The sequence below is a fragment of the Oncorhynchus mykiss genome, chromosome 11 (assembly GCF_057628025.1).
Source record: "Oncorhynchus mykiss isolate SJ-2025 chromosome 11, ASM5762802v1, whole genome shotgun sequence".
NCBI lineage: Eukaryota > Metazoa > Chordata > Actinopteri > Salmoniformes > Salmonidae > Oncorhynchus > Oncorhynchus mykiss.
This window is the reverse complement of record NC_143032.1, coordinates 68,930,656-69,200,264: the sequence shown is the minus strand read 5'-3', so window position 1 is coordinate 69,200,264 and position 269,609 is coordinate 68,930,656. Positions and strand designations below refer to the sequence as shown.

Sequence of the window (269,609 nt, the reverse complement as noted above, 5' to 3'; positions counted from 1 at the left end):
TTTTTTTCATATTGTTGCATTACAAAGTGGGATTGAAATAGATTTAATTGTGATTTATTTTGTCATTGATCTACACAAAATACTCCATAATGCCAAATTGAAAAGAAAATTCTAAAAAAAATGTACAAAACAAATTATAAATAAAGCATAGTCTTTGCATAAATATTCACCCCTTTGCTTAGGCAAACCTAAATTAGTTCAGGAGTAACTTTCAGATCTCCCCAAGGAGAAGAAAAGGGCGTTTTATTCAACCAGCTCAAAAATAACAGGACACCGGACTACAGCAGTAGCCACGAAACCCCACTCAGACACACTCCAGGGAAAAACCACCTGCTAAACATGAACTAATGAAAACGAAACCCAAACTCACTGAGTGTCAAACGAAAAATAATCCCGCACAAAACCCCAAAGGAAATGTCGAGATAAATACCCCCCCTAATTAACCAAAATGAAACCAGGTGAAACACAAAACAGACATAACCAAAAGAAAAGGAAAAAGGATCGGTGGCAGCTAGTAGACCGACGACGACGACCGCCGAGCGCCGCCCGCAGGGAGAGGAACATTTGACTTAACAAATCAAAATAATTTACATGGACTCCCTCACTCTGTAAAATAATAGGGGTTGGCATGATTTTTGAATGACTACCCCTTCCTCTGTCCCCCATACATACAGCATATAAGGTCCTTCACTCAATTATTGCATTTCAAGCAAAGATTCAACTACAAAGACCAGGGAGCTTTTCGAAAGCCTCAAAAAATGGCAGTGATTGGTAGATGGGCAACAATAACAAATCAGACATTGAATATCTCTTTAGAATGTTCAAGTTAAGAATTATGCTGTGGATGATGTATTAAACCACCCAGACACATCAAAGGTACAGTCATCCTTTTGAACTGAGCTGCAGGACAGGAATGAAACTGCACAGGGATGTCACCACGAGGCCATTGTTGATTTTAAAATGGCTACATAGTTCAATGGCTGGGAGAAGAATTCACATTTCAGCAGGACAATAACCTACAACACAAGGCCAAATCTACATTGGTTGCTTGCCAAGAAGACAGTGAACGTTCCAGTGAGTGGCCAAGTTACAATTTGGACTTAAATGTGCTTTAAAATCTATTGCAATACTTGGAAATTGCTTTCATGCCATGATCCCCAACACCTTGACAGAAAAAAATAAAGGGCAAACATTGCACAGTCCAGGTGTGCAAAGCTCTTAGAGACTTACCTAATAAGACATGCAGCTGTAATTGCTGCTAAAGGTGTTTCTAACATGTATTGGTGAATTCTTATCTAATGAAGGTACTGTATATTAGTGTTTTATTTGTCATTAATCTTGTAAAAAAAAATCTTTCACTTTGACATTACAGAGTGTTTTGTGTAGTGTTGACAAATGACAATTAAATACATTTTCATCCCACTTTGTAACACAATAAAATGTGAAGAAATCCAAGTGGGGTGAGTACTTCTGATAGGTAGTGTATATGTAGACCGTGGTACAATCTAGACCTTCCGAAGGGCTCTGCTCCGTGGCGACCTGAGGCTTGTGTGTTTGCCGTTTTGTGAAAGTATTCACAGGGCCATAAACAACATTTCCCCACGGGATGGTAAAGTCATTATCTCATCTTACACGCTGACACAAACCTGAGCCCTCACACATACTGTAGGCATCATGTACGCAATGGGTTAACATACTGAACTTTCGTTTTAATGCTCATGCTGACTTAATTGTCAGGGATCTACAGCTTCCGTATAATTAGTTCCACTTCATGAGGAGGACCTCAGTTATCGCTGGCAGCTATGTATGAAGAGACTTTTAGCATTGACACTGCTCTTAAGAGTAGCCTAGCAGTCTATCTTAAAATAAGTGTGAAGTCTTAACGTTCAGTCAACTTTAATATGATGTGATGCACGTTATCTGATGCTGTAAAGACAGAAACAGGAGATCCTATGCCAGAGAATAACTTGTGGGAGTTCAAAGTCAGTCTTCATCATGGCATGCAGGACTGTCTTGGCTGTCAAACAGATTGGAGTTGTTCTTGGTGGATCCATTTTTACATCTCCATATTTATAGAAAGAATTGATCTCTCATGCGTGCTGTTTTGATTTATTTTCTTGAGACCTTGTTTTTCAAAGTATACAGATTCTTGTCTCTTCCACTAACTGAATGTTAGTGTGGTTTCTGTGGTTTCACAGGCTGTTGGGCGCCTGGTATGTTGTGTATATTATACAAAATCAATTGAGATATACATCATTAACAACTCATGTTGAGAGTGAAATGCTGAGGGAATAAAGAAACACTGTCTAATCAATTGTCAAAATGAAATTATTTGTTTGCAGAAGATTGTGCAGATTTGGCATGTTTCCCGTGGTGCACAAGGTTTTAAAATGGGCGAGGTCATTCCACTCAACACTGGAACAATAACATAACGTCTTTACACATACGCACTACACTGTCAATATAAAAACAAGAAAATAAAAGTATGGAAATGCATGCGCTCTATTGTAAGTCGCTCTGGATAAGGGCGTCTGCTAAATTACTCAAATGTAAATGTTATCTTCACGCTAAGGGTTGGATGAGTCTTACAGATCCGTCCGCTGTGAAAGAAATAAACGGCTGGGGAAGAATGTATTTTTCATGGTATGGAATTGTTCCGTTTAGAGAGGTGCCCAGGCTGCACATTTGGGAGACAATCTGCCCTCCTCGCCACATCTGTAGCCTTATGGTAATTACTATCTGTTGTTGTCAGGATGCAACTCCACGCCCTTACATTAACTGGAGGAAACCATAAAGTGTTATTTAGACTTTTTTTGGCAGCAAATGGGTCGTTGTAACCGAAGAGTGTTTTCTCTTTTCTTTACCATGGCTGAGCCTGCAGGTTTTTAAAAGTAAGGCAGTTAGTTCTCTGTTCTTCATCCACGTAAGGGCCTTCAAAGACATCAAAACCATTCCTCGAACTCCAGTAAAAAACATTCTTTGTGTTTAATGGTATAGCTGTATTCTCTTGTTTTATGGAGCCCCATCAGTAACCAACAACATAAAAGGGTCATTTTAGGTGTTTGGAGTAGGCACCCATCCATGATATAAGCAGCCGTAAAATAAACTACACCAAGACATGTGAGACAAGAGAGGGAATCATGCTGAACGGTAAATCATGCACATGACTTCCACAGTACTTACATTTCAAATAAATGTTGGTTATTAATTTGGTGCTCATATATTTCGTTTTTTCACAAATGTTCAAGTGTGTATTAAAACACATACAGTTGAAGTCGGAAGTTTACATACACCTTAGCCAAATACATTTAAACTCAGTTTTTCACAATCCCTGACATTTAATCGTAGTAAAAATTCCCTGTTAGGTCAGTTAGGATCACCACCTTATTTTTAGAATGTGAAATGTCAGAATAATAGTAGAGAGAATTATTTAGTTCAGCTTTTATTTTTTTTTCATCACATTCCTAATGGGTCAGAAGTTTACATACACTCAATCCCATAGAAATGTTGTGGGCAGAACTGAAAAAGCGTGTGCAAGCAAGGAGGCCTACAGACCTGACTCAGTTACACCAGCTCTGTCAGGAGGAATGGGCCAAAATTCTCCCAACTTATTGTGGGAAGTTTGTGGAAGGCTACCTGAAACGTTTGACCCAAGTTGAAAAATGTAAAGGCAATGCGACCAAATACTAATTGAGGTCAGGGCTTTGTGATGGCCACTCCAATACCTTGACTTTGTTGTCATTTCACCATTTTGCCCTAACTTTGGAAGGTATGCTTGGGGTCATTGTCCATTTGGAAGACCCATTTGCAACCAAGCTTTAACTTCCTGACTGATGTCTTGAGATGTTGCTTCAATATATCCACATAATTTTCCTACCTCATGATGCTATCTATTTTGTGAAGTGCACCAGTCCCTCCTGCAGCAAAGCACCCCCACAACATGATGATGGTGTTCTTCAGGTTGCAAGCCTCCCCCTCACAGCCAGCCATTTTAAATGGCAACCTTGAAGCAATTAAGATTAAGTGCCTTGCTCTAAGGGAAAATAGACACATGTTTCACCTTGTCAACTCTAGGATTCGAACCTGCGGCCTTTGGGTTACTGGCCCAGTCTACCTGCCGCCCAATAAGCTTTTGGTGTTCTTTTCTTGCAGTTGAACAACACCTTTTTACAGCCATGAACCGACCGTATACAATATACATGTTCCAATGAACAATGAAGCTTCAACAGAGGTGGTCTGCTCTCCGCTGTGTACTCTGCTTTGCCCATCTGGCATGCAAACCTCTCACCAGAACCATGTTGCACAATCCAAAACATTGTCATACAAACACAATGTAATAGATATGTAATAGATAGTATCTGTATCCTAGTTTCAAACAGCTATTCTGATGTTGTTTTCCTGGGATTGTCTACAGCATTCTAACATGGGAGGAATAGGTTAATACAGGCTGCATTTTGGGCCAGGCGTAGAATTCTTGGAATGGAGTCAATTTGGCAGATCATTCATATTAATCTCACTACTTTTGACCAACTCAGGCCTCCAAGGCACTTTCTTTTCTGGACTTGTAATAGTTTTAAATGTTTCCTTGTTGTTCTCAGAAGCATCTAATCATGCATTTAAACTTCTGCATTTGCTCAAGCAGACAGCAACGAATGACCCTCTGTTAAAACACGGGAGGTGTTTCTCTCAAACATGAGGCTAGCATTTGAGATGGTTCACAGCGAGAAGGGGGATGTTGAAGCAAACTCACTGCACCAACTGCCATGTGTTTTTGAGTAATAGCCGTTCAGTTTAAGAGTATGATGTCATGGTAGGTTTGTTGTTCCAGTAACCATATTCCTTCATTCCGTCCTGTTTCTGCTCTCTCACACGATAGGATTCCCGACATACATGAAAGATTGTTACATTGCCATGTCATTTACAGGGAATAAAATATTAGCAGTAAAAATATAAAACATTAGGTCAGTGTAAGCTACACACTCCACCCCTCCAGTTGAAGTTAAAATGGTTGGCTCTGAAGAATCTGTATCCTCGTGAAGTAAAACATTAGCACTGTGAAGTTTGATTCATTTATAGAACTCCTCTTTGTCAGCTTTCAACATGAAGTTACCTGTAACAATCTCTCAGTGATTATTTTCCTCACTGTCACCGAGCACTGGGCAAGGCAAATGCAAATAAGCACCTCTGAGTAAAGTGTGGTGATGCCAATGTCAACCCAGTCATTTTATTTTTGGAAGCTCTTCTATATTTGTCACCAGTATGACCAACCACCCCCAAAATTCCAGACGGACTTGTTCAAATATTTGGGTAAAAATACGAGACTGAATAATTTCTCAGTGAAAAATGCATCAATCCTGTCTAAACTACAGCAATGAAAATCTGAATAATTCCTTTGCAGCTGCAGTGTCAGATGGTATGATGTTGATGGGAGATTCTATTTATGTAAATGTGTGCAAATGTAATAGCCTGGTCCCAGATCTGTTTACGCTGACTTGAGATCTGACTTGAGTCTAGCACACCTGAGTGTGTGTTGTCTTCAATGACCACTGATCTGAAAAGGACTGGGTATGTTGAGGCAATGTAGGCAAAACTAAATTCTGATAGCTGTAGCATATTACATAGCAGGTGATAGAATTCAAGGATCACTTTTGTATTGTGGAATCTGAAATCTTTTATTTTTCAAAAAGTAATGTATTCCAAGTAGGCATGTTCATTTTACACACTAGATAAAAGAATTTCTTCACATTTTGCAATATGACTTTTTGTGTTCAGGGACACAGCAGACACTTTGACACTTTGACTTTGTAGAAGACATGTTTATAATCTCCTATAGGTCTTCTATGTTTTGTCCAGAGAGCACAGTAGCCACATGAGGAAATTCATTACTTTCAAGCAGCCTACCCCATGTTGACATCATAAAGTTCAGTTATTGCTCTAATGTGTTCCGCAGCTTTGCATGTCAACAATTTTAAGGGAATTTCCTAAACAATCTTCCAACAGAGAAACCACCAACAGCTGTTGCATAATGGGGTGAGCAGAGCCATCTTACATCTTTATTGATACTAAACCTAATACTCGTACTAAAAGTGAAGACAAAAAAAGGCATTTTTATGGCAGTAGTTCGATGTGCAGTCTCATTCATCCGTAACTTACTTTGCATATATTTCCTTTTTCTATAAATTAGTGCTGATTTAGATCCATGTATGTGTCTCAAATTGCACCCTATTACATATTTAGTGCACTACTTTTAACCAGGGAGGCTGTGTACTAAATAGAGAATAGGATGCAATTTGGGATGCACACCATGTTTTCTCTTGTTTCAGTTTTCATCCCTGAGAGGTAGCTACACTGAGAGGTCTACTTCTCCTCACATCACATCTGCAGGGCTGCTCTGCTCTGCACAGTGATTAGTCTCCATGTCTACTCTACCTTCGCCTTCCAAAACAGCTTTGAACTCCAGCCGCCTGGTTGCTTTATCTTGATATATTTATGAAAAAAAGACAGCTTTATAGTTTTTTCCATCTGAAATTAACATTCAGCACATTACATATGTACTTTTCCATCTTGGCTGCATCTCTTTGGAACAGGACAAAGTTATAGGTGGTCTTTAAAAACATTAACAGAATCAGTAGCTGTAATCATGAAAGGGCATGATGTATAATTTCCATAGGCAGCAGTGAAGAGTGCACATGACACAGAGATGATTTGCAGGTACCACAAATGAAAAATGACCTTACTGTATGTAGGCTATACCATAGCCAAGTCATAAACTACATGCAGGCTATACCATAGACCAGTCATGAACTAAATGTAGACCATATCATAGACCACTCATGAAATTAAGTTTAAATTCAAAACACTTCACCATTTCATCACAAATGTATACTTCAACTTGAAATGTTGCCCTGTACATTACTGTAGTGTGGTTTATGGTCAAATGTATCATTGACTTCATCTTATTTGGATTATTTCCTATTATATGTCAATTATGATTATACATTATTTCAGAAAGTTAACATTCACTAGTATGTCTTTGTGTGTTATTGTCAGTGTTGGGGAGTAGTGAACTAGATGTAGTTCTACTAGTAGTTTAACTACATTCTACAGTAGCTTGGTGGTAGTTGAGCAACATTCATATCTAGGTAGTGTTTTCGCTAGATAATTACCCGTTTAGCAATGTAGTGGTCTAGCTAACTACTGGAACTACAAGCTGCTTTTATGGCAAAATAACATTTGGTTGAAGAAGGCATCAGACCTGTCTAATTCTCACTTGATACATGTGTTTAATAGGCTATATTATACATTCTGTTAACATATGACACCAAAGTGATTTGTTCTAACCATTTGTAATCTGTTGGCAGATTCGCACGGGACAAAAATGATGTACACTACAGTTCAAAAATTTGGAATCACTTAGAAATGTCCTTGTTTTTGAAAGAAAAGCACATTTTCTGTTCATTGAAATAACATCAAATTGATCAGAAATACAGTGTAGGAATTGTTAATGTTGTAAATGACTATTATAGCTGGAAACGGCTGATTTTGTATGGAATATCTACATAGGCGTTGCGGTATCCCAGGAGGTATACCCCGGGGGATGGTAATAGAGGGGAGGTACGTGAGGCAACGTTGGCTCCCTCTGCTGGGAATACGGGAGCTGGGCACACCAACATTGACAGCTCTAAGTGGAGGTAATTAGAGGAAAGTGCCAACCAGACGTGGAGGCCAAATGAAAGGAGCACAGGGGCACACCGCAACGGAGAACGGGGAGAGACCGACACCAAGCGAAAGGAGAGAAGAAGGACCGAGCCAAACCTCAGTGATTTTTCTTAGTAAAGTTGTTTTTGCGGACTAAAGCCTCCCTGTCTCTGTGTCAATCTCTGTACGCTCAACCCAACACCCCACGGTTTACCACAGCGTACAGAGGCCCGTTTTAACCAACCATCGCTTCTGTGTTTCAATGGCACGTTGTGTTAGCTAATCCAAGTTTATCATTTTAAAAGGCTTATTGATCATTAGAAAACCCTTTTGCATTTATGTTAGCACAGCTGAAAACTGTTGTCCTGATTAAAGAAGCAATACAGCTGGCCTTCTTTAGACTAGTTGAGTATCTGGAGCATCAGCATTTGTGGGAGGCAAATACAGGCTCAAAATGGCCAGAAACAAAGAACTTTCTTCTGAAACTTGTCAGTCTATTCTTGTTCTGAGAAATGAAGGCTATTCCATGCGAGAAATTGCCAAGAAACTGAAGATCTCATACAAAGCTGTGTTCTACTCCCTTCACAGAACAGCGCAAACTGTCTCTAACCAGAATAGAAAGAGGAGTGGGAGGCCCCGGTGCACCACTGTGCAAGAGGACAAGTACATTAGAGTGTCTGGTTTGAGAAACAGATGCCTCACAAGTCCTCAACTGACAGCTTCATTAAATAGTACCCGCAAAACACCAGTCTCAATGTCAACAGTGAAGAGGCGACTCTGGGATGCTGGCCTTCTAGGCAGAGTTCCTCTGTCCAGTGTTTGTGTTCTTATGCCCATCTTAATCTTATTTTTTTATTGGCCAGTCTGAGATATGGCCTTTTCCCTGTAGATATTGAGACTGGTGTTTTGCGGGTACTATTTAATGAAGCTGACAGTTGAGGACTCATTTATGACATCAAAAATGTCTACACTGTATTTCTGATCAATTTGATGTTATTTTAATGGACAAAAAATTGTGCTTTTCTTTCAAAAACAAGGACATTTCTAAGTGACTCCAAACTTTTGAACGGTAGTGTATGTGATGTTTTGTGCCTGTGCTCGTGCTCATAATTACATTTCAGATTGATGTATGATAGTCTTTCACAAAGTAGTTTGGATGTAGTGAACTACTTTTTCAAAATAACTATAGTTAAACTGTATTTTTCTTAAGGATAGCTTTAGTGTAACTTTTCTTCCAGTGTGAAGTAATTGGTAGCTTGGTGAACTATCATTTCAGAGTAGCTTCCCCAACACTGGTTATTATACCATGTAGTTCAATTTATGAGTAAATAATACAAAGTACATTTTCTCTCTAAATTCTATTCTCAGCCTGGGGGGTGGTGGGCTCCACAAGAGGAACATGCACATTTTGATCATTTACAACATTACACTTTTCCCCATGCCAGATGGAGCAGGGAAGTGAAACAGTTAGCTTTCTAGAAATACACCATAAACATTACATATGGTAATGGGATTGTTTAGTGTGTGAGAGGAAATTAGAATGGTAGCTTTGCCCTTACGTAAACAATTATTTTAGCTGGCTCTAACATATATTGACTGTCTGCGTGGCTTGGTTGGTTGAATAACCTAGCATGTTGGAGAAATTGGTGTCATAGTTTGAGTGAATGTCTGTGTAATCAAAAAGAATGGGCTAACGTGTAGTTTGAGATATGAGCATCTATCAACAGATATCACTGTAATAAATTGTTCTGTTGTTTAACCTTTTGTGCTTTGCTTAATAGTTTAATCTAGAATCATGGCTCAGGCAAAGCTGATATAACAATTGCCTCCCAGAATGCTATCTGCGATGGGAATATCAAGCCTGAGCACAGCTCTCCGACATCCAGATGCTTTGTTAGCAATATGTCAGTTGATTCTACACTTCTTGGTTCTTCTGATTAAGAAAACAAGAAATCATGAACAATTACCAAAACGCACATAAATTAAATGTCAGAATGATATTTAATTGGGAGTATATTCCAACACACTTAAAATAAAAATCCCTTGAGGCCTCTTTCCCTCTCACACACACACTCTCTCTCTCTCTCTCTCTCTCTCTCTCACAGTTGGAGTTGTTAAGAACTGTTCAACATTCGTTTGTTTTTATAGTAGGGGCGGCAGGTAGCCTAGTAGTTAGAGCGTTGGGCCAGTAACTGAAAGGTTGGTGGATCGAATCCCCGAGCTGCCATGGTCAAAATCTGTCATTCTGCCCCTGAACAAGGTAGTTAACCCACTGTTACTAGGCCGTTATTGAAAATAAGAATTTGTTCTTAACAGACTTGCCTGGTTAAATAAATAAATCAAAATAGTGGTCCTGCTTTATGAATATGGCTGTGAAGTGGCAGATCAGTCCCATTGTCATAACAATATGTTCTACAGTGTGTGTGTGTTCTCTACTTACAGTTACTATGAAGGGATGTTGCTAAGCACAAGGGATGTGTCCAAAATATAGGGAATAGGGTGCGATTTGGGACACAGTCAAAGTCTCCAACAGCCATTGGTGTAGCACCTGGTTGTGACTCGTAATGATTTACAATGTGCTGAAGATCTGCCCGGAGCTCTCACTTACAAAGCAATTAGACTCACCAGTCCACTACTTTTGACTTTTGACCATAGGGCTTTGGTCAAAAGTAGTGCACTATATAGGGAATAGGGTGCGATTTGGGACACAGTCAAAGTCTCCGTCAGCCATTGGTGTAGCACCTGGCTGTGACTCATAGTGATTTACAATGTGCTGAAGATCTGCCAAGAGCTCTCATATACAAAGCAATTAGACTTATATTGCTTGTTATTCTGAATCCATTTAGTTAGCTTAGTTCAAACAAGTTCAGAAAAAAAGAGTCCCAGACCCCCTCATTCATTCATGAGTAGGCTAGTTTGTGTCAAATTATCTATAAAATAGATAGTGTCCCAGGATCTTTTAATGTCATGCTTCTCTGACTCACAAGAAATGTTCCGATGTAATACATGCCCAGTACTGTAGACCTAATCATTTACATGTTCATTACTATATGTTTTAGTATTCTCCCTTTTAAATGGGGTTGAATATCAGCATGAACCCTTGAGGAACATAAATAGCCCTCTTTTGCTACAAATATATCCTGTCCCATGATGTAAACCCCATTATGATCTCAGTTACAATAAAAATAGAGGAATGTCTGCATGAACCTTCGTAGGTACCCCACTCCCAGGGGGTCGCTGTAGACTGAGGGACAATCCCAAGTGTGTCTAGAAAAAAGCCTGCTCATATTTCAGCCTGCTGAATGGAAGATTGAACTCTTATTTGTCCAAGCCTGCAGGCTGCATAATGAACTACATCATGTTTCTGTTAGAACAGCAGTGCCAGGTAATAGATCAGCTGTGTCAGCAAAACATTGAAGACATTTGGAGGGTAGAGTAGGAGTCAGAACAGTACTGCTGTGATCCTAACACATATGCGTATGGATCTTGTGTCCCCTTGGAGCAGAGTACTAAACCTCTCTGTAACAGAAAGCCACAGGAGGAATATTCGACCTGACAGTTGAGAAATAACTTGCCGCCTTCAGGTAATCTTGACTTCCCTCCCACAAATTAATTGACGGGACAATTATGACAAATAATCACTCGTCATTCCTGTCTTTCATCCCTCTCTTTCTCTCTCTCTGCCCCCCCCCCCCCCCCCCCTCTCTCTCTCTCTCTCTTTCTCAGGGATAATTCCTCATTGTAATGGTCAGTAGAAGAATTAGGAAACACTATCTTGCAGAAACTTGAGGCCTGTGTTTATGGAATGGAAACTCAGTGCCAGTAAAAAAATGATAAACTGTATAAATAAAATGGACAAAGAGGGACACTGAACTGATGGTCATTCAGTTATCGTTGCCCAAGCAGTCAACAGGATCCAGTTAGTTCTTAAGCCCTTATATGGAGCTAATGTGTGGCTTCAGATCTCCCTCTGTTGGTGGCTATAGGCCATTATTACTGGGAGAGTTTAATTATTTTACTGTATAAAGGGAAAGGGGGATACCTAGTCAGTTGTACAACTGAAATGTGAATCAGAGAATCAGAGGGGTGCAGGGGGCTGCCTTAATCTGAAATGTTAATCAGAGAACCAGAGAGGTGTAGGGGGCTGCCTTCATCTGAAATGTGAATCAGAGAATCAAAGAGGTGTGGGGGGCTGCCTTAATCTGAAATGTGAATCAGAGAATCAGAGAGGTGCGGGGGGCTGCCTTAATCTGAAATGTGAATCAGAGAACCAGAGAGGTGTAGGGGGCTGCCTTAATCTGAAATGTGAATCAGAGAATCAGAGAGGTGCGGGGGGCTGCCTTAACCTGAAATGTGAATCAGAGAATCAGAGAGGTGTGGGGGCCTATTTATTGGCCTATTTATTGCCTTGCCTCCCTATTCTTATTACATTTGCACACACTGTACATAGACTTTTCTATTGTGTTATTGACTGTACGTTTGTTTATCCCTGTAACGGTTTTCTTTATCTGAAGGAGAGGCGGACCAAAATGCAGCGTGGTGGTTATTCATGTTCTTTAATTTATAAAGACACTACACATGAAATAACTAACAAAAACAACAAATGTAAGAAAACCTAAACAGCCTATCTGGTGAACAAACAAACACAGAGACAGGAACAATCACCCACCAACACACAGTGAAACCCAGGCTAACTAAGTATGATTCTCAATCAGAGACAACTAATGACACCTGCCTCTGATTGAGAACCATACTAGGCCGAAACATAGAAATAACCCAAAACATAGAAAAACAAACATAGACTGCCCACCCAACTCACGCCCTGACCATACTAAATAAATACAAAACAAAGGAAATACAGGTCAGAACGTGACAATCCCATGTGTAACTGTTGTTTGTGTCGCACTGCTTTGCTCCATCTTGGCCAGGTCGCAGTTGTAAATGAGAACTTGTTCTCAACTCGCCTACATGGTTAAATAAAAATCGCCTACATGGTTAAAAAAATTTGACATGCCACGTCATCAGCGCCCAGAGAACAGTGGGTTAACATACTGTAGGATATGCTGCTTAGCATATGCTTTTACCCACAGCGACATACAGTACAGTGAGTGAAGAAATTGTAGTAGTTTTGGTATGTGATCCCTACATGAATTGGAATCACAACCCCCCGAAGCTATACAATTTAGCTTAGCTCTTAACCAACTGAGCCACACAGGATCACTACATCATGGACAAAGTGTTGAGCAACCTCTTCTAGGGCTGAGAAGGTGACATCCACGGAGGATGAAACCCAAAGATACAATCTGCCAAATGTAATAGGCCTCAATGTTTTATGAATCGGAACACTACTGCCTGCAGGGGTTGAATGGTAATTAAAACTTTACAAAAATCCATTCTATTGTGGGGAGGGACAGAGCAGAATCAGACAATTATGCCTCCCAAATAGTATCCTATTCCCTATATAGTGCACTACTTTTGACCAGGGCCCATAGGGAACGCAGCCAGTCATCTCTCAGGCCATTGCGCCTTCATCCAGGTCAGGACAGGAATCAAGAGACGTGAGATGTTGTCGGACATTTACACATTTGACAGACCACACATTTGACCCTCCGGTTGGAAGCAGATTGAGGGGATTCTCGTCTTCTTTAGAGCTCCAGAGTGAGTGTGGTATTCCAAGACAAACAGGCTGCCGCTGCTATGGCTCCCCTCCATCCCTGTGGGCAAGCCTGGCGCTGGTCTCATACTCCTCTGCCCACACTCATCCTCCTGCTCCAGCCTTCTCTCTCTCTCTTAGGTGAGAGCCATGCGCATTCACTGAAATCTTCATTTTGTATTTTAGCCCAGATTTTTCTGAAACCCCCCATGCTAAAAAAGAAACAGTCCTCCTGAGTTGGGTGGGGTTTTGGAGGGTTGGCTCTTCTGTGGTCAGAATTGAAATGCTATCAAATGAGGTGTGGAGGGGTGACCCTGATATATATTCCCCTTAAGTACTTTCTTCCTCATAGATTTCAACCACTTTGAGAATTGCTTTACAGTGACATTTTTCTACAGCGCTGTAAGGTGTGTAGCATATAAGAACTACCTTTTTCAATTAACTGCCATGTGTGTTAGTGTTACACTAGACAGATGCTATTAACTCACTTTCATTCCATTGTTTCATTTTGATGATTGACACATTTACAGATTAAAAGTTTATACAATGTAGAAAGCCTAAAGCAAGTATTTGCTTTGCACAGAAAGGAAATAAAAAATTAAATATGGTAGATGATGTAATAAATAATGAATAGTTTCTGTCTCTGTTTATTGCTAATACGGCAGGTAGCCTAGTGGTTAAAGCGATGGACTAGTAACCAGGTTGCAAAATCAAATCCCCGAGCTGACAAGGTAAAAATCTGTCATTCTGCCCCGAACAAGGCAGTAACCTACTGTTCCTAGGCTGTCATTGAAAATAAGAATCTGTTCTTAACTGACTTGCCTAGTTTTAAAAAAATACAGGGGAATTTATGTGACAACTACAGTAGTACTAGTCAAAAACGTTGCTTCTGTCCCTTTATAAAAGGGATGTGCTCAATGAAGCAAATGGCAAGCACTCTCCACAAGAGGGAGCCATCTTACAATCTTCCAAAGATTAAAACGCAACCTTTTGCACAATACTGTAATGCAGTTATCAGATCACATACACATATTTAGCAGATGTTATTGTGGGTGTAGCGAAATGCTTGTGTCCCTAGCTCCAACAGTGTAGTAGTATCTAACAATTTACAACAATACACAAATCTTAAATCAAAAGAATGGAATTAAGAAATATATACATATTAGGACAAGCAATGTCAGTGGCATTAACTAAAATACAGTATAATAGAATACAGTATATACAGTGCATTCGGAAAGTAGTCAGACCCATTGACATTTTGTTACATTACAGCCATCAATCTACACACAAAAACTCCATAATGACAAAGCAAAACAGTTTTTTAGACATTTTTGCAAAGTTATTACGAATAGAAAAACTGAAATAACACATTTACATAAGTATTCAGACCCTTTACTCAGTACTTTGTTGAAACACCTTTGGCAGCGATTAAGGCCTTGAGTCTACTTTGGTATGAAGCTACAACCTAGGCACAGCTGATTTGGGGAGTTTCTTCCATTCTTCTCTGTAGATCCTCTCAAGCTCTGTCAGGTTGGAAGGGGAGCGTTGCTGCACAGCAATTTTCAGGTCTCTCCAGAGATGTTTGATTGGGTATAAATCCGGGCTCTGGCTGGGCCACTCAAGGACATTCAGAGACTTGTCCTGAAGCCATTCCTGCGTTGTTTTCAATGTGTGCTTTGGGTCGTTGTCCTGTTGGAAGGTGAAGCTTCGCCCCAGACTGAGGTCCTGAACTAGTCTCATCAATCCTGACTAGTCTCCCAGTCCCTGCCTCTGGAAACATCCCCACAGCATGATGCTGCCACCACCATGCTTCACTGTAGAGATGGTGCCAGGTTTCCTCCAGACGTGACGCTTGGCATTCAGGCCAAAGAGTTTAATCTTGGTTTCATCAGACCAGAGAATCTTGTTTCTCATGGTCTGAGAGTCTTTAGCTGCCTTTTGGCAAATACAATTCTGGAGGGTTCTCCCATCTTCACAGAGGAACTCTGGAGCTCTGTCAGAGTGACCATCAGGTTCTTGGTCACCTCCCTGACCAAGGCCCTTCTCCTGATTGCTCAGTTTGGCCGAGCTGCCAACTCCAGAAAGAGTCTTGGTGATTGCAAACTTTTTCCATTTAAGAATGCTGGCAGACACTATGTTCTTGGGGACCTTCAATGCAGCAATTTTTTGGAACCTTTCCCCTGTGCCTCGACACAATCCTTTCTCTGAGCTCTACAGAGAATTCCTTCAACCTCATGGCTTGGTTTTTTCTCTGACATGCACAGTCAACTGTGGGACCTTAAATAGACAGGTATGTGCCTTTCCAAATTATGTCCAATCAATTGAATTTACCACAAATGTACTCCAATCAAGTTTTAGAAACATCTCAAGAATGATCAATGGAAACCTGAGCTCAATTTCGAGCCTCATAGCAAAGGGTCTGAATACTTATGTAAATAAGGCATTTCTGTTTTTATTTTTAATAAATGTGTTTGTGTAAACCTGTTTTTGCATTGTCATTATGGAATATTGATGAGGAAAATGTTCAATTTAATTCATTTTAGAATAAGGCTGTAACGTAATACAATGTGGAAAAAGTGAAGGGGTCTGAATACTTTCCCGAATGCACATATGAGATGAGTAAAGGATTGTGTAAACATTATTAAAGTGACTAGTGTTCCATTATTAAAGTGAACAGTGATTCCATGTCTATAGGTTAACAGCCTCTACGGTGCAGGGTTGAATAACCGGGTGGTAGCCGGTTAGTGATGGCTATTTAACAATCTGATGGCCTTGAGATAGAAGCTGTTTTTCAGTCTCTGGGTCCCTGCTTTGATGCACCTGTACTGACCTCGCCTTCTGGATGATAGCAGAGTGAACAGGGTGTGGCTCGGGTGGTTGATGTCCTTGATAATCTTTTTGGCCTTACTGTGACATTGGGTGCTGTAGGTGTCCTGGAGGGCAGTGTGCGTTGGGCCTTAGGGGTCAAGCCAAATTTCTTCAGCCTCATGAGGTTGAAGAGGCGCTGTTGCACCTTCAACACACTGTCTGTGTGGGTGGATCATTTCAGTTAGAAATAATATAACAGATTTATAGTTCAAAGACATCTCCCAGACGAATCCCCACAGTCATTGTTTATTCATCATCATGGACCAACATGTAGACGGACCTGTTCCTAGTTGCATGCTGTCCTAACTGTCCTTTCAATAGGAGGTGTGTTTAAGTGAACCTCATTCACAGGAGGTTGGTGGCACCTTAATTGTGGAGGACAGGCTTGTGATATTGGCCAGAGCGGAAAGAGTGGAATGGTATCAAAGACATCAAACAAATGGTCTTCGCCTCAGCTGCATCCACTGACCTCATTGATCTGTTGAGGCCTGTAGACATTGTGGTTTCCTTATGTCCTGCCTGTCTTCTTCTGTATGCTTCAGCTGGCTCAAGCTGTTCTGTACGGGGCCTGTGAGAAGAGACCAAGGTTATTATAGTAAACTAAAACTGAAATTAAAATGAAAACGAATCATCAAAGAACAATTGAATACACTGAAATAAAATATTTAACAAACCCATTTGAAAAACTAAAACTATACTGAAACTATTATCTCCAAAACGTACTAAAATAAAAATTGAAACCATCATGATGTAACGGCTGTTTGAAGAAGAGGACCAAGGTGCAGCGTGGTAAGTGTTCATGATTTATTAATAGAACTGAACACCGAATAAGAAAAACAACAAACAAAACCAAAACAGTTCTGTCTGGTGCAGACACACAAAAAAAAAAAAACAACTACCCACAAACCACAGGTGGGAAAAGGATACATAAGTATGGTTCTCAATCAGAGAAAACGATAGACAGCTGCCTCTGATTGAGAACCACACCCGGCCAAACACATAGAAATAGAAAACATAGAACACAAAACATAGAATGCCCACCCCAACTCACAGCCTGACCAAACCAAAATAGAGACATAAAAAGGATCTCTAAGGTCAGGGCGTGACACATGAATTATGTTTAGTTTTAGATATTTTTTTGGGGGGGGGTTGAAAGGGGTTTTCATTGGGGTTTTCAAGCTTTTGAATCTGGAGGGTCACATTGAGATTGACTTTATAATTTAAAGGTAGACACAGAGAAATTACGTTGCCACGAGCAGCACCGCAGATATTGGGCAGATATTGGGCGCGTTTGAAAAATGAATATAGAGCACAAAAACTATACTCCCAGGCTACTTTCTGTCCCTAACACCAAAACTAACACTGAAACTAAATCATTTAAAAACAAAATATGTATATATATATATATATATATGTATATATATAAATATGTATATATATTTTATAAAACTCAAACTAAATAAAAACTAAACAGATTTTCAAATAAACATCTTAATACTAAAAGAAATGTAAATATAAATAAACAAAACTCCACTGAGTGTACCAAACATTAAGAACACCTGCTCTTTCCATGGCAGAGACTGACCAGGTGAATCCAGGTGAAAGCTATGATCCCTTATTGATGTCACCTGTTACATCCACTTCAATCAGTGTAGAGGAAGGGGAGGAGACAGGTTAAAGAAGGATTTTTAAGCCTTGAGACAATTGAGACATGGATTGTGTATGTGTGCCATTCAGAGGGTGAATGGGAAAGACAAAATATTTAAGTGCCTTTGAATGAGGTATGGTAGTAGGTGCCAGGCGCAATGGTTTGTGTTTGTGTCAAGCAGGCACACTGGTTTGTTTCACGCTTAACAGTTTCCCGTGTGTATCAAGAATGGTCAACTACCCAAAGGACACCCAGCCAACTTGACACAACTGTGGGAAGTATTGGAGTCAACATGGGCCAGCATCCCTGTGGAATACTTTTTACACCTCATAGAGTCGCATTTGTTCCTAATGTTTGGGTTACTCAGTGTATAATAACCTTGGAAGAGACAATGGTTGCCATTTATTCATTTAATGGCATTCTAGTCACACTTCGTGGCCTGCACTTTGTCAGGGTTCACAGGGACAATAAAGTCCAACATGGATCTTAGAATGATGATTCATTTAGTCAATTTTTCAACATTGAGGGCTGTTATTGGAATTTGAAAACATAATCCAGTTGGCACCAAAAATCACAAGAAAGGAAACGAGAAGGATCTGATCATTTATCATAATTTGAGTTGAACCAAATGAAGCAGCTCTTTTATGCATTCGAAAGTTTGCTATTTAAATCAAATATATTAATTGCGTAGCATGACATATGTCTCTGCATTGCATTGCATCTTCCTGGTATTCTTTTCAAGTTCCTCTTGCAGTAAGACACTCGTGTATTGTGGCTTTAGGTTGGCCTAACCTTTCATTCACCATCAATATCTGTATTTTAAGGTATACACTGTTGATTGGGAATAAGCACCCACTGTCACGCTGGGGAGCCGGGGATTTCCCCGTCTGCTTCAGGATGCATCAGAAATGACACCCTATTCTCTATATACTGTAGTGCACTACTTTTGACGAGGATGCATCTGCTCTGATTCTCTGCACCTTAGCACTCATCCCAGCTGCTACCAGACTCTTATTATACTGTTCAATTTATACACTTGCACCCACCCCACCCCATTTCCATGATACATGTATAAATATTGGACTATAAAGCATGCCTTCCTGTATTATCATTATTCTAAAATGTTTATTATATTCTACAGCCATTAACTTTATGTTCGAATACATATTTTGTTTTACAATTTCTTATTGTTGTTGCATTGTCGAGAAGGAACCTGCAAGTAAGCATTTCATTTGATGATGTATACCATGCGTATCCTGTGCATACGACTATGGTTTGTCCTCTGACAAATCAACTGTAAATTTCGGTGTTCCTCAAGGTTCCGTTTTAGGACCACTATTGTTTTCACTATATATTTTACCTCTTGGGGATGTCATTCGAAAACATAATGTTAACTTTCACTGCTATGCGGATGACACACAGCTGTACATTTCAATGAAACATGGTGAAGACCCAAAATTGCCCTCGCTAGAAACATGTGTTTCAGACATAAGGAAGTGGATGGCTGCAAACTTTCTACTTTTAAACTCGGACAAAACAGAGATGCTTGTTCTAGGTCCCAAGAAACAAAGGGATCTTCTGTTGAATCTGACAATTCACCTTAATAGTTGTACAGTCATCTCAAATAAAACTGTGAAGGACCTCGCCGTTACTCTGGACCCTGATCTCTCTTTTGAAGAACATATCAAGACTGTTTCAAGGACAGCTTTTTTCCATCTACGTAACATTGCAAAAATCAGAAACTTTCTGTCCAAAAATGATGCAGAAAAATTAATCCATGCTTTTGTCACTTCTAGGTTAGACTACTGCAATGCTCTACTTTCCGGCCACCCAGATAAAGCACTAAATAAACTTCAGTTAGTGCTAAATATGGCTGCTAGAATCCTGACTAGAACCAAAACATTTGATCATATTACTCCAGTGCTAGCCTCCCTACACTGGCTTCCTGTCAAGGCAAGGGCTGATTTCAAGGTTTTACTGCTAACCTACAAAGCATTACATGGGCTTGCTCCTACCTATCTCTCTGATTTGGTCCTGCTGTACATGCCTACACGTACGCTATGGTCACAAGACGCAGGCCTCCTAATTGTCCCTAGAATTTCTAAGCAAACAGCTGGAGGCAGGGCTTTCTCCTATAGAGCTCCATTTTTATGGAATGGTCTGCCTACCCGTGTGAGAGACGCAAACTCGGTCTCAACCTTTAAGTCTTTACTCAAGACTCATCTCTTCAGTGTGTCATATGATTGAGTGTAGTCTGGCCCAGGAGTGTGAAGGTGAACGGAAAGGCTCTGGAGCAACGAACCGCCCTCGCTGTCTCTGCCTGGCCAGTTCCCCTCTTTCCACTGGGATTCTCTGCCTCTAACCCTATTACAGGGGCTGAGTTACTGGCTTACTAGGGCTCTTTCATACCGTCCCTAGGAGGGGTGCGTCACTTGAGTGGGTTGAGTCACTAATGTGATCTTCCTGTCTGGGTTGGCGCCCCCCCTTGGGTTGTGCCGTGGCGGAGATCTTTGTGGGCTATACTCGGCCTTGTCTCAGGAAGGTAAGTTGGTGGTTGAAGATATCCCTCTAGTGGTGTGGGGGCTGTGCTTTGGCAAAGTGGGTGGGGTTATCTCCTTCCTGTTTGGCCCACAGTGTCTCCTGACCCCTCCTGTCTCAACCTCCAGTATTTATGCTGCAGTAGTTTATGTGTCGGGGGGCTAGGGTCAGTTTATTATATCTGGAGTACTTCTCCTGTTCTATCCGGTGTCCTGTGTGAATTTAATTATGCTCTCTCTAATTCTCTCTTTCTCTCTTTCTTTCTCTCTCTTGGAGGACCTGAGCCCTAGGACCATGCCTCAGGACTACCTGGCATGATGACTCCTTGCTGTCCCCAGTCCACCTGGCCGTGCTGCTGCTCCAGTTGCAACTGTTCTGCCTGTGATTATTATTATTTGACCATGCTGGTCATTTATGAACATTTGAACATCTTGGCCATGTTCTGTTATAATCTCCACCCGGCACAGCCAGAAGAGGACTGGTCACCCCACATAGGTTCCTCTCTAGATTTCTTCCTAGGTTTTGGCCTTTCTAGGGAGTTTTTCCTAGCCAACGTGCTTCTACACCTGCATTGCTTGCTGTTTGGGGTTTTAGGCTGGGTTTCTGTACAGCACTTTGAGATATCAGCTGATGTACAAAGGGCTATATAAATACATTTGATTTGATTTGATTTGACTAATACATCTTTAAACTTGGTCTGGCAGGGTGAAGATAATAGCTAGGTAACATCCAGGAGACATCCTGAAGGAAAATCATGACCTCACCTCATCATCAGCAGCAGCATCATCATCATCCGCCCTTATCATCATCATTTGGACTAAATATCTACAGTAGTTGATTAGTCTTCTCTCAATTAAACTTCTTATGGCTGCAGGGACAGTATTGAGTAGCTTGGATGAAAGGTGCCCAGAGTAAACGACCTGCTCCTCATTCCCAGTTGCTAATATATGCATATTATTATTAGTATTGGATAGAAAACACTCTGAAGTTTCTAAAACTGTTTGAATGATGTCTGTGAGTATAACATAACTCATATGGCAGGCAAAAACCTGAGAAGAAATCCAAACAGGAAGTGAGAAATCTGAGGTTGGTCGATTTTCAACCCAGGCTTTATTGAATTCACAGTGGGATATGGATGGAGTTGCACTTCCTGGGGCTTCCACTAGATGTCAACCCTCTTTAGAAACTTGAATGAGGCTTCTACTGTGTTGTGGGGCTGAATGAGAAGGGAATGAGTCAGGTTACTGGCAGAGAGCCATTTGGATTTGTATACCTAAGCCCTAACAAAAGTAGCTACTTGGACATAAATAATGGACATTATCGAACAAATCAAGCATTTATTGTGGAACTGCGATTCCACAATCGGGGGGGGGGGGGCGGGGGGGCAGGAAAATATCTATCTTGCCTGCTCCCAATTTCACAGGGGCCTGGCTAGTTACCACCTTGGGGAATGTCCAGCTGACCAACAGAAAGCCGCTGAGAAAAGGCACTGGGGTAAGTCTACATTGATCACATAATTTCTGCTGATGGAAACATATCATGGCCTAACCACCTGGAGAAAACTTACCCAACTAGAAGCACTAATCGATTATTTTACATGACCTATCATAAAAAAAAATAATTGAGAAATAATCAACCTAAAATATTTGTTCTGCACTGTAAAAGTGCCCTTTACCAATATTGTTGAAGTCAACAGGGAGATGAGGACAAACTTGTTTGACCTCCTACTGATTTTTTTCCTTAACCCACCATGCCATGCATATTAACCAAAACAGAACAATTATAACCCATACAGCTTCTAGCACATTACATTTGTCCACTGATGCCTGTCGGTGTCTAACCTGAGCTTTGAACCATGAATTTCACACCCACGCACGCAAATACTCACACACACCCACACACACACGCACACACCAACACACACGCATGCACACACCAACACACACAAGCACACACCCACACCCCCACGCTCACACACAAGCACACACCCACACCCCTACGCACACACCAACACACACACGCATGCACACATCACACACACACATGCAAGGCAGGACAGCAGCATCATGGTCGACCAGAGTTTGAATCCTACAGGCCTGATTATAACGGTAGACCACTGTTCTGTTTAGCCCTGCGTTCTGTGGTAACAGAGAGGCTTGTACTGTAACATGATGAATGAGTCTCCACAGACAGAACCACGGTCCAGTTAGACAGGTCTGTGTAGTGCAGGGTGGAGCTGATCTGGCATGTCTTTTCTAATCAATCAAGATGCTGACGTGTACTCCATCTGCATCTACTCTGAGGGTGTCCTAAATGGCACCCTTTTCCTTACATAGTGCACTACTTTTGACCAGAGCCTAGCCCTATGGGCCCTGGTGAAAGCTAGTGCACTATATAAGGAATAGGGTGTCATTTGGGACTCAGTCTGTGGCAGGGGCTTGGTGGGATGCATGGGGTGTGCATAGAATGCAAAGTGAAGAAACACAAATTCAATCATTTGACAGCACTTTATTATATTATGGTTACATATTATATTACATCAATCAGTTTCCCATCAATTGCAGAATAAAGTGTGCCTTCATATTTCAGTATTTGGTTCTCATAAATATGCTGATTAGTCCATTCAAACATATACAATTCTCTAAAGTACTGAATCACAGAGTCCTCAATGAGCAAGACAGTCTCCACAAAAACCTTCTGTTGGTGGACCACAATGGCAATGATAATATTATCTGCCTCCCAAATGACACCCTATTCCCTTTATAGTGCACTACTTTTGACCAGGAGTACTTTCTGGTCAAAAGTATTGCACTATAGAATATGGTGCCATTTGGGACACATCCATTGAGTTAAAGTTTGTATAGATACAAGTCTCCTACAGCATTTAGTCATAACTCCACCAATAACATGTATGACTTCCAGGCAGAATGGGATGTTCTGGTGACATGCATGAGATGGGATGGAAAGGTGAAAGAGATGACGTAAGCCATGTACCCCCACATTTTATCACCCTCAATTCCTTCTTGCCTATTCAAAGAGGTTTCCCAGAATATGAGGAACAGGGAGAGAGGTGGAAGATAGAGTACCACCTTTCCCAGATTGCATTGTATTAAAAAATGCCTGCATGCGGGTGATTTATACAGCGAATGAAAGGCAATTAATCTTGTTTTTATTCTCCTCCTGTGTGTGTCCCTGTGTGTGTCTTTGAATGGACTGTGCCACCAAATCCATGAGGACCTTTCACAATGCTAAGGTTGATCTTGTGGGGCTCTCAGCTGCTGCTGTTGCTGCTTACAGTAAGATGTGGGGGCTGGTAGAAGTGTGTGTGTGTGTGTGTGTGTGTGTGTGTGTGTGTGTGTGTGTGTGTGTGTGTGTGTGTGTGTGTGTGTGTGTGTGTGTGTGTGTGTGTGTGTGTGTGTGTGTGTGTGTGTGTGTGTGTGTGTGTGTGTTTGCTCATGCTGGCAGCTGCTCAGTCAATTTACAGTTTAACTCAAAGTATCCTAAAGCATGTACCAGTGTTTATGTTCCAGGAGTGTTATGTACCAGGTGTGTTTATGCATCAGATGTGTTTATATGCCAGGTTTGTTGATGTACCAGGTGTGTTTATGTGCCAGGTGTGTTTATGTGCGTGTACACATATTTCTGTGTGAGTACCTACTGTAAGGTCCTGAATTGTGCTTTAACATGGTTGTAATTCAATGTAAAAAATGGCAGGAAGCACTACTGGCTCCTTAGCAAAGTAGCCAATGCTAATCCTGATTAATGTGCAACATTAACACTATGATAACACTGTAATAATGGTGCCAGAGGGGATGGCTTCCGTTTTATGGGCTCTTAACCAACAATGTTATTATTTTTATTTATTTTTCCGCATTGTTTGTAACTTATTTTGTACATAATGTTGCTGCTACCGTCTCTTATGACCGAAAAGAGCTTCTGGACATCAGAACAGCGATTACTCACCTTGAACTGGACTAATAATTTTTAGGACAAGAGGGATTTACTTCAGACACCCGACGAGGCCCTCTTCCTCGTCATTCGCAGGAGAAAAAGACGGAGATATTGCGGATGAGATTGGGGTGCCTTGTATGGATCCGGCGACAAGTGGCTAATCTGCCTTTGCCATTGGTACTATTGGCCAACGTAAAATCAATGGATAATAAAGTGGACGATCTGCAAGCACGTACATCCTACCAACGGGACATTAAAAACTATAATATCTTATGTTTCACCAAGTCGTGGCTGAACGATTACATGAATAACATTCAACTGGCGGGTTACACACTGTATCTGCAGGATAGAACAGCAGCCTCTGCCACCCCTTGTCTTACCAGTCTATGTATATTTCTAAACAACAGCTGGTGCACAATATCTAAGGACGTCTCAAGGTTTTGCTTGCCTGAGGTAGAGTATCTCATGATAAGCTGTAGACCACACTATCTACCAAGAGAGTTTCATCTATATTTTTCGTAGCTGTCTATTTACCACCACAAAACGATGATGGCACTAAGACCACACTCAGTGGGCTGTATATGGCCATAAGCAAACAGGAAAACGCTAATCAAGAGACTGCGCTCCTAGTGGCCGGGGACTTTAATGCAGAGAAACTTAAATCCATTTTACCTAATTTCTACAAGCATGTTAAATGTGCAACCAGAGGGCAAAAAACTCTAGACCACCTTTACTCCACACTACATTTGGCAAACCTGACAAAAGTTTTATCCTCCTGGTTCCTGCTTACGAGCAAAAACTAATTCAGGAAGCCCCAGTGACTCGGTCAACACAAAAGTGGTCAGATGAAGCAGATGCTAAGCTACAGGACTGTTTGGCTAGTGGAGTCTTCCAATAGCATTGTACCACATGAGTACCAGATGAGCTGAATTAATTCTATGCTCGCTTCGAGGCAAGTAACACTGAAACATGCATGAGATCATCAGCTGTTCCGGACTGTGTGATCACACTCTCCGTAGCCGATGTGAGTAAGACGTTTAAACAGGTCAACATTTACAAGGCCGCAGGTCCCGACAGATTACCGGGACGTGTACTCTGAGCATGCGCTGACCAACTGGCAAGTGTCTTCACTGACATTTTCAAACTCTCCCTGTCTATGTCTGTAATATCAACATGTTTCAAGCAGACCACCTTAGTCCCTGTGCCCAATAACTCTAAGGTAACATGTCTAAAAGACTACTGACCTGTTGCACTCACGTCTGTAGCAATGAAGTGCTTTGAAAGGCTCACATCAACACCATTATCCCAGAAACCCTAGTCCTACTCCAATTTGCATACTGCCCCAACAGATCCACAGATGATGCAATCTCTATTGCACTCCACACTGCCCTTTCACACTTGGACAAAAGGAACACCTATGTGGGAATGTTATGCTTTTGACTACAGCTCAGCGTTCAACACCATGTGCCCTCAAAGCTCATCACTAAGCTAAGGACAACGGCGAGACTACAGGGAGGAGGTCAGAGACCTGGCCGTGTGGTGCCAAGACAGCAACCCTCAATGTGATCAAGACAAAGGAGATGATTGTGGACAACAGGAAAAGGAGGACCATTCTCATCAACGGGGCTGTAGTGGAGCAGGGTGAGAGTTTAAAGTTCCTTGGTGTCCATATTATCAACAAACTAACATGGTCCAAGCACACCAAGACAGTCGTGAAGATTGCAGGACAAAACCTATTCCCCCTGAGGAGACTGAAAAGATTTGGTATGGGTCCTCAGATCCTCAAAGGTTTCTACAGCTGCATCACTGCCTGGTATGGCAACTGCTCAGCCTCCAACCGCAAGGCACTACAAAGGGTTGTGCGTAAGGCCCAGTACATCACTGGGGCCAAGCTTCCTGCCATCCAAGACCTCTATACCAGGGTGTGTCAGAGGAAGGCCCACTAGTCACCCTAGTCATAGTCTGTCCTCTCTGCTACCGCACGGCAAGCTGTACCGGAGCACCAAGTCTGTACATATTACCTCAGTTACCTCGACTAACCTGTGCCCCCACATTGACTCTGTACCTATACCCCTGTATATAGCCTCGCTATTGTTATTTTACTGCTGCTCTTTAATTATTTATATTTTATTTTGTTTTGTTTTTATTAAAACTTAACCAACATTGTTGGTTAAGGGCTTGGAAGTAAGTATTTCACTGTAAGGTCTACACCTGTTGTATTCGGCGCATGTGACAAATACAATTTGATTTGAATTGAATTGTGCTTTGACATGGTTGTAATTCAATGTACTAAATGACAGGCAGCACTACTGGCTTCTTAGCAAAGTGCCCAATGCTAATATTGATTAATGTGCAACATTAACACTATGCACTGCTCAATTAATTCTCATCCATTACATAATCATACGTTTCTGTCTGTGGAATTTGCTAAACTTGTAAGGGCAATTTCCCGGACACAGATTAAGCTTATGTCCCGGACTATAAAGCATGCTCAATGGAGATTCTCTATGAAAATGCTTTTTAGTTCAGGACTAGGCTTATTCTGTGTCTGGGAAACTGTCCGGTAATGCTCTCACACATCCTTCAGCAAATCCAAACTGAGTACAGCCCTTGACCTTATAAAACACACTTTTATCTGACCCAGCATGGGGAGAATGTAAACTGATGTAGACAGAGGTTACAGTAGTGGTCTTGAGTACACAACCTGTGCTGTACTGCACTGTAGCTAGCCAAGGCCAGCTGTATATCGCTGACATGCTGTAGCCTACATTAAACAGGACTGGCAGCAGTACGCAGTCACAAAGCCATGGTTACGCAGAGGCTTGAAGCTTCATATTGTACAGAGCTACCCCCAATGACTCTGGGTACACAGAGCACTCTTCTGTCATCACGATGTACTTTGAGAGGCTATTTAAGGATCATATCACCTCCACCTCCACCTTACCCAACACCCTTGACCCATTGCAATTTGCATACTGCCCCAATAGATCAGGGGTGCGTGCTCAGCCCACTCCAGGAATTCCTGTTCGCCCATGACTGCATGGCTATGCACGCCTCCAACTCAATCATCAAGTTTGCAGATGACACAACAGTGGTAGGCCTGATTACCAACAATGACGAGACAACCTACATGGAGGAGGAGAGGGCCCTGGCGAAGTGGGGCCAAGAAAATAACTACTCCCTCAACGTCAACAAAATAAAGGAGCTGATTATGGCTCCAGGAGACAGGGAGCACACCCCATCCATCGACGGGGCCGCAGTGGAGAAGGTGAAACGCTTCAAGTTCTTCAGCGTACACATCACTGACAATCTGCAACGGTCCATCCACGTAGACAGTGTGGTGAAGAAGGCGCAACAGTGCTTCTTCAACTTCAGGAGGCTGAAGAAATTCAGCTTGGACCCTAAGACCATCACAAACGTTTTTCAGATGCACCATTGAGAGCATTCTGTCGGGCTGTATCACCACCTGGTACGGCAACTACACCGTCCGCAATGCAGTGCGGTCCATCCGAAGCATCGCCCTCCAGGACAACTACAGCACCCGATGTCACAGGAAGGCCAAGAAGATCATCAAGTACATCAGCCACCCAAGCCACCCAAGCCACTCAAGCCACAGCCTGTTCACCCCGCTGTCATGGGACAGAGACATTGAAAAACAGCTCCTATATCAAGGCCATCAGACTGTTAAATAGCCATCACAGAGAGGCCTCCACCCAGTACCCTGCCTTGAACTTAGACACTGTCTCTAGCTGGCTACCACCAGGTTCCTCAACCCTTCACCTTATAGGCTGTTGCCCTATGTACATAGACATGGAACACTAGTCACTGTAATAAATGGAACACTGGTCACTTTACCAGTTTACATACTGTTTTACCCATTTCATATGTATATATTGTCACACCCTGATCTGTTTTCACCTGTCCTTGTGATTGTCTCCGTCCTCCTCAAGGTGTCACCCATCTTCCCCATTATCCCCTGTGTATTTATACCTGTATCTCTGTTTGTCCGTTGCCAGTTCGTCTTGTTTGTCAAGTCAACCAGCATTTTTTGTTCTCAGCTCCTGCTCTTCCCAGTCTCTCTTTTTCCTGCCCTCCTGGTTTTGACCTTTGACTGTCCTGACTCTGAGCTCGCCTGCCTGACCACTCTGCCTGCCTCTTACCCTGAGCCTGCCTGCCAACCTCTACCTTTGCCCCACCCCTGGATTGTTGACCTCTGCCTACCCTGACCCTGAGCCTGCCTGTTGTCTGATACCGTTGCCCCACCTCTGGTTTACTGACCCCTGCCTGCCTTGACCTGTCTATTGCCTGCCCCTGTTGGATTATTAAACCATTGTCAAATCAACATGTCTGTATCTGGGTCTTACCTTGATTCTGGATAGTACGAACTGGCCATGACTGACCCAGCAGACACGGGCAACGAGTAATGCCATCTCCCCCAGGGACCCACCATCGGTAGGCAGGAGGAATTGCTTTGTGACCTTGTGAAGGTGGTCCAAACGTTAGCTGAACGCCATGACCGGGCATTGGACAGTTTGCTGGAGCAATTCCACAGGTTTTATGGGAGGCCGCCTACCATGGTGGTAACCCCACAGCTCCTCAGCGACTCTGCTGCTAGCAGTGCAGTCTCATCGGTCACTCCACCTTCTCGGGAGCCCCCCTTACCTCCTCCAGAACATTTCAATGGAGAGCCGAGCCCCTGTCAGGCATTCCTAGCTCAGTGTGCCCTCGTCTTCGAGCTTCAGCCCTCCTCCTTCCCCTCGGATTGCTCCAAGATAGCCTACCTCATCACGCTAATGTCCGGGAGGTCACTCACCTGGGCTACTGCCGTGTGGGAACAACAGCCGGCCATATGCTCTAGTCTGGAGGGGTTCGTGGGAGAAGTGAGGAAGGTTTTTGATGCCCCGTCTTCCAGGCGAGGGGCAGACCGGAAGCTAATCCAGCCTTGGAAGGACTCCCGCATTGTAGCTGATTATGCATGAGGATTTCCACACGTTGGCAACAGAGAGTGCTTGGAATCAAGTGGCACTGTTCGATATGTTCCTGCATGGCGTCTCGAGGAGGTCAAGCACGAGCTTGCAGCCTGGGAGTTACCTCATCGCTTTGGCCAACGGAATGGCAATACAGGATCGACACGAAGAGTTGTCTGTATTGCGGGACTCTTGGTAATTTCGGGTCCTCTTGTCCTTTAAAAAAATCAGGCTCACTGGTAGGAGTGAGTACTCTGGTGGGCCATATGGAGAACATTCCTGTTTCCCTTGCTCGCAACCCTTTTCATGCCGTTCTGCTGTGGGGAGACCAGTCCAAATCTCTCCAGGTTTTCCTTGACTCTGGGGCCGACGAGAGCTTTTTGGACACTACTCTGGCATCCGAGCTGAACATTCCCACTCAGCCCCTCTCCATTCCCATGGATGTTAGAGCCCTGGACAGTTGCTCTGTAGGCCAAGTCACCCACAACTCCACTCCCATCAACCTACGTATGTAAGGGAACCACAGTGAGGCTATCCAGTTCCTGTTCATCAAGCCCCCTCTGATTCCCATGGTACTGGGATTCTCCTGGCTCCAGTGACACAATCCCCTTATTAACTAGTCTACTGGTGCCATCATGGGCTGGAGCCCGTTCTGCCACTCCCATTGCCTGAAGTCAGCTCAACCTGCCCTGGGACGTCTTCCTGGGGGCTCGGAAGGTGCCCCAGACCTCTCCACCAGTCCCGCGGTGAAGCATCTAAGACAGGCAGAGCCATAGCTGGGTCAGACCGGCTTATCTACCAGTGGGCTGCAGAGGCAGAGGCTCCTGCATCTCCATTGACTACACAAAGACAGTTGTCTGGGGACCTAATGGCTGTAGATTGTATAGGGAATAAATTACATGCTGCAGCCCTCTCCATTTCATCCAGAAACAGTCTAGTCATTACGCAGTTTGGGCAAGTGTCAGATAGGCTGGTACATCTTTAACCCAGTGGGCTGGTCCAACTTTAACCCAATGGGCTGGTCTAAATAGTATTTTGGGGGTGCAGAATGATCATTATTGGCTCATTATGGGGGCTTTGAGGATAGAAATGGACGTGTGTGTTAGAAATCTTCGGCACAATTTCTGGTCCCAGTCTAATTTTTATCTCATCCCCCCGTTTCCCCTGTTCAGAGACGTGGTGCTTTATATAAAGCAAATAAAGCTAATAAAGCACGTATTACATGCCCAGGGTGTCTTAGGGCTGCAATCCCATTTATGGGATCGATATGACAACAGCCAGTGAAAGTGCAGGGCGCCAAATTCAAACAACAAAAATCTCATCATTAAAATTCCTCAAACATACATGTATCTTATACTATTTTAAAGGTAACCTTGTTGTTAATCCCACCAAAGTGTCCGATTTCAAATAGGCTTTACAGCGAAAGCACAACAAATGATTATGTTAGGTCACCGCCAAGTCACAGAAAAATTCAGCCATTTTTCCAGCCAAAGAGAGCAGTCACAAAAAGCACAAATATAAATAAAATGAATCACTAACCTTTGATGATCTTCATCAGATGACACTCATAGGACTTCATGTTACACAATACATATATGTTTTGTTCGATAAAGTGCATATTTATATAAAAAAAAATCTCAGTATACATTGGCGCGTTATGTTCACTAGTTCCAAAAACATCCGGTGATATTGCAGAGAGCCGCCATCATTTTACAGAAATACTCATTATAAATGTTGATGAAAATACAATTGTTAGACATGAAAATATAGATACACTTCCCCTTAACCTTTCTGATCTCCCCATCCCGGATCCGGGTTCGTGAATACAGACTCAAGCTCATTACCATAACGCAACGTTAACTATTCATGAAAATCGCAAATGAAATGAAATAAATATGCTAGCTCTCAAGCTTAGCCTTTTGTTAACAACACTGTCATCTCAGATTTTCAAAATATGCTTCTCAACCATTGCAAAACAATCATTTGTGTAACAGTATTGATGGCTAACGTAGCATTTAGCATTAGCATTCAGCTGGCAACATTTACACAAAAAAACAGAAAAGCATTCAAAAAAATCATTTACCTTTGAAGAACTTCAGATGTTTTCATTGAGGAGACTCTCAGATAGCAAATGTTCAGTTTTTCCTGAAAGATTATTTGTTTAGGACAAATCGCTCCGTTTTCTGCGTCACGTTTAGCTATGAAAAAACCCCTGTATCCAGGATTGTGTAAATCTATCAGCAAGCTCATTAGCATAACACAACGTTAACTATTTATGAAAATCGCAAATGAAATGAAATAAATATGCCATCTCTCAAGCTTAGCCTTTTGTAAACAACACTGTCATCTCAGATTTTCAAAATATGCTTCTCAACCATAGGAAAACAATCATTTGTGTAAAAGTAGCTAGCTAGAGTTAGCATTTCGCGTTAGCATTTAGCGTTAGCATTAGCGTTAGCATCCAGCACGCAACATTAACAAAAACATAAAAGCCTTCAAATAAAATCATTTACCTTTGAAGAACTTCTGATGTTTTCAATGAGGATACTCTCAGTTAGATAGCAGATGCTCAGTTTTTCCAAAAAGATTCCTTGTGTATTAGAAATAGCTCCGTTTTATACATCACATTTGGCTACCAAAAAAAATCCATAAATTCAGTCCTCAAAACGCAAACTTTTTTCCAAATTAACTCCATAATATCGACTGAAAACATGGCAAACGTTGTTTAGAATCAATCCTCAAGGTGTTTTTCACATATCTCTTCATTGATACATCGTTCTTGGAAACATGCTTTCTCTCCTGAATCCCAGGAGAAAATGCCTGCACCTGAAGATTACGCACAAATTTAGACAAAGGACACCGGGCGGACCTCTGGAAAATGTAGTCTCTTATGGCCAATCTTCCAATGATATGCCTACAAATACGTCACAATGCTGCTAAGACCTTGGGCGAACGACAGAAAGTGTAGGCTCATTCCTTGCGCAATCACAGCCATATAAGGAGAGAATGGAAAACAGAGCTTCAGAAATTCTGCTAATTCCTGGGTGATGCATCATCTTGGTTTCGCCTGTAGAATGAGTTCTGGGGCACTTACAGACAAAATCTTTGCAGATTCTGAAACTTCAGAGTGTTTTCTTTCCAAAACTGTCAAGAATATGCATAGTCGAGCATCTTTTCGTGACAAAATATCGCGCTTAAAACGGGAACGTTTTTTATCCAAAAATGAAATAGCGCCCCTAGAGCTCTAACTGGTTAATGCAACCCCTGTGTCAGATTTCAAAAAAACTTTACAGAAAAAGTAAACCATGCAATAATCTGAGTACAGCTTTCAGACAACAAAGCAGCCAAAAAGATATCCGTCATATTGGGTAGTCAACATTAGTCATAAATAGCAATTATAAATATTCACTTACCTTTGATGATCTTCATCAGAATGCACTCCCAAGAATCCCAGTTCCACATTAAATGTTTGATTTAGTTCGATAATGTCCATCATTTATGTCCAAAGAGCTACTTTTGATAGTACGTTTGGTAAACAAATCCAAAGTCATGAAGCGTGTTCCCTAGTTGCAGATGAAATGTCAAAAAGTTCCGTTACTGTCCGTAGAAACATGTCAAACAATGTATGGAATCAATCTTTAGGATGTTTTTAACATACATCTTCAATAACGTTCCAACCGGAGAATTCCATTGTCTTCAGAAGTGCGATGGAACAGAGCTCCCTCTCATGTGAACGCGTATGGTCAGAGCACAGTCAGCTCATGGCAGACCTTACTCATTCCCTTCTCATTCGGTCCCACTTCACAGTAGAATCCTCAAACAAGTTTCTAAAGACGGTTGACATCTAGTGGAAGCCTTAGGAAGTGCAACATAACCAATATCCCACTGTGTATTCAATAGGGGCTGGGTTGAAAATCGAACAACCTCAGATTTCCCACTTCCTGTTTGGATTTCTTCTCAGGGTTGTGCCTGCCATATGAGTTATGTTATAGTCACAGACATCATTCAAACAGTTTTAGAAACTTCAGAGTGTTTTCTATCCAATACTAATAATAATATGCATATATTAGCAACTGGGACTGAGGAGTAGGCAGTTTACTCGGCACCTCTGGGCACCTTTCATCCAAGCTACTCAATACTGCCCCTGCAGCCATAAGAAATTAATCCCTGCACTATTCTGTAGTAGGAGATTGAGTGGACCTGATAATAAAATAAATCATTCATAAATTACATAATGCGGCATAGAAAACTATTGTAAATTGTCATACACTATATTTACAGAAGTTCGGCTATTTCAGCCACACCTGTTGCTGACAGGTGTATAGAATCTAGCACACAGCCATGCAATCTCCATAGACAAACATTGGCAGGAGAATGGCTTAATTGAAGAGCTTAGTGACTTTCAACATGACACCGTCATAGGATGCCACTTTTCCAGCAAGTCAGTTCGTCAAATTTCTACCCTGCTATAATTGTCCCGGTCAACTATAAGTGCTGTTATTGTGAAGTGGAAACGTCTAGGAGCAACAACGGCTCAGCCATGAAGTGACAAGCCATGCAAGCTCACAGAATGGATCGTGTGAATGCTGAAGCGCGTAGCACGTAAAAATTGTCTGTCCTTGGTTGTTAATTTAACTATCGAGTTCCAAGCTGCCTCTGGAAGCACTGTCAACACAAGAACTGCTCTTCGGGAGCTTCTCAATGCAAAGCATTGGCTGGAGTAGTGTAAAGCTTGCCGCCATTGGACTCTGGAGCAGTGGAAATGTGTTCTCTGGAGTGATCACACTTCACCATCTGACTGTCCGATGGAGAAATCTGGGTTTGGCGGATGCCTGGAGAATGCTACCTGCGCCAATTCATAGTGTCAACTGTACAGTTTAGTGGAGGAGGAATAATGGTCTGGGGCTGTCTTTCATGGTTTGAGTGAAGCAAAATCTTATTAACTCTACAATATACAATGACATTCTAGATGATTCTGTGCTTCCAACTTTGTGGCAAGTGGAGAGAAATTGCAATACTGTATGTGCTACTTGATAATCCATACAATTTAAATCAAGAGAACTCTCAAGAAAGGGCTTAACAATAAATCAAACAGGCGGGTGCAAGAGAGTGAGAGTGTCCAGCCATCTTTCATCCGCCTCCCACTAGGTATATCTTTCCTGTGTGGAATATAAATCAGTTGTCCTACATTGATTTAGTAATCTAATGGAAAAGACCCAGAGAGAGGAACTGTGCTGGGAACTGAGACTGGAATCGGGATGTGATTATCCTCGCTGGTCAACACTGGTGAACTGTTGTGCGCTTGGGACAAGCCATCCATATCTGAGAGTCACTGGTCTGAAGGAGACATGGCACACTTCACTATCAGACCTCAGATCCCATCATTCCCTGGCAAAGACAACATCATCTACAGTAGTGTGCATCCCAAATTGCATCCTATTCCCTGTGTAGTGCACTACTTTTGAGCAGAGCCCTACGGGGGATTATTACTATTTGGAATGACATCTTAGTATCTAAAACCCCCTCCGTTGGATATGTATTGTGGAAGGGCTATGAATTTACTTTCACATTCACTCAATCTTCTCATAATGTTGGTGTGTTGATCAATTAAATAACCTACAATATGAGCGTTGGCTGCATCCAGCCAGGAAACACTACCTAAAAACATACCCAGAAGACATACATAAAAGGAGTGAATTTACCTCTGTAGGTAAATGCTTCAAGGTCGAATGCAAAGCGAGCCATTCGCCTATGTATGAGATGTGATGTGATTTTGCCTGAATCCAGGCAGACCTGTACTTGAAGGAATAAGGGCAAAAGTCTCTAAAACCCACTGGCTATATTCCCCTGTTGCTGCATCAGTGGAACTCATATTTCACCTGTCATACACTGCAATTTCTCTCACTGTCAAGCTATTCCCAAAGTCCTGCCTCCACCTTCTCTTTCTCACTCACACTTTTTCTCTCTGTTCTCTCTCTCTTTTAGAGAAGGAGGTGGGGAAGGGAATTTGCGTGCCTCCTGTAATTGAATTATAATGTCACTTTGTTATGGTTATCCTCAAAAATTTATACAGCTGCACCATTGAGAGCATCTTGACTGGCTGCATCACCGCTTGGTATGCAACTGCTTTGTATCCGAACGCAAAGCGCTACAGAGGGTAGTGTGTAAGGCCCAGTACAAAACTGGGGCAGAGATCCCTGCCATCCAGGACCTCTATACCAGGCAGAGCCAGAGGAAGGCCCTAAAACTTGGGACTCCAACCACCAGAGTCAAAGACTGTTCTCTCTGCTACCGCACGGCAAGCGGTACCGATGCACTAAGTCTGGAACCAACATGACCCTGAACAGCTTCTACCCCCAAACCATAATTAGACTAAATAGTTATTTAAATAGTTAACCAATAGCTATCTGCAATGACCATTATTCCACTTACTTTTTTGACTCATTACATACGCTTATTATCTATCCTGTTTACCCTTTTCTATGTAGATATGTATCTCAATTACCTCGTACCCCTGCACATCGCCTCAGTACTGGTACCTTATGTATATCGGCAAGTTATTGTTACTAATTGTGTATTTATTCTGCATGTTATTATTTTTCGATTATTTGTCTTTTTTTCCCTGAAAACAATGGTTTTCCAATAAAATAGAACGCTATTTGTTGGTATGAAGCTGAATATTTTGTTTGACCTGTACTCCCTTCTGATGGCTGCTTGTGCTAAGGCGAGTGTCACAAACAAATATGACCACGGCTGCTTGTGCTGAAGGGAGTGTCACAAACAAATATGACCACGGCTGCTTGTGCTGAAGGGAGTGTCACAAACAAATATGACCACGGCTGCTTGTGCTAAGGCGAGTGTCACAAACAAATATGACCACGGCTGATTGTGCTGAAAGGAGTGTCACAAACAAATATGACCACGGCTGATTGTGCTGAAAGGAGTGTCACAAAGGGAAGGGAAAGGGGATACCTAGTCAGATGCACAACTTACTGCATTCAGCTGAAAGGTGTCTTCCACATCAGAAAGGTACTGCCTTAATCGACATCCTTGTTATCGGTGCCCGGGGAGCAGTTATTGTGGGGGTTAACTGCCTTGCTCAAGGGCAGAACGGCAGATTGGTGCTAAAGGGGATGTCACAAATAAACATGATGTCTGCTCTGATATAATGAGTGTTGGCACTCCCCTGGGATCCAGTATTATTGGTCTAGGTGGAGAAAGAGGATAATATGCACATCCTAAACTTGAGAATATCCGTGCTTGACAAAAAACAACAACCACAGAGATAAAGGAATGAGAGGCCTGCACATAGAATATTGCTGCTCCCCCGTGCTTGATTCCTACACACAAATACACAGTGCCCACAAGGTGTAGGTCCTCCTCTTACACAGAGTCTCTCCTCAACATAAAACAAACAGAATTAATGAAAAAATGGAGGCTAAACTTGTAGAATGTAAACCATCCAAAAACGCCTGGAAAACCAGAGTACACCTTACCATATGAGCTGTATTACTATCCGAGAGAAGCACAGATTCATTATTTTTCATGTAAAACACAGTGTTGGAAGACAGATTTCCTCCCCCATTCTGTCCAGGCAGAGACTTACAGTTGGGATTCTTCCCCCTCCTCTCAGTGTTACAGTGAGTTGGGTGGTAGTGGTTGCTACGGGCTACTGGGCAGGGATTGAGTGATGATGACATTCACTCCTTTGTGTGGCCGCTCATGCAAAAATGGCATAAGCCAAAACAGTGTGTCAGCCACAGAGAGCAACAGGGGATGCAGAGTGACATGGCAGCCTGTGACAACAAAGTGGCCCATTTGAAATGTTCTTGCTGTTGATGTGTGTGTTTATTTTTGTGTTTACCTGACAAAATTCTGCCATACACCCAGCTGCTTCTTCCTCTCTGTAGCTAAGTGCTTCTTAATGATGATCTAGTGGAAATCTCGACTATAACCGGAATTGTATCCCAATGGCCCCATATTCCTTAAAGACATCCTCCAGTGATTATTGAGCTTTTCTGATTGAAAAGCAATATCCCAAGTATCAATACAGTAAAGTACACACACTAAAGGGTAAAGAGATAACTTTTGTTTTTTAGACCCAACTGCAAAATTCAGGGAGTAGGGCATTCAAGGAGTTGGTATGATGTTGACTTTGTGATGTTATTGGCCTCTGCGCTTGCTTGAGGAACAATAGAGGAGCAAAAGAGAACAAAACTAGGAAAGGTCCACTTATGCCATGTCATGAGGATACTTGGACCACTTATTGAGATGTGCCTTTTGTTAAGTAAATCAGGTGTTAAATGAGGTGAAAAGGAGACTGGAATAGGACTTCAAATAGTGTACTACTTTAAACCAGAGCTCTGTAATGCACTATGAAGGGAATAGGGTACCATTTGGGATTTAATCATGGATTCAGGGATCACCTTTGTGGGTTCTGTATTGTAGTTCCTCAAGGAACCCCAAAATGGTTTTATTTCATGAAAGCTAGTGACCACAGCTGTCCCCAATTGTATGACACTTTAACCTTTAAGAACAATATTTATTATGCTAGAGATGCCTCATACAATGTCTGGATGTGAATGTGTTGGTAATCTCTGCACATAAGGAACCTGTCTCAAGTGGACACTGCTCAAACTGGCTTGATTGTGAGAAATGCAGACATTCCCCACTTATTATGAAAAATGTGTACGCTCTCAACCACAGCTGAACCAAACCTTTTATTTCTTGAATAGCCAAAAGTGATATCAATTATAGTAACATGAAAATAAATTGTTCCGTTCATCTTTTATTTCTGACTTTCAGAGGACACCTTTAAGGTTGCAATGCATCCTCTGTAATCGACAGTACATTTATTGTTTTCATATGGGAGGCAGTGGCTTATGGGAATGTGGGAGTGTTCAGTGAAAGAAATGAAGGAAACACCAACATCAGTAGAATGCCACACACATCCATATTTCAGTTAGCTGTAATGTATAATTATGGGAATATATTGTAGTCAATGTGCTAGAGTGTGAACACTCAAAACAGAACATCTGGCCCTGACACACATCTGGCCATCCACAAGAGATGCAGCCTACTCTAGTGCTATTGAGAGCCATCTTGTGATGTGTGTGTGTGTGTGCCACCCATGGTTCCCATTGGAAATATTGCTTGGTATCTTCAGCTGCCTATCTGTACTTTCAGCACATTAATTGAGCTCAATGACATGGCAAGGACATTTCTCCAGTTAAATGAAAGTCCCCTCTGTGACATTGATGTATTGACCTACTTAAAATGATCAGCACTGTCGACATTTGGAAATTAAATCCCCCTTCACTGTAATAAAACCTTCCCCTTTCAGAACACACACAGCACATACACAAGTGCACAAACACACACGCATACACAAACACATGCACACACACACAAACAGACACACACACACAGGGCCCGCTCTAGCCTCTTTGGAGCCCTAAGCGAGATTTGGTTGGGGTCCCCTCCCCCACCTCGCGGGCAAAATATTTTAGTGGCCCCCCTCCTGACAGTGTAGAGAAAAATGTACTTTTCTGCAGTTCTACACATTCTGTCATGGGACAAAGAGAAAATGTTGCAGTTTCAAAGCACATTTTCTGCAGTTCTACACATTGTGCCATAGGGGGAAGCGGAAATGTTGTAGTTTCAAACGTCAGTTTTCTGCAGTTCTACACATTTTGCCACGGGGGCAAAGAGAAAATGTTGCAGTTTCAAAGCAAGTTTTTTGCAGTTATACACATTTTGCCATGGGGTGAAGAGGAAATGTTGCAGTTTTAAGCAAGTTTTCTGCAGTTCTACACATTTTGCCAGGGGGTGAAGAGGAAATGTTGCAGTTTTAAGCAAGTTTTCTGCAGTTCTACACATTTTGCCAGGGGGTGAAGAGGAAATGTTGCAGTTTTATAAAACATTTAATGCAATTCTACTCATTTTGCCATGACCTTATGGCATGTTAATGATATTTGAGTGAGAGTGACTAACAAAATCAATGGAGGTTCTCTGGAGGTCAGGGGCCCTGTGCACATGCTCTGCACGCCTGGTCAGTATTCGTTCATGATTACTACAAGTTTAGACTTACCAATCAAACAATTGTTAGTTGACATGGTTAATTGAGTGACTTTCAGTGACTGACATTACAATAGAACAATTGCTGAATTTGCACCATGTGTATTCTACTATCCTAAGTTGAGACCCCCCTGAGTTTTTGGGGGGTATTAACTCTTATGTCGCTTATGCCTGCAGCTGGCCCTGAACACACACACTTTACATGTCAATTATATAATATGCATACATCTTTACTAAGATTGGTATAGGAAATATAATTTTAACCATACATTATCATGATAGGACCCCATATGAATAAGACTAATTTTTAGCAAACGTAGCTTACAATTTATTTCATACAATTATGCACGCTGCGTATTTGGCATCCTAGGTGACAGGTGCTGTGCGATACCACCTCTAATGGATTGGACCGGTTGATCACTCTAAAATTGGTGGGCTACTGTATCGCTGGAGAAAATCGTGTCGGAGCTCCGCACAGCTAGGCTACTATTGTCAAACGGCCAATGAGGTAAAAGCGGGGCGGAGAACAGTCGACGATTGTACTACGGGCAGTTGCCTACTGCAAACAGCTGTGGAAGCGTCTGCTTTTAACACGCGTTTCGTTGATCTGGTCAATGGATTACACAGTTTCCCTACAAGTGCAACATCAACTGGCTGTCTTCCCGACACACTTGTACCAGGGTTACAGTTTGGAGTTACAGGTAGGCTATATCTCAGACATGCATTAGCCTATACTTCTGTGTGATTTGTTTTCCGTTTTGTTTTACAACGGGTACCAATCTCCATTGACGGAGAAAGAGACTATACAACTCAGACTGTCTAATGCTTTCAGCTCCATCATAAATCGTGTCCGCTGCGCTGCGTGGGATTTCAGCATCCTTTTTGACTTTATGAGCCACGAGAAACAGTGAAATCCTCTCCTCCATCTAGGCTACGTGATGTTGAATTAATGACACGGTGTTTGGAAATACCGGGTAGCCTGATGCGGAGGTCCTCAAGGCTGAAATGCGCGCTTAAATTGCGAATCTCACCGAGGCTTCATAAACACTCCATGTGATTTGATGCAGACTTATTTGAGTTTGAAAATAAAATCAACGGGTCATACTGTTCAGGATGATCATTTTGCGTCTCGCTGTGCTTAGAAAGTGGAATGGCATCAGAGGCCAAACAATTCCTCATATTTTATTAGGCTATCCATCCCATGGCTATTTTACACACACTGACCTTTTTACATCGTTATTTGTTTTTCCACGTGATATGTGTCATTTATGGGATTCCAATAGTACAACCAGTTGGAGCGAGTTGAACTCACCTGTCATTCTACTACTGTAATATCGGCTATCTAGTATTAGATCCATTGACCATATCGTGTGTTTGGTTTTAAATTTGACCACTGTTCAGCACAATGCATGGGATTTCGGAAGTTGGCATGTCTGTACCTTGACTATTCAAGTGTATCCAGTCATTGGATTGTGACTACATTCATTGAGGATTCGTTCCCATGCATCTTCCAATGACATTCTCTTCATGATCTTCTGCACTAATATTAGCCCAAGTGTGAAAACATAGGTGAACATCCCCATGATACTATTTTCGTTTCGTCAAAAAATGACAGCACACCAAATCCTGAATGTAATTGACCTAATGTAGCTAGCTATCTATCTTCCACATGACTGGCAACCATGCTTATGGATATATGCGGCTCTCTGTCTCTGACTGTGGCATTCACCTCCAAACCTAGTTCCTTTTGTTATGTTTTCTTAAACAGGTATTTCCTTTATTGAACAATCGTGACCCCCCCCCCCCCCCCCCCCCATATCCCTTTGCATACCTTTTGAAGTGTGTTCACCAAGTGGTGTCTAGATAAAAAAAATAAAAAAACGTTAATATTATCTTGGCTTTATCCACTTCCCCCAGAGCGCAAGCAGCAACTTCATTGTCTTGTTTGAGAGAACTTTACTCTCCTTCTGTTGCATTGTTTTTTAACTGCTGCGTCTCTCTCTCTCTCTCTCTCTGTGCTGCTGTCCCTCTCTCTCTCTCTCTCTGTGCTGCTGTCTCTCTCTCTCTCTCTCTCTCTCTCTCTGTGCTGCTGTCCCTCTCTCTCTCTCTCTGTGCTGCTGTCTCTCTCTCTCTCTCTCTCTCTCTCTCTTTGCTGCTGCGTCTCTCTCTCTCTCTCTCTCTCTGTGCTGCTGTCTCTCTCTCTCTCTCTCTCTGTGCTGCTGTCTCTCTCTCTCTCTCTCTCTCTCTCTGTGCTGCTGTCTCTCTCTCTCTCTCTCTCTCTCTTTGCTGCTGCGTCTCTCTCTCTCTCTCTCTCTTTGCTGCTGCGTCTCTCTCTCTCTCTCTGTGCTGCTGTCTCTCTCTCTCTCTCTCTCTCTGTGCTGCTGTCTCTCTCTCTCTCTCTCTCTCTGTGCTGCTGTCTCTCTCTCTCTCTCTCTCTGTGCTGCTGTGTCTCTCTCTCTCTCTGTGTGCTGCTGTCTCTCTCTATCTCTCTCTCTCTCTGTGCTGCTGTCTCTCTCTCTCTCTCTCTTTGCTGCTGCGTCTCTCTCTCTCTCTCTCTCTCTCTGTGCTGCTCTCTCTCTCTCTCTCTCTCTGTGCTGCTGTCTCTCTCTCTCTCTCTCTGTGTGTGCTGCTGTGTCTCTCTCTCTCTCTCTCTCTGTGCTGCTGTCTCTCTCTCTCTCTCTCTCTCTCTCTCTCTCTCTCTCTGTGCGGCTGTCTCTCTCTCTCTCTCTCTGTGCTGCTGTGTCTCTCTCTATCTTCTCTCTCTCTCTCTCTCTCTCTCTCTCTCTCTCTGTGCTGCTGCTGTGTCTCTCTCTCTCTCTCTCTGTGCTGCTGCTGTCTCTCTCTCTCTCTCTCTCTCTCTCTCTCTCTCTGTGCTGCTGCTGTCCCTCTCTCTCTCTCTCTCTGTGCTGCTGTCTCTCTCTCTCTCTCTCTCTCTCTCTCTTTGCTGCTGCGTCTCTCTCTCTCTCTCTCTGTGCTGCTGTCTCTCTCTCTCTCTCTCTCTCTGTGCTGCTGTCTCTCTCTCTCTCTCTCTGTGCTGCTGTGTCTCTCTCTCTCTCTCTGTGCTGCTGTCTCTCTCTCTCTCTCTCTCTCTGTGCTGCTGTCTCTCTCTCTCTCTCTCTCTCTCTCTTTGCTGCTGCGTCTCTCTCTCTCTCTCTCTCTTTGCTGCTGCGTCTCTCTCTCTCTCTCTGTGCTGCTGTCTCTCTCTCTCTCTCTCTCTCTGTGCTGCTGTCTCTCTCCCTCTCTCTCTCTCTCTCTGTGCTGCTGTCTCTCTCTCTCTCTCTGTGCTGCTGTGTCTCTCTCTCTCTCTGTGTGCTGCTGTCTCTCTCTATCTCTCTCTCTCTCTGTGCTGCTGTCTCTCTCTCTCTCTCTCTTTGCTGCTGCGTCTCTCTCTCTCTCTCTCTCTCTCTGTGCTGCTCTCTCTCTCTCTCTCTCTGTGCTGCTGTCTCTCTCTCTCTCTCTCTGTGTGTGCTGCTGTGTCTCTCTCTCTCTCTCTCTCTGTGCTGCTGTCTCTCTCTCTCTCTCTCTCTCTCTCTCTCTCTGTGCGGCTGTCTCTCTCTCTCTCTCTCTGTGCTGCTGTGTCTCTCTCTATCTTCTCTCTCTCTCTCTCTCTCTCTCTCTCTCTCTCTCTCTCTCTCTCTCTCTCTCTCTCTGTGCTGCTGCTGTGTCTCTCTCTCTCTCTCTCTGTGCTGCTGCTGTCTCTCTCTCTCTCTCTCTCTCTGTGCTGCTGCTGTCTCTCTCTCTCTCTCTCTGTGCTGCTGTCTCTCTCTCTCTCTGTGCTGCTGTCCCTCTCTCTCTCTCTGTGTGCTGCTGTCTCTCTCTCTCTCTCTCTCTCTCTCTCTCTCTCTGTGTGCTGCTGTGTCTCTCTCTCTCTGTGTGCTGCTGTCTCTCTCTCTCTCTCTCTGTGCTGCTGTCTCTCTCTCTCTTTCTCTCTCTCTCTCTCTCTTTCTCTCTCTCTGCTGCTGTGTCTCTCTCTGCTGCTGTCTCTCTCTCTCTCTCTCTCTCTCTCTGCTGCTGTGTGTGTCTCTCTCTCTCTCTCTCACTGTGTGTTGCTCTCTCTCTCTCTCTCTCTCTCTCTCTGTGCTGCTGTGTCTCTCTCGCTCTCTCTGTGTGTGCTGCTGTGTCTCTCTCTCTCTCTGTGCTGCTGTGTGTCTCTCTCTCTCTGTGCTGCTGTGTCTCTCTCTCTCTCGCTCTCTGTGCTGCTGTGTCTCTCTCTCTCTGTGCTTCTGTCTCTCTCTCTCTCTCTGTGCTTCTGTCTCTCTCTCTCTTTCTCTCTCTCTCTCTCTCTCTGTGCTGCTGTGTCTCTCTCTCTCTCTCTCTGTGCTGTCTCTCTCTCTGCTGTGTCTCTCTCTCTCGCTGTGCTGTGTCTCTCTCTCTCTGTGCTGTGTCTCTCTCTCTCTCTCTCTCTCCCCCTCTCTCTCTCTGTGCTGTTTCTCTCTCTCTCACTCTCTCTGTGCTGTCACCCTCTCTCTCTCTCTCTCTCTCTCTCTCTCTGTGCTGCTGTGTCTCTCTCTCTCTGTGCTGCTGTGTCTCTCTCTCTCTCTCTGTGCTGCTGTGTCTCTCTCTCTCTCTCTGTGCTGCTGTGTCTCTCTCTCTCTCTCTGTGCTGCCGTGTGTCTCTCTCTGTGCTGCTGTCTCTCTCTCTCTCTCTCTCTGTGCTGCTGTGTCTGTCTCTCTCTCTCTCTATCTCTCTGTGCTGTCTCTCTCTCTGTGCTCTCTCTCTCTCTGTGCTGTCTCTCTCTCTGTGCTCTCTGTCTGTGCTGTCTCTCTCTGCTGTCTCTCTCTCTCTCTGTGCTTCTGTGTCTCTCTCTCTCTCTCTCTCTCTCTGTGCTGCTGTGTCTCTCTCTCTCTCTCTCTCTCTCTCTGTGTGCTGCTGTGTCTCTCTCTCTCTCTCTCTCTCTCTCTGTGCTGTCTCTCTCTCTCTGTGCTCTCTCTCTCTCTCTGTGCTGTCTCTCTCTGCTGTGTCTCTCTCTCTCGCTGTGCTGTGTCTCTCTCTCTCTGTGCTGTCTCTCTCTCTCTCTCTCCCCCTCTCTCTCTCTGTGCTGTTTCTCTCTCTCTCCCTCTCTCTCTGTGCTGTCACCCTCTCTCTCTCTCTCTCTCTGTGCTGCTGTGTCTCTCTCTCTCTCTCTCTCTGTGCTGCTGTGTCTCTCTCTCTCTCTCTCTCTCTGTGCTGCTGTGTCTCTCTCTCTCTCTCTCTCTCTCTCTCTGTGCTGTCTCTCTCTCTGTGCTCTCTCTCTCTCTCTGCTGCTGTGTCTCTCTCTTTGTGCTCTCTCTCTCTCTCTCTGTGCTGCTCTCTCTCTCTCGCTCTCTCTCTCTCTCTCTCTCTCTCTGTGCTGCTGTGTCTCTCTCTCTCTCTCTCTCTGTGCTGTCTCTCTCTCTCTCTGTGCTCTCTCTCTCTCTCTGTGCTGTCTCTCTCTCTGTGCTCTCTCTCTCTCTCTGCTGCTGTGTCTCTCTCTTTGTGCTCTCTCTCTCTCTCTCTCTCTCTGTGCTGCTCTCTCTCTCGCTCTCTCTCTCTCTCTCTCTCTCTCTGTGCTGCTCTCTCTCAATTCAATTCAAGGGCTTTATTGGCATGGGAAACATGTGTTAACATTGCCAAAGCAAGTGAGGTAGATAATATATAAAGTGAATATATAAAGTGAAATAAACAATACAAATTAACAGTAAACATTACACATACAGAAGTTTCAAAACAATAAAGACATTACACATGTCATATTATATATATATATATATATAGTGTTTTAACAACTCTCTCTCTCTCTCTCTCTCTGTGCTGCTGTCTCTCTCTCTCTCCCTCTCTGTGCTGCTGTCTCTCTCTCTCTCTCCCTCTCTGTGCTGCTGTCTCTCTCTCTCTCTCTGTGCTGCTGTGTCTCTCTCTCGTTTTCTATTTGTTTATGAAATACTATATTTTAATAGGGTTTTCTAAAAGGATCAGAGATACAGAAAAACAGAGCCCGTTGGTAACTTTTAAACTGATACATTTGCTTCTGGTATCTGGTCTCTTTTTGGTCTGGTCTCTTTTTTCTGGTCTCTTTTTGTAGTGCACGTACTGCACTCTGAGCGGCATGCAACAGCACCCATATCACCCTAGAATCCCGTGGTAGCATTTTTCTGCTTTACCAAATGAGGAGAGTTACAAACTACACACCAGTCAGTTACACTTAAACTACATATTTTTTATTAAGAGCTTTGCAATTACCCTTTTTGACTTTCAATGAGGCTCTATCTCTAATGAACTGCCAACACCAGAGTCCAAAGTAATACATTCTAATGACAAGTATCTCACATAAGCATATTATGCAAATAAAACATCTTAATTATCTATGTTACCCAACTAATTCTGATTCATCTGCCACAATCCTCTTAGCTGAGGCAGAAAAACGATTCTGATGTTATATCTTTATAACTGGCCAAGGTTAGAATTATTAGGGTCCTGGGCACACCCTCAAACCCATAACAAATCATGGCACTCCCGTTAGCCTTACAATATTTGAACTATACAGAAGACAAATATAATGCATTGCTCCTGCCTACAGTGTGTGGGCACCCTGAAGTGTCCACACACTCCAGTTTGAATCACACATTGGGTGTTGCCAAAAAGTAGTCCACTAAATAGTAATTCAAGTGTAATTTGGGATGCATCCTGTGACATGGTATACAGTTAAAACTCCTCCACTGGTCAATGTATGTGTTATGGTGCATCTGGAGTTTTAATCATGCTTGCCTGACAGTTCCCATCACTGCTGTTCTTCAACTCTTTCTCAGCTCTTTCTTTCTCCAGTCCGCTTGATTCAAAGTCGGTTGCTGCTATCACTGTCTCTCTGAGGAGAGGCTCACTGTTCCTCTGAGGAGAGGATCACTGCCTCTCTGAGGAGAGGCTCACTGTCTCTCTGAGGAGAGGCTCACTGTTCCTCTGAGGAGAGGATCACTGCCTCTCTGAGGAGAGGCTCACTGTCTCTCTGAGGAGAGGCTCACTGTTCCTCTGAGGAGAGGATCACTGCCTCTCTGAGGAGAGGCTCACTGTCTCTCTGAGGAGAGGCTCACTGTCTCTCTGAGGAGAGGCTCACTGCCTCTCTGAGGAGAGGCTCACTGCCTCTCTGAGGAGAGGCTCACTGCCTCTCTGAGGAGAGGCTCACTGTCTCTCTGAGGAGAGGCTCACTGTCTCTCTGAGGAGAGGCTCACTGTCTCTCTGAGGAGAGGCTCACTGTTCATCTGAGGAGAGGATCACTGCCTCTCTGAGGAGAGGCTCACTGTCTCTCTGAGGAGAGGCTCACTGTTCCTCTGAGGAGAGGATCACTGCCTCTCTGAGGAGAGGCTCACTGTCTCTCTGAGGAGAGGCTCACTGTTCATCTGAGGAGAGGATCACTGCCTCTCTGAGGAGAGGCTCACTGCCTCTCTGAGGAGAGGCTCACTGTCTCTCTGAGGAGAGGCTCACTGTCTCTCTGAGGAGAGGCTCACTGTCTCTCTGAGGAGAGGCTCACTGTCTCTCTGAGGAGAGGCTCACTGTCTCTCTGAGGAGAGGCTCAATGTACTGAACCACAAGGTGGCTCCGTCCGAGCACTATCAACTCCTTTGTTTTTCATTATCTTAAGACAATGTTCTCTGTTGCTACATGCCTAGTGTCAGTGACAGATGAAATACACCTCCTCGGGCCTATATGCTACTTACACATGCATTTTCAAAAGTTTTGTGAATGTGAGTCATCCAGAATATGAGGTATATTTGTGGTATTTTTGAACATCTTGGAGGACTTACTTAATACTCATGCATTTCACATTAATATGCACATTCATACTAATACACATACAAGCTTTCGAACTTCAGGTGATGATGATGTCCCCTCTCGACCTCTCTATATTTGTTCAGTCTCCCTATTTCATATCGTTTCTATTTTGGAAAAGGCTTGAAGTGGTAAAAATCGTGTGATCTCTCTCTACCGTCAGTCATTTGTGAGGTCTAAAAATGTAATGAAATAAAGTGCTTTGAAGCTCTGCTTCAGTGTCATCAATAAGTGGTTGTTTTTGTTTAAGTACAAATGTCCCTCCCTTTTTAGTTGGTTATTCAAAATCCTCCTTTCAGTCTGTGTATTTCACTGCTGTCTTCAAGATGTGTAAAAAAATAAATAAATAATGCAGCCAAGTGTAACACAGGAGGTCAAAGTGCATTGAATTGAAGAAGATGAATGTGTCATGAGATACTCCCCGAAGTACTCTTAGATTGCAGTGGTGTATAAAAGAAATAACAATAAAAGTGATATTGTTAGCAGGCTAATTATACTGTATCACACCTGAGAGAGAGGGGGGAGAAAGAAAGCGAGATTGTCCTTGTATTCCATGTTAACACCTCCAAATCACCCTGTCCTCTGCCCCTTGGTGGTACCCACAGGTATAGAACTGGGAGTTGAATAATCCATCCAGGTGTTACAACTGTATACTCTGAGATTTCGCTCCAAATATAAATGCTGTTTATCATCCGGTTTAGGCTGGATGTACTTTGAAATCCCTCAAAGCATCAGACTTCCGCAACCCAAGCCTTTTGCAGCAGGTTTATGGACAGTGTTTTTACAGTATTGACCCTTTCTGAGGATTCAAATCCTACAGACTTCATTTTACCTCCAGAGGTATTCTAACTGGAGAAAATTAAAGTGATTAAATAGACCAGAGTCAAAATTGAATGGGTTACACGCACGCACGTTCACTCACTCACTCACTCCCTCACTCACTCACTCACTCACTCACTCACTCACTCACTCACTCACTCACTCACTCACTCACTCACTCATTCAAGTGACTTAACACTTGACCTAAATGTCTCTGTCAGTGGCTCAACACCAGTCTGATGATTGTACTGGTGTAGTCTACTGCCGGCACTCTGCCCAGACTGCACTGTAATGTTTTCACCCAGTTGCTCTGTTGTCAGTAGGCAGGCTACACCAGAGCCTAATATTGAGATAAATGTGACTCTGGGGTTACACCTCAGGGGAACTGGTAATCATTTAACAGGTGCTGCATCCCATCTATCAGTTAAGGCTGACATTAGATCATATTCAATACAGTAAGTAGAAGTATTCTGTAAAACAGAGTTGCTAGTATACAGACCTTGGCCATCGTGTTCTGACAGGTGGCATCACTCCTATATGACGCTCGTCCCTCAACCGTACAGACGGAATCATCATGCTTTCTGGCATAAGACAATGTACCTTGGCCTAAAGAAAATCTGCCTGACTGCCTAACTAAAGGACAGGACAAACCATAGTGAATGTCAGCCGTGCGCAGTAGATCACCTGCTGGGTGAATCGGTGGCAATTTAACATTTATAATCGTCTGGAAATTAACAGAAAAAGATGGCAGGTGTTCAGTGCGATAGAAGGGGCACCCACTTCTTTTACCTGTTTGTCGACGTGGTCTGTTTTGTTCTTAAAGCAAACACTACTTTTGACCAGGTTTCATAGGGCTCAATGGAGAATAGGGTGCCATTTGGGACGCAGGCTAAACCACTCAGTGGTCCTGGCCCGGAGAGTCATCTGGAAAAATGCTGCTGTCTACTGCTAAGGAGGTTAATAACAATGCTGATGATGGTACTGGATAGGGATGCAACAATTCACAGATACAAATCAGTCAAATGTTTAAGATGCACTACGTGACCAAAAGTATGTAGGCACCTCTTCGTCGAACATCTCATTCCAAAGTCATGGGCATTAATTAGAGGTTGAACGATTTATGATTTTTCAATACCGATACCGGTTATTGGAGGACCAAAAAAAGCCGATACTGATTAATAGGCCATTTTTATATAGATTTGAAATGACAATTGCAACAATACTGAATGAACAATGAACACTTCTATTTTAACTTAATATAATAAATAAAATCTATTTAGTCTCAAATAAATAATGAAACATGTTCAATTTGTTAAATAATGCAAAAACAAAGTTTTGGAGAAGAAAGTAAAAGTGCCATGTGTCATGTAAGAAAGCTAACGTTTTAATTCCAGAACATGACAACATATGAAAGCTGGTGGTTCAATATTCCCAGTTCTTCAATATTCCCAGTTAATACGTTTTAGGTTGTAGTTATTATAGGAATTATGACGCGTCAACTATTTCTCTCTATACCAAATTGTATTTCATATACCTTTGACTATTGGATGTTCTTATAGGCACTTTAGTATTGCTAGCCTAATCTCGGGAGTTGACCGGCTTGAAGACATAAACAGTGCTGAGATCAAGCATTGCTAAGAGCTGCTCCCAAACGCAATAAAGTGCTGTTTGAATGAATGCTTACGAGCCTGCTGCTGCCTACCACCGCTCAGTCAGACTGCTCTATCAAATATCAAATTGTAGACTTAATTATAATATAATAAACACACAGAAATACGAGCCTTAGGTCATTAACATGGTCAAATCCGGAAACTATCATTTCAAAAACAAAACATTTATTCTTTCAGTGAAATACAGAACCATTGTGTATTTTGTCGAACGGGTGGCAACCCTAAGTCTAAATATTGCTGTTACATTGCACAACCTTCAATGTTATGTCATAATTATGTAAAATTCTGGCAAATTATTTACGGTCTTTGTTAGGAAGAAACACAGTTCGCAACGAGCCAGGCGACTCAAACTGCATATACCCTGACTCTGCTAACACTGAACTCAAGAGAAGTGACACAATTTCCCTAGTTACTATTGTTGCTAACATGCATTAACATGCACTAAATATGAAGGTTTAAAAAATATACTGCTGGGTTTTGATTTGAAGAAAAGCTTTGATGTTTATGGTTAGGTACGTTATATACGTTAGGTACGTTAGGTACGTTTGTGCAAGTATGTTTTTTCCGCGAATGCGCTTTTGTTAAATCATCACCTGTTTGGTGAGGTTGAAGTAGGCTGTGATTCGATGATAAATTAACAGGCGCCGCATTGATTATATGCAACGCAGGACAAGCTAGTTAACCTAGTAATATCATCAACCGTGTGTAGTTAACTAGTGATTATGTGAAGATAAGTTTAATGCTAGCTAGCAACTTACCTTGGCTTCTTGCAGCCACAAGGTCCTTTTGAGGCTGCACTCGCGTAACAGGTGGTCACAGCCTGCCACACAGTTTCCTCGTGGATTACATTGTAACCGGCCATAATTGGCGTCCAAAATGTCTGATTACCAATTGTTATGAAAACTTGAAATCGGCCCTAATTAATCAGCAATGCCGATCGGTCAACCTCTAGCATTAATATGGAGTTGCTGCTATACCAGCCTCTACTCTTCTTGGAAGACTTTCCACTAGATGTTGGAACATTGCTGTGGGGACTTGCTTCCATTCAGCCACGAGCATTAGTGAGGTAGGGCACTGATGTTGGGCGATTAGGCCTGGCTTGCAGTCGGCATTCCAATTCACCCCAAAAGTGTTTGATGGGGTTGAGGTCAGGGCTCTGTGCAGGTCAGTCAAGTTCTTCCACATGGATCTCGATAAACCATTTCTGTATGGAACTCGCTTTGTGCATGGGGGCATTGTCATGCTGAAACAGTAAAGGGCTTTCCCCAACTGTTGCCACAAAGTTGGAAGCACAGAATCATTTTAGAAGTCATTGTATGCTGTAGCGTTATGATTTCCCTTTGCTGGAACTAAGGGGCCTAGCCCAAACCATGCAAAACAGCCCCAAACATTATACCAAACATTACAGTTGGCACTATGCATTGGGGCAGGTAGCGTTCAACTGGCATCCGCCACACCCAGATCCGGCTGTCAGACTGCCAGATGGTGAAACGTGATTCCTCAATCCAGAGAACGCACTTCTACTGCTCCGGAGTCCAATGGCGGCGAGCATTATACCACTCCAGACGAAGTTTGGTGTTGCGATTGGTGATTTTAGGCTTGGGTGCGGCTGCTCGGTCATGGAAACCCATTTCATGAAGCTCCCGACAAACAGTTATTGTGCTGATGTTGCTTCCAGAAGCAGCTTGAAACTCGGTAGTGAGTGTTGCAACCGAGGACAGATGATTTTTACGCGCTTCAGCAATTGGTGGTCCCGTTCTGTGAGCTTGTGTGGCCTACCACTTCATCTGAGCCGTTGTTGCTCCTAGACATTCCACTTCACAATAACAGTACTTACAGTTGACCCGGGCAGCTCTAGCAGGGCAGAAATTTGATGAACTGACTTGTTGGATAGGTGGCATCCTATGACGGTGCCGTGTTGAAAGTCACTGAGCTCTTCAGTAAGACCATTCTACTGCCAATGTTTGTCTGTGGAGATTGAATGGCTGTGTGATCGATTTTATACACCTGTCAGGTGTGGCTGAAATAGCCGAATCCACTAATTTGAAGGGGTGTCTACATTAGAGGTCGACCGATTAATCATCATGGCCGATTTTCAAGTTTTCATAATAATCTGTAATAGGCATTTTTGGACGCCGATTTTGGCCGATTACATTGCATTCCACAAGGGAACTGCATGGCAGGCTGACCACCCGTTACGCAACTGCAGCAAGGAGCCACGGTAAGTTGCTAGCTAGCATTAAACATATCTTATAAAAACAATTCATCTTCACATAATCACTAGTTAACTACACATAGTTGATGATATTACTAGGTTAACCTGTCTACGATACTGGTTCCCAATTGGGAATCAACCCTCCCACGTTCAGCTGAAACGGTGGCGCATGGAACGCAAAAATATTCTTAAAAATATTTAACCTCCACACATTAACAAGTCCAATAGCTCAAATGAAAGATAAACATCTTGTTCATCTAGCCAGCAAGTCAGATTTCTAAAATGTTTTACGGCGAAAACATAGCACATATATATGTAAAACCACCACCAGACACAGCTCATTTCAATAGCCAAAACATGCAATCAACAAACGCAGGATTAAAAAATAAATCGCTCACTAACCTTTTGAAAATCTTCATCAGATGACAGTAATATGACATATTACACAGTACATTTTTTTTCTTTTCAATAATCTGCCATTTATATCCATAAATGTCCATTTACAGTGAGTTCACCTTCAGAAATTACTCAAAAATGCCCGCAGGAAATCTATGTAGCGCGGCAAGATAACGTAAATAGACATCATAAACTTTGACTAAATATACATGTTCTACATATAGTTAGAAAGATACACTGCTTCTTTATGCAACCGCTGTGTTAGATTTATTTTTAACGTTACAGAAATCGCACACTATTCCATATGCTGAGACAGCGCTCAGTTCCAAGCTACATTTCCACGTAATGTTGGAGTCAACAGAAACACAGATTTAAGCATAAATATTCCCTTACCTTCGATGGTCTTCGTTCAGAATGTTCTGGAAGGCTTCATACTTACCCAATACATCGTTTGGTTTCAAGTCTTGCGTCTTTGTATTAGCTACTGCTAATAACATCAGCTGAAATGCACCCAAAACGTCCTCTGGTCCGGACAATAAGTTGCGCATCAAAACTTCAAAATTACACATTATATGTCGACTAAACAGGTCAAACTAAGTGCAGAAGCAAGCTTTATGATGTTTTAGACATGCAAAACAAACTTCAATTCAATCGGCCATCGTCTGCCCTTCTCTTGAGTGCTGGAAACAAAGGAATGGCTGGGACCAATTCGCGCCCATACGCACAGCCTATTCTCTCGTGGCACGCACTAATTTCACTCCCATAGGGTCAATTCTCGCGGGATTTGAACGATTTGAAGCTCTAATGAAAGAGGACATCTAGCGGAAGAGATAGAAAGTGTCCCCAGAATCATAGCTGGTTGGGAAGGGTGGGGGCCATGACGTCAAAGTTGCTCCAACTTTCATGGCCACAAAAACTAGTTTGGAAGAATGCCTGCCCTGTGAGTTCTGCTATACTTACAGACATAATTCCAACGGTTTTATTTGCATATATTAGCAATTTTTGACAGATTTTTTTTCCAGTTTACTAGGGGTACCCAATCTCTCCAAAGGGGGCGTATGTCTGCCATATCCTTAACAGGTTTTAACTAGCTTGTCCTGCGTTGCATATAATCAATGCGGTGCCTGTTAATTTATCATCGAATCACAGCCTACTTCGCCAAACTTGTGATGATTTAACGAAGGCGCATTCGCGAAAAAAAGCACAATCATTCCACGAATGCACCTAACCATAAACATCTTTTGCCTTTCTTAAAATCAAAGAAATTAATGTAAGCAGGCAATATTATATGGGTATAGGGTATATGCAACAGTTTGGGCCACCTGGCTCGTTGCAAACTAGAGTTTTACATAATTATGACATAACATTGAAGGTTGTGCAATGTAACAGCAATAATCAGACTTATATCCTGACTACACCGGTCACGTCGTGTGCACGAGTGTTACAAAATAAATTTAGAAATCTATGTTATTCAATAATTGCACTCACACTGCTCGCGCGCGTCAATGAGTGTCCGCGTTGCCAAGGGCTAAAATAGAAGTCCTTTCTATTTCTGACGCAGATCGCACTGCCTGTCCTGCCTCTCCCATCTCCTTATTGGTTTATAGAAGCAGGTACCCATCTCCTCTTTGGTTATACCCACGTGGGTGATTGAAAGATGAACTGTGTTGCCGGTCTTTGTGGTAATACTATGAAAGTTTAGAAGCCAATCACCATATAAGTTCAAAGATGAAAAAGCCTGGAAGGAGGAGAGATGACTAGAAACGATTCGGTTGACCGTTTGATGTGTGGATTAATTGGCAGAGTAGAGGACCTGGTGCATTTTAGGTAAAATAACAACTCAATGTTTATATCCCAGGACAAATTAGCTAGCAACCGCAAGCTAGCTAAATAGGACAAATTAGCTAGCAAGTGCAAGCTAACTAGCTAAATTGCCATAAATATTTAATGCTTTTCGACCTGTCCCCAAATGAATGTAATTGGTTCAGAGTTTGTATTTGATATTTTAACCTGCGTGTCGTGATCGCGTTTGGTGTAGGGGGACAAAATAAATGTATACACGATGGCGCACGCGCACAGCCGGTTTGGGTTCTGTGTTAGGATTGCCACCCATTCGACAAAATACAGAATAGTTCCGTATTTCACTGAAAGAATCAACGTTTTGTTTTTGAAATGATAGTTTCCGGATTTTACCATATTAATGACCAAAGGCTCGTATTTCTGTGTGTTTATTATATTATAATTAAGTCTACGATTTGATATTTGATAGAGCATTCTGACTGAGCGGTGGTAGGCAGCAGCAGGCTCGTAAGCATTCATTCAAAATGTACTGTGTTTGCAAGCAGCTCTTAGCAATGCTTGATCTCAGCGCTGTTTATGACTTTAAGCCTATCAACTCCTGAGATTAAGCTGGCAATACTAAAGTGCCTATAAGAACATCCAATAGTCAAAGGTATATGAAATACAAATGGTAAAGCGAGAAATAGTTGACGCGTCATAATTCCTATAATAACTGCAACCTAATATTTCTTTACTGGGAATATTGAAAAACTGCGAATATTGAACAACCAGCTTTCATATGTTCCGGGCACATATTGCACTTTTACTTTCTTCTCCCACACTGTGTTTATGCATTATTTAAACCAAATTGAGCACGTTTCATTATTTATTTGAGACTAAATAGATTTTATTTATGTATTATATTAAATTAAAATAGAAGTGTTCATTGTTCATGCAGTATCTTTTGTGACTACTGATGTGTTTTCTCCTGCATGTAACTGTGTTGACAGTCATTGATCTACTAGTCATTTTTCATTCCGAACAGCACCAGGGAATATCAGTAGCCAAAGTGGTGCTATATATTCATTACTTATGTCATAGCTAATTGTCAAACGATAAATATTTATACATTACTAGCTCAAACTATCTGCGAAGATGGGGGGGGGGGGGGGGGGGGAATAGTGGTACTGGGGTGGTGGATGCCCAGTCTCCCTTATGGTTCAGATCAGATGCCTACATAATACATACTGTACACCATAGACATGCATCATACACACAGATCCAGCTTAGAAAGGCCCAGGCTCATGAGCTCCTCCAGCAGCAGATTTCAATTTAGAATGGAAAATGAATGTGCTCATGCAAAACATGTTAGTGCATCGATTCACTCAGGAGTCGCACCGAATCGTTTCAAACTACAACATTCCTGTATCGTGTCAGAGCTCATGTATCTAGATACGTATGGAATTGTTCTTGAAATAGAAAGATGTACATCCTTAGTACTGGACAAACAGCCTCATGATCCTCACAGATCAACCCAGGTGAGGAGAGGCCAAGCAGCTGTAGCTTCAGTTGAACTGTCTGGCAAGACCCCCTGCTTTCAGTTCAACTGTCAATTTCCTTGGCCAGTTGTATTTTATTAGCTACTGAGGGAGGTTGCATATGTAGTTAGTGGAAATCAAGAGAAACTCTAGCCCCTTGTGTAGTTTATTTTGCAGAGCTGGTATTTTTTCTATGTTGTAATTGGATAGATAAAACACAGTGGTAGTGTTATAGTATTGCTCATGAACTAAGCTCTTTGTTGGTGTTATTCAGGTTTCTAGAGGATTGTATTCATAATTGCTTATAATGTAAACACTGATTTAAATGCATCCTCACAATGCACTCTATTAGGCTGATAAAGCCAGGCCGTTGTCTGACCTTCGCTAAGCTCTTGGGATGGTGAGGTGAGCGCTATTTACTGAGCTAAAATAATTTAAGTCCTTTAGACTAAAGTGCATGTTTTTTTACAGAATCCGTATGACGTAGATCATTTATAAATAGTGGCAGAGATGATAAAGAAATCGTAGTACACATGTAATTAGCCTACTTGTAATTGTTTGTGTTACATGCTGTTTTTTAAACTCTGACTTAAGTATAGCTGTATGATAATCAATCCCTCCTACCACTCCAGTATGTGTTAATCTCTCTGATGTGGTTCCCTATCTGTGTCCGGCTTTTTTAGTATTTTAGCCTCAGTCCAGGAGCTCTATAATGAAATCTCTGAATTAATTCAGTTGCTAAAGTGAGCTTGTATGACATGCTAACGCACTGTTTTTCTCTCTCTATTTCGCTCTCTCACTCTGTCACACACTCTCTCCAGTCACAACCACTCTACTATAGTCAGGCTCATCAAGATGTTATTGGTCTCAATTTGTAGAAAAAGTGAACAAGTATTGGACAGATAGCTAGATTGTCGTTTTGGAGGGCATTGCTGATTTATCCATAGCAACAGTTAGCCAAAGGCAACGTTTTTCATTTGCAAACTAAGATTACTTCTGTTTTGGGGCTTTAGGATGATTCTTGTTGCGTTGGGAGATGCTTGAATACATAATCTTTCAGCATTCTGTTTACTCCTAAATACAGCTAAGATATTTACCTCAAGTTGAGGACTTTTGAGGGAATATGGTGGAATAAAATAAATTATCAACTGTGAGAACCTTTGTGAAAGAACTTAATGAGGACCTGCTGGAATTGAGTTGCAAAGCTGGAAAGTTTGGTTATTTGCTTGGTTTATTACCCTGTCTAACTCTGAGATGTGTTGTTTCTTGCTGTTGGTAGTTATAACTGATGTCAGATCCATTATTTGTGTTGTGGTGTATCTGGATGACTGCGTGCTTTGCGTTTACTGACTGAAAACAAAGAGAAAAGTATCATTTTTTTTGTCTTTTCACACAAATTATTTTTAATTTTTATTTATTTCACCTTTATTTAACCAGGTAGGCAAGTTGAGAACAAGTTCTCATTTACAATTGCGACCTGGCCAAGATAAAGCAAAGCAGTTCGACAGATACAACGACACAGAGTTACACATGGAGTAAAACAAACATACAGTCAATAATACAGTATAAACAAGTCTATATACGATGTGAGCAAATGAGGTGGGAAGGGAGGTAAAGGCAAAAAAAGGCCATGTTGGCAAAGTAAATACAATATAGCAAGTAAAACACTGGAATGGTAGATTTGCAATGGAAGAATGTGCAAAGTAGAAATAAAAATAATGGGGTGCAAAGGAGCAAAATAAATAAATAAATTAAATTCAGTAGGGAAAGAGGTAGTTGTTTGGGCTAAATTATAGGTGGGCTATGTACAGGTGCAGTAATCTGTGAGCTGCTCTGACAGTTGGTGCTTAAAGCTAGTGAGGGAGATAAGTGCTGTCCTAGTCGGGACGTTATGTAAATACAAACTAAAATGTATCAAGTATCTCTTAACTCTCCATTCAGTATTCATTTTATGATTGTTCCTTCTCAAAGACAATGACAGGAGGAGTCCACAGGAGGCTGCTGAGTGGAAAACGGCTCATAATAATGGCCGGAAGGGAGCCAATGGAATGGCACCAAACACCTGGAAACAATGTGTTTGCTAATTCCACTGATTCCACTCCAGTCATTACCACAAGCCCGTTCTCCCCAGTTAAGGTGCCACTAACGTCCTATGGTGGAGTCTGTTCCTTAGATAATATGTTTAACCAACCTCCTTAATGTCTTGGGTAGTTTGGAACCTATAACACAGCTCTGACACCAAAATGCCTGTTTACTGTTCTGAGTTATCACTAGTACTCCTACGTAGGAATCTCATCATGTTGCTGTCCAAATCATCTCTTGGCTTGATCTCAATTCAGACAGAATTGACCCTATGCTATCCATGGGCACCAGGAGCTGTTTATGTTACAGTAATTGTAACTCTATCCAGCGCTATTGAGCCCATCTCTTTCATCCTTAATAATGCCCATCATGTATTATGCTGTAATAATGAATTGGCTGTTTTATTAGTTATAATATGGAATGGATAAGCAGCTGATTATTTATAATCAACCCTGCTAGACAAAGTGTGGTTGTTATGTTCTGCTAAATAGGCCTATGTATTATTGCTGAGGGTTTTCCCCATGAAAGTGATCTGGAATCATTAGAATACTATAATATTCTCTTTTAATCAGAGTGGTTGGTAGCTCGCTCTGCTTTTAAAAATGAAACGCATTGACCTGAACTATCTTCCATTGGAAAGATTTGAGTCTGTTGTAACCCATCCTCTCCATTAATGAAGTGTGTTAGAAAAAAGATCTGGCACATTAGACAATTGCTGACATTTTACAGCTTTATCTTCTCAAATTACATTTGAAAATGGGGTCCACTTGATCTCCATCATGACCTAATGAGCACAACCGTATTTTTTTTTGTTGCAAAACTGTAAGTTATTTCTCATTGCTTTCACACATGAAAATGCTAAGCACATTTTTCAAAACAGTAAATGCAATTCTCCACAAATGACGCAAAACTCCAGTTGAGTAAATCATGACAAACAAAATGAAAACATTTTGGTCACCGCTGATGCAAATTACTTCCATGAATGTGAACCTCTTCTGCACATATGTAAAACCTCTGAACAATTGTGCAATCAGCAATCAGTCTTTAATCATGCATAAGAGGTCACCTCTGAGTTGCTGTTTCCAAGAATGGACCAAGGAAGAGGCCCCGTGAGGGCAAGGACAAAGCAGAGGCAGAGGGGCCCATAGAGGAAGATAGTTCTGCTCTCAGTAAAAATGGAAAAAGGTCAAATAAAGCATTTTGTTTCTGGATATTCATGCTCTTGAGTGACATTCTTTCTTCGTTGGTCATCTGGTAAAATCATTTTAGAAAAAAATGATTCAGCCCATGCTGTGATAATGTTTACTTGCCTTTTATGTTGCATACTATAATTATAGTGTAAACAAATGGCCCAGATATATAAAAGAGGGTTCACCATGTTAGGGTATATTGATAGTGTAGTTAGTATTTATTGGGACACTGTCTAATGATTGATTTGAATAACTTTTCATTAGATAACAAGTTGTATTGTTTGATGGAGGTAGATGACTTTGTGTCATGTATTTAATATTTTGATTCTCAATTCATTTTGAAAGTGAAATGTGTAATTTTGGCCAAACTGTTTCAGTTTGGGCTGAGGGTTAATTGTTTCGAAAAAGTGAATTCTGTTTAGACAAAGGTGCTTAGGTAGTCGAGGAAAAACGGTATACAAACCTCCCTCAGGAACAAATGTTTATATTTGTGTGAAGTATGTCAATTTGCCATCCTGCAATCGTACATTTCTCAATATTTAGATTTTGAGGGGCTGTTTGTCCTTTGAGCATCATTGAAAGAACCACACTGGTCTTATAAGACAATTTAAAATGAAGTTTTCTCAGCCAAAGTTTTCAGCTGGGGAGTTGTCTAGCAGTGTACACAACCTGTCTGTCTATAGGCCTAGTAATACCTCTGATTAGTGTAAGAGGCTACAATCCAGTCTCTTCCTCCTCAGTGCCTTCCCTCTCACCCTGGATTCTCCTCTGTGTTGCTCGGATGTGCTGCCACGAATCCCTGCAGCATACAACATAGAAATAGAATCACTGGACACAGCCAATGGTAATGAGCTCAGCTGGGACGCAGTGCTGCAGGACAACCAGCAGCGTAGCCAGAGAGAGTGCGCTGAGACTCAGATTTCTCACTTACTACACAGAAATGGTTATTTATGGATATGAATGTCATTCTCTTCATGGTGATGTATCCTGAATAGGTACAAATATGCAATATCCTCCTTTGCATATTGGGGTATTACTCTTAACAATGGCTATTATTTTAATCATCTTTTGCTCCAAACGAGATCAAATTTGGTTGGACCGGACCAAATCTGAAACCAATCATTGATGTCTATGATTCACAAGTGTGGACATCAAAGTACAGCGCGGTAGAGCTCAGTAGATTACAGTCAAGTATACATTCGCGTAGAGATTTGTAGAGTTCAGTACAGTAAAGCAGAGTATCATACAGTACTGTACATTATAGTGTACTCTAGTGTGCTCTACTGTGTCCTGTACTGAACTCTACTCTACTGTACAGTACTGAACTGAGCTGTCCAAACTTGTGACCCCCACATGTTGTTTGTGACTACTATGATTTCCCATTGTAGCCAATTCAATTGAAAAAATTCCGTTAACGAATTTCAAGTTTTAATAACTGAATAATTCATAAACAAAATGTGTTATCAGTAAAAACACTAACTAATGGATAGGTCTAATTTTACTTGTTACTTCTGTGAACTTTCATTATCCTTCATCCTCATGAGAGAGCGAGAGAGATCAGAAACTTTCTTCAAGATATGTGGGTTGTTGGTAAGAGAATTACAAGGCACAAGGCAATGTTTATTTTCAATAAAAATGGATCCAAAACTAAATATGTGTTGATATTAGTTGACAGGGGTCTTTACTTCAACATTGTGTTTTTCAATGTTTTTTTTGACCAGAAATCAAAGCCTTTGCTTATTCCACATTTTTAGGATGGAAAATTTGGTGAAAAATGTTTTTGACATAGAATGAACAGGTGAAGTTCATAGGAGCATGTGGGGCGGCAGGTAGCGTGGGGCGGCAGGTAGCGTGGGGCGGCAGGTAGCGTGGGGCGGCAGGTAGCGTGGGGCGGCAGGTAGCGTGGGGCGGCAGGTAGCGTGGGGCGGCAGGTAGCGTGGGGCAGGCAGGTAGCGTGGGGCGGCAGGTAGCGTGGGGCGGCAGGTAGCGTGGGGCGGCAGGTAGCGTGGGGCGGCAGGTAGCGTGGGGCGGCAGGGTGCCTAATGGTTAAAGCGTTGGACTAGTACCCGAAAGGTGCAAGATGAAATCCCAGAGCTGACAAGGTAAAAATCTTTTGTTCTGCCCTTGAACAAGGCAGTTAACCCACTGTTCCTAGGCCATCATTGAAAATAAGAATTTGTTCTTAACTGACTTGCCTAGTTAAATAAAGGTAAAACAAATTATGTTGGTTGTCATGTGTCCTTTAACATGGACCCTCACACTACACTGCTCTGAACCCTGGGTAATTAGCAGCTACAGTTGAAGTCGGAAGTTTACATACACCTTAGCCAAATACATTTAAACTCAGTTTTTCACAATTCCTGACATTTAGTCTGAGTAACAATTCCATGTCTTAGGCAAGTTAGGGTCACCACTTTATTTTAAGAATATGAAATGTCAGAATATTGGTAGAGAGAATTATTTATTTCTGCTTTTATTTCTTTCATCACTTTCCCAGTAGGTCAGAAGTTTACATACACTCAATAAGTATTTGGTAGCATTGCTTTTAACTTGGGTCAAACGTTTTGGGTAGCCTTCCACAAGCTTCTCACAATAAGTTGGGTGAATTTTGGCCCATTCCTCCTGACAGAGCTGGTGTAACTGAGTCACGTTTGTAGGCCTCCTTGCTCGCAAACACTTTTTCAGTTCTGCCCACAAATTTTCTATAGGATTGAGGTCAAAGCTTTGTGATGACACTCCAATACCTTGACTTTGTTGTCTCTAAGCCATTTTGCCACAACTTTGGAAGTATGCTTGGGGACATTGTCCATTTGCAAGACCCATTTGCGACCAAGCTTTACCTTTGTGACTGATGTCTTGAGATGTTGCTTCAATATATTAACATAATTTTCCTTTCTCATGATGCCATCTATTTGTGAAGTGCACCAGTCCCTCCTGTAGCAAAGCACCCCACAACATGCCACCCCTGTGCTTCATGGTTGGAATGGTGTTCTTTGGCATGCAAGCCTCCCCTTTCTCCTCCAAACATAACGATGGTCATTATGGCCGAACAGTTCTATTTTTGTTTTGTCAGACCAGAGGACATTTCTCCAGAAAGTACGATCTTTGTCCCCATGTGCAGTTGCAAACCGTAGTCTGGATTTTTTATGGAGGTTTTGGAGCAGTGGCTTCTTCCTTGCTGAGCGGCCTTTCAGGTTTTGTCAATATAGGACTTGTTTTACTGTGGATATAGATACTTTTGTACCTGTTTCCTCCAGCATCTTCACAAGGTCCTTTGCTGCTGATCTGGGATTGATTTGCACATTTCATCTCTAGGAGACAGAATGCGTCTCCAGCCGTATGATGGCTGCGCGGTCCCATGGTGTTGATACTTGCTTACTATTGTTTGTACAGATGAACGTGGTACCTTCAGGCATTTGGAAATTGCTCCCAAGGATGAACCATACTTGTAAATGTCTAAAAAAAACGTTTCTGAGGTCTTGGCTGATTTCTTTTGATTTTCCCATGATTTTCCCAAAGAGGCACTGAGATTGAAGGTAGGCCTTGAAATGCATCTAAAGGTACACCTCCAAATGACTCAAATTATGTCAATTAGCCTATCAGAAGCTTCGAAAGCCATGACATAATTTTCTGGAATTTTCCAAGCTGTTTAAAGGCACAGTCAACTTAGTGTATGTAAACTTCTGACCCACTGGAATTGTGATCTGTTAACAAATCTTAGTAAAACTACTTGTGTCATGCACAAAGTAGATGTCCTAACCGACTTGCCAAAACTATAGTTTGTTAGCAAGATATTTGTGGAGTGGTTGAACGACGAGTTTTAATGACTCCAACTAAGTGTATGTATGTCAACTTCCGACTTCAACTGTGTCTGCTGAAGGAAATGTTAGGAGTTTCTTGGAATGGATGGGATTGATTTATGTGACAGTAATGTGACTGCATATTCATATTTTCTCCTCCATTAGAGCAAATGTAGCACTTGACCTGCTCTTACGCTCTTAGGGAGCGATTTGAAGGGGGGGAGATAAATTGGTATTCCATTAGTCTTTTCATTTTAGCTATTTTGAAACAATGCTGTATTCAAGGCTCAATAATGTTATTCAGTGACAAGATTACTTTTTGAGCTCATAAAATGTTTACATTTCTTACTAATGTAACCATTTCAGAAGATGTAACTATTTCAAAACATGTTAAAAATTTATGGATAGTCTGGGTCAGTCAACAACAAGTTACATTCAAAGTGTTATATAAGATAAATTAGTTAAATGATTTGAACAAATTCACAAACTTTTTTGGTCATGAATTATAGAGGTGCCACTCTCTCCTAAACCCACTAATGACCAAGTTAGAGCAGTGTGCTGAACACCTTGAATGATTTACACGGAACTGTTGACTCACGTTTTCAATCAATTATTCAGTTCAACAAAAGTTCCATTCCATCTTCCTAACCTATTTCCACTCTCTAGTTGTTATATACACATTTCCGAGGCTTTCCAAGCATTGTATTCCTTGTGAAATGTAAAGCCTAATTTCTGTATGTTTAGAGAGATCTTTGAGAATATGGATAGAATGAGAGAGCGAGAGAGGACAGGGAAACAGAGGGAGAGCGAAGTAGATACAGACAGAGATTGGCTAGCTCATGACAGTTGTGTTTTCTCTTCCTATGTAGCTGGTGAATGAATGAGTGCAGCGTCAGGCCTTTCCTCAGCCAAGGGGGGGGGGGGGGGGGGGGGGCACCTAGACGACAGCCCAATGTGACTCGGCAGCACATGTTGACGTCGATGTGGGCTCCTGAGCGGAGGTTGCACTGATTTATTTATTCAATCTCCTCTGCTCTTCCCCTATTAGTTTGTTGGTTGGAGCTGCAGCATTCAGACACTGGGTTTTCTCCTCATCCTGTCAGTTTGGTGCTTTGGCCCCTCCCCTCCTCTACACAGGAGCTCTGAATGCCAGCCTCCCTCCCTCTCTCCACTGATAACAGCTTACAGGCATTGTGCTGCCCGCTGGAACTCAGTGCCAAGGTCACATTATTTTAAAGAACAAGCGACACAAAATGCCAAAAGGTGAAAAGGCAGTCTGGAACAAAATAATCCTGTACTTGGCATTAATGGGATAATTCAAATGGAAGAGTAAGGGTTACTCAGATTAAAACAGACTCCTACATAAACCCAGAGATTTAGAGAAAATTATGTTACTGAGAAATATATATATTCTCTATCACTGTTATTTTACAGTGATAAAGAAAATATCCAAGTCATTTTAAAGTGTTAATCAAAATATCTATGTTAACATCCGCATACCAACCTGCATCCCACTGCTGGCTTGCCTCTGAAGCTAAACCGGGTCGGTCCTGATCTGCCCCTGGATGGGAGATGCTGTGGTTAGGGGTGTTGGAGGTCCAGTGGGTGCACTCTTTCCTCTGGTCTAAAGAAATCCCAATGCACCAGGGCAGTGTGTGCATTCTTTTGGATGAGACGTTAAATGCATGTCCTGACTCTCTGTGCTCATAACAAATCCCATGAAATGTATTGTAAGAGTAGGAGTGTTAACCCTGGTGTCATGGGTAAATTCCCAACCTTGCCCCATTCCATCATGGCCACCTAATCATCCCCCTCATTCCTAATTGGAGTATATCACTCCTTACTTCTCCACCTGATAGCTGATATGTGGTGAGCGTTCTGGCACAAAAATGGTCGCCATGCGTGACACACATTGGTGTTTGTCACGACTTCCGCCGAAGTCGGGTCCTCTCCTTGTTCGGGTGGCTTTCTACGTCGCCGGTCTTCTAGCCATCGTCGATCCACTTTTCATTTTCCGTTTGTTTTGTCTTGTTTTTCCACACACCTGGTTTCAATTCCCTCATTTACTTGTTGTGTATTTAACCCTCTGTTCCACCAAAGGCTTTGTATGGGATTGTTTATTGTAGTGCTTGTGCACGTTCCCAGTGAGCGCACAACGGGTTATTTTTGTGCCTATTTATCTTGTTGTTCTGGATGCCGTTGGTTTTGCTTAATAAATCTCTGGTTATTACCCAGTTCTGATCTCCTGCGCCTGACTTCTCTGCCGCCAATTATGCACCCCGCTACAGTGTTGGAGTTTCCCCCTTACTATGTAAAGCGTTTTGAGTACCTAAGTTGGTAGAAAAGCTCTATATAAATCCAATCAATTATTATTAAAGTAATGTGATTGTAGGGTAGGACTTATTATGCAGAATAAATCTCTGAAAATACATTATGTTTGACTTTGAATGGCTAGTTTGGCAAATTGTAGGGCCTGCCAGTCCTGAAAAGAATACGCAATTTCTGAAAAGAATCCGTAAGTCAAAAAATATTGAGATTTGTAAACTGCATGCCATACATATACAGTATGTATGTTTTCCATTATAAATCAGACCTGTCCTAAAACTGAGTGCGTGAACAAGCATTATAACTCCGCCTGGAAATCACCCTCCATTCACCATTTATGGCAACAATAACACCGGTATAATTTGGAACTATTGGAATTAGGCCACAACAGTTTCTAAAAGAAAGAGCCATGGCAAATTTTATCATTTTGATAAAAAAATATATATATCCCTCCATTTGCAAAAAATACTTACTTGCCTGCTTGCAAAAGAATACTTCAACTAGAAAAAGTGCATAATCATGGTCTAATGTTTTCGTGGAGGTAAGGACATTCTCATGCCAAGTTCAGTTTTTAGAAATGCCAACTTTTGTGGGAAAACTGGCACATATTTTTGGGGTATATTTTGTCTGTACAGTACGCACGGTTTATAAATGGACCCCCTGGAGAACTCCTGAGGTCACCATGAACTTGTGAAAAGGACACTAATGCAGGGTGTGAACTGTTTGGCCAACCACCCATCTTCACTCCAGATCACTTCAACTTTGAACAGCTTAGACTGAACCTTTGTTTGGTATGGTTCAAAGTTGTTTGATTGCTTGCTTTATAGGTATCTCAAGTGAAGTTAAGTAACCTATCAGCGTGACATTGATTTATGCTCCGATGGATGAGCTGGGCCTTTTCTTTTGACGTTACTACTTGAAGATCTTATGTGTATATCCTGTTTTTCCTGCATCCTCAACTTGTCCTTCAGCTCTGAAACACATCCGCTGGCAAGTGCCTATCCCTACACTACCACACTATTCACACTTCACCAAACTATCTGTACTTTATTGTACTATTCATACGGCAAGTTATGAAAATACATGTGCAAAAGAGTAAAATAACAGTTCAATGATAACAAAAATGTCCAGTGATGACAACCAGGCAAATCAATGTGAATTGAATAAAATGTGTAAAAGTAGAAAGTATTGAGGAGTTTACTGAGATAGCTTTTTGCATTTGTCCTCTAACACGTTCCTCACTCCTCCTCACCTTGCTTATTGTTTATTTTATTCACCTGCAGTACCTGTTACTCCAGGGCAGGCTACACAAATAAATCATCTGGAGGATCTGTCTCCATCCAATGGGCTCATGATTTATTTACACATAATCATGGATAGAAAGAGAAAAAGAAGCGATGAATGGGCCACCCTAAGGCAGAAAGGTTTTGCTAGATTGTTCACCTGCTATTTCCTGTAGGACAACACGTACCCAAAGGCTTTTCCAATACCAGTGTTATAGTGTTATGTGGTCCTATTTGTTTTATTTAAAGCTAGTGATTTGGAGATGCCAATAAGGGACAAATAACTGAATATGTCCAAACTTTTGTATAAAGAAGACATTACATACATAAGATATGTTTTTTAATGTTAGGATTCGTCTTGTATTATTTAAGTATATGGTGATATTCTCTTTTAGCCTTTTACACTTGTGGGAATTGGCCTATATGGATAGGGCTACATTGAAATGTTTCTTACAGAAGAAATATTAAAAGCATATGCATAACCATGGTAGCAACTGAAAGGGAACAGTTTGTAGATAATGGGAAACGAGTGAGACCAAAGTTGAATACACAACAGTTCACCTGACACGACTGAATCCAAACATTACTCTTGATTTTATGTGCTTTTTACATTTATTGTACTTTTTGCCGCATTTGTTGATAAGGAATCAGAAGGTACTCTGAATACATTTAGTAACATGACTATTCCTGGAAAATGTTGGGTAGGTGCAACATATGAGAGGACTAACTGGTGTCTCCAAGTGGCCACCCACGTCTCCAAAGTGTGCATAGATCCTAAGGAATTTCAATACACTTTTATGACTCAAAGAAGAGTCTTCAACTATAAGGTACTAGAGCAAGCACACATAGTTGTTTCATTTGGAACACAACCTTGCATCCCCGCCATCACACAGTTGAAATCTTGTTCTATTGCCAACATGAATAGCGAAGTTAGAAATACAATCTTACAGTGTTAGGCTTTCGCAAGGCAATTCAAGGAAACAGATCCTAATTTTGGCACACGTAGAAAGGACTCATGAGTGCATTCAGGTGCGTGTGTCAAGCAGCATTTCTTTCTTTTAAAATAAACAAAAATAGACTCATTCTGTTCAGAACAACCCTGGGTTTGACGTCATGTCATCTTGTAACTGTACATCAAAAGTGGTGATCATATATGTTGACCCTGTATATCCCATGAGTTTTATGATTTTGAGATATGAAATGCACATTCTATTATCTGAGGATAGCACCATAGTAAACAAAGAGAGAGAAGCATATTTCAACCCTGCAGGCGCAACACAAAACGCAGAAATAAAAATATAATTCATGCCTTACCTTTGACGAGCTTCTTATGTTGGCACTCCAATATGTCCCAAAAACATCACAAATGGTCATTTTGTTCGATTAATTCCGTCGATATATATATATATATATATATATATATATATATATATATATATATATCCAAAATGTCCATTTATTTGGCGCGTTTGATCCAGAAAAACACCGGTTCCAACTTGCGCAACTTGACTACAAAATATCTCAAAAGTTACCTGTAAACTTTGCCAAAACATTTCAAACTACTTTTGTAATACAACTTTAGGTATTTTGTAACGTAAATAATCAATCAAATTGAAGACGGGATGATCTGTGTTCAATACAGGAGGAAAACAAACTGTAGCTAGCTTTCTGGTCATGCGCCTCTATCTAACAGTACACTTCAAGTTACCATCGTTCAAGATGGCCGTTCATCTTCATTACACAAAGGAAAAACCTCTACCAATTTCTAAAGACTGTTGACATCCAGTGGAAGCGTTAGGAACTGCAAGAAGGTCCCTTAGAAATCTCGATTCCCAATGAAAAACTATTGAAAAGAGTGACCCAAAAAAATAAATCTGAATAGTTTGTCCTCTGGGTTTTGCCTGCTAAACAAGTTCTGTTATACTCACAGACATGATTCAAACTTAGAAACTTCAGAGTGTTTTCAATCCAGATCTACTAATAATATGCATATCTTATCTTCTAGGGATGAGTAGCAGGCAGTTGAATTTGGGCAAGCATTTCATCCGGACGTGAAAATACTGCCCCCTGTCATCAAGTAGTTAATTATTCCATGTCCACGAACATTCGACCACCGATCAGAGATTGCTGCTTTCTCTATGATTTGCTTGCTCTTAACTTGAACTCTGTTGAACTATGCATCCAGGAAATGAGTGGATGGAGATGTGTATGCTGGGCGAAGAACATTTAGAAATCTCTTCCAATACACGTTGCCTGTGAGCATCAGAGATGAACCAGTTGCATACACAGCTTGAGCAAGAAATTCATCAGCATTTCTCTGACTACGTTCCTCCATTGACTCAAAAAAAAATCTGATTTCAGGAGGACCATGAGCTGTTGCTATCAATACGGTATTTGATTAATAATTTTCACCTCAAATAGAAGTAGAGGGACTTTTGTCAGAGGTTGCTTGTTGTGAGCGCTGAGGGAACTTTTTGCTCTTGGCCAGATAATTCTGCGACTTTGTTGCATTCTTCACATATGATTTGGCACAGTATTTGCAAATGTACACAGCTTTCCCTTCTACATTAGCTGCAGTGAAATGTCTCCACACATCAGATAGTACCTGTGGCATTTTCCTGTAAAAAAAATAGTTTTGTAAAAAAACAACAAATACAATTTCATGTACAGATAAGTAGTTAAGCAGTTAAGATTAAACAACTCCTTTGTAAGATACATGTTTTAAAATGAAACATGTATGGAAACAGGTGAATTAACACTTCTCAGTTAGCAGGCTCACGTTAGCTAAAACCCACATGGTAGCAAAAACGAACTAACAGAAATAGTTTAAACACACTTTGCTGTAGGCTACTATTTACTAGTTAACAACAAAAATCATGTATGTCATATCAAATATATTCACCCCACCCAGTATTGTAATCAAAACTTTCCAGAAAGCAGTAGTCCTTGGCTCAGACAGTGTAATAGTGTGGGCTCAAAAGCATCTCATGAGTGTGCAAGATCTTGAGAATCAGCTGTACATGTGGTGGAAGAATGCACTGTGCATGCAGAGGGTTGCAATTCCATTGAATTGGGGATAGTTTCACCAAAATATGCCACAAGACCCAGAATTGCCTTATGTGTATCCCACAAAAAAGCTTTTTTAAATTAATTTAAGCAAAATTCCCCAAATTCCCGGGCTTAACTTCCCATTTACCGTAAAGTTTCCGACCCTTTGCAACCCTATGTTAGTCTGAATTTAAAATGGATTAAATTGAGATGTTCTGTCACCGGCCTATGCACAATACCCCATAAAGTCAAAGTGTTATCTTAATTTTAAAAGTATTCAACCCTTTTATGGCTAGCTTAAATAAATTCAGGAGTAAAAATGTGCTTAACAAGTCACATCATACGTTGCATAGACTCACTCTGTGTGCAGTAATAGTGTTTAACATAATTTTGAATGACTACCTCATCAATACCTTATCAATACATAAAATGATCTGTAAGGTCCCTCAGTCAAGCAGTGCATTTAAAACACAGATTCAACCACAAAGACCAGGGAGGTTTTCCAATGACTCGCAAAGAAGAGCGCCTGTCGGTAGATGGGGTAAAAATATAAAAAGCAGACATTGAATATCCCTTTGAGCATGAATAAGTTATTAATGACACTTTGGATGGTGTACCAATACACCCAGTCAATACAATGATGCAGGCATCCTTCCTAACTCAGTTGCTGGAGAGGAAGGATGATGCCAATGGTGACTTTAAATCAGTTACAAAGTGTAATGGCTGGGATAGGAGAACTGGATCAACAACATTGTAGTTACTCCACAATACTAATCTAAAGAAGGAACATGAAACATAAAACATGCATCCTGTTTGCAATAAGGCACTAAAGTAAAACTGCAAAAAATGTGCAAAGAAATTTACTTTATGTCCTGAATATAAAGCTTTATGTTTGGGGCAAATCCAATACAGCACATCACTGAGTATCACTCTTCATATGTTCAAGCATGCTGGTGGCTGCATCATGTTATGGGTATGCTTGTCATCGGCAAGGACTAGGGAGTTTTTGTAGGATAAAAATAAATGGAATAGAGCTAAGTTCAGGCAAAATCCTAGAGGATAGTCTGCTTTCCAACAGACACTGGGAGATGAATTAACCTTTCAGCAGGACAATAACCTAAAAAAGAAGGCTAAATATACACTGGAGTTGCTTACCAAGATAACATAGATTGTTCCTGTGTGACGTAGTTACAGTTTTGACTTAAATCAGCTTGAAAATCTATGGCAAGACTTGAAAATGGCTGTCTAGCAATGATCAACAAGCTTGAAAAATAAAAAAAAGAATAATGTGCAAATATTATACAATCCAGGTGTGCAAAGCTCCTAGACTAACCCAGAAAGACTCACAGCTGTAGATGCTGCCAAAGGTGATTCTAAAATGTATTGACTCAGGGTGTTTCATTCTTTATAAATTTGCTCAAATGTACAAAAACATGTTTTCACTTTGTCATTATGGGCTATTGTGTGTAGATGGGTGAAAAAAATGGAATACATTTGGAATTTAGGCTGTAACACAACAAAATGTGGAATAAGTCAAGGGTTATGAATACGTTTCATCAAGAATCAATGGATATGTATCACTAATTTAGAAGTAAAAAAAATATATAGCTTCAGATTGCCCCTTTTAAGTAACTAGGTATTATAATCAGTTAATTTTTCTAGATTTGTTTTAATGCTTAAAGTGTTGCCATAGTTTATACGTGCTTGACTTCTCTGCTCATCTGCCATGCCTAATGAAGGCTCCACAACGTTGATGAGATGAATGTGAGTGCTCCCAAATCTGCAATGTGAGTTCTCTAATGGAAGCAGGTCTGATCAACTATCTATCTTAGTATTACATTATAATTTACTTGCTCCATTATGTCCCTTCATTGCACTTGATCCATTCAAGCATATTATATTCTGTGCTATTTTAAAGTTCCTAATTTAAAAATGCCCAACCCAGTGTTACATTTCATGTAGTTGTTTATCTCTCCTCTCTCCCACCAGATGAAGTCTACAGAAGTGGACCAAGGGCTTTTCACAGACACCTACTGCAAAGTGTGCAGCGCTCAGCTCATTTCCGAGTCCCAGAGGATCGCCCACTACGAGGTACGGAATACTTGAAGAGCTTAATTCAGAAACGCTATATGTGAATTCAGAAATGTAGGTAAATTAACTTGTTTTGTTTAAATAAATTACACTAAATATAAACACAACATGTGAAATGTTGGTCCCATGTTTCGAGCTGAAATAAAAGATCCCAGAAATTTTCCAGACGCACAAAAAGTTAATTTCTCTCTAATTTTGTGCACAAATTTGTTTACATCCCTGTTAGTGAGTGTTTCTCCTTTGCCAAAATAATCCATCCACCTGACATGTGCGGTATATCAAGAAATTGATTCAACAGTATAATCATTACACAGGTGAACCTTGTGCTGTGGGCAATAAAAGGCCATGCTAAAATGTGATAATAAAACTGTGGGTTTCTGCGCAAACTGTTTAGAAACCATCTCAGGGAAGCTCATCTGCGTGCGTGTCATCCTCACCAGGGCCTTGACCTGACTGCAGTTCGGCATCGTAACCGACTTCAGTCTTTATATGCTCACCTTTGATGGCCTCTGGCACACTGTATAAGTGTGCTCTTCATTGATGAATCACGGTTTCAACTGTACCAGGCAGATGGCAGACAGCGTGGTGGTTATGGTATGGGCATGCTAAAGCTACAAAATGAACACAATCCATTTTATCAATGGAAATTTGAATGCACAGTTACCATGACGAGATCCTGAGATCCATTGTCTTGCCATTCACCCGCCACAATTACCTCATGTTTCAGCATGGGCGGGAACTATTTAGCAAAATGCTATATGCCTCACTTTCAGAATAAGTAAAATGTAACCAATAACTAGCCTACATTTGTTTTTATAAAGAACTGTACACATCTGTGTGTATGTACTGTGTGTGTATACAGTGGGGCAAAAAAGTATTTAGTCAGCCATCAATTGTGCAAGTTCTCCCACTTAAAAAGATGAGAGACGCCTGTAATTTTCATCATAGGTACACTTCAACTATGACTGACAAAATGGAGAGAAAAAAATCCAGAAAATCACATTGTAGGATTTTTAATGAATTTATTTGCAAATTATGGTGGAAAATAAGTATTTGGTCACCTACAAACAAGCAAGATTTCTGGCTCTCACAGACCTTCTTCTTTAAGAGACTCCTCTGTCCTCCACTAGTTGCCTGTATTAATGGCACCTGTTTGAACTTATCAGTATAAAAGACACCTGTCCACAACCTCAAACAGTCACACTCCAAAATCCACAATGGCCAAGACCAAAGAGCTGTCAAAGGACACCAGAAACAAAATTGTAGACCTGCACCAGGCTGGGAAGACTGAATCTGCAATAGGTAAGCAGCTTGGTTTGAAGAAATCATCTGTGGGAGCAATTATTAGGAAATGGAAGACATACAAGACCACTGATAATCTCCCTCGATCTGGGGCTCCACGCAAGATCTCACCCCGTGGGGTCAAAATGATCACAAGAACGGTGAGAAAAAATCCCAGAACCACACGGGGGGACCTAGTGAATGACTTGCAGAGAGCTGGGACCAAAGTAACAAAGCCTACCATCAGTAACACACTACGCCGCCAGGGACTCAAATCCTGCAGTGCCAGACGTGTCCCCCTGCTTAAGCCAGTACATGTCCAGGCCCGTCTGAAGTTTGCTAGAGAGCATTTGGATGATCCAGAAGAAGATTGGGAGAATGTCATATGGTCAGATGAAACCAAAATAGAACTTTTTGGTAAAAACTCAACTCGTCGTGTTTGGAGGACAAAGAATGCTGAGTTGCATCCAAAGAACACCATACCTACTGTGAAGCAGAGGGTGGAAACATTATGCTTTGTGGCTGTTTTTCTGCAAAGGGACCAGGACGACTGATCCGTGTAAAGGAAAGAATGAATGGGGCCATGTATCGTGAGATTTTGAGTGAAAACCTCCTTCCATCAGCAAGGGCATTGAAGATGAAACGTGGCTGGGTCTTTCAGCATGACAATGATCCCAAACACACTGCCCGGGCAACGAAGGAGTGGCTTCGTAAGAAGCATTTCAAGGTCCTGAAGTGGCCTAGCCAGTCTCCAGATCTCAACCAAATCGAAAATCTTTGGAGGGAGTCCATGTTGCCCAGCAACAGCCCCAAAACATCACTGCTCTAGAGGAGATCTGCACGGAGGAATGGGCCAAAATACCAGCAACAGTGTGTGAAAACCTTGTGAAGACGTTTGACCTCTGTCATTGCCATCAAAGGGTATATTACAAAGTATTGAGATACACTTTTGTTATTGACCAAATACTTATTTTCCACCATAATTTGCAAATAAATTCATAATAAATCCTACAATGTGATTTTCTGGATTTTTCTTCTCTCATTTTGACTAAATACTTTTTTGCCCCACTGTGTGTATATATATTCAATACAGTAATATGAGATCTTTATGAAAAACATGCACACTTTAGTAATTTAGCAGATGCTCTTATCCAGAGTGACTTACAGTAAATACATTAATCTTAAAATAGCTAGGTGAGCAATCACATATCACAGTCAAATATGCATGATATGAACATTAAATTTTAGAAAAACAATGAATATATAGCGCTTTGCAATAAAACACATTTTCATACACATCTAATATCTATAAATAAACAAACTGAGAACACCCCTAAGCATTCATATCGGATTAAAAAGCACTTAAAAATTGGTTGATTTTATAGAATTTTGGAAATACTCTTCACTTACAGTACACTACATTAGGTCCCCCGCCAGTCTGGACTGACACGACACATCATAATGAACATCAGTCGTACAGTAGATCACCTGCTGGGTGTCAACAAACTATGTCGATTCAACATGTATTATTGTCTGGAAATGAACAGAAAATGATGGCCTACGTTCTGTGGTGAGAGGCGATAGGACGACTCGCGACGCACCTGCTGTGCACGGCTGACGTTCATGTTAGTCTGTCAAGTCTTTTAGGGATGAGAGAGACAGCTTACCAGACGATTCAACCATTAATAACCAAGGCTTAGGTCATACTGTTTGTTCTATATCAGTCAGAGCCGCTCAGCAGCAGCAATCCCAAACAGCAGAAAGCTGCAGTTTTAAGGCACATGACTCACCTGGTTTTACACAAATATTCTTAATTATTTAGTTAAAGTGCTGACGAACAGCAAACACTGTCTGGCCCCATTGCTTTCCAGGACCACCACCTGGTTTGTCAGAGATATTGCAGAAGAGGTTCTCTATCGAAGTGTTTCCCCATTGCTTTAGTTTGGCCAGTGCTCGCCAGAGTTCAGCTGCCTTGCATTTTCTTCTGCTTGACTACCAACACCTCATAGAATGGTTATAAAATATGAACACAGACTCTTTCAAATTACAATGTATGCCAGCACCTGTTTCATTCCACTCCAAGCACAGTGGCTGCCTTTTGGGAGGTAACTTGGCTCGTCTTTATTACAGATGTTGCCTTTCACTCACTGCAACAGTCAGATGGCCAGAACAGAGCGTCTGACTGCACTGCAGGGCCCATGGTGCATTTGTATGGACATCAGGAATAATAGGAGCTGAAGGGACTCATATGAGTCTTTGTTCATTCAGTTTAAGTATTAATCAGAGTGCTTGCCTTGCTCACACCTGACCGGTCACGGAGGTTGCTCATCACTCACTCACTCAACTTGTGGTCTTGGCCATCTTCTCCAACGTGCCCCAGCTCTGCTGATGTTGTTGGAGTTCAGTTTCGTTTGGTTGCTACGGTAGCAACTATACTGCTGAACGTTTTGAACGATGTTACACTTGAAACTGTTATTTCTGATAGCACTGAAATATTATGTACTGTATATACTTTGATCAAGTTTTAGATTATTATAATTAGTTGTATCCCTCATTCTCTGAATAGTCTGTGATAATATGAGACAAACTGTGTGCAATGACGTTCCATTGGGTTTAAATAAGGATGATATGTTCAGAATATGTGTTTAGACCAGGGGTGTCAAACTTATTTTGCCCCGCGGGCCTCATTCAGGCTTCAAGGTCTGAAGGTTATATTTCCTTTCCGTCAAAATTTGCTAAAAATAGTCCTCTATACTCTATTGCCAGGTCGCAATTGTAAATGAGAACTTGTTCTCAACTTGCCTACCTGGTTAAATAAAGGTGAAAAATAAAGAAAAATACATCGCTTTTGGAATTTTTGATGCTCCCTGATTGTCCAGTTTTTGTTACAATGATTCTTAGCAAGCTACACATTTTACATTTGGTTTTAGTCATTTTAAAGGTCCAATGCAGCCGTTTTGATCTCAATAATGTCATTTCTGGGTAACCAGCTATTGTTTATATTTTTCTCTGCATTGTAGGGAGGGCTCCAAATGAAGCATTTCACTGTTTGTCTATTTACGAAGCGTGTGACAAATAAAATAATTGATTTGATTTACAGTGCATTCGGAAAGTATTCAGACCCCTTGACTTTTTCAAAATTGTGTTAGATTACTGACTTATTATAAAATAGAAAACATTTATTAAAAATAACAAACGAAATACCTTATTTACATAAGTATTCAGACCCTTTGCTATGAGACTCGAAATTGAGCTCCGGTGCATCCTGTTTCCATTGATTATCCTTGATGTTACTAGAACTTGGAGTCCACCTGTGGTAAATTCAACTGATTGGACATGATTTGGAAAGGCACACACCTGTCTATATAAGGTCCCACAGTTGACCGTGCATGTCAGAGCAAAAACCAAGCCATGAGGTCAAAGGAATTGTACGTAGAGCTCAGAGCCAGGATTGTGTCGAGGCACAGATCTGGAGAAGGGTACCAAAACATTTCTGCAGCATTGAAGGTCCACAAGAACACAGTGGCCTCCATCATTCTTAAATGGAAGACGTTTGGAACCACCAAGAATCTACCTAGAGCTGGCCGCCCGGCCAAACTGAGCCATTGGGGGAGAAGGGCCTTGGTCAGGGAGGTGACCAAGAACCCGATGGTCACTCTGACAGAGCTCCAGAGTTCCTCTGTGGAGATGGAAGAACCTTCCAGAAGGACAACCATCTCTGCAGCACTCCACCAATCAGGACTGTATGGTACAGAGGCCAGACGGAAGCCACTCCTCAGTAAATGGCACATGACAGCCCGCTTGGAGTTTGCCAAAAGGCAACAAGAGACTCTCAGGCTTGAATGCCAAGAGTCACGTCTGGAGGAAACCTGGCACCATCCCAATGGTGAAGCATAGTGGTGGTGGCAGCATCATGCTGTGGGGATGTTTTTCGGAGGAAGGGACTGGGTCGAGGGAAAGATGAAGTGAGCAAAGTACAGAGAGATCCTTGATGAAAACCTGCTCCAGGGCGCTTAGGACCTCAGACTATGGGTGAAGCTTCACCTTCCAACAGGACAACGACCCTAAGCATACAGCCAAGACAACACAGGAGTGTCTTTGGGACAAGTCTTTGAATGTTCTTGAGTGGTCCAGCCAGATCCCGGACTTGAACCCAATCGAACATCTCTGGAGAGACTTGAATATAGCTGTGCAGCGACGCTCCCCATTCAATCTGACAGAGCATGAGAGGATCTGCAGAGAAGAATTTTAGAAACTTTCCAAATACAGGTGTGCCATGCTTGTAGCGTCATACCCAAGAAGACAGCTGTAATCACTGCCAAAGCTTCTTCAACAGAGTACTGAGTAAAGAGTACTGAGTAAATGCTTATGTGAATGTGATGTTTCATATTATTTTTAATCCATTTTAGAATAAGGCTGTAACGTAACAAAATGTGAAAAAAAGTTAAGGGGACTAAGTACTGTATCTACAAGCAACCGGGAGTGAGTGAGCGGGTCAGTTATATACAACAGCAACCAATCTGTGGATAAAACTATGCAGCGCCTTGCCCTTAGAGGAAACGACAAATAACAACTTGGAGATGCAAATGAAAGCAACGAACAGCTAAATGTCCAGGAAAACTTAGCTGAAATGCTCTCAATGCTCACCACAACAAAAGGAAAGTATTCTATCGTGTCAGATATGCATATACAAGGTGGGCATAGGTAGGCCGTGAAATACATCCACAGGTACACCTCCAATTGACTCAAATTATGTCAATTAGCCTATCAGAAGCTTCTAAAGCCATTACATAATTTTCTGGAATTTTCCAAGCTGTTTAAAGGCACAGTCAACTTAGTGTATGTAAACTTCTGACCCACTTCTTCTTCTTCTCCCGGTGGACCCACTCTCCCCAATTTGAGCCACACCAGACAATATACTTTCATTGAAGTACTTAAGTGGCAGTCTTTCTTAAATGTATGTATAATGACATAATCCACTTTTTCTTTGGTACATTAGGAGAGTTGGAGCTTAAAAGCCCTAAAAAGGCATAGTGCCTCTAGTACAAAGATGTGGTTTGTTTAATTATTTATTTACTTTTTTTGTGTTTTTTAATTTTTTATATCTGCCTAGACCACATCCCCACTTAATATTGGTTTGTGTTCCACAGGCCCATGTTGACCCATGTTGCTGGCCCATGTTGACTGCAATACTTCCCACATTTGTGTCAAGTTGACTGGATGTACTTTGGGTGGTGGACCATTCTTGATACACACAGGAAACTGTTGAGTGTGAAAAACCCAGCAGCATTGCAGTTCTTGACACATACCGGTGCACCTGGCACCTACTACAGTACCATACCCCATTCAAAGGCATGTACATGTTTTGTCTTGCCCATTCACCCTCTGAATGGCACACATGCACAATCCATGTCTCAATTGTCTCATGGCTTAAAAATCCTTCTTTAACCTACCTGTCTCCACCCCTTCATCTACACTGATTTGAACTAGTGACATCGATAAGGAATCATAGCTTTCACCTGGTCAGTCTGTCATGGAATGAGCATATGTTCTTAATGTTTGAATTCTCAGTGTATATGTAATGTATACAATACCATTGTATTTATACTATGATCCTCCCATTGTGTGGAATGCCCACTGCCCCCATTTCTCATATCTGCTAAAAGGTTTTATTTGGTTCTTCAATGATAACCTTATCTGTTCTGTCTAACTTTGATTCTATACAAGTAAAGACCAACAAAATCCAACTTATCACATGGAATGTGCATGGGCTCCATGATAATTTAAAAAAACCTATGGTTCTTGAACACTTAGAGTTGTCAGCAGATGTTCTTGCAAGAGTTACATTGAATTGAGTTAAAAGTAACATTTTAAAGAGGAGTTGGGTTAGAGAGGCCCGTGCAGCCACCTACTGTAATAACAGCAGAGGTGTAGGCATCCTGATAAATAAGAATACACCATTTTCCCTTATATCCTAGCACATGGACCAATAAGGCTGTTTTCTAATATTGTACCATACATAGTGAAAAATAAACATTGATTTCATTATATTGTATATTGTATTTAATATGGATCCCCATTAGCTGCCAAAGCAGCAACTACTCTTCCTGGGGTCCAGCAAAATTAAAGCTTTTTTATACAATTTTAAAAACGTTACAATATATTCACAGAATTCACAACACACTGTGTGCCCTCGGGCCCCTACTCCACCACTCCACATACAGTGCCTTGCGAAAGTAAGAATAATTTTGCACGCCCAATTTTTCAGTTTTTGATTTGTTAAAAAAGTTTGAAATATCCAATAAATGTCGTTCCACTTCATGATTGTGTCCCACTTGTTGTTGATTCTTCACAAAAAAATACAGTTTTATATCTTTATGTTTGAAGCCTGAAATGTGGCAAAAGGTCGCAAAGTTCAAGGGGGCCGAATACTTTCGCAAGGCACTGTATCTACAGTACTAAATCTGCGTGTGTGCGCACATGTGTCTGTGTGTGTGTTGCTTCACAATCTCCGCTGTTCCATAAGGTGTTTTTTAAATCTAATGTTAATTCTTGCGTCAGTACTGTGTACTGTGTGTATTTTTTTACCAAAATTTTTACCAGCATGTCATATGTGCAACCAGGGAGGGGGGGGGGGATCCTAGACCACCTTTACTCCACACACAGAGATGCATACAAAGCTCTCCCCCACCCTCCATTTGGCAAATCTGACCACAATTCTATCCTCCTGATTCCTGCTTAAAAGCAAAAAGTAAAGAAGGATGTACCAGTGACTCGCTCAAATACGGAACTGGTCAGATGACGCGGATGCTACACTACAGTTTTTTTTTGCTAGCACAGACTGGAATATGTTCCGGGATTCATCCAATGGCGTTGAGGAATACACCACCTCAGTCATTGGCTTCATCAAAAAGTGCATTGACGACATTGTCCCCACAGTGACTGTACGTACATATCCCAACCAGAAGCCATGGATTCCAGGCAACATCCGCATCGAGCTAAAGGCTAGAGGTGCCGCTTTCAAGGAGCGGGAGACTAATCCGGACGCAATAAGAAATCCCACCCTGCCCTTAGACAAACCATCAACCAAGCGAAGCGTCCATACAGGATTAAGATTGAATCCTACTACACAGGGCTCTGACGCTTGTCGGATGTGGAAGGGCTTGAAAACTATTACGGACTACAAAGGGAAACCCAGATGCAAGCTGCCCAGTGACGAGCTAAATGCCTTTTATTCTTGCGTCGAGGCAAGCAACACTGAAGCATGCATGAGAGCACCAGCTGTTCTGCATGCCTGTGTGATAACGCTCTCGGTAGCAGATGTGAAGATAAGCTCTTAACAGGTCAACATGCACAAAGCTGCTGGGCCAGACGGATTACCAGCACGTGTACTCAAAGCATGCGCAGACCAACTGTCAAGTGTCTTCATTGACAACCTCTCACTGACCAAGTCTGTAATACCTACATGTTTCAAGCAGACCACCATAGTCCCTGTGCCCAAGGAAGCGAAGGTATCCTGCCTAAATGATTACTGCACAGTGGCACTCACATCGGTAGCCATGAAGTGCTTTGAAAGGCTGGTCATGGCTCACATCAACAGCATCCTCCCAGACACCCTAGACCCACTCCAATTCGCATACCACCCCAACAGATCTGCAGATGACGCAATCTCAATCGCACTCCACACCACCCTTTCTCACCTGGACAAAAGGAACACCTATGTGAGAATGCTCATCACTAAGCTAAGGACTCTGGGACTAAACACTTCCCTCTGAAATTGGATCCTGAACTTCCTGACCGGCCGCTCCCAGGTGGTAAGAGTAGGCAGCAATACGTCTGCCACGCTGATCCTTAATGCTGGGGCTCCTCAGGGGTGTTCACCTATGACTGTGTAGCCAAACACGACTCCAACACCATCATTAAGTTTGCTGACGATACAACAGTGGTAGGCCTGATCACCTACAACGATGATACGGCCTACAGGGAGGAAGTCAGAGAACTGGCTGTGTGGTGCCAGGACAACAACCTCTCCCTCAATGTGAGCAAGACAAAGTAGCTGATCATGGACTACAGGAAAAAGCGGGCCGAACAGGCCCCCATTAACATCGAGAGGGCTGTAGTTGAGCTGGTTGAGAGCTTTAACTTCCTTGGAGTCCACATCACCAGTGAACTATCATGGTCCAAACACACCAAGACAGTCGTGAAGAGGGCACAACAAAACCTTTTCCCCCCCAGGAGATTGAAAAGATTTGGCATGGGCCCCCTGATCCTCAAAAGGTTCTACAGCTGCACCATGAAGAGCATCCTGACCCGTTGCATCTCCGCCTGGTATGGCAACTGCTCAGCATAAGGCGGTACAGAGGGTGGTGCGATCGGCCCATTACATCACTGGGGCCAAACTTCCTGCCATCCAGGACCTGCATAATAGGCGGTGTCAGAGGAAAGCCCATAAAATTGTCAGACTCCAGTCACCCAAGTTCTAGACTCTTTTCTCTGCAACCGCACGGCAAGCTGTACCGGAGTCTAGGACCAAAAGGCTCCACAACAGCTTCTACCCCCAAGCCAATAGACTGCTGAACAATTCATAACAATCGCCACTGGACAATTTACATTGACCCCCTCCCCCCTCCTCTTGTACACTGCTGCTACTCACTGTTTGTTTGTTACTTATGCATAGTCACTTCGCCCCCACCTACATGTACAGATTACCTCAACTAGTCTGTACCCCGGCACACAGACTCGGTACTGGTGTCCCCTGTATACAGCCTCATTATTGTGTTACTTTTTATTATTACATTTGTTTTTTTTTGTTTTTTTCTTCTTCTTGAACTGCACTGTTTGTTACGGGCTTGTAAGTAAGCATTTCACAGAAAAGTCTATCTACACTTGTTGTATTCGGCGCATGTGGCAAATAAAGTTTGATTTGACTCCAGTCATGGCTCTTTGTAGTGCTGTGTTCCTCCCCATAGTCTGTGCTGGACTTGGGGACTGTGAAGAGATGTGTTGTTGGGTATGCATGGGTGTCCGAGCTGTGTGCCAGTAGTTTAGACCGACAGCATTCAACATGTCAATACCTCTCATAAATAAAAGTAGTGATGAAGTCAATCTCTTCTCCGCTTTCAGCCGGGAGAGATTGACAAGCATTTGATTAACATTAGCTCTCTGTGTACATCCAAGGGCCAACCGTGCTGCCCTGTTCTGAGCCAATTGCAATTTTCCTAAGTCCTTTTTTGTGGCACCTGACCACACGACTGTAAAGTAGTCAAGGTGCGACAAAACTATGGCCTGCCAGACCTGCCTTGTTGACTGTGTTGGTAAGAAGGCAGAGCATCGCTTTATTATAGACAGACTTCTCCCCATCTTAGCTACTACTGCATAAATATATTTTGACCATGACAGTTTACAGATTATATTTGAGAGGCTTCCATTAAAGAACACCCTCTGTGTTCTGTTAGACAAGTAACTCTTTATCTTTATTTTATTTATTTATTTTACCTTTATTTAACCAGGTAGGCAAGTTGAGAACAAGTTCTCATTTACAATTGCGACCTGGCCAAGATAAAGCAAAGCAGTTCGACAGATACAACAACACAGAGTTACACATGGAGTAAAACAAACATACAGTCAATAATAAAGTATAAACAAGTCTATATACAATGTGAGCAAATGAGGTGAGAAGGGAGGTAAAGGCAAAAAAAGGCCTTGGTGGCAAGGTAAATACAATATAGCAAGTAAAACACTGGAATGGTAGTTTTGCAATGGAAGAATGTGCAAAGTAGAAATAAAAATAATGGGGTGCAAAGGAGCAAAATAAATAAATAAATTAAATACAGTTGGGAAAGAGGTAGTTGATAGGGCTAAATTATATGTGGGCTATGTACAGGTGCAGTAATCTGTGAGCTGCTCTGACAGTTGGTGCTTAAAGCTAGTGAGGGAGATAAGAGTTTCCAGTTTCAGAGATTTTTGTAGTTCGTTCCAGTCATTGGCAGCAGAGAACTGGAAAGAGAGGCGGCCAAAGAAAGAATTGGTTTTGGGGGTGACTAGAGAGATATACCTGCTGGAGCGTGTGCTACAGGTGGGAGATGCTATGGTGACCAGCGAGCTGAGATAAGGGGGGACTTTACCTAGCAGGGTCTTGTAGATGACATGGAGCCAGTGGGTTTGGCGACGAGTATGAAGCGAGGGCCAGCCAACGAGAGCGTACAGGTCGCAATGGTGGGTAGTGTATGGGGCTTTGGTGACAAAACGGATTGCACTGTGATAGACTGCATCCAGTTTGTTGAGTAGGGTATTGGAGGCTATTTTGTAAATTACATCGCCAAAGTCGAGGATTGGTAGGATGGTCAGTTTTACAAGGGTATGTTTGGCAGCATGAGTGAAGGATGCTTTGTTGCGAAATAGGAAGCCAATTCTAGATTTAACTTTGGATTGGAGATGTTTGATATGGGTCTGGAAGGAGAGTTTACAGTCTAACCAGACACCTAAGTATTTGTAGTTGTCCACGTATTCTAAGTCAGAGCCGTCCAGAGTAGTGATGTTGGACAGGCGGGTAGGTGCAGGTAGTGATCGGTTGAAGAGCATGCATTTAGTTTTACTTGTATTTAAGAGCAGTTGGAGGCCACGGAAGGAGAGTTGTATGGCATTGAAGCTTGCCTGGAGGGTTGTTAACACAGTGTCCAAAGAAGGGCCGGAAGTATACAGAATGGTGTCGTCTGCGTAGAGGTGGATCAGAGACTCACCAGCAGCAAGAGCGACCTCATTGATGTATACAGAGAAGAGAGTTGGTCCAAGAATTGAACCCTGTGGCACCCCCATAGAGACTGCCAGAGGTCCGGACAACAGACCCTCAGATTTGACACACTGAACTCTATCAGAGAAGTAGTTGGTGAACCAGGCGAGGCAATCATTTGAGAAACCAAGGCTGTTGAGTCTGCCGATGAGGATGTGGTGATTGACAGAGTCGAAAGCCTTGGCCAGATCAATGAATACGGCTGCACAGTAATGTTTCTTATCGATGGCGGTTAAGATATCGTTTAGGACCTTGAGCGTGGCTGAGGTGCACCCATGACCAGCTCTGAAACCAGATTGCATAGCAGAGAAGGTATGGTGAGATTCAAAATGGTCGGTAATCTGTTTGTTGACTTGGCTTTCGAAGACCTTAGAAAGGCATGGTAGGATAGATATAGGTCTGTAGCAGTTTGGGTCAAGAGTGTCCCCCCCTTTGAAGAGGGGGATGACCGCAGCTGCTTTCCAATCTTTGGGAATCTCAGACGACACGAAAGAGAGGTTGAGAGAGATTGTCTAGCCCGGCTGATTTGTAGGGGTCCAGATTTTGCAGCTCTTTCAGAACATCAGCTGAATGGATTTGGGAGAAGGAGAAATGGGGAAGGCTTGGGCGAGTTGCTGTTGGGGGTGCAGTGCTGTTGACAGGGGTAGGAGTAGCCAGGTGGAAAGCATGGCCAGCAGTAGAAAAATGCTTATTGAAATTTTCAATTATGGTGGATTTATCAGTGGTGACAGTGTTTCCTATCTTCAGTGCAGTGGGCAGCTGGGAGGAGGTGTTCTTATTCTCCATGGACTTTACAGTGTCCCAGAACTTTTTTGAGTTAGTGTTGCAAGAAGCAAATTTCTGCTTGAAAAAGCTAGCCTTGGCTTTTCTAACTGCCTGTGTATAATGGTTTCTAGCTTCCCTGAACAGCTGCATATCACGGGGGCTGTTCGATGCTAATGCAGAACGCCATAGGACGTTTTTGTGTTGATTAAGGGCAGTCAGGTCTGGGGAGAACCAAGGGCTATATCTGTTCCTGGTTCTAAATTTCTTGAATGGGGCATGTTTATTTAAGATGGTTAGGAAGGCATTTTTAAAAAATATCCAGGCATCCTCTACTGACGGGATGAGGTCAATATCCTTCCAGGATACCCCCGCCAGGTCGATTAGAAAGGCCTGCTCGCTGAAGTGTTTCAGGGAGCGTTTTACAGTGATGAGAGGAGGTCGTTTGACCGCTGACCCATTACGGATGCAGGCAATGAGGCAGTGATCGCTGAGATCTTGGTTGAAGACAGCAGAGGTGTATTTAGAGGGGAAGTTGGTTAGGATGATATCTATGAGGGTGCCCGTGTTTAAGGCTTTGGGGAGGTACCTGGTAGGTTCATTGATAATTTGTGTGAGATTGAGGGCATCAAGTTTAGATTGTAGGATGGCTGGGGTGTTAAGCATGTTCCAGTTTAGGTCGCCTAGCAGCACGAGCTCTGAAGATAGATGGGGGGCAATCAGTTCACATATGGTGTCCAGAGCACAGCTGGGGGCAGAGGGTGGTCTATAGCAGGCGGCAACGGTGAGAGACTTGTTTTTAGAAAGGTGGATTTTTAAAAGTAGAAGTTCAAATTGTTTGGGTACAGACCTGGATAGTAGGACAGAACTCTGCAGGCTATCTTTGCAGTAAATTGCAACACCGCCCCCTTTGGCAGTTCTATCTTGTCTGAAAATGTTGTAGTTTGGAATTAAAATGTCTGAATTTTTGGTGGTCTTCCTAAGCCAGGATTCAGACACAGCTAGAACATCCGGGTTGGCAGAGTGTGCTAAAGCAGTGAAAAGAACAAACTTAGGGAGGAGGCTTCTAATGTTAACATGCATGAAACCAAGGCTATTACGGTTACAGAAGTCGTCAAAAGAGAGCGCCTGGGGAATAGGAGTGGAGCTAGGCACTGCAGGGCCTGGATTCACCTCTACATCGCCAGAGGAACATAGGAGGAGTAGAATAAGGGTGCGACTGAAAGCAATAAGAATTGGTCGTCTAGAACGTCTGGAACAGAGAGTAAAAGGAGGTTTCTGGGGGCGATAAAATAGCATCAAGGTATAATGTACAGACAAAGGTAAGGTAGGATGTGAATACAGTGGAGGTAAACCTAGGTATTGAGTGATGAAGAGAGAGATATTGTCTCTAGAAACATCATTGAAACCAGGAGATGTCATTGCATGTGTGGGTGGTGGAACTAATAGGTTGGATAAGGTATAGTGAGCAGGACTAGAGGCTCTACAGTGAAATAAGCCAATAAACACTAACCAGAACAGCAATGGACAAGACATATTGACATTAAGGAGAGGCATGCTTAGTCGAGTGATCAAAAGGGTCCAGTGAGTGGAGAGGTTGGTTTAGGGTCACGGCGATTTAGACAGCTAGCCAAGCCAACCGGTAGCAAGCTAGCATAGGATGGAGTCTGTTGTTAGCCACCTCTTGCGTTCGGTCAGTAGATTAGTGGGGTTCCGTGTGGTAGAGGGGATTAATCCAAATCACACAACAACAAAAATAAGAACAATAGATATAGTTATAGAGGCCCGAGAAGAAAACATAATAATTCAAATAAATAAATTGTCCGATTGTCTATTCAGATAGCAGCCGGAAAGACAGCTAACGGTTAGCGGGCCGCAGATGGGCGTTCCGGTAACGTCGCGACAGAGGAGCCAGCCGGATCTCCTTCAGGTAGATAACGTCGGCAGTCCGGTTGTGAAGGCCCGGTGGGGCTCCGCGTAGGCAGTGAAACGGGTCCGGATAGGTGACTGCAGCCCAGGAGTGAATGATGGAACTCAGGCGTGATTGACGGAGCTGGCTAGCACCGGAACAATCGATGTTTGCTCCGGAATCGACGAAAGCCGACTGTCACACGGATAGCAGCTAGCTAGCTGTGAGATCCGGGTATGAACGTCCAGAGAGCAGTTGAAATCCAGGGACATGGAGAGAAAAAAATGGTCCGGTATGTTCCGTTCCGAGCCGCGCTGCGCCGTACAAAACTGGCGATAGATTTTCGATAGATTTTCGAACTAAAGGACAGCCGATGACCACAAACCGTGGTTAGCTTCTGATTAGCTTCTGGGCTAGCTCCTGGCTAGCTTCTGGCTAGTTTCTGGCCAGCCTCCTGGAGTTTCTGGCTAGCTTCCTGAAGGATTGCAGATCTGAGGTAAATAATACTTTTTTATAAATATAAATTGGTGAGGCTGGTTGCAGGAGAGTGTTTAGAAGATGAGTTGATGGAAAATAAAAATAAAATGTATGTGAAAAAAAGTTGTAAATATATATATATACAGGACACGACAAGACGAGGACAAAAGACGTCTGAACTGCTATGCGATCTTGGATGAAAAAAAAATCTACATTATAGCAGGGGGTGTAAAGCCATAACACACACGTTTTTCCAGCAGAGGACTCTGATCGATAATGTCAAAGCTGCACTGAAGTCTAACAAGACAGCCTGTTTTATCATCAATTTCTCTCAGCCAATCATCAGTCATTTGTGTAAGTGCTTGTTGAGTGTCCTTCCCTATAAGCATGCTGAAATTCGGTTGTCAATTTGTTAACTGTGAAATCGCATTGTATCTGGTCAAACACCATTTTTTCCAGAAGTTTTATTAAGGGCCAGCAGCATGCCAGCAGCATACCACTGCTGGCTTGCTTCTGAAGCTAAGCAGGGTTGGTCCTGGTCGGTCCCTGGATGGGAGACAAGATGCTGCTGGAAGTGGTGTTAGAGGGCCAGTAGGAGGCACCCTTTCCTCTGGTCTAAAAACCCCCAAATATCCCAATGCCCCAGGGCAGTGATTGGGGACATTGCCCTGTGTAGGGTGCTGTCTTTTGGATGGGACGTTAAATGCGTGTCCTGACTCTCTGTGGTCACTAAAGATCCCATGGCACTTATCGTAAGAGTAGGGGCGTTAACCCCGGTGTCCTGGCTAAATTCCCAATCTGGTCTTCATACTGTACCTGTCATGGCCACCTAATCATCCCCAGTTTACAATTGGCTGATTCATCCCCCCTCCTCTCCCCTGTAACTATTACCCAGGTCGTTGCTGTAAATGAGAACGTGTTCTCAGTCAACTTACCTGGTAAAATAAATAAAAAAAGGTTGGTAACCGGCTGATTGGTTTGCTATTTGAGCCAGTAAAGGGGGCTTTACTGTTCTTGGGTAGTGGAATGACTTTAGCTTCCCTCTAGGCCTGAGGGAACACGCTCTCCAGTAGGCTTAAATTGAAGATGTGGCAAATAGGAATGACTATATCATCTGCTATTATCCTCAGTCATTTTCCATCCAGATTGTCAGACCCCGGTGGCTTGTCATTGTTGATAGACAACAATCCATTTTTTCACCTCTTCCACACTGACTTTACATAATTCAAAGTACAATTCTTGTCTTTCATAATTTGGTCCGATATACTTGGATGTGTAGTGTCAACGTTTGTTGCTGGCATGTCATCCCTAAGTTTGCTTATCTTCCCAATGGAAAAGGTCATTAAAGTAGTTGGCAATATCAGTGGTTCAATGAATGAAGGAGCCGAGCTGGCTTTTTTCCCCAAAATTTCATTTAAGGTGCCCCAAAGCTTTTTACTGTCATTCTTTATAGAATTTGCCTTTGTTTCATAGTATAGTTTATTTTTATTTAGTTTAGTCTCATGATTTCTTAATTTGCAGTACATTTGCCAATCAGTTGGGCTGCCAGACTAAGTTGCCATACCTTTTGCCTCATCCCTCTCAACCATACAATTTTTAAATTCCTCATCAATCTAAGGAGATGTAACAGTTTTTCCAATCATTTTCTTAATGGGTGCGTGCTTATTAGTAACTGGAATAAGTAGTTTCGTAAATGTGTCATGTGCTACGTCTGGTTGCTCTTCATTACACACCACAGACCAACAAATATTCTTTACATCATCAACATAGGTATCACTACAAAACTTATTGTATGAGCTGCTATACACTATATTAGGCCAAGCCTTTGGATATTTGGTTTTCCTAGATATGGCTATTATGTTGTGATCACTAAATCCTATGGATTTGGATACTGCTTTAAAGCAAATTCCTCCAGCATTATTAAAGATGTGATCAATACATGTTGATGATTTAATTCCTGTGCTGTTTGTAACTACCCTGGTAGGTTGACTGACAACCTGATCCAGGTTGCAGGTACTGGTTACAGTTTGAAGGTTTTTCTTGAGTGGGCAGCTTGATGATAGCCATAAATATTTAAATCACCCAGAAAATGTACTTCTCAGTTGATATCACATACATTATCAAGCATTTCACACATATTATCCAGATTCTGACTGTTAGCACTTGGTGGTCTATAGCAGCTTCCCACAAGAATGGGCTTTAGGTGAGGCAGATGAACCTGTAGCCATATTAATTCAACAGCATTTAACATTAGATCGTCTCTAAGCTTTGCAGGAATGTGGTTCTGAATATAGACCGCAACATTGCCTCCGTTGGCATTTCAGTCTTTTCGATGGATGTTATAACCATGTATTGCTACCACTGTATCATCAAAGGTATTATCTAAGTGAGTTTCAGAGAGTCAGAATATGAATATCATCTGTTACAAGCAATTTATTCACTTCATGGACCTTGTTTCTTAGGCTACAAATGTTAATATGGGCTATTTTTAGTACTTGTCTGGATTGCTTGATCATTTGTAATGCTTTACTGGGAAGCTTATCAGAGGTAGACTTACTCATGTTATTTACATTGGAGCTGATAGTGCAGGGTGAGCTGCAAAAAGTGATCTTCCTACAAGTGGACATCACCTCAGTGCTAAGGGTGAAACTCTGGTTTATAGGCTCATAAATACTGCTTACAATAGCTGTAGGATAAACAGATGTATTTGGTGCAATTAGGGCTACATAAATTAAATGACTTACATTGTGTTTTCCAATGCCCTTAAAATCATGTACATTTGATGCAGCATTATGCCGACTCATTGTCACAATGGTAGAGATTAACTGAGCTGAAAACCAGGATCATTTACCAGTCATTGTTTAAACGCACGTGGAGTCCAGGAACCAAGATGATTTGGATGGACCCGTCATTCCTGTAGAGTATCTTCTGTCTGCTCAATCTTTCACACCCCGTGGCCCAACGATGGTACTGGACCTGAAATTATTGGCAGTTAAAAAAATAAAAAATATTGCTAAAATCAGTTCTTTAAAATCCATTTTCAAATGTTCCGAGCTAGCCTTCCTGATGTGGATAGGGGGGTGCTCCCTCTGCTGTTTCCTAAAGTCCACGATCATCTCCTTTGTTTTGTTGATGTTGAGTGAGAGGTTATTTTCCTGACACCACACTCTCAGAGCCCTCACCTCCTCCCTGTAGGCTGTCTCGTCGTTGTTGGTAATCAAGCCTACTACTGTTGTGTCGCCTGCAAACTTGATGATTGAGGCGACAAGATAAAAATCTGTCATTCTGCCCCTGAACAAGGCAGTTAAACCCACTGTTCCCCGGTAGGCCATCATTGTGAGTAAGATTTTTTTCTTAACTGACTTTCCTAGTTAAATAAAGGAAAAATAAAAAAAACATACATTTTTGTTAACCGTAATCTCTTAGTTATATTCCAACATTCCCGCCAATATCCATTCTTTTTAAGTCTTGGTTCCAATAGTTTAGTTTATCTTTTTTTCTAAGAGATTGTCAGTTGGATAGGCTCTCTGCAAGGTTTTGTATAGCTTACCTATCGTATGAATATACTTTTCTCACTCAAATAGGATTCCTTCAAGATTGCTCTGTCAAAAATTTCCAATTTCAATTTTGTGATACAACACCTTTAAGTTTGAATGTATTTGAAAATAACTACATTGGTCAATCCAAAATATAGATAAAATAAATAAATATATCTTTTTTTCTAAACAGCATTCTTACATAGATATTCCTCTTGTCCAGATGGGATAGGGCATTGTGATGGCGATTGCATCATCTGTGGACCTATTGGGGCGGTAAGAAAATTGAAGTGTGTGTAGCGTGTCAGGTAAGGTGGAGGTGATATGACCCTTGACTAGTCTCTCAAAGCATTTCATGATGACAGAAGTGAGTGCTATGGGGCCCTTGACTTGAATCCATCCAATAGGTGAAATACAGATAGATAACTTAAAAAAAAAAAACTGGGCCCTAGGGTTGAGTGAGGATGAGGATTGCACTGTGGTGCAGTCTAATGTGGTAGTAATGTGAACTGACCATGGGTAATAACAGAACCAGTGTGACGAGGGTGGCATCTCTAATAGCCCAAAGTACTTGTACTGCACTGTGTAAAATATTAATTTTGTTATTGTCTGCTGTGTGGAGACTGCACCCTTAGCCTGTTGCCTCCTGCAGATGGGGTGTATCTGTGCTCTGCCTCATGCTCTAATGCATTGTGACTTGTTTGGGGCATAGTGACGATAGTAGTAGGCAGGGGAAGGCAAGAAGAAGCCCCAATGAGGACAACAGGCGAGCATCACATACTGTGAAATCTTCTTCCAGACAGTCCCAGAGTTTGTCCTGTATTAGTTTGGAGAGAGAGAGAGACGCTCCTGTGTCCTGAGTTGTCCTCTTAGTCGATATGCTGTTTATGCTTCATTTGAACCTTCCATCTACATTTTATCCAGGGCAATTAGGGTTAAGTGCCTTGCTCAAGGGCACATCGGCAGATTTTTCACAGACTCTGGGATTTGAACCAGTGACCTTTCGATTATTGGCCCAGCGCTTTTAAGCGCTAGGCTACCTGCCGACCATATATACAGTATCTAGGCATTTTCTCCTTTTAAATCAATTTTGTACTTAAGACTTCCTGAGTTTCCCCACATTTCTTTTAACAAGGTTTCCTTGTAATGCACACTCAGAATTGTAATTGTTAAGTGGATAGATGTATCCAATTCACAGTAAGAAACCTAGTTGACGTCATGCAGGGCTCTTGACTTGAATCCTGTACTAACGTTGAGGTTGATCACAGTTTAAAATGCAAAATCAAGCGGTCCTTTAGGCCATGCCTTTTCCAGTTGAGATTGAAGACGTAATTATTTCAGCATTGCAGAGCTGTTAATCCCCACTTCAAACGTATCAAAGCCACAGCTCAGATGTAGAGGGGATCAGAAAGTCTGGTCCTACAGTTCAAATAATTGTTCCCCTCTTTGTGCCACATTTAAGGATGTGTCCCAAATGGTATCATATTCCTTTTTGGTATCCAGCCTAATTTATGCCTTGATCCCCACCCAAAATGCAATGGGTTTAGCATGTGTTAATAGGACTCAGGAGGTAGGTAGAGCCAGGGGCCGTGCACCCAAAAAAAGGAGGGGGAGAATCAGCGCAATCTGATGAATAAAGTATTTTGCAAACAGTTTTTAATAAAGACTGCACTTATTAACAATGACCAACACAGTTCCAGACAAAAAATGATTGTAAAAAATATTCTAGCATACCATTAATAGGTCTAAATCCAACCCAACTCCAGTTAAAGAAAATTTAGTCACATGCGCAGAATGCAACAGTTAAAGTGAAATGCTTACTTACGAGCCCCTAACCAACAATGCAGTAAAATATATATATATAAGGAATCCTGAGGAGCAGCAGTAAAATAACAATAGCGAGACCGTACACAGGGGGGTACTGGTACAGAGTCAATGTGCGGGGGCGCCGGTTAGTTGAGGTAATATGTACATGTAGGTAGAGTTATTAAAGTGACTAAGCATAGATGATAACAGAGAGTAGCAGCGGTGTAAAGTGGGGAATAGTCTGGGTAGCCATTTGATTAGATGTTCAGAAGTCTTATGGCTTGGTGGTAGAAGCTGTTTAGAAGCCTCTTGGACCCAGACTTGGCTCTCTGGTACAGCTTGCCGTGTGGTAGCAGAGAGAACAGTCACTGGCTGGAGTCTATGACAATTTTTAGGGACCGCCTGGTGTTGAGGGCCTGGATGGCAGGAAGCTTCGCCCCAGTGATGTACTGGGCTGTACGCACTACCCTCTGTAGTGCCTTGCGGTCGGAGGCCTAGCAGTTGCCTCGATGGTGCAGCTGTAGAACCTTTTGAGGATCTGAGGACCAATGCCAAATCTTTTCAGTCTCCTGAGGGGGAATAGGTTTTGCTGTGCCCTCTTTATGACTGTCTTGGTGTGCTTTGACCATGTTAGTTTGTTGGTGATGTGGACATCAAGGAACTTGAAGCTCTCAACCTTTTCCACTACAGCCCAGTCGATGAGAATGGGGGCTTGCTTAGTCATCTTTTTCCTGTAGTCCACAATCACCTCCTTTGTCTTGATCACATTGAGGGAGAGGTTGTTGTCCTGGCACCACACGGCCAGGTCTGTGACCTCCTCCCTATAGGCTGTTTCATCGTTGTCTGTGATCAGGCCTACCACTGTTGTGTCATCGGCAAACTTAATGATGGTGTTGGAGTTGTGCTTGGCCGTGCTGTCATGAGTGAACAGGGGGTACAGGAAGGGACTGAGCACACACCCCTGAGGGGCCCCTGTGTTGAGGATCAGCGTGGCGGATGTATTGTTACCTTCCTTTACCACCTGGGGGCGACCCGTCAGGAAGTCCAGGATCCAGTTGCAGAGGGAGGTGTTTAGCCTTAGCTTATTGATGAGTTTTGAGGGCACTATGGTGTTGAATGCTGAGCTATAGTCAATGAACAGCATTCTCACAAAAGTGTTCCTTTTGTCCAGGTAGGAAAGGGCAGTGTGGAGCGCAATAGAGATTGCATCATCACTGGATCTGTTGGGGCGGTATGCAAATTGGAGTGGGTCTAGGGTTTCTTGGATAATGGTGTTGATGTGAGCCATGACCAGCCTTTCAAAGAACATCATGCTACAGACGTGAGTGCTACAGGTCAGTAGTCATTTACACAGGTTACCTTAGTGTTCTTGCCACAGGGATTATGGTGGTCTGCTTGAAACATGTTGGTATTACAGACTCGGACAGGGAGAGGTTGAAAATGTCAGTGAAGACACTTGCCAAATGGTCAGCGCATTCTTGCAGTACACGTCCTGGTAATCCGTCTGACCCTGCGGCCTTGTGAATGTTGACCTGTTTAAAGGTCTTACTCACACCGGCTGCCGAGAGCGTGATCACACAGTCTTCTGGAACAGCTGGTGTTCTCATGCATGTTTCAGTGTTATTTGCCTTGAAGCGAGCATAGAAATAGTTTAGCTCGTCTGGTAGGCTCGTGTCACTGGGCAGCTCTCAGCTCTTGTGCTTCCCTTTGTAGTCTTTAATGGTTTGCAAGCCCTGCCACATCCGACGAGCGTCAGAGCCGGTGTAGTACGATTCGATCTTAGTCCTGTATTGATGCTTTGCCTGTTCAGTGGTTTGTTGGAGGGCATAGCGGGATTTCTTATAAGCTTCCGGGTTAGAGTCCCGCTCCTTGAAAGCGGAAGCTCTAGCCTTTAGCTCAGTATGGATGTTGCCTGTCATCTTTGGCTTCTGGTTTTGGTATGTACGTACGGTCACTATGGGGACGACATCATCGATGCACTTATTGTTGAAGCCAATGACTGATGTGGTGTACTCTTCAATGCCATCGGAGGAATCCCGTAACATATTCTACAGTCCAGTAGCTTAGCATCTGCTTCATCTGACCACATTTTTATTGATCAAGTCACTGGTGCTTCCTGCTTTAATTTTTTCTTGTAAACAGGAATCAGGAGGATAGAATTATGGTCAGATTTGCCAAATGGAGGGCGAGGGAGAGCTTTGTATGCGTGTGTGGAGTAAAGGTGGTCCAGAGTTTTTTTCCCTCTGGTTGCATATTTAACATGCTGATAGAAATTTGGTAAGACTGATTTAAGTTTCCCTGGATTAAAGTCCCTGTCTACTAGGAGCGGGTGAGTGTTTTCCTGTTTTCTTATGGAATACAGCTCATTCAGTGCGGTCTTAGTGCCAGCATTAGCCTGTGGTGGTATGTAGACAGCTACGAAAAATACAGATGATGACTCTCTATGTAGATAGTGTGGTCTACAGCTTATCATTAGATACTCTACCTCAGGCGAGCAAAACATTGAGACTTCCTTTGATATTGTGCACCAGCTGTTATTTACAAAAGTACATCATCCGCCACCCCTTGTCTTACCAGACGCCGCTGTTCTGTCCTGCCGATATGGCATATAACCAGCCAGCCAGTTGTTGCCGCTATCATGTATCCCAGTGCTATTCAAACTTTTTGACCTGCGACCCTTCCCCCTCCCCAAAAGGAGTGGTATAGAACATGTGACCCCTGCTCACGCAAATGCAAGTGTGCACACGTGAACATGCGTGCACAATCGCTGCGCAAATTTGTGGGTACTATCTAATGAAGCTGCCAGTTGAGGACTTGTGAGGTGTCTGTTTCTCAAACTAGATGCTAATTTAACGACGACTTGCGTGCAATTGGTTCAGAACAACAATCACAACAATGTATACAAAAACATACTTTTTGAGGATATTATACCACCCCTGAATAGGGCACTTTGGAAACTGGAAGGGCAAAGGTGCATGTGCTTTGCACAGGTAGAGCCCTATCTGTGCACGTGCCTGGGTGTTGCAGTACCTTCATGTATTTCCTCTTGTGATTTTCACACATATCTAATAACATCCCATTTGCTCATTGGTAACAACCTTTTCAAGCTGTATGTTTGAAATTCAATTGACTTGCAGCTGATTAGAAATAGACCCTGGAGTGAGTAATCCCACTGCATGTAGATGATAAGATTTTGTGCTTTACACATCAATATTCTTTGGTTATTTCAGTTTCAGGATAATTACCTGCCACACCCTGTATATTTTCCACAGATTACCATCCCATCTCTGTATTTTACTTTGCTTATGTTAGAAGAATCTAATTCTCCATCGCCGGTGAGTTTGCCCATCAACTGCAATTTGTCATCTTTTTTTGCTATGTTTTAAGTGCCAGGCAGCAAGCGGACTGTATCGCACAGCAGCTGTAATGTACATTACATTTTGCAGGCCATGCACCACCTAATTTACACTTTTTGTTTTCAATGCAGAATAGCACCCGGGTCTTTATAATGATACGATCCCATATTCGTTTTTTGTATCATCTTACCAGCAGCAGTGGTTATTTAGCAGGATTTGAGAGTCAATCTGGCTACTCTCTCTCCTCACTGAATGTCTGTGTCCCAAATGGTACCTTATTCCCTATATAGTGCACTACTTTTGACCAGAGTAGGGTGCTATTTGGGACGTAATCATGTGTCTGTGGGACTTTATTTTTTATCTCTGCTCTTTCGTCCCCTCTCTCACTAATTGGTTCCCATTATCTCTGGAGTTGTGAGTTTACACATCAATGCTACCGTACTGCTTACTTATTATTGTTATTTCTGTTCACCCAACATTAAGCTAAGACACACTTCTTCCACTCTCTCCAGGGTTTCCACATTGTGCCTCTCTAATGCCTGCCACACCCTGCCATAATGTTGCTGGACCCCAGGAAGAGTAGCTTCTGCCTTGGCAGCAGCTAATGGGGATCCTTAATAAATACAAATAAAAGTGCCTTGCTTCTGTGTTTTGGGAAGAAAGGGTGGTGGTGGAAGATGTCCAAAAAATGTATGGCAATAAGGTGACAGACATTGTGTGCTCTGTAGCTCTAGTAGTGGAATGGGACTGGTTAGTTTACTGTGTGGATCAAAGCAGGTCTGCGGTGTCAACAGTTATTTGTGTTTACCAGGACTCATTCAAAGCTGTCACCACAACAGTATGCATGTATACCGAAACCAAGGGTTATAGGATTTACTCATTGAGTTAAAAGATAGTTGGTAGCTCTGAAAGCCAGTACTTCCGATCTTCAGGTCTTATATTATGATTCAACTCTGCCCTCCTGTATGATGAAGATAGCGCTGTTTACCAACAAAGATCAAACCGCATGGACTAATCGTCTCGTTCACCATTATTGCAATATTCATGCCCATATGTAGTGAGTTGTTTTGATGTTTCTCTGCATGTAGCTCCTACATGCATATATATAGACTTTCATCTCTATGTCTTTAGTACCATTCATCTCTCTCTCTCTCTCTCTCTCTCACTCTCTCTGTCTCTCTCAAAATGTGCATGTGTGCTGCTTTCGGCCAATGTGTTTTGTTCGCTGTATTCCCAGATTCAGCATTCCTGGCTTGTGAATATGTTTGGAGATCAAGATAAAGAATAGGGGTGACCAGAGGGCTTAATGTCTACACTGACTCCCTCTTCCTATAGACATGTTCTACAGGCATAATTATCATGGCCATGTTCTCTCCTCCAGTGTCCCTAACTGTTCCTGTGATCCTGCACTCTTACAAAAATGGGTGCTATCTAGAACCTAAAAGGGTTATTCATCTGTCCCCATAGGAGAACCCTTTGAATAACCTTTTTGGTTCAAAGTATAACTATTTTGAATTCCAGGTAGAACTATTTTGGATTCCATGTAGAACCCTTTCCTTTTCCTATGTGGACAGCTGAATAACCTTTTTGGAACCCTTTTTTTAAAGAGTGTAGTTGTCCTTTAAGACCTCTGTCTGCCACTGAGGGTAAATGAGGAACTGAGGAAGGACTACAAACATAAAACCCTTTCTAGCACAGGGAATAGAATAATTATATCTGGCCCCCTCCCTTGTTACCGAAGGTGTTCGGAACCTTTCAGCTGACTCTTTGCACTGAACGAGTACCTGAAGAAACTTTGAAACGACAGGAATGTCCCTTTTTGTGACAACTTTGATTTGCTGTGGGAGCGACCAGCACTTTTTAAAAGAGACGGGATCCACCCAGCAACATCACCAACTGTTTTAGAGACTTCTCCAGTTCTCCATGTGAGAGTAAGCAACAGAGGACTTGGAAATCAAATCAACTACTGTAGAAATTACACTATAGTTAATGTGAATAACCTAGTTGATGTTCCTTTAACTCCGCCTTCTAGTGAGTTTATACAAACTGTCATTTCATACCATTCTGTTAGATTGGCAACTGTCAGAAAATGTGAACGTTAATAATTTGGTTGTTATTCCATTGGCTACCAAGAGGGGGATGCCCCAGGGGCCGAGTGGTCCACACTCATTGAATACGACCCTTTTAAACGTTAGAGCAATCAATAGTGAAACCTTTCTCTTGAATGACCTCATTACTGAGCGCAAAGTTGATTGCATGTTTCTCACTGAAACATGGCTGTCATCAGACTGTAGTGTTTCTCTTATTGAAGCCTCACCCTCGGACTACAGCTTTTCATACTCTGTCAGAAAAGGGAAAAATGGTGGGGGGACAGTCTCTATTTTTACTAATGCTCTCAGCTGTAAGGATATTTAGTTTGGTAACTTTGGGTCTTTTGAGCATTATGGAAAACTGTTTAGCCACCAGTCCTGGCTATAACACTGTATAGGCCATCAATGCACTGCCCCATTTCTATTGTCCACAATTACTATGATAAAGTCATTGTGTTGGGAGATTTTAATATTCATGTTGACAAAGAGACTGACTCCAAGGCCATTGAATGTATGAATCTTTTGAGCTCTATGGACTTTATCCAACATGTTACTGGGCCCACCCATAACCGCAGCCGTACTCTGAACCTGGTTATTACCAAGTGTCTTCCTATTGACATATCCTCTATTGTTGATGTTGTTTTATCGGATCACCGCTGTGTATTTTGTACTACCCTGTTGCCCATAGCACAGGGTTAAGAAATGCTATCTTACCTCTAAAGTTGCTACATATTTTGAGTGTATGAACGATACTCCACCACCTATTCAGCCTTCCTCTTGTGATGATTTAGTTGATCACTTTAAATGAAAATGAAAGGCAACCATTGATGCCATAGCTAGAGTAAAGTTGAAAAAGGCCACATCCAAATGGAGAGCCCTTTGGATGAGTAAGGAAACAAATCAATTAAAATCCATATGATATTTTGAGAGAGCAACTATATATAACATACAGTGCCTTGCGAAAGTATCCGGCCCCCTTGAACTTTGCGACCTTTTGCCACATTTCAGGCTTCAAACATAAAGATATAAAACTGTATTTTTTTGTGAAGAATCAACAACAAGTGGGACACAATCATGAAGTGGAACAACATTTATTGGATATTTCAAACTTTTTTAACAAATCAAAAACTGAAAAATTGGGCGTGCAAAATTATTCAGCCCCCTTAAGTTAATACTTTGTAGCGCCACCTTTTGCTGCGATTACAGCTGTAAGTCGCTTGGGGTATGTCTCTATCAATTTTGCACATCGAGAGACTGAAATTTTTTCTCATTCCTCCTTGCAAAACAGCTCGAGCTCAGTGAGGTTGGATGGAGAGCATTTGTGAACAGCAGTTTTCAGTTCTTTCCACAGATTCTCGATTGGATTCAGGTCTGGACTTTGACTTGGCCATTCTAACACCTGGATATGTTTATTTTTTAACCATTCCATTGTAGATTTTGCTTTATGTTTTGGATCATTGTCTTGTTGGAAGACAAATCTCTGTCCCAGTCTCAGGTCTTTTGCAGACTCCATCAGGTTTTCTTCCAGAATGGTCCTGTATTTGGCTCCATCCATCTTCCCATCAATTTTAACCATCTTCCCTGTCCCTGCTGAAGAAAAGCAGGCCCAAACCATGATGCTGCCACCACCATGTTTGACAGTGGGGATGGTGTGTTCAGCTGTGTTGCTTTTACGCCAAACATAACGTTTTGCATTGTTGCCAAAAAGTTACATTTTGGTTTCATCTGACCAGAGCACCTTTTTCCACATGTTTGGTGTGTCTCCCAGGTGGCTTGTGGCAAACTTTAAACAACACTTTTTATGGATATCTTTAAGAAATGGCTTTCTTCTTGCCACACTTCCATAAAGGCCAGATTTGTGCAATATACGACTGATTGTTGTCCTATGGACAGAGTCTCCCACCCCAGCTGTAGATCTCTGCAGTTCATCCAGAGTGATCATGGGCCTCTTTGTTACGGTGCGTGAATGAGGACCCAAAAGCGAATTAACGTAAACAGAGCTTCTTTAATAACAAAACATAGGTAGGCTCAGATGGACCGGCAGATTCCGACAGGACAGGACAAGGTTGCAGCAAACATGACGATAGTCTGGTTCAGGCATGAATAACACCAACAAGAATCCGACAAAGACAGAAACAAAAACAGAGAGAGATATAGAGGACTAATCAGAGGGAAAAAGGGAACAGGTGGGAAAAGGGGTGACGAGGTAGTTAGGAGGAGACAAGGAACAGCTGGGGGAAAGAGGGGGAGAAAATGTAACCTAAAACGACCAGCAGAGGGAGACAGGGTGAAGAGAAAGGACAGAAACAAGACACAACATGACAATACATGACAGTACCCCCCCACTCACCGAGCGCCTCCTGGCGCACTCGAGGAGGAAACCTGGCGGCAACGGAGGAAATCATCGATCAGCGCACGGTCCAGCACGTCCCGAGAGGGAACCCAACTCCTCTCCTCAGGACCGTACCCCTCCCAATCTACTAGGTACTGATGACCACGGCCCCGTGGACGCATGTCCAAAATCCTACGGACCCTGTAGATGGGTGCGCCCTCGACAAGGATGGGGGGGGGGGGGGGGGAGACGAGCGGGGGCGCGAAGAACGGGCTTGACACAGGAGACATGGAAGACCGGGTGGACGCGACGAAGATATCGCGGAAGAAGAAGTCGCACTGCGACAGGATTAATGATCTGAGAAATACGGAACGGACCAATGAACCACGGGGTCAACTTGCGAGAAGCGGTCTTAAGGGGAAGGTTCTGAGTGGAGAGCCAAACTCTCTGACCGCGACAATATCTAGGACTCTTAGTTCTACGCTTATTAGCAGCTCTCACAGTCTGCGCCCTATAACGGCAAAGTGCAGACCTGACCCTCTTCCAGGTGCGCTCGCAACGTTGGACAAAAGCCTGAGCGGAGGGGACGCTGGACTCGGCGAACTGAGATGAGAACAGCGGAGGCTGGTACCCGAGGCTACTCTGAAAAGGAGATAGCCCGGTCGCAGACGAAGGAAGCGAGTTGTGGGCGTATTCTGCCCAGGGGAGCTGTTCTGACCAAGACGCAGGGTTGCGAAAAGAAAGACTGCGTAAGATGCGACCAATAGTCTGATTGGCCCGTTCTGCTTGACCGTTAGACTGGGGGTGAAAGCCGGAAGAGAGACTGACGGAAGCCCCAATCAAACGGCAAAACTCCCTCCAAAATTGAGACGTGAATTGCGGACCTCTGTCCGAAACGACGTCTGACGGAATGCCATGAATTCTGAAAACATTCTCGATGATGATTTGTGCCGTCTCTTTAGCAGAAGGAAGCTTAGCAAGGGGAATAAAATGAGCCGCCTTAGAGAACCTGTCGACAACCGTAAGAATAACAGTCTTCCCCGCTGACGAAGGCAGTCCGGTGACAAAATCTAAGGCGATGTGAGACCACGTTCGAGAGGGAATGGGAAGCGGCCTGAGACGGCCGGCAGGAGGGGAGTTACCGGACTTAGTCTGCGCGCAGACCGCACAAGCAGCCACGAAGCGACGCGTGTCATGCTCCCGGGTGGGCCACCAAAAACGCTGGCGAATGGAAGCAAGCGTACCCCAAACGCCAGGGTGGCCGGCTAACTTGGCAGAGTGAGCCCACTGAAGAACGGCCAGACGAGTAGGAACGGGAACGAAAAGAAGGTTCCTAGGACAAGCGCGCGGCGACGGAGTTTGAGTGAGTGCTTGCTTTACCTGCCTCTCAATTCCCCAGACAGTCAACCCGACAACACGCCCCTCAGGGAGAATCCCCTCGGGGTCAGTGGAGGCTACTGAAGAACTGAAGAGACGAGATAAAGCATCAGGCTTGGTGTTCTTAGAGCCCGGACGATAAGAAATCACGAACTCGAAACGAGCGAAAAACAGCGCCCAGCGCGCCTGACGCGCATTAAGTCGTTTGGCAGAACGGATGTACTCAAGGTTCCTATGGTCAGTCCAAACGACAAAAGGAACGGTCGCCCCCTCCAACCACTGTCGCCATTCGCCTAGGGCTAAGCGGATGGCGAGCAGTTCGCGGTTTCCCACATCATAGTTACGTTCCGACAGCGACAGGCGATGAGAAAAATACGCGCAAGGGTGGACCTTGTCGTCAGAGAGGGAGCGCTGAGAAAGAATGGCTCCCACGCCCACCTCTGACGCGTCAACCTCGACAACGAACTGTCTAGTGACGTCAGGTGTAACAAGGATAGGTGCGGATGTAAAACGATTCTTGAGGAGATCAAAAGCTCCCTGGGCGGAAACGGACCACTTAAAGCACGTCTTGACAGAAGTAAGGGCTGTGAGAGGAGCTGCCACCTGACCGAAATTACGGATGAAACGACGATAGAAGTTCGCGAAGCCGAGAAAGCGCTGCAGCTCGACGCGTGACTTAGGGACGGGCCAATCAATGACAGCTTGGACCTTAGCGGGATCCATCTTAATGCCTTCAGCGGAAATAACAGAACCGAGAAATGTGACGGAGGAGGCATGAAAAGTGCACTTCTCAGCCTTCACAAAAAGACAATTCTCTAAAAGGCGCTGGAGGACACGTCGAACGTGCTGAACATGAATCTGGAGTGACGGTGAAAAAATCAGGATATCGTCAAGGTAAACGAAAACAAAGATGTTCAGCATGTCTCTCAGGACATCATTGACTAATGCCTGAAAGACAGCTGGAGGGTTAGCGAGGCCGAAAGGAAGAACCCGGTATTCAAAGTGCCCTAACGGAGTGTTAAACGCCGTCTTCCACTCGTCCCCCTCCCTGATGCGCACGAGATGGTAAGCGTTACGAAGGTCCAACTTAGTGAAAAACCTGGCTCCCTGCAGGATCTCGAAGGCTGAAGACATAAGAGGAAGCGGATAACGATTCTTCACTGTTATGTCATTCAGCCCTCGATAATCTATGCAGGGGCGCAGGGACCCGTCCTTCTTCTTAACAAAAAAAAACCCCGCTCCGGCGGGAGAGGAGGAGGGGACTATGGTACCGGCGGCAAGAGCTACAGACAAATAATCTTCGAGAGCCTTACGTTCGGGAGCCGACAGAGAGTATAGTCTACCCCGGGGGGGGAGTGGTTCCCGGAAGGAGATCAATACTACAATCATACGACCGGTGTGGAGGAAGAGAGGTGGCCCTGGACCGACTGAACACCGTGCGCAGATCGTGATATTCCTCCGGCACCCCTGTCAAATCACCAGGCTCCTCCTGTGAAGAAGAGACAGAGGAAACAGGAGGGATAGCAGACATTAAACATTTCACATGACAAGAGACGTTCCAGGAGAGGATAGAATTACTAGACCAATTAATGGAAGGATTATGACAAACTAGCCAGGGATGGCCCAAAACAACAGGTGTAAAAGGTGAACGAAAAATTAAAAAAGAAATGGTTTCGCTATGATTACCAGAAACAGTGAGGGTTAAAGGTAGCGTCTCACGCTGAATCCTGGGGAGAGGACTACCATCCAGGGCGAACAAGGCCGTGGACTCCCTTAACTGTCTGAGAGGAATGTCATGTTCCCGAGCCCAGGTCTCGTCCATAAAACAGCCCTCCGCCCCAGAGTCTATTAAGGCACTGCAGGAAGCTGACGAACCGGTCCAGCGTAGATGGACCGACAAGGTAGTGCAGGATCTTGAAGGAGAGACAGGAGTAGTAGCGCTCACCAGTAGCCCTCCGCTTACTGATGAGCTCTGGCTTTTACTGGACATGAAGTGACAAAATGACCAGCGGAACCGCAATAGAGACAGAGGCGGTTGGTGATTCTCCGTTCCCTCTCCTTAGTCGAGATGCGGATACCTCCCAGCTGCATAGGCTCAGCACCCGAGCCGGCAGAGGAAGATGGTAGTGATGCGGAGAGGGGGGCAACGGAGAACGCGAGCTCCTTTCCACGAGCTCGGTGACGAAGATCAACCCGTCGCTCAATGCGAATAGCGAGTTCAATCAAGGAATCCACGCTGGAAGGAACCTCCCGGGAGAGAATCTCATCCTTTACCTCTGCGCGGAGACCCTCCAGAAAACGAGCGAGCAAAGCCGGCTCGTTCCAGCCACTGGAGGCAGCAAGAGTGCGAAACTCAATAGAGTAGTCTGTTATGGATCGATTACCTTGACATAGGGAAGACAGGGCCCTGGAAGCCTCCTCCCCAAAAACAGATCGATCAAAAACCCGTATCATCTCCTCCTTAAAGTCCTGATACTGGTTAGTACACTCAGCCCTTGCCTCCCAGATTGCCGTGCCCCACTCACGAGCCCGTCCAGTAAGGAGAGATATGACGTAGGCGACACGAGCAGTGCTCCTGGAGTAAGTGTTGGGCTGGAGAGAAAACACAATATCACACTGGGTGAGGAACGAGCGGCATTCAGTGGGCTCCCCAGAGTAACACGGCGGGTTATTGATTCTGGGCTCCGGAGATTCGAAAGCCCTGGAAGTGGCCGGTGGATCGAGGCGGAGATGGTGAACCTGTTCTGTGAGGTTGGCGACTTGGGTGGCCAGGGTCTCAACGGCATGTCGAGCAGCAGACAATTCCTGCTCGTGTCTGCCTAGCATCGCTCCCTGGATCTCGACGGCTGAGTGGAGAGGATCCGAAGTCGCTGGGTCCATTCTTGGTCGGATACTTCTGTTACGGTGCGTGAATGAGGACCCAAAAGCGAATTAACGTAAACAGAGCTTCTTTAATAACAAAACATAGGTAGGCTCAGATGGACCGGCAGATTCCGACAGGACAGGACAAGGTTGCAGCAAACATGACGATAGTCTGGTTCAGGCATGAATAACACAAACAAGAATCCGACAAAGACAGAAACAAAAACAGAGAGAGATATAGAGGACTAATCAGAGGGAAAAAGGGAACAGGTGGGAAAAGGGGTGACGAGGTAGTTAGGAGGAGACAAGGAACAGCTGGGGGAAAGAGGGGGAGAAAAGGTAACCTAAAACGACCAGCAGAGGGAGACAGGGTGAAGAGAAAGGACAGAAACAAGACACAACATGACAATACATGACACTCTTGGCTGCATCTCTGATCAGTCTTCTCCTTGTATGAGCTGAAAGTTTAGAGGGACGGCCAGGTCTTGGTAGATTTGCAGTGGTCTGATACTCCTTCCATTTCAATATTATCGCTTGCACAGTGCTCCTTGGGATGTTTAAAGCTTGGGAAATCTTTTTGTATCCAAATCCGGCTTTAAACTTCTTCACAACAGTATCTCGGACCTGCCTGGTGTGTTCCTTGTTGTTCATGATGCTCTCTGCTCTTTTAACGGACCTCTGAGACTATCACAGTGCAGGTGCATTTATACGGAGACTTGATTACACACAGGTGGATTGTATTGATCATCATTAGTCATTTAGGTCAACATTGGATCATTCAGAGATCCTCACTGAACTTCTGGAGAGAGTTTGCTGCACTGAAAGTAAAGGGGCTGAATAATTTTGCACGCCCAATTTTTCAGTTTTTGATTTGTTAAAAAGTTTGAAATATCCAATAAATGTCGTTCCACTTCATGATTGTGTCCCACTTGTTGTTGATTCTTCACAAAAAAATACAGTTTTATATCTTTATGTTTGAAGCCTGAAATGTGGCAAAAGGTTGCAAAGTTCAAGGGGGCCGAATACTTTCGCAAGGCACTGTATATAACAAGGCAATTAGAAAAGCCAGACGGGCTCATTTTTCTAACTTGATCACTATTAATCAGAATAATTTGATAGTGCTCTTCTCTACCATTGTTGCCCTCATAAATCCTACCCCTCAAACCGATGTGAACTTTCCTCCACATCTAAATGTGAGGAGTTTGCTGCATATTTCAGAGATAAGATAACCAACATTAGACTGGGTATCAGTCAAGCAAGTTTGATGAATTGTGTCCTAGCCTACCACGCAAAGGCACTATGGATTTATTTTCCTTGGTTGACACAGACATGCTCAGGGAAGGGATGTCACAACTTTCTACCTGCCTTCTCGATCCTATCCCCACCACCTTTTCAACACAGTTTTTATTTGCAAACATTAAGAAGTGCAAGCTACTGTTAATCACTCTCTGGTCACAGGCACTTTCCACACTGCACTAAAAACTGTGATGGTGAAACCCCTTCTATATTCTTCAGCTCTGAGCAATTTTTGGCTAATCTCCAACCTTCCATTCTTAACCCTTTGACACATACCAACACATAGGTGTGATCACTCTACGGTGGTCACTGCAATATACGCTCAAACCAGTGTGATTAGAACGCTTATTTAGAGCTGGCCACTGTTTTTTCAATAAACATTTTGCACAAACACAGTCCTACCACATTATGTCCTGAATGTGATCAGTTTATTTTTAGATGCAATGTTAAGACATTCACAGAAGTAGCGACAGCATAAAACAATCATCCAAATCGGAAAATATAGGTGACATTAGTTCTAACACTAACTGAGGAACGATTGACTTAACACAAGTGGTCCTATTTAGCTAACTCTCGGCTGACAGAAACCATGTATTAGCAAATAGAAATTACTATTTACAATTCATTACATCACAGGTGAGCTCACAATTGATCAAAATAACTGAGTAAAACACGTCCTAAAAAACAATCTTCGCGTCTACCAAAGATGAGAAGAGGAGACCAGATGAGTTTGGTCTGATGAGGTGAACCATCCCTTCACCTCATTTTGATATAACATCTTTGGTCTGAAAGATGTTTACGTGACACCCAGAATGCATTGTATAATGTCAACAAACATGGCTCCACACACAGCTAGAATATACCTTAGCATTAGCTCATTATAATCAGTACAACCTCCAAAAAAGTATTTTACATACAGTACCAGTCAAAAGTTTGGGCACACCTACTCATTCAAGGGTTTTCTTTATTTTTACTATTTTCTACATTGTAGAGTAATAGTGAAGACATCAACACTATGAAATAACACATATGGAATCATGTAGTAACCAAAAAAGTGTTAAACAAATCAAAATATATTTTACATTCTTCAAAGTAACCACCAATGATGACAGCTTTGCACACTCTTGGCATTGTCTCAACCAGCTTCTCCTGGAATGCTTTTCAAACAGTCTTAAAGGAGTTCCCGTATATTCTGAGAACTTGTTGGCTGCTTTTCCTTCACTCTGCGGTCAAACTCATCCAAAGCCATCTGAATTGGGTTGAGGTCGGGTGATTGTGGAGGCCTGGTCATTTGATGCAGCACTCCATCACTCTCCTTCTTGGTTCAATAGCCCTTACACAGCCTGGAGGTCTGTTGGGTCATTGTCCTGTTGAAAACAAATGATAGTCCCACAAAGCGCAAACCAGATGGGTTGGTGTATCGCTGCAGAATGCTGTGGTAGCCATGCTGGTTAAGTGTGCCTTGAATTCTAAATCAATCACAGACAGTGTCACCAGAAAAGCACCCCCACACCGTCACACCTCCTCCATGCTTCAAGGTGGGAGCCATACATGCAGAGATCATCCGTTCACCTACTCTGCCTCTCACAAAGACATGGTGGTTGGAACCAAAAATCACACATTTGGACTCATCAGACCAAAGGACAGCTTTCCACTGGTCTAAAGTCCATTGCTCATGTTTCTTGGCCCATGCAAGTCTCTTCTTCTTATTGGTGTCCTTTAGTAGTGGTTTCTTTGCAGCATTTCAAACATGAAGGCCTGATTCACTGAACAGTTGATGTTGAGATGTGTCTGTTACTTGAACTCTGAAGCATTAATTTGGGCTACAATTTCTGAGGCTGGTAACTCTAATGAACTTATCTTCTGCAACAGAGGTAACTCTGGGTCTTCCTTTCCTGTGGCAGTCCTCATTTCCTAATAGTGCTTTATTGTTTTCCCGACTTTCCGAAGTTTTCCGCATTGACTGACCTTCATGTCTTAAAGTAATAGTGGACTGTTGTTTCTCTTTGCTTGTTGAGCTTTTCTTGCCATAATATGGACTTGGTCTTTTACCAAAAATGGCTATCTTCTGTATACCACACCTACTTTTTCACAACACAACTGATTGGTTCAAACACATTAAGAAGGAAAGAAATTCCACAAATGAACTTTTAACAAGGCACACCTGTTAGTTGAAATGCATTCCAGGTGACAACCACATGAAGCTGGTTGAGAGAATGCCAAGAGTGTGCAACACTGTCATTATGGCAGAGCTTGGCTACTTCGAAGAATCACAAATATAAAAGACAGTTGAAGTCGGAAGTTTACATACACCTTAGCCAAATACATATAAACTCAGTTTTTCACAATTCCTGACATTTAATCCTGGTAAAAACTCCATGTCTTAGGTCCGTTAGGATCGCCACTTTATTGTAAAAATGTGAAATGTCAGAATAACTGTAGAGAGTGATTTATTTCAGCTTCTATTTCTTTCATCACATTCCCAATGGGTAAGAAGTTTACATACACTCAAATAGTATTTGGTAGCATTGCCTTTAAATTGTTTAACTTGGGTTAAAAGTTTTGAGTAGCCTTCCACAAGCTTAACACAGTAAGTTGGGTGAATTTTGGCCCATTCCTCCTGACAGAGCTGGTGTAACTGAGTCAGGTTTGTAGGCCTCCTTGCTCGCACACGCTGTTTCAGTTCTGCCAATACATTTTCTATAGGATTGAGCTCAGGGCTTTGTGATGGCTACTCTAATACATTGACTCTGTTGTCCTTAAGCCATTTCGCCACAACTTTGGAAGTATGCTTGGGGTCATTGTCCATTTGGAAGACCAATTTGTGACCAAGCTTTAACTTCCTGACTGATGTCTTGAGATGTTGCTTCAATATATCCACATATTTTTCCTACCTCGTGATGCCATCTATTTTGTGAAGTGCACCAGTCCCTCCTGCAGCAAAGCACCCCCACAACATGATGCTTCCACCCCCGTGCTTCACGGTTGGGATGGTGTTCTTTGGCTTGCAAGCCTCACCCTTTTTCTCCAAACATAACAATGGTCATTATGGCCGAACAGTTCTATTTTTGTTTCATCAGACCAGAGGACATGTCTCCAAAAAGTACGATCTTTGCCCGCATGTGCAGTTGCAAACCGTAGTATGGCTTTTTTAATGGCGGTTTTGGAGCAGTGGCTTCTTTCTTGCTGAGCAACCTTTCAGGTTATTTTGATATAGGACTCGTTTTACTGTGGATTTAGATACTTTTGTACCCGTTTCCTCTAGCATCTTCACAAGGTCACCAAGTACGTTAATCTGTAGAAGACAGAACGGGTCTCCTTCCTGAGCGGTATGATGTCTGTGTGGTCCCATGGTGTTTATACTTGCTTACTATTGTCTGTACAGATGAATGTGATACCTTCAGGCGTTTGGAAATTGCTCCGAAGAATGAACCAGACTTGTGGAGGTCTCCAATTTTGGATGACGTCAAGCAACGAGGCAATACGTTTGAAGGTAGGCCTTGGGGCGGCAGGGTAGCCTAGTGGTTAGAGCGTTGGACTAGTAACCGGAAGGTTGCAAGTTCAAACCGCCGAGCTGACAAGGTACAAATCTGTCGTCCTGCCCCTGAACAGGCAGTTAATTCTACACTGTTCCTAGGCTGTCATTGAAAATAAGAATTTGTTCTTAACTGACTTGCCTGGTTAAATAAAGGTAAAATAATAATAATCATCTACAGGTACACCTCAAATGATGTCAATTAGCCTATCAGAAGCTTCTAAAGCCATGACATCATTTTCTGGAATGTTCCAAGTTGTTTAAAGGCACAGTCAACTTAGTGTATGTGAACTTCTGACCCACTGGAATTGTGATACATTGAATCATAAGTTAAGTACTCTGTCTGTCAACAATTGTTGGACAAATTTCTTGTTTCATGCACAAAGTAGATTTCCTAACCGACTTGCCAAAACTATAGTTTGTTGACAAGAAATGTTAGCAAGAAATGTGTGGAGTGGTTGAGAAATTAGTTTTAATGACTTCAACCGAAGTGTTTGTAAACTTCTGACTTCAACTGTATATTTGGAATTGTTTAACACTTTTTTGGTTACTACATTCAATATGTGTTATTTCATAGTTTTGATGTCTTAACTATCATTCTACAATGTAGAAAATTGTAAAAGTAAAGAAAAACCCTTGAATGAGTAGGTGTTTCCAAACCTTTGGCTGGCAATGTGTGTGTATATATATCTGTGTGTATGTATGTATGTATGTATGTATGTATGTATGTGTGTGTGTGTGTGTATATATATATATATATATATATATATATATATATATATATATATATATATATAGTTACACAGCTCAAAAAAATAAAGGGAACACTTAAACAACACAATGTAACTCCAAGTCAATCACACTTCTGTGAAATCAAACTCTCCACTTAGGAAGCAACACTGATTGACAATACATTTCACATGCTGTTGTGCAAATGGAATAGACAACAAGTGGAAATTATAGGCAATTAGCAAGACACCCCCAATAAAGGAGTGGTTCTGCAGGTGGTGACCACAGACCACTTCTCAGTTCCCATGCTTCCTGGCTGATGTTTTGGTCACTTTTGAATGCTGGCGGTGCTTTCACTCTAGTGGTAGCATGAGTCTACAACCCACACAAGTGGCTCAGGTAGTGCAGCTCATCCAGGATGGCACATCAATGCGAGCTGTGGCAAGAAGGTTTTCTGTGTCTGTCAGCATAGTGTCCAGAACATGGAGGCGCTACCAGGAGACAGGCCAGTACATCAGGAGACGTGGAGGAGGCCGTAGGAGGGCAACAACCCAGCAGCAGGACCGCTACCTCCGCCTTTGTGCAAGGAGAGCAGGAGGAGCACTGCCAGAGCCCTGCAAAATGACCTCCAGCAGACCACACATGTGCATGTGTCTGCTCAAACGGTCAGAAACAGATTCCATAAGGGTGCTATGAGGCCCGACGTCCACAGGTGAGGGTTTCTGTTTACAGCCCAACACCGTGCAGGAGGCTTGGCATTTGCCAGAGAACACCAAGATTGGCAAATTTGCCACTGGCGCCCTGTGCTCTTCACAGATGAAAGCAGGTTCACACTGAGCACATGTGACAGACGTGACAGAGTCTGGAGACACCGTGGAGAATGTTCTGCTGCCTGCAACATCCTCCAGCATGACCGGTTTTGGCGGTGGGTCAGTCATGGTGTGGGGTGGCATTTCTTTGGGGGGCCGCACAGCCCTCCATGTGCTCGCCAGAGGTAGCCTGACTGCCATTAGGTACCGAGATGAGATCCTCAGACCCCTTGTGAGACCATATGCTGGTGCGGTTGGCCCTGGGTTCCTCCTAATGCAAGACAATGCTAGACCTCATGTGGCTGGAGTGCGTCAGCGGTTCCTGCAAGAGGAAGGCATTGATGCTATGGACTGGCCCGCCCGTTCCCCAGACCTGAATCCAATTGAGCACATCTGGGACATCATGTCTCGCTCCATCCACTAATGCCACGTTGCACCACAGACTGTCCAGGAGTTGGCGGATGCTTTAGTCCAGTTCTGGGAGGAGATCCCTCAGGAGACCATCCGCCACCTCATCAGGAGCATGCCCAGGCATTGTAGGGAGGTCATAAAGGCACGTGGAGGCCACACACACTACTCAGCCGCATTTTGACTTGTTTTAAGGACATTGCATCAAAGTTGGATCAGCCTGTAGTGTGTGGTTTTCCACTTTAATTTTGAGTGTGACTCCAAATCCAGACCTCCATGGGTTGATAAATTTGATTTCCATTGATAATTTGTGTGTGATTTTTTTGTCAGCACATTCAACTATGTGTCAGTAATTGATAATTGAGGAGGTTGAATAGGTAGGGTCTTTTAATGGAGTTAATTTCAATGTAATCTGTGAGATGAAGGGATTGTTGTTCTCCCGCCCAGCTTTTGAGGCCTTTAAAGACATTTAGATGGAAAGTCACGTAATTCTCTGTAAATTTTTCTTCCTCTTTGATGTATGCTAATGATGTACAAACAGCAAATAACTGCATTGCTTTTAATGATGTTGTCATTATGGACAGTGGCCCATGTTTGGTTTACAGTTACATAATTTTCAAATGGAAAATTCAGGTGTAGGACTACTGGCAGGAGTCCTTTGCTCATTGCTCAACTACTACCAAGGTAGTGTTTAGGGCGGCAGGTAGCCTAGCGGTTAAAACATTGAGCCAGTAACCGAAAGGTCACTGGTTCGAATACTTGAGCCGACAAGGTGAAAAGAAATCTGTCGATGTGCCCATGAGCAAGGCACTTAACCCTAATATGCTCCAATGGTGCCGTACTACAATGGCTGACCCTGTTAAATAACACATTTCACTGCACCTACCCAGTGTATGCGACAGTAAACATCTACACTAAATCTACTGAAAGTTATTCACAATTAAGGACCTGTATGTCAATAGATTAATCATGCCATACAACCATGACCATCACCACTAACCTGCTAGCTACACACCTCTTCCAAACCTGCGGCCATTAAAACAATACCTTTTTTTTTACCTCAGTTGACCTCATGTCAAAACATAAACTCTCTCATTATGATTGTTCAAGATGTTTCGCTAGAGAGTATGTTGATGAGGTCCTCCGAGATGCTGTATGTATTTTCCTTTGTTTGTTCTGAGACTGCAGCCTTTACACAACATTTAATTGGAGTTTGTATTCTGTATTAATGCAGCTTTGGAAGCATTCATTATTCTAAATATTGTCTGCAAGATCAATTGTGACTCTGTCATGACGTTGCCCTCTTTGGGTACAGCAGCCCCATCCCCCTCTCCCTGCCTCCTACAACTAGGCTGCTGTGGTCAGAGAGGTCGTCAATTCCTAGAAGAGATTGTCTCCTCATGGCCACAGTATAAAGATAGAGTGAAGTTTCAGAGAGAACAAAGGAATTTCTTCCACCTCACAGAACTTGAGGTCCGAACAACATTTATGTTCCGGAGAAGGTATTAAAGATCGGTGAAGAATCCAGCTACTGGTCCGTTTGTTACAACTTGGTAAAACTCATGGGAGACAGTGCGGCCACATTACCATAATGCTGTTTATATAATAGCCTCTGATATGAGGTTTACATTTACTTGTTGTATAAGATGAATGAGTGAGGATGATACAGTTTGTGTGATTTTGGACTGTTTAATGAAGGAAACTCCAATTCCCTTTTGAGCTTAACTAAATCAGAGGACCGCCCATGAGCCCAGTTAGGGTCAGGCATCCTGGGACAGTCACTTTTCTGCAACTCCTGAATAAAACCCCAACTTTGAGAAATTCTCAACAGACCATGTTTTTCTCCATTACGAGAGGACAAAGGTTACAGACCATGTTTTTTTTCAATCACGAGAGGACAAAGATTGCAGACCATTGCTGAATCTTTTAACCATACCATGTGGTTAAACTCTTAGACTATCGATACTGACAGAATAAGTCTTTGACATTAATTACTAGTCTGCAGCTAGGAATTCGGTATCATTGAACACGATGAACGACAACCGCCGAAACATTCATTCTACAACAACATGAATGAATGTCACTCTGAACTACCACGACAGAGAGAGAGGATGGAAATTCTCCAACAGAAACTAACTTTTCAGCAGAGATCCCGACAATACACCTAGCGTAAATATATATATTGATTGCAGTTGTTCCCGAATGAGTGAGCGTTCATGTGCAAAGGATTAGCATATCAATTGTTATAATTATCAACTGTGCGTTGTCTTCTCAGTCGACCCCCACTTCCCTTTTGTACAACAAGCCGTCATGCCGGTTTAGCCCTCTAGGGCACATTCGCCTATCAGTTCGTGTAACCATATTTACTTTGTTTGTTTATGCATTGCTGTGAATTACTTGGTTAGTAAATAAATGATTTAAGACAATTGATGTATGGATGACTCAGTGAAGACTGGGTTCGTACCAACAATTTATGACGTTTGGAATGTAAATAATGGAATGTAATAAAGTAAATAATTCATTAATTCGAAGACTAATTGATCAGATATAAAATATCTGAAAAGTTATATTAGGAAATTGAAACCTCTGTAATCTGAATATTTTCCTTGGTGCCCCGACTTCCTAGTTAATTACAGTTACATGATTAATCAGTTGATCGCGTAATACTAATTACAGAGAATCTTTGATAAAAACTGAAAGTCTTCATTTAATGATAGTAAAGACACGACAACTCAGACCCTTTTCATTGGCACTGCTGAGCTGAGACAGCGGTAGTCTGCTCCCAATTGCACCCTATTCCCTTTATAGTGCACAACTTTTGACCAGACGTGAATAGGGTGCAATTTGGGATGCTATCGCACTATATATTGTACATACTTTTTTTTCCTTAATGAAGATTAAACAGTTACAGTCTCAAAGTATTCTGACAAGGAAGAGACGGGATAGTGAGACGAATCAAACTGGACTATTTAGCATGAGATGCAAATCCCTTTTTCAGCCCTGATATAATTATTTTATGATTTCGTGATTGACTCAACACCTAAGATGAGGACTTTTGCAGGTTTTAATTTAAATATATAATGAACCAAAACCCCCACTTTGCTCAGCCCTGCCAGACATGATCTTCAAAGGATAGGAGAGACTTGGATTTACAATGTTCAGAATTTATTTTTTGGTGCATGGCAGGAAAAAGAGGGCAAAGAAAAAGCTTTGTTCCTTGGGTGTGTTAATTTCCACTGTAACAAATGGCATGAAATTGGGTGCGATCCATCAATGGGTGAGATATAATGGACCCCAAAAGGCATTTTAAAAGGAAATTTGGGTACATTAACATACTTTCTGACTTTTAATTGTGTAATTTGTTGGGCTTCGTTTGAAAAGAAAATCTGTCCTTTCATGGGGGAGGGGGGGGGGGGGGGGGGGGGAGAGAGAAGGTAGCAGCCTTCCAAATTTGTACTATAATTAATTTCTTTGCTGGTAAAACTTAATGGTCTGTGCTATCCTAGGCTCCTTGGGACGTCTCTATCCTAAACCCTAACCTTGGAGGCGTCCCAGGCCATAGTAGGTAGTTTTTAAAGCACTATTTCCTTTTAGATCCATATCTTACAGGGGTTTGATCGAACACCAGTTTGTCCCTCAAATCCCATGCTATCAACCTATTAGTTATTTATATTTTCCAGGGCCTGGCTTTTCATGACATGGTCACTGGTTTTGGAAATAGATTTTTGTTGTTGTTGTTGTATCTGATACTGTTTATCATTCACATTCGCACACTCGCGCTCACACACACGTTATGTACTTCTATCCTTGTGGGGACCTATAATTAATATCAATATCCATAAAAAATCCTATTTTCCCTAACCCTAATCTGTAGCCCAAACCTAACTCCTAAACCTAACCACTAACCCATTTTCCTTACCCTAATTGTAACCCTAAACCTAACCCCTAAACTTAAAATAGCCTTTTTCCTCATGGGGATGTGAGAAATGTCCCAATGAGGGAGGATTTTCCTAGTTTTACTATCTTTGCACGCACACACACAGTGAGACACTTAATGTTACCGTTATCTCACTTCAAAATCAATTTTAAATGGAGTCTGCTACATTTTTCTGACTAAAGTGGTACTAATAGCCATTAGCCTGTCAGTGAGGTTGTCGCTTGTGATTGTGTTCCCGGTCCTCATGTCTCTCATTTGCAATGATCTCTTCATACTCTCCATGTCCACAATATCAGACAGGACTTTAACGTAGCTTCTTGTGAACTGCTGCACATACGAGTTGAAGGATTTAAAAGGTAATCACTCGCCCTCCCACCCAACAACTACGTGTTTTGCCTCAAGCACCTAGCACTGAACTCAGCAGAAAAGAGCTGACTGCTGTTATATCCATGATATTTTTCACATGGATAATTATCCTCTATTCCGATCAGTCACAGTCAACATACAGTATACTGATCTCTACATGTGTACTATAACATTGTTACAAAATAGCCCCTCTGGAAGTTTGGATGGCATATTCCATTTCCATGGTCCGTGCTCCATTTGTTCCAACGGCGTAGTCTGATGCCCTTGTTGTCATTGAGCAGCTTCAGAGCTCATCTCTAAGCTCATCCTGTAAACACATCCTCCCCGTGTCACTTCCTTTAAGCCGATGACATGACAGACGATTAGAGTTTGCTAATTTCTAATGTGGGATATGAGTTCATGGCAGGTACTATCCAATGCATTTTTTTTACATGTGTTTTTTGGTAGGAGTTGAAGAATTGGTATTCTTGTCTGTCTGGCTTAGTTTCGTGAAAGCACCCTGTCAAGTGTCTAGGGGAGCGCTCCCTCTCCCATCGTCGACTGATCTACAGGCGTTGTCGGCACAATTACTCTCCATCCGGCCAAGTGGTTCTTGCTCTCATATGCAATACCACTCAGCAGCCGCCATGCTGTCAGAGTCTGGGTGTGTTTGAGCTGTAAAGGGATGATTATGTCAGGAGGACTACAATGAACAGATAGGATAGGTATCAAGGGAAAACATTTGATGAATTGGAAAGATGGGTGTTTAATGAAAACAACTTTATTTCAATGTAGTGTTCCAAAAACAAATTAGTTTCTGATTCAACATGCTCTCCAGTGAAGTTCTGTGATTACTATTATTAATGCACTGTATATCCAAGTAAGAAGGCATCTTAGAAAGTGTGATTGAATTTGACTGTTAGTGCATGTGATGAACATGAATTGACACGGACAGAAAGTGGATGGAACTGGAGAGGGAGAGGTGTTAGGTTGACAAAGGGACATTCAGATAACTACTAGAGGATGACTGCAGGTTGTGCTGGTGGGTGTAGAAACTTTTCAGCTCCTCCAAATCGAGCTCATCGTGGGGGCTCACATACAGCCACATCAATTAGTCCTCCACTGTGTATCATTTGACTATACAGAGCCTAACGGCGTGCACTGACGGCGTGCTTCTCTGCTCTGCTCTTGGCTATGTCCCAAATGGCACCTTATTCCCTATATAGTGCACTACGTTTGATCAGAGCCATGTGGGCCCTGCACAAAAGTAGTGTACAACATAGGGAGTAGGGTGCCTTTGGGACACTGCACTGCTCCGCACTCATCCATTCAGGAAACAGCTGGTGTCTGATGAATCCTTAACCAACAGCTATGTGCAGAAAACATAAGAAAGAAGCAGCACTTCACCACAGAGTCTCATATCTGATTTGATTCTGATGAAGATATTATTCATGACTGAATGGGGAGGATGGAATAGAATATTGTAGAAAAGACTTGATGGTAGGAATGTTGTACGAGGTTGTTAACATCATCAAAAAGTTGCCTCAGTAGAAACACAGTGCGTTTTGGGGTGCTGGACTATGAATAAACTAATTTGCAGCGTCAATTATCTATGATATGTCCTGAAACACCCCGTTAACTGTAATCATCAGGGTATTGATGAAACGACATGCTAAATACGCTATAGGATGTTAGTCGTTGTGAACCAGACATAGTTGCGTTATACAATGGTACATAGCTTTTGCTATGTTTTCAAATATTTTGAACTCCCTGCAAATGCACATGCGATTATGTCCTCACCAACACACAATTAGCTTGGTGTTTTTGAAGTAAGCAACTTATAATAATGAGATAATTTGTCCCAGAATGTGGTCAATGCTTGGCATTTTCCCCAGGGACAGAGGAGAGCTCTATGTAACATTACTGTATTTATTCACACACGTACACACACACTCCGACAGGAAGGGGATTCAGCGACGTGACAGCCGCTCAGCCACAGCCCCATCCTCTCTGGAGTGTTTCTCTCTGGAATTTACCTGACCCACTCTGTATCAATGCTGGTTTGTCTGATTCTGATTTCTTTACATATTGAGGACTCATCAAGGGCTGCTAGCCTGCTCCATTACCCAGCAAGCCCACTTGTCCGAGCAAAATCAGAACACACTTCAGGGTTGGCTCATTTAAATTGCTCCAATTAGTTCCCCGGTCTACCATGACATGGCGTTACATAACAGTAACAGCCATATTAGCAAGCAGTTAGCTCACTATGATGACTGCAGATGTTGCTAACAGGTCACATTATGGCTGAGAGTGAGCAAGCAGTATTGACTTGTAGCACATGACAAAAAAAATATATAGGAATGCCAGAGTCATAAAAACAAAAATGAATGTTGTTGGATCTAGATTCATAGAAAATTGTAAGTTAATGAAAATGCTATGATATTTGTATTATTGTATTATTTGTATTATTTTGTTTCATGCAGTCTTGCCCCCTGGTCTCTGTGTTTGCCTCCCAACTGCCACCCTATTCCCTATTTAGTGCACTACTTTTGACCAGAGTAGTGCACCATATGTGTCATTTGGGACTCAATCTGCCTCTAGTGGGCAGACAAGGACCAGACCAGAGGGTGAATGTGCTGGGGAATCTGCCCAGGGTCCATTGGGCAGAGAGTAGATTATATCCAGAGGTATCCCCACCAGGGCACAGAGAGCATATATAGCCTCTATAATCAACTCACTGATGTAGTGGTAATGCAATATGGATTTTTTTTCTGGCCTGATTATGTCAACTCTGTAAAAATAAAGGCACCTGGGACTTCCTTCCTGCTACCAGCAGTTTATTTATATCGGCAGCAGCGGCTGGTCACTTTCAAGAGGAAAGCAAGGCAAGCTCGGTTGGGCATATACTACTAGCCCATATGCAATACAGCACTGCCAAGGAGTGTCTGTTGCCTTTGGAGTTTTAGACTCCCCATGGAGATATCATCACCAATGCCATCAGCAGTGGAGATTCTCTATGAGCAGGTTTCACTCTTCTCACATTGGCTTTTCACTCACCCTCCGCAACTGTACGTTCTTCTGTGGGAATTTAGAAATGTTGCCATTTGTGCTCCAAATGGCAACATTTCCCCTACATAGTGCACTACTTTTGAACAGATCCTTGTGGGCAGTTGGTGTCTTTCAGTGCATTTAGGTCTTCTCTAGCTATGGGTTGGTTGCATGTAGGCTGTGTTCCAATGCTCCAGTTAGTAAAAGTAGAACAGCCCCTTAGCTCATATCAGACGGTGCAGATGGATGCAGCATAGGAGAGTGTCACAAATGAAATCAAAGGAAGAGACTATCAGAGGAAAATGCTCTCGGAGCATACTGAGAGATTGGCAGAGAGAGAGCCTCTGAATGATCATTTCATTCCCTTCCTGTTATGTGTTTGAGTCTCCAATAACCTTCCTCCTGCCACTGATGCCTGATAGTTCCTTTCTCAGGCTCAGGGTGCATTAGCCCAGCCATAAACAAGAAAGACAAGAAAAACAAATAGATTTCTCAGGACCATTCTCCTCCATCTGAGCTGAAAATATGTGTTTGTCTGCCATCTCTGTGGTTGTGTCCTAAATTACTCTGTATTCCCTATATAGGCCACTACTTTTGACTGTAGCCCTGGACTCTGGTCAAAAGTAGTGCACTATATAGGGAATAGGGTGCCATTTGGTATGCATCCTGCGTCTCTGTAAAGACAATCTGGGAGTCGTCTGTCTGACTGTCACGCTGCATGGGCGCTCTTCCTTGTTGCATCAGAGTGGAAAGAGAAACTACCTCTCTCTTCAAGATGAAATTAAGGTTTTTAAAAGTCATTCCTGCATTGAAACACTTCAACCCCTTTGATCCCTTCCTTCATTTTTGGGAGCTTGTAAACCTGCAGTCGAGTGGAATTATTTGAAGATAAACTGAATGGGGAATCGATTTCCCTCCATCACTCTACCCTCACCTCACCCCTCTTTTCCTTCATCCATCCCTCCATCCCCACCCTAGCCCAAAAGCTGCTCTGTTTGCTGCCAAAGTGGAGGGATCAATGGGTCTGTGATGTGATAAGGGCCTCTTGCTCCTTTAATGGAAGCTGCAGTAATTATTAATGGAATCCAGTGTCAGACAGGGGCTGGGTCCAAAATGCCACCATATATTCTCTCTCAATATATATACACTGTCCAAAACATTAGGATCACCTGCTCTTTCCATGGCATAGACTGACCAGGTGAATCCTGGTGAAAGCTATGATCCCTTATTGATGTAATTTGTTAAATCCACTTCAATCAGTGTAGATGAATGGGCAAGACAAAATATTTAAGTACCTTTTGACCCAGGTAGTAGGTGCCAGGTGCCCCGGTTTGTGTCAAGAACTGCAACACTGCTGGGTTTTTCATGCTCAACAGTTTCCCGTGTGTATCAAGACTGGTCCATCACCCAAAGGACATCCAGCCAACTTGACACAACTGTGAGACGCATTAGAGTCAACAATTGCCAGAATCACTTTGGAACGCTGTCGATACCTTGTAGAGTCCATGCCCCGACGAATTGAGACTGTTCTGAGGGCAAAAGGAATGGCAACTCAATATTGGGAATGTGTTCCTAATGTGTTGTACACTCAGTGTATATTCTCTCTATATACAGTACACTGAACAAAAATATAAACGCAACATGCAACAATTTCAAAGATTTTACTAAGTTACAGTTCATTTAATTTAAGGAAATCAGTCAATTGAAATGAATGTATTAGGTCCTAACCTATGGATTTCACATGACTGGGAATACAGATATGCTACTGTTGGTCATAGATACCTTTAAAAAGAAAAGGGCGTGGATCAGAAAACCAGTCAGTGTCTGATCTGACCACCACGACACATCTCCTTCGCATAGAACAGGCTGTTGAATGTTGTCCCACTCCTCGTCAATGGCTGTGCGAAGTTTCTGGATATTTGCAGGAACTGGAACATGCTGTTGTACACGTTGATCCAGAGCATCCCAAACATGCTCAATGGGTGATATGTCTGAGTATGCAGGTGGAATAACCGAGACATTTTCAGCATCCAGGAATTGTGTACAGATCCTTGCAACATGGGGCTGGGCATTATTATGCTGAAACAAGCGGTGATGGCGTCGCATTAATGGCAAGACAATGGACCTCAGGATCTCGTCACGGTATCTCTGTGCATTCAAATTGCCATTAGTAAAATGCAATCGTGTTCATTGTCCGTAGCTTAAGCCTGCCCGTACCATAACCGCACCATGGGGCACTTACAACCTTGACATCAGCAAACTGCTCGCCCACACGATACCATACACGCTGTCTGCCATCTGCCCGGTACAGTTGAAACCGGGATTCATCCGTAAAGAGCACACTTCTCCAGTGTGCCAGTGACCATCAAAGGTGAGCATTAGCCCACTGATTATGACGCCGAACTGCAGTCAGATCAAGGCCCTAGTGAGGACAACGAGGTTGCAAATGAGCTTCCCTGAGACGTTTCTGACAGCTTGTGCAGAAAATCTTTGATTGTGCAAAGGCACAGTTTCATCAGCTATCTGGGTGGCTGTTCTCAGACCATCCCGCAGGTGAAGAAGCCGGATGGGGAAGTCCTGGGCTGGCGTGGTTACACGTGATCTGCGGTTGTGAGACTGGTAATGCTAAATTCTCTAAAAATATGTTGGAAGCAGCTTATTGTAGATAAATGAACATTAAATTATCTGGCAACAGCTCTGGTGGACATTCCTACAGTCAGCATGGCAATTGCACACACTCTCAAAACCTGAGACATCTGTGGCATTGTATTATGTGAAGAAACTGCATATTTGTATTGTCCTCAGCACAAGGTACACCTGTGCAATTATTATGCTGTTTAATCAGCTTTTTGATATACCACACCTGTCAGGTGGATGGATTATTTTGGCAAAGGAGAAATGCTCACTAACATTGTTTGTACCCAACATTTCTGGGATCTTTCAGCTCATGAAATATGGATTACCAACACTTTTGCATGTTGTGTTTATATTTTTGTTCAGTGTATACAGTGCCTTCGGAAAGTATTCAGAACCCTTGACTTTTTCCACATTTTGATACATTACAGCCTTATTCTAAAATTGATTAAATACTTTTCCCCCTCATCAATCTACACACAATACCCCATAATGACAAAGCAAAAACAGATTTTTTGAAGTTAGCAAATGTGTATATATATACATTTTAAAAAGATATCAGATTTACTTAAGTTTTCAGACCCTTCAGTCAGTACTTTGTTGAAGCAGCTTTGGCAGTGATTACAGCATTGAGTCTTCTTGGGTATGACACTACAAGCTTGGCACACCTGTTTTTGGGGAGTTTCTCCCACTTTTCTCTGCAGATCCTCTCAGCTCTGTCGGCTGGCAGGCTGGATGGGAGCATTACGGCACAGGTATTTCCAGGTCTCTCCAGAGATTTTAAATCGGGTTCAAGTCTGGGCTCTGGCTGTGTCCGAAGCCACATTGTCTTGGCTGTGTGGTTGGGGTTGTTGTCCTGTTGGAAGGTGAACCTTTGCCCCAGTCTGAGGTCCTGAGCGCTCTAGAGCAGGTTTTCATCAAGGATCTTTCTGTACTTTGGAACGTTAATTCTTGCCTTCGATCCTGACTAGGCTTCCAGTCCCTGCTGCTGAAAAACATCCCCACAGCATGATCCTGCCACCATGCTTCACCGTAGGGATGGTGCCAGGTTTCCTCCAGACGTGACCCTTGGCATTCAGGCCATAGTGTTCAATCTTGGTTTCATCAGACCAGAGAATCTTGTTTCTCATGGTCTGAGAGTCTTTAGGTGCCTTTTGGCAAACTCCAAGCAGGCTGCCATGTGCCTTTTACTGAGGAGTGGCTTCCGTCTGGCCACTCTACCATAAAGGCCTGATTCATGGAGTGCTGCAGAGATTGTTATCCTTCTGGAAGGTTGTTCCATCTCCACAGATAAACTCTAGAGCTCTGTCAGAGTGACCATCAGGTTCTTGGTCACCTCCCTGACCAAGGCCCTACTCCACCTATTGCTCAGTTCGGCCGGGGGGCCAGCTCTAGGAAGAGTCTTGGTGGTTCCAAACTTCTTCCATTTAAGAATGACGGAGGCCATTGTGTTCTTGTGGACCTTTAACGCAGCAAAAATGCTTTGGTACCCTTCCCCAGATCTGGGCCTTGACACAATCCTGTATCTGAGTTCTATGGACAATTCCTTCGACCTCATGGCTTGGTTTTTGCTCTGACATACACCGTCAACTGTGGGACCGTTATAAAGACAGGTGTGTGCCTTTCCAAATCATGTCCAATTAATAGAATTTACCACAGGTGGACTCCAATCAAGTTGTAGAAACATCTCAAGGATGACCAATGGAAACAGGATACACCTGAGCTCAATTTTGAGTCTCATGGCAAAGGGTCTGAATACTTGGTATCTGTTTTTTACTTGTAATACATTTGCAATAATTTAAAACCAGTTTTGCTTGGTAATTATAGGGTATTGTGTGTAGATTGCTGAGGAAAATGTTTTATTTAATAGATTTTAGAATAAGGCTGTAATGTAACAAATTGTGGAAAAAGTCAAAGGGTCTGAATACTTTCCGAAGGCACTGTATAAATTCTCTATATAGTGTACTACTTTTGAGGGTCCATAGGGCTCTATGTAGGGAATAGTGTGCCATTCGGTCAGTCACCAGGTTTTTCTTTCTATAATACAATCTTTTAGTAAGTCTGAATCATTCAACCACACGGTTCTCAGATGCTCAGTATGGCACTGCTTTTGTAAGACGTTCAATACATGCAATATAAACATTTAATTTATCTTTAATCTAGACATGCAATTCATGTGAAAGCTTTGGGGGGGGGGGGGGGGTTCAGATCAAGAAAAACATGAATGATGGTCTTTTCATGATGTTTCTAACCTTTGTGTTTTATCTCCCCTTTTTTCCTTTCTAGAGTCGGAAACATGCCAATAAAGTACGACTGTATTACATGCTACATCCCGTGGATGGAGGCTGCCCAGCTAAGAAACTCAGAACAGACAATGTGAGTACTACACTGGCTCTACACAAGGTGCTAAGGTGCTTTTGGAACCCTTTTTTCTAAGAGCGTAGTAGTGTCCGTTATACATCTCACTATCATGATGATGATTTCACACTTTTACAACAGTAAGAATTTGATAACAGAGTGGAAGTTTTTGAAAAATGCATCGCCCCATAGATAGGTTCTCAAATCATCTCTGCCTTCGATGCACTCACTGACAGTCAGAGGAGTGTTAAACCTTTCTGTCTTAATGGACATTCCTGTTATTGATTCCTACCCCTGTGTCTCGACCTTCTTGCCTCTTGTCAGAGTGATGAATAGATATGTAGTAACACATTTCTGCTTGGCTGAACCAACCGACGTGGAAGTGACAATGAACTGAAAGCCACAGGTTGTCAGAGCAGAGCAGCTTTCTGTTAAGTGAAAAGAGCACATTTAGACTATATCCCAAATTGCACCCTACCCACGTCATTTCAATGAAATTATGTTGAACCAACGTGGAATAGACATTGAATTGATGTCATAGTTGGCTTTGGTCAGAAGTAGTGCACTACTAAGTGAATAGGGTGCCACATGTCTCCCGTGTAAATGGTATTTTGACACCTGCAATTATGTTCTGCCATCAAACACCGGTTGATACAATTTAGTCATTTATCCAGAGTGACTTACAGTAGTGAGTGCATACATTTCATACTTTTTTTCTTCTTCTCCATACTGGTCCCCCGTGGGAATCAAACTCACAACCCTGGCTTTGCAAGCACCATGCTCTACCAACTGAGCCACACAAGATATGTGTGGGTTGTGATGCTTGTGCTTAAAGTCTTCCTTCTTGTCTGAGAGGAATTACAGGAGAAATGGGTGGTGGTGAGCAAATTGGGTTTGTGCTTGCTAGCATCTGTGCGCCTATCTATGCTGACTCAAAGCTTTCACTGAGCCAAGACAAAGAAACAAACAGACAAGCTATTTGCAGGTGTGCTTTCTGTTCTGCATAAAGATAAAACCTGCAGCATTTGTGTCTCATCAGCTTTCTGCACAATCAGTGGCTACAGTATCATACTTCCGTGAAATAAGGGTTTATGTAATATTATCATATCAATGTGCATACGCTGGGCTTTTGACGTTGATATCCATTGGTGTTGTGGGGAGATGGTGGCGGTGAGATCAGGGCCATTGCAGTAGTGTTGGATTGGGAGAGCCTCAGTCTCAGGTCTCAACAGTGATTAGTCTGTCTGCCAGCTATCAGTCAAGGAGATCTTCTCCTCTGGACCTGATAAGGACTCCTGTAGGGAAAGAGCTCTATCCCTCTCTCTCCTCCTCTCTTTTGTGTTTATCTTTCATTCTCTTTCTCCTCTCCTTTCTCCTCCTCTCTGTCCCACCCTCTCTTTCTCTCTTCCTCTGCATTCCTTCCTTCCTTCCTTCCATCTCTTCTGTCTGTCTGTGTCTCTCTCTCTCAATCCAATTTCAATTTAAGGGCTTTATTGGCATAGGACACATGTTTACATTGCCAAACAAGTAAAATAATGAACAGTAAACATCACACTCAAAGTTCCAAAATAATGAATTACAAACGTATACAAATAGTACAAATCGTATACAGTGTTGTAATGATGTGCAAATAGTACAAAAGGGAAAATAAATATCAGTTCTATTTACAATGTGGTTTGTTCTTGACTGGTTGCCATTTTCTTGTGGCAACAGGTCACAAATATTGCTGCTGTGATATTTCACCGAACAGATATGGGAGTTTATAAAAACTCAAACAAACTTTGTGTGTCTGTGTAATCTGAGGGAAACATGTCATCATACATTTGGCAGTGCAACTCAGTTTCCACCTCATTTTGTGGGCAGTGTGCACATAGCCTGTCTTCTATTGGGAGACAGGTCTGCCTTTTTCAATAGCAAGGCTATGCTCACAGAGTCTGTACATAGTCAAAGCTTTCTTTACTTTTGTTTGTGAACAGAGCCCCAGGACCAGCTTACTTAGAGGAGTCTTCTCCAGGTTCATCTCTCTAATTTGGGAAACTGTGGTAGAGGGTCTATTTTTTATGTAACTTTTATTTAACTAGGCAAGTCGGTTAAGAACAGATTCTTATTTACAATGATGGAGAGGAACAGTGGGTTAACTGCCTTGTTCAGGGGCAGAACGACAGATGTTTACCTTGTCGGTTTGGGGATTTGATCTAGCAACCTTTTGATTACTGGTCCAACGCTTTAACCACTAGGCTACTTGCCGCCCCAGGTGGCTAAAAATATATTAGTTATCCCACTTTGACTTTGAGTCCTATAGATTTAGCTACAGTTCTATACTATAAGATACGATAACTGTGTTGTCCATTTAATCTATTTGAGATGCCTTGTTGATCCAGCTTCAATGCTTTAGGTAAAAACATGTCTTATGTTCAGTGGTTTTGAGCAATAACGTTGCTGCTGGATTTCTCACATATCGAGGTCTCTTTGATGACTACGAGTTTACATAAATATCAAAACACCCGAGAGAGAGAGAGAGAGAAAAAAAATACACCATGCAGACCAGTAAAATGTATTACTGTATTACCCACTGTAGCGTGCATGCAATCCTCGATAGGGGGATTAGTAGTTATTCATTTCCCTACATGAACAAAATAAGCAGCCTCCAAAAATGGCATCCAGGGGAATAGGTTGCTGGAGGTAGCTGAGGCAAATATTTGTTTTCTACGGCTCTATTTTACCTTTCCAGCTGCTTTCAAGATCAAAGCTCCCATGCTGTTGTGTATTGTGGATCGACGGCCTCTGTAATCAGTGTATTTATTATCTGTGTTATCAGTGAACGCTGTGCTCTCATGCTCTGTGTTATCAGTGAACGCTGTGCTCTCATGCTCTGTGTTATCAGTGAACGCTGTGCTCTCATGCTCTGTGTATTGTGGATCGAGGGCCTCTGTAATCAGTGTATTCTCTGTGTTATCAGTGAATGCTGTGCTCTCATGCTCTGTGTATTGTGGATCGAGGGCCTCTGTAATCAGTGTATTCTCTGTGTTATCAGTGAACGCTGTGCTCTCATGCTCTGTGTTATCAGTGAACGCTGTGCTCTCATGCTCTGTGTCTTTGCTTCTGCATCACTGAGCAACACACCAGACTGGGAAACTGCATTGGTCCACCTTTCAAAGCTAAGGTTGATGTTCTGTGTCGTCCAGTGTAGTTAAGGCTGGGATTTTGGCTGGGTTTGTATTGTCTAAAATGTATGATATATTTTTAACCGTATAATTGCTTGAATCAAAGATTTAATGAAATCAGAACTGTGAAGGAGAGATACAGTACCAGTCAAAGGTTTGGACACACCTACTCATTCTTTATTTGTACTATTTTCTACATTGTAGAATAATACTGAAGATATCAAAACTATAAAATAACAAGCCAGCAGCATACCACCCTGCATCCCACTGCTGGCTTGCTTCTGAAGCTAAGCAGGGTTGGTGCTGGTCAGTCCCTGGATGGGAGACCAGATGCTCCTAGAAGTGGTGTTGGAGGGCCAGTAGGATGCACCCTTTCCTCTGGTCTAAAGTCAGAACCCTAAATTCCCAATCTGGCCTTCATGCCACCTAATCTTCCCCAGTTTACAGTTGGCTCATTCATCTCATCTCCCCTGTAACTATTCACCAGGTTGTTAATGAGAATGTGTTCTCAGTTAACTTGCCTGGTAAAACAAGGGTTAAATAAAAATATTCCCAAAAATATAGTATCATGTAGCAACCAAGAAAGTGTTAAACATATCAATATATTTGAGATTATTCAAAATAGCCACCCTTTGCCTTGATGACAGCTTTGTGGCATTCTCTAAACCAGCTTCACTTGGAATGCTTTTCCAACAGTCTTGAAGGAGTTCCCACATATGCTGAGCACTTGTTGGCTGCTTTTCCTTCACTCTGCGGTCCAACTCATCCCGAACCATCTCAATTGGGTTGAGGTCAGGTGATTGCGGAGGTACTCCATCATTCTCCTTCTTGGTCAAATAGCCCTTACACAGCCTGGAGGTGTGTTAGGTCATTGTCCTGTTGAAAAATAAAATGATAGTCTCACTAAGCTCAAACCAAATGGGATGTCGTATCTCTGCAGAATGTTGTGGTAGCCTTGCTGGTTAAGTGAGCCTTGAATTCTAAATAAATAACAGACAGTTTCACCAGCAAAGCCCCCCCCCCCCCCCCACACATCACACCTCCTCCTCCATGCTCACCTACTCTGTATCTCACAAAGACACAGCGGTTGGAACCAAAAATCACAAATTTGGACTCAGACCAACGGACAGATTTCCACCAGTCTAATGTCCATTGCTCGTGTTTCTTGGCTCAAGCAAGTCTCTTATTATTATTGGTGTCCTTTAGTGGTGGTTTCTTTGCAGCAATTCGACCACGAAGGCCTGATTTACGCAGTCTCCCTGTGGCAGTCCTCATGAGAGACAGTTTCATCATAGCGCTTGGTTTTTGCAACTGCACTTGAAGAAACTTTCAAAGTTCTTGAAATTCTCCACATTGACTGACCTTTATGACTTAAAGTAATGGACTGTCATTTCTCTTTTCTTATTTGAGCTGTTCTTGCCATAATATGGACTTGGTCTTTTACCAAAAAGGGCTATCTTCTGTATACCATCCCTACCTTTTCACAGCACAACTGATTGGCTCAAACACATTAACCACTTAGAAATGTACATTCATCAATAATTTCAAAGCTCATTACATTAAATGACACATAATTTAAAAGCCCATTTCGTGGAGAGTGTTACAAATGGGACTATATTTAGTAACTTACTTTGAAGAGATGGTGATTGGGTCTAAATAGTCGTTTGCTAGTCTAAATTCGCTGTACTTGAAAGTCAAACTCTTCCCACACGCCAACAATTTTTTTCTTAGCTTCAGAAGCATCTGCATTCACCAAAAGTTGTGTGGTTATCCTTAGATATATTCTCCCGACTTGCCCAGAGGGATATGCTGACATGTTGTACATTTGGCATTTGACGTACATCTTTAGTATTCTACAGATAGAAAGTCCTGGAGTGACTTAACAAAGTGAAACCAAAGTATTTAGGCTGACTTCATCCAGTGGTCATATTTTTCTTTGCCCCAAAATATTTTGGTTCTATACAAAAGTTCTTATTTGTGTCTACATTCAACTGGTAAAAAAAAGTTGATTGTGATATGATTAAGTTGAAAAAAAAAGTACCTTATGAGGGTGTGGTACCTGGCCTTAATCTTAACTGGAGTGCTGTCCACAGACACTATGGATGCATCCCAAATGAAACCATATTCCCTACTGCATTACTATTGACAAGAGCATATGGGCCGGAATAGGATGCCATTTGGGACCCAGGCCATGACAGCCAGTTCACTACATTGCTCTAACAGCTTACATGCTCAGTCTGCAGCCAATCCACTCACAGACAATACATGGTAGCAAATCAGAGAAGAGAACAGAACAGAAGACCGTCATAGCCATGTCCATCTGCTACTGTGCTGGATCAGCCTAGTGGCATTCGTTACTAATAGGTACATGGCCCCCGAAGGACAGTTAAAATGTCATCCTTAGCTCCGGGCCCTGTAACTCAATACAGAAGCCATTAAAGAGGATACAATTAGCGACAGGGGGAGACTTTTGGGCTGATTGAATATCTCATCAGAGCTCCACTCCTATTTAATTAGTGGTGTTTAAATCAACCCTTCATGGGCAGTAACAGGATAGATTTCCAGAGGAGGAGAGGAGAGGGATCCAGTTTCAGCAGTGGGAGAGAGTGAAGTTAACCAGACAGACAGAGAACCCAAAAATTACCTGTACAGTATTCTCTCTCTCTCTCTACCCTCTATTTCTATCTTTCTTACTCCCCCCTTTTCTCACTCTCTCTCCCCTCTTTCTATCTTTCTTACTCCCCCTCTTTTCTCCCTCTCTCTCCCCTCTTTCTATCTTTCTTACTCCCCCCTTTCTATCTTTCTTAATCCCCCTCTTTTCACTCTCTCTCTCCCCTCTTTCTATCTCTCTTCCTTCCCCCCTCTCTCTCTCTGCTGCATGATAAATAAATAATATAATAATAGGATATAATTATCCTAGAGAGCCAGATAACCCAAATCTGTACAGTAGGCTAGCTCCTCTCTCTCTCCTCTCCAGTGCATCTGCTCAGTTCCTTTCTGCGGTATTACAGTTTTCCGCTACTCAGCTACTCTACACAGAACACATCCCAGTGGTAGAATACATCCCGGCGGCTGAACACATTATAAATTGGCAGAAAAGTTCCTCCATCCTGTGCATTTATCACCTTGTCTAAGGTGGTGGTTCCATAATGTTATCCCTTGATGCTCACACTATCCACTGTCATTCTCCATTGACTGTAACAGCAGGTATGAGATGTAGTAGAAAAGGCAGGAAAATAAGCGTTATCCCTGGACACATTCAACATTTGTAATGTTTTCTGTATTTTTTACTCACAAAAATGTTGAATGTTGATAGCCTGATCTTTCCAGTCCTTTACAAAAGGAGATTAGAGAGCTATAAAACAGATAGGAATAAACTAAAGGTTGCAAGTTCAAACCCCCGAGCTGACAGGGTACAAATCTGTCGTTCTACCCCTGAACAGGCAGTTAACCCACTGTTCCTAGTCTGTCATTGAAAATACGAATTTGTTCTTAACTGACTTGCCTAGTTAAATAAAGGTAAAATAAAAAACTGGGCTGTGACTGTTCTATGGCTTTAAGGTGGCTGAAATCACAGGAGTGAGGAGGGAGGGATGGAGAGAGAGCGCCCCTGTGTCTGGACCTGGCTGAGCAACTGTTTGGACCTCACCTGACAACTGTGGCAGGCTAATCTGACCACAGTACGTCGGTTTTGTAAACAGAGAATATGAATTGGCTGATTATCTCTACTCTGTCAGAGATACGAAGCAGAGACGGATCCTTACCAAGTACAGGCTGAGTGACCACCAACTGGCAAAAGAAACCGGCAGACATTAAAAGACATGGCTACCCAAAGAGGATGTGGTCACTGCATGACAGGGGAGGTAGAGACAGAGATGCACTTTCTCATTTACTGTGAGAAACACTCCTCACCAAGAGATTAATTATTCACAGAAATGACTACATTTATACAAAATTTTAACTTATTCAACCCAGAGGAAAACCTAAAAATACTCATGGGCGAAGGAGCAATGGCTCCTCTTGCAGCCAAATATGTATTTTCCTGCCATAGCCTGAGGGACACTGAATAATAACATCTGCATAGTAAGCAGTAACTTACTTATTATTGCTATTATTGTTTATGCTATTATTATTGTTGTTTATCATTCCAAATTGTAGTGGTATGGATGGTAATGGTAATGATAGCAGTTTAATGATGGTGATGGAAGTTGTAGTAGTAATGATGATGGTAGGTGTAGTACTGATGTAATGATGAAGTTGACCGTTATTTAGTTAGTTATAGTTTCAGTTGCCATATACATTTCTACTATTGACTGGTATCATATTATTGTTATTATTTTTGTATTTAAAAAATAAAAAAGAGAAGGACAGAAAGAGACGGACAGACAGAGAGAGAGGGACAGACGGGGAGAGAGAGAAAGAGAGAGAGGGACAGACGGGGGGAGAGAGAGAGAGAGGGACAGACGGGGAGAGAGAGAGGGACAGACGGGGAGAGAGAGAGAGAGGGACAGACGGGGAGAGAGAGAGAGAGAGAGAGGGACAGACGGGGGCGAGAGAGAGGGACAGACGGGGAGAGAGAGAGGGACAGACGGGGAGAGAGAGAGGGACAGACGGGGGGAGAGAGAGAGAGAGGGACAGACGGGGAGAGAGAGAGGGACAGACGGGGAGAGAGAGAGAGAGGGACAGACGGGGAGAGAGAGAAAGAGAGAGAGGGACAGACGGGGGGAGAGAGAGAGAGAGGGACAGACGGGGAGAGAGAGAGGGACAGACGGGGAGAGAGAGAGAGAGGGACAGACGGGGAGAGAGAGAGAGAGGGACAGACGGGGAGAGAGAGAAAGAGAGAGAGGGACAGACGGGGGGAGAGAGAGAGAGAGGGACAGACGGGGGGAGAGAGAGAGAGAGGGACAGACGGGGAGAGAGAGAGGGACAGACGGGGAGAGAGAGAGAGAGGGACAGACGGGGAGAGAGAGAGAGAGAGAGAGGGACAGACGGGGAGAGAGAGAAAGAGAGAGAGGGACAGACGGGGGGAGAGAGAGAGAGAGGGACAGACGGGGAGAGAGAGAGGGACAGACGGGGAGAGAGAGAGAGAGGGACAGACGGGGAGAGAGAGAGAGAGAGGGACAGACGGGGAGAGAGAGAGAGAGGGACAGACGGGGAGAGAGAGAGAGAGGGACAGATGGGGAGAGAGAGAGAGGGACAGAGGGGGGGGAGAGAGAGAGGGACAGACAGGGAGAGAGAGAGAGAGGGACAGAGGGGGGGGAGAGAGAGAGAAGGACAGAGAGAGAGAGAGAGAGAGAGAGAGAGAGAGGGGGACAGACGGAGAGAGAGAGAGAGAAGGACAGACGGGGAGAGAGAGAGAGAGAGAGAGGGACAGACGGGGAGAGAGAGAGGGACAGACGGAGAGAGAGAGAGAGAGAGAGGGACAGACAGGGAGAGAGAGCGGGATAGACAGGGAGAGAGAGAGGGACAGACAGGGAGAGAGAGAGGGACAGACAGGGAGAGACAGCGAGACAGACGGGGAGAGAGAGAGAGACAGATGTGGAGAGAGAGAAGGACAGACAGAGGGACAGACGGGGAGAGAGAGAGAGACAGACGGGGAGAGAGAGAGAGACAGATGGGGAGAGAGAGAGAAGGACAGACAGAGAGAGAGAGAGGGGACAGACAGAGAGAGAGAGAGGGACAGACGGAGCGAGAGAGAGAGGGACAGACAGAGAGAGAGGGACAAACGGGGGGAGAGAGAGAGAGAGAGGCAGACGGGGAGAGAGAGAGAGACAGACGGGGAGAGAGAGAGAGAGAGAGGGACAGACGGGGAGAGAGAAAGAGGGACAGACAGAGAGAGAGAGAGAGGGACAGACGGAGAGAGAGAGAGAGAGGGACAGACGGGGAGAGAGAGAGAGAGAGGGACAGACGGGGAGAGAGCGAGAGAGAGAGGGACAGACGGGGAGAGAGAGAGAGAGAGAGAGGGACAGACGGGGAGAGAGAGAGAGAGAGAGGGACAGACGGGGAGAGAGAGAGAGAGAGAGGGACAGACGGGGAGAGAGACAGAGAGAGAGAGAGAGAGGGACAGACAGGGAGAGAGAGAGGGACAGACAGGGAGAGAGAGCGAGACAGACGGGGAGAGAGTGAGAGAGACATATGTGGAGAGAGAGAGAAGGACAGACAGAGAGGGACAGACGGGGAGAGAGAGAGAGAGAGGGGACAGACAGAGAGAGAGGGGGACAGACGGAGCTAGAGAGAGAGGGACAGACGGAGCGAGAGAGAGAGGGACAGACGGGGAGAGAGAGAGAGAGACAGACGGGGAGAGAGAGGGACAGACGGGGAGAGAGAGAGAGAGAGAGAGAGAGAGAGGGACAGACGGGGAGCGAGAAAGAGGGACAGACAGAGAGAGAGAGAGAGAGAGGGACAGACAGAGAGAGAGGGACAGAGAGAGAGAGAGAGGGACAGACAGAGAGAGAGAGACAGACAGAGAGAGAGAGAGAGAGAGAGAGAGAGAGGGACAGACAGAGAGAGAGAGAGAGAGGGACAGATGGAGAGAGAGAGAGAGAGGGGGACAGACGGAGAGAGAGAGACGGACAGATGGAGAGAGAGAGAGAGAAGGACAGATGGCGAGAGAGAGAGAAGGACAGATGGAGAGAGAGAGAGAAGTACAGATGGAGAGAGAGATAGATGGACAGATGGAGAGAGAGAGAGACGGACAGATGGAGAGAGAGAGAGAGGGACAGACAGAGAGAGAGAGGGACAGATGGAGAGAGAGAGAGAGAGAGGGACAGATGGGGAGAGAGAGAGAGAGAGGGACAGACGGGGAGAGAGAGAGACGGACAGATGGAGAGAGAGAGACGGACAGATGTAGAGAGAGAGGGAGACGGATAGATGTAGAGAGAGAGAGAGAGAGACGGATAGATGGGAGAGAGAGGGAGGGACAGATGGAGAGAGAGAGACAGACAGACAGAGAGAGAGAGAGACGGACAGATGTAGAGAGAGAGAGAGACGGACAGATGTAGAGAGAGAGAGAGTTCCAAATTGAGCAGCTGCTGAAAAATGAGCTCCTGTATATATTGAGATTTAAATGGTTTTTTAGAGTGAAGAACATCGAAAAAATCAAAATAAAACTGCAAGACTCAATAGAAGACAATACAAGCAACAAACCAAAAAGACAGGATTTTGAAAAAGTAACTATTTTTCATAAAATTATACAGTTATCTTAGCTAGCTGAATTGTTAGCTGAATTGTTTACATGTTGCTAAGCAGTTGCTAGGGACTCTCCTGGAAGAAGCTAGCTAGCTTACAAAGAATAACAAAAAAATATCTAGTTAACAGAAGAAAGGAAGACAAAATCAGGACAAAATAAGGACAGAAGAAAAAGGAAAAGAAAAAAGTACAACAAAGTGAAACAGTCCTCTGAAGAAACAAGAGAGCATAATACAAGAAACAGCACTTCTATTGCAACATTGTAGCCAACATCACCAGCGTTGCTATGGAAATTGTTTACCCACCAGACATCCAAACAGATAAAGCTAAGAAAAGTTTCAAAGGTTTGTTGATGGGACAGAACCATGAATGCCTGTTTGCAGATCTTACCAGTTACAAAACAAGAGCAAATTTAATTTTTAATACCAATCGAGGGAACATATGGAAAAAGGTTATTTGCAACCATTTCCCTTTCTTAAAAAAGAGGGGCATCAGCCAAGGATGTCAGATCAGCATTTTTGAAGAAGCTGACCAGAGCAACACATATCAAACAGTAAACTTATATAATAATGGAACTGTATTGATACAAGGCAATGATTCAAGCCTCCAGGCTTTTGAGAATAGGTTTGCTACCCTAAAAGCAGACGCTGACATCATCTCAGAAAATGAGGAAAAAGTCAAGGAGGGAGATGGAGAAAAGCAGACCCCAATGGTCTCTGTGACCCAGCAGGAAGCCCTCAACGTCCCTTTACCTACCTCACCTGCAGCAGACAGAGTCAAGGACATGACAATTTCAATAAGAACACCTGCTATGCAACGTTTCCACAACACCCTCTCTCTAGTCGAAGCAGAGGTCATAGAACTCAGAGAGAACAAGCTTCAAGAGGAGGACACTGTCCAGAAACTCAAAGAAGAGATGAAACAGTTCAGGGAGGAGAGCAGAGCATCTATAGCTAAATTAGAAAGCAGAATGGACAAGCTGAGTCAGACAAATGATGACCTCAGAGACCATCTGAGCACAACAAGAAAGGAGCTCGAACAAAAAGAGAGGTACATTGACACCCTCAACCGGCAGAGAGTCATTGTGTCCTCTGCATCTAGAGAACATGTCCACCAGCTTGGTACAACACAAGCAGAACCTGAGACCAGCATGGCCTCCACTACACAGCCGGATGACACTGCACCAGCCTACCAGTCTGCTCCAGCCCAGGTCAACCTACCAGCCTCTCAGTCTGCTCCAGCCCAGGTCAACCTACCAGCCTCCCAGTCTGCTCCAGCCCAGGTCAGAATACCAGCCTCCCAGTCTGCTCCAGCCCAGGTTAACCTACCAGCCTCCCAGTCTGCTCCAGCCCAGGTCAGAATACCAGCCTCCCAGTCTGCTCCAACCAGACAATCACCCACAACTGCAATCCTAATTGATTCAAATGGGAAGTTCTTAGTCCAGGAAAGATTATTCCCTAGACACCAGGTGTATAAGTTCTGGTGTCCTACAACTGAGAGTGCAATGCAGCTACTCAGTCAGACCAGGATTGACACCCCTGACAACATCATCATCCACACTGGCACAAACGACCTTCATGCCAAAGGTGAAAATGTATCTGGGGCAGTGAGAAGAGTGGCAGAACGGGCACAGGCTATTTTCCCAACAACCAATATAGTTGTGTCTACCCTCCTACCAAGAAAAGACTTCCCAGGAAAGTTGATCGACAAAATAAATCAACAGATCACTGTGGACTGTGCCTCACTGCTCAACGTCAGAACGGCTCACCACCCCACTCTGACATGTCAACACTTATATGATAATATACATCTTGATCAGGACAGTATCAGAACCTTTGCCAAGGACCTAAAAGATGCAACACTTGGCAGGGACCCACACACCCATCACCCCAGCAACAAAGGTCCCCCGCCCCACCTTCTGAAACAACAGTACCTCCACCATCCCGAGGAGAAAAGAGCCAGACATGGCTTATTACAGCACAGCTCTACTAGACCAGGCCCAACACAGCACAGCTCTACTAGACCTGGCCCATCACAACACAGCTCTACTAGACCCGGCCCATCACAACACAGCTCTACTAGACCTGGCCCATCACAACAAAGCTCTACTAGACCCGGCCCATCACAACACAGCTCTATTAGACCCGGCCCATCACAACACAGCTCTACTAGACCCGGCCCATCACAACACAGCTCTACTAGACCCGGCCCATCACAACACAGCTCTACTAGACCTGTCCCATCACAACACAGCTCTACTAGACCCAGCCCATCACAACACAGCTCTGACCACTACTCCAGGGTCGGTCAGAACACTGCCCTTCAGGGAAGTAGACCACATGATGCAGTCCACACCATGTATCAGTCAGATCGTCAGCCTACATATGCTGAGGTAACCTCTGGCAGAAGACCCCTAGAACAATCAGAGATAGGAGAGGTGCGCCAACTACTGCAACTAATATGCAGACTACTGAGCTAGACAGTCCCTTTAATTCACACACGGGCACGCACACGCGCACACACACACACACAAACACACAGGGTTGCAGATTGCACATAAAATAAGTACAATGCAATCTTATTCCATTCTTATTAATTTGTTTACAAATATTCCTAAATGTATTGACACCGGTATTATAATAATTATTATATGTAATGGTGTGTGTATGTGTGTGTGTGTGTGTGCGCGTGTGTGTGTATGTATGTATGTATGTGTGTATATGTGTATGTGCATGTACATATATATATATATATATATATTATATGTGTGTGTATGTATATTGTGTGTGTGTGTGTGTGTGTGTGTGTGTGTGTGTGTGTGTGTGTGTGTATGTATGTATGTATGTGTATATGTATGTGTATATATATATATATATATATATATACAGTGCCTTGCGGAAGTATTCGGCCCCCTTGAACTTTGCAACCTTTTGCCACATTTCAGGCTTCAAACATAAAGATATAAAACTGTATTTTTTTGTGAAGAATCAACAACAAGTGGGACACAATCATGAAGTGGAACGACATTTATTGGATATATAAAACTTTTTTAACAAATCAAAAACTGAAAAATTGGGCGTGCAAAATTATTCAGCCCCTTTACTTTCAGTGCAGCAAACTCTCTCCAGAAGTTCAGTGAGGATCTCTGAATGATCCAATGTTGACCTAAATGACTAATGATGATAAATACAATCCACCTGTGTGTAATCAAGTCTCCGTATAAATGCACCTGCACTGTGATAGTCTCAGAGGTCCGTTAAAAGCGCAGAGAGCATCATGAAGAACAAGGAACACACCAGGCAGGTCCGAGATACTGTTGTGAAGAAGTTTAAAGTCGGATTTGGATACAAAAAGATTTCCCAAGCTTTAAACATCCCAAGGAGCACTGTGCAAGCGATAATATTGAAATGGAAGGAGTATCAGACCACTGCAAATCTACCAAGACCTGGCCGTCCCTCTAAACTTTCAGCTTTTTTATGGAAGAGTGGCAAGAAGAAAGACATTTCTTAAAGATATCCATAAAAAGTGTTGTTTAAAGTTTGCCACAAGCCACCTGGGAGACACACCAAACATGTGGAAGAAGGTGCTCTGGTCAGATGAAACCAAAATTGAACTTTTTGGCAACAATGCAAAACGTTATGTTTGGCGTAAAAGCAACACAGCTGAACACACCATCCCCACTGTCAAACATGGTGGTGGCAGCATCATGGTTTGGGCCTGCTTTTCTTCAGCAGGGACAGGGAAGATGGTTAAAATTGATGGGAAGATGGATGGAGCCAAATACAGGACCATTCTGATGGAGTCTGCAAAAGACCTGAGACTGGGACGGAGATTTGTCTTCCAACAAGACAATGATCCAAAACATAAAGCAAAATCTACAATGGAATGGTTCAAAAATAAACATATCCAGGTGTTAGAATGGCCAAGTCAAAGTCCAGACCTGAATCCAATCGAGAATCTGTGGAAAGAACTGAAAACTGCTGTTCACAAATGCTCTCCATCCAACCTCACTGAGCTCGAGCTGTTTTGCAAGGAGGAATGGGAAAACATTTCAGTCTCTCGATGTGAAAAACTGATAGAGACATACCCCAAGCGACTTACAGCTGTAATCGCAGCAAAAGGTGGCGCTACAAAGTATTAACTTAAGGGGGCTGAATAATTTTGCACGCCCAATTTTTCCGTTTTTGATTTGTTAAAAAAGTTTGAATATATCCAATAAATGTCGTTCCACTTCATGATTGTGTCCCACTTGTTGTTGATTCTTCACAAAAAAATACAGTTTTATATCTTTATGTTTGAAGCCTGAAATGTGGCAAAAGGTCGCAAAGTTCAAGGGGGCCGAATACTTTCGCAAGGCACTGTATATATAGTATTTTTTTTTCTTTATTTTTTTCGATGTACTTTACTCAAACCAGTGAATATCACTTATTATAAATGAGATCATTAACTATCAGCTCTTGGAATATCCAGGGCCTATACTCTTCACATTTTGGTTATAAAACAACTAATCCAGAATTGATTAAAAACATCAAGGGACAGGACATCATAATCCTACTGGAAACATGGTGTCGTGGAGACATAGATACTCAGTGTCCCTCAGGCTATAGAGAAAGTTTACTACCATCAATCAAACATAAAAATGTTAAACGGGGCCGAGACTCAGGTGGAATCATCATTTGGCATAAGCAGGACTTAGCACTGAATGAAATGAAAAAAGGTACCACTCACATTTGGCTAAAACTTAACAAAGGTACAATCTATTGTGACAATGATGTATACATATGTGCAGCTTATGCTCCTCCTTCAGATTCATAATATTATGATGATCAGTTTTTTGACAATCTCCAGACAGAAATCATTACATTTCAGGCGCAGGGTAAAGTGCTTCTTTGTGGAGATTTCAATGCAAGAACAGGTTCTGAGCCTGACTACACTGATGCGGGAGGTAACCACCACATATTTGGACACCCCTCCTTGTACAGTAGCCCTATTATAAATAATAGAAACAGTCCTGACCAAATACTGAACAAAAATGGAAAAGAGTTAGTACATCTCTGTCGAGCCTTAGGCCTGTACATGCTTAATGGTAGAATCAGAGGGGACTCTTTAGGTCAGTTTACTTACTGCTCAGCTCTTGGGACAAGTGTAGTCGATTATGCCATCACTGACATTGACCCTTCCTCCATTAGTGCATTCACTGTCAGACCACAGACACCATTGTCAGATCACAGTCAGATCAACGTGTTTCTGAAGAAATTAACCGGCAATATTCATTCAAAAAAACAGCCCAATAAACTTTACAACATAAACCAATCGTTCAGATGGGCTCCAAACAGTGCAGAGACATTCATTGAAACATTGAACTCAAATGAAATGATGAACTCTATACAGTTTTTCAATAACTCACAGTACCAAAACAATAAAGATGGTGTCAATTTGGCTACTCAAAACATCAACTGCATATTCCAAAAAGCAGCATCGAAAGCAAATTTGAGAAAACCAAAGCAATGCAACATCAGAAGCAAAAATCAAAATGTTTCTGACAAATGGTTTGATAATGAATGTAAAACAATTAGAAAACACCTAAGACAAATGTCAAACAAAAAACATAAGCAGCAAAACAACCCAGAGCTACGATATGAATACTTTGAAACTCTGAAACAGTATAAACAAACACTGAAATGCAAGAAATTGAAGAAGACACTTGATGAAATTGAACAAGACACTTGATGAAATTGAAAACGCAATTTACCAAAATCAGTTCTGGGACATGTGGAACAATTTAAGCACAACAAAGCCACAAGAATTAGCCATACAAGATGTAGGAATTTGGAAAACTTACTTTGATAATCTATACAAAAACATCCCACAAAAAGACTTACAACAGAACCAATTAGAAATTAAAGAAAAATTGAACATCCTGGAATCAGTCATTAAAAACAACCAAAATCCATTAGATTATCCAATAACCCAACAAGAACTAAATGAAAAGCTAAAATCTATTAAATCAAAAAAGGCTTGTGGTGTAGACAAAATCAGAAATGAAATGCTGAAAAACAGCACACCTGAGTTGCAAAATGCTGTGTTTAAATTGTTCAACATGGTTTTAACTTCTGGCTGCTTCCCTGATGTCTGGAACCAGGGGCTCATCTCCCCTATCCACAAAAGTGGAGACAAATCAGACCCCAATAATTACAGGGGAATTTGCGTCAACAGTAACTTGGGAAAGATTTTCTGTAGCATTTTGAATTCAAGAATTCAAACCTTTCTTCAAGAAAAAAATGTAATAAGTAAATGTCAAATTGGCTTTCTCCCTAACCATCGCACTACTGACCATATATACACCTTACACACACTAATTAATAAACACGTCCACCAAAAAAAAAGAGGGCAAAATCTTTGCTTGCTTTATTGACTTTAAAAAAGCATTTGATTCGATTTGGCACGAAGGGCTATTCTACAAAATTCTACAAAGTGGGCTTGGTGGTAAGGTGTATGACTTAATAAAATGTATGTACACAGAAAACAAGTGTGCAATAAAAATCAAAAACCAAAGAACATAATTTTTTTCACAATGTCGAGGTGTGAGACAAGGCTGCAAATCTTTTCAACATTTATATCAATGAATTAGCAGACATGTTGGACCAATCTCCAGCCCAAGTCCAGAGAAATACACCAACTAATGCATGTAGGGCAGAATTGGGCCGTTTTCCAGTAATAATGAAAATACAGAAAAGATCATTAAAATTTTGGCTACATCTAAATTCAAGTCCAAATTCAAGTCTGCAATTTAAAGCACTTCAAGCCCAAGAGCTGAGCCCAGAAACGAGCCCTCTCAGTCAGCTGGTGTTGGACCTCACCAACCAAGCTGACACCAGCACTGCTTCAAAAGAAAGAATTCCAATAAGCAAAATCATGAACCAATCAAAGGAATCATATTTACAATACTGGAAAAACGAAACAAAATCCCAAAGCCGACTAAATTGCTATCTGACCCTAAACAGAGAATATGAATTGGCTGATTGTCTCTACTCTGTCAGAGATACGAAGCAGAGACAGATCCTTACCAAGTACAGGCTGAGTGACCACCGATTGGCAATAGAAACCGGCAGACATAAAAAGACATGGCTACCCAAAGAGGAGCGTGTATGTGGTCACTGCATGACAGGGGAGGTAGAGACAGAGATGCACTTTCTCCTTTACTGTGATAAATATTCCTCACAAAGAGATTCATTATTCACAGAAATGACTACATATATTCCAAATTTTTACAAATTGAACCTAGAGGAAAAACTAAGAATACTCATGGGTGAAGGAGCAATGGCTCCTCTTGCAGCCAAATATGTATTTTCCTGCCATAGCCTGAGGGACACTGAATAATAACATCTGCATAGTAAACAGTAACTTACTTATTATTATTATTACTATTATTACTATAATTATTAATGTTTATCATCCCAAATATGGGTGGTAATGGTAGTGATAACAGTTTAGTGATGTAGTAGTAGTTGTAGTACTGATATAAAGAAGAAGATGACCGTTATTTAGTTATAAGTTAGTTATAGTTTCATTTTCCATAATTTGATTTTATATTTATTACATTTCTACTATTGACTGTTACTATTTTATTGTATTTATTTTTGTATTTAATTTTGTATTATTATTTACTACCATTTTATATTATTATTTGCTATCATTTATAATTTTGTTACAATGTATATTGTATACATTGTTGCTTTGGCAATATTGACACAATGTTTTTCATGCCAATAAAGCAGCTTGAATTTGAATTTGAATTTGAGAGAGAGAGACGGACAGACGGGGAGAGAGAGAGGGACAGACAGAGAGAGAGGGACAGACGGAGAGAGAGAGAGAGAGACAGACAGATGGATAGAGAGGGACAGATGGAGAGAGAGAGCGAGAGAGAGAGGGACAGACAGAGAGCGAGAGAGAGAGAGGGACAGATGGAGAGAGAGAGAGGGACAGGTGGAGAGAGAGAGAGGGACAGATGGAGAGAGAGAGAGACGGACAGATGTAGAGAGAGAGAGAGACGGACAGATGTAGAGAGAGAGGGAGACGGATAGATGTAGAGAGAGAGAGAGACGGATAGATGGGAGAGAGAGAGACGGACAGACGGAGAGAGAGAGAGGGACAGACAGAGAGAGAGAGAGAGGGACAGATGGAGAGAGAGAGGGACAGATGGAGAGAGAGAGAGAGACGGACAGACGGGGAGAGAGAGAGAGGGAGGGACAGATAGAGAGAGAGAGAGAGAGAGGGACAGATGGAGAGAGAGAGAGACAGACAGATGTAGAGAGAGAGAGAGACGGATAGATGTAGAGAGAGAGAGAGAGACGGATAGATGTAGAGAGAGAGAGGGACAGATGTAGAGCGAGAGAGACGGACAGATGTAGAGAGAGAGAGAGAGAGGGACAGACAGAGAGAGAGAGAGAGAGGGACAGACAGAGAGAGAGAGAGAGAGAGGGACAGACGGAGAGAGAGAGGGACGGACAGATGTAGAGAGAGAGAGACGGACAGATGGAGAGAGAGAGAGACGGACAGATGAGAGAGAGAGAGAGACGGACAGATGGAGAGAGAGAGACGGACAGATGGAGAGAGAGAGAGAGAGAGGGACAGACGGAGAGAGAGAGAGAGGGACAGACGGACAGAGAGACTGACAGACGGAGAGAGAAAGAGACGGACAGACGGAGAGAGAAAGAGACGGACAGACGGAGAGAGAAAGAGACGGACAGACGGAGAGAGAAAGAGACGGACAGACGGAGAGAGAAAGAGACGGAAAGACGGAGAGAGAAAGAGACGGAAAGACGGAGAGAGAGAGAGACTGACAGGTGGAGAGAGAGAGACGGACATATGGAGAGAGAGAGAGACGGACAGATGGAGAGAGAGAGAGACGGACAGATGGAGAGAGAGAGAAAGAGGGAGAGAGAGAGAGAGAGAGAGAGGGACAGACGGAGAGAGAAAGAGACGGACAGACGGAGAGAGAGACTGACAGATGTAGAGAGAGAGACGGACAGATGTAGAGAGAGAGACGGACAGATGGAGAGAGAGAGAGACGGACAGATGGAGAGAGAGACGGACAGACAGAGAGAGAGAGAGAGAGAGAGAGAGGGGGACAGACGGAGAGAGAGAGGGACAGACGGGGAGAGAGAGAGAGAGAGAGAGAGAGAGAGAGAGAGAGAGGGACAGACGGAGAGAGAGAGGGACAGACAGAGAGAGAGAGAGAGATACAGACGGAGAGAGAGAGAAGGACAGACGGAGAGAGAGAGAGTGACGGACAGATGTACAGCGAGAGAGACGGACAGATGGAGAGAGAGAGAGACGGACAGACGTAGAGAGAGAGAGAGAGACGGACAGACGTAGAGAGAGAGAGACGGACAGACGTAGAGAGAAAGAGAGACGGACAGACGTAGAGAGAGAGAGACGGACAGACGGAGAGAGAGAGAGACGGACAGATGGAGAGAGAGAGAGACTTACAGATGGACAGAGAGAGAGACAGACAGATGGAGAGAGAGAGAGACGGACAGATGGAGAGAGAGAGAGACGGACAGATGGAGAGAGAGAGAGACGGACAGATGGAGAGAGAGAGAGACGGACAGATGAGAGAGAAAGAGACGGACAGATGGAGAGAGAGAGAGACGGACAGATGGAGAGAGAGAGAGAGACGGACAGATGGAGAGAGAGAGAGACGGACAGATGTGGAGAGAGAGAGAAGGACAGATGTGGAGAGAGAGAGACGGACAGATGTGGAGAGAGAAAGACGGACAGATGTAGAGAGAGAGAGACGGACAGATGTAGAGAGAGAGAGACGGACAGATGTAGAGAGAGAGAGAGACGGACAGATGTAGAGAGAGAGACGGACAGATGTAGAGAGAGAGAGACGGACAGATGTAGAGAGAGAGAGACGGACAGATGTAGAGAGAGCGAGACGGACAGATGGAGAGAGAGCGAGACGGACAGATGGAGAGAGAGAGATACGGAGAGATGGAGAGAGAGAGATACGGAGAGATGTAGAGAGAGAGAGACGGAGAGATGTAGAGAGAGAGAGACGGACTGATGTAGAGAGAGAGAGACGGACAGATGTAGAGAGAGAGAGCCAGACAGATGGAGAGAGAAAGAGAAAGACGGTCAGATGGAGAGAGGGACAGACGGAGAGAGAGGGACAGACGGAGAGAGAGAGGGACAGACGGACAGACAGACCAGCGGAGAGACGGAGGGACACAGATAGGTGGAGAGACGGACAGACAGACAGACGGAGAGAGCGACCGATAGACGGAGAGAGAGAGACGGAGAGAGCAACAGACAGACAGGCGGAGAGAGCGACAGACAAACAGACGGAGCGAGCGAGCGACAGACAGACAGACGGAGAGAGAGACAGACAGACCGACAGACGGAGAGAGAGACAGACAGACAGACGGGGAGAGAGACAGACAGACGGGGAGAGAAAGAGAGACGGACAGACGTAGAGAGAGAGAGACGGACAGACGGAGAGAGAGAGAGACGGACAGATGGAGAGAGAGAGAGACTTACAGATGGACAGAGAGAGAGACAGACAGATGGAGAGAGAGAGAGACGGACAGACGTAGAGAGAAAGAGAGACGGACAGACGTAGAGAGAGAGAGACGGACAGACGGAGAGAGAGAGAGACGGACAGATGGAGAGAGAGAGAGACTTACAGATGGACAGAGAGAGAGACAGACAGATGGAGAGAGAGAGAGACGGACAGATGGAGAGAGAGAGAGACGGACAGATGGAGAGAGAGAGAGACGGACAGATGGAGAGAGAGAGAGACGGACAGATGAGAGAGAAAGAGACGGACAGATGGAGAGAGAGAGAGACGGACAGATGGAGAGAGAGAGAGAGACGGACAGATGGAGAGAGAGAGAGACGGACAGATGTGGAGAGAGAGAGAAGGACAGATGTGGAGAGAGAGAGACGGACAGATGTGGAGAGAGAAAGACGGACAGATGTAGAGAGAGAGAGACGGACAGATGTAGAGAGAGAGAGACGGACAGATGTAGAGAGAGAGAGAGACGGACAGATGTAGAGAGAGAGACGGACAGATGTAGAGAGAGAGAGACGGACAGATGTAGAGAGAGAGAGACGGACAGATGTAGAGAGAGCGAGACGGACAGATGGAGAGAGAGCGAGACGGACAGATGGAGAGAGAGAGATACGGAGAGATGGAGAGAGAGAGATACGGAGAGATGTAGAGAGAGAGAGACGGAGAGATGTAGAGAGAGAGAGACGGACTGATGTAGAGAGAGAGAGACGGACAGATGTAGAGAGAGAGAGCCAGACAGATGGAGAGAGAAAGAGAAAGACGGTCAGATGGAGAGAGGGACAGACGGAGAGAGAGGGACAGACGGAGAGAGAGAGGGACAGACGGACAGACAGACCAGCGGAGAGACGGAGGGACACAGATAGGTGGAGAGACGGACAGACAGACAGACGGAGAGAGCGACCGATAGACGGAGAGAGAGAGACGGAGAGAGCAACAGACAGACAGGCGGAGAGAGCGACAGACAAACAGACGGAGCGAGCGAGCGACAGACAGACAGACGGAGAGAGAGACAGACAGACCGACAGACGGAGAGAGAGACAGACAGACAGACGGGGAGAGAGACAGACAGACGGGGAGAGAGACAGACAGACAGAAAAGACAGACAGACAGACGGGGAGACAGACAGACAGACAGACAGACGGAGAGAGCGAGCGACAGACAGACGGACGGAGAGAGAGACAAACAGACAGACAGACAGAGAGAGACAGACAGACCGACAGACGGGGAGAGAGACAGACAGACAGACGGGGAGACAGACAGACAGACAGACAGACGGGTATACAGACAGACAGACAGACAGACAGACAGACAGACAGTCGGGGAGACAGACAGACAGACAGTCGGGGAGACAGACAGACAGACAGTCGTGGAGAGAGACAGACAGACAGACAGATGGGGAGAGAGAGAGAGACAGACAGAGAGAGAGAGCGAGAGAGACACACGAAGAGACAGATGGAGAGGACACAGACAGGCGGAAGGAGAGAGAGAGATGGATGGAGAGAGAATGAGAGACAGACAGATGGATAGGGAGAGGGATGGACATAGAGAGAGACGGACGGACATAGAGAGAGACGCAGGGATAGAGAGAGAGATACAGACAGAGCGAGAGACAGACGGACGGAGAGAGAGGGAGACAGACGGACGGAGAGAGAGGGAGACAGACGGACGGAGAGAGAGGGAGACAGACGGACGGAGAGAGAGGGAGACAGACGGACGGAGAGAGAGGGAGACAGACGGACGGAGAGGGAGAGAGACAGAGGGAGAGAGACAGAGGGAGAGAGACAGAGGGAGAGAGACAGACGGAGAGAGAGAGACAGACGGAGAGAGAGAGACAGACGGAGAGGGACAGACGGAGAGGGAGAGGGACAGACGGAGAGGGAGAGGGACAGACAGAGAGGGAGAGGGACAGACGGAGAGGGAGAGGGACAGACGGAGAGGGAGAGGGACAGACGGAGAGGGAGAGGGACAGACGGAGAGATGGACAGACGGGGAGAGATGGACAGACGTGGGAGAGAGACGAGGGAGAGAGACAGACGAGGGAGAGAGACAGACGGACAGAGGGAGAGGGACAGACGGACAGAGGGACAGACGGACAGAGGGAGAGGGACAGACGGACAGAGGGAGAGGGACAGACGGACAGAGGGAGAGGGACAGACTGACAGAGGGAGAGGGACAGACGGACAGAGACAGACCTGACAGAGGGAGAGTGACGGACGGATGGAGGGACGGATGGAGGGACAGAGGGAGGGAGAGAGACAGACGGACAGAGACAGAGACAGACGGACGGAGAGAGAGAGACATACGGACGGAGGGAGAGAGACAGACGGACGGAGGGAGAGAGACAGACGGACGGAGGGAGAGAGACAGACGGACAGAGGGAGAAAGACAGACGGACAGAGGGAGAGAGGAACAGAGGGACAGACGGACAGAGGGACAGAGGGACAGAGGGAGAGGGACAGACGGACAGAGGGAGAGGGACGGACGGACAGAGGGAGAGGGACGGACGGACAGAGGGAGAGGGACGGACGGACAGAGGGAGAGGGACGGACGGACAGAGGAAGAGAGACGGACGGACAGAGGGAGAAAAACGGACGGACAGAGGGAGAGAGACGGACGGACAGAGGGAGAGAGACGGACGGACAGAGGGAGAGAGACGGACGGAGAGAGAGAGACAGACGGACGGAGAGAGAGAGACAGACGGACACAGGGAGAGAGACAGACGGACAGAGGGAGAGAGACAGACGGACAGACGGACAGAGGGACAGAGGGACAGACGGACAGAGGGAGAGGGACAGACGGACAGAGGGAGAGGGACAGACGGACAGAGGGAGAGGGACGGACGGACAGAGGGAGAGAGACGGACGGAGAGAGAGACAGACGGACGGGCATAGGGAGAGGGACAGACGGACGGAGAGAGAGAGAGACGGACGGATGGAGAGACGGACGGATGGAGAGACAGACAGAGAGCGAGAGACAGTTGTCCCTTTGACAATTTTGATTCTTATGATTCTCATATCGTAAATATCCAAAGTAAGCTTTGGCAATATGTACGTTGTTACATCAGGCCAATAAAGCAAATTGAATTGATTTGACTTTACAGAGAGACAGACAGAGCGAGAGACAGACGGAGAGCGAGAGACCGAGAGACATACGGAGAGAGAGGGAGAGAGGTCGTCAGAGGACAGGAGAACCCTGTAGGATTAAGTGAGATTAAACAGCTCCTCCAATACATCTGCACTAAACACACATGGACGCATGCGCACACACACACACACACACACACACACACACACACACACACACACCTATTGTACTAGAATTTACTTTACTTTACTCAATGAATAGGGATATTTATATATACAACAGAAAGAATGTTAGCTGTAATCCTGTTTATCTCACTCTTATCAACTTATTAGTTAGTAGTTACTGTATTTCTGAATGCTATTCTTTCTTTTAACCTATCAGTTAGCATGTGGAACATTCAGGGCTTAAACTCATCAACCTATTAGTTAGCATGTGGAACATTCAGGGCCTAAACTCATCAACCTATCAGTCAGCATGTGGAACATTCAGGGCCTAAACTCATCAACCTATCAGTTAGCATGTGGAACATTCAGGGCCTAAACTCATCAACCTTTGGACTGAAGAGTTTAGCACTGGAGTTCAACAAACATCTAAAAGATGTTGACGTCATCATTCTGCAGGAGACATGGTGTAAGGCTGACATTGTCGCTCACTGTCCCACAGGCTAGAGAGGAAATTGTGCCATCCCAGAAACACAACTCTGTCAATAGAGGCAGAGACTCTGGAGGACTGATCATTTGGTACAAATCCGAACTACAAAATCTAATTGATCCCCTCAAAATTGGTAAATATCACATTTGGTTAAAATTGAAAAACTGACAGAAAAAGATGTGTTCCTATATATCCCCCCCTCAGAATCCTCATATTACTCAGAGGAAATCTTCCCCACCCTTGAGGAAGAGACGTGCCATTTCCAGGCCCAGGGAAATGTGCTCATCTGTGGGGACACAAATGCGCGCACAGGAACACTACCTGATCTAACGAGCACACGAGGGGACAGCTTTATTACAGGCCATAGTGTCTCTAACTGTCTTCATCTTCCCCATAGAAACAACAGTGACAGCACCGTCAACAAAAACGGAAGGGATCTGTTGCAGCTCTGTAGAAGCCTGTACTTTGTCAATGGCTGGTTACGGGGGGACTCTTTGGGGAGATTCACCTACTGCTCACCTCTTGGCCACGGTACAGTACAGTTATATGATCACAGACATTGATCCCTTCTCTCTCAGCTCATTCACTGTCAAGCCACTAACACCTCTGTCTGATCACAGCCAAAATACGTTGTTCCTCCAAAAGAACAGACATGGAAACAACCACACATTCACAGCCCAGTAAGCTGTACAACATCAGAAATTCATACAGATGGGCCCAAAACAGCACAGAAGAATACTAGAAAGCAACCTGTAACCAAAATTTCCTAACACTCTTAGATAACTTTCTGGATACCACATTCACTCACAGTGAAGAAGGCATCAATCTGGCAGTAAAAAACATCAACTATATATTCAGGCAAACGGCAAAAGAAGCACAATTCATATTGATAAAAAACAAAACAAAAAAGACCACAGATGACAACTGATTTGATGCAGATTGTAAAATTATAAGGAAAAAACTTAGAACACTATCCAACCAAAAGCACAGAGACCCAAATAATGGTGAACTACGCCTTCATTTCTATGAGACTTTAAAACTCTATAAACGTACAATCAGAACCAAAAAAGCACAGTACAACAGCAAGCAGCTGACACTAATTGAGGAGTCCATAAACACAAACAACTGCTGCAAAAATATGAAAAAAATAATAATAATCTAAACAAGAGGAATTAGCGATACAAAATGGTGACATATGGACAACCCATTTTAAAACACTCTACAACACCATTCAAATGGACACAAATGCAGAACAATGCCAAATTCATGAGAAATTGGATGGATTAGAAAAAACTATAAAGGACAATCAAAATCCACTGGACTCCCCAATTACTGATCAGGAGTTCTATAAGAAACTTCAGGCTCTGAAATGTAAACAAAAAACATGCGGACCTGATGGCATCCTAAATGAGATGCTCAAACTCACTAGTGCACAATTTCAATTGGCTATATTAAAACTGTTTAATTTGATCCTGAGTGTAGGTTATTTCCCTGACATCTGGAATCAAGGACTCATAACCCCGATCTTTAAGAACGGAGACATATTTGACCCTAACAATTACAGAGGCATTTGTGTGATCAGTAACCTGGGGAAGGTTTTCTGTAGTATTATAAATGTAAGAGTTATAAACTTCCTTAATAAGCACAATGTCTTGAGTTAAAGCCAAATTGGATTTAAACCAAAACATCGCACAACTGATCATATTTACACCCTACACACCCTGATAGATAAACATGTCCACCAAAATAATACCAAAATATATGCTTGCTTTATCAACTTCCAAAAAGCATTTGATTTTATTTGGCATACAGGACTGTTCTACAAAGTTATTGAAAGTGGTGTAGGGGGTTCTGTTCTTTTCTTGCCAATTTTAATGCTGCACGTATTGCCAGTATACATTGATTTAATTATGTCATATGTTTTATATGACATAATTAAATCAATGTATACTGGCAATACGTGCAGCATTAAAATTTGCAAGAAAATAACAGAATTCTTTAACCAGGGGCGGGGCCTTCGTCAAGGTTGCAATCTGAGCCCTGCACTCTTCAATATTTACATCAACGAATTGGCCACTATTCTAGAAAAATCCTCAGTCCCTGGTGTTAGTCTCCACAATTCTGAAGTTAAATGCCTACTCTTCACAGATGACCTATGCCTGCTGTCACCCACAGCACATGGCCTACAGCAGAGCCTGGACCTGCTAGAGCAGTACCGCCAGACCTGGGCCCAAGGAGTAAACCCCAAAAAGACTAAAATAATGATTTTCCAGAGAAGATCCAGATCTCAGGGAATTAGACCAAAGTTCTCAATTGGTACAAAATATATAGAGTACCGCACACACTACAATTACTTAGGTTTAAAAATAAGCTCAACTGGACACCTTAATGAGGCAGTGAATGAACTGAGAGAGAATGCAGGGCATTCTACGCCATTAAAAAGCTAATTCAATTTGAAATACCTTTGAATATATTCAATAATATTGAATATGTCTTTGAACCAATTGCACTTTATGGCAGGGAGGTGTGGGATCCACTTGCAAAACAAGATTTCATCAAATAGGACAAACACCCCATTGAAACCCTGCATGCAGAGTTCTGTAAGAGTATCCTACATGTCCAGAGGATAACTACAAACAATGCATGCAGGACAGAATTAGGCCAATATCCACTAATAATAAAAACAAAAAAGAGAGCAATTAAGTTTTGGAAACATCTCAAATACAGTGACCCCCTCTCATATCACTACCAAGCCCTGCAATGCCAAGAGTTGAGCAAAGAAAAGAGTCCCCTCATCCAGCTGGTCCTGGGGCTGAGTTCACAAACCTGTTCTACTAACACACTGAAGCCTCAGGACCAGAACATCCAATCAATCAGGATAAACCAAATTACAACACAGTCAAAACAAAACTATATTGCTTATTGGGAAACACAAACACAAAGCAAAATGCAGTGCTATCTGGTCCTAAATCGATAGTACACTGTGGCTAAATATTTGACCATGGTTACTGATCAAAACCTTAGAAAAACCTTCACAAAGTACAGGCTCAGTGAGCACAGCCTTGCCAATGAGAAGGGTAGACACAGGAAAACCTGGCTCCCTGTAGAGGAAAGGCTGTGCAACCACTGCGCAACAGCAGAACCTGAGAAGGAGCTGCATTTCCTGACAAAATGTAAAAAATATAAAACAATTTCCCCAAATTTGAAACCCCTATTCAAGGTTTCAAAGACCTCTCTGATGAGAGTAGGCTACCCGTCCTGTTGGGGGAGGACGCAGAGAGCTGTGGGTTGGCAGCGCACTACATTGCTGCCTGCCATAAGTTGAGGGACAGTGTCTGACAGACCAATCAACATGCACATGTACTCCATTGTATGCTTATTGTTATTGTTGAATGTATGGTTATTTTGACACTTGGTTATTGTTGTTACTGTTGTCCCGTTGACAATTTTGATTCTCATTTTTATATTGTAAATATCCAAAATAAGCTTTGGCAATATGTACATTGTTACGTCATGCCAATAAAGCAAATTTAATTGAATTGAGAGACCGGGACAGAGAGTCAAGGACAGAGAGAGACAGGGACAGAGAGAAAGACAGAGAGTTAGACAGGTGAGGGGGATCAGGCACGTGCCCAGGGCTGACGTCTACACAGGTGGGCATCTCCAGGGGCACTGCTTCATGTTGACGCAGTTAGACACATCTCAGACTACTTTGCTATAAACCAACTTGACTGCAATTCATAAATATATTAGCTAAATTCATTAAAAGAATGAGGAAGGGAAGTTATAATGTATTATTTGACAAATGTTTGTCTCAGTTTGTAAAATATAAAGTTTATTACCATCATCAAAGACTTATTTTTGTGTTTTTTTAGCACCTCTGGGAGCATCCGTCTGTTTTTCATGAACTTACATGGATATCATTGAATTCATTCTTCTGTTGTCCTATTTGTACTTAATTATCTCTAGAGGCTGTTAAGAGAAGAAAGGACATACATTGCTTTCAGGGTTAGTTGTACCCAGTTTCTGCCTCTGTTAATCACTTGTTTTGGCTAAAAAGGCTTTGGTTTGATGTGTAGGTCTCACCCCCAAAATTATGCTAAACATCAATGCAGTGCCAATGGCTTCATGTGTTGTTTGTCAGTTGAAGACTGTTTGTTTCCATATGATTGGACCTGTGAGTTCTTCCTTCCTTACATGGGATTGCGGGCAGGCGAGGAGCGGAGGCCCACCAAACACAGGCTGCTGATTGTAAATGGCACAGGTTAAGTGAACTGCCTTGACTTGAACAAGAAGTGTGTGTGTGTGTGTGTGTGTGTGTGTGTGTGTGTGTGAGAGAGAGAGAGAGAGAGAGAATGGTTGAAATGACTGAGAGTGACATTTCAAGTGTCTTTGCTTAGTGCTCTTGTCTATGCTATTTTCATGTCACACTTAAACGTCCCAGTTTCCTACAGCCTGCTGTTTTGATGTGACACTTAGTCTTCTTATACGTTTGCTAGAAGTCAACAGAACCTCATGTACCAACGGTTTTCTCTGAGAGGCTGCGTCAAACATCAGTTTGATCTTCATTCTCATGCTCCGCACATTTACATGTGCAATTATAGTTAAGTGCCTTGCTCAAGGGCACATTGACATATTTTTCACCTAGTTGGCTCAAGGATTCAAACCAGCGACCTTTCAGTTACTGGCCCAATGCACTTAGCCACTAGGCTACCTGCCTGGTGGTCCAGTTTGTCTGTGCTTAAGCCAACTTCTTTCTCTCTGTGTTCATTCATTTTGCTGCCAAGCATGTATGGCATGACAAAGATAAGAAGAGTTGGCTAAAGCATATAGCCTACATTACGAGACCAGGTTGGCTAAGGACAGAGAGGGCGACTGAGAGATGGACTTCTCTAGAAGGCTGTGGACACTGACTTCTCAGATCTGTAACCCAGTAAGGGTTGGATTTGATGTCTGTAGGTGGGTGTTGGCCGGGTTGCTTTCACTTCTCACGCACAAGCGGTCACTGTGGCTGAAAGGAACACTGTGGGAGCCGTGGAAACTGCTGGCTGGGGTGTCAGCACTGAGACTGACCACAGTTAGAATTATACATGAGAACAGAGAGAGCATTAGGTAAAGTGCACTGAAGCAGTGGATGGATGGATGGATGATACCCTTGAAGGTTCGTTGGAAAGGAAAGTAGAGCAAATTAGAACATTCACAGATCAGATCAAATACAATGACTTGTGGGTACTATTTCTCCAGGTTTCTCCATTTTAAATGAAATAGGAAAGGTAATCTCTTTGATCTCAAGTGTTCTGCGAGAGAGAGAAATAGAAATGAAAGGAAAGTGTCATGCTTCTCCTTGGCCAGGAAGACGTCAGCTTATAGTTACTCCGTTTAAAAGGTGAAACAAAAAGAAAATACATGTGATTTTTTCTTTTCCGATATGCTTTCAGTTTTCCTCTTCTGAATGTGCATTGAGCTGCTTCTTGGAGTGTTGCATTTGAATGGCAGGGCCATGATGGTGTAGCAGCAGCCCTTACTCCAGGTTGGGATTCACAAATACACCACCTCACAGTACCAATGGAGTCGGAGAGAATAATAGGTTCTACCTCAGAGGTACATTTTAGGATAATGAACCATTTCAATCGTGTGAGAGAAAGACGATGCGTTCTGTCCTTACCTATTATGATTCTGAAACAAAGACTGCATTCTGCCGCTTTCACATGGAAACAGCATTTCCCATTTCTGTAACATGGCAATTTGAATAATCCATGGGGGATTTATTTGATCATGTTCATACTGTTTTGTGCACTCTTTATTTTTGCGAACAGAAACATCAGACGTTGAGTAAATATTAGGGTGCACTGTTTGAGGAACTGTATATACTATGCCAGTGTGTTTCTTAACCTATCCCACGAAGAGAAACTACAACAATGTTGATGGATCAAGGATCCATCAAAATGATCTGTGTTCTACACCTTCCTTGACGTTATATTTTCACTCAGCTTGGCTTGCAACATTCTAGTAACTTTCCAATTCAGAAATCCAGGTTGGAAGATTCCTGGAATCGGCAGGGAATAAACAGCAAATCTGGGAATGCTCCAACCGGGATTTCTGTAAAACCTCTCAGCTCAACAGTCATCAATGTAATTATTCAGCTCACAGTGCAGTATGTTTGGTAATCACCAGCCAAGGCTTTCTCCATATACAGTGCCTTGCGAAAGTATTCGGCCCCCTTGAACTTTGCAACCTTTTGCCACATTTCAGGCTTCAAACATAAAGATATAAAACTGTATTTTTTTTGTGAAGAATCAACAACAAGTGGGACACAATCATGAAGTGGAACGACATTTATTGGATATTTCAAACTTTTTTAACAAATCAAAAACTAACAATTCAGCCCCCTTAAATTAATACTTTGTATCGCCACCTTTTGCTGCGATTACAGCTGTAAGTCGCTTGGGGTATGTCTCTATCAGTTTTGCACATCGAGAGACTGACATTTTTTCTCATTCCTCCTTGCAAAACAGCTCGAGCTCAGTGAGGTTGGATGGAGAGCATTTGTGAACAGCAGTTTTCAGTTCTTTCCACAGATTCTCGATTGGATTCAGGTCTGGACTTTGACTTGGCCATTCTAACACCTGGATATGTTTATTTTTGAACCATTCCATTGTAGATTTTGCTTTATGTTTTGGATAATTTTCTTGTTGGAAGACAAATCTCCGTTCTAGTCTCAGGTCTTTTGCAGACTCCATCAGGTTTTCTTCCAGAATGGTCCTGTATTTGGCTCCATCCATCTTCCCATCAATTTTAACCATCTTCCCTGTCCCTGCTGAAGAAAAGCAGGCCCAAACCATGATGCTGCCACCACCATGTTTAACAGTGGGGATGGTGTGTTGCTTTTACGCCAAACATAACGTTTTGCATTGTTGCCAAAAAGTTCAATTTTGGTTTCATCTGACCAGAGCACCTTCTTCCACATGTTTGGTGTGTCTCCCAGGTGGCTTGTGGCAAACTTTAACCAACACTTTTTATGGATATATTTAATAAATGGCTTTCTTTTTGCCACTCTTCCATAAAGGCCAGATTTGTGCAATATACGACTGATTGTTGTCCTATGGACAGAGCCTCCCACCTCAGCTGTAGATCTCTGCAGTTCATCCAGAGTGATCATGGGCCTCTTGGCTGCATCTCTGATCAGTCTTCTCCTTGTATGAGCTGAAAGTTTAGAGGGACGGCCAGGTCTTGGTAGATTTGCAGTGGTCTGATACTCCTTCCATTTCAATATTATCGCTTGCACAGTGCTCCTTGGGATGTTTAAAGCTTGGGAAATATTTTTGTATCCAAATCCGGCTTTAAACTTCTTCACAACAGTATCTCGGACCTGCCTGGTGTGTTCCTTGTTCTTCATGATGCTCTCTGCGCTTTTAACGGACCTCTGAGACTATCACAGTGCAGGTGCATTTATACGGAGACTTGATTACACACAGGTGGATTGTATTTATCATCATTAGTCATTTAGGTCAACATTGGATCATTCAGAGATCCTCACTGAACTTCTGGAGAGAGTTTGCTGCACTGAAAGTAAAGGGGCTGAATAATTTTGCACGCCCAATTTTTCAGTTTTTGATTTGTTAAAAAAGTTTGAAATATCCAATAAATGTCGTTCCACTTCATGATTGTGTCCCACTTGTTGTTGATTCTTCACAAAAAAATACAGTTTTATATCTTTATGTTTGAAGCCTGAAATGTGGCAAAAGGTCGCAAAGTTCAAGGGGGCCAAATACTTTCGCAAGGCACTGTAATAATGTTTTTATGATGACAAGAGGTAAGGTGTGTTTATTTGGGCTAATCTTATTTCCACAGTTATTAATTACACATGAATTATAAGTAGTCCATTTGGGAACTGCTGCCGCTGCTCTATCTTAGTCAGTGTAATTTCCAATGAGTGTGTTAGATGTAACTTTCTAAAACAGTCATAAGCCATTTTCATTAAGACTCATACAGTATTTTATGTCTAATTAATTCAACTTTGCAGTCAGTCAGTACTCTGTACACTATAGCAGCTTTCATGCTCAGATGTCACAGAGCAATGCTGCCAATCACAATCTCCTTAAAGTCATTCTGTCTGCTGGGCCAGCCATGGTGTGAAGACAAGACGACGCTAGCTGTGTTTATAATTGCTTTACACTCAGAATAGCTTGGATGGAGATAGAAATGAAACCTGCCATTCATTCTTTAATCCCTTCGTTAAACAATGAGCAGTAGACGAACGGTTTGAGCAAGGCTGCTACTGGGTACCCGTTTCAAATTAAAGTGCATAAGATGATAAATGTCAACGTTAGAATTCATTGTCATAGTTCTTCTTTGTAACCAAGCATGGAAATTAGAATATAATTTAAATAGAATAGGGCAACTGTCTGAATTCTATGACCATAATTTACTTTGTTCTCATAATTTCACTGCAATTCATCTCATCGAGGTCTTTAAGCATATTCAGGTGAACCAAAGTACAGTTCATGTCCTTTGTTTTCATTACTAGTTGGTACTGGCTGTTGTATTATAACGCCCACACACACACACAGATGTATAATGTGAAGGTCAAAGTTTTGTTTGTTTTTTGTGTGTGAGAGAGAGCAGCAGTGATTAAATGTCTGGACCACTCAGTGCTCCCCTCCCTTCCTGCCTCCCTGCATGGCCTCAGCTGACAGCAATAGACTGCATTGTCCCAGTCTATATTAGGACAAATTTTTTGTTGGTTACCCTTGCACTTGGCTATCCTACTTCCCCTATGTGCCTGGAGGGAGATCAGCCAGAGTAGTGAGTGGTGGGAGTCCCAAATGGCACCCTATTTCCTACATTATGCACTACCTTTGACCGAGCCCTTATAGGCCCTGGTCAAAAGTAGTGTGCTATATAGGGGACAGTGTGCCATTTGGGACGTAGCCAGAATAGCGTTCCCTGCCCTACAGCAATAGACCCGGGATCATATCAGCTATGCAGGCAGGGCCGGAACAGACGTACAGAGTCTCCATGTGCGCGAACGCACACGTGAGTACACACACACAACTGCTGGAAATCGATGGCAACCTAGAGTCTGGTTCAGTGGACAGTAGAACATGCTGTGGTGTCTTTGATGCAGCTGGAGAAAAGAAACATCAGTAGCATATCACACATCTCTTCTTTTAAAGCACAAAAACAAACTACCAAGGATATGTATCAGTAATGGCACCGGAGGGGATGGCTACCATTTTACGGGCTCCTGACCAACTGTGCCTAATTTGTTTTTTTGCATTGTTTGTAACTTATTTTGTACATAATGTTGCTGCTACTGTCTCTTATGACTGAAAAGAGCTGCTGGACATCAGAACAGCGATTACTCACCTAGAACTGGACAAAGATTTGTTCTTTAATGAGTCCGATGCAAAGGATATACTGCTTTGTCAAGACAAGACCCAAATCCCCATCAGCGTGAACAAAAGAAAAGACTGAGGAATAGGGGGAGGAGGGCCTTGTAAGAATTTGCTGACGGGTAGGTAAACCATAACTTCCATCCGTATTATTGGCCAAAGTGCAATCATTGGAAAACAAACTGGATGATCTACGATTAAGACTATCCTACCAACAGGACAATGAAAACGGAAATATCTTTGTTTCACCGAGACGTGGCTGAACGACAACATGGATAATATAGAGCTGGCTGGCTTCTCTGAGCATCGGCAGGACAGAGCAGCTACATCTGGTAAGACGAGGGGCGGGGGTGTGTGTCTATTTGTAAATAACTGTTGATGCACGATGTCTAATATCAAAGAAATCTCGAGGTATTGCTCGCCTGAGGTAGAATACCTCATGATAAGCTGTAGACCACACAACCTACCAAGAGAGTTCTCATCTATATTATTCGTAGCCGTCTATTTACCACCACCTTTACTCAGAGATGCATATAAAGTTCTTCCTCGCCCTCCATTTGGCAAATCTGACCATAATTCTATCCTCCTGATTCCTGCTTAAAAGCAAAAATTAAAGCAGGAAGTACCAATGACTCAAACAGAAGTGGTCAGATCTAGGTGAGGATGCTACGCTACAGGACTGTTTTGCTAGCACAGTCTGGAATATGTTCCGGGAGTCATCCAATTGGCATTGAGGAGTATATCACCGGCTTCATCAATAAGTGCATCGATGACGTTGTCCCCACAGCGACCAGACGTACACTTCCCAACCAAAAGCCATGGATTACAGGCAACATCCGCACCAAGCTAAAGGCTAGAGCTGCCGCTTTCAAGGCGCGGGACACTAATCCGGACGTTTATAAGAAATCCCGCTATACCCGCAGACGACCCATCAAACAGACAAAGCGTCAATACAGGCCTAAGATTGAAACCTACTACACTGGCTCTGACGCTTGTTGGATGTGGTAGGGCTTGAAGAATATAACGGACTACAAAGGAAACCTAGCCGCAAGCTGGCATCCCCAGATCCTCAAAAGGTTCTACAGCTGCACCATCGAGGGCATCCTGACCGCTACAGAGAGTAGTGCCTACGGCCCAGAACATCACTGGAGCCAAGCTTCCTGACATCCAGGACCTATATACTGTCAGAGGAAAGACCAAAAAATTGTTATAGACTCCATTGCAACCCTCTCTGCTACCCCCAAGCCATAAGACTGCTGAACAATTAATCGAATGTCCACCCGGACTATTACATTGCCTCCTCCTCCCCTCCTTTTTTTTACACTACTGCTACTCGCTGTTTATTATCTATGCATAGTCACTTTACAAATTACCTCGACTTACCTGTACCCCCTCACATTGACTCAGTACCGGTACACCCTTTATATTGCCTCGTTATTGTTATGTAATTTTCTTGTTACTTTCACGGTAAGGTCTACAACTGTTGTGTATTCGGCACGTGAAAAATATTTTTTGATTTGATTTGCTGCGGCTTTGACAGCAAAGATAATTTACCGCTTGCAAATCAAAAGATGATTTTATTATGCCTTACATGAATGGGAATCAGGCAGGCTTTCTGCTGAACTGGAATGTGTGTCTCGCTCTTTCTCTCTGTCTCTCTCTCCCTCTCCCTCCTCTCTCTCTCTGTATCATTCTTTGTTCGTTTCTCTCTCGCTCTCTCTCTCTCTCAGCATCACATTCTCAAAGTGCAATGCAGCAGTATATTCTGCCAATGTTCAATAGTGTGTCAAGATTACAGAAAAGCCTACACTAACTATACAAATGACTGTTGAAATATGTTAGAGAATGTATTGGTTGTGCTACAGTTGAGTCATGGGTTATCACGACAGTCCCATCTAAAATGCTTTTTTTTTTAAAGTGTAAACATTTCTGAAGTTTACACATTTTCGGCGCCTATTGGTTTCATATGAAGGATTTAGTGTGCTGCTACATCAATAGCTTATATGTAAATGTGAATGCTAAGCCTAACCCTTCCTATAACTATTGGTTTCATATGTAAATAAAGATGGTAGTGTAAACACCATGCAACCTGGCTGGCAGCACAGAAACAGCGTGCAGTTACCTCAGCGTTAATTAGATTCTCTGAAATTATCCACTCTCATTCATCTTGTATTACTTAACCATGAAATTATGACTGGCTCAGATTTATTTTTGTGGAATCTCATTTCCTTATATATTTTGTTATTTTCCATTTATGTTCATTATTTATAGTATATTTTATGACATGATATGAGATGGCAGCCTGCTCTACGTTAGCTGTTGGGGTGAGGTAGGTAAGGGGTGTGTGTGTGTGTGTGAGCGAGAGAGAGAGAGATGCACTGAAGGACAGGTCAAGGGCAGGAGTGGTGTGTATCAGCGGCAGCCACTTATTGGCTAAATACCCAGGGTGCAAGGTTGTTGGAGTTTTCAAAAAGCAGCATGACATAAATATGCCAATTTTTCGAACTACCAGTAGTTTCTTTGCGAAGATATATAAAGCGATCTGTACATTTGGACAACAGCATAAATACCCCTATTTCACTTTTGCATGTCAAAACCCGAATGACCACTGCTGCACATGCTGCCACTGTTTTGAACAGATTAAATTATACAATTTTGAATGAGCAGCCAGTTTACGAAAGAATGAGTGTACCAGAATAGTTCTCACATAACGTCACAAAGCGTGATGCGCTAGCCAGTACATTTTCAGTCTGAAATAACATATTTCTTAGTTGGTCAGATATTAGTTTAGAAAGACTTGAAATTGGCATGGGAGCTAACTAGCAAGCTACCAGCTAGCTGTAGCTTATCAATGGTAGCTAGCAAACTCATTAATTTGACCAAAAAATTGACCAAACTATTTCTGAATCCCATTATTTGCATATACAGTTGAAGTCGGAAGTTTACATACACATTGTCATTTTTTTAACCACTCCACAAATTTCTTGCTAACAAACTATAGTTTTGGCAAATCAGGTAGGACATCTACTTTGAGAATGACACAAGTAATTTTTCCAACAATTGTTTACAGACTGATTATTTCAATTATCACTTTATCACAATTCCAGTGGGTCAGAAGTTTACGTACACTAAGTTGACCGTGCCTTTAAACAGCTTGGAAAATTCCAGGAAATGATGTCATGGCTTTAGAAGCTTCTGATAGGCTAATTGACATCATTTAAGTCAATTGGAGGTGTACCTGTGGACATATTTCAAGGCCTACCTTCAAACAGTGCCTCTTTGCTTGACATCATGGGAAAATCATAAGATATCAGCCAAGTCCGCAGAAAAACAATTGGAGGCCTCCAAAAGTCTGTTTCATCCTTAGGAGCAATTTCCAAATGCCTGAAGTTACCATGTTCATCTGTACAAACAATAGTATGCAAGTATAAACACCATGGGATCACGCAGCCGTCACACCGCTAAGGAAGAAGACACGTTCTGTCTCTTAGAGATTAATGTACTTTGGTGCAAAAAGTGCAAATCAATCAAAGAACAACAGCAAAGGACCTTGTGAAGATGCTGGAGGAAACAGGTACAAAAGTATCTATATCCACAGTTAAACAAGTCCTATATCGACATAACCTGAAAGGCCGCTCAGCAAGGAAGAAGCCACTGCTTCAAAACCACCATAAAAAAGCCAGACTACGGTTTACAACTGCACATGGGGACAAAGATCATACTTTTTGGTCTGATGAAACAAAAATAGAACTGTTTGGCCGTAATGACCATCACTATGTTTGGAGGAAAAAGGGGGAGGCTTGCAATCCGAAGAACACCATCCCAACCGTGAAGCACGGGGTTGGCAGCATCATGTTGTGTGGGTGCTTTGCTGCAGGAGGGACTGGTGCACTTCACAAAATGGATGGCATCATGAGGTAGGAAAATTATGTGGATATATTTTACAACATCTCAAGACAGTCAGGAAGTTAATGCTTAGTTGCAAATGAGTCTTCCAAATGGACTATGACTCCAAGCATACTTCCAAAGTTGTGGCAAAATGGCTTAAGGACAACAAAGTCAGGGTATTGGAGTGGCCATCACAAAGCCCTGACCTCAGTCCTATAGAACATTTTTGGGCAGAACTGAAAAGGTGCCAGCAAGGAGGCCTACAAACCTGACTCGGTTACACCAGCTCTGTCAGGAGGAATGGGCCAAAATTGACCCAACTTATTATGGGAAGCTTCTGGAAGGCTGCCCAAAACGTTTGACCCAAGTTCAACAATTAAAGGCAATACACTCAATTAGTATTTGGTAGCATGTAAACTTCTGACCCACTTGGAATGTGATGAAAGAAATAAAAGCTGAAATAAATCATTCTCTACTATTATTCTGACATTTTACATTGTTAAAATAAAGTGGTCATCCTAACTGACCTAAGACAGGGAATTTTTACTAGGATTAAATGTCAGGAATTGTGAAAAACTGAGTTTAAATGTATTTGGCTAAAGTGTATGTAATCTTCCGACTTCAACTGTATATTTATATTCCGGACTATTGCTCATCCTAATATTTGTTAATTCCATTATTTTACTTTAGATGTACATGTATTGTTAGATATTACTGCACTGTTTGAGCTAGGAACATAAGCATTTTGCTACACCCACAATAACACCGGCTAAATAGATGTTTGTGTCCAAAACAATTTGATTTGATTCAAAGTTTCTGTAGCTGGCTAATTAATTTGATTATGCTTTGTGATAGACCTGATTTTATGCTGTTTTAGTCCACACATGTCACCTACAGTAATACCTTATAAACAACATCAGGTCGAAACAGTAAAATTGGCCATGCTTATTGTCCTACCAGATCCGTGATGAGAAGGTTCTAGCTAGTTTATTATGAGGTCACATTATTATTTATTTGCAAGGTATTTACAAAGTTGTTTTTTTCTTTAGTGCCATCTGTACCTTATAGAAGGGATCTAGTCTCGCTTGGGGAATTAAGCTGTCTGGTGCGGGAGACTCATTGGGAGGAGACTAGAGCAGACCCGGAAGTTCGTACTGAACAGATGCACATTTGAGCACCCCAGGAAGGTCCATTTACTTTGTGTTGTTATAATTTATGCTATAAAATCCTGCGATTTCATTGGAGCCGTTCCCCCTCATGGCAAATAGCTGGTAAAACAATCAAGGCAATGTTCTCTTGACCTATGCGCCCACAGATGCAGAGCTGGCATTCACTGAGGGGCAGAGAGTAACTGAACATCTTGTTTTGAAAAATATATTTTTGAACAGGGAAATGTACACGTTTACCACACTTATGTGAGTATTTAAAACATAATCCATGAATTATATAATATACAGTACCAGTCAAGTTTGGACACATCTACTCATTCAAGGGTTTTTCATTATTTTTACCATTTTCAACATTATAGAATAATAGTAACAACATCAAAACTATGAAATAACACATATAGAATCATGTAGTAACCAAAAACGTGTTATATTATAAAGATTTTATATTTGAGATTCTTCAAAGTAGTCACCCTTTTTCCTTGATTACAGCTTTGCACACTCTTGGTATTCCCTCAACCATCTTCATGAGGAAGTCACCTGGAATGTAATTTCAATTAACAGGTGTGCCTTGTTAAAAGTTAATTTGTGGAATTTCTTACCGTCTTGCGTTTAAACCAATCAGTTGTGTTATGACAAGGTAGGAGTGGTATACTGAAGACAGCTCTATTTGGTAAAATACCAAATCAATATCATGGAACAAGAACAGGTAAAATAAGCAAAGAGAAACGACAGTCCGTCATTACTTTAAGACATGAAGGTCAGTCAATCCAGACAATTTCAAGAACTTTGAAAGTTTCTTCAAGTGCAGTCGCAAAAACCGTCAAGCGCTATGATGATACTGGCTCTCATGAGGACCGTCACAGGAAAGGAAGACCCAGAGTTACATCTGCTGCAGAGAATAAGTTCATTAGAGTTAACTGCACCTCAGATTGCAACCCAAATAAATGCTTCACAGAGTTCAAGTAACAGACACATCTCAACATCAACTGTTCAGAGGAGACTGCATGAATCAGGCCTTCATGGGGCTATACATTTGGGTGACGTTTTCTTCGCCTGACTAGCCTTGTTTCACTGCCAGAAATAAAATGAAACCATCTAGTGTTCAGCGAAATAACATCAACGTCAAATAATTATATCCAATCACATTAACCGTTACTCTCTCGCTGGAATTCCACTAACGGTCCGTATGTAGCCAAACGTAGCAGTGAAAATGGTTAACTTTGTTAAAACAAGGCCCCTGAACTCTCATGTATTTTCTGCACTCTGCAATGATATGGGCAGCGACCATGTAATGCTTTTACAACATACAGAAGTGCACTGGTTATCAAGGGGCAAAGTATTGACACGTTTTTTTTAATTGAGAGAGTCTCCGCAACTACAGTGCCTTGCGAAAGTATTCGCCCCCCTTGAACTTTGCGACCTTTTGCCACATTTCAGGCTTCAAACATAAAGATATAAAACTGTATTTTTTTGTGAAGAATCAACAACAAGTGGGACACAATCATGAAGTGGAACGACATTTATTGGATATTTCAAACTTTTTTAACAAATCAAAAACTGAAAAATTATTCAGCCCCTTTACTTTCAGTGCAGCAAACTCTCTCCAAAGTTCAGTGAGGATCTCTGAATGATCCAATGTTGATCTAAATGACTAATGATGATAAATTACAATCCACCTGTGTGTAATCAAGTCTCCGTATAAATGCACCTGCACTGTGATAGTCTCAGAGGTCCGTTAAAAGCGCAGAGAGCATCATGAAGAACAAGGAACACACCAGGCAGGTCCGAGATACTGTTGTGAAGAAGTTTAAAGCCGGATTTGGATACAAAAATATTTCCCAAGCTTTAAACATCCCAAGGAGCACTGTGCAAGCGATAATATTGAAATGGAAGGAGTATCAGACCACTGCAAATCTACCAAGAACTGGCCGTCCCTCTAAACTTTCAGCTCATACAAGGAGAAGACTGATCAGAGATGCAGCCAAGAGGCCCATGATCACTCTGGATGAACTGCAGAGATCTACAGCTGAGGTGGGAGACTCTGTCCATAGGACAACAATCAGTCGTATATTGCACAAATCTGGCCTTTATGGAAGAGTGGCAAGAAGAAAGCCATTTCTTAAAGATATCCATAAAAAGTGTCGTTTAAAGTTTGCCACAAGCCACCTGGGAGACACACCAAACATGTGGAAGAAGGTGCTCTGGTCAGATGAAACCAAAATTGAACTTTTTGGCAACAATGCAAAACGTTAAGTTTGGCGTAAAAGCAACACAGCGCATCACCCTGAACACACCATCCCCACTGTCAAACATGGTGGTGGCAGCATCATGGTTTGGGCCTGCTTTTCTTCAGCAGGGACAGGGAAGATGGTTAAAATTGATGGGAAGATGGATGGAGCCAAATACAGGACCATTCTGGAAGAAAACCCGATGGAGTCTGCAAAAGACCTGAGACTGGGATGGAGATTTGTCTTCCAACAAGACAATGATCCAAAACATAAAGCAAAATCTACAATGGAATGGTTCAAAAATAAACATATCCAGGTGTTAGAATGGCCAAGTCAAAGTCCAGACCTGAATCCAATCGAGAATCTGTGGAAAGAACTGAAAACTGCTGTTCACAAATGCTCTCCATCCAACCTCACTGAGCTCGAGCTGTTTTGCAAGGAGGAATGGGAAAACATTTCAGTCTCTCGATGTGCAAAACTGATAGAGAGATACCCCAAGCGACTTACAGCTGTAATCGCAGCAAAAGGTGGCGCTACAAAGTATTAACTTAAGGGGGCTGAATAATTTTGCACGCCCAATTTTTCAGTTTTTGATTTGTTAAAAAAGTTTGAAATATCCAATAAATGTCGTTCCACTTCATGATTGTGTCCCACTTGTTGTTGATTCTTCACAAAAAATACAGTTTTATATCTTTATGTTTGAAGCCTGAAATGTGGCAAAAGGTCGCAAAGTTCAAGGGGGCCGAATACTTTCGCAAGGCACTGTATATTCAATGTGCGGGACAAAAATTGAGGTTATGATTAAGAAGTTGGCGCTTTTCTCTGTCTGCATTAACATGGACAACACACAGTCTTTCCATCATTGTATGTTTTTTTGTGTGTAAATGAACTCAAGCTTACGAATAATGTGATATAGCGAAGCACCTGAGTGAGTTGGGTGCACAACTGGACTCGTTATCCCTTTCACGCCCTGCCTCCAGTCCACTTACCGATATCTGAACAAGAGAGCCTCATCGAAATTGCAACAAGCGGTTCTGTGGAAATGTAATTTAATCAGAAGCCACTGCCAGATTTCTGGATTGTGCTCAGAGTATCCTGCCTTGGCAAATCGCGCTGTTAAGACCCTTTGCAACCACGTACCTATGTGAGAGTGGATTCTCGGCCCTCACTAGCATGAAAACTAAATACAGGCACAGACTGTGTGGAAAATTATTTAAGACTGAGACTCTCCCAACTCAACATTGCAGAGTTATTTGCATACTTTCAAGCATACCCTTCTCATTAACCTGTTGTCGTGTCTTTACTATCATTAAACTGCAGACTTCGTTTTTATCAAAGATTCTCTGTAATTAGTTACTCGATTAAACTGAATAATCATGTAACTGTAAATAACTAGGAAGTTGGGGCACCAAGGAAAGTATTCAGATTACAAAGTTATAATTTCCCAATGATAGATAGAAATGATAGAATGTGCCCTAGTGGGCTGAACCGGCATGGCGGCTTGTTAGACAAAGGGGCAATGGGGGGTCGACTCCCTACAGAGTTAATTATAACAATTAAAATGCTAATCCCTTACACATGAACGCTCACTCATTCGGGAACAATTGCAATCAATATATATATTTATGCTCAGTGTGTCGTCTTGATCGCTGGTGAAAAGTCGTTCTTTTGTAGAATTGTCCGTCTCTCTCCCTCTCTCTCTCTCTGTGTCTTGGTTAGAGGGGATAGTTCAAAGTGACATTCGTTGTAGAATGGATGTTTCGGCGGTTGTCGTTCTTCGCGTTCAATGATACCGAATTCCTAGCTGCAGACTAGTAATTAGTATCAAAGACTTGTTCTCATTCTGTCAGTTTCGATAGTCTAAGAGTTTAACCACGTGGTATGGTTAAACGATTCTACAACCTTTAGCCATCTCGTAATTGAGGTAAGCTTGGTCTACAACCTTTGTCCCCCTCCTAATGGAGAAAAACATGGTCTGCTGATCGTTTCATAAAGTTGGGTTTTATTCGGGAATGGCAGAAAAGGACTGTCCCGGGATGTCTGACCCTAACTGGGCTCAGCGGCAGTCCTCTGATTTAGTTCAAATCCAATTGGGAATTGTATTTTTCATTAAACAGTCCACAATCATATTACACCATCATACAAACAGTATCATACTCACTCATTCATCTTATACAACAATTAGATGTAAATCTCATACATGAGGCTATTATATAAACAGCGTTATGGTAATGTGGCCACACCGTCTCTCTTGAGCTTCCCAAGTTGTGACAAACGCACCAGTTCGAAGCTGGATTCTTCACCGATCTTTTACACTTTCTCTGGAACATGAAATTTGTTCATACCTCAAGTTCTGTGAGGTGGAAGAATTTCCTTTGTCCTCTGTGAAAGTTGACCCTCTCTCTAATACTGTGTGGCCATGAGGCAGGGTCTTCTGAGGAATGTATGACCTCTGACCACAGCAGTCTGGTTGTAGAAGCAGAGAGCAGGGGATGGTGCTCGCTGTACTCAGAGGCCAACGTCATGACACTGTGTTGAGTAATGTATGTTTTATATGTAAGATGGTTAAATAAAGAGCAAAATGATTGATTGTTATTACATACATTTTTGTGCCCTGGTCCTATGAGAGCTCTTTGTCACTTCCCACTCGCCGGGTTGTGACAACTCACACTCATTCTTATGTTTAATAAATGTTTCGTATTGTGTGTGGCAGGCTTACAATGATGGCAAAAAACAACATTTAATTATCTTATTGAATTAAACATTTTTCTTACACTTCTACCAATCGGTGAACTTCTTTGAGAGGCATCGAAGAACCTCTCTGGTCTTTGTGGTGAATCTGTGCTTGATATTCAGTACTCGACAGAGGGACCTTACAGATACAGTAATTTTATGTGTGGAGTACAGAGATGGGTAGTCATTAAAAAAAATCATACTAAACGCTATTATTTAACACGGAATGAGTCCATGCAACTTATGTTATTTATTAAGCGTAAATAAGTTCAGGAGTAAAAATGTGCCTAACATAACAAAGGGGTTGGATACTTATTGACATAAGACATTTCAGCTTTTTATTTTTTATTAATGTAAACATTGTTCTACAAACAAAATTCCACTGACCTAATGGGATACTGTGTGTAGATCAGTGACGCTAAATCTGAATTGAATCCATTTTAAATTCAGTCTGTAGCACAACATAATGTGGAAAAAGTACTGGGATGTGAATACTTTCTGAAGGCACCGTAGATGGACATTTCACAAGAATTATACATTTATGGATTTTTTTTAATGTATTGTTTCTCTTTATTGAACCCGACCGCCACACAATATTTCGTCCACACAATATTTTATGACCCTAAACCTGTCCGACCCGTGCATATAACCACAGGGACTGCGGGTTATAAGTCAACCGTGCATCCATAGTGTGTGTGTCGTTGAGTGACTCACATTGCAGTATCCAGGCAGGCCTCTCTCTTTCTCCACTCAAGCTGCTCTCCTCTCAGCAATCACTCTGTGGGTGTGGTAGTAGTCTGCCATTGTTCCTCTCCCTCACTATCCAGACAGGAAGGAAAGATCTGGCCCAGATTGACAGCTCTGGACTAACACTGAGTCTGTCTCTGAGAAGCCAGATAGCAGACCATCGGCCTAGGCTACATCTGCATCCCAAATGGCAGAGCCCTGGTCATAAATAATCAAGTCAAATGTTATTTGTCAAATACAGTACATCACAAAAGTGAGTACACCCCTCACATTTTTCTGAATATTTGATATCTTTTCATGTGACAACACTGAAGAAATGACACTTTGCTACAATGTAAAGTAGTGAGTGTACAGCTTGTATAACAGTGTAAATTTGCTGTCCTCTCAAAACAACTCAACACTCAGCCATTAATGTCTAAACCGCTGGCCACAAAAGTAAGTACACCCCTAAGTGAAAATGTCCAAATTGGGCCCAATTAGCCATTTTCCCTTCCCGGTGTCATGTGACTCATTAGTGTTACAAGGTCTTAGGTGTGAATGGGGAGCAGGTGTGTTAAATTTGGTGTCATCGCTCTCACACTCCCTCATACTGACTGGTCACTGGAAGTTCAACATGGCACCTCATGGCAAAGAACTCTCTGAGGATCTGAAAAAAAATAATTGTTGCTCTACATAAAGATGGCCTGGGCTATAAGAAGATTGCCAAGACCCTGAAACTGAGCTACAGCACGGTGGCCAAGACCATACAGCGGTTTAACTGGACAGGTTCCACTCAGAACAGGCCTCGCCATGGTCGACCAAAGAAGTTGAGTGCACGTGCTCAGTGTCATATCCAGAGGTTGTCTTTGGGGAAATAGACGTATGAGTGCTGCCAGCATTGCTGCAGAAGTTGAAGGGGTGGGGGGTCAGCCTGTCAGTGCTCAGACCATACGCCGTACACTGCATCAAATTGGTCTGCATGGCTGTCGCCTCTTCTAAAGATGATGCACAAGAAAGCCCGCAAACAGTTTGCTGAAGACAAGCAGACTAAGGACATGGATTACTGGAACCATGTCCTGTGGTCTGATGAGACCAAGATAAACTTATTTGGTACAGATGGTGTCAAGCGTGTGTGGCGGCAACCAGGTGAGGAGTACAAAGACAAGTGTGTCTTGCCTACAGTCAAGCATGGTGGTGGGAGTGTCATGGTCTGGGGCTGCATGAGTGCTGCCGGCACTGGGGAGCTGCAGTTCATTGAGGGAACCATGAATGCCAACATGTACTGTGACATACTGAAGCAGAGCATGATCCCCTCCCTTCGGAGACTGGGCCGCAGGGCATTATTTCAACATGATAACGACACCAAACACACCTCCAAGACGACCACTGCCTTGCTAAAGAAGCTGAGGGTAAAGGTGATGGACTGGCCAAGCATGTCTCCAGACCTAAACCCCAATGAGCATCTGTGGGGCATCCTCAGTACGGACGGTGGAGGAGTGCAAGGTCTCGAACATCCACCAGCTCCGTGACGTCGTCATGGAGGAGTGGAAGAGGACTTCAGTGGCAACCTGTGAAGCTCTGGTGAACTCCATGCCCAAGAGGTTTAAGGCAGTGCTGGAAAATGATGGTGGCCACACTTTGGGCCCAATTTGGACATTTTCACTTAGGCGTGTACTTACTTTTGTTGCCAGCGGTTTAGACATTAATGGCTGTGTGTTGAGTTATTTTGAGGGGACAGTAAATTTACACTGTTATACAAGCTGTACACTCACTACTTTACAATGCTTGTCTTGCTTTGGCTGTAAAGCATAATTTCAAAATCTGAGATGACAGGGTGATTATGCTAGACAAGCATTTGTGGAAGTTTATCATGGCATAATGCTATGCTAGGCTCTGCTAGCAGCAGGCAACATTTTCACGAAAATAAGAAAAGCAATCAAATTAAATAATTTACCTTTGAAGAACTTTGGATGTTTTCACTCAGGAGACTCCCAGTTAGATAGCTAATGTTCCTTTTTTCCAAAAATATTATTTTTGTAGGCGAAATAGCTCCCGTTTGTTCTTCACGTTTGGCTGAGAAATCGACCGGAAAATGCGGTCACTACAACGCCAAACTTTTTTCCAAATTAGCTCCATAATATCGACAGAAACATGGCAAACGTTGTTTAGAATCAATCCTCAAGGTGTTTTTCACATATCTATTCGATAATATATCCGTCAGGACAATTGGTTTCTCATTAGAAGCGATTGGAATAATGGCTACCTCAGTACTTTACGCAAGATTTTCTGCGGGAGCCATCATGTGACCACTTGCTCAATGTGGTCCCTTACGGCTATTCTTCAACATAAATGCGTAAAAAGACGTCACAATGCTGTAGACACCTTGGGGAATACGTAGAAAGCGTAAGCTCATTCGTAGCCCATTCACAGCCATATAAGGAGTCATTGGCATGAAGCGCTTTCAAAAAATGCGGCACTTCCTGATTGGATTTTTATCTGGGTTTCGCCTGTAACATCTGTACTGTTGCACTCACAGACAATATCTTTGCAGTTTTGGAAACGTCAGATTGTTTTCTATCCAAAGCTGTCAATTATATGCATAGTCGAGCATCTTGTTGTGACAAAATATCCCGTTTAAAACGGGAACGTTTTTTATCCAAAAATGAAAATACTGCCCCCTAGTCACAAAAGGGTTAAGGCAGTGCTGGAAAATGATGGTGGCCACACTTTGGGCCCAATTTGGACATTTTCACTTAGGGGTGTACTTACTTTTGTTGCCACCGGTTTAGACATTAATGGCTGTGTGGGGACAGCAAATTTACACTGTTATACAAGCTGTACACTCACTACTTTACATTGTAGCAAAGTGTCATTTCTTCAGTGTTGTCACATGAAAATATATACTCAAATATTTACAAAAATGTGAAGGGTGTAGTCACTTTTGTGATATGCTGTACATATGGTTAGCAATTGTTAATGCGAGTGTAGTGAAATGCTTGTTCTTCTAGTTCCAACAGTGCAGTAGTATCTAACAAGTAATCCATTAAATTCACAACAACTACCTTATATGCACAAATGTAAAGGGATGGAATAAGAATATATAATTATATGGATGAGATATGGCCGTGCGGCAAATGCAAGATGCAATAGATGGTATGAAATACAATATATACTAGAGGTCGACCGATTAATCGGAATGGCCGATTAATTAGGGCCGATTTCAAGTTTTCATAACAATTGGAAATCGGTATTTTTGGACAACGATTTGGACTTAAACTTATCTTATGAAAAACTATCAATCAATCAATCATAATCACTAGTTAACTACACATGGTTGATGATATTACTAGTTTATCTAGCGTTGCATATAATCGATGCGGTGCGTATCGTTGCTCCAATGTTTACTTAACCATCAACATCAATGCCTTTCTTAAAATCAATACACAGAAGTATATATTTTTAAACCTGCATATTAGCTAAAAGAAATCCAGGTTTGCAGGCAATATTAACCAGGTGAAATTGTGTCACTTCTCTTGCGTTCATTGCACGCAGTGTCAGTGTATATGCAACAGTTTGGGCCGCCTAATTTGCCAGAATTTTACGTAATTATGACATAACATTGAAGGTTGTGCAATGTAACAAGAATATTTAGACTTATGTGGATACCATCTGTTAGATAAAATACGGAACGGTTCCGTATTTCACTGAAAGAATAAATGTCTTGTTTTCGAGATGATAGTTTTCGGATTCAACGATATTAATAATTTGTGTGTTATGTTATAACTAAGTCTATGATTTAATAGAGCAGTCTGAGCGGTGGTAGGCAGCAGCAGGCTCGTAAGCATTCATTCAAACCACACTTTTGTTTGTTTGCCAGCAGCTATTTATGACTTCAAGCCTATCAACTCCCGAGATTAGGCTGGTGTAACCGATGTGAAATGGCTAGCTAGTTAGCGGGGTGCGCGCTAATAGCGTTTCAAACGTCACTCTGAGACTTGGAATAGTTGTTCCCCTTGCTCTGCGTGGGTAACGCTGCTTCGAGGGTGGCTGTTGTCGTTGTGTTCCTGGTTCGAGCAAGGAGAGGTACGGAAGCTATACTGTTACACTGGCAATACTAAAGTGCCTATAAGAACATCCAATAGTCAAAGGTTAATGAAATACAAATGGTATAGAGAGAAATAGTCCTATAATTCCTATAATAACTACAACCTAAAACTTCTTACCTGGGAATATTGAAGACTCATGTTAAAAGGAACCACCAGCTTTCATATGTTCTTATGTTCTGAGCAAGGAACTTACTTAAACGTTAGCTTTCTTACAATGGCACATATTGCACTTTTACTTTCTTCTCCAACAGTTTGTTTTTGCATTATTTAAACCAAATTGAACATGTTTCATTATTTATTGATGTATTATATTAAGTTAAAATAAGTGTTCATTCAGTATTGTTGTAATTGCCATTATTACAAATAAAAAAATCGGAAAAAAATTGTCTGATTTGTCTGATTCAGTTTTGTGCGAATGCACAAATGTCTCTCTGGAAGGCAACTCGTGCCCTAATTTCATCCACCTTGTTGTCTAGGGACTGGATATTGGCGACTAATATGCTCGGAAGCGGTGGATGGTGTGCTCGCCTTCTAAGTCTGACCAGGAGGTGGCTCTGTCTGCCTCTCCTGCGGCGACAACGTTGTTTTGGGTTGCCCTCTGGGATTAGATCCTATGTCCAGGGTGGAGGTTCGAACAAAGGATCCGCTTCGGGAAAGTCGTATTCCTGGTTGTAATGTTGGTAAATTGACATCACTCTTATACCCAATAGTTCTTCCCGGCTGTATGTAATAACACTTAAGATTTTCTGAGCTAACAATGTAAGAAATAATACATAGGAAACTATGCAGTAATTTGCTTTCTAAGGACTTGAAGCGAGGCGACCATCTCTGTCGGTGCTATCTCTAATAGGTTACCATTTGTGACTGATCGCCTCAATTAGGTCTTATGTAGTATATCGTACACTGCAGTTGAGGAACAATGGGAAAGTAATTCTGCTTAGAAAGTTGATAGACTTGGAACCCCACTTTTGAGAAAATGGCCTTGAATGTTTTGGTACACCCACTGGAGAGCCCTTCTTTGTCTACACCCATTTAGCATAGTTCACACCCTCTTAAGCCTAAGTCCCACCCATGTCTTTAAGGATTCACATGTGCGGCCATGTGGTAAACACACGCTATATCAAATAAAAGCTATGTTTATTTGTCACATGCACAGGATACAGAAGGTTTAAATGGGACAGTGATAGAGCTTGCATAGTACCAATATCAAAAACAGAAAGTGTCCAGATAAAATGATTTGATAAATATTTTATTGTTATTAGATGACGCTTGCCCAACACACTTTTCTAAATTGATGGGTCATGTGAAGGAAATGCTATAACCACATGGGTCACTATTGTCTAGACATGTACACATGTACACATGTTCATGAAATACAATTGATGTCTGTAATCACCCTCAGACACACCTGCTAATTTGATGGGTCATCTAATAATCTGGCCGGAGTGTTTTATTTAGACATGTAGCTAGCTAGGTAGCTAGCTAGCTAAACAATTAACCGGCATAACCCCAACTCATACTACTACAAAATCAAACATTGTCATAGCTGTAGTATGAATCTGCAGGTAGCTAAAGATAACAAACTAGGTTCAATGTTAACTAACTTTAGGCTATAACTAGCAATGCAAATCAAATTTATTTATATAGCCCTTCGTACATCAGCTGATATCTCAAAGTGCTGTACAGAAACCCAGCCTAAAACCCCAAACAGCAAACAATGCAGGTGTAGAAGCACAGTGGCTAGGAAAAACTCCCTAGAAAGGCCAAAACCTAGGAAGAAACCTAGAGAGGAACCAGGCTATGTGGGGTGGCCAGTCCTCTTCTGGCTGTGCCGGGTGGAGATTATAACAGAACATGGCCAAGATGTTCAAATGTTCATAAATGACCAGCATGGTCCAATAACAATAAGGCAGAACTGGAGCAGCAGCACGGCCAGGTGGACTGGGGACAGCAAGGAGTCATCATGTCAGGTAGTCCTGAGGCATGGTCCTAGGGCTCAGGTCTTCCGAGAGAGAGAAAGAAAGAGAGAATTAGAGAGAGCACACTTAAATTCACACAGGACACCGAATAGGACAGGAGAAGTACTCCAGATATAACAAACTGACCCTAGCCCCCCGACACAAACTACAGCAGCATAAATACTGGAGGCTGAGACAGGAGGGGTATGTATTTCTGATTCGAATAATATTACTACACGGATGTCTACAAGCTAATGTTTGCTAGCTAACTAACAGTATGCTTTAACTTGTAATAAAAATTACTTTCTGACTAAATTTAAACATATCTGGAAAATGTAGCTACACTCTTACCTGTATACATGGATGAATGCTTCATGGCAGACTGGAACCATTTAACCTCTTGGGTAGGGGGCAGTATTTTCACGTCCGGATGAAAAGCGTGCCCAAAGTAAACTGCCTGTTACTCAGACCCAGAAGCTAAGATATGCATATAATGGTAGATTTGGATAGAAAACATGCTAAAGTTTCTAAAACTGTTAAAATTATGTATGTGAGTTTAACAGAACTAATATGGCAGGCGAAACCCAGAGGACAAAACTATCCCCCCCAAAAAATTCAGCCTACTACTGTTTTCAATGGCTGTCACTTTTATTATAAGGCGAAATCCTTCCAGATTGCAGTTCCTAGGGCTTCCACTAGATTTCAACAGTCTTTTTAGAAAGAGTTTCATGCTGGTGTTTGGAAAAATTTGCCAGAAATTGTAGTTTTTCTAGGTGGCTCCCATTTTGGCTGTAGTGTTTCCAAGCGTGTGGAAGAGAGCGCGTTCTTGGTATTTTTCTCCGGTAAAGACCGTAACGATTCTCCATCTGAAATTGTATTGTTTATTTACGTATTAGGGTACCTAAGGTTTGATTATAAACGTTGTTTGACTTGTTTGGAAAAGTTTATTAGTAACGTTTGGGATTAATTTTGTATGCATTTTGATGGAGGGAAACTGAGTGGATTATTGACTGAAGCGCACCAGCTAAACTGAGTTTTTATGGATATAAAGAAGGACATTGTCGAATACAAGGACCATTTGTGATGTATCTGGGACCTTTTGGAGTGCCAACAGAAGAAGATCATCAAAGGTAATGCATTTATTATATCGCTATTTCTGACTTTAGTGGCGCACCTGCCTGGTTGAAACATGTTTTTCATGCTTTTGTATGCGTGGCACTGTCCTCAGATAATCACATGGTGTGCTTTCGCGGTAAAGCCTTTTTGAAATCTGACAGTGGCTGGATTAAGAAGTTAAGCTTTATTTTGATGTATTACACTTGTGATTTTATGAAAGTTAAATATTTATAATTCTGTAGTTGGAATTTCGCACTCTGCAATTTCACCGGATGATGGCCAGGTGGGACGGTAGCGTCCCACCTGCTCATAAGAAGTTAACTCCGTTTTGTTTGTAGCTACATCTTGTTTGGCCAGCTTTGTGTCAAGTCACTCCGGTTCACACTGAGCATTGCAGGTAAGTAACCCATCACTTTTTCCTACTGATTTGTCGATAGTGCCTGCTAAATTCAGGGCATCAATGTTGAAGAGAAAAGTAGCAAAACGTTTGTAGTTCTCGATGGTTAACGTTATATCTTTCAAACTGAACAGCTCACGTTATAGACATGCTACATGGCAGACCAATCCAAACTCATCTCCCGGCATGTCCAGCCTCTACATTATCTCAACCAATCATGGCTAGTGGGAAGGTTCCTGATTTTTTCCATGGCTAAACCAACTAGGCTTGTAATTTAACCATTTTATAAATATTTATGGATGGAATGAAAGTTCACATGTTCCAGAAGGCATTTCTGCACCGAAAAATACATGTTCATATTCATATGCTTCTCGTGTGAAGTAGTGGCGTACAACATATGCCTAGTTTCCTGAAAAGAGTCACATTTGGGACACATCCACACGCCGTCTCTCGCAAGCCTGCAGACCCTAGGCCTACATCACACTACAGTGCACCATCAAGGATCCGATCTGTTCTGTTCGGCTCAGCAGTACAGGGAATTGCATGTCAAGGCTATGTATAGAGGAGTGTTTTGTGTTGGTGTCATGTAACGTGTGACTGTGCCTTAAAGCACAACGTTGTGTCAGTGTGCTGTGCTGTAGCCAGATCACTACCCACTACTGCCATGTTCTCCACTTCGCAGGGAGATGGAACCATGGGGAACACCTGAAAACAAGCTTTGGGTTTTAGTCACAGAAGGAGATGGGCTCATCCATCATATGGCTCTCTAAGATTCCTTTCAGTGCAGTGCTGCGTATTATGCATACATTCTGTACTATACGAGGTAAATGTATATGAGGAATGCTTTTGTGTCTAAAATGTAAACTGTCTGGCTCCAGCAAGCAAAACAAATTAAATATGTTTGTGACTGTTAAAGGCCCTATGCAGTCAAACGTGTTTTCCTCTGTTTTATATACACTGAGTATACCAAACATTATGAACACCTCTTTCCATGACATAGACTGACTAGGTGAAAGCTATGATCCCCTTATTGATGTCACTTGTTAAATCCACTTCAATGAGTGTAGCTGAAGGGGAGACCATTTAAAGAAGGATTTTTAAGCCTCGAGACAGTTGAGACATGGATTGTGTTTGTGTCCCATTCAGAGGGTGAATGGGTACGACAAAACATTTAAGTGCATCTGAACAGTGTAGGTTTGAGTAAAGAACTGCAACGCTACTGGGTTTTTCCACGCTCAACAGTTTTCAGCATGTATCAAGAATGGTCCACCACCAAAAGGACAACTAGCCAACTCTGCAAAACTGTGAGAAGCATTGGAGTCAACATGGGCTAGCATCAGGGGGAGGGAGGAGGTGCAACTCAATAGGAAGGTGTTCCCAATGTTTGGTAGACTCAGTCCATTTCCACACAGTGAGGTTGGAATAATAATCTGCCTGGAATTTCATCCTGTTGTTGTGGGATTGAGTTTTGGGCTACCTGGTGACATCACCAGGTGGTCAATTACTTAATTGACCAAGTAGAAAGAGTGTTCCAAACCTCTCTGCCAATAACAGCTAGTTTTCAGTTTTCCCCTCCCCACTCAGACCACAACCAGACAGTCCTAGCTAAATTCTTGCTTGAGAAATTGCTCTTTGCTAAGAAGATGGGTACTTAATTTTTACCCAGAACTGATTTGATATTAAGATCAAAACAGCTGCGTTAGACCTTTAAAATGTAATAGCACCTTCACAACACAAGAAAGTGAACTTAAATCAGAATGATTTGGGTCTGAAGTTTTGATAGTTTTTCTTCTGGACTATCAGCCTGTCTTTAAGCCGCCTGGTGGGATAGCTTCCTGGTAGAAATGGCTGCATCCATCTCCCACAGTCTGGCAGCCAGGTGATCGCTCACTCGCTCGCTCACTCTCTCTCTCTCTCTCTCTCTCTCTGTCAGGATAATGTGTTTCTGTATCAGGCAGGGAGGCAGAAACTTTCTTATACTCCATACAACTTCTGAAATGCCTCCATTTGCATCCCACCAAGAACCAAATGATTAAGCCCACGAGGAGTGTTGATTGCTCTTGTCCCTGGGAACTGTGGCGTGTGGAGCTTACTGATGTGCTGCTAAATGTACAGCTTCCCCCTAAGCACCATGTGGCTCTAACATACAGGGTTTGGGGAGTATTTGCTGGTGCTGGGTTATAGTTCGCCCCCACGCAGAGTACACTACACCACACACAGTGATGAATCATATGGGGTTGGGGGTCACATCTAGAACAATATTACCTTTGAGGGATTCCCCCCCCCACCCTGAAAAATGACCCGCATTTGACCACACAGTTCATTTATCAAAAGCTTCCAGTGAAAAAATAGAATCTACTTCCTTTAAACAGTGATATTTTTTTCTCGGTTACTCTATTTTTGCTGATAGCCTTGTTGTCTGAACCTGTGCGTATGTGTGTGTGTTTTGCAGGGAAGTGAGGAGGGAGACGTGGACAAGAACAAGTGCTGCACGCTGTGTAACATGTCCTTCACCTCAGCAGTGGTGGCACAGTCACATTACCAAGGCAAAATCCACGCGAAGAGACTAAAGCTGCTGCTGGGGGAGCAACCTGCCATCACAGCCAAAGGTAGGCTTCTCTCTCTGTCGCTCTGTCTCTCTCTCTCTTTTCGCTCTCTTTCTATCTCTCTCTGTCTGTCTCTTTAACTCACTCTCCTGTAGAGACATCTGCATGTTGTTTCCTTGTTGAAATGGAACTTGTCCCTTTGTCACCTCGACAAGCCTGCAGTCTGATGACATCAGACAATCCGAGGAGACTTGCGGTGACAGATGTGACAGAGATGTCTAACACAACTCTGTGTTAAGATCGATGTGCTTGTCCTCACACACGGAGGTTCTAGCTAGGACAATTAGACAAACAGAAAGCCACAGGTAAACTTTGGGCTACTAGCTAGCACAGAGAGGAGCTGTAGCTTAAAAAATATGTTTAAACCTTTATTTAACTAGGCAAGTCAGTTAAGAACAAATTCTTATTTACAATGACGGCCTACCGGGAAACAGTGGGTTAAATGCCTTGTTCAGGGGCTGAGCAGTAGATTTTTACCTTGTCAGCTCAGGGATTTGATCCAGGAACCATTCGGTTACTGACCCAACACTCTAACCACTAGGCTACCTGCCAACCCCTTGTGTGTATGGACAGGTGGAGAAACTCAATGTATCGTCTTATTGTCTGTGGGTGTTTTGTTTAGATGTAATCGTCTGCCGCAGTACCTCAGGGTTGAGGAAAGTCTGGACGATACTTTAAACACCAGCTGCTGCTTACAAATTGGCAGTTGAAAGAATAATGGCCATGGGGTAAAGCTGGCCATGGGGTAAATTAGAATTAGAAAAAATAACAACTTTTATTCATTCAGATCATTCCCTAATGCAATGCCTGAGACCTGGATATGCAGAGGGGATGCAGGAGGTGAATAAATCACCAGCTGTGTTTGTTTATTTGGGGGTTCTATCTCTGGAGAATTTGCATCTGATTGTAAGTCTTTTCACATGCTGATTTTTTTTTGACTCATCTGTTATTTCAGATATCCTTGAACAAAATGTTTACTTTACCTTGGTGGAAAGCCCTCTGCGCCTATTGTTTGACTCTGCAATAGTTCACAATTGTGCAATTAGCTAGTGGAGAGGCATAGAAATACAGTGCCAAAACAATACATTTGGTCGGTTTGTGTCTCATATAAAAAAGGCAGAGGGATGCTTACCCTAGCTGAAACCAAGGCCAGACACTGCCGCAATACTCATTATAGTAGTCCTGGCCTCAGTCTCTGAATGTACAGTATCTCTGTCAGTTCTACAGTTGAAGTCGGAAGTTTACATACACTTAGGTTGGAGTCATTAAAACTCATTTTTCAACCACACCACAAATTTCTTGTTAACAAACTATAGTTTTGGCAAGTCGGTTAGGAAATCTACTTTGTGCATGACAAGTCATTTTTCTAACAATTGCTTACAGACAGATTATTTCACTTATAATTCACTGTATCACAATTCCAGTGGGTCAGAAGTTGCTTTAAACAGCTTGGAAAATTGGGGTCATGGCTTTAGAAGCTTCTAATGGGCTAATTGATATTGATATCATTTGAGTCAATTGGAGGTGTACCTGTGGATGTATTTCAAGGCCTACCTTCAAACTCAGTGCCTCTTTGCTTGACATCATGGGGAAATCTAAAGAAATCAGCCAAGACCCCAGATTTTTTTTTTTGTAGTGCTCCACAAGTCTGGTTCATCCTTGGGAACAATTTCCAAATGCCTGAAGGTACCACGTTCATCTGTACAAACAATAGTACCAAGTATAAACACCATGGGACCACGCAGCCGTCATACCGCTCAGGAAGGAGATGCATTCTGTCTCCTAGAGATGAACATACTTTGGTGCGAAAAGTGCAAATCAATCCCAGAACAACAGCAAAGGACCTTGTGAAGATTCTGGAGTATCTATATCCACAGTAACACGAGTCCTATATCGACATAACCTGAAAGGTCGCTCAGCAAGGAAGAAGCCACTGCTCCAAAACCACCATTAAAAAAGCCAGACTACGGTTTGCAACTGCACATGGGGACAAAGATCGTACTTTTTGGAGAAATGTCCTCTGGACTGATGAAACAAAAATAGAACTGTTTGGCCATAATGACCATTGTTATGTTTGGAGGGAAAAGGGGGAGGCTAGCAAGCCGAAGAACACCATCACAACTTTGAAGCACGGGGGTGGCAGCATCATGTTGTGGGGGTGCTTTGCTGCAGGAGGGACTGGTGTACTTCACAAAATAGATGGCATCATGAGGGAGGGAAATTATGTGGATATATTGAAGCAACATCTCAAGACATCAGTCACAAAGTTAAAGCTTGGTCGCAAATGGGACTTTCAAATGGACAATGATGCCAAGCATACTTCCAAAGTTGTGGCAAAATGGCTTACGGACAACAAAGTCAAGATATTGGAGTGGCCATCACAAAGCCCTGACCTCAATCCTATAGAATATTGTGGGCAGAACTGTAAAAGCATGTGCGAGCAAGGAGGCCTACAAACCTGATTCAGTTACACCAGCTCTGTCAGGAGGAATGGGCCAAAATCCACCCAATTTATTGTGGGAGGCTTGTGGAATGCTAGCAGAAATGTTTGATCCAAGTTCAACAATTTAAAAGCAATGCTACCAAATACTAATTGAGTGTATGTAAACTTCTGACCCACTGGGAATGTGATGATAGAAATAAAATCTGAAATAATAAATCACTCTATACTATTATTCTGACATTTAACATTCTTAAAATAAAGTGGGGATCCTAACTGACCTAAGACAGGGGATTTTCACTAGGATTAAATGTCAATAATTGTGAAAAACTGAGTTTAAATGTATTTGGCTAAGATGATTGTGGACTACAGAAAAAGGAGGACCGAGTATGCCCCCATTCTCATCAACGGGGTGTAGGAGCAGATTGAGAGCTTCAAGTTCCTTGGTGTCCACATCACCAACAAACTAGAATGGTCTAAACACACCAAGACAGTCGTGAAGAGGGCACAACAAAGCCCATTTCCCCTCAGGAAACTAAAAATATTTGGCATGGGTCCTGAGATACTCGAAAGGTTATACAGCTGCATCATTCACTCTAGTGGTAGCATGAGACGGAGTCTACAACCGACAGAAGTGGCTCTGGTAGTGCAGCTCATCCAGGATGGCACATCAATGCAAGCTGTGGCAAGAAGGTTTGCTGTGTCTGTCAGCGTAGTGTCCAGAGCATGGAGGCGCTACCAGGAGACAGGCCAGTACATCAGGAGACGTGGAGGAGGCCGTAGGAGGGCAACAACCCAGCAGTAGGACCGCTACCTCCTCCTTTGTGCAATGAGAGCAGGAGGAGCACTGCCAGAGCCCTGCAAAATGACCTCCAGCAGACCACAAATGTGCATGTGTCTGCTCAAACGGTCAGAAACAGACTCCATGAGGGTGGTATGAGGGCCCGACGTCCACAGGTGGGGGTTGTGCTTGCAGCCCAACACCGTGGAGGACGTTTGGCATTTGCCAGAGAACACCAAGATTGGCAAATTCGCCACTGGCACCCTGTGCTCTTCACAGATGAAAGCAGGCTCACACTGAGCACATGTGACAGACGTGACAGTCTGGAGACGCCGTGGAGAACGTTCTGCTGCCTGCAACATCCTCCAGCATGACCGGTTTGGCGGTGGGTCAGTCATGGTGTGGGGTGGCATTTCTTTGGGAGGCCGCACAACCCTCCATGTGCTCGCCAGAGGTAGCCTGACTGCCATTAGGTACCGAGATGAGCTCCTCAGACCCCTTGTGAGACCATATGCTGGTACGGTTGGCCCTGGGTTCCTCCTAATGCAAGACAATGCTAGACCTCATGTGGCTGGAGTGTGTCAGCAGTTCCTGCAACAGGAAGGCATTGATGATATGGACTGGCACGCCCGTTCCCCTGACCTGAATCCAATTGAGCACATCTGGGACATCATGTCTTGCTCCATCCACCAACGCCACGTTTCACCACAGACTGTCCAGGAGTTGGCGGATGCTTTAGTCCAGGTCTGGGAGGAGATCATACAGGCACGCGGAGGCCACACACACTACTGAGCCTCGTTTTGACTTGTTTTAAGGACATTACATCAAAGTTTGATCAGCCTGTAGTGTGGTTTTCCACTTTAATCTTGAGTGTGACTCCAAATCCAGACCTCCATGGGTTGATAAATTTGATTTCCATTGATCATTTTTGTGTGATTTTGTTGGCAGCACATTCAACTATGTAAAGAAAAAAGTATTTAATAAGAATATTTCATTCATCCAGATCTAGGATGTGTTATTTTAGTGTTCCCTTTATTTTTTTGAGCAGTGTATGTTACAGTTACATCTAAATGTTTTAAACTTATATGATTAAATATAAAACTCTTTGTGAGAAGATGAAATGTGAATTTAGCCTTCTAAATTAGATTGTTTTCAATGTTTTACCCAGTCATTAACCACGCCCACTTGTCCACAGACATTATGCCATAAGGATGGAACGCCCCTTTTTCCATTGTAGGCAGTGGAGTGTTTATAAAAGGACTCCAAACAAATTTACATTAGACCTGTACATTGCTGGGTTGCTATTGGCGTGTAAAATGGTTTAAAACTACGAGACCAGAAAGCGTAGAGCTGTGGCTACACGTGTAAAATGGTTAGACTCTACCAGACCAGAAAAAGGTAAGACCCTCTGAAACTCAACAAAGAAGAGGACTAGACATGCACCTCCTGTAGCTCTGCATGTAATGTAGCCTAGGAAAATAAACCAAAGACGAGAAAATAATAACATTTCTCAATCAAACGACCATTGGTATGTCTGATGTATTCATTCTAACAAACACTTGCAGAAAAAGGAAACCTTCTACAACTACAAAGGACATGGTGACCTCTGTTGGACAACCATAGACGTACACAACCAGAGACTTTCTGTCGAACAATTTGTCATAGACTGACCGGGTGATTTCAACAGAGAGAGAGACAAGGACATACAAGCGTAAATATGTACTTTGCATTTCTAAAACCGAATGAGCGGTTGTTAGGGTGCTAAATATCCACATTTACGATAAGCGTATTATTCAACTGTATGTACGATAGTTGAATTCCTTTGTCTTTCTTTCTGCACCCCTTTCATTGTGTAACCAGCAGTCATATCGGGTTAGTCCACTAAGGACTTTTCATTGCATTATGTAATAATCAATGTATAATCTGCGTGTGTTTATGTATTTCTGTGTGATTATTTAATTTCACTCTAGTAAATAAATAATTAAGACAATTTGCTGGAGTCCGTGCAGATTATAGGATATTACGACATTCAGAATGCGACTGAAATAGGAGCAAATGATTGATGGATGATGAATAGTATGTTGAGATATTCTGATATTCTTGAGATAATTCGGGAAACGGTAACACGTTAAATAAACTTTTCCCGTGGTGCCCCAGATTACCATTTAATGAATTGTAATGAGTAATAGATAATTTTATGTTAATTTGTCAACCATAAGCCGCCTCCAATGTTGTTTTAGAGAATTTGGAAATACTGTACGTCCAACTGGTCTCAACTGAAGACCAAGTGTAACCACGCCAGCCCAGGACCTCCACATGCAGCCTCTTCACCTGCGGGATGGTCTGAGACCAGCCACCCGGACTGCTGTTGAAATTGTGGCTTTGCACAACTGAATAATTTCTGCAAAAACTGTAAGAAACCATCTCAGGGAAGCTCATCTGCGTGCTCATCATCCTCACCAGGGTCTTGACCTGTGTCATGAAGTGGCCCTTTCTGGGTGTAGATCGTGGCTTCCCCCTCTCTCACCTCTCTCCTAAACCCAGGTTATGTTATCTCAGGTCGTAAATTCCTGGCGGAGACTCTCTCCCCATTTTCATGCAGAGAGAGAGAGAGACCACAGAGTGAACAAAAGATTTCATGTGGCCGATCTCCTAAGTACCCAAAATGGGAAAATGAAACTATACAGTGGGGCAAAAAAGTATTTAGTCAGCCAACAATTTTGCAAGTTCTCCCACTTAAAAAGATGAGAGAGGCCTGTAATTTTCATCATAGTATACTTCAACTATGACAGACAAAATGAGAAAAAAATCCAGAAAATCACATTGTAGGATTTTTTATGAATTTATTTGCAAATTATGGTGGAAAATAAGTATTTGGTCACCTACAAACAAGCAAGATTTCTGGCTCTCACAGACCTGTAACTTCTTCTTTAAGAGGCTCCTCTGTCCTCCACTCGTTACCTGTATTAATGGCACCTGTTTGAACTTGTTATCAGTATAAAAGACACCTGTCCACAACCTCAAACAGTCACACTCCAAACTCCACTATGGCCAAGACCAAAGAGCTGTCAAAGGACACCAGAAACAAAATGGTAGACCTGCACCAGGCTGGGAAGACTGAATCTGCAATAGGTAAGCAGCTTGGTTTGAAGAAATCAACTGTGGGAGCAATTATTAGGAAATGGAAGACATACAAGACCACTGATAATCTCCCTCGATCTGGGGCTCCACGCAAGATCTCACCCTGTGGGATCAAAATGATCACAAGAACGATGAGCAAAAATCCCAGAACCACACGGGGGGACCTAGTGAATGACCTACAGAGAGCTGGGACCAAAGTAACAAAGCCTACCATCAGTAACACACTACGCCGCCAGGGACTCAAATCCTGCAGTGCCAGACGTGTCCCCCTGCTTAAGCCAGTACATGTCCAGGCCCGTCTGAAGTTTGCTAAAGAGCATTTGGATGATCCAGAAAAAGATTGGGAGAATGTCATATGGTCAGATGAAACCAAAATAGAACTTTTTGGTAAAAACTAAACTCGTCGTGTTTGGAGGACAAAGAATGCTGAGTTGCATCCAAAGAACACCATACCTACTGTGAAGCATGGGGTGGAAACATCATGCTTTGGGGCTGTTTTTCTGCAAAAGGACAAGGAAGACTGATCCGTGTAAAGGAAAGAATGAATGGGGACATGTATCGTGAGATTTTGAGTGAAAACCTCCTTCCATCAGCAAGGGCATTGAAGATGAAACGTGGCTGGGTCTTTCATCATGACAATGATCCCAAACACACAGCCCGGGCAATGAAGGAGTGGCTTCGTAGGAAGCATTTCAAGGTCCTGGAGTGGCCAAATTCTTATTCCATTAGATGTGTGTGTATTAGGTAGTTGTTGTGGAATTGTTAAATTACTTGTTAGATATTGCTGCACTGTCGGAACTTTTTTATTTTTTCTTGGGCCTCTATAACTATATCTATATTTTTTTGCGAATTGGATTGATCCCCTCTACCACACTGAACCCCACTAATCCTACCGACGGAAACGCACAAGGTGGCTAAAAACAGACCTCCATCCTATGCTAGCTTGCTACCAATGGCCCGGCTAGCTGTCTGAATCGCTGTGACCCCAACCAACCTCACTACTCACTGGACCTTTTTGATCACTCGACTAAGCATGCCTCTCCTTAATGTCAATATGCCTTGTCCATTGCGGTTCTGGTTAGGGTTTATTGGCTTATTTCACTGTAGAGCCTCTAGTCCTGCTCACTATACCTTATCCAACCTATTAGTTCCACCACCCACACATGCGATGACATCTCCTGGTTTCATTGATGTTTCTATAGACAACATCTCTCTCATCATCACTCAATACCTAGGTTTACCTCTACTGTATTCACATCCTACCATACCTTTGTCTGTACATTATACCTTGATGCTATTTTATCGCCAGAGAAACCTCCTTTTACTATCTGTTCCAGACGTTCTAGAAGACCAATTCTCATTGCTTTTAGCCGTACCCTTATCCTACTCCTCCTCTTTTCCTCTGGTGATGTAGAGGTGAATCCAGGCCCTGAAGTGCCTAGCTCCACTCCTATTCCCCAGGCGCTCTTCCCTTCAACCTGTCGCCTGTTCAACATTACTACTCTGGACGGCTCTGACTTAGAATATGTGGACAACTACAAATACCTAGGTGTCTGGTTAGACTGTAAACTCTCCTTCCAGACCCACATCAAACATCTCCAATCCAAAGTGAAATCTAGAATTGGCTTCCTATTTCACAACAAAGCATCCTTCACTCATGCTGCCAAACATACCCTTGTAAATCTGACCATCCTACCAATCCTCGACTTCGGCGATGTCATTTACAAAATAGCCTCCAATAGCCTACTCAACAAATTGGATGCAGTCTATCACAGTGCCATCCGTTTTGTCACCAAAGCCCCATATACTACCCACCAATGCGACCTGTACGCCCTCTCTCTCGCTTCGTACTCGTCGCCAAACCCACTGGCTCCATGTCATCTACAAGATCCTGCTAGGTAAAGTCCCCCCTTATCTCATCTTGCTGGTCACCATAGCATCACCCACCTGTGCACACGCTCCAGCAGGTATATCTCTCTGGTCACCCCCAAAACCAAATCTTTCTTTGGCCGCCTCTCCTTCCAGTTCTCTGCTGCCAATGACTGGAACGAACTACAAAAAAGATCTGAAACTGGAAATACTTATCTCCCTCACTAGCTTTAAGCACCAGCTGTCAAAGCAGATTACTGCACCTGTACATAGCCCACCTATAATTTAACCCAAACAACTACCTCTTTCCCAACTGAATTGATTTATTTATTTTGCTCCTTTGCACCCCATTATTTTAATTTATACTTTGCACATTCTTCCACTGCAAATCTACCATTCCAGTGTTTTACTTGCTATATTGTATTTACTTTGCCACCATGGCCTTTTTTTGCCTTTACCTTCCTTATCTCACCTCATTTACTCACATCAAATATAGATTTGTTTCTACTGTATTATTGACTGTATGTTTGTTTTACTCCATCTGTAACTCTGTGTCGTTGTATGTGTCGAACTGCTTTGCTTTATCTTGGCTAGGTCGCAATTGTAAATGAGAACTTGTTCTCAACTTGCCTACCTGGTTAAATAAAGGTTAAAAAAAACATTTAAAAAGCACAAGCATTTTGCTACACTCACTATAACATCTACTAACCATGTGTATGTGACCAATAACATTTGATTTGGGGGGGGTGCCCTTTTCTGAAGAGACACACAGGACACAAACGGTCCATCTGATTCTCAGAGGAACAAAAAATCTAAACATGGCCGCTTCTTGTGATCCTCACAGCCTTCACTTTACCCAGCATTCTCTCCACCTGTTTGGATATCTCAAATGGATTATTCAAAATTGGTAATCCAATCAGCTGCTCCTCATTAACAAAACGTACTCCTACAATATAAGAAAGGACATTCTCATCACTGTATACTACTATTCTTTTGGTCAATATTCCAATTCTCCTTGATTACCTCACCATTATATTCACGCTCCACATATATTCACGCTCCGCAAACAGCATTTGCTTCCACTGTCTTTTCTCCTAGCGCAGAGACCGTCGGACCTAACAAAGCATCATCAGCTAGTGAATCACCATGTTAGCTACATGAAGTAGCTAAGAGAACATTAAATGTAGCCAAATATTATAGGGTCCCCTAGGAAACACTTATCAACACTTTGGTTCCTACCCTATCACAATAACTCCTACATGGCATTTTAATTCATTGTCATTTCAAACAACAACGTATTCAAAGTGCCCACTATTATATTCTAATTATATGATTCCAACAGTTCACCCAAGTGTTTTGCTCTAAATTGCAAGTCAAATCACAATTGCAACATTTGGTTAAAAATAATGCCTAGATTGTTTGCCCATATCATGCAGCCCTATGTGGCAGTGTGGAAATTATCTCTAATGAGTGCAGGAAATGCAGAAATGGATAAATGCTGACATTTTTGGGGGGTTAAAGTTGAATTGAACAGTATAAAACAATCAGAATGGAGAAAGACGCATTGACATGCACGTGTTGCCACCCTAGGGTCACGCACTACTCAAAGAGCAAATGTAGAACTTTTATTATTAAAAAACATGAAATACTGTCAAAGACAGTCCTTTTTTATACTGTGATATATTTTGGCCATATCGCCCAGCCCTACCCTTACTTCACATGGAAAAAGAAAAGCAACTTGTAGACTACCAGTTAATAAAACAGATTTTATCTCCACAAATGGATAATTTAATATAGAACACCTCCATTCTCCTGCAGCACGACAGGACAATCTACATCGTGTCTTCTGCAGACAGAGGTTGGAGATGCTTGCTGCAGCACACTTAAAGGACAACTCCACCCAAAAACTATATTCTGGTTTTTGTTTCATTAGTCCATTGTTTATTTAATCCCAAAATGTTTTGCATGTCAGTAATCAAGTTGACATGCAAAACATGTTGGGACTATATCAACAATAGACTAATGAAACAAATGCCAAAATATAGTTTTTTCTTTAAGGATTTATTATATTTACTGTGCACTACTTTTATGCACCACTATTGTGCACTACTCTTGACCCAGGGCCCTGGCCAAAAGTAGTGCACTATATAAGGAATAGGGTACCATTTGGAAAGCATGTCAGGGCAATAAATCCACTAGGGCATCAGGAGGCCTGAGCTTATTGATTCTTACATAATGAACATTACTGCATCTGTTGATCCTTGTCTCCAGGGAAACTCTGTTGTTTCAGCCTTTCAGCCTTCAGCCAATAATGCAAAACAAAAAAACCTCAGGATCTGCACCTCACTCTCTGTGCATCCCAAATGGCACCCTATTCCCTGTATAATGCACTACTTTTGTCAAAAAGGGATAGGGTGCAATTTCGAGCACATCCTCTATCCGTGCTGTACCCACAGAACAAACAGAAGCACACATACCCCAACCAGAGTCTGATGAAACCTCAGATTCATCCATTTTGTAGACAAAAAATAGAGGACACTATCTTATACTATAAAGATATTTAATGTCGACATTGGTGTGCCCCCTCAGAAAAGAACATGGTGCATGACGCCTCTAGTCACACACATCCAACCACTGCTAGAGCTGCTTATATTCAAGATACACTACATGCCCAAAAGTATGTGGACACCTGCTCGTCAAACATCTCATTCCAAAATCATGGACATTAATATGGAGTTGGTCACTCTTTGCTGCTATAACAACCTCCACTCTTCTGCGAATCTTTCCACTAGACGTTGGAACATTTCTGCGGGGACTTGCTCCCATTTAGCCATGAGTGAGGTTGGGCACTGATATTGGGCGATTTGGCCTGGCTCGCAGTCTGCGTTCCAATTCATCGCAAAAGTGTTTGACGGGGTTGAGGTCAGGGCTCTGTGCAGACGAGTCAATTTCTACCAGACCGATTTCGACAAACCGATCTGCTTCAGAGTCCAATGGCGGCGAGCTTTACACCACTCCAGTCGACACTTGGCATTGCGCATGGTGATCTTAGGCTTGTGTGTGGCTGCTCCGCCATGCATCCCATTTCATGAAGCTCCTGACTAATAGTTATTGTGCTGACATTGCTCCCAGAGGCAGTTTAAAACTTGGTAGTGAGTGTTGCAACAGAGGACAGACAATTTTTACATGCTCGTCAGATTTGGCAGGGCTTGCAAACCATTACAGACTACAAAGGGAAGCACAGCCGAGAGCTGCCCCGTGACACGAGCCTACCAGACGAGCTAAACTACTTCTGTGCTCGCTTTGAGGTAAAGAACACTGAAACATGCATGACAGCACCAGCTGTTCCGGACAACTGTGTGATCATGCTCTCTGCAGCCGATGTGAGTAAGACTTTCAAACAGGTCAACATTCACAAGGCCGCAGGGGCAGACGGATTACCAGGATGTGTACTGCGAGCATGCATTGACCAACTGGTAAGTGTCTTCACAGACATTTTCAACCTCTCCCTGTCCGAGTTTGTAATACCAACAAGCAGACCACCACAGTCCCTGTGCCCAAGAACACTAAGGGAACTTGCCTAAATGACTACCGACCCCTAGCATTCACGTCTGTAGCCATGAAGTGCTTTGAAAGGCTGGTCATGGCTCACATCAACATCATTGTCCCAGAAGTATCCCTGTTGTATTCAGCGCATGTGACTAATAAAATCTTATTTGATTCATACCACCACTGGTGAAACCATGTTTTTGTCGGTTCAGCTGTTCGATCCTAAGCTTAAATAGTGTCTGTCGAGTTCTTACTCTGATATTTAGAACATAAGAGGTAACTGAAATTGTTTTCAGAAAGAACATTCTGAAGTTTGGAACCTTGGGTTTTTTGTGTCTACATCTAATTTAGATGCTAGCTGTGGCATTCATTACAGTATATAATCCCAGGAAATGTACCATCTTCCACAATATACCAATATACCATGTACCACTTCCAAAATAACATGTTTTCCCAGCATTCCCAGAAAACAGTGGCAATTCTTACTGAGTTGACTATCCTGGTAAAAAAAAAAATGTATTAAACATTAGAATTCTACAAAGTCTCGAAAGAATCCCTCACTACAGGGGCCAGAGTTGGCCTTTTCATCATAACCTACAGTATATAGCACCTAGTCCCCCTGTACCGGCTCTGTCTAATCTACTGCCTAACATTTACATCACCAGGTTGAGAAATGTGGGAGTGCCGTTGTTTGTTTTTAGTTTTTTTCTCATGGACTGCACCGCTTGCAGTGGTCTCGCCCCTCTCAGAGGCGGGTGGAAATGTGCATTGAGAAAATATTTAGTTTTTCGTACAGAGGGGGATAAGGCAGAGGGGAATATAAATCCCAGAAAGGGAAGGCTTTGTAGGAACAGATAACTGCACAGACATCAGAACACTTTGATCCTTCTCTTTTTGATCCAACAGATGCTGAATCCTGCTCTGAATAAAGTTCAGCGCACACAGAATTCCTGCTTTTATATTAAGCAAAAGGTGGTTATTTTCATATTGGACACTAAAGCTATAGCATGAAGAGGATGAAGTTGTTAGTTGGCATTCACTTTAGATGAGCTGCAGCGTGAGTTTAGCATCTGTAGCCGTTTGTTTTTTTTGCATACTGAATCTATTTCAGGGATGAAAAAGAAATGGCCCATTTCAACCTCTCCTCTCTCCTGATTGACTATTTTATTCCATGCAAATCAGTTTGCAATGCGACTCAACACACACATTTTTATGCATCCCCGGGGGGAATGAATGAGAATGAATGTTATCTTTACAAAAAAACATGTTTTTAATTTCTAGAAACACTATGGTATCCAGCTGAAATTCCCGATATCTAAATGTAGTTAGGATACAGTGTGCCAGTTTAACTAACCTTCTTAATTATTGCATACTTAACCCAAGGTGTGCCACTCTAACATGCATGATAAGCTTAATTAATTCACCTTCACATCTCATCAAAGAACAAAAAGCTTTTCAGTATAACAAACATTTATGTACGAGGTCTATTAAATAACTTCTGTGCTGCCATTTGGAAAGGAGATTTGGGATGCACACTGTCTCACGTGCCATTTGGCAGAAATAAGCAAGAAATGTTCTTATTTTTTATTACCTTGGCCAATCAACAACGTAGCTGTCCTTCGCTGCAAAGGTCACACATCAGTCTTCTTAACGGTGGTACCCTAGTCTCCCTTTGTTGTTTTTTTAATCCCAAGGACCTATAAATATCACTCTGCTCTGGAGAATTGATGGCCTTCTAAGTGATTTTAAAGTGCCCTTTACACAGTGGGTGCATCAATATATTGACACTGGCCAACTGGTTTACAGAACAGAATCTGCCTCTTGGTCTACTTCACAGCCATCAAAAGAAGTGGACCAAAGTGCAGCGTGGTGAGCTTCCATTTTCTTTCTATTTAAAATGTCACCAACAAAACACTGCAACAACCGTGACGCTTACAGTACTAAATGCCACAAACAAAGTTAACTACTCACACTGAACAGAGGGAAAAAAAAAAGGGCTACCTAAGTATGATTCCCAATCAGAGACAACGATAGACAGCTGTCCCTGATTGAGAACCATACCCGGCTAAAACATAGAAATAAAGAAACATAGAAAACAAAACATAGAATGCCCACCCCACATCACACCCTGACCTAACCAAATAGAGAAATAAAACGGCTCTCTAAGGTCAGGGCGTGACACACGTATGGCACACTGTTCCCGTAAGCATATAGAGAATTGGGGGAGAGGTTGGTGGAATGAGTTTGCCTCTCTACTGACTTCCCAAATAAAAAACGCACAAGGGGTGGAAACAGTATGGCTTTAATGGTGCACTAAATGGTGGGAAAGGGCTTACATCCCAATGTGCAGTTATCTATGGAAAATGGGATCTCTCACACAGAACAGGGCAGTACAGTTATCCATCCCAAAAAATAGCAAGCGATGATTGGGACTGGGGCCACCCCCATTGAGGGTAAAGACTTTGGGTATAAATAGATGGGTTGGTTGTTTAGCAACAAAACTGACACGTACACAAATTGGGGGAAAAACACACAGTGTACAACACATTAGCAACACCTTCCTAATATTGAGTTACACCCCTTTTGCCCTCAGAACAGCCTCAATTTGTCAGGGGCACACATACACAATCCATATCTCCAATTGTCTCAAGGTTTAAAAATCCTTCTTTAACCGGTCTCCTCCTTTTCATCTACACAGATTGAAGTGAATTTAACAAGTGACAGAATCATGACAACACACTGCCTTCTGCCCAAAAGGAAGTGTGCAGATTGTTTGTGACATTGTCAGCTAGCCTGTCTATAGGGCGGCTGCTATTGTAATGAATGGGTTGGATGGATGGCGCAGGGCTGGTGATTATTAAGAGTAAGCTATAAGGCTCAGAAGTTAATTTTGAAGAACACAGCGGTCTGGGTCATTGGGACTGTATTCTCCTATCTGAGATTACAGTGGTCCACAGAGAGCAGTTTTAAGTGAAATTACTGTGATTATGAGTAATGGTGGAGACTTTGTTTGTGTCCCAAATGGTACCATATTCCCTATATACTGTAGCGCTGTCACGCCCTGGTCTTAGTATTTTGTGTTTTCTTTATTAATTTGGTCAGGCCAGGGTGTGACATGGGTTTTTTATGTGGTGTGTTTTGTCTTGGGGTTTTTCGTAGGTATTGGGATTGTGGCTTAGTGGGGTTTTCTAGCATAGTCTATGGCTGTCTGGAGTGGTTCTCAATCAGAGGCAGGTGTTTATCGTTGTCTCTGATTGGGAACCATATTTAGGCAGCCATATTCTTTGAGTGTTTCGTGGGTGATTGTTCCTGTCTCTGCGTTTGCACCAGAGAGGGCTGTTTTAGGTTTGCACGGTTCTTGTTTTTGTTAGTCTGTTCATGTATAGTTTTCTTCATTAAAGAACCATGAATGGAAACTACGCTACATTGTGGTCCGCCTCTCCTTCACCATAAGAAAACCGTTACAAGCCCACTTTGACCAGAGCTTAGGGGATTAGGGTTCCATTTAGAGTGCATCATTTTGTGTGGTCCTGATGCCCCAGTGGATAGCTATATTTCCCCTATTGCTTATTTGTACAGCATGCATGAATTGCTTATGAAGTTGTGCTAAAGTTACAGTATTTATGAAGGACAAATATATTCCTATAAAAGGTTTATTAGCTTTCAGAGTTTTACTTCCTGCTTCTTATTAGTCTAGTCAGGACTGGAATCAACAAGCAGCCTATTTAAAGTTTTCAAAAAAAAAATTACAACCTTTACCCTGAGCCTGATTTTGATGGATGTTTTCCCTAAACCTCAGAGCAGCCCAGTCGATACTGTAATATGTTACTGCTGCTAGGGAAGGTTAATATATGTGGTGTAACAACAAGGACACATATTCAAAACCACTCTGCGTCTGCCTGATTTGCACATCCATGTTAGGTGGTAGGCAACCTATATCCCAAGAGTTACAGGCTCCTGTCACCAAAATAACAGCCACATTTTGGCAGTTATTCTTTCTTTCAAAAATGGCATTTGACCAAAATGCCAATCTCAGAAGTGATCTATGTTGTTAAGAGGACAGGCTGGCCATGTTGACCTGCAGTGTCATGGGAGCCGTGCAATTAATCTGTTGTTTACACCTGCTACTTGAACTTAGAACTGACGTGAAGAGTCTAATGACAATAATTAGCTTTTATGAAATGTGCTTTGGGGATCTGAGAGTTTTTGATTGGTAGCCTAGTGGTACTGGAAATGTCACAGTCACAATTATGAACGACATGAAGGGCTGCCCTTTCTAAATTATTCAGGAAATGGTCAAAAGGACAAATGCTGATAACCACAAGCAATAAATACCAGCATGAAGAATATACCATGGTAATAGAGTTTGATTGTAAATTCTTAGCTAGATGTTGATGACATCTCTACTGAAAGACTATCACAATTGTACAAATATATCATAAAGCACTGATCTTTTTACAGTGCATTCGGAAAGTATTCAGACCCCTTGACTTTTTCCACATTGTGTTACGTTACAGCCTTATTCTAAAATGGATTCAATTAAAATGTTTCCTGATCAATCTACACAGAATACCCCATAATGACAAAGTGAAACAGGCATTTCCGAATGCACTGTTTTTAAGGTGACACTTCATAAAACATTTTTCATCAAGTGTCAACATAAATAATGTTTGTTCCTAACTGTCAGAATGTATGTTCTTTATAATCAGCCTGGTCTCATAGACGAGACATAACTTAGGAAAGGTAAATCTGGGACTCTCAAAAAAGTATGATATGTTACGTTTGGTAAGGTTACTTAAGGCAAAACGAAAGTAGTGTGCTTGGTCGGGCTGGATGGGTAGGCAAATGTCTAGCAACCCAGAGGTTGTGTGTTTGAATCTCATCACGGACAACTTCAGCATTTTAGCAACTTTACAACTACTTACTACTTTGCAACTACTTAGCATGTTAGCTAACCCTTCCCCTAACCCTTTAACGTAACTCCTTACCCCAACCTTAACCCTAACCTTAACCCTTAGCCTAGCTAGCGTTATCCACCTAGCCGGATTTACGTTTACTATGTTACGTCTAGCCCTAAGTCCAGGTTGTTTAAATATATAATATTGCGCCACACGCACGCATAATTCAAACGAGATGAATTGCCTCGTGTTTGCCAATGAAAATTACACATTGCATTAAGCTGGTAGCTTGTGGAAGTGAAACTCATTAATTATGTTGCTTCGAGGGATGCACTTCTCTTCGATTATGTGGAAAGAAGCTGAAAGACACAATTAGAGACAAGAAATTTGTGATCAGCATGTCTGTTTGAGCAAGACAAAAAGAAAAGAGGGAAAATGCTTTGCCTTGTTATTGAAAAAGATCTCTCTTCTTGAAATGAATACATTTCTGCTTCCTTTTTGTTCCCTGACCCCATTGACATCACCATCCCCCACAAATGATATACTGTTCATTTCACACTCCTACAGCCACTTCATGCCCAGTTTCACATTCTGACATCCTCTTTACTGCTACAGCAGTTAATTGCCTGAATTAGATGCTGTCTAAACCAAGGGCTTTGTTATCAACTTTTACATGCCTTTGTGTGCTACAAGTGACAAACCGGCAAGAAATATAAGTGTGCTTGTAGTCACTCCAGATCAAAAGCTATTTCCTACACTACCTTTCCCATTGTTTCCAGTGCCTCAGTTTGTTACTTCCTGCTACTATATTTAGGCAGTAGGTTCTTTATCAAAGTGGTCTTTGAGTACTTATTTTTTTAAACAAATTTCCCATACTGTTTGAATGCTACCCCTTTTGATACCCTTTCCATAATGCAGTGTTTCATACACACTTCAGGAGAAAATACTCTTGGCTAGTAGAATGTCACCCGGGCTAGTATAAATTGTGGTCTACTAGCCAGTGCCAAAAAATCCCTTCACAGTACAAGTTCTGACATAAAGATGAGCATAAATCACCATGCTGTAGCCTATCCTTATAATCAACATGGCGGAAGAACATGGTGCTGACGTTTGTGTTTCTACACTGCAACTCACAGGAGCTGCCACTTGGAGATGATGACTGCCTCACAGTGCCTCAGTGGTCTGTAATGGGATCTGATGTCTTCTAACGGGACCTCTGTACATGTTGACTTAAGAAGGGTGGGCTGAGCGCTCAAGTGGTAAAACGGATTATCTTGATAGCAAATCACATTTCGAAAAACGCAGTGCTGCACAATTTGATGTTTGTTCGGCGTTAATGGTGGCATCCATGCATGAAGGAACATTGCACACAAGTAGGCAGCAGTAAGTAGAGCAGGGTCTTTTTTCCGATTGCCAAGTATGATTTAGGATTTCTTCTTCAGGCTTGCCAGAGCCAAAGTGATGCAATGCCTGTTATCAGTGCTCATTTGTTGCCTCCCATTTTGCTATTTTTTTCACTTGGCAACAAAGCTTTTTGCTTTACCATGCTTCTTACTTTCCTCAAGTTTTGTTCACAAGCTGTTTCATAGCTGATGGTTAAAAAAACAAACACCTGTTTATGTTTTGGTAGAGTTTTGTCAAACAGCTGAACAATGTTGATGATAACTCCCGTGTCTTTGTTCTCTGTCCAATCAGAGGTGCCGCCCAGTCCGATGAAAAGTTCCCTGGAAACTACCCCGGTGACCTCTCCTCGGCAGCGCAGGGACTCAGACCGCTACTGCCAGCTATGCAACGCCTGGTTCAACAACCCAGGCATGGCGCAGCAGCACTACGACGGCAAGAAGCACAATAAAAACGCAGCTCGCGCTGTCCTCCTGGAACAGCTGGGCAAGACCCTGGACATGGGAGAGATGAAAGGTACAGAACAGAGGAGGCCTGACCCAGACTAGATACCTGGCAGTCTCTCTCTCGCTTTCTCGCACTCTCTCTCGCTCTATCATGTCGCACAGACAACCATGCAGCCCACTGCCTCCCCCCCTCACTCCCACTTTTTAACAGACAGGATTGTTACTTACCGTTGCTTCTGTGTGTAGTAACATTTATATATGAAAGTGTGTGTGTAGTAACATATATGAAAGTGTGTGTGTGTGTGTAGTAACATTTATATATGAAAGTGTGTGTGTGTGTGTGTGTGTGTGTGTGTGTGTGTGTAGTAAAATGTATATATGAAAGTGTGTGTATGTGTGTAGTAACATTTATATATGAAAGTGTGTGTGTAGTAACATATATGAAAGTGTGTGTGTGTGTAACATTATGAAATTGTGTGTGTGTGTGTGTGTGTAGTAACATTTATATATGAAAGTGTGTGTAGTTACCTAGTTATATGGAATGACACAGGAAAAAGCCATGACAAGGTCTTACAGTAAGTAAGAACATAGAACCCTGTCTACTAGAGTGCATCAAATCTATTGTGCATCCAGTATGAAGAAATCTGCATGTACCTTACTGGGGGCTAAAGGCATAGGGGAAAATACACGACACAAATGAACTTGTCAGTTTTGCATTGCTGGTCTAATAGAATATGCGCGTCAGCTGAATTCTCATGACTATTACAGGCATTTGAGAAATGCCCAGGTATATGGTCAGTATGTGCTGTCATTCATTTGTACACTTCATGGCATTTATTACACTATTTAGTATGACACTATCATCTATTAAACGGGGAGCTGGGGAGAACCAATATCCTTTGATTGATGTTAAACAGGAGGCTCCTATTGTTTCTGGCTGTGTTGAATACAGCCCTCCTGACATAGCTAGTGTCTGCTTCTATGCCAGCCAGAGAGAGCCACAGTGCAGAGGCTCGGTGTTGCTACGTACCCTGACTTGATAAGCCTGTTTCGGGCTGTTAATTTTGGAGTGGGGAGGGGGAATAGTGCTCTCCCTCTCTCTTACTATCTCCTACCCACAATATGTCAATAACAATTACAGAATATTAGTCCAGCAGCAGGCTGCTGCGGTGGGGGGGGGGGGAACCAGGGCAGCATGAAGAGCCCAGAATGTTGTAAAGTTAAGTAGTGCATGAGCAGACATAATGTGGGATGTCTCTTCAGTCATGTCTGATTAGAGATGTAACTTAGCCCCATAACTACGAGTCGTATTGATACTTATGACTGATAGGTGGGCTCTGCATTGTCAGGGGCGAATTGGGATGTACTGTTGCTTAGCTACTTAACTCCCGGTGTTATTGATGCTCACAGCTGGTAGGTGGGTTATGTCTTATCAGGGATGAATTTGGAGGCTCTGTGCTGCCCAGTCACATCTGAGATTTAGCCTTGTCCTAGTACTAACTCCAAGGATGATTATTCACTCTTAAGATTAACATGAGTCTTCGCTGACTCCACACTTTGAACTGCGTTGTTATGTACACCTCTTGGAGGAGGGAATGCAACACCCTGCTACATCTCAACTCACCGTGGAGTGAAAAAGTATGTGATTGTAGGTGTGGGGAAGGAAGACAGAGGTAGAGAAAAATACAGTTAACAGGGAATTTATTATTTCTTAACACGGTAAAGTGGGGAACGTGCTGGACGGAACCAAAGCAAAGAAAGTAAAAGTTAAAGAGTCCCCTCTCCTACCTTACCTGCCTTCCCACTTCTTACCTAACTTTAAACACCACCTGGCACTCTAACCAAAATTCAGGGGGTGGTCCGCCCAGGTCTTACCTAGTGTGCATATACAGATTAAATACTACGAGTTATGTATGCCCATAGGCCTCTTGCCTAAACACTCCCAAGGTGCATTCCCCTTCCCACCCTGGGAACAAATGAATAATTACCAATACTTTAAGTGAAAAATGTAATTAACCAAAAACACTTAAGTCCTATTGGCATACACACACCTCTGAAGGAGCGGCTAAAAAATGATATCCACAAAACTTTTATTGACCGCCACAACAATCAACACAGGACATAAAAATAAGCTATTTTCCCTAACAAAGGAACACTGGCTTTTATCAAGCTGGAGAACGATTTGGTAATGAAGAGACAAGTGGGAGGGGTCAGAGCTCCAATCAGCGATGGGGCCGACCAATCAGCTGCTTCTGGAATCCAGGAATCCATTTCCTGAAATACACATACATACAAACCCACAACAACACAGAAACTGGGGGATGTAACATGCGTGATCATTTCAAGTTAAGTATAATGCCTCCCAAAGCTGTCCTCGTTTCTCAGACAGTTCTGTCCCTGAATATCTCCTGAATGCTCTCTCCCAGACAGTTCTGCCCCTGAATATCTCCTGAATGCTCTCTCCCAGACAGGCACCGCTTGAAGTAGATGAGCCATAATTCAAAGCCAGCTTAATTTTCATTGGCTTCTTTTTCTGTACTTTGTGTCTAACAGAGTGTTTCCCCAATGTCACTATAGTCATTATGGGGGGCAGAATTCGACACTCGCAGCCTAGTGAGCGTTTCTCTCAGGTGATTATCAATTAGTAATGAAGTGGTAAATCATCCTAACAGGCAGAACTAGTATTGTGTGGATGGAGAGGAAGCAGGAGCAGCCAGGGCAAATCACAGCCCAGCAGGCAGGGATTTTAATCTATTTTATATAACTAGGCAAGTCAGTTAAGAACAAATTCTTATTTTACAATGACTGCCTACCCCAGCCAAACCCTTCCCTAGCCTGGACGACGCTGGGCCAATTGTGCGCTGGTTGGATGTGATACAGCCCTTGATCGAACCAGGGTCTAGTGACGCCTCTAGCACTGAGATGCAGTGCCTTAGACCTCTGCGCCACTCAGGAGTGTTGGGCTGGGCTGCTTAATTCATAGGGCTGCAGAGCCAGTGTAGGCATCCAAATGAAATAGCACTTCTCTTTTCACTCTTTGTTCTTTTTTGTCCTGCCTCACATAATTGTCCTGTCCTTGCACATTGTTTTACAGTTGTCTGATGTGGGATGGCTATTAAACCAACAATTGTAGATGGAAATCTGGCAGTTGTGACTTTTCCATGCAGTTCATTAAATATTCATTGAGTACCTATTGAGAAGAGCATTTGATAGATTTTCTGTACATTGGTTGGTGGTTATACAGCTCAGTAGTGGTGTTGTTTCTGAGAATTGAGTGAGTGAGAGCACAGCACTCTGTTGTGTGTCACACCCTGGTCAAAGTATTTTGTGTTTATCTTTATTTATTTGGTCAGGCCAGGGTGTGGCATGGGTTTTTGTATGTGGTGTGTATGTATGGGGATTGTGGCTTAGTGGGGTGTTCTAGCTAAGTCTATGGCTGTCTGAAGTGGTTCTCAATCAGAGGCAGGTGTTTATCGTTGTCTCTGATTGGGAACCATATTTAGGCAGCCATATTCTTTGAGTTTGTCGTGGGTGATTGTCCTTAGTGTCCTGATGTCATTGTTCTGTGTTAGGTTACACAAGTATAGGCTGTTTTGGTTTTCGTTAAGTTTATTGTTTTGGTAGTGTTTGTGTTTAGTGTGTTACTTCATTAAACATGGATTGCAATAGACACGCCGCATTTGGTCCGACTCTCCTTCTCATCAAGAAAACCGTTACAGAATCACCCACCACAAAGGGACCAAGCAGCGTGTCAACAGGCAAGAACAGCCCAAAGTGGAGTACAGTATGGACTATACTTCTTGGGAGGAGATAGACAGGTGGGCGGTTGACCCAGGGAGAGTGCCGGAGCCCGCCTGGGATTCGATGGAGCAGTGCGCGGAAGGATATAGGAGAATGGAGTTTGCGAAGCAAGCAAGGTGGCGTGGACGGAGGCCCCATAGTCAGCCCCAAAAATTTCTTGGGGGGGGGCTCAGGGAGAGTGTGGCAGAGTCAGGAGCCAGACCTGAGCCAACTCTCCCTGTTTATCGTGAGGAGCCAAGGAGGAGACCAGAACCAGAGCCGGTGTTGGAGGTGAACGAAACAGAGACTGTGAAGGAGTTAATGGGGAAATTGGAGGAGAGAGAAATGAGGGAGTTGCTGTGTTGGTGTTTTAAACATGGAATTCGCCCGACGGAGCGTGTCGGGGATTTGATGGCACCTGGGTCAGCGCTCCATACTCGTCCTGAGGTGCGTGTTAGTCGGCTGGTGAAGATGGTGCCAGTCTCACGTACCAGGCCTCCTGTGCACCTCCCTAGCCTTGCACGTCCTGTGCCAGCACCGCTCTCAAGATCTCCAGTGCGCCTTCACGGTCTAACCCATCCTGTGCCACCTCCACACCCCAGCCCTCCGGTAGCAGCTCCCCGCACCAGGCTTCCTGTGCGTGTCCTCGGCCCAGTACCACCAGTGCCAGCACCACGCATCAGGCCTACAGTGCGCCTCGCCTGTCCAGCGCTGTCGGAGCCCTCCTCCTCTCCAGCGCTGTCGGAGTCTCCCGCCTGTTTAGCGCTGTTAGAGCCTTCCTTCTCTACAGCGCTGCCGGAGTCTCCCGCCTGTTCAGAACTGCCAGTTAGCATAGAGCTGCCAGTTAGCATAGAGCTGCCAGTCTGCAAGGAGCTGCCAGTCTGCATGGAGCTGCCAGTCTGCATAGAGCTGCCAGTCTGCAAGGAGCTGCCAGTCTGCAAGGAGCCGCCAGAGCTGCCTGTCTGCAGGATGCCGCCAAAGCTGCCAGTCTGCAAGGAGCCGCCAGAGCTGCCAGTCTGCAAGGAGCCGCCAGAGCTGCCAGTCTGCAAGGAGCCGCCAGAGCTGCCAGTCTGCATGGAGCCGCCAGGGCCGCCAGTCAGCATGGAGCAGCCAGGGCCGCCAGTCAGCATGGAGCAGCCAGGGCCGCCAGTCAGCATGGAGCAGCCAGGGCCGCCAGTCAGCATGGAGCAGCCAGGGCCGCCAGTCAGCATGGAGCAGCCAGTCAGCATGGAGCAGCCAGAGCAGCCAGTCAGCATGGAGCAGCCAGAGCTGCCAGTCAGCATGGAGCAGCCAGTCAGCATGGAGCAGCCAGAGCTGCCAGTCAGCATGGAGCAGCCAGTCAGCATGGAGCAGCCAGAGCTGCCAGTCAGCATGGAGCAGCCAGTCAGCATGGAGCAGCCAGAGCTGCCAGTCAGCATGGAGCAGCCAGAGCTGCCAGTCGACCAGACTCTTCCAGATCTGCCAGTCGACCAGACTCTTCCAGATCTGCCAGTCGACCAGACTCTTCCAGATCTGCCAGTCGACCAGACTCTTCCAGATCTGCCAGTCGACCAGACTCTTCCAGATCTGCCAGTCGACCAGACTCTTCCAGATCTGCCAGTCGACCAGACTCTTCCAGATCTGCCAGTCGACCAGACTCTTCCAGATCTGCCAGTCGACCAGGATCTGCCAGATCTGCCAGTCAGCCAGGATCTGCCAGATCTGCCAGTCAGCCAGGATCTGCCAGATCTGCCAGTCAGCCAGGATCTGCCAGATCTGCCAGTCAGCCAGGATCTGCCAGATCTGCCAGTCAGCCAGGATCTGCCAGTCAGCCAGGATCTGCCGAAACCACCAGCCAGCCAGGATCTGGTAGATTCATCGACCTGCCTGAGCTTCCTCTCACTCCTGAGCTTCCTCTCACTCCTGAGCTTCCCCTCAGTTCCGAGCTGCCTCAGTCCCGAGCTGCCCCTCAGTCCCGATCTGCTCCTCAGTCCAGTGGGGTTCTGGGTGAGGACTACTAGGCCATGGTCGGCGGCGAGGGTGGACTATCCAGGGACGCGAGGAGAAGGGACTAAGACATTGATTGAGTGGGGTCCACGTCCCGCGCCGGAGCCGCCACCATGGACAGACGCCCACCCGGACCCTCCCTATTGTTTTGAGGTGCGTTCGGGAGTCCGCACCGTTCTGTCACACCCTGGTCAAAGTATTTTGTGTTTATCTTTATTTATTTGGTCAGGCCAGGGTGTGGCATGGGTTTTTGTATGTGGTGTGTATGTATGGGGATTGTAGCTAGTGGGGTGTTCTAGCTAAGTCTATGGCTGTCTGAAGTGGTTCTCAATCAGAGGCAGGTGTTTATCGTTGTCTCTGATTGGGAACCATATTTAGGCAGCCATATTCTTTGAGTTTGTCGTGGGTGATTGTCCTTAGTGTCCTGATGTCATTGTTCTGTGTTAGGTTACACAAGTATAGGCTGTTTCGGTTTTCGTTAAGTTTATTGTTTTGGTAGTGTTTGTGTTTAGTGTGTTACTTCATTAAACATGGATTGCAATAGACACGCCGCATTTTGGTCCGACTCTCCTTCTCATCAAGAAAACCGTTACACTGTGTTTACACAAAGGCTGCCGCACAAATGGCATCCCATTCCCTATATAGTGCACTACTTTTGGTGCCATTTAGGATGCATCCTCAATGTAGGCCCCCAACCTATTAGTACTCTGTTCTGTAGAAGATGAGACTCCAGAGGAGGACCTGCCCACTTCTCTCTCTGCTCTGATTTACCAACAACCTTTTGTTTTTGTTTTTCTCTTCTCTCACCATCCCAAATCAAATTTTATTGGTCACATACACATGGTTAGCAGATGTTAATGCGAGTGTTGCGAAATGCTTGTGCTTCTAGTTCCGACAATGCAGTAATAACCAACGAGTAATCTAACCTAACAATTCCACAACTACAACCGTATACACACAAGTGTAAAGGGATAAAGATATATGAATGAGTGATGGTAAAGAACGGCATAGGCAAGATGCAGTAGATGGTATCGAGTACAGTATATACATATGAGATGAGTAATATAGGGTATGTAAACAAAGTGGCATAGTTTAAAGTGGCTAGTGATACATGTATTACATGAAGATGCAGTAGATGATATAGAGTACAGTATATACATATAAATATGAGATGAGTAATGTAGGGTATGTAAACATTATTTTAAGTGGCATTGTTTAAAGTTGCCAGTGATACATTTTTTCCATCAATTTCCATTATTAAAGTGTATGGAGTTGAGTCAGTATGTTGGCAGCAGCCACTCAATGTTAGTGGTGGATGTTTAACAGTCTGATGGCCTTGAGATAGAAGCTGTTTTTCAGTCTCTCGGTCCCTGCTTTGATGCACCTGTACTGACCTCGCCTTCTGGATGATAGCGGGGTGAGCAGGCAGTGGCTCGGGTGGTTGTTGTCCTTGATGATCTTTATGGCCTTCCTGTGATATCGGTTGGTGTAGGTGTCCTGGAGGGCAGGTAGTTTGCCCCTGGTGATACGTTATGCAGACCTCACTACCCTCTGGAGAGCCTTGCGGTTGTGGGCGGAGCAGTTGCCATACCAGGAGGTGATATAGCCCGACAGGATTGTGCATCTGTAGAAGTTTGTGAGATCTTTTGGTGACAAGCCGAATTTCTTCAGCCTCCTGAGGTTGAAGAGGCGCTGCTGCGCCTTCTTCACAACGCTGTCTGTGTGGGTGGACCAATTCAGTTCGTCCGTGATGTGTACGCCGAGGAACTTAAAACTTACTACCCTCTCCACTACTGTCCCGTCGATGTGGATAGGAGGGTGCTCCCTCTGCTGTTTCCTAAAGTCCACAATCATCTCCTTTGTTTTGTTGACGTTGAGTGTGAGGATATTTTCCTGACACCAAACTCGGAGGGCCCTCACCTCCTCCCTCCCTATCCTAAACACGGCTAACCTCACTATTATCCTCTACCATCCTAAACACGGCTAACCTCACTATTATCCTCTACCATCCTAAACCCTACTAACCTCACTATTATCCTCTACCATCCTAAACCCTACTAACCTCACTATTATCCTCTACCATCCTAAACCCTACTAACCTCAATATTATCCTCTACCATCCTAAACCCTACTAACCTCAATATTATCCTCTACCATCCTAAACACGGCTAACCTCACTATTATCCTCTACCATCCTAAACCCTACTAACCTCACTATTATCCTCTACCATCCTAAACCCTACTAACCTCACTATTATCCTCTACCATCCTAAACCCTACTAACCTCACTATTATCCTCTACCATCCTAAACCCTACTAACCTCAATATTATCCTCTACCATCCTAAACCCTACTAACCTCAATATTATCCTCTACCATCCTAAACACGGCTAACCTCAATATTATCCTCTACCATCCTAAACCCTACTAACCTCACTATTATCCTCTACCATCCTAAACCCTACTAACCTCACTATTATCCTCTACCATCCTAAACCCTACTAACCTCACTATTATCCTCTACCATCCTAAACCCTACTAACCTCAATATTATCCTCTACCATCCTAAACCCTACTAACCTCAATATTATCCTCTACCATCCTAAACCCTACTAACCTCACTATTATCCTCTACCATCCTAAACCCTACTAACCTCAATATTATCCTCTACCATCCTAAACCCTACTAACCTCAATATTATCCTCTACCATCCTAAACCCTACTAACCTCACTATTATCCTCTACCATCCTAAACCCTACTAACCTCAATATTATCCTCTACCATCCTAAACACGGCTAACCTCAATATTATCCTCTACCATCCTAAACCCTACTAACCTCACTATTATCCTCTACCATCCTAAACCCTACTAACCTCACTATTATCCTCTACCATCCTAAACCCTACTAACCTCACTATTATCCTCTACCATCCTAAACCCTACTAACCTCAATATTATCCTCTACCATCCTAAACCCTACTAACCTCAATATTATCCTCTACCATCCTAAACACTGCTAACCTCACTATTATCCTCTACCATCCTAAACACGGCTAACCTCAATATTATCCTCTACCATCCTAAACCCTACTAACCTCAATATTATCCTCTACCATCCTAAACCCTACTAACCTCACTATTATCCTCTACCATCCTAAACACGGCTAACCTCACTTTTATCCTCTACCATCCTAAACCCTACTAACCTCACTATTATCCTCTACCATCCTAAACCCTACTAACCTCAATATTATCCTCTACCATCCTAAACCCTACTAACCTCACTATTATCCTCTACCATCCTAAACACTGCTAACCTCAATATTATCCTCTACCATCCTAAACCCTACTAACCTCAATATTATCCTCTACCATCCTAAACACGGCTAACCTCAATATTATCCTCTACCATCCTAAACCCTACTAACCTCAATATTATCCTCTACCATCCTAAACACGGCTAACCTCAATATTATCCTCTACCATCCTAAAACCTACTAACCTCAATATTATCCTCTACCATCCTAAACACGGCTAACCTCAATATTATCCTCTACCATCCTAAACACGGCTAACCTCAATATTATCCTCTACCATCCTAAACACTGCTAACCTCAATATTATCCTCTACCATCCTAAACCCTACTAACCTCAATATTATCCTCTACCAAACCTAAACCCTACTAACCTCAATATTATCCTCTACCATCCTAAACACGGCTAACCTCAATATTATCCTCTACCATCCTAAACACTGCTAACCTCACTATTATCCTCTACCATCCTAAACACGGCTAACCTCAATATTATCCTCTACCATCCTAAACCCTACTAACCTCACTATTATCCTCTACCATCCTAAACCCTACTAACCTCACTATTATCCTCTACCATCCTAAACCCTACTAACCTCAATATTATCCTCTACCATCCTAAACACTGCTAACCTCAATATTATCCTCTACCATCCTAAACCCTACTAACCTCACTATTATCCTCTACCATCCTAAACACGGCTAACCTCAATATTATCCTCTACCATCCTAAACACTGCTAACCTCAATATTATCCTCTACCATCCTAAACCCTACTAACCTCACTATTATCCTCTACCATCCTAAACCCTACTAACCTCAATATTATCCTCTACCATCCTAAACATGGCTAACCTCAATATTATCCTCTACCATCCTAAACACTGCTAACCTCACTATTATCCTCTACCATCCTAAACACGGCTAACCTCAATATTATCCTCTACCATCCTAAACCCTACTAACCTCACTATTATCCTCTACCATCCTAAACACTGCTAACCTCAATATTATCCTCTACCATCCTAAACCCTACTAACCTCACTATTATCCTCTACCATCCTAAACCCTACTAACCTCAATATTATCCTCTACCATCCTAAACCCTACTAACCTCACTATTATCCTCTACCATCCTAAACACTGCTAACCTCAATATTATCCTCTACCATCCTAAACCCTACTAACCTCACTATTATCCTCTACCATCCTAAACACGGCTAACCTCAATATTATCCTCTACCATCCTAAACCCTACTAACCTCACTATTATCCTCTACCATCCTAAACCCTACTAACCTCAATATTATCCTCTACCATCCTAAACACGGCTAACCTCAATATTATCCTCTACCATCCTAAACCCTACTAACCTCAATATTATCCTCTACCATCCTAAACACTGCTAACCTCACTATTATCCTCTACCATCCTAAACCCTACTAACCTCACTATTATCCTCTACCATCCTAAACCCTACTAACCTCACTATTATCCTCTACCATCCTAAACCCTACTAACCTCACTATTATCCTCTACCATCCTAAACCCTACTAACCTCAATATTATCCTCTACCATCCTAAACCCTACTAACCTCAATATTATCCTCTACCATCCTAAACCCTACTAACCTCACTATTATCCTCTACCATCCTAAACCCTACTAACCTCAATATTATCCTCTACCATCCTAAACCCTACTAACCTCAATATTATCCTCTACCATCCTAAACCCTACTAACCTCACTATTATCCTCTACCATCCTAAACCCTACTAACCTCAATATTATCCTCTACCATCCTAAACACTGCTAACCTCACTATTATCCTCTACCATCCTAAACCCTACTAACCTCACTATTATCCTCTACCATCCTAAACCCTACTAACCTCAATATTATCCTCTACCATCCTAAACCCTACTAACCTCACTATTATCCTCTACCATCCTAAACACGGCTAACCTCACTTTTATCCTCTACCATCCTAAACCCTACTAACCTCACTATTATCCTCTACCATCCTAAACCCTACTAACCTCAATATTATCCTCTACCATCCTAAACCCTACTAACCTCACTATTATCCTCTACCATCCTAAACACTGCTAACCTCAATATTATCCTCTACCATCCTAAACCCTACTAACCTCAATATTATCCTCTACCATCCTAAACACGGCTAACCTCAATATTATCCTCTACCATCCTAAACCCTACTAACCTCAATATTATCCTCTACCATCCTAAACACGGCTAACCTCAATATTATCCTCTACCATCCTAAAACCTACTAACCTCAATATTATCCTCTACCATCCTAAACACGGCTAACCTCAATATTATCCTCTACCATCCTAAACACGGCTAACCTCAATATTATCCTCTACCATCCTAAACACTGCTAACCTCAATATTATCCTCTACCATCCTAAACCCTACTAACCTCAATATTATCCTCTACCATCCTAAACCCTACTAACCTCAATATTATCCTCTACCATCCTAAACACGGCTAACCTCAATATTATCCTCTACCATCCTAAACACTGCTAACCTCACTATTATCCTCTACCATCCTAAACACGGCTAACCTCAATATTATCCTCTACCATCCTAAACCCTACTAACCTCACTATTATCCTCTACCATCCTAAACCCTACTAACCTCACTATTATCCTCTACCATCCTAAACCCTACTAACCTCAATATTATCCTCTACCATCCTAAACACTGCTAACCTCAATATTATCCTCTACCATCCTAAACCCTACTAACCTCACTATTATCCTCTACCATCCTAAACACGGCTAACCTCAATATTATCCTCTACCATCCTAAACACTGCTAACCTCAATATTATCCTCTACCATCCTAAACCCTACTAACCTCACTATTATCCTCTACCATCCTAAACCCTACTAACCTCAATATTATCCTCTACCATCCTAAACATGGCTAACCTCAATATTATCCTCTACCATCCTAAACACTGCTAACCTCACTATTATCCTCTACCATCCTAAACACGGCTAACCTCAATATTATCCTCTACCATCCTAAACCCTACTAACCTCACTATTATCCTCTACCATCCTAAACACTGCTAACCTCAATATTATCCTCTACCATCCTAAACCCTACTAACCTCACTATTATCCTCTACCATCCTAAACCCTACTAACCTCAATATTATCCTCTACCATCCTAAACCCTACTAACCTCAATATTATCCTCTACCATCCTAAACCCTACTAACCTCACTATTATCCTCTACCATCCTAAACCCTACTAACCTCAATATTATCCTCTACCATCCTAAACACTGCTAACCTCACTATTATCCTCTACCATCCTAAACCCTACTAACCTCACTATTATCCTCTACCATCCTAAACCCTACTAACCTCAATATTATCCTCTACCATCCTAAACCCTACTAACCTCACTATTATCCTCTACCATCCTAAACACGGCTAACCTCACTTTTATCCTCTACCATCCTAAACCCTACTAACCTCACTATTATCCTCTACCATCCTAAACCCTACTAACCTCAATATTATCCTCTACCATCCTAAACCCTACTAACCTCACTATTATCCTCTACCATCCTAAACACTGCTAACCTCAATATTATCCTCTACCATCCTAAACCCTACTAACCTCAATATTATCCTCTACCATCCTAAACACGGCTAACCTCAATATTATCCTCTACCATCCTAAACCCTACTAACCTCAATATTATCCTCTACCATCCTAAACACGGCTAACCTCAATATTATCCTCTACCATCCTAAAACCTACTAACCTCAATATTATCCTCTACCATCCTAAACACGGCTAACCTCAATATTATCCTCTACCATCCTAAACACGGCTAACCTCAATATTATCCTCTACCATCCTAAACACTGCTAACCTCAATATTATCCTCTACCATCCTAAACCCTACTAACCTCAATATTATCCTCTACCATCCTAAACCCTACTAACCTCAATATTATCCTCTACCATCCTAAACACGGCTAACCTCAATATTATCCTCTACCATCCTAAACACTGCTAACCTCACTATTATCCTCTACCATCCTAAACACGGCTAACCTCAATATTATCCTCTACCATCCTAAACCCTACTAACCTCACTATTATCCTCTACCATCCTAAACCCTACTAACCTCACTATTATCCTCTACCATCCTAAACCCTACTAACCTCAATATTATCCTCTACCATCCTAAACACTGCTAACCTCAATATTATCCTCTACCATCCTAAACCCTACTAACCTCACTATTATCCTCTACCATCCTAAACACGGCTAACCTCAATATTATCCTCTACCATCCTAAACACTGCTAACCTCAATATTATCCTCTACCATCCTAAACCCTACTAACCTCACTATTATCCTCTACCATCCTAAACCCTACTAACCTCAATATTATCCTCTACCATCCTAAACATGGCTAACCTCAATATTATCCTCTACCATCCTAAACACTGCTAACCTCACTATTATCCTCTACCATCCTAAACACGGCTAACCTCAATATTATCCTCTACCATCCTAAACCCTACTAACCTCACTATTATCCTCTACCATCCTAAACACTGCTAACCTCAATATTATCCTCTACCATCCTAAACCCTACTAACCTCACTATTATCCTCTACCATCCTAAACCCTACTAACCTCAATATTATCCTCTACCATCCTAAACCCTACTAACCTCACTATTATCCTCTACCATCCTAAACACTGCTAACCTCAATATTATCCTCTACCATCCTAAACCCTACTAACCTCACTATTATCCTCTACCATCCTAAACACGGCTAACCTCAATATTATCCTCTACCATCCTAAACCCTACTAACCTCACTATTATCCTCTACCATCCTAAACCCTACTAACCTCAATATTATCCTCTACCATCCTAAACACGGCTAACCTCAATATTATCCTCTACCATCCTAAACCCTACTAACCTCAATATTATCCTCTACCATCCTAAACACTGCTAACCTCACTATTATCCTCTACCATCCTAAACCCTACTAACCTCACTATTATCCTCTACCATCCTAAACCCTACTAACCTCACTATTATCCTCTACCATCCTAAACACTGCTAACCTCAATATTATCCTCTACCATCCTAAACCCTACTAACCTCAATATTATCCTCTACCATCCTAAACACTGCTAACCTCAATATTATCCTCTACCATCCTAAACCCTACTAACCTCACTATTATCCTCTACCATCCTAAACACTGCTAACCTCAATATTATCCTCTACCATCCTAAACACGGCTAACCTCAATATTATCCTCTACCATCCTAAACACTGCTAACCTCAATATTATCCTCTACCATCCTAAACACTGCTAACCTCACTATTATCCTCTACCATCCTAAACACGGCTAACCTCAATATTATCCTCTACCATCCTAAACACTGCTAACCTCAATATTATCCTCTACCATCCTAAACACGGCTAACCTCACTATTATCCTCTACCATCCTAAACCCTACTAACCTCAATATTATCCTCTACCATCCTAAACACGGCTAACCTCACTATTATCCTCTACCATCCTAAACCCTACTAACCTCAATATTATCCTCTACCATCCTAAACACGGCTAACCTCAATATTATCCTCTACCATCCTAAACACTGCTAACCTCAATATTTCCCAAAACCCTGCTAACTTCACACTATGATCATCTGGGTACAGCCATGTTCTCTGGTTTTACATTTCCCTGCAGAGTTGAGACTTCATGGAGCTTTGTAAAGCTGCACTACATACTGCACTTCCTGCCTCTAAAAGGGTGTGTGCATATGTTTCATAGCTACCTACTTGTATACACTATACAGCACCTTACAGTGATCTATAGCATAAGGGCGTATGTAATATGTATGTATCGTAGCTAGCTATACCTGCATACGAGGCCCTCTGTTCCACTAGGAGCTGAAAGGAATAACTATACTGTACCTGCATACAGTTCCTAGGTTATCTATACCATACGGGCTTATGTCATCTGTATGTACTGTACAATGTGTACTGTTAACTTGACTGTACCCTATTTCTTATGTAGTGCACTACTTTTGACCAATGCCCATACGGCTCTGGTCAAAAGTAGTGCACTATGTAGGGAATAGGATGCCATTTGGGACATAATCCACATCACCTCCATACATCAATTAATGTAATGTAGGGAAAATGTAAGCAAGACCCAAGACAGTCCAATCTACCCCGGTTAGTTCATGATGTATAGTATTGAATTGCTGCAGTCTATTTTAGAGACTGCTCATGGTGCTTTGTTTCTTTATAAAGTCATTTTTTGGAAGTAACAGAAGATGATGAATGGTGTGAGTCACATTCCAAAACATGTTTCCTTGCTAGAAGAGCAAAAACTGTTCTTATTATTGTTATCATATACAAATGAAATATAGCTTCTACTTCTAAGTTGTTCTTTCTCTTCTAAGATAAGAAATAAGTTTCTCTATTATTATCATCTAATATATACATATAGCTTTGGGTTATGGAGGAGGAGGTGCATTATCTACACTATATTCCAACATCATGGGCATTAATATGGAGTTGGTCCCACTTTGCTGCTATAACAGCCACCACTCTTCTGGGAAGGCTTTCCACTGGATGTTGGAACATTGCTGCGGGGACTTGCTTCCATTCAGCCACAAGCATTAGTGAGGTTGGGCACTGATGTTGGGCAATTAGGCCTGGCTTGCAGTCGGCGTTCCAATTCATCCCAAAGGTGTTTGATGGGATTGAGGTCAGGGCTCTACGCAGGCCAGTAAAGTTCTTCCACACCGATCTTGACAAACCATTTCTGCATGGACCTCGTTTTGTGCATGGGTGCATTGTCATGCTGAAACAGGAAAGAGCCTTCCCCAAACTGTTGCCATAAAGTTGGAAGCAAAGAATTGTTTAAAATGTCATTCTATGCTGTAGCATTAAGATTTTCCTTCACTGGAACTAAGGGGCCTAGCCTGAACCATGAAAAACTGCCCCAGACCATTATTCCTCCTCCACCAAACTTCACAGTTGACACTATGCATTGGGACAGGTAGCATTCTCCTGGCATCCGCCAAACCCCGTTCGGACAAAGGCTTGTGTGCGGCTGCTCAGCCATGGAAACCCATTTCATGAAGCTCCCAAAGAAACAGTTATTGTGCTGAGGTTGCTTCCAGAGGTAGTTTGGAACTCGGTAGTGGGGGTTGCAACTGAGGAAAGATTATTTTTACGCGCTACGAGCTTCAGCACTTGGAAGTCCTTATCTGTGACCTTGTATGGCATACCACTTCGCGGCTGAGCCATTGTTGTTCCTAGACTTTCCACTTCACAATAACAGCACTTACAGTTGACCCGGGCAGCTCTAGCAGGGAAGAAATTTGACTAACTGACTTGTTGGAAAGGTGGCATCCTATGACGGTGCCGTGTTGAAAGTCACTGAGCTCTTCAGTAAGGCCATTCTACTGCCAATGTTTGTCTGTGGAGATTGCATGGCTGTGTGCTCGATATTATACACCTGTCAGCAACGGGTGTGTCTGAAATAGCCGAATCCACTCATTTGAAGGGGTGTCCACATGCTTTTGTATATATATATATATATAATGTGTATTCAATCTGAATATAATGGTGTCCGTTGCTGTGGCAAAGCGTTGAACCACTGAGTCTGAGAGATGTGGTTCTATCTAGACTGGAACACTGTAGTAATTTATGACAAGAGAAAGACAAAATAGGAGATGGTGCCATTTTCTTGTTTCCATTGCACAGGCAAATAATGGCAGTTCTCCCAGGGGCTAGCTCGGTATAAGCCCCTGGCTCCATGGACTGATGACACACATTTATACAATTGCTCTCACTTTGATAGTCTTTTCCTCCCTCCAGTCAAACTCATCATATCACTGAGTTTGTATGCAAACCAAATGGCACCCTATTCCATATTTAGTGCGTTTGACCGGGCCCATAAAAGTATTGCACTATATAGGGAATAGGGGTGCCATTTGGGACCCATCCTGAGACTGTAGACTGCACTGCAACCCAGACCATTTTGTTTTAACTAACACTGTAAGGAGATTTACACTTCTCTGCTGTATGTCTCATGTGCTTAGTCTATAAGAAAACATGCTTATTGCGCAGAAAGGAGGACAAGACTGGTTTATTATGGTGCGGCTGGCCCCTAAACTATATCTGTCTTATAACTAATTGTCATCAAATGAAAATAGGGGCACTTACTTGAATCAGTTGCACTTTTAGTTTGGTTTCAAATGTTCTGGGGCTGGGCACTATTTTCACTACTAGTCTTCTCCACTTCGGAATGGGGGCCCAGCTTTGTGTCATAGAACCAATGCTCATTTACAGTTTTTTCCAACTGCTTACACAAGTTTTCAAAACTGTCTCCTTTTTTTATAAACTCTACACACAATTCCCAAAACTGCACACACAAAATGCAAAATGCCTCACATCTTCTTCAAAATGTAACACTGCATTCAAAATGCCATAAACACATGTCAGAATGAAGCATTTGCATCAAATGACAAACACTGCTTTCATAATACTACATGTTTGGATATACCATGTCAACACTGTTGTTCTAAATCTAAAGCTCTTTGGTCTTTCATAGGCTTATATCTACATTTCAATACAATGTTCTACAGTGAAAGTAATCGGATGAGAGGGGTAACAAGTACACTGTAAACACCAATGCAATGTAGAAACAGAAAATATTTATTAGGCCAAACATTACTGTTGTATACAGTAGCATACAACAAAACCATAAACATATGTAAACCAAAAGTATATTCTTTAGAATACAGTAAAGAACACAATTGTGTGTGTGGGGTCCCAAGGGGGCAGTACAGGAATTGGTGGGGGTGGCGGGGGGCAGTCACCAGTGCTAAGCTACGCCTCATCTCTTCTCCAGCCTGAGTCTGGCCACGATACTTCGTCCACATCACAAGATACGTTTTCTCTTGCCAAACATCGAGGAAAGTATCTCTTAGCATGGCTTATCCAACCTTGGACAGAGGAAACCTCTATGTCCCCACATAGACCATATTTATAATTGCAGTCTCTTGTACATCTGTAAACAAGCATCCTTGTCCTCCATGATGTCTTTGCCTTTCCACTCTGTACAAAATTCAAACACAGTATGTGTTCAGCATAGGAACTGTAAACAATGTACAAAAAAAAAATGTAGTACAACATGATAACCAACCTCATTCATTCAATGCAGTGCAGTAAATGGATGGCTTATAGTTACAAATGTTTATGCAATACTATGAAGTCATACGTATTTTACAGTACATTACTGTAATGCTAAAATAGTCATTAGATAGTTGCATACCTGTTCTCATTTCTGAAGGTTTGAATTATGGACGCCACTGTAAATCGACTCAAATTGGGCTGGACTCTCAGTCCAGCCTCTCTCATGGTCAAACCGTGGTTGATCACATGATCATTTTTTTTTTGCCCTAATCTCATTAGAGATGCCTCTCCTTCCTTCTCTTCTTTGCCCTCGTCCTCTTCCTCTCCCTCCTACTCCTCTTGCTCTCTGTCCATTGTTGGCATCCATTGTTCAAAACAGGTAATCTGACCTTTGACCTATTTATAGGCCTATACTACAGTAAATCAGTGATTGGTTAGTGATCAGTTAAACTATTAGTGTTTGCACATGTGAGGAGTGTGTGTGTGACCTGGTGAATAAGTGTAGCATTTTGATTGCTTGTGTTTGGAAAAGGAAAGCAAGTATAGGGGCACTTACTTGATTAGATTGTTAGATTTTTGTGTTTTAGGTTGAGAATATGCAATTTTATGCAATTGACAACTGAGTCAAAGGCTGAGAAATAGCTTATGGTTTTGCACATTTGGTGTGTAGTTTTGCACTTTGAGTGAGAGGTTTCAAAAATCATGTGACATGAAAAGATTGTGTGTGTAAGCAGTTGGAAAAAACTGTAAATGAAAAATAGGAGCCAGCACTCACTTAATTCAGTTGCTCTGTTCACTGCTAAAATGTTCTTTAACAAGCAACATATCCTAACAGAGCAGAACAGAACTTTCATTGAGAACATTTGGTTAAGAAAGTGTTGGAAGCTGTCGTCATGGAATAAGCTAATGGGGATCCGAATAAAGACTAAAGCACATTCCCTTGTCATCCTGATAGAACTACTGCTGCCATGCCATCTCTCTGCCTTCATCTCTCTCTCTCATCATCAGGTTTATTAATCAGTCCCTTCAGATCTCACGTCCAAACAGATGCATGCACATCTAATGCAATCTGATATGATTGCATCAGTGATTATGACGTTCCCCCGGAGCATTTAGTTTACACCATAGCCAGCCCTGTCAATCAAGCCAAGACATGACGATAAATTGTGTTTTCCGAACTCCATCCTAGCATGGTTAATTGGAGAGACGTCTCCGGGAGATGTGATATGGCACGTCCTCTCTACCAGCTTCAGCAGCTTTTTCCCGGAGCCCTGCATTGCCAATTCACAGGCCACTCCTTTTGTCTGTCTGTATGCTGCCATTTCCATCCCTCCTGACCCTAAAATAGATCTAATACTACCTTAATGGCAGGCTCAGCTGATCAAGTTCCTCTCCAAGAGGGCAGAGGAGGAAGGAAGGCTCTGTTCAAGTTGTCATATATTTCATCAAAGTAGGAGAGGCAATTCAATCTGGAGACAACCCAGGAGAGCGGGAGATTACACCAACCCTAAACTGAATTTATTTCCCATCGTATTGGTGTACTGTGTTTTCAGAATGGAATTTTATCTGCAGCAGGATTCACTGAACAAGATTGCTTTTAACAAGGTTTTCATTTCAACACTTTGTATTGTTTAAAGATGGATTAGATGGAAAGATGAGCTGCCTTTTTAGAGCAACAGGGGATCTGTGTTTACACTGCAGGCTTTATCCACATTATTTGGAATTCACCATTTCCCTGATGAAGACATGTTTTTTGAAACGCGTCGGTGGTAAGCAAATTCAATTAAGGCTTATTTTGCTGCAGGCCTCTAGCTTTATAATTTATTTTATTTAGTTCTCAGCATTTCCCTATCCATGAATATAATCCTTGTCAACTAGTTTGAGATCACAAAAGTGAGGAATGTTTTTCATTACATGTAATAGAGCCAAGAAGCTGACTGTAGTTTTGGACTATTGGGCCATTTGTCCGGATCTGACTGGTGTTCCCTTGCCTTCAGAGGAAGCATATGCTCATTTCAGGAGATGCACCATTGGAGTGGGCCAGATGGCTCGTGGTTAATTTAGCATGAACCAGCACAACCATGGACCAGCACCACCTTTCTCTGCTCATAAACAATCCATGATTACACTGTTGATCGATCATTGTCTGGCTGCCACAGGTTCTCCGTTGCTGACCTCTGAAGGTCGGGACAATATCTCTCAGTCAACAATTGAGACAATGAAAGCTGTGGCTGGAATAATATTCCATATTATGCAGTAGAGTGACTCAATTGAGCATTGACATAGGGTATTCCCATTAGAGATACACTAGGGGAAGGAAGAGATGAATAGGATAACATGGTGGATGTGATCACAACACTGGATTCGATTTACTGTAAACGTATCCTATATTGTATGGATAGGGTGACACAACAGTTATGTGAAGCTGGGTGTCTGACACTGTATCACTAGTTGGGCTTTGTAAGAATCCTCTGCCATAGGTGTCTTAGATGTGAAACGAAGACCTATGGGTGAGATTCAGATGAAGACAGCGGGACATTTTCAATTGTCTCTTCTACCTGTTACTCTCTTCTCATATTGGGAATCTCAATGTCCAGTTAAGACAGAAATAAATGGCTCTCTTATGACAGAGCAGCGGCCCCTGAATGCAAGAAGGATGAGCATGATCAGAGTGAATGCAGAAGCAGCAGACAGAGGCCCAGCGCTCCAGCGGTGGTAAGCTGGTGCTTCATTGCTCGTGCAGGGCAGGCGCCATGGGAGGTGCATCAGGTTGGATGGTGTTGATGGATGCCGGGGCTGCAGCACATTCTTTCAACTTTTCAAAAAGCGTTTGAGAATTGGCCTGTCAAAATGCCACGCAGTGCCGAATCTCAGCGCCACCTCCGCCACTTTAATGTCAGAGTCATGAAAGTGTCAGGGGAACCTCGCTCTCTCTTTCTCTCTCCCTCTCGCAAAATTGAAATCAGAGCTTTAGGCAAAGCAATTGACGCTCTGGCACATGGTTACGGAGAGGCTGATCAACAGATGGAGAGATTGCAGAGAGAGCGCGAGGGAGAGTCTTGTCTCCCATCTTAGATACATCTGTCTGAACTTCATTAAAATGGGATCATAACAGCTACGTTTCTATTTATCTTTGACAGGGATAACAGTCAACAAGCACTTAACGTCAGTGTCATCCAGGTACAGTAGTGGATGATGTTGGACATGATCTGTGTACTTTGTTTCTGCTGCTGCCCTTTGTTCAGTCTGACTTATAACTTCATTTGAGACAATCTGGGAGCCATGCTCTCTCTCTCTCTCTCAATTCAATGGGCTTTATTGGCATGGGAAACATATGTTAACATTGCCAAGGCAAGTGAAATAGATAAACAAAAGTGAAATAAACAATAAAAAATGTACAAGTAAACATTACACAAATGTTCCAAAAGAATAAAAGACATTTAAAATGTTTTATTATGTCTATATACAGTTTGTAACAATGTGCAAATAGTTAAACTACAAAAGGAAATTAAATAAATATGGGTTGTATATACAATGGTGTTTGTTATTCACTGGTTGCTCTTTCTACCTCGTTTTGTGGGCAGTGTGCACATAACCTGTCTTCTCTTGAAAGCCAGGTCTGCCTACGGCGACCTTTTTGCTCTGTTTTTTTGTTAATTACTTGACACATTGGAAAGAATTATCTTTATGTTTTCCCATGATTTGTTTGGGTCTAAGTGTGTTGCATTCCTGGGGTCTGTTTGTGTTTGTGAACAGAGCTACATGACCAGCTTGCTGATGGGACTCTTCTCCAGGTTAATCTCTCTGTAGGTGATGGCTTTGTTATGGAAGGTTTGGGAATCGCTTCCTTTCAGGTGGTTGTGGAATTTAATGGCTCTTTTCTAGATTTTGATCATTAGCGGGTATCGGCTAAAATCTGGTGTTTCAATTCGTTTTTTCCCCCCATTTGGTGAATTATTGGTTGGTGAGCGGACCCCACAACCATAAAGGGCAATGAAAACTTTGTCTTTGTTTTGGTTTGTTTGTTTGTCAATTAGGGTGTGCAGGATGAACATCCCAAAGCTAAGGATGATGTTAAAGAGTTTAAGTATAGCCAATTGGAATTTCTGGTCTGTATATTTTAAATTTCATGTAGGATACCATCAACATCACAGGCCTTTTTGGGTTGGAGGGTTTGTATTTTGTCCTGTAGTTCATTCAATGTCATTTGGAGAATCCAGTGGGTTCTGGTAGTCTTTAATAGCTGACTCTAAGATTTGTAATTTATCATGCATATGTTTTTGCTGTTTGTTCTTTGTTATAGACCCAAAAAGTTTGGAGAAGTGGTTAATCCACACATCTCCGTTTTGGACAGATAACTCTTCGTGTTGTTGTTTGTTTAGTGTGTTCCGATTTTCCCAGAAGTGGTTAGTCTATGGATTCTTCAACTACACTGAGCTGATTTCTGACGTGCTGTTCCTTCTTTTTCCATAGTGTATTTCTGTATTGTTTTAATGATTCACCATAGTGAAGGCGTAGACTCAGGTTTTCTGAGTCTCTATGTTTTTGGTTGGATAGGTTTCTCAGTGTCTTTCTTAGGTTTTTGCATTCTTCATCAAACATTGTCATTGTTGTTAATTTTTGAAATGTTCAGATTTGACAGGGAAGCTGAAAGGTCAAATATACTGTTTAGGCTTTCTACTCCCAAGTTAATACCTTCCCTATTACAGATATACGTTTTGTCCATGAAGTTGTCTAAAAGGGATTGAATTAGTTGTTGCCTAATTGTTTTTGGTAGGTTTCTACACTGCTATCCATCTATAGCATTTCTTAAAATTGTGCAGTTCCTTTGGCTTTGATGCATCGTGATTGAGTATTGCTCTGTTCAGGTATACAGAGATTTTGCTGTGATCTGATATGGGTGATGGTGGGCTGACTGTGAATGCTCAGAGAGACTCTGGGTTGAGGTCAGTGATAAAGTAATCTAAAGTACTACTGCCAAGGGATGAGCTGTAGGTGTACCTGGCATAGGAGTCTCCTTGTAGCCTACCATTGACTATGTACAGATCCAGCATGCGACAGAGTTTTGTCTAGAGGTGCATATTTGGGAGGGGATACTGTCACCTCCAGGTTGCTTAAGAGTGTCAGGTTCTTGTCCAGTTCTGGTGACAGTGTGACAGTGTGAATTTAAGTCACCACAAACTAGTACATGTCTCTGGGCATGGTGGTCGATCTCCCCTTCAAAGATGGAGAAGCTGTCATCGTTAAAGTATGGGTATTCTATTGGGGGTATATAGGTAGCACACATGAGGAAATGTTTCTCTGTTGAGATAATTTTCTTATTAATTTCTAGCCAGATGTAAAATGTTCCTGTTTTCACTAATTTAATAGTGGGTTAGGTCTGCTCTACACCAAATTAGCATACCCCCCCCCGAGTCTCTTCCTGTTTCACAACTTGGAGTTTGTTGGATTGGACTACCAGCTCTCTGGGCAACCAGTGGGCCCATCACCTCTATACCATGTTTCTTGTAGGATGAAAATGTTTGATTTTTCCAATTTCTTTGATGAAGTCTAGGTTCCTGCTCTTTAGGCCAAAGGCAGATGACCTCAGACCTTGCATATTCCAGGATAAGATTGAAAAAGCTTCTTTGAACACAAAACTTTTACCATCACTCCCTTGAGTGCTATGGCCACCCTTTCCTGCTGGGCCCTCAGGTCGTTTGTGCCCGTGTGAATTATAATGTGGCTGGGGGACCCTAGTGTGTCCTCTGACAACAGCCATTTGAGACAATGAGGAGCAGCCATTTGAATCAAGGGATGAGCTGTAGGTATACCTGGCATTGGAGTCTCCTCGAGTAGATGTGTGGGAGTTGTCAGGAAAGCTATCGGGGGAGCTATCGGAAGGGGTTGGGATCTGTTGGGTTGGTGGGTCCTGTATTGTCTGTCTCCTCCTATTGTGGTGTTGAGGTGGTCCGGGTCTGAGGTGGGCTGTTTTGCTGGCTTCTCTGGGGGAGTGTCCTGCTCTCTTTCACACCTCAGCTTTCTCACCTCCTTCTTCACTGCTGTGCCATGTGTTTCTCACCTCCTCCTCCACAGCTGTGAGCTGTGCCATGTGTTTCTCACCTCCTCCTTCACCACTGTTAGCTGTGCCATGTGTTTCTCACCTCCTCCTTCACTGCTGTTAGCTGTGCCTTGTGTTTCTCACCTCCTCCTTCACCGCTGTTAGCTGTGCCATGTGTTTCTCACCTCCTCCTTCACTGCTGTTAGCTGTGCCATGTGTTTCTCACCTCCTCCTTCACTGCTGTTAGCTGTGCCTTGTGTTTCTCACCTCCTCCTCCACAGCTGTGAGCTGTGCCTTGTGTTTCTCACCTCCTCCTTCACTGCTGTTAGCTGTGCCTTGTGTTTCTCACCTCCTCCTTCACTGCTGTGCCATGTGTTTCTCACCTCCTCCTTCACCGCTGTTAGCTGTGCCATGTGTTTCTCACCTCCTCCTTCACTGCTGTTAGCTGTGCCATGTGTTTCTCACCTCCTTCTTCACTGCTGCGCCATGTGTTTCTCACCTCCTCCTTCACTGCTGTTAGCCGTGCCATGTGTTTCTCACCTCCTCCTTCACTGCTGTTAGCTGTGCCATGTGTTTCTCACCTCCTTCTTCACTGCTGTGCCATGTGTTTCTCACCTCCTCCTTCACTGCTGTTAGCTGTGCCTTGTGTTTCTCACCTCCTCCTTCACCGCTGTTAGCTGTGCCATGTGTTTCTCACCTCCTCCTTCACCGCTGTTAGCTGTGCCTTGTGTTTCTCACCTCCTCCTCCACAGCTGTGAGCTGTGCCATGTGTTTATCACCTCCTCCTTCACTGCTGTTAGCTGTGCCATGTGTTTCTCACCTCCTCCTTCACTGCTGTTAGCTGTGCCATGTGTTTCTCACCTCCTCCTTCACCGCTGTTAGCTGTGCCATATGTTTTTTTCACCTCCTCCTTCACTGCTGTTAGCTGTGCCTTGTGTTTCTCACCTCCTCCTTCACCGCTGTTAGCTGTGCCATGTGTTTCTCACCTCCTCCTTCAACGCTGTTAGCTGTGCCATGTGTTTCTCACCTCCTCCTTCACCACTGTTAGCTGTGCCATGTGTTTCTCACCTCCTCCTTCACCGCTGTTAGCTGTGCCTTGTGTTTCTCACCTCCTCCTTCACCGCTGTTAGCTGTGCCTTGTGTTTCTCACCTCCTCCTCCACAGCTGTGAGCTGTGCCATGTGTTTCTCACCTCCTCCTTCACTGCTGTTAGCTGTGCCATGTGTTTCTCACCTCCTCCTTCACCGCTGTTAGCTGTGCCATGTGTTTCTCACCTCCTCCTTCACTGCTGTTAGCTGTGCCATGTGTTTCTCACCTCCTCCTTCACTGCTGTTAGCTGTGCCATGTGTTTCTCACCTCCTCCTTCACTGCTGTTAGCTGTGCCTTGTGTTTCTCACCTCCTCCTTCACCGCTGTTAGCTGTGCCATGTGTTTCTCACCTCCTCCTTCACCGCTGTGAGGTGTGCCATGTGTTTCTCACCTCCTCCTTCACCGCTGTTAGCTGTGCCATGTGTTTCTCACCTCCTCCTTCAACGCTGTTAGCTGTGCCATGTGTTTTTCACCTCCTCCTTCACTGCTGTTAGCTGTGCCTTGTGTTTCTCACCTCCTCCTTCACCGCTGTTAGCTGTGCCATGTGTTTCTCACCTCCTCCTTCAACGCTGTTAGCTGTGCCATGTGTTTCTCACCTCCTCCTTCACCACTGTTAGCTGTGCCATGTGTTTCTCACCTCCTCCTTCACCGCTGTTAGCTGTGCCTTGTGTTTCTCACCTCCTCCTTCACCGCTGTTAGCTGTGCCTTGTGTTTCTCACCTCCTCCTCCACAGCTGTGAGCTGTGCCATGTGTTTCTCACCTCCTCCTTCACTGCTGTTAGCTGTGCCATGTGTTTCTCACCTCCTCCTTCACCGCTGTTAGCTGTGCCATGTGTTTCTCACCTCCTCCTTCACTGCTGTTAGCTGTGCCATGTGTTTCTCACCTCCTCCTTCACTGCTGTTAGCTGTGCCATGTGTTTCTCACCTCCTCCTTCACTGCTGTTAGCTGTGCCTTGTGTTTCTCACCTCCTCCTTCACCACTGTTAGCTGTGCCATGTGTTTCTCACCTCCTCCTTCACCGCTGTGAGGTGTGCCATGTGTTTCTCACCTCCTCCTTCACCGCTGTTAGCTGTGCCATGTGTTTCTCACCTCCTCCTTCACCACTGTTAGCTGTGCCATGTGTTTCTCACCTCCTCCTTCACTGCTGTTAGCTGTGCCATGTGTTTCTCACCTCCTCCTTCACCGCTGTTAGCTGTGCCATGTGTTTCTCACCTCCTCCTTCACTGCTGTTAGCTGTGCCTTGTGTTTCTCACCTCCTCCTTCACCACTGTTAGCTGTGCCATGTGTTTCTCACCTCCTCCTTCACCGCTGTGAGGTGTGCCATGTGTTTCTCACCTCCTCCTTCACCGCTGTTAGCTGTGCCATGTGTTTCTCACCTCCTCCTACACCACTGTGAGGTGTGCCATGTGTCTCTCCCTTCTCCTTCACCGCTGTTAGCTGTGCCTTGTGTTTCTCACCTCCTCCTTCACCGCTGTGAGGTGTGCCATGTGTTTCTCACCTCCTCCTTCACCGCTGTTAGCTGTGCCATGTGTTTCTCACCTCCTCCTTCACCACTGTGAGGTGTGCCATGTGTCTCTCCCTTCTCCTTCACCGCTGTTAGCTGTGCCTTGTGTTTCTCACCTCCTCCTTCACCGCTGTGAGGTGTGCCTTGTGTCTCTCCCTCCTCCTTCACCACTGTTAGCTGTGCCATGTGTTTCTCACCTCCTCCTTCACAGCTGTGAGCTGTGCCATGTATCTCTCCCTCCTCCTTCACTGCATTTAGCTGTGCCATGTGTCTCTCCCTCCTCCTTCACTGCATTTAGCTGTGCCATGTGTCTCTCCCTCCTCCTTCACCACTGTTAGCTGTGCCATGTGTATCTCCTTCCTCCTTCACTGCATTTAGCTGTGCCATGTGTCTCTCCTTCCTCCTTCACTGCATTTAGCTGTGCCATGTGTCTCTCTCTCCTCCTTCACTGCATTTAGCTGTGCCATGTGTACCTCTCTCTTCTCCTTAAGTTCTCTCACCTCAGTCCGGAGTGCAGCCCGTTCTCTCAGACAGCTGTCCACCTCCCACCCTCCGGGTCTTGTTGGGGGGGGGGGGGGGGGGGTGTTGTTGTGCTGGTCTGGTTTGTTCTGTCTGGATTGTGTGGACTAGCTCTCTGAGCTCCACCATGTCTCTCAACCAGCTCAGTGAATGTATCCCTCTAAATGATGGAGGAGCATTGTAGTTGTGGGACCTGGGTGTGTTCAGTGCTGGGTGGGGGGGGGGGGGGGGGGTGTGATCAGACTCACTCAGGGTGGGGGAGTGGTCAATGATAGAGAGCTTTTCCTGCTGTGCTCTCTCTTTGATCCCGTAAAAGTCCTGCTGGAACTGCTCGAGGATGCCTTGCATCATTACTGTCCCAGACTTGTACACGTTGACAGAGGTTGTTTCAATTTCCTCAATGTCTAGTATTCTGAGTTTCCACCCTGGGCCAATACCCTCTCTCTTGACATAGGGGTAGTGTGCTCTTATAGCACTGCGCCATGCCAGGGGATGTTCTCTGTGGAAAATTCAGTTGCTTATGTTCCCCTCTTTGTAGCAGTCAGCAAATAGTTTCTCTGGGTTGTCCTTGAGGAGCTTATTTTTGTACTTATTCCGTGCCATGTTATTTTTAATATCCAAAGGTTACTGCACAGGGATACGCCATGGTGCAGGGGGCTTCTAGGGCTCAGGGTGGGGGAGGCTGTGAAACTGCTGCATTGTTAGGCTCAATAGTTTTCACACATCTCACTTTACACTTCAGTGCTAATTGAAGTTGCAGCCAGGCCTGCTCTGTCCTAGCAGCTTGGTAGCCTTATTTACTACGTTGTATATAAACAAATTACTTATAGATTATTGTATTTTACTTTTTGGCTTCAGAAGTAGGTTCAGACTAAACATCATTTTGCGTTGGATGGTATTACCAGGTTTCGGTTTGAAATAATTTGTCTTGATAGTCCTTGGTAGTAAGAATCCAATCAGTTCATTTTGTCAAAAATCAAGGTTTTAGGTATGAACTTTTGATTTGGTTTGAATGTTTTGATATAGAGGGTAGTATCCTGTATAAGTGTATCAATATTTATCCCACCATAATTCTATTGTTTTTGCAGAAGAACTCAGAGGCTCATGAGCACATGATCTCTCTCTGCCTCTCTCTGTGTGTCTCGCTCTCTGTTTGTCTCGCTCTCTGTGTGTCTCGCTCTCTGTGTGTCTCTGTCTACCTCCTTTACCACTCTCTCTCGCTGCCTCTTGATAAGACACATTATGTTTTAATGCTGTGATCTAGAGAGAAAGGCTCATCAACATGGGGAGACCTGACCTTAGGTCGGAGGAGAGATTGGACAATTAGATTCAATGATGGTGGAGAAGTGGGGACATGTATCTTTACCTTGGCCTTTATTACCCTCCAAACAATGTTTATAGGTTTAACTCTATTCAGAGAGAAGAAGCAAGCGATTGGGCAATTTGTCATGCCACTGTGTCATGAGCCTCAACATAACAGCCACTTACTCTGTTAATGTGTACCAAATGGCACCCTATTCCCTTTATAGTACACTACTTTTAAATGGACCCTTGTCAAAAATAGTGCACTGTCAACGAAATAGGGTGCCATTTTGGACACATCCACAGATACAGGGTTTGTCACTCTATTAGTTGCTGATTTGGTGATCCACAGTCGCCGAAGACATCAGAAGGGGTGAGAAATAGAGTGATCATCTCACTCAGATTTTATTAGAATTTTGGAGTTAGCTTGTTAGCCTGTTGTATTAGCCAAAGCAATGGTTTGTAACAAAATACAGTCAACAGCTCAAATTTCACTCAAAGCAGGGCTCTGGCTAATAAGAGCCAAGGTGTGTCAAAATCCTCAAGCCTCAGTCATGTATCTCATCATTTCAATGTAATTTCATCGTGATCAATACTGAATGTGTGACAATTTAGTGTGGGCACGTCTTTAATTGATTATTTACATTTCCCCCACCAGGAGTAGTAGAGTGGATAGACTAGGACACATGCAAGACTAGAGCAATGAGCACTGACCCTAGTCTCAAATGGCACTCTATTCCCTATATAGCGCACTACTTTTGACCAGGGTCCATAGTAGAGGTCGACCGATTAATCGTAATGGCTGATTAATTAGGGCCGATTTCAAGTTTTCATAACAATCGGAAATCTGTATTTTTGGACACCGATTTGGCCGATTATTTATTATTATTGTTTTACACCTTTATTTAATCTTTATTTAACTAGGCAAGTCAGTTAATAACACATTTTTCTTTTCTCTTTTTTTGAATCTTACCCCCTTTTCTCCCCAATTTCGTGTTATCCAATTGTTAGTAGTTACTATCTTGTCTCATCGCTACAACTCCCGTACGGGCTCGGGAGAGACGAAGGTGGAAAGCCATGCGTCCTCCGAAACCCAACCCAACCAAGCCGCACTGCTTCTTAACACAGCGCACATCCAACCCGGAAGCCAGCCGCACCAATGTGTCGGAGGAATCACCGTGCAACTGGCGACCTGGTTAGCGTGCACTGCACCCGGCCCGCCACAGGAGTCGCTAGTGCGCGATGAGACAAGGATATCCCTACCAGGGAAAAATCCTCCCTAGCCCGGACGGCGCTAGGCCAATTGTGCGTCGCCCCACGGACCTCCCGGTCGCGGCCGGCTGCGACAGAGCCTGGCGCGAACCCAGAGTCTCTGGTGGCACAGCTAGCACTGTGATGCAGTGCCCTAGACCACTGTGTCACCCGGGAGGCCCCGCACATTCTTATTTTTAATGACGGGCATCTTGCAACCTTACAGTTATCTGGTCCAATGCTCTAACAACCTAATTACATTGCACTCCACGAGGAGCCTGCCTGTTACGCGAATGCAGTAGAAGTCAAGGTAAGTTGCTAGCTAGCATTAAACTTATCTTATAAAAAACAATCAATCAATCATAATCACTAGTTAACTACACATGGTTGATGATATTACTAGTTTATCTAGCATGTCCTGCGTTGCATATAATCGATGCGGTGCGTATCGTTGCTCCAATGTGTACCTAACCATAAACATCAATGCCTTCTTAAAATCAATACACAGAAGTATATCTCTTTAAACCTGCATATTAAGCTAAAAGAAATTCAGGTTAGCAGGCAATAATAACTAGGTGAAATTGTATCACTTCTCTTGCGTTCATTGCACGCAGAGTCAGGTTATATGCAACAGTTTGGGCCGCCTAATTTGCCAGAATTTTACATAATTATGACATAACATTGAAGGTTGTGCAATGTAACAGGAATATTTAGACTTATGGATGCCACCCGTTAGATAAAATATGGAACGGTTCCGTATTTCATCGAAATAATAAACGTCTTGTTTTCTAAATGATAGTTTCCGGATTCGACCTTATTAATGACCTACGGCTCGTATTTCTGTGTGTAATTATGTTATAACTAAGTCTATGATTTGATAGAGCAGTCTGACTGAGCGATGGTAGGCACCAGCAGGCTCATATGCATTCATTCAAAGAGCAATTTTGTGCATTTTGCCCACAGCTCTTCGCAAGCACAGCGCTGTTTATGACTTCAAGCCTATCAACTCCCGAGATTAGGCTGGTGTAACCGATGTGAAATGGCTAGCTAGTTAGCAGGGTGCGCGCTAATAGTGTTTCAAACGTCACTCGCTCTGAGACTTGGAGTAGTTATTCCCCTTGCTCTGCATGGGTAACGCTGCTTCGACGGTTGCTGTGGGTGGCTGTTGTGTTCCTGTTTCGAGCCCAGGTAGGAGCGAGGAGAGGGACGGAAGCTATACTGTTACACTGGCAATACTAAAGTTCCTATAAGAACATCCAATAGTCAAAGGTATATGAAATACAAATGGTATAGAGAGAAATAGTCCTATAATTCCTATAATAACTACAACCTAAAACTTCTTACCTGGGAATATTGAAGACTCATGTTAAAAGGAACCACCAGCTTTCATATGTTCTCAGCAAGGAACTTAAACGTTAGCTTTCTTACATGGCACATATTGCACTTTTACTTTCTACTCCAACACTTTGTTTTTGCATTATGTAAACCAAATTAAACATGTTTCATTATTTATTTGAGGCTAAATTGATTTTATTGATGTATTATATTAAGTTTAAATAACTGTTCATTCAGTATTGTTGTAATTGTCCTTATTACAAATAAATGTAAAAAAAAAAAAAAATGGCAGATTAATCGGTATCGCCTTTTTTTGGTCCTCCAATAATCAGTCTTGGCGTTGAAGAATCATAATCGGTCAACCTCTAGTCAATAGTCCCATTTGGGACATATTGCTAGTGTCTTTAACAGCCAGCTGTATGGAAGAGAGAGCTTCTGTCAGTAAGAGTTCTCATCCCCTCTAGTCTTCTACCTTATTTAGTGACAGCATAGTGGCAGCATGCTGACCAGGTATTTTCAATAGAGAACTAACAATTCCATATAGGACTCTCCAGTGGGATAGAATAGTGAATGTATACACATTAATTGCATTTGTGGTGGAACATTGAACATGGTTCCATAGTTCCAAAGTACAATAATTTGATTGAAACAAATAGTAAGTTAATACATACACACCTGTCTAATCTTGTGTGTGTGTGTGCGTGCGTGTGTGTTCTTATTCCAGGTCTGAAACGTAGCTATACGTGTGAAGTCTGCAATGTCACACTCAACTCTGTGGCACAGTACCATGCACATCTGCAGGGCTCAAAGCACCAAAACAAGTGAGTCTTCTCCTCTGTGTACTGCAGCTAAACAGACAATGTCACACTTTGTTTTCTCCTTGTCTGATGGTGAGTTTCCAGCATGTAAATTGTATTGCGTTTGGTTTACGTTCATGTATGCTATGCCATTGAAATGCAATTGGCACTTTCAAGGAGGGTTTTTACATTTTGCATCAGCTGAGACCGAGTGAGCAAAATATCAGAGGGGAGGAGTGAGAGTCTCTCTGCTGGCTTTGGGCATCTTTGGATATTTTTCCACTTATGTTCAATCTCATTGAAAGCAGTTAATTTTTAAGGAGGAGAAATGTGTCTAATTGAGACATTTTTCGACTTCTTTCACATTGCTGCTGCTAATTGGTGGCCATGCCGTGGTGCCTGCAGGAGCAAAACGCAGATCAACAAGTGCTTGTTCTACTGTAGACACAACACCCAGAGCCCAGGCTAGCGCCACCAGGCCGTGCTCATCAGAGTGAACAAACAACTTCGGCCAATACACAACCATAATGCACACACAACCATCTAACTCAAACAACTAGTGCTAATACACAACCAGCACACAAAACTAACAGTAAGTCTTCTAACTCAAGCGGGCCATGCTGAAACATGATCAACACCCAGTGTTCAGAGTCAAACACACAGCTTTTGTCCTGGGACAGTATGTAGGGTCGGTATGCAGAGACAGAATGCATATGTAGGGAGGGCAGTCAGAGGATGACCTGGTATTGGGCCCAACTCAGCACAGCCTGGCCAGTTGGTGTGAATTGATGGGCTTTTTCATGGTGCGTGTCCTTGAATGAATTCCCCCTGTAGGACCCTCTCTGTCCATACGTGTCCACAGGGATGCAGGCATCAAGAGACATGACACTTTAGCCCTGCACCTTAGTCACGCTCCACTGCACTGCCTCATTGGTGCTAGTGGCTTTCCACACAGGCAGATCCACCCACCCCAGTAGGCCAAAGCAACTTCTCTTTCCTCTCGTTCTCTCACTCTGGGTGTATTTAGGTCAGTGCTTTATGCCAGTTTACCCAGATAGAATAGCTATCCGGTGCATGTGACAATAACATTCTCTCTCTCTCTCCAGAAAGGGCAGATATGTCATTGTTGTCTCTTGTCCTATATACAGCCAGACAAATAGAAGATGGCAGTTAATATGAAAGCAGTGGTGCATTTGATGATTTGAATTATATAGTTACTTTTAATTTGATGGAATGACTTCACAGAGAAGGGTTAGGCTACAGTAAACACTCATCAACAGTTTGTCAGTCATTTGTCTGAATACTATTTCCACTGAAAAAAAATGATGCACTATAAATTGCATGAGGTCATGTTAGGTAAGGGTCATATTGACCTCCCCAGTCTCATCACAAATTGATACCAGCTAGCCAAGATTCACGAACTCAGCGTAGCTAACTTGAACCGAGTCCAAGAACTTCAGAGAGGAAATTCTATTTTGACTGAGGGTGGGGGACAAATTACCCCTTCACAATATGCTTACTAATGAGATGTGTGATCAATACTACACGAACAAGCCTGCTACAACCGTACAAAGCCTGGATGCTTAAATACTTAAACCCATGCCAGTGCTGCTGGCATCTGAAGCAGAAAGTATGCCACAAATCAAGATCGTCCTTTCATTTACTAACTCAATTTGGCTGTCTGACATGTTTCTCTTTTTGCTTTCCAAGTATTCTTCACAGTCAGTCACTTCATTTGAGCACACCGTAGCACTGTACCAGTCAGTCGTTGTCCTGCACTTCATTTGAGCACACAGTAGCAATGTACCTGTTTGTGTCTCAAATGGCACCCTATTCCCTATATAGTACACTTTTTGACGAGGAGCCATCGTTTGTCCTTCCTTGTTACGGCATAAGGAGTCTTTTAGGAGGGGCTAAGACTGCTGTGACAGAAATAGCCTGCTGGCTTTGTGAGCTGACTGAGCTCCCATCTCCTCCCCAGTCTCAAGGTCTGACTGAGTGATAGGGGTTTATGCTGATTACAGCAGACTGACTGAGTGCACAGACAGGGATTCTAGACGTGGCTGTCGGCTGGCTGGTCAGTGTGAACTAAGGAGAAACTGGAGAGGGAACCCATTTGACCTCTAGTTCAGGACAGGCGAGGAGGGGGGAGGAGGCACTGCAGCTCTCTCTTTCTCTTCTATCACTGGAGGTCAAGAACCATGTGACAGTGCAGTAGCCTATCTCATACTTACACATTACTTGAGTTTATTGTTAAATGTTCTGCTAAGTAAGATACCGACACCTCTGGCCATGACCTAGTGTTGGACCATGTGAACAAGCTTAGCCTATATTTACATTTCACATTTGAGTCATTTAGCAGATGCTCTTATCCAGAGTGACTTTTAGGAGCTATTAAGGTTAAGTGCCTTGCTCAAGGGCATATCAGCAGATGTTTCACCTAGTAGGCTCAGAGATTCGAACCAGTGACCTTTCGGTTACTGGCCCTATACTCAGCTACTTGAGGATTAGTGGGTCCGCTGCGGGACGGTTGAGCTAACGTAGGCTAATGTGATTAGCATGAGGTTGTAAGTAACAAGAACATTCACTACTGACATAGACATAGACATAGACATATCTGATATCGTCAGAAAGCTTAAATTATTGTTAATCTAACTGCACTGTCCAATTTACACTAGCTATTACAGTGAAAGAATACCATGCTATTGTTTGAGGAGAGTGCACAGTAGTGCACAGTTTTCAACTTGAAAAGTTATTAATAAACAAATTAGGCACATTTTGGCAGTCTTGATACAAAGTTTTGAACAGAAATGCAATGGTTCATGGGATTAGTCTAAAACTTTGCACATACACTGCTGCCATCACATTCCTTTCACATTTCTACAAACTTCAACATGTTTCCTTTCAAATGGTACCAAGAAAATGCATATCCTTACTTCAGGGCCTGAGGTACAGGTAGTTAGATTTGGGTGTCATTTTAGGTTATTATTTTTTTTTTTTAAAGGGGCCTACCTGCCGCCTCTAGATGTGGGTTATCAGAGCCTGAGATGGGCTTTCCTATGTGTAATGTCATCATCCACTGCAAGAGATCGAGACACAGGAGCAGCCAGGCTCGGAAATAAGAGCCTGGGTCACAACATGCATTTTCATGATCAAACATGAAGAGGGGAAGGTAACGAGGCCGGTGGGAGTGGTACGAGGCGAGGCGGGGGCACGTTGTGTGATCAAGACCAGTCCCTCAGTCCCTCCGGTCCTCAGTCCCGCCGCTCTTCCACTATTGATAGGTCAAGCAGACAGCCTCATTACCATGCAGTCACCGATCCCTCACCCAACTATCTCCATTCCCCGCTGCTCGCCTGCACTCTTCTCTACCCTCCCTCCCAGCCTCCCTAACCCTCCCCCCACACTCACACATACTAATGGTGTGCAGAAAGACATTGGCAACTGGGAGTGAGAAAACGCAGTGGCTATGTCTGAGACTGGAGCGAATGAGAGGATGAGTCTGTCAGGTTGGATGTTGTCGCAGTGATTTGTTATTGCTGCTCTTGTTTCCCATGTGTGGAAACAACCCCCCCAAAAAGGAAGAAAGCTGATTAATGCATCATGTGATGGTTGGCTCACCTCTCAGGTTTGACACACCATTCATTGCATCATGTAGCACTAGTCAGACATTTATGTGAGGTAAAACAATTATTCAGCCTAATGATAATCTATAAATATAACTTTATAGGCTGTATCCAAAATGGCACCCGGTTCCCTAGTGCACTACTGTTGACCAGGGCCCCTAGGACCTCATTTGACTTTTGTGATCATAGCCCATCTCATCTTTCGAGATTATGTATTCTATTTAACCTTTATTTTAGCAAGCAGTCCCATTGAGACCAAGGCCTCTTTTTCAACGGAGCCCCTACAACATAATAAAAACATACAATACTACAAGAAATTTAAGATGATATGTAGATTATTTTTCATTTCACCTTTATTTAACCAGGTCGGCCAGTTGAAAACAAGTTCTCATTTACAACTGCGACTTGGCCAAGATAAAGCAAAGCAGTGCGACAAAAACAACAACAGAGTTACACAAACAAACGTACAGTCAATAACACAAAATTTTAAAAAAAATTAAATCTATCTACAGTGTGTGCAAATGTAGAAGAGTAGGGAGGTAGGCAATAAATAGGCCCTAGAGGCCAAAATTATTACAATTTAGCATTAATACTGGAGTGATAGATGTGCAGATGATGGTGTGCAAGTAGAGATACTGGGGTGCAAAAGAGCAAGAGGATAAGTAATAATATGGGGATGAGGTAGTCGGTGTGCTATTTACAGATTGGCTGTGTACAGGTACAGTGATTGGTATGCTGCTCTGACAGCTGATGCTTAAAGTTAGAGAGGGCGATATAAGACTCCAGCTTCAGAGATTTTTGCAATTAGTTCCAGTCATTGGCAGCAGAGAACTGGAAGGAAAGGCAGCCAAAGGAAGTGTTGGCTTTGGGGATGACCAGAGCAATATACCTGCTGGAGCGCGTGTAGCACACGGAGGTGGATGTTGCTATGGTGACCAATGAGCTGAGGTAAGGTGGGGCTTTACCTAGCAAAGACTTATAGATGACCTGGAACCAGTGGGTTTGGCGACGGATCTGTAGTGAGGGCTAGCCAACGAGAGCATACAAGTCGCAGTGGCGCTTTGGCGATAAAACAGATGGCACTGTGATAGACTACATCCAGTTTGCTGAGTAGAGTTTTGGGGGCTATTTTGTCAATGACATCTCCGAAGTCAAGGATCGGTAGGAGAGTCAGTTTTACGAGGGTATGTTTGGCTGCATGAGTGAAGGAGAATTTGTTAGGAAATAGGAAGCAGATTCTAAATTTTATTTTGGATTGGAGATGCTTAATATGAGTGGAAGGAGAGATTACAGTCTAACCAGACACTTAGGTATTTGTAGTTGGCCCCATATTCCAGGTCAGAACCGTCCAGAGTAGTGATGCTAGTCAGGTGGGAGGGTGCTGGCAGCAATTGGTTGAAGAGCATGCACTTAGTTTTACTAACATTTAAACGCAGTTGGAGGCCACGGAAGGAGTGTTGTATGGCGTTGAAGCTTGTTTGGAGGTTAGCACAGTGTCAAAAGAAGGGCCAGATGTGTACAGAATGGTGTCGACAGAGTATATTGCTATACTCTATTATTGAGAGTATAGCAGACTCATTGGGCGTAGATTTTATGGTGGGATTGGTATTCCACTGAAGCTACTCTGTTTGTGTGACAGGGAAATTGGTGGTGCTGTGTGTCCTCTGCTACGGACGTGACCATAAAACCTAATGTATTCAACAGCTGAAATACAGCCGTTGAAACGGTCAGACAAAGGCAGCTTGATTTATTCGGTTTATCCTGGTGGCTGGTGCCGTGCTGAACCTGGGATATGAAACAGAATGGAACAGTATGATGAGTGGCAGTGTTTGGATGTGCTCTCCCACCTGCTTCTCCCTAGTCACACGCACTGATACTGCTGCCTTCTCTCCGTCTGTCCCCTGTCCCCCACGGTCACAAAGAGAGAGGTAGTGGGTAGGTATGTATGCTTTCATCCAGCCCCCCCAGCACACCTGCTGCTCAGGCCCATGCCTTCTGCTGATTGACTGTCTGTCTGACATGTCTCTGAATTCTACCTCTCCTCCATTTCCCCCTCTTTCTTTACACTGTGATGATCAATTTACCACCAATATTTCCTGTGTCCCGCTTCTCTACACACAAACATCACTGTTTTGTTGTTTGTGATCTTCCTTTAACAAAGGAACCCTAGTCAAAAAAATCCTCTAGGACCCCCCCCCCCCTCCAAAAAAAAAAAATCTATTAGAAGATCCTGTCAGATTTTGGAACCATGTTATCCTTATAGGACCTGTACAGTTTAACACAAACGTTCAGGTATCTATGCCATATTTAGCTGTGAGATTGTCCAATAAAACTGTATGTATCCAAATGTAGTGTCCATACAATGTGGTCTGAAATAACAATGAATAGAATAATGTCGAAACTATGGCTTGATAGGTTATAATAAGTAGGCAGGGTGAATTATTTGGCTGCTACAGTCACTATGGGAGCTCTTTCTAGAGCACCTGGTTAAAATTGTACATAAGAACATTTTTTAAACTCTGTAAATGGTTCAACTAGGGAGAAATATGTGTACACAATCAACCTAAATTGAAATGTTGATTTATGTGGACAGTATGTGTTATACCCTGATGAAGACAGCTTGTCTGTCGTAACGTTGGTTATTAGGTTATTAAATTATTGCATCTGAGCTCCTAGTGTGCAACTCTCTTTTTCTTTACCAAGTTAGTAAATTACACAGCCTCATGTTTTGACCACATCGGATTGAGGGTAATTACACATCCTTTTACCTCCCCTAGTCAAAATATCCCATAGGATTAGGGATTTTTCCAATAGGACTGGCTCAAAAATCTGATAGGATTGAATCAATCCCATATTGTGGTGGTGTGTTGAATAGGTTGAGAACCTCAGGGAATTATCACAGATGATTGCCTTCAAAGATATGGAGATTGTGTTCCAGAGAGAACCAGGAGAGAGACTGCTCCTCAGTTTACTGGTCTTTCATTTGGATTGCAGTTCAACATAAATGTTCAGGTTTCTGTGCCATATTTAGCTGTGTCAAGAAAAAAACCCACATATTAGATTATTTTAGATTATTCTTGCATACATCCTGAATGTGGACAGTATGCGTTAGATTAAACAACCTCATGTTTTGACCACATCAAATTGAGGGTAATTACACATCCTTTTTTTTTTTTTTACCTCAGATGAATTATTATTATTATACATCTTAATTGTAATCACATGTTGCAATGACACAATTGACTACTTAAAACAGATCAATATCACTGGTTTTGTACCATTGATTTTGTCATACGCACCAGCAGTTTTAGGACTTCTTACAATCATTTTAAAACTCAAATGGCAAGGAAAATTCGGGGTGCTCTCTGTATAAAAGTCACTGACCTAATATGTAATTTACTAACTTGGTAAAGAAAAAGGAGAGTTGCACACTCTAGGAGCTCAGATGCAATAATTTAATAACCTTATGCAAATGCATAGATTTGAGAGTCAAACTATCACTCAAAAAACAGCCAACTGTTGTACGTGTTGATATCCTATGGCAAGTCGTGATTCGTTGGAAGTGAAGTGTTTTTCTCCTTCCGCGTTTCGGCAGCCTCACAAAACTTCTGACATTCTAGAATTTAGATGGCTGTCTTCAGCAACTTCTCTTTAACCAGTGATATATGACTGGCATTTAATAGTGTTAATTTAAACAGTGCACACACAAACCAAACATTTACCCCCCGCTCTATTGATTTCAACTTGACATCAATATGAGTGATTGACAAATAAGTGCTGCGTTTCTCTTTACATTTTGGTGACCCCCAAATCAAAACATCACTTCAAAATGCAGCTGGTTGTCTTTAGACGGTTTTCCTCTAAGTGTTGAAAATATTTCCAGTTTCCATGTGGTTTGAGAGTTGTGTTAGTTTCAACCGCACATACAACCGGATTTCCCCCTTATCAATATGAGAGATTAATTGCCACTTGTCAGAACAGGGTTTTTGGTGCATATGCAGTTTATAAGGGGATCATTAAAAATATATATAAGTACTATGATTACTATTGTGGCAAATGTATATGTAGGTAGTGCATTTTATGTTTAGGTTTTTAATATATCACAAACTGTATTGATTTGGACACTTCAAAACAGTGTTTTGACTTCAGGCTATTTATCAACGGGAAGAAGCAGCATCATAATTTTCAACTTATGTTTTAGGAATATAAATGGAACTTTCAACTTGAATTTCCATTTATATTCTACTTATTTAGGTAAAAACTGTTGAATGAGTCCAAAAACTCATGATTGATGATCTACCAGAAATCATGAAAGAGTTTCACATAATAAGGCACATACTGTATATTTAGCAAAAAGCAACAATATAAACATTTCTCATCTGCTATAACTATACAGTGACTTAAACATTATATAGAAATGGCTACAATTTAGCTAACAGTAGTTTCTTAGCTAGCATAAAAACGTGCATAAAATGCTGCCCAATGACGAAAATACGACAAACTTAATCAGGAAACATAAGGAAATACTGTACTCACACAGTGAAGGATATAACAGTTAGAATCTCTGTTTTCTAACATTATTATTCTGTGCCCAGCCACAGGCAGCGAGCTGAACTTGGTAGTTAATTAATACTCCAAGCCTGTGCTAGTTATCACGTCATCAGTCACTTTTAAAGGGACAGGTTTTCTTACAAGTGAATAAAACCAGAAATGATTATAGAACTGTTGTTTCCGATCAACGAAAATGTTGTAATTGTTGTTGTATTGTAGTGGAACTAATGACAACAAAATATAATTTAATGGATCAAATTTAAAAAAAGTTATAATAGGATTCTGTTTGGGGTGACAAAATCCTATATGATTTCATGAATCATATAGGGTCCAATAGGATTACTTTTTATTTCCATTAGGAAAATAGGATTCTGATAGAGGTGACACAAAATTGTGAGAATCCTATATGATTCTGTTGGAAAAATCACTAATCCTATAGGATTTTTTTGACTAAGGAAACTTTTATTCCCTTGTTATTCCCTTGTCTTAGAAAATAAATAGTATTCCTCCACTCCCAAGAACAGTGCAAAAATAAAGGTATTGTATTGACTTGTTATATGACAAGATAAATAATAGAGGCTATATCCTCTTTCATAGAATATTTCATTTTCCTATAGCCGATATATGATAGGAAAAGTCACTTTCGCTGATGACGCCGAGCACAAGCACCCCCAAGTTATGAAGGCTTACATGTGTCTTCTATTATGGTCTCAGCTTGGCATTATTAATGTCAATCAAGACCGTTCAGTCACGATAAAAATGTATTGCCACACAGACGTACAGAGGTGTAGGATGTGTGAAATGCAGTTGTCTCTTTGTATATGAAAGGTCAGTCCCATTATTTTGTTGCCTTACAACCTGGAATGAAAATGCATTTTTGGCGAGTTTTTATCATTTGATTTACACAACATGCCCGCCACTTTGAAGATGCAAAATATTTTTTCTTGTGAAACAAACAAGAAATAAGACAAAACAGAAAACCTGAGCGAGCATCAACCCCCCCCCCTACTTTGTAGAGCCACCTTTTGCAGCAATAACAGCTGCAAGTCTCTTGGGGTATGTCTCTATAAGCTTGGCACATCTATCCACTGGGATTTTTCCCCATTCTTCAAGGAAAAACTGCTCCAGCTCCTTCAAGTTGGGTAGGTTCCGCTTGTGTACAGCCATCTGTAAGTCATACCACAGATTCTCAATTGGATTGAGGTCTGGACTTTGACTAGGCCATTCCAAGACATTGGAATGTTTCCCATTAAACCTGCTTTAGCAGTATGCTTAGGGTCATTGTCCTGCTGGAAGGTGAACCTCCGTCCCAGTTTCAAATCTCTGGAAGACTGAAACAAGTTTCCCTCAAGAATTTCCCCGTATTTAGTAACATTCATCATTACTTCAATTCGGAACAGTTTCCCAGTCACTGCCGATGAAAAACATCCCCACAGCATGATGCTGCCACCACCATGCTTCACTGCTGGCATGGTGTTCTCAGGGTGATGAGGTGTTGGGTTTGTGCCAGACATAATTTTCCTTGATGGCCAAAAAACTCACATTTTTGTCTCACCTGACCAGAGTACCTTCTTCTATATGTTTGGGGAGTCTCCCACGTGCCTCTTGGCGAACGCCAAAAGGGTTTGCTTTTTTTTTTGCTTCTCTCTTATCTATTTGCTTATCTATTTTTGATTATCACCAAACGGGTGATAAGTTTCCACAACTTTGTCCCTGACCTGTTTGGAGAGCTCATTGGTCTTCATGGTGCCTCTTGCTTGGTGGTGTTGCAGACTCTGGGAACTTTCAGAACAGGTGTATATATACTGAGATCATGTGACAGATCAAATCCACCTTGGTTGCACCAGATCTAATTTAGGGGCTTCATAGCAAAGCATAGCATAGCATATGCACCCACCACTTTTCAGATTTTTTATTTTTTGAAACAAGTTATTTTTTTCATTGCACTTCACCAATTTTGACTATTTTGTGTATGTCCATTACATGAAATCCAAATAAAAATATATTTAAATTACAGGTTGCAATGCAAGAAAATAGGAAAAACGCCAAGGAGGTGAATACTTTTGCAAGGCACTATATCTCGCTCTGCTGCCCCCTCTCCCTCTCTATGCCCCCCTCTCTCTCTCTCTTCACCTCTCTTTCTCAATGCCCCCCTTCTCTCTCTCCCCTCCTCTGTCTCTCTCTCTCTCTCTCTAGCATGTCAGGCAGTAGAGGATTGCCCAGGAAAGAACTCCCCATGAGACACAATGCTGTGTGCCACAATTCCCCCAACACTTAGACAAATCCCCCAACACCTGCTCCTCAAATCCTTCATGCACACACAATCATATTCACAAACATATTCACAACCATATTCACAAGAAGGATAACAGCAGCTATGTGTCTTCAAAGCAAAAAGGCAAATTAATCTAGTTTAACGTTACATCTGATTACAATGCAACAGCAACATATTTCCGTCTGTTCAAAGGTTTATTGGCTGGGGGAATGGATATGCTGGTTGCAGGCATCAGGCATCATTGCAGGAATATTTTCAGACTGGCAGTGCAACTATAGTGTAGTTTCAGCACTGGTAAAATAGGGTGGTAAAATGTGAGCAGTAGGATATTTGTTTGGACCGGAGCAGACAACAGACCCTGTCTCAATGGTAGCATAAACAACCATATGGAAAATCCTGGAGAGAACACTTTACCAACATAAATCTGGCCACTGTATCGAGCTGCAGCTTAGTGGCTGCGGTAACGCCTGGAGGGGAGGCAGAGGCAATTGATTCTGAAAGTGGCTGTCTGAGGCTGATGCTGATGGCTGCTTCCAGCACTGTGAAGTAGAGTAGTGACTTTGGGTTTGTTTTTTATGAAGGTGTTGCATTTCTAAAATATTGACCAACTACAATGCATTGTGTGCTGGAGCAGAAAAGGCTTGAGCACCAGTGGGAAGAGGAGGAGGAGGAGGGATGTTTAATTTCCGAGCCCATCTTTCTCCAGTGATCATCCCCTGTGTGATGGCTTCGTGATTTATAATAATGCTCAGTGGAGGCTCTGCTGAGGCCCTTCCACTCTGGCACCGCCTGGCCTTGGTGAGATGCACCGATTAGATGCTCAGTGGAGGGAAGTTTAGAAAGCGCTTTACGGCTCTGTAGAAGGTAGATATCAACAAACAGGCGGGGGCAGCTTGAAAGCAAACCATCAAACAGGAGAGATTGCAGCACAAAGGAGGAAACAGGCAAAGCCACAGAGACAGTCGACAATCCAATCGGCGGGCGTTTCTCTTATATGATAGAGCCTAATTTCCTCATTCGTTGACTTCCTAATTAATTCCTAATGCGCATTGGGAGGGAGATAGCTAGGGGCCCGGTATTGGCTACAGAATAGACACATTGTCAATCCCAAATTACATGCGTCTGTGCCAGCTCACCTGCTAATCCAAGCTGACATTCTTTCTCTCCAAGCTTTATCTTTCCATCACTCTATTGTTTGGTTTAAGTCATCAGAAATATTTCAGATTGAAAAGATCACTCCATGATGAGCACACTAGACCGACACATGAGAGAGAACTCAGGCCTCTGAGGCTAGCCTTTCAACCATGTATCTTCAAAGTGCTTTTGGTCTGACATTCAGTCCCACCAGCTTCCACGACAGACACACGTCTTCTTGATATGACGTCCGGAACGTCCCCTGTGATGTCCCACAGAAAGACATTACCACAAATACACCAGAGGAGAAACATGGCCAAGAACACATTAAGAATGTGTGTGAATGTATACAATGCAGACAATGGATGGGTTTATGAATATACCACTTAAAATTATGTGTAAGGAATATTTATTTTACAGCATTTAGTATGATGATAACTTGCCGGTATACTGTACAAATCTGGAGGACTGCTACTGTTATGTAGATTGAAATAGTCTTGGACAGGCAACTCGTTCTTAAATAGCAACACAACCAGGAGTATCATAAGCTGCAACATAGAAAGAATAAGGGAGGCATTTTATCACAAAGGGAGAATTAACTTCAAAGGGACTGAAAATGTCCATGTGGATATAGGCATGGAGATAAATAATTCATGGATAATTCCTCCACCAGAGTAATGTGCTGACCGAGTTTGTCACACACTGTATGAATACATAAGTTGTGTGTTTGCAATCACGTTTTTAAGGTCTCTGCATTCAGATGGTGTGGTTTCTATTTGCCGTTGCACCAAGTGAAACTATGTAACTTACACTCGCTTCACGGTAAATTAATTATAAGGCAGTTTGCCTTGAGAGGGAAAATAGAGGAGGCTTGATACTGCTGCTGGAAAATGTATCTTTCCTGTCTCTGACTGACTTGAAGGCTACGGTAGTAGAGAGGGGTGAAGGAGAGGGGGAAGGAGAGGGTGGGGTGGGCAGAGACGTGGAAGAGGGCAAAGGAGAGGGTGAGGGGAGTGGAAAAGGTGAAGGAGAGGGGGAAGAAGAGGGTGGGGTGGGCGGAGATGTGGAAGAGGGCAAAGGAGAGGGAGTGGGGAGGGGAGGGGAAAGGATGATGTGAGTGGAGAGAGGGAGGGGAGTGAAGAGGGTGAAGGAGAGGGTGGGGTGGGGGGAGAGGGAAAGGGGAGCTGGAGGCTGTTCTAAAAGTCTGTCCTGCTGTCAGTCTTGGGCGGATGCATCTTTAAGAGCTGTCATTTAGATGGAAAGGAAGGCAGTCAGCAGCAACAGCAGTGTGCTTGTTAGAGGGTGGCAGGCAACCCTATAGTAGATGTTGCCAATAACAATGTAGGACCCTTTTCAGACTCATCACAGAGTGGCCTTGCTTGGCTGAGCTTTTCTCAACGACTTACAGAAATGCTGTGCTCGAGAGGAAATTATCAAATAAACAAAATTATTTAAGGATGGTACTTGGATTAGATTTTCAGCTGCAGAGACAGTAGAGTTTGAAAATGAGACTTGGTTTACTTGGCTTGCTACTGTTATAAACATCTATCTCTGCTGCCCTTTTGGTTGCAATGCCTCATTCAGTTGTCTCATTGTTGTGGTCTGTAATCATCTAGTTAATTAGACCAATTGAACTATGCTCCTTAGACCTCTGGAAAAATATAATGTGTTGTACCAGCCAGTGTTAAACCACCTGAGATCAGAAAACATTAGTACTGAGTCCAACGTAGGGACAACTCTAAATGTCTGAACATCAGGTGAAAAATCAAGAAATACCTGCACGGTTTCAGATGCACACATTGTTTATTGAGTGCAACATTGTCCTTTGTACCACAAACGAACACGTGAAAATCTCTGGATTTGGGTACACTGAGTTTGAACTGAATAGTGGGTGAAACAGTAAATTCAAATGTATCATTTAGCCTACAAAATTATGGCTGCATGTTTTCCTGAATGTGTTGTAATTAGTCAGGTTTTATAGTGATGCAAAGTAGCTGAAGAGGCTCCATTCATATGAGTGAAAAAGGCTCTGTCTATCTAGAGTCCCTCTAATGAAAACAAAATGCTAAATATGTCTTTGAGTGGAATAAATTCAGCTCTGCTGGTGTGCTGAGAATGTGTTCATTTTCCTACATTTGATGGAACTGTTTGCTTTCTCCAAAGGGAGGCCTCGTCTCAAGGTTGTTTTATTTCTCAACTTTACTCAGTTAACCTTACTCTTACTCTATAATCTCCCACCTCCCCTCTGCTTTCATTATTCTGTGTGTGTGTGTGTGTGTGTGTGTGTGTGTGTGTGTGTGTGTGTGTGTGTGTGTGTGTGTGTGTGTGTGTGTGTGTGTGGTGTGTGTAGACTAAGGTCTATGCAAGTCTGATACATTGGCCTTTATGGCGGACTGATTCAGAACTAATGTGGGCCCTGCTCTGCTGCTGTTGCTGCTCTGGCCACATCCTCTAGGGACTACATCAACAGGATGGGGACTAATTTGCGAGGACTATCTCAGCAGGGTGGGGACTACCTCATGGGGACTAATTCAGCAGGATGAGTACTCCTTCATGGGGACTAACTCAGCAGGATGGGGACTAACTCATGGGGACTACCTCATATGGGACTAACTCAGCAGGATGTTCATTTTACAATCTAAACAGTGATTACTCTCTCTGCTAAGTTTACCTGGAGGTAACATAGAAACCCCAGACTAAATGCAAGTCAGGGAATCGATTACTTGAACAAATCATTATTGTAGATTAACTACTGTTAATGTGACGGGACTTACAGTGCATGAACCAATGAGGGTTAAGAATTCTGTTGTAGTACTGTTTTGGTAGTCTATTGGCTCAAAATATATACAGTCCCAGTCAAACGTTTTTGGACACACCTACTCATTCCATGGTTTTTCTTTATTTTACTATTTTCTACATTGTAGAATAATAGTGAAGACATCGAAATTATGAAATAACACATGTGGAATCATGTAGTAACCAAAAAAGTGTTAAACAATTCAAATATATTTTTAGATTTTAGATTCTTCAAAGCAACCACACTTTGCATTTGTGACAGCTTTGCACACTCTTGGCATTCTTGAATGGCAGGTAGCCTGGCGGGTAGGCGATTTGGCCCAGTAACCTTTCTGGATTGAATGCCTGAGCAGACAAGGTACAAATCTGTCAATCTGCCCCTGAGGCAGTTAACCCCCAACAACAACTATTCCCCAGGCACCGATGACGTGGATGTTAATTAAGGCAGGCCCCCGCACCTCTCAGCGGGTTTGGATTAAATGTGAAAGACATATTTCAGTTGAAAGCATTCAGTTGTACAACTGACTAGGTATCCTCCTTTCCAACCCCCCTCTTTTTCTCTGCTGTAGACTATCTATAGCACGGCAGACTATCATTTTAGATATGGAATGGTTGTCATGCTTTGAAAAATGTCATACCATATTAAGTGAGAGGGCCTTTAAGTATGATTTCTCTTAGACAGGGAAAGAACAGGGAGAGGCATCTCTGACAGTGATTGTGTGTTGATAAACCATTCGATAAGGCCTTTAGTCAATGTTGCGATGTCCTGGATATGCTATAAAACCTGGCATTCCTCTTAAATCACAACACAAGTGGGATTAGATGTTGGCTACTCTAAGTGTCATCAGTGAGCTCCGAGGGCATTGTTGAGGACATGAAAAACGAGCGCATAAAGTCAAGTGGTGCGTGACGTACGGGAGACAGAGATGAGAAAGTGTCCTGAGGAGGGTTTTGTATCCAGTCTAGATGAGACGAGGCTGTTTAGACCTCATACTTTAACTACCCTCTGCTGCTGGTTGTGATGGTCTCCTCATTGTGGGAACTTTATTGTTGATCTTATCAGGATCATTTCCTTTTTACCTGGTTTATTTTATTGGTTGAGATATATTTTACTTTTGCGGTCTCATGACAATAACTTCTCTCCCATTCTCTCCCTTTCCCTCCCTCTCTCGCTTGTTCTCTACCTCTGTGTCTTTCTTTCTCCTGCAGCCTGAAGAATCAGATATGTGTCCAGTGAATCTTGAAGAACAAAATAAACCATTGGATTGATGTCAGACAAGCTGTGGTCAGCTTGCCCTGCTTTTTCTGCCTCTGCTCTGCTTTCTCTCTCTACCACACACACACACACGTTCTCTCTATGTCTCTCTCTCGCTGTCTCTCTTCCTGTCTCTCTCCATGGCCCTGCTGGGATACAGTAGGAGAACAAGGGGTTTTGTAACGCTCCAACTCCACAGCATCTCTCGCACCTGTCAACGTAAAGCTTCTGCAGAACTCTTCTCATTTTGGCCGTGTGATCATCAACATTCCACACTAACAGATTTTCAGTATGTTTAAAGACAATGGTCCAACAGCATAAAAGTTGATCGGATAAAGGGACGGTTCCCTCAATGCATGATAAAATTAACAACCTGCAACTTCATGCTAACTATGCTTCTTGCTTTAGCTGTGTTAGAGAGAGGAATACTCTGTGGCATTTTGACTTGAGGAATATAGTTTTTTGTAGTTTCTTTACCTCTGAAACAGAAAATGTATAAGAGAACTTATATGTGGGTAATATATTGTTTTTAGATTTTATTTGAGTAATTTATTTAAACAATTGTATTTGGATTGCCATCAGAATAAATAAAACAATCAGAATGTATAACATTATAATAATGGTTTAATGATTGGGTCTACAGTATGCTACAGTGTGTATTACCATACAATCTTACAATAACATAATATCCCTGGTGGACATAAGGTTTTGTTGGCAATAATAATGACAGTTTAAGAAATGCCTTTGAACATAATATATATTTTTAAATTTTTGGAATTTATCTTTCTGTGTCCCTAGCAGTCTTGGAAGGAGAATCTAGATAGGGATCTATGTTGTCAGTGTTCCAGGTCTCAACATGTGTTCTCTGTTCCTCCATGTGGTTTTGAGGTTCATATGTGGTCTTCGTCTCAGGGAGGTCCCATTGATTACTATTGTTCAGAATCAGGATTCAGATTCATGAACTGTTTTAAAATGTTACTACATTCGTGTTCACTGAATTCATTCCAAAAAAGCCTTTTAGAATGTGTAAGTAATACAGCCAATTACAGTAAATTTGAATCAAACCATGTTATTCTGTAATGGTGTGAAACATTGCTGTTATGATGATGATGTCTTATTCAGAGATGGAGAGTATTTAAAAAGCAATCCAACTTTAATATACAACCTTATTACAACATTCTGTAGCAACTCTTTCATTCTAGTATGTTATTCGAACATCAAAGCTACGTTATGACAGTGGTTCCTGTTGCCATAGCAGGTGTTTTAGTAGAAATGTCTATTTGTTCTTACTGTTGTGGACTAAACAGTTTATTGGTAATTGGGAAAGCAGATGCATCTTTATACAGATATAAGTTATTTATTTTCCTGTCAGTACAGTGCAGTCAGTGTCTGTCGACAGCAAAGATGTGTTTGATCAATAGCCTTGATAAATGTGTTAAAATGTATTTTTGTGCTAATTTATAAATAACTGATCTGTTTGTTTTGAAAGTACCATTGTCTAGAATTGTTACACCAGTTGAAACCAAGCCTTTTTAGATGTTTTGATAAGACTTCAACTGTTTTTATTTACTGCTTACTCAACAACAACAAAACACCAAAGCATGTTCATGGGCATTAGAGAGATGGAGAGAGAAACTCACAAACATACAACAAATCTTTCTGAACTGAACACCAACTGAAGAAAAACATACAACAAATCCTTCTGAACTCAACACCAACTGAAGCTGGCTCAACTGAGAGCCATCCGCCTTGTGAGATGCCACAGGCAAAAAAAAAAAAAAATAATGTACAAAGTGTTTTTACTATTACAAGCAACTTAAGATGTACTCTGTGCATGAATTATTTACTAATTAATGCTACTCTGCGATCCACTGAATTGCTTTGCTCAACCCAAGTCATAACGTTACATTCTGCCCAACTTTTGCGTTGGATCTAGTGTCTCTCCCTCGATCTCCAGAGGAATACCACATCTCATACACCCTACTCACTTTGTGCGCTCTCTGGGTTATGTACTATCCTGTGTCTGAAAAAGAATAAAAAGACACTTGCAACTATACTATACTGCCTGTCCAGTTGTGTTCATTTGTTCCGCCTATGTTTTCCTCCGAGCTGGCATTCTTATCCGCAAAGTTAACATGCCCCATTTCTCAAAGGAAAATCCATTTTCACAGTTGACTGAAGATAGAGAATTCCTGAATACTGTTGTCATCCTGTGCTGTACCATTCCATATCAATATCAGGAGACATGGCAGTGAGCAATAAGAGTTACTACCCATCACATGCTTTTTACTGAGTAAGATACAGTGCTTCTATATGGAGGTGGTTGCATTCCCATCGCCTGTTAGAGTCTAGACACCTCTGGTGAATACAACCTCTGTTTTTATCTAACCCTAGAGCTGAGCTGACTCTTTTGTCTGAAGGAGTAGCACAGGTATTCCTCTATCTGCTATTCCCCTGGAATCAAAGTCAACCAGCTACACTATATAAACAAAAGTATGTGGACACCCCTTCAAATGACTGGATTTGGCTATTTCAGCCACACCCGTTGCTGACAGGTGTACACAGACATACAATCTCCCTATACAAACATTGACAGTAGAATGGCCTTGCTGAAGAGATCAGTGACTTTCAATGTGGCACTGTAATAGGATTTTTCCTTTCCAACAAGTCAGTTTGTCAAATTACTGCCCTGCTAGAGCTACCCCGGTCAACTGTAAGTACTGTTATTGTGACGTGGAAGTGTCTAGGAGCAACAACGGCTCAGCCACGAAGTGATAGGTCATACAAGCTCACAGAACGGAACCGCCGAGTGCTGAAGCACGTAGCTCAAAAAAATGGTCTGTCCTCGGTTGCAGAACTCACTATTGAGTTCCAAACTGTCTCAGGAAGCAATGTCAGCACAATAACTGTTCGTCGGGAGCTTCATGAAATTAGTTTTGTGGCTGAGCAGCTGCCCACAAGCTGAACATCACCATGCACAATACCAAGTGTCAGTTGGAGTTATGTGAAGCTTGCCGCCATTGGACTCCGGAGCAATGGAAACGCGTTCTCTGTAGTGATTAATCACGCTTCACCATCTGGCAGTTTGACAGACAAATCTGGGTTTGGCGAATGCCAGGAGAAAGCTACCTGACCAACTGCGTAGTGCCAACTGTAAAGTTTGGTGGAGGAGGAATAATGGTCTGAGGCTGTTTTTCGTGGTTCGGGCTAGGCCCCTTAGTTCCAGTGAAGGGACATCGTAACGCTACAGCATACAATGACAGATGATTATGTGCTTCCAACTTTGTGGCAACAGTTTGGGGAAGGCTCTTTCCTGTTTTAGCATGACATCACCCCCGTACACAAAGTGAGGTCCATACAAAAATGGTTTGTCAAGATCAGTGTGGAAGAACTTGACTGGCATGCACAGAGCCCTGACCTCAGCCCACTGAACACCTTTGAGATTAATTGGAACGCTACCTCACTAATGCTTTTTAAACATTTATTTCACCTTTATTTAACCAGGTAGGCTAGTTGAGAACAAGTTCTCATTTGCAATTGCGACCTGGCCAAGATAAAGCATAGCAATTCGACACATACAACAACACAGAGTTACACATGGAATAAACAAAACATAGTCAATAATACAGTAGAACAAAAAACAAAAAAGTATATATACAGTGAGTGCAAATGAGGTAAGATAAGGGAGTTAAGGCAATAAATAAGCCATGGTGGCGAAGAAATTACAATATAGCAATTAAACACTGGAATGGTAGATATGCAGAAGATGAATGTGCAAGTAGAGATACTGGGGTGCAAAGGAGCAAGATAAATATATAAATAATGTATGGGGATGAGGTAAGTAGATAGATGGGCTGTTTACAGATGGGCTATGTATAGGTGCAGTGATCTGTGAGCTGCTCTGACAGGTGGTGCTTAAAGCTAGTGAGGTAGATATGAGTCTCCAGCTTCAGAGATTTTTGCAGTTCGTTCCAGTCATTGGCAGCAGAGAACTGGAAGGAAAGACGACCAAAGGAGGAATTGGCTTTGGGGGTGACCAGTGAGATATACCTGCCAGTTCGTGTGCTACGAGTGGGTGCTATTATGGTGACCAGTGAGCTGAGATAAGGCGGGGCTTTACTAGCAGAGACTTGAAGATAACCTGTAGCCAGTGGGATTGGCAACGAGTATGAAGCGAGGGCCAACCAACGAGAGCGTACAACTGGAAGGAGAGTCTGGAAGGAGAGTTTACAGTCTAACCAGACACCTAGGTATTTGTAGTTGTCCACGTATTCTAAGTCAGAGCCATCCAGAGTAGTGATGCTGGACGGGCGAGCAGGTGCGGGCAGTGATCGGTTGAATAGCATGCATTTAGTTTTACTTGCATTTAAGAGCAGATGGAGGCCATGGAAGGAGAGTTGTATGGCATTGAAGCTCGCCTGAAGGTTATTTAACACAGTGTCCAGAGAGGGGCCAGAAGTATACAGAATGGTGTCGTCTGCTTAGAGGTGTACCAGAGAGTCACCAGCAGCAAGAGCAACATCATTGACGTATACAGAGAAGAGTGTCGGCCCGAGGATTGAACCCTGTGGCACCCCCATAGAGATTGCCAGAGGTCCAGACGACAGGCCCTCCGAATTGACACACTTAACTCTATCAGAGAAGTACTTGGTAACCCAGGTGAGGCAATCATTTGAGAAACCAAGGCTGTCGAGTCTGCCAATAAGAATGTGGTGATTGACAGAGTCGAAAGCCTTGGCCAGGTCGATGAATAAGGCTGCACAGTAATGTCTCTTATCAATGGCGTTTATAATATCGTTTAGGACCTTGAGCGTGGCTGAGGTGCACCCATGACCAGCTCTGAAACCAGATTGCATAGCGGAGAAGGTACGGTGGGATTCGAAATGGTCGGTAATCTGTTTGTTAAATTGGCTTTCGAAGACCTTGGAAAGACAGGATAGGATAGTCTGTAGCAGTTTGGGTCTAGAGGTTCACCCCCTTTGAAGAGGGGGATAACCGTGGCAGCTTTCCAATCTTTGGGAATCTCAGACGATACGAAAGAGAGGTTGAACAGGCTAGTAATAGGGGCTGCAACAATTTCGGCAGATCATTTTAGAAAGAGAGGGTCCAGATTGTCTAGCCCGGCTGATTTGTAGGGGTCCAGATTTTGCAGCTCTTTCAGAACATCAGCTATCTGGATTTGGGTAAATGAGAAATGGTGGGGGCTTTGGCGGGTTGCTGTGGAGAATGCCGGGCAGTTGACCGTGGTAAGGGTAGCCAGGTGGAAAGCATGGCCAGCCGTAGAGAAATGCTTATTGAAATTCTCAATTATAGTGGATTTATTGGTGGTGACAGTTTTTCCAAGCCTCAGAGCAGTGGGCAGCTGGGAGGAGGTGCGCTTATTCTCCATGGACTTTACAGCGTCCCAGAACTTTTTTGAATTAGTACTACAGGATGCAAATTTCTGTTTGAAAAAGCAATCCATAGCTTTCCTAACTGCCTGTGTATATTTTTTCCTAAGTTCCCTGAAAAGTTGCATAACATGGGGGCTATTCGATGCTAATGCAGAACACCACAGGATGTTTTTGTGCTGGTCAAGGGCAGACACGTCCGGAGTGAACAAAGGACTATATCTATTCCTAGTTCTACATTTTTTTGAATGGGGCATGCTTATTTAAGATGGTGAGGAAGGCACTTTTAAAGAATAGCCAGGCATCATCTACTGACGGGATGAGGTCAATGTCATTCCAGGATTCCCCGGCCAGGTCAATTAGAAAGACCTGCTCACAGAATTGTTTTAGGGAGCGTTTGACAGTGATGAGGGGTGGTCGTTTGGTCGCAGACCAATTACGGATGCAGGCAATGAGGCAGTGATCGCTGAGATCTTGATTGAAAACAGCCCGTGTTTACGTATTTGGAGTTGTACCTGGTAGGTTCATTGATAATTTGTGTGAGATTGAGGGCATCAAGCTTGGATTGTTGGGTGGCCGGGGTGTTAAGCATGTCACAGTTTAGGTCACCTAGTAGCACGAGCTCAGAAGATAGATGGGGGGCAATCAATTCACATATAGTATCGAGAGCACAGCTACGGGCAGAGGGAGGTCTATAGCAAGCGGCAACAGTGAGAAACTTGTTTCTGGAAAGGTGAATTTTTAGAAGTAGAAGCTTGAATTGTTTGGGTACAGACTTGGATAGTAATGCAGAACTCTGCAGGCTATCTTTGCAGTAGATTGCAACACCGCCCCCTTTGGCAGTTCTATCTTGGCGGTAAATGTTATAGTTAGCAATGGAGATTTCAGGGTTTTTGGTGGTTTTCCTAAGCCAGGATTCAGACACGGCTAAGACATCCGGGTTGGCAGAGTGTGCTAAAGCAGTGAGTAAAACAAACTTAGGGAATAGGCTGCTAATGTTAACATGCATGAAACCAAGGCTTTTACGGTTACAGAAGTCATCAAATAAGAGCACCTGGGGAGTGAGAGTGGAGCTAGGCACTGCAGGACCTGGATTAACCTCTACATCACCATAGGAACAGAAGAGAAGCAGGATAAGGGTACGGCTAAATACTATAAGAACTGGCTATCTAGCACGTTCGGAACAGAGAATAAAAGGAGCAGGTTTCTGGGCACGATACATAGATTCAAGGCATAGTGTACAGACAAAGGTAAGGTAGGATGCGAGTACATTGGAGGTAAACCGAGGCATCGAGTAATGATGAGAGAGATATAGTCTAAACCAGGTGATGTTAAACCAGGTGATGTCATCGAATATGTAGGAGGTGGAACAACAGTGAAATAAGACAGTAATCACTAACCAGGACAGTAATGGACGAGGCATATTGATATTAGAGAGAGGCATGCGTAGCCAAGTGAACCAGTGAGTGGTTGGGTGAGTGGTTGGGCTGACTGGGGACACGGCGATTCAGACAGTTAGCAGGCCAATGCTAACACGCTAACAGTTAGTAGGCCGGGGCTAAACAAACTAGCAGTTAGCAGACCAGGGCTGGCAAGCAAGCAGTTAGCAGGGGCTAGCAGTTAGCAGACTGGGGCAGGCAAGCTAGCAGTTAGTAGACCGGGGCTAGCAAGTTAACCTTTGGGGGACGTCGCGATGGGGGTAAGTCTGTTTTTGCCTCTTCGTGCGGTGACGTCGATAGATCAGTCGTGGAATTAGTAGGGTTCCAAGTAGCTCTAGGTAGTGTCGTGACGTTGTATTGGTTAATGTGACGACTGTTGCTCATCGAATGATTATAAGTCTTAATTACGTGATTAACTGAATCAAGGAAAAATAGTTTTTATTGAGTATCTATTTCCCAAATTAACTCAAAGAATATCAGAATATCGATTTTACAACAGCCGCTAATGAACCAGTTGCCTCTATCAGTCTCATAATTAGAACGTCGTATATAGCCCTTGAACCTGCACGGACCCGGGTCACACTAATGAATTCGTACCACACCAATCTTAATTGAATATTTATTTACTAACAAGCTAAAATGATGATAAGAGATACACATAGACAAAAAACATTATAGGCTATTGATTAGACCTCAGTATTGTGACAACCCTCCCACTCTGTCTGCCGTATTCTCTCTGTTGTTTCCTTATTAGGATGCTGGTGGGCGGAGTTGGGAGGGTTGTCAGCTACATGGGAAACACCTGGGCCCGGTGTCTCCCAGGATAAATACACCACTTCCCCATTCATGGAGGAGACTCTCTTCATGCAGACACCTTTATAGATTTTGTTGTGTTTCTTGGTGGTCTTTTGCTTTAGCATCTTTCAACACCCTGCATTATCACATTCATGCATGCAAAACACTCACACTACTGATTACACACACCATTGTATATTATACTTAGTTACTTATTTAATACATATATATTTTGTTACTCCTTATCTCCACGTTGTCTCCCTTTGTTACGGGCTTTGAGCCGGTTCATGACAGTATAACGGGCCAACACACTATGGTGCGTGTTACCCACAATGGGAATTTCGGAAGAGAGAGAAAAAGTACACAAGAGAAATATAAATTTGGGTGAATTTGTCAGCTATGCTATTCTAACCCTAGCCTTGCCTCAAACTGCCGCCCTTATGAGTCAGAATATGTAATGATGTAATTACTGTGGTGATGATCTCCCGGGATTCTCTGCTGGACCGTTCCTCTGTTCGATGACTCACTTGTCCTGCGCACCTCCCTGCTCGACACCCCCCCCCCCCCCCCCCCCGGGGTCAATGTCCCTTTTGGCCTAGGAGTCTGTTCCCTCACCCCTTTCTCTGGAAGGGGTCTTCTGAGGACAGACAGCTCTGTAGCTCAGAGCTCACAACATAGGAATGAAACCCTTTAGATACCACGATTCGATGGAAGATGGAGGCCAGGTGGTTCAGCTTGAATTCACCCGCTTAGACAGCTGGGGTCACACCCGCTTAGACTGCTGCAGCTGGGGTCACACAGTTTTGTCGTAAATTCTATACTCACAGGTTTTATACCCTTGGGTCAGAAGTGGGCGTACCAAGTTTATTTCTCAAATCCCATTTTAGACAACTAACTTAACATTATCTTCCCCAAAACATTCTCTTTGATTTGGATATTTTCCATATAACGTACAATGTGTAAACATCAAACATATATTAGGAAAACTCTTCATATTACAATGTTTTTGTAATAACGTCATCTATTAACCTTTAATAACAGAACAAAAATGACATTTTCATAGTCCACCTATCGTCATGACCACCATTGTTCCAAAGTCCCTTTATTTCATGTTTAAAGTTCTGAGGTTGGTTCTTCATAGTGACAGGACAAAGGAACTTGTCTGTGGCCTGAGATTTACAAGGGGCGTGGGGGTAATAAAACCCCCCACGTCTTCAGACCCACAGATCTCTCCTCCTCTGTTGTGGTTGAGAGAGATAATCTGTAGGGTTGTGGTCTCCTGTAACCTGACCTGATCAAGACAGTCATGACAGTAGCTAGCAGGTTAGCAAAACGGGCCTTCAGTGGGTGCCGTGCCTGAGGGGCTTGTTGGAATCCTCTTCCAGTCGTAGAGGAGAGTGGGCTTCGGTGGTAGCACAGGAGCACTGTCCGGGCTATCTTCAAGCTAATTGGTGCTTGCTCCAGGATGAAAACACTAGCCAGGAGTAGTCACCCGGGATTGCGGTTAGCTAGTTGCAAAGATCCAGATGAAAATGTTCAGAGTTTGCGGTAGAAATCCGAGAATCCGGGGATGGAGAGAAATGGGTCCGTTATGCTCTGGTTTGAGTCACGTTGTTCGAACTGGCGAGAGCTTTCCGAGCTATCAGTTTGCTGGCTAGCTTCAGTTGAGGGAGTCCAGATCCGAAGTAAATAGAAATACTTTAGAAAAAAGCAGATCCACGCCACATTGGGTGAGGCGGGTTGCAGGGGAATATTTAGAAGTTGAGGTTTAGGAAAATATTTTTAAAAGATATGCGAAGAAAAAGATGTAAAAAGATATATACAAGGGACACGACAAGACAAAGACGTCTGACTACTATGCCACCTTGGAATTGATAAGATTTTGTGGGTGGAAAGGACCCAACTCCCCGCAGCAATGTTCAAACATCTAGTGGAAAGCCTTCCCAGACGAATGGAGGCTGTTTCAGCAACAAATGGAGGACCAACTCCATATTAATGCCCATGATTTAGGAATGAGATGTTCGACGAGCAGGTGTCCACATACTTTTGGTCTTGTAGTGTATTTTTTTGATAATTAACTTTTCTAATGAAATGTGCACTACTTTTGACTAGGGCTCATAGATCCATAGGGCTCATAGACCTATGGGGCTCTGGTCAAACATAGTGCACCTGTAATGACTCTCGTGGGTTGAAGAAGGAGTGGACCAAAGCGCAGTGTGGAAAGTGTTCCTGATTTCATTTATCAAAGAAACACTCAAACAAAGTAACAAAACGAAAGCGAATAGTTCAGTCAGGTAACAGAGACTAAACAGAAAATAACTTCCCACAAAACCCCTGTGGGGAAAAGCTCCCTAAGTATAGTTCCCAAATCAGAGACAACGATAGACAGCTGTCCCTGATTGAGAACCATACCCGGCCAAAACAAAGAAATACAAAAACATAGAAAAAAGAACATAGAATGCCCACCCAAATCACACCCTGACCAAACCAAAACAGAGACATAAAAAGCTCTAAGGTCAGGGCGTGACAGCACCGTAAAGGGAATAGGATGATATTTGGGAATAACATTTCTGTGTCCTTACCCATCCACATAGATTATACTCATTAAGCCACACAGACAATGGCAGCTCATCAGTAAAGCCCAAAGTCATTAATTCAGTCTTTTAAAATGTAAATAATAGGATGTAATTGGGAAAGGTCCCAAATGGTTTAGCATGAGAAGGCGTGCTGGAGAAAAGAAGAGCATGGATAGGTGCGTCAAAGAGATTCACCGGTACTTTTGTATACTTTTTAGTCAGTATATCTGAAGGACACACTCACGAGCCAAAAGTGGCCCCCGCAAATTGTGTACTACATCACATATCTACAGATATGTGCACAGCGTCATTGCTCCCTCTCTCTCTCTCTGATGTGTCCACTGAGCTGTTGGGCAACCTCATTGGATAACACTAGGCAGGCCTCTAGTTAGCCGTCTCATTGGCTAGAATTCAAATTGCTAGGGGGCTGGCCTACGTGGGTCGAAATGTGCGGCATTTTTTGTTGTTGAAATTACTTGGAAAGAATGTTGATTCAACAAGTTGTTGCCTGGTGGGGGACGGCCTCTTAGTCCAGTTCGCTAAGAATTGTGATTGAATTTAATCAACCACTTATAGTGGCTAAAAAACTATGTGACATTCATATTCCTCAGCTAACTGCACTCAATTAAAATAATTTAATAATCTGTAATTGGAATGCATACCTAGTAATCAGATATGTCAGATGTGAGAGAATGTGACTCATTGGATCGATGTAAAGCCAGTCGGTCAGTGTAGCTACCAGAAATCACAAGCAATGAAATGTAATTTATTCGAGAATGCAATAATATTGTTAGACTATAGTCTACATGGGTAAGTAGTAACACATGGGCAAATAGAGTAGTATAATTTCATGCTGTTTGTTTTTCTCTGGGATGGTTCTGCCTGGATGATCTGGTATGTTCCTCGTTTGAGTAATTATTGGGAAGGGAGGAGAGGTGAGCAGAGGAGAGAGAAGAAAGAACCTGCCTGGAGGCTAGATGCAGGAGGATCAGAGCTGGGAGGGAATGTTGAGGTTGGTTTCTATAGTTGGCTCCCATTCAGGCCTCATTTTGGGAGAATGAGACAGAGAGTGTGTCCCACATGGCACCTTGTTCACTATATAGTGCACTACTTTATTACATTGGTAGTGCACAATATAGGGGACATAAGTAGTTCACTATAAAGGAAATTGCTAAGGTGCCATTTGGAACGGGGCCAGAGTTATTTTGAGGATTGGGACTGAGGTTATAATGATCCCAGTTTCCCATTGTAAGCTTAGCTTCCACCTACACATCTCTGGATCATCCTACTGAGAAAGAACAACAGAGAGAAGAAAGAAAGAAAATTAACAATCTCGCCTGATAGCAGAAATATCAACAATAAGAAAGAAAGAGGCTCCTTTGATTTGAATTCTAGGATCTGCATGTGAAAGAAGCTAAAATGTCATGTTAAATCAGCTACGAGCCAAATACAGACTCCTCTATCCATAGCCAATAGGAACAACTGGACTTGTTTCAAAGAAGAGGGAATTAGAGAGAGTGATTAAGAAAGCTTAGCAGGATCTTTTTAACTATGCCAATGGCTGAGATTTCATGATTTGAGGGAACATGTGAATCTCGCCTATGCTTTTAAGTTATGCACACATCATCTTTGTGATTGCATAGATGCATCTTCCTTCCAGGACCGAGCTGTATCAAAAATACTGAGGGGAGATTTGATTCACAGAAATCACAAAGATGTATTGGAAATATCTAAATCACAAGATAAAAAGTTTTAAATCAAATGTTCTAAATGTATCTGAAGTATGTGAAATTCCTAGATGTAACAAAGAGTCATAAGTATCCTTTCCTCCAACATTTTTATAGAAGGTTAATAAATAATTATTCAATAAAGTATCATATAATGTTAGATGGATCTGCCTGTGGGGAAACAACCTGTGTCTACCTAGGTTATCCCACTGTCTCACAGCAAATAGTTGACCTTTATCAAACAACATTTTTTTGTTGTCTGCTTGTTTTAGTCAGTTACAAACTCATGTCTAAAGATGACTTTTCAACCTTGCCTAATCCTGAGCTTTCTCACTAAAACATAATATTGTAGGGCTTCCCTCATGACCCTATTCATGGAGGTGTTAGCAGCCGAGTGAGTGAGTGGAACATTAACCTCTAGCGTCGAGCAATCCCGTATCCGCGAGCGTAATCATAGCCTCAAGCTCATTACCATAACGTAAAGTTTCCTATTCATGAAAATCGCAAATGAAATGAAATAAATATATTGAAACACAAGCTTAGCCTTTTGTTAACAACACTGTCATCTCAGATTTTCAAAATATGCTTTAACCAAAGCTACACAAGCATTTGTGTAAGAGTATTGATAGCCTAGATTAGCATTAAGCCTAGCATTCAGCAGGCAACATTGTCACAAAAACAAGAAAAGCATTCAAATAAAATCATTTACCTTAGAAGAACTTCGGATGTTTTCAATGACGAGACTTTCAGTTAGATAGCAAATGTTCATTTTTTCCAAAAAGATGATTTGTGTAAGAGAAATAGCTCCGTTTTGTTCATCACGTTTGGCTAAGAAAAAAAAACGAAAATGCAGTCACTTACAACGCCTAACTTTTTTCCAAATTAGCTCCATAATATCGACAGAAACATGCCAAACGTTGTTTAGAATCAATCCTCAAGGTGGTTTCACATATCTATTCGATAATCTATCGGTGGCAGCTGGCTTCTCATCAGAAGAACACGGAAAAATACTGCAGCTGGAGATTACGCAATAATTGTGACGGAGGACACCAAGCAACCACCTGGTAAATGTAGTCTCTTATGGTCAATCTTCCAATGATATGCCTACAAATACGTCACAATGCTGCAGACACCTTGGGGAAAACATGGAAAAGGTAAGCTGACTCCTAGCTCCTCCACAGCCATATAAGGAGTCATTGCCATGAGGCGGTTTGAAAAAATGCGGCACTTCCTGATTGTATTTTTATCTGGGTTTGTTCTGTAACATCAGTTCTGTGGCACTCACAGACAATATCTTTGCAGTTTTGGAAATGTCAGAGTGTTTTCTTTCCAAAGCTGTCAATTATATGCATAGTCGAGCATCTTTTCGTGACAAAATATAAAACGGGAACGTTTTTCCATCCAAAAATTAAAAGAGCGCCCCCTATATCGAAGAAGCCAAGACTTTCAACACAAACAAACGAAATATACAGCAGTGGTGTGAATTCTTGGATGTCAAGGGAAGCCAGGCTTCCTCAAAAAGGTGATAAATATTTTTGTTTAAACATATAAAATATATCTTTCATCTCTCTTTGTTTCATCATTTTCCTTCAATTCGCAAGAGGCGTGTTTCATAATTTTCCTTCAATTCGCAAGAGGCTGAATGTATCTCACCGGAGAAAGCATCCGAGCAAGCAAAACAGCGCCCCTCTGTCTCTGTATGTGTTGCCCATCTATCGGATGCTGTCTGGTCAAAAGAGTATGACGTTGTTGCCTTCCATAGCGTTGAATGCAAGGGAAGCCAGCAAGCATTTGGCCGCATTTGATTAAAAAAAGTGTAAAACAGTAGTCAATCAGTGTTGAGCTAAACTTAGCGAGCTCAACTCTGAATGGTCCTGGCGCACCCCAAAAAAGTGTCAAGGGAAGCCCGTTTGGATTTGGCTTCAGACCAATCACACAACACGTCGAGAGCAAACAGTCATCGACAGAACTCTTGAATTGTTGAATCTCATTGGGTTGTTGTCCTCCCGTGGATGGCTAGCTAGCTCAAATTGCCCCTTTCCTAAATTACAGTAGCCATGGATGGAGATATGGATCATTCGCCAGTGCCTAATTTCTCAGTACTTGCCAATGATTATAACAGCGCTTCTGATTCAGCCATAAATTTATACATTGTGCCCTGGCCTGAGGTTATGGAAGTTCAATATGTAGATAGATGTAGTAGGAACATCTTAACTAGCCGTTACCCATGAAAGGAAGTTAGTCTAGCGAGCAAGAATTTTAACCAGGTAGCTTAGGACAACAAAAACTAGAAGTATGTACTGTATGACAGAGTCATAGACCGTTCCCTGAACATGAAAGAGAGTAGGATGGCATTGGCATTTCTCTACAAGTAGGGTGAGTCAATATGTTTTTTCTATTTGCATGAACGCGCGTACACACACACACACACACACACACACACACACACAGACATTTGAACCATGGACAGCCACATCATATTTAGCTAACATTGATTGGACTAAATCGTTTTTGGTATCTTTAAGTTGTAACTTTATTAAACTAAGTAGAGGTGATTTTAAGATGTTGAAACGTTGAATTTGAAATAGTGCTGGAATAGTGGAGGCAGCTCCTGTTTTTCTTAGCAACTTTCGTTAACTCTCCATGGTTCTAAATCAATAGTTGTTTAGTAGTCCAAAAATGTTGTAAACATTAACTTGTTTGACCAGACTGTAGGTCATTTAACTGTTTGTTATATGCAATATGCTTTGTGGACTTCACTGGACAGAGGTTGTAAACCAGTAAACACTTCATAAGCATGTCCCTTTTATTGAGATGGATGGTGACTTTATATCTATAACAGCTGAAGCATAACATTTTAACTGTATAGTTATTAATTTAGAATAGGCAAGTGCTGTTAAATTATAGATGGTGATGTGATGAGTTTAGAGAATATTAAAGCTTAATTGTTTGATTGGTGGATCGTTAACTCTGGTCATGGCTCAAATAGCTTTGGATGGGCAAAATGTAGCACTTATCTCGGCCCTGTAATGCCTGCTCTTTGCGCGAAATGAAATTCTCGCTCTACATACAAATTGGATGAAAGTCATCAGAGAAAGTAATGAACATGAATCCATTTTTAATGGGCATTAATAAAATATGTTTTGCCTCATAGTGTCCTGAGGCAGAAAAAGCAAGCTCTGAATTTCCCAGAGCAGACCACAACTTCTGCTCTCATTACCTAACCATATTTCACAGACTAGAGCAACACAGGAAGGAAATGCACAAGCATGAGAAAACCCAATACACTGCACACGTACTGTACACACACACACACACACACACACACACACACTTGAGGATCACAAACCCACACACCCTTGTAAGAACTCGCACACCACACACACACACACACACATTCCTAAAATCCCTTCATCAGGAAATGTAAAACAGTTGGCAGACAGAGAACGAAAACAAATGCTTACTGCAATGTGAAGTAGTTTTTGGCACAGTGTTGATGTGCAGTGAAATACTCAGACATGATGTTTGTTTACCTACTGTTTGTACCTTTATGTAAAGCCTTGTGTTTTAATATGACATAACAAACTAGTATAGTATTTCCAGGTATGGATGACTGCATATTAAAGATTAAACTGCATTATGTAACTTTTTGGGTGACCAGGCCAAATTCACATAGAAATGTGAGTTATAGATCTGTCATTCGTATTGAAAACAAGCCTAAGAAGAGGTAGATCTGTCTCTGTGCGCTATTTCTATGCTTCCTGTTCTTAAGTTAAGTTTTTGCATCTTTTACTTTTGGTTTTATACACCAGCTTCAAACAGCTGAAACGTCAATATTTTTGGTTATTGAAAATATATTTCACAGCGGTTTAAATGTTGCAATGATTCTCTACACTATGCATTGCTTGTTTTCATCTGAAATTAGGCAAACTATAACAATTTTAGCAACCAAGAAATGACGGAGTGATTTCTGCATAGTGCACCTTTAAAATCAACATCCATTACGTTTTATAACATCCCCATACTGTAGCTCGTTTAGGCAAATTCCTCTACAACTTAAGTGTGCATTAAACGTGAAGCATCTTTATTCCATTTCATATGAGTCACGTCACTGATGACTGGCCAGAAAGGGGGAACAGATTAGTGTCTTTCTGATCCAGTTTGACCTCGAATGGATGCTCCTCAGATTCAAACCTGGGGGGAGTCTGGGTTGTCAAGGTATATCTGTCCAGTCGTCACATTTCCTGTACTTATATATCTGTCCAGTAGTCACATTGCCTGTACTTGTATATCTGTCCAAATTTCACATTTCCTGTACTTGTATATCTGTCCAGTCATCACATTGCCTGTACTTGTATATCTGTCCAGACGTCACATTGCATGTATTTGTAGATCTGTCCAGACGTCACATTGCCTGTACTTATCTGTCCAGACGTCACATTGCATGTATTTGTATATTTGTCCAGACGTCACATTGCCTGTACTTATCTGTCCAGACGTCACATTGCCTGTACTTGTATATCTGTCCAGACGTCACATTGCCTGTACTTATCTGTCCAGACGTCACATTGCCTGTATTTGTATATCTGTCCAGGCGTCACATTGCCTGTACTTGTATATCTGTCCAGACGTCACATTGCCTGTATTTGTATATCTGTCCAGACGTCACATTGCCTGTACTTGTATATATATCTGTCCAGACGTCACATTGCCTGTACTTGAATATCTGTCCAGCCATCACATTTCCTGTACTTGTATAGCTGTCCAGCCGTCACAATTACTGTACTTGTATAGCTGTCCAGCCATCACATTTCCTGTACTTGAATATCTGTCCAGACGTCACATTGCCTGTACTTGTATATCTGTCCAGACGTCACTTTGACTGTACCTATCTTGTTTCAGACGTCACATTGACTGTACCTATCTGTCCAGACGTCACATTGCTTGTACTTGAATATCTGTCCAGACGTCACATTTCCTGTACTTGTATCTGTCCAGACGTCACATTGCCTGTACTTGATTTTCTGTCCAGACGTCACATTGACTGTACCCATCTGCCCAGACGTCACATTTCCTGTTCTTGAATACCTGTCCAGACGTCTTATTTCCTGTACTTGAATATGTGTCCAGACGTCACATTGCCTGTACTTGAAAATCTGTCCAGACGTCTTATTTCCTGTACTTGTGTTTGTCCAGACGTCACGTTGACTGTACCTATCTGTCCAGACATCACATTGACAGTACCGACCTGTCCAGACGTCACATTTCCTGTACTTGTATATCTGTCCAGACGTCACATTGCCTGTACCTGATTTTCTGTCCAGACGTCTTATTTCCTGTACTTGAATATCTGTCCAGACGTCACATTGCCTCTACTTGAATATCTGTCCAGACGTCACATTGCCTGTACTTGAATATCTGTCCAGACGTCACATTGCCTGTACTTTAATATCTGTCCAGACGTCTTCTTTCCTGTACTTGAATATCTGTCCAGACGTCACATTGCCTGTACTTGAATATCTGTCCAGACGTCACATTGCCTGTTCTTGAATATCTCTCCAGCTGTCACATTGCCTTTACTTTTATATCTGTCCAGACGTCACATTGCCTGTACTTTTATATCTGCCCAGCCGTCATATTTCCTGTACTTGAATATCTGCCCAGACGTCACATTTCCTGTACTTGAATATCTGTCCAGACGTCACATTTCCTGTACTTGTATAGCTGTCCAGCCGTCACATTTCCTGTACTTGAATATCTGTCCAGACGTCACATTGCCTGTACTTTAATATCTGTCCAGACGTCTTATTTCCTGTACTTGAATATCTGTCCAGACGTCACATTGCCTGTACTTGAATATCTGTCCAGACGTCACATTGCCTGTTCTTGAATATCTGTCCAGCCATCACATTGCCTGTACTTTAATATCTGCCCAGACGTCACATTGCCTGTACTTGTATATCTGTCCAGACGTCACATTGACTGTACCTATCTGTCCAGACATCACGTTGACTGTACCTATCTGTCCAGACGTCACATTGCTTGTACTTGAATATCTGTCCAGACGTCACATTTCCTGTACTTGTATATCTGTCCAGACATGACATTGACTGTACCTATCTGTCCAGACATCACATTGACTGTACCTATCTGTCCAGACATCACATTGACTGTACCTATCTGTCCAGACGTCACATTGCTTGTACTTGTATCTGTCCAGACGTCACATTTCCTGTACTTGAATACCAGTCCAGATGTCAAATTTCCTGTACTTGAATATCTGTCCAGATGTCACATTGTCTGTACTTGTGTATCTGTCCAGACGTCACTTTGACTGTACCTATCTGTCCAGACGTCACATTGACTGTACCTATCTGTCCAGACGTCACATTGCTTGTACTTGTATCTGTCCAGACGTCACGTTGACTGTACCTATCTGTCCAGACATCACATTGACTGTACCGACCTGTCCAGACGTCACATTTCCTGTACTTGAATATCTGTCCAGACGTCACATTGCCTGTACTTGATTTTCTGTCCAGACGTCACATTGCCTGTACTTGATTTTCTGTCCAGACGTCACATTGACTGTACCCATCTGTCCAGACGTCACATTTCCTGTTCTTGAATAACTGTCCAGACGTCTTATTTCCTGTACTTGAATATCTGTCCAGACGTCACATTGCCTGTGCTTGAAAATCTGTCCAGACGTCAGATTGCCTGTACTTGAATATCTGTCCAGACGTCACATTGCCTGTACTTGAATATCTGTCCAGACGTCACATTGACTGTACTTGAATACTTGTCCAGACGTCTTATTTTCTGTACTTGAATATCTGTCCAGACGTCACATTGCCTGGACTTTAATATCTTTCTAGACGTCTTATTTCCTGTACTTGAATATCTGTCCAGATGTCACATTGACTATACCTGTACTTGTATATCTGTCCAGACGTCACATTGACTGTACCCATCTGTCCAGACGTCACATTTCCTGTACTTGAATATCTGTCCAGACGTCACATTGCCTGTACTTGAATATCTGTCCAGACGTCACATTGCCTGTACTTTAATATCTGTCTAGACATCTTATTTCCTGTACTTGAATATCTGCCCAGCCGTCACATTTCCTGTACTTGAATATCTGCCCAGACGTCACATTTCCGGTACTTGTATAGCTGTCCAGCCATCACATTTCCTGTACTTGTATATCTGTCCAGACGTCACATTGACTGTACTTGTATATCTGTCCAGACATCACATTGACTGTACCTATCTGTCCAGACGTCACATTGACTGTACCTATCTGTCCAGACATCACGTTGACTGTACCTATCTGTCCAGACGTCACATTGCTTGTACAGTGCCTTGCGAAAGTATTCGGCCCCCTTGAACTTTGCGACCTTTTGCCACATTTCAGGCTTCAAACATAAAGATATAAAACTGTATTTTTTTGTGAAGAATCAACAACAAGTGGGACACAATCATGAAGTGGAACCACATTTATTGGATATTTCAAACTTTTTTAACAAATCAAAAACTGAAAAATTGGGCGTGCAAAATTATTCAGCCCCCTTAAGTTAATACTTTGTAGCGCCACCTTTTGCTGCGATTACAGCTGTAAGTCGCTTGGGGTATGTCTCTATCAGTTTTGCACATCGAGAGACTGACATTTTTTCCCATTCCTCCTTGCAAAACAGCTCGAGCTCAGTGAGGTTGGATGGAGAGCATTTGTGAACAGCAGTTTTCAGTTCTTTCCACAGATTCTCGATTGGATTCAGGTCTGGACTTTGACTTGGCCATTCTAATCATCTGGATATGTTTATTATTGAACCATTCCATTGTAGATTTTGCTTTATGTTTTGGATCATTGTCTTGTTGGAAGACAAATCTCCGTCCCAGTCTCAGGTCTTTTGCAGACTCCATCAGGTTTTCTTCCAGAATGGTCTTGTATTTGGCTCCATCCATCTTCCCATCAATTTTAACCATCTTCCCTGTCCCTGCTGAAGAAAAGCAGGCCCAAACCATGATGCTGCCACCACCATGTTTGACAGTGGGTATGGTGTATTCAGGGTGATGAGCTGTGTTGCTGTTAAGCCAAACATAACGTTTGCATTGTTGCCAAAAAGTTCAATTTTGGTTTCATCTGACCAGAGCACCTTCTTCCACATGTTTGGTGTGTCTCCCAGGTGGCTTGTGGCAAACTTTAAATGACACTTTTTATGGATATCTTTAAGAAATGGCTTTCTTCTTGCCACTCTTCCATAAAGGCCAGATTTGTGCAATATACGACTGATTGTTGTCCTATGGACTGAGTCTCCCACCTCAGCTGTAGATCTCTGCAGTTCATCCAGAGTGATCATGGGCCTCTTGGCTGCATCTCTGATCAGTCTTCTCCTTGTATGAGCTGAAAGTTTAGAGGGACGGCCAGGTCTTGGTAGATTTGCAGTGGTCTGATACTCCTTCCATTTCAATATGATCGCTTGCACAGTGCTCCTTGGGATGTTTAAAGCTTGGGAAATCTTTTTGTATCCAAATCCGGCTTTAAACTTCTTCACAACAGTATCTCGGACCTGCCTGGTGTGTTCCTTGTTCTTCATGATGCTCTCTACGCTTTTAACGGACCTCTGAGACTATCACAGTGCAGGTGCATTTATACGGAGACTTGATTACACACAGGTGGATTGTATTTATCATCATTAGTAATTTAGGTCAACATTGGATCATTCAGAGATCCTAACTGAACTTCTGGAGAGAGTTTGCTGCACTGAAAGTAAAGGGGCTGAATAATTTTGCACGCCCAATTTTTCAGTTTTTGATTTGTTAAAAAAGTTTGAAATATCCAATAAATGTCGTCCCAACTTCATGATTGTGTCCCACTTGTTGTTGATTCTTCACAAAAAAATACAGTTTTATATCTTTATGTTTGAAGCCTGAAATGTGGCAAAAGGTCGCAAAGTTCAAGGGGCCGAATACTTTCGCAAGGCACTGTACTTGAATATCTGTCCAGACGTCACATTTCCTGTACTTGTATATCTGTCCAGACATTACATTGACTGTACCTATCTGTCCAGACATCACATTGCTTGTACTTGCATCTGTCCAGACGTCACATTTCCTGTACTTGTATCTGTCCAGACGTCACGTTGACTGTACCCATCTGTCCAGACATCACATTGACTGTACCGACCTGTCCAGACGTCACATTTCCTGTACTTGAATATCTGTCCAGACGTCACATTGCCTGTACTTGATTTTCTGTCCAGACGTCACATTGACTGTACCCATCTGTCCAGACGTCACATTTCCTGTTCTTGAATACCTGTCCAGACGTCTTATTTCCTGTACTTCAATATCTTTCCAGACGTCACATTGCCTGTACTTGAAAATCTGTCCAGACGTCACATTGCCTGTACTTGAATATCTGTCCAGACGTCACATTGCCTGTACTTGAATATCTGTCCAGACGTCACATTGACTACACCTGTACTTGTATATCTGTCCAGACGTCACATTGACTGTACCCATCTGTCCAGACGTCACATTGACTGTACTTGAATAGCTGTCCGGACGTCTTATTTTCTGTACTAGAATATCTGTCCAGACGTCACATTGCCTGGACTTTAATATCTGTCTAGACGTCTTATTTCCTGTACTTGAATATCTGTCCAGACGTCACATTGACTATACCTGTACTTGAATATCTGTCCAGACGTCACATTGCCTGTACTTGAATATCTGTCCAGACGTCACATTGCCTCTACTTGTATATCTGTCCAGACATCACATTGACTGTACCTATCTGTCCAGACATCACGTTGACTGTACCTATCTGTCCAGACGTCACATTGCTTGTACTTGAATATCTGTCCAGACGTCACATTTCCTGTACTTGTATATCTGTCCAGACATTACATTGACTGTACCTATCTGTCCAGACATCACATTGCTTGTACTTGTATCTGTCCAGACGTCACATTTCCTGTACTTGTATCTGTCCAGACGTCACGTTGACTGTACCTATCTGTCCAGACATCACATTGACTGTACCGACCTGTCCAGACGTCACATTTCCTGTACTTGAATATCTGTCCAGACGTCACATTGCCTGTACTTGATTTTCTGTCCAGACGTCACATTGACTGTACCCATCTGTCCAGACGTCACATTTCCTGTTCTTGAATACCTGTCCAGACGTCTTATTTCCTGTACTTGAATATCTGTCCAGACGTCACATTGCCTGTACTTGAAATTCTGTCCAGACGTCACATTGCCTGTACTTGAATATCTGTCCAGACGTCACATTGACTGTACTTGAATACCTGTCCAGACGTCTTATTTTCTGTACTTGAATATCTGTCCAGACGTCACATTGCCTGGACTTTAATATCTGTCTAGACGTCTTATTTCCTGTACTTGTATATCTGTCCAGACATCACATTGACTGTACCCATCTGTCCAGACGTCACATTTCCTGTACTTGAATATCTGTCCAGACGTCACATTGCCTGTACTTGAATATCTGTCCAGACGTCACATTGCCTGTACTTTAATATCTGTCTAGACATCTTATTTCCTGTACTTGAATATCTGCCCAGCCGTCACATTTCCTGTACTTGAATATCTGCCCAGACGTCACATTTCCGGTACTTGTATATCTGTCCAGACGTCACATTGACTGTACTTGTATATCTGTCCAGACATCACATTGACTGTACCTATCTGTCCAGACGTCACATTGACTGTACCTATCTGTCCAGACATCACGTTGACTGTACCTATCTGTCCAGACATCACATTGACTGTACCGACCTGTCCAGACGTCACATTTCCTGTACTTGAATATCTGTCCAGACGTCATATTTCCTGTACTTGTTTCTGTCCAGACTGTACCTATCTGTCCAGACATCACATTGACTGTACCGACCTGTCCAGACGTCTTATTTCCTGTACTTGAATATCTGTCCAGACGTCACATTGCCTGTACTTGAAAATCTGTCCAGACGTCACATTGCCTGTACTTGAAAATCTGTCCAGACGTCACATTGCTTGTACTTGAATATCTGTCCAGACGTCACATTTCCTGTACTTGTATATCTGTCCAGACATTACATTGACTGTACCTATCTGTCCAGACATCACATTGACTGTACCTATCTGTCCAGACATCACATTGACTGTACCTATCTGTCCAGACATCACATTGACTGTACCTATCTGTCCAGACATCACATTGACTGTACCTATCTGTCCAGACATCACATTGACTGTACCTATCTGTCCAGACGTCACATTTCCTGTACTTGAATACCTGTCCAGATGTCAAATTTCCTGTACTTGAATATCTGTCCATATGTCACATTACCTGTACTTGAATATCTGTCCAGACGTCACACTGCCTGTACTTGTATCTGTCCAGTCGTCACATTGACTGTACCTATCTGTCCAGACGTCACATTGACTGTACCCATCTGTCCAGACGTCACATTTCCTGTACTTGAATATCTGTCCACATGTCACATTGACTGTACCTATCTGTCCAGACATCACATTGACTGTACCTATCTGTCCAGACGTCACATTGATTGTACCTATCTGTCCAGACGTCACATTGACTGTACCTATCTGTCCCGACGTCACATTTCCTGTACTTGAATATTTGTCCAGACGTCACATTGCCTGTACTTGAACAGCTGTCCAGACATCACATTGCCTGTACTTGAACAGCTGTCCAGATGTCACATTGCCTGTACTTGAACAGCTGTCCAGATGTCACATTGCCTGTACTTGAACAGCTGTCTAGATGTCACATTTCCTGTACTTGAATATCTGTCCAGACGTCACATTGCCTGTACTTGTATATCTGTCCAGCCATCACATTTCCTGTACTTGAAAAGCTGTCCAGATGTCACATTGCCTTTACTTGTATATCTGTACATTATATATCTCAGTGTTATTGTTGCCATTCTCTTTGCCTTTTTCCCACTGTTAATAAACACTCATTCCCATCCTGTGGCCGGTGTTGTCCTAAGAGGTCTGGCTGTCACTGGCCATTAGGATAGCAGGGTAGGCCAGGGTAGTGCAGGCAGGGCCGCGAGTCAGGGGGTAAACTGGAGCAGAGAGTGGTTCCTTCCTGTGGCTGGCACACACACTGACCCTATACAGGTCTGCAGGGACGCTGCTCCTGTTCTTGGAAAGAGTGTAAATGTAACCCTATGCACCTCAGGGCTGGTGGGAAAGCACAGCACAACACTGCTTACAGTATCAAGGGAGTGTGCAGCACTGGCTCTGGTCAAAAGTAGTGCACTTTATAGGGAAAAGCGTGCCATTTGGGATGCATCCCATGCCTTTCAATGAACGAACAAGGACTGGTTGGTTGCTTGGTCAGATAAGGGAGGCTTTGTTTTGCTTTTACTCTAAAGCAGTGGAAGGTTATGTAGGGTGATTGGCTAATACACTCCTAGATATCGTTGTTCTTCAACTGCATACATACACTACATGGCCAAAAGTGTGTAGACACCCCTTAAAATTAGTTCATTCGGCTATTTCAGCCACACCCTTTGGGTATATAAAATCGAGTACACAGCCATACAATCGCCATAAATAAACATTGGCAATAGAATGACCCATAATAAAGTGCTCAGTGACTTTCAATAAATCACCGTCATAGGATGCCACCTTTACAACAAGTCAGTTTGTCAAATTTCTGCCCTGCTAGTGCTGCACCAGTCAGCTGTAAAGGCTGTTATTTTGACGTGGAAACATTTAGGAACAACAACGGCTCACGCACTGAAGTGATAGGCCACACAAGCTCACAGAACGGGACCGCCAAATGCTGAAACGCGTAGCACGTAAAAATGGTCTATCCTCAGTTGCAACACTCACTACCGAGTTCCAAACTGCCTCTGGAAGCAACGTCAGCACAAGAACTGTTAGTCGGGAGCGTAATGAAATAGGTTTCCATGGCCGAGCAGCCACATACAAGCCTAAGATCCCCATGTGAAATGCCAAGCGTCGGATGGAGAAGTGTAAAGCTCGCCTCCATTGGACTCCGGGGCAGTGGAAATGCGTTCTCTGGAGTGATAAATCATGCTTCACCATCTGGCAGTCCGACAGACGTATCTGGTTTGGCAGATGCCAGGAGAACGCTACCTGCCCAAATGCATAGTGCCAACTGTAAAGATTGTTGGAGGAGGTATAATGGTCAGTGGCTGTTTTTCATGGTTCAGTATCCAGTGAAGGGAAATCTTAATGCTACAGCATACAATGGCATT

At 42.8% G+C, this 269,609-nt stretch overlaps 1 protein-coding gene across 2 annotated transcripts; it reads left to right on the top strand.

Annotated features, from left to right (window-relative positions):
• Positions 1-39,904: 39,904 nt before the first annotated feature.
• Positions 39,905-246,464, top strand: LOC110535096 (zinc finger matrin-type protein 4). Of its 2 annotated transcripts, XM_036936175.2 has the most exons (7): positions 39,905-40,101; positions 71,311-71,412; positions 123,017-123,106; positions 177,923-178,079; positions 196,450-196,671; positions 228,699-228,795; positions 244,363-246,464. In XM_036936175.2, exons 1-7 carry the CDS (start codon positions 40,015-40,017, stop codon positions 244,388-244,390), a joined length of 783 nt encoding a protein of 260 aa, XP_036792070.2. In that variant the 5' UTR covers positions 39,905-40,014; the 3' UTR covers positions 244,391-246,464. The 2 variants fall into 2 exon arrangements, with proteins under 2 accessions (XP_036792070.2, XP_090047168.1); XM_090191042.1 differs by lacking the exons at positions 39,905-40,101; positions 71,311-71,412; positions 123,017-123,106 and adding an exon at positions 156,507-157,481.
• Positions 246,465-269,609: the final 23,145 nt, after the last annotated feature.

Coding starts and splice junctions, on each gene's coding strand:
- LOC110535096 (XM_036936175.2), top strand. CDS start 40,015: ATGGATTACACAGTTTCCCTACAAGTGCAACATCAACTGGCTGTCTTC. Junction 123,107..177,922: donor AGAAACTCAGAACAGACAAT/GTGAGTACTACA, acceptor TGTGTTTTGCAG/GGAAGTGAGGAGGGAGACGT. Junction 228,796..244,362: donor GGCTCAAAGCACCAAAACAA/GTGAGTCTTCTC, acceptor TTTCTCCTGCAG/CCTGAAGAATCAGATATGTG.